The 288,358-nt window shown below is 37.0% G+C and overlaps 3 protein-coding genes, 2 non-coding genes and 1 pseudogene across 29 annotated transcripts; 3 read left to right on the top strand and 3 right to left on the bottom strand.

The window, feature by feature from the left end:
- Positions 1-48,426: 48,426 nt before the first annotated feature.
- On the bottom strand, positions 48,427-51,200 carry LOC110598657 (large ribosomal subunit protein uL1 pseudogene; annotated as a pseudogene).
- Positions 51,201-77,646: 26,446 nt separating this feature from the next.
- On the bottom strand, positions 77,647-77,752 carry LOC120888842 (U6 spliceosomal RNA). The gene has a single exon (XR_005732513.1). It is a non-coding gene; the product is annotated as a U6 spliceosomal RNA (small nuclear RNA).
- Positions 77,753-90,530: 12,778 nt separating this feature from the next.
- On the top strand, positions 90,531-129,594 carry Rcbtb2 (RCC1 and BTB domain containing protein 2). Of its 21 annotated transcripts, XM_021729750.3 has the most exons (16): positions 90,917-91,023; positions 97,497-97,538; positions 98,487-98,589; positions 101,168-101,265; positions 101,720-101,784; positions 103,455-103,610; positions 103,975-104,125; positions 106,601-106,767; positions 107,558-107,716; positions 107,846-107,953; positions 109,071-109,213; positions 117,625-117,815; positions 118,339-118,465; positions 120,505-120,644; positions 123,599-123,729; positions 128,317-129,594. In XM_021729750.3, exons 5-16 carry the CDS (start codon positions 101,743-101,745, stop codon positions 128,455-128,457), a joined length of 1,656 nt encoding a protein of 551 aa, XP_021585425.1. In that variant the 5' UTR covers positions 90,917-91,023; positions 97,497-97,538; positions 98,487-98,589; positions 101,168-101,265; positions 101,720-101,742; the 3' UTR covers positions 128,458-129,594. The 21 variants fall into 21 exon arrangements, with proteins under 21 accessions (XP_021585422.1, XP_021585424.1, XP_077872137.1 ...); XM_021729749.3 differs by lacking the exons at positions 90,917-91,023; positions 97,497-97,538 and adding an exon at positions 90,563-90,705; XM_005330197.5 differs by lacking the exon at positions 97,497-97,538 and having other exon boundaries at positions 90,884-91,023.
- Positions 129,595-133,450: 3,856 nt separating this feature from the next.
- Positions 133,451-283,694, bottom strand: Rb1 (RB transcriptional corepressor 1). Of its 5 annotated transcripts, XM_078016003.1 has the most exons (27): positions 283,030-283,363; positions 279,611-279,737; positions 254,868-254,983; positions 251,792-251,911; positions 244,183-244,221; positions 242,716-242,783; positions 239,398-239,508; positions 236,268-236,410; positions 233,933-234,010; positions 227,717-227,826; positions 226,173-226,250; positions 222,502-222,589; positions 219,872-219,988; positions 218,318-218,374; positions 218,195-218,226; positions 218,033-218,109; positions 216,759-216,955; positions 160,204-160,322; positions 157,295-157,440; positions 155,480-155,625; positions 147,765-147,869; positions 146,594-146,707; positions 146,335-146,498; positions 143,954-143,984; positions 139,785-139,927; positions 137,312-137,361; positions 133,451-135,361 (listed from the first exon to the last, which is right to left on the bottom strand). In XM_078016003.1, exons 1-27 carry the CDS (start codon positions 283,161-283,163, stop codon positions 135,288-135,290), a joined length of 2,784 nt encoding a protein of 927 aa, XP_077872129.1. In that variant the 5' UTR covers positions 283,164-283,363; the 3' UTR covers positions 133,451-135,287. The 5 variants fall into 5 exon arrangements, with proteins under 5 accessions (XP_077872129.1, XP_077872130.1, XP_077872131.1 ...); XM_078016004.1 differs by lacking the exon at positions 233,933-234,010; XM_078016005.1 differs by lacking the exons at positions 251,792-251,911; positions 254,868-254,983; positions 283,030-283,363 and adding an exon at positions 283,547-283,694.
- On the top strand, positions 190,015-192,120 carry Lpar6 (lysophosphatidic acid receptor 6). The gene has a single exon (XM_005330195.3). The coding sequence runs from the start codon at positions 190,828-190,830 to the stop codon at positions 191,860-191,862; it is 1,035 nt and encodes a 344-aa protein (XP_005330252.1). The 5' UTR covers positions 190,015-190,827; the 3' UTR covers positions 191,863-192,120.
- Positions 260,242-260,311, top strand: Trnaa-agc (transfer RNA alanine (anticodon AGC)). Its single transcript has one exon. It is a non-coding gene; the product is annotated as a tRNA-Ala (tRNA).
- Positions 283,695-288,358: the final 4,664 nt, after the last annotated feature.

The following is a 288,358-nucleotide window of genomic DNA, read 5'->3' as shown; positions in this document are numbered from 1 at the left end:
AGATGGATTAAATGCATTTTCAATTCACGATGGGTTTCTCAGACCTATCTTGTCACCTGTGGAGGAGCTTCTGTGTCTTTAGGATAGCCAGGGATCTCTGTGCACTCCTTAGGTAGGAGCTTCACTGATAACCGCCTATTGGACACTCTCTATTCAGCTTGGCCAGGTGGCAACCACAGGTTTTCTTACAAGAAGCTGAGGAGTTTCAAGAGACCCAGTCAACATCCCTTGGGATGGAACAACCCCTTATCCCATGGCATGACTTATATAATAGGGATTAGGTACAACATTCTTTGTCAAGGGCATAAACATCTTCATTCTTCACTTTCCTGAATCATGCCCTTCCTTCCCTCCCTTTCAGCCAACCTTTACTCTTACCCCTAAAAATCTCCTGCTATTCATCCAAGGTCTTTCTTGTACCAAGGAAACAAATTAATTAAGTGACTTAGGGAACATGGTGACTAAGGTTGTAGCTGTCTTCATCCATTTTCTGCTGCTATAACAAAATACTTGAGACAGGGAAATTCATAAATAAGAGAAATTGATTTGTCTCATAGTTCTGCAGGCTAAACAGTCTAAAGGCATGATGCCAGCATCCAATCCACATCTGAAGAAGTCCTACTTGCTACATCATTATAGGCAGAAAGCATCCCATGATGAGACAGCAAGTAGGCTAGCTCAGGTCTCTTCCTCTTCTCATAAAGCCACTAATGCTGATATAGGGGCCCCACCCTCATAACCTCCTCTAATCATATTTACCTCCCAAGGGCTCCCAACTACAAATACCATCAACATATGAACTTGGGGACAAATTTCCAATGCATGAACTTCTTTTTCTTCTTGTAGTACTGAATATTGACCCAGAGGCTACTACATACTAGACAAGCACCCTACCACAGAGCATATCCCCAGTTCTTTTTAAATTTTATTTTGAGATGGTGTCTTGCTAAGTTTCCTAGGGTGACCTCAAATTTGTGATCCTCCTTCTTTGGCCTCCCGAGTAGCCAGAGTAACAGGCATGTGCCAACACATTAACACACAATTTTTTGAGGGACATACTCAAACTATGGCAATGGCATTCTAGAAAAGGACCACAGAATTAGAACCTCAGCAAAAGGCATAATACAGAAGAGATTCTAGATGCACCAGTTTAGCTTCAAATCTGTAATCGCTCATTATTCCTTCTTGTTTCTTCCAAATCCTAACAGGGGTATCATGATCCCTACTTGACTAACGCTTGAAGATCTCTCTTTAGGATTCTGTTGTATGATCTGAGCAGATGAGACAGTCCTTCTTCACTTCCATCTGTGTGACCCTCAGCCCAGGTAGCATGTGGCCAGGTAAGAATACCAGACAGAGAATCAAGAGATGGTCTGGTCCTGTCTCAGCATAACTGGTTGGATGGTTTGGAAACTATACTGGAGACCCTTTTCTGTGTTTCCTTCACAGTGAAGGTCTATGAGGTTCTGGGAATGGGGAAAAAAAGAGAATATAAGGTTAAATAAGAACAGTTGCTGAGCTCAAGGAATTTCTATAGTAAACCTCATTTCTTTGCATTGAAAACCAATCGGAGTACCGTCCCCCCAAGACAATACGTTGGTGTATTACCTGTATTTTTCTGGGTTGTTGTTTGCTCGTTTGTTGCTTCCTTTGTTTGACATAAATTTATTTCCCATCAACTTTGTAACACAAACATTTTCCCACGTCAGCCCAAATATTTCAATGACTAGATCACATCCCATCAACAAAATGTGCCAAAGTTGGGAAAAATCAATTCCTTTTGTTTTATTTTTCCCCTGATAAACGAATCTTTTCCTTGCTTAGGATGGTGGACTGTTGTGATTGGCTTGGGGTTAGTTTCAGTTAGAGAATGTAGAGAGATTTGCAAACATGAAGTGTAGCTTGAAAGATGAAGAAAGAACTCTGGAGAAAAATGGCAAATGAACTACCCGCAAAACCCTAAAGAATGCTCCATCCCCTACCTCCTCTGGGTTGAGGCTGAGTTTGAAGCCAGAGTTTTAAGCACTAACATGCGTGACACAAAGAGAGGGCCATCCCCGATAACATAGCTGGTGTCTAAACTCAGGACCAAAGCACCTCCTGCTCCCCAAGAGAGCCTGTAGGGTGCTTCTACCCAGTTCTGAGAAGAGTGCATGTGCAGTAGGAGCAGCATTGATATCTAAATTCCTCCTGGGCTTGGCCCCACCAATGCCCTTAGGCATTTAAACAGTAATTGCCATGGCAGCAAGGGTGATTGCTGTGGTAGAGCTGCTCTCTCTCTTCCATTGCCATCTGCAGACAGGAAAATGACTTGGTGTGTTAATTTTTTTATTGCTGTGACAAAATAGCCGAGAAAAAACACTTCAGGAAGTAAAGATTTATTTTGGCTAATGGTCTCCAAGGTTTCAGTCCATGACCAGCTAGTTCCATTGTTTCTGGACCTGTGGTTAGGTAGTACCTGATGGTAAAGGGCATTCTGGATCAAAGCTGCTCATCTCGTAGCAACCAGGAAGTAAAGAGAGTGAGAGAGGAAGGGGCCAGGACAAGATACATATCTTTCCAGGGCGAGCTCCCAGTGGCCTACTTCTTCCAATTAGGACCTACCTCCTACGTTTCTATTACCTCCCAATAGCCCATTCAATTATGCAGGCATCAATGGGTTGGTTCACTAATGAGATCAGAGTCCTCATGATCCAGTTACTTCCCCAAAGGCTCACACCTGAGTATTGCTAAAATGGAAACCAAGCTTTCAATACCTTAGCCTTTGGGCAATCCAAACTATGAGATCCAGCTTTAACAGAATACTCAGGAACACAGGAGAAATCGAGAGGTATGGGGAAGTTTGGGGACAAGGACAGAAGGGGAAGAGATAGGTTGAAAACAAAACAGCACCCTAAATGAAGACTCCCAAGCCAGACCATGTCGTTTGGTACCTCTCCCACCAAGAGGCACACCTGGCATATTTGCCCTCAGTTTTCTTTATCACATCTCCCCTGCTCTGCTTTCTGTGGAGTTGGGGTGGGGGACTCATTCTAAACCTCAGGCCCCCTGCTGACTCAGATTCTGACTGTACTTGGCCCCGGCAGGGAGAAGGAAGGTGGAAGAAAAGGAGAAAAGAAAAACAGAATATTTTTCCCTATGGATTCTTCAGGTGGCCTTTCTGACAGCTTCGGTATATCCTCTGGGGATTCCAGTTCCCGTCCACCTTGCCAGCCAACCACCGGGTTGGAGAAAGCCATCTCCTTTCCAGGTCCCTGTAGCCAAGGTGTGGTAATGGCTTCTGTGTGCTAGTCTCAGTGTTGACTCTGTCTACAGCTTGTTAGCTCTTTCGTCACCTGGGTAATCCTTCCCTGTTTTAAATTTCTAAATGGACTCCAAGGACCGTGGGTCCCTGGGGTCGGCCTACACCGATGCACTCTTGGCTCTGGGAGGGACACACATTTAAATGCTCCAGCAGCTGCTGGACATCTTCCATCTGCCGGGCCCATGATGAGCACCTGACACTTATCTCTTCACATATATTGCAATGATCCTGTGTGTTAGATATTGTCCCGTTAGACAACATCTAAATGATGAGGAGGCCACATTTCTGAGATGCTAAGTAATTATACATCTTCTTACCTCTAGTGATACAAACCACAGCTCTCTCTGACATAAATCCATTCCACCCTATTAGGGAATTTCTGCTTGCTAAGAGGAACTAGGGTCTTCTCTCAGCATTGTTGAGCATTTATATGATGCTTACATTAATCTGATGCTTTATATGTTTACATATAAAGATGGGGGCAATGGGTGCCTCTTCTACTGGGCATGTGCAATAAAATGGTCACCAGTTCATGTCCAAGAAAACGATAATAAGAAATGCATTGTGCACTTACTATCAAAGGAGTGTTTCGCAGTGGCTTTCATAGCTGGCGACTTCAGAATTCTGCAGAACCCAGGAAATTGCATTATTTCATCCAAGTCATTAGAGAGGTCTTAGGCACCATGCCATTTATGGTCTGCTCAGACTGTTCAATTCACTTTGCTTCTCACAGATGAGCCTTAAGGCTCCAGCTGATACCGTCCTGGGTGCAATCAGTGCTACCTTCTGCTCTGGAGGGGAGGGGCAGATGCTATGGAGGGGAAACCGTTCTGCCTGTGAGGCCAGCCTGGGTTCCATGCTAGTGGGGTACAGTGGGCACATCAGAGAAAAGCACTGATGGGAAACAGGCTGCAGAGGGGCATTCTGAAACCCTGGTTTCTCACACCCCCGGGAGTCAGTGTTTACCAACTCCTACCCATGAGGAGGCCATCGTTTCTGTTTTGAGCCTGTTAAATAATTGGGAGCCTAGAAGCATGGAACCCCAGGAAAACTAGAAGGGTATTTGAGGGGACCAGCTTGATGTAAGGCTGTAGTTTCCTCTCTTTGTGTAAAGTGATAGAAAATAATGAGTTTTTTCCTTGTGGGCCAGACCAGATCATCCTAGGTATATTTTTTTGGGGGTAGAGGGGATTCCAGGGGTTGAACCTAGGGGCGCTTAACCACTGAGCCACATCCCCAGCCCCATTTTGTATTTTATTTAGAGATAGGGTCTCACTGAGTTGCTTAAGCCTCGCTTTTTGCTGAGGCTGGCTTTGAACTCATGATCCTCCTGCCTCTGCCTCCAGAGCCACTGGGATTACAGGCGTGTGCCACCGTGCCCAGCCCTTAGGTATCTTTTTATCTCCACCACCTACACTGTGACTGGCACCTAGTAGGTACTTAATAAATACTTGTATGGATAAAGAAGGAATAAAATAATTTTGCCAACTTCAAGAAACACACATAGGCTCCTCCTTTCCTTCATTCACCCTTCTACTCGTTTGTACAACACACCTCCATGCTAGACGAGGGGCATAGGATGATACCCAAGACTTGGGTTCTATCCTCAGAGGGTCGCTGCCTGGTAGAGAGAGGCAAGAGGCAAACATTCACTCGTGCTGGTAGGGCCTGGAGGAAGGAATGGTCAATCCCAGGGCCCAGCAAACACCTACAGGTGCCTCTGTGTGAAGAAGGACCTTTCTGGGTATTAGAATTACAATAAGGTAGACCTTCCTCATGACCTGCAGCCTGAGGCCAGGGCCTCCCAGTTGCTAAAGCAAAGCCTGGACTTCCATCACTCTCCTTGTAGGCCTTGGTCTGGGGCAAAATGACCCTGCTGTCCTGCTGATCCTGGTCAGATATTGCCAAGAGAGGGCACATCAGAACAGGATTGCTTTAGGCAGAAGGGCTCAGGGAGAGAAGCAGGTGCACCATGGAAGGAGTCATGGAAGAAACTTTAAGATGTTCTGCAGGGAGGTCCTGAGCAACAGGCCAGCCTGGGCTCCAATTCCGTATCACTGTTTCTGGCTCTGTGTATGGGTACACATGACTTACCCTCTCTACTATACACCAGAGTTCATATGTGGAAATCCTCACCCCTGATGTGGTGGGATTAGGAGGCGGGGCCTCTGGGTAATGATTAGGTCATGTGGGTGGAGCCCTCACAAGTGGGATTAGTGCCTTATAAAAGAGGCCCCATAAAGCTCCATGCCCCTTTTTCCATGGGAAGATGCAGCAAGAAGACCGTCATCTGGAAGCCAGGCACGCATGCTCTCAACCCACACCGAATCAATCATGCCCTGATTTCAGGCTTCCAAAGCTGTGAGAAATAAACTTCCGTTCCTTCGATTCTACCCAGTCTGTGGCATTTTGTTATAGCAGCCAAAATGGGTTAAGACACTCTCTGGACCCCTTTGCTCCCCGTGAAATGATGGTGATAATAACTCAGCAGCACAGTGAGGCCCTTCTGAAAGTCAAGCAGATGAAGAGCTTAGCAGGGCCCAATTATACAGTAAATTCTTCCAAGTTTTCTGAGAGGACACAAAAACTAATTAAAAGTCAAGTCTCCCCTCCCAACAATCTATAATCCCTTTAAAAAGTGTTATTGTTCCCATTTTTTTTAGTTGAAGAACAGTCACATAACTGTTCAAAATTATCTGGATTTCAAGACTCTCTGCTTCTGGAGATTAACCCCCTTGGCACTCCCTGACACTTGAGGACCCAAGTAAGACACTGAGGTGGATCTAAAAGCCTCTCAACAAATGTGTATGTGTGTGTTGTTTTTTTGTTTTTGTTTTGTTTTAAGGAGAGAGAGAGAGAATCTTTTTTTTTTTTTTTTTAGTAGATGGACACAACACAATGCCTTTTTTTTTTTTTATGTGGTGCTGAGAATCGAACCCGGGTCCCACCCCTGCTAGGCGAGCACTCTACCGCTGATCCACAATCCCAGCCCCAACAAATGTGTTCTTATGGGGAAAAAAACGGAGACTACCAGTAAGGAGCTCAAAGTTGGATAGTTCAGTAAGACATGTATGCAAAAATTACACTCCAGACAGAATGAAAATTTCAGAAGACACCAATGAGTTTAGCTTCCTTTCAAGTTGGTTATCTTGTAGGCTGTAGTGACGGTTAATTTTGTGTGTCAAGTTCACTAAGCCCTGGTGTCCAGTTGTTTGGCCAAACAGCAAGTCTGGATGTTACTGTGAAGGTATTTTTAAGAGGAGATTTAACATTTAAACCAGTGGACTCTGAGTCAAGCTGATTACCCTCCATAATGTAGGTGAGCCTCATCCATCTCTCGAAGGCCTTAAGAGCAAATACTGAGGTTCTCCCAAGTAGAAGTTTCAAAAAAAGCTGCAACATAAAATCCTGCTTGAGCTTCTAGTCCACTGTGGCATTTGGACTCAAAACCACCATGTCAATCTTGCCCAGAATTTCCAGCTCGCCAGTTGAGCAATTCCTTTAAAAAAAAAAATCTCAATCTCAATCTCTCTCTCTCTCTCTCTCTCTCTCTCTCTCTCTCTCTCTCTCTCTCTCTCCCCTTTGTGTCTTCAACTGGTTCTGTTTCTCTGAGAAACCTGAACCTCTACAGCGTTGTTCAGAGAAGGAAGGTTTCAGGAAAAGGGTGGGGAAGGGTGCAGGGAATAACTTCCAAACAACACAACTCTCCCTTTTACAAGTCTCTGGCTTGTGGCCTCGTCCGTTTGCATGCTGAGTGGTATGAAAGCAGGCCTTCTGGGGTCTGATTTCAAACAAACCTCTCAAGGAATTCACATCATCAACAGGAAGAGGCAAAGCTGATTATCACTGTTTGGCACTTAGCAGAAACTCCCTGGCATTGCTAATGCATGCCGTCCTGGGTTTCTCCAGCTACAATGGGAAGCTTTTCCTCCTCACACTTGGCACCTAGTCGGCCATTCGAGACTCAGTAAGTGCTCAAAAAACATTAATCAGATTGAATGGAGTTGAATCTGTCTTTCTTGGATAGCTCATTAGGGTATGTTAAAACCCTACAAATGGAGGATTCTAAGCAGACCCCAGGGGATGGAGGGGATGGGGATTGATTTAGAGATTGCTTCAACCTCTCTTCTCCCCTCTTCCCATCACACACATTGAATCTCACCCTGCTCTCTGTTCCCTCTGTACCTGACTTTCAATCCATGGTTATAAAGGACTGATTCTATGTAGAGCCCTGTGTTTGGTGCCTGGTGGGAGAAGAAAGGAACAGGACTCCAGCCTCTTGGTTTCTTAGCCTTTAAGGCAGTGGTCATTTTTTTTCTACCCACCTTCGCCATCTGTCCCTACAGACTTTCTTCACCAAGACCCACATCATCTCCAAAGTCTCCACTCAGATGGCCTGCTTGATCCTGGCCATCACCTCCTCACCTCCTGATTCACTCACCTGACTCCCAGACCCAACTATGCTTCAACCACATGTGTGCACATGCCATGCCATACAAAGAACTGCTCACTCAATTTTCCTCTTCCCCATTCTAGAGCCTGTGGTTACCCTGGCCCTTCTCCTACAAATGCCCTCAATCTTCCGTCTCTTCTCTCCTGCCATCCAGGTCATCTGGAAAATCCAGCACTGATTAAACCCACTGTGTCTCCATCGTGCTTGTGCTCCAGGGTTGAAACTCGATGAAGTCCATCAAGCAGTCCTACTGACTCAAGGACACCACGCTTCCCCTGTAAATCCAATCCCCTCTCTTTGGGGAGACCGTTTGGCACCTTCTCCTCTCTCCTCAAACCTCCATGAGCCTTTCTTCCTTGGTTTCATGACTTCATTTCGTACCTCATAGAGAAAATACTTATAATCAGGTGAGAACTCATACCTCATCTTCCTACCACCAAACTCCCAAACATGTAACTGACCTGCAGATTTTTGTCTTCTCATCTGATACAAAGGAAGAAAGATCCCTGCTCCTCTCCAACCCAGCCCCTCTCCATCCTACCATCTTTCCCTCCACAACATCAACCTTCTCCTCTGGGTAATCCCAATCAACATATTTGTATGCCTTTGTCAAACCCACTTAAGTAAATTCCTTTCCTCCATGCCTCTATCTACTTTCCCCATTTCTCTGTTTTCCTAAACATCATAAAACAGCAATGGCTACTTCCTCTTAGCCTTCTTTGTTGACCCCCCACACACACACACCTGACCTCTAAATGCTGGTACCTCAGGCTGTGCCTTGCCTCCTCCTCCTCCTCCTCCTCCTCCTCCTCCTCCTCCTCCTCTGCCTCCTCCTCCTCCTCCTCCTCCTCCTTCTCCTCCTTCTCCTCCTCCTCTGCCTCCTCCTCCTCCTCCTCCTCCTCCTCCTCCTCTTCTTCTTCTTCTTCTTCTAAAACTTATTTATTTGTTCTAATCAGTTATACATGACAGCAGAATGCTCTTTGATTCATTGTACACAAATGGAGCACAATTTTTGACTTCTCTGGTTGTACCCAAAGTAGGGTCACATCATTCATGCAATCGTTTGTGTCCTACGGTAATGATGTCTGTCTCATTCCACCATCTTTCCTACCCCCATGCATCCTTCACTCTCCCTTTGCCCCATCCAAAGTTCCTCCACTCATCCCATCACCCCTCCTTACGGATTAACATCTACTTATCAGAGAAAATCGGCCTTTGGGTTTTGGGAATTGGCTTACTTCGGCTTAACATGATATTCTCTAACTCCATCCATTTACCTGCAAATGCCATAATTGTATACTCTTCTACTGCTGAGTACTATTCCATTGTGTATATATACCACAGCTTCTTTATTCATTCATCTATTGAAGGGCATCTAGTTTGGTTCCACAGTTTGGCTATGATGAATTGTCTGGCTTCTCTACTTCTAATTCTTTCCTTACGTGATTTCAGCCAATCACAGACCCATATGCCACCTATATGCTAATAACTCCTCTGAGTTCCTGTAATCAGGAGCTTAACTTCAATTTCTAATGATAATATCAATCTCAATATGTAATCATCTGCAGTTTTTGGTTACGCAAAAATCTGGCAATTATCCTTGATTCCTTGATTTTGTTTCTAACTCATGTGATAGGGACATTGTTTTTCTCCAATATTCATTTCCTCCTCCCTCCATAGTAATAAAATTTTTATTGGACTCATGTTCATTCAGAATAAAGACTACATTTTTTTTGGCTTCCCTTTCAGCTAAATATGGACTTGTATTTAGATCAGGTCAAGTGGATATAACCAAAAGGGTCAAGGGATCACCCTTTGTCTCTTCTTCATCCCTTCCTCGACCTGAATGCCTGGGATATAGATACTGACTCGGATCCTGAGGATGGGGTCACACCCTATGATGGCCTAAGAGCACAAGACATTCAACCAGTCACAAGTTCTGGTCCCTACATAGGCAGGTGATAAAATCTCAGGTCAATGAGATATGAGAGGAGTTTGCTGAGGTGTTATGTTTCCTCATTCCTTGCAGAGTTCTACAGGGGAAGTATCAGATTTTGTCCTGTATGTCTGGATTCAGAACAACCAAATAAACAGACCATCATGCATAAATTTGGCATTTCCCAGGTAGGTATATTCTTTCTGATAGAAAGGTTCAGTTGCCATAAAATGGGTACAAAAATAATAATAACCTACTTCATGAGATTGTTATAATCATTAAATTAAATGACGTATATAAAGTGTTTAGTATAATGCTTACCACATAATAAACATAAATACTATTGCAACATTATCTCCAGGTATTTTAGCAAAATTTAAAAATCAATTATGGAGTTAAATAAATGTGACAACAACAGGATATCTACTTACCCAAATATAAAATTATAGATGAAGGCATTGAGCAGGGAAATGTCTAATAATTTCCTGATTAAGATGTAAATAGTTATTCTAAATTTTTTTAAATTAAGTTATATGTTGAAGAATAAGACAAAAGAGAATATTAAATGAGAGCAAGAATAAAGAAATATTCTCCACCATTTCCATCAAGCCCCAAATTAATTGAAATATTATATCTCGCCAATAGAAATTGACCGGTGCCTTCAGGCTTTTCCCTTTCCCATCTCCATTTCCTTCCCAACTTTCCTTATTTCCATTACTACTGTGAAATCCCCTAGATTTATCCATCAGTGATGGGCAATACACACAGGCTTTTCCCATAGGATTCTTTTTTGGGTGGGGGAGGGTAGTACTGGGGATTGAATTCAAGGGCACTGACAAGTGAACCACATCCCAAGCTCTGTTTTGTATTTTATTTAGAGACAAGGTCTCAATGAGTTGTTAAGGACTTCTCTGTTGCTGAGGCTGGCTTGGAACTCAAGATCCTCCTGTCTCAGTCTCCTGAGCCACTGGGATTACAGGCGTGCACCACTGCACTCGGCCCCATAGAATTCTTAACAACACCTTGAACCACAGATTTGGCTTAAACTGAAGACCAAAGTGCTCTGTGTGTGTGTGTGTGTGCGCGCGCACACAGAGGAACCTATCTGAACACTGGTGCAGGGCTGTGAGTGTAGCTCAATGTTGGAGCACTTGCCTAGTATATGTGAGGCCTGGGTTCAATCCCCAGCACCAAAAAATAAATAAATAAAAATAAAAATCAAGGGCTGGGATTGTGGCTCAGTGGCAGAGTGTTTGCCTAGCATGCATGAGGCACTGGGTTCGATCCCCAGCACCACATTAAAAAAAATGAACAAATAAAATAAAGGCATTACATCCACCTACAACTAAAAAAAAAATATTTAAAAAATCAAATACACATTCCTGTCTGTCTAAAACACTAAGACACCAAAAATTAAAATTATAGAAGGAAAATTATTGGCGTGCACCACGTGCACGCCTCAACAAGTCAACCTCCTTTTCTACACTTTACTACATTCTAAAGTTTGTCAATCAATCTGGTAGTAAATGCTTCAGATTGTTGCATTTCAATCTTCTCCAGGAGCCTCAGAATAGTACTCAGAATACAGCCCGCAGATATTTTTCCAACACTCAGTCCTATTTATTTTCTTAATTTCATGTGCCTAACCCAGAAGTTCTATTCTATTGATCCCATAAAGCCTCACAAGGTCTCTAGGTTCTGCCTCTAAACAAATAAAACAGACCATGAGGCCATGATGTATCACTTGGCCTTTTCCAGCAATCTCTGGTTGGTCTCAGCACAGGACATGGAGAACAGACAATGCCCTGCCCTTCATATCCTTTGTGGTCTCTGACAAGAAGATCCTGGAACCCTAGATTCCCCCCTCCCCCGACTCTGGGCATCCATTATGGTAGAAACAAAAGTTTAGGAGTGGTTTTCATTATTTTCAAAAAAATGAATAGAAACTTAAGACTCCATTGGACGTCACAAGGTCACCTCCTTAAACAGGTATCGTCATTCATTGGTCACAATTTGTGTGGCTATTCTGTGGGCTGGTAGCTTCCACAACTCTTCCACCAACTCTGTGACCAGCATTGTGCTCAAAGTTCTACCTGTGTTGCTCCCAATCCTGTGTGATCCAAGCTTTACTGAGCCCTGATCCCACCTATAACAAAAAGACCACAGTACTGAGTAAAGTTCTACCAAATATTTCTGGGAGTCCCTGCAGGTATTTCGCCAAGGTTCCAGTCCCATCAACTCTGCCAGTTTTGGTCTCATTTGGTCTCATTTGTGGCTCCCTCTGCCAATCACTGCCACATGACTGCCATTTGCTGCCAACTGCTCAGTGGACACCTCGGCTATTCCCACTTCTCTTCCAGTACAGCCACCCAGGACTGGAGGCTTTGAGCTACTAAACGGCACGTGGACTCTGACAAAGACGTGGAGGCCATGTCTACCTCCACACTCTGACAAACAGATGGATACCCAACAACGCCGTTTGTGTCCCGGTATCTTAGTTTCCAGGAAAATGATTCTTTCTGTTCAGCCTTGGTGGTTACTTCCTCTTTTCCCCTCCCTTCTTTGCTATCACTCCATCAAACTTGAACATGGAAGGCAAAGTCACGGGACAGACACGCACTGCACTGGGAGTCATACTTCCTTCCCCAGAATGAAGCTTTGTGACTGCATCTGGCCTGCCTTGTCTGGAAAGTTCCATCATGGGAGGCGTGCTGAGCTCCTAGCAGATAAACTCCTAGCAGACTTGTCTTCCCAGAACTCCAAACACCTATGACCTTTTCTGACCCCAGTGGTAGATGGGACTTAGAATCCTGCTAAATCTCAATCATCCTGCAAGGTTGAAGCCTATTCGTCTCTCCTTATAAATAATAAAACCAAGACTTGGGGAGATTAAGAGATTTGCCCAAAGTTCCATAGCAATGCCCCAATTTACTTTAAATATAAATTTGTCAATTAATGAATATGGTTTTATAATAAAAGGATTTCAAAAGTGGTGACTCAGGGGCACTGAAGCAAGGAAAAGGGATTAACTGACGAGGTCTGGGTGCTGAAATGATGGGGAAGATCAACTCTAATGCCAGTGTTCCCACAATCATGCAGGCCGGCCTCCATGGCTGCCTGGGACGTAAACCTATGGATGCCCAAGGGTACAACCTCTGCATGATTCCACTGGAAGAAATCTGGTTCATTTTCCTTTTCATTTTTGGTGCTGACACCCTGGTGTAAAGGGCAGAGTGAAACATTTGATTCAAGGTGGCAGATTATGATGTGGTCTTACTATCCACATGGGTCTCACCCTCCCTAGCTGGAACACTGAGCATGATTACTCTCTAGACGATCCACAATCCCAGATATAATATAGGTATCATATAATATTGATGTATAATATAATATATGTAATATGTTATATATTATATAATATACAATGTATATAATATTATATAATATATATTATATAAATGTAATATATATAATATATTTGGTATAATAAATATAATAAAGATGGAAAACATGTCATTGCTCTGCTTGTGATGGAAAGGCAACAGAATGCAGATGAGTAAAAAGAATACCAGGGCTGGGGCTGGGGCTCAGTGGTAGATAACTTGCCTCGCACGTGTGAGACACTGGGCTCGATCCTCAGCACCACAAAAAAATAAATAAAATTTAAAAATTGTTTTTTAAAAAAGCATACCAGTGGAAGAAGATTTAAGCAGCACCAAAAGGTCAATTATTCCAAAATTTTTGAATAAATCTATACAAGTCAAAGGTTTTGATTGCAAACATTGAATCAGCTTTAGGTCACTTAAGTAGAAGGAGAATCAAATGGAGAGACTTGGAGAGCAGGAAGAATTGTTAGGAAGGCTGGAGAACTGAGCCTGGAAGAAAGGCAAGGAATTAAGGGAACCAGGCCATTGAGCCCCTCTTGGTCTCACCCCAGGACGGTGCATCTGGGGCACTGTTGCCACTGCCCCTGAACATTCCACACTGTCCTGGAACCCAGCAGCAGCCTCACCACCACTGGGCCCTGGATTCCTCCACTGCCACTGGGCCCCTGGACAAAGGGTGCCACTAACTGCTGCCCTGGCTTTTGGGTAACCTCACACCAAACTCAGAGTCCTTGAAAAAGCCAGGCTTCAACCACCTGTCCAGGTGATAAACATATAGAGATATGGCCTTTAAGCACCAATTAAGTTAAACTGTTGGGAAGGATGTGACCCAATCTGACTGGACTCCTTATAAGAAGAGGGAATTTGGACACACAAAGAGACACCAGGGAAGCATGTGCATGGAGGGACTTTGTAGAGGGACAGGATAAACAGTATCTTCTTTTGAGCTCTCCCAGTGGAAGGTGGAGACCTGTCTCCCAGCAATACTCACACTATGGTGGGGTCCTCAGATGCAGGAGGGGGCTCAGAAATGGGTACCCTCTGCGTCAGTCTACTCAGACTGCCATAACTAAATTCCACTGCCCGGGTGGCTTAAGCAATAGGAATTTATTTCCTACCGTTCTAGAAGCTGGAAGTCCAAGGTCAAGGTACGGGCAGGATTGGTTTCTCCCGAGGCCTCTCTCCTTGGCTCATAGGTGGCTCCTTGCTGCGTCTCACACGCTAGTCCCTCCATGCACATGCTTCCCTGGTGTCTCTTTGTGTGTCCAAATTCCCTCTTCTTATAAGGAGTCCAGTCAGATTGGGTCACATCCTTCCCAACAGTTTAACTTAATTGGTGCTTAAAGGCCATATCTCTAGCTACAGTCACATTCAGAGGTACCAGGATTAGGGCTACAATATATGAATCATGAGGGGATTACAACTCAGCCCGAAATATCCTTGTAAATGGAAAACATCTACTGCAGTGATTAAAAACAGAGATGACAAGTGGGAACTAGGCCGAATGTGTGCTCAAATGCAGAGTGAACTCTTAGCAGAGAAATTCTTGTCACTGAAACACTGAGGATGCCAATGGAGATCCAGAAGCAATCCAGGGCCAGGCACAGTGGCACACACCTGTAATCCCTACAGCTTGGGAGGCTGAGACAGGAGGATGGAGAGTTCAAAGCCAGCCTCAGCAAAAAGTGAGGCGCTAAGCAATTTAGTGAGACCTGTTTCTAAATAAAATTAAAAACGTGGCTGGGGATGTGGCTCAGTGGTCGAGTGCCCCTGAGTTCAACCCCTGGTACCCCCACACACACCCAAAAAAAGAAAAAAGAAGCATTCAAGGTCCTTTTTTCCAGTCAGTGGACCAGCAGCAGCCTCAGACCCCACTCTTGCCCAGCCAAGTGGAAACCTGCCCTCTTACTGCATCCCAGTTGAATCTTTTGCTCCTGGCTGTTGGAGACACTGGCTCTAGGGAGTGCTTTAAGGAACAGGATTTATTTCCTGCAGATGAGACGGTGTGTACAGCCACATGACCCCAGGGTCCTGGGGTGTCTATCTCAGTGGACGAGTGCATGCATAAGATGCAAAGGTCCCTGGGTTCCATCCCCAGCACCAAAAAGAAAAGAAAAGGGATCAAGTCACAACAGCTACTCTAAGAGGCCTCCTCCCTGGTCACTGACTGGAGCAGGCCCAGAAAGCCCTCACTGAGGGCCACCATGACAAGAGCAGTAGGGACTCTCTCTAGTATGCTTCCTGCTTGGGAGAATAACATTTGGATACTTAAGTTAAAAATTCACTGGGGCTGGGGTGGTGGCTCAGGGGTGGGGCACTGCCTAGCATGCATGAGGCCCTGGGTTTGATCCTCAGCACCTCATAAAAATAAAATCAAGATATTGTGTCCACCTATAACTAAAAAACAAATTTATAAAAATTCATTTAGTGAACTCACTTTCTACCACTTCCTTGAGCGAGGTTTTAAGCTCTTTGTGACTCGGTTTCCATATCTGAAAACAGGGACAGGAGTACCTTTCTCAAGAGCTGTGATGACTCACTGGGCTGGTGATGTGGCTCACTGGCGGAGCACTAGGTTCGACCCCCAGCACCACATGAAAAATACCTGGCACGTCAGATGTGCCCCCTGTGAGCTATTATTTCAGGAAAGGAAAAAGAGGTACCATGACCTCCTTTTATGGCTCTAATATATTCTTAGAGTTCACATTCAACCAGAGATCATCTCCCCTAAGATTCATCTCCATACCTAAAATATTTGCCAGAATTTAAATTTTCATGCAAGTATTTCCAAACCACATGAGCTCCTCTGGCTTCCGGGCAAGTTTCTGAAGCTGTTGTCCTCTGGCTGGTGAATACATTTACACCTGGCAGCTGAGGTACTGGAATCAATAGTCAACTCCTGGCCTGAGGAAGAGAGCACACAGAGCCGAGGAGAACTCACCAGGAGCGCAGTCTGGCTGAGGAAAACAGCACAGCACTTTGTACAGAGATGCTGTGGGCCTTCCTCGATTGGAAAAGAAAGACAGAGGAAGGGGAGGAAGGGAGGAAATGCCTTAGAGCAGGGAACCAAAATACAAAGGACCTGGATTTTTGCTAGATAGACATACCAGAAAGGCAAATAATTACCACACGTTGGTTGGGTCCAAAACTACCAGTCCCTCCCAGGAGAAGGAAGAACCCGGATGATGACAAAAATACTAGATCATCTTGGGGAGATTAAGAGACTTGCTCAAAGCTCCTCACCAATGCCTTCACCCATTTTGAGTAGAAATTTGTTAATGAATGAGTCAGGTTTTATAACAAGAAATTTCAAAACTGACGACAGAGTCCCCATGTCCTGGCACTCTGGTCACTCCTGGGAAGGAAATGGCACATAACCAAGCCCTAGGCAGCATGGAAGGGGGACAATGGTTAGGTAGGATTTCCTGTTCCATTGTTTCATTTGAGCTCTGAAGCGCCACTAGAATGGAGGGAAGCACTTTCTAGAGATAATCTGGATCCTATTTGTTAATCACAGTCCGTAATTTTCGACTTCCAAGGAAATTTGGAAGGCAAATCCTTAGGGTCTCAATCATCTTTTCTGGGACCTTTGAGATGTGCCCTTTTCCCTGTTGCTTTCCTTGGAACCCTGCCCTTGTATCCAATTTTGGAAATGGACAAAATTTCTCACTTGGGAAAGGAAAAGGGAATGCCCCGCCCCCATCCCTTGATGCCGTAACCCTGATTTCCCTTTTGTTTTTTACAGGCCTTGATAACAGGTTTTCTTGATTTAAAAAAGAAGAGAAATTCAGTTGGGCGGATCTTCCTACTCTTTGCAGGCCTGATGTAGAGCTCAATCATCTTTTCTGGGACCTTTGAGATGTGCCCTTTTCCCCGTTGCTTTCCTTGGAACCCTGCCCTCGTATCCAATTTTGGAAATGGACAAAATTTCTCACTTGGGAAAGGAAAAGGGAATGCCCCGCCCCCATCCCTTGATGCCGTAACCCTGATTTCCCTTTTGTTTTTTACAGGCCTTGATAACAGATTTTCTTGATTTAAAAAAGAAGAGAAATTCAGTTGGGCGGATCTTCCTACTCTTTGCAGGCCTGATGTAGAGCTCCATATACGTGTCACCTGTTTCCAGTCATCTGTTTATTGTGAACACCCTCAACTCCTGTAATGATTATTTCTATGTGTCAAGTTTTCTGGGTCAAGATATTTGGTCGAACATTATTCTAGATGTTTCCATGAAGTGGAGGTGCTTGGGAAGAGATTTACATTTAACTCTGTGGACTTTCAAGTAGATTTCCTTCCTTATTGTGGCTGGGCCTCATTTAATCAGTCGAAGGCCTGGGAAAAAAAAAAAAACAACAACAGAAGGCTGACCTCCCCCGAGCAAAGGGAAATTCTCCAGCAGATGGTCTTTGAACTTCCTCTGCAACGTGGGCTCCTCCTGGTTCAACAGAAGACTGGCTTTGCCAAGTGCAGCTCTTCCCAGAGCCTCCAGCTGCTGGCCTTTCCCATGAGACTTTGGACTCACTAAGCCTCCACAACCACATGGGCCAATTCCTTAAAATAAATCTCACACGCTATTGAGTCTGTTTCTCAGAAAAACCCTGAGCAATTTACCCGCCAATGCACACACATGATCATTCTTTACCTCAGCCCTTGTTCATATCCCTCAGAGGCTCATTCCAGTGGGCAGCCATCTTACTCATGTTTTATCTAGGTCTTTACTGAATGTAAGTTCTGCCAGCCAGGGCAGGACTGCCTTGTTTTTTTGGTCGGTGTCCTTATCTGCTATAGTGTCCATTTTAAATGTTCCTCCAAAGGCCCATGTATTAAAAGCTTAGTCCCCAGCTTGGCACTGGTGGAAGATGGTGGACAGTTTAAGAGGCAAGGTAAAGCCTAGGGAGAGGTCTTAAGGTCATTGGATTTTAAGACCCTGGTCTCTTCCACTTTCTCTCTTGCATTCTCTCCTTTGTTGATTAGATTTGCTCTACCATGTGTCCTGACCCACCACAGGCCCAAAAGCAAAGGGGCCAATTGGACCATGGACTAAAACCAATAAAATTGTGAGCCCAGCTGGTCATGATGGCACATGCAGGTTATCTCAGCAACTCAGGAAGTTGAGACAAGAGAATCATAAGTTTGAGAACAGCCTCTGAAACCTAATGAGCGCCTGTCTCAAAAAAGAAAAAGAACAGGGCATATAGCTCAGTGGTTTAATACCCCTGGGTTCAATCTCCAGCACAAAAACAAAACTATAAGCCAAAATAAGCCTTTTCTCTTAAAAAGTTGATTATCTCAGGTATCTGATTAGCATACTAACGCTTCCCAGAGGTGCTGAGCATGTGATGGAAGCTAGTAAATCTTGAGTAAATCAGTGGCTAAAGTTCTCCAATAGAAGACATACGACACTACAGTTCTAATACGCATGATAAGATTGTGAATAAGATACTGTTTCCATTCATTATGACGGCTAGAATCACACATACACAAGTGCAAGCACACACAAGCAAAATGACACAGACACAAAAAATGCAAGTGCTAGCAAGGAGTAGAGAAATTGGAACACTCATCTCTTGCTACTGGGAATACAAAATAATGAAGCCAATATGAAAATAATTTTGACATTTTTTTCAGAAAGGTAACTTTAGAGTTGTCTTATAATCTCACAATTTTATTCCTAGATATATATTCAAGAGAAATGAATACATCTAGCCTCACAAAAACTGGAACATGACTGTTCATAGCAGCACATGAATGGACAACATCTGGAGACCGTCTAAATGTCCATTGACTGATAAACAAAATGAGGTAGACTTGTACAGTGGAATATTATCCAGTAAATAAAAGGAAGAAATTACTGGCCCACACTACAACATGGATAAACCTTGAAAGCATTGTGCTTATGAAAGAAGCAAGACACACAAGGTGACATACTCCACTGTTCTATTTATGTGAAATGCCCATCCTAGGCAATCCATTAAGATAAAAAGTAGATTAGTGGTTACCAGGGACGGGGGGGTACACAGAAATCAGAAATGACTGCTAATGGGGACAGAGTGGTTTTTTTTTTTTTTTTGAAGTGAAGAAAACGTTCTAGAATTAGATAGTAATGGTTTTACAACTTTGTAAACATACAAAAAAACACTGAATTGTATACTTTTAAATGGTGAACTTTAAAATATGTGAATTTTATCTCAAATTTTTAAAAATATAAAGACGGGGGAGGTGTCAGTATAAAGACGGGGGAGGTGTCAAGAGAAGAGCTCTTAGGATCTAGTGGTGGGACCAGTGCGGTCTCAAGCTAAATGGAGAGTACAGCGTCCCAGCCACTCCCCTGAAGGACGCCCCCTTCTGTTCAAGGGTGTCTCTAAATAAGGACCGTGTTCATTATCACAAGGAGAGGAGTGTTAATACCGTTCTCTGGGTTTCCTTTTGGTATATAAATACAATTGGAGGAGCCACAACATTCTTAAAACTTACATTCCAGGGTTGATGAACTTACGGATGTAGCCCCTTTGAACACCCTATTTGAAAACCACTGCTGAGGGCACACAGTCCCAACTTCCTTCCCCACCCTTTGTTCACATCTTCTCCTCTTGATGTCAATCTTCATAGAAGTAGTTACACAGGACGCGTGGCTGGTTAGAAATGATGCACTCACCTCCCACAAAAACACAGGACTCCCCTCACGTCAGCTTCCCGGAGGAGCTCTGCAGCCCCATCTCAACCACAAAAGCCCTTCTTGTCTCCACCCTCAGCCACAGGGCACTGGCTGGTGTGGCTTTGTTTCCTGTCACTTCACTTCCTGTCACTGAGGCTTAGGTACTCCAGGCCTCCATCAAAGGCATCTGAGAGAAAGGCACTCTCCTGGGCACTGTAGAGAACACACACACAAAAAAGCCCTAGCACCTCGCATCCTAGGGGTACCCCTCTGCTCTTGGGGATAAACTTGTGGAAAGGAGGGAGGAATTACTCTGCAGAGGATTTGCTAGGCCACATCTCACATGCACTTGGAAAGCCCCCTTCTCTTGAAGCTCCTTTAAATGGGAATTTCAAGGGAAAGGGAGTGAGGCATTATGACTGGCTTCTGTCTCCCAGATCCTATGGGAGCCAGTAGGAGTCATCGGAGCCCTGAAGTTTGGTCTAGGAAGAGTTCAGAGGCACAAGGATGAGTGAGAGAAGGCTCCAGCTGACCAGTGAGAAGAGTCTCCTAAACCCATGCCTGGTCCAGGCAGATATCCCCGCTGCTCTGAGGCTGAGGTAGGAGGATCATAAATTCCAGGCCACTCAGGCAACTTAGCAAGGCCATGTCTCAGAATAAAATAAAAAGGGCTGAGGATGTGTCTCAGTGATAGGGGGCTTGCCAGCATGGATGAGGTCCTGGGTTCCATCCCAGATTTCAGGGGAAAAAAAAAAAAACTAGGATAGAAGGAATTTACCTCAATATTATAAAAGACTATGTATGTCAAACCCAACGGCGACTTCATACTGAATGGAGAAAACCTGAAAGCACTTCTTCTAAAATCAGGAACTAAATAACAATATTCACACTCACCACTTCTATTCAATACAGTTCTCAAAACTCTAGCTGATGGCATGATTCTATATCTAAGAGACCCAAAAAATTCCACCAGAAGACTCCAAGAGCTGGTAAATGAATTCAGCAAAGTAGCAGGATACAAGATCAACACTCTTTGTTTTTTCATACTCCAACATTCAGCTGAGAAAGAAATCAGGAAAATCATCCCTTTCATAATAACCTCAAAAAAATCCAGGAATTAATCTAACTAAGGAAAGAAAAGATCTGTATGAGGAAAATTATAGAACACTGAAGAAAGAAATTGAAGAAGACCTCAAAAGATAGAAAGACCTCCTATGGTTCTTGGATAAGCAGGATTAATATTGTCAAAATGACCATACTACCCAAAGCAATCTACATTTTTCAATGCAATCCCCATCAAAATATGAATGACATTCTTCACTGAACTAGGAAAAATTGCCCTGAAATGCATTTGGAATAATAAGAGATTAGAATAGCCGAAACAATTCTGAGCAAAAGAAAAAGTGATTCCAAAGGCATCACAATACTTGACCTCAAATTATACTAGAGAGCTATAGTAGCAAAAACAGCATGGTACTGGCATCAAAATAGACATGAAGACCAATGGAATAGACTGGAAGACAGAGAAACTGACATACTTATAGTGATCTGATACTTGACAAAGGTGCCAAAATTATATGTTGAAGAAGAAGACAGTCTTTTTAACAAATGATATTAGAAATATCCACATATCTGTATGTGGAAGAATGAAATTAGATTCCTGTCTCTTACCCCAAAGAGAAGTCAAATAAAAGTGGGTTAAAGACTTAGAAATTAGACCAGAAACCTTACAACTGCTGGAAAAAAACATATAATCAACACTTCATCATATAGTTGCAGGTACCAACTTCCTCTACAAGATCTCTAAAGCTCAAAAGACAAAACCAAGAATCAACAAGTGAGATGGTATCAAATTAAAAAGCTTCTGTAGAGCAAAGGAAATGATTCAGAGTATGAAGAGAGAGCCCACAGAATGGGGGAAAAAATCTTTATCAGATACTCCTCTCATAGAGGATTAAAATTCAGAATACAAAGAAAAAAAATTTTTTTTGAAAAAAATTCAAAAAACTCAGTCCCCCCTCAAAAAAACCAAATAACCCAATCAATAAATGGGTAAAAGAACTAAACAGAAATTTCTCAAAAGAAATATATAAAAAATATGAAAAAATGTTCAACATCTCTAGCAATCAAGGAAATGCCAATCAAAACTACATTAAGATTTCATCTCAATCCATTCAGAATGGCAATTATCAAGAACATAAACAATAATAAATGCTGGTGAGGATGCGGGAAAAAATATACCCTGATACACTGTTAGTGGGACTGCAAATTATCTTCACACTCTAGGAAGCAGTGTGAAGATTCCTCAAAAAACTAGAAACGAAACTACCAGCTATCTCAATTCTCCTTATCCAAAAGAACTAAAATCCGCTTACTGTAGCTTACTATAGCAATGCAACCATTTCAATGACCATAGCAGCACAATTCACAATAGCCAAATTATGCAGTCAGCCAAGATATCTGTCAATAGAAGAATAGAGCAATAAAATCTGGTATAAATACACAATGAAGTTTTACTCAGCCATAAAGAAGAATGAAATAATGGCATTTGTCAGTAAATGGATGGAAATAAAGAACATCACAATAAGTGAAATAAGCCAGACCCAGAAAAATCAAGGGCCAATTGTTTTCTCTTATATATAGAAGCTACAGTAAAAGAAGGGAAAGAAGGCTATGTGGCAGGGTGAGGGAATTGGTTATCATTAATACTAAGAAAGATCAGTGGAATAGAAGAAGGTTAACATGTGGATGGAAGAAGGGGAAGGGGAGGAAATATGCAAAGAATTTAACAAAATCATGTTATATGCATATGTATATGCACCAAAGGGAATTTCACCTTTATGTATGTGTAGAAAGTATTAATTAAAAATAAATAAATAAAGGAACAAAAGGAAGATCAGTAGAATAGAGGGAGAATAGACAGAGGAGGGAGAGGAAAGAGGGGAATAGGGATTGAAATCAAATTCCTAGCTCACATATCTGGAGTCTAATCATTAGGAATGGTCACCCAAGCTCAAATTAAGGGATGATCTACATCTCACTGGCCTATACTACTAAAAAAAATCATTTTCATAAAATACAAAGGGAGACTTAATAAAGGCTGTAAGTTAGAGTCCAAAGAGATTTAACAGCAAACATAACACACAGTCTTAAATTTTCTTTTGCTACAAAGTCCAGTGTTAGGTCAGCCAACAAAATATGTCTGAGATTTGTAGATCGGAGGATAGTATTATATTAATGTCCATTTCCTAATTTTGATAATTATGTTATAGCTATGTAAGGAAATTCTTGTTCTCAGGAAAAATATATTATATTAATGTCCATTTCCTAATTTTGATAATTATGTTATAGCTATGTAAGGAAATTCTTGTTCTCAGGAAAAATATACAGTGAAATAGTTAGAAGTCAAGGCGTACCACTCTGTCTTACTATTAAGGGATCTAGAAAAATGAGAGAGAGAAGAAAGAGAAGTGGCCATGAATAAAATCAAGATTCTGCTAATAAGAAGGAAGGGAAGAATAGACGCTGGACTGCAAAGCCAGCACACAGACCTTCGTAAGTGTCTTCTATCGCTAGGGAAATAACTTGGATAAATTCTACCCTGAACTATTAAAACATGCAATGATGTGTAACAGGACATCAAGTGAGAAATTTTCCTGTGATCCTGAAATTACTGAGACAAAAAAAAAAAGAAAAGAAAAGAAAAGAAAAGAAAAAGACAGCAGCAACAACAAAACCAACAGAAGTGTTACCCCCACACTTCCACTATCCATTGGTGTCAGTTGTCCCCTGCAGGGCCTGTGGGAGGCACTACTTATTTTCTCTCCCCCACTCCACCCCCACCTGGTGACTATAAGAAGCGTGGACAGTAAGGGAGTCCTCCGCTTCTTACCTACTACAAAATTCATGGAAAGATGCTATTTCCTCTATTTCCTCCCTCCCACTCTCAAAAGCCAAAGGATCATAGGAGACTCCAAGAGATTCAGCTCTAAGAAGTGGGGGAGAAACATGGGAGAATTTCATTTTAGTCCCTGATTGAACTTACCCCCTGCCCCTCTCTGTCTATTTGAGTCTGAGTTCTCATGGTCACATGCTCTAGCTGGAGGGTGAGGGGCACTGACACACAACTTCGTAAGGGTTCCTTCCTGAACACAAAGTTGTTTAAAGAGCCAACCATGAGAAATAGAGACCCCAGGTCAGAAATGATGATTGAAGGGAATCAAAAGTTAAGAACAGCACGCACAGCATGACAGTCGGGTCTGACACACACTGGAGGAAACTGGAGATAATTTGAGCAATTCACCCTGAATGTGAAGCATTTTTTTGATAGCTCTACAAAATGAATATGGATATTTGTGCAGTTAAATAACACTGTGATGGTACCCCCAATTCTGCTGTCAGACATATGTGGGGTGAATCTCCACGGTGCAGCTTAGAAGCCAGATGCCTCTGGGTGAGTTAAAATTAGGTTTTCTCTTTTATATTTAGTACCAATCTCAAAGGGTTATTTTAAGCAATAAATAAAAGAATGTATCAAACAAATCTGGCCTATAGTAGAAACTCAATAAATATTAGTTATTATCCTGATTAGCCAAGTTTCTTTGAAAGGAAGGTGCCTGAGGCTTATGTTAAGATATCTGACAAATGCTTTATTCCCTTAGTCTTTTTCAAAGTCAGAATCACTTCCATGTGTCCAGCTACAATGTTCACATAAATATTTTTATGATAATATGTCCATAGAACAATAAATATTTTATGATAATATGTCTATAGAACAATAAATATTTTTATGATAATATGTCTATAGAACAATAAATATTTTTATGATAATGTCTATAGAACAACTAAGACAGGCAGCTCATCATATAGATGCCAATGACTCCCAGTTGCATCTCCAGCCCAAGCTTCTCCTCCAAACTGCTCTGATTTATAGATTTAGCTTCCTACTTCACATCTCCTCGTGGATGCCTAAAAACTGTCTTAAACGTGTTCAAAATCGAAGGCCTAATCTTCACCTCTTCAAAATGCTCTTCCCACAGCCTTCCCCTCTCCCATCTATGGCAACCCTAACCTTCTAAGTGCTCAGGTGAGAAACCTCAGGAGGTCCTTGATACCTCCCTTTCTCTCGCCACATCCTGTCTGTCAGGAGAGAGTGTTGGTGCTGATCTCAAAATACATCCAGAACCAGGCCACTTCTCATTCCTCTTCTGTCACAACTCAGGTTCAAGCTCCTAATATCTCTTCTCCGGGTTGATGCTGTTTGTAGCTGGCCTTTTGCTTCCACTCTTGCCCCTGGTTGTGCATTGGAATGGAAGCTCCAGAAAGATGTGTTGGAGGCCTAACACCCAGTCCTGTGAACGTTATCTTATTTGCAAATAAGATCTTTGAGATGTAATCAAGTCATGAAGAAGTCTTACTGGATTAGGATGGGCCCTAGCCAATGACTGGTATCTTAATACTTATAGAAGGAGAAACAGAGACCAAGGTCATGAAGACCAAGTGTTCTTCACTTGAAGGCAAAGATCAGTCTTACACAGCCACAGACAAAGGAACATCCAGGATCACCAGCAACCATCAGAAGCTGGAAGAGGCAAGGAAGGAGCCTCCCCTAGAGCTTTCAGAGAGAACATAGCTCTCCCAACAGCTTGAAGAATTTTTATAAATTTATTTACTTATTTTTTGCTTCTAGGCTCCAGAACAGTCAGAGAATACATGTCTACTGTTTTAAGCCTCCTGTTTGGGGTGCTTTGTTGTGGTATGTCTAGAAAACTAACATACCCTCCTACAGTCTATATTAACACAGACCCAAGAGGGACCTTCTTAGGTCGTTCAAATCATATCATCCCTCCAGCTAAAACCCTCCCGTGGCCTCTCTGTCAAAGTCCTTCCATGTTGTGACCCGCATGACTGTTTATTTGGGGCTAAGTGGACTGGTCACTAATGGGATTGAGAAGAGACAGACACAGAAATAGAAAAAAAGCTGGGACCTGGTGGTTCAGCCAGCCCCTAGTCGGGGAAGTCTGACCACCAGCAAGATCAGCACATTTATTATACGTCAAAAGGATTCATTGTGAGAAAGTTTCCCCAAAACTAAACAGAACTGAACTTGAGGGTAAAAGCGGCCCCATTAGGACTGTCCACTTTGGCCCATAATTTTCTACCTCCAGGCAGCCAGCGTTTAAACCCACGGTTAAGAACTGATAAAATTCTGAGGCTGCCACAGAATTTCCCTTTGAACAGGGAATCACCATAGCAACTGAGCCATGCCCATTAGTGCCTAAGCATTGAGAGTCTCCAGAGGGGCATTGCTTCTGTCACAGGACAGTTCAGGGCCCATGGTTCAGCCGCCATTCCTTATACTTCCAGCTGCTAAGAAGATTCTCTGTGATCTCATCATCCTCCTGTTTCCCGCATGACAGTCTCACTGGACTCCTTGCTGTTCCTTGAACAAGCCAAGAACCCTCCCATTGTGCACTCCTCTCCTCTGTTTAGAAAGCCCTTCTTTGCTTCTCCACAGGGTTCCTCTCTCACCTGCCCCAAGTCTTCCCTCAGGCCACCTTCCCAGAAGGCACCCCCTGACTACCCTGTCAAAACTGCAATCTACCCCCCTCTTTACTCCCAAACAAACTTCTTTTCTTAGCTCCATTTTCCCCATCTTGCTTAGCACCCACCCAGATATCATATAATTTATCCATCTAATTTGTCTTCTCACAAAGGTAGAATAAAAGCCTCACATCATAGTGATCTCTGTCCGGATTGTCTATTAAAGCAGACACATCAAAGGCATGAAGTAAACATTTGTTGAATGAATGATTCTGCTGAGACAACATGGATCTCTCAGCAAAAGTCATCTTTTAGAGTGGATAATCCTCCTCCCAATGGTTTGAGAAAACTGAGTTCCTTGGCCAATTTACCTTTAGACCACATTCCTCCATAACCAGCTTAAGTTGGTGTTATGGTTTGGATAGAAGGCTTTCGGGAGCTGCTCTGTACAGGAGCTATGTACACACCTCTAAGTCCTCAGTGCAGAGGTGCTGAACAGGTATTACACTTTGCAATGCATTTGGACTTTACCTCCACTGGGATAAGAGAGATGCAGCTCCAGGAGTGGGCATCACCAGATGGGGTTGGATTCTACCCTCTTGTTTGTTGTAACCCTACCCCTTGCCTCATTTGAATAGCCTCCCCCAATAAACCCAGGTTGGAGGCATGCTCCTTCCCTTTCTTGCTTGCCTTGCCTGCCTTGTGGGAGTTGTGGCTCAGGAGCTATCACTGAACCCAAAGAAAAGGTACTTTCTGTGTCTGTGTCTTTATTTAGTCTGCTAAAATTCCACTTGGAGTGACCCTGACTGGTTTAGTCATGTGTTGAAACAGGAGGTGTCCCCCAAAAGCTCCTGTGACAATGCAGGAAGCTTCAAAGATGAAATGATTGAATTATGGATTAATGGGGTGGCGACTGTAGGTGGGTGGGACATGCCTGCAGGATACGGGTCACTGGAGGTGTGCCCTAGAAGGGTGCGTTTTCCTGTAGCCCCTTCCCCTTGCCCTCTCTCTGCTTCTTGGCTGCCTGTCCTGAGCTGCCTCCCTCCACCACATCCTTCCACCATGATGCTCTGTCTCATTTCCCACCCAGAGCAGTGGAGCCCCCCAAAACCATGAGCCATATAAACTTTCCCTCCTCTAAGTTGTTCTTGTCGGGCATTTTGGTCATAGTGATGCAAATCTGACTTACACAGCTTGGATCTTTCCAAGCCAATTAAATGAGGATTAAATGTATGTAAATGCAGCTAACACTGTTCCTGGCACAGAATAGGTTCCTAATAAATTAAGTTTCCCTTCTCTTTCCCAGCAAGTACGGGATTTGATTCTCCAAAGGAGTGGGTCAGGGGCTTCTTTCATGTGAGTCCTTCTGGTGACAGGGAGAAATGATTTGGGACAACAGCAGCAGATGGCCTTGGCACCTATACCAGAGACTGCTTTCCTAGGCTTGTGGGTAAGCAATGATGACAAGGACATGTGGACATGCTGACATGATTGGAAGACAGCTCCAGAGAGGTGAGTTATAAATTTCTGGTCTCCTGCAACAACAGGCCATTGGGTAGGTGGGGGAAGGTTGTTGCTTGCTATTTGTTTTTTACTGTTGATGACCCTGTGCTTGCTTCTCAGTGCCTTCTGGCCTTTTGTGTCAAAGTACTGTGTCAACATCAGAGGACCCAGAGTCAAGAAGCAGTGGTGTGTTCACTACCAGGTACTGGCGCAGTGAGTTGCAGGTTGACATGGTCTTCCGGCCCTGGGGACCTAGCTTTCCAGGAAGCAATGAAGTCACTTGCCATGGCTATCTGTAGTGGAAGGAGATTCACATCTCTTAAAGCAGAGCCTGGGGAGATGACATTTGTTCCAATTCACCTTCTCTTTTATTTTCTACCTTGTATTGAACTCATGCAAGATTTCATAAAATCTTTCTCTTCACATCTTCCATTAAGTTCAGAGGTATAAGATGTAAAAGAAACATTCTGACAAAGCATTTGAAAATTTGTAGAGAAAGAGAGATTGCAAATGAGATTGTATCATTCATATATATATATATATATATATATATATATATGAATTATCTCATTTAATCCTCTCAGGATGTAGGTATTATCATTTTCTGGATGAGAAAACTATGGACTACATTGTTCAGAAAATGCCTCTAGATCACTGTGTTACTTTCTTGGGGTCACCCTAACAAATTCCCATAAACATAGTGGCTTAAATTAACAGAAATATATCCTTTCACAGTTCTGGAAACCAGAAATCTGAAATCAAGTCTCTGAAAAGATACATCCAAATCCTAACAACACAATTTCGCCTCAACAGAAAGATTCCTTTCATTCAACAAATATTTACTTAGTGTCCTCTCTGTGTTAGCAGGATTGTCTGCCTCTGCAGACTCTAGGAAGAATCCTCGTGCATCTTAGCCTCTGGCGACTCCAGAAGTCCTTGGCGTTCCTTGATGCATAAACATATTGTTCCATTCTCTGCCTCTGGCTTCAGGTCACCCTCATATTTGTGTGTCCCTCTGTGTGTCATGTGTCTGTGTCTCCTTTCTCTTACCAGGCAGCACTTATTGGATTTAGGCCCTATTCTAAATTTAGGATGATTTCATCTCTAGATTCTTAACTTAATTTCAGCTGCCAAGATCCTATTTCCAAATTATGTCCCATTCACAGACACCTAGAGGTTAGGACTTGGATATATTGTTTGGGGGCCATACAACACACTGCAGTCACTAAGAAATGGGGAAGCCAGAACTCAAAACCCAATTCCATCTGGTTGTAGTCTTCTAAATCCACACTGCCTGTCTGGTGATCCCGGGGGAAAAAGCACAAGCCACTCTGGACCAGAAGCTGGTCGTCAGGACAAAGTCCTCTTCACTTGACTTCTTTTCTTGAAAGAGAAGTTTTATTTCTAACTTCTCTCCTATGTTATCTGGATTCACATGGAATGTAAGTCCTTCTGAGAATTCCTTGGGAGGTATGCCGGTTGCCGTTCTAATGCTAAGTATGATGTATTTCTCTTCCTGTGAGGGGTTGACGCTGTTCTGATAGCACATGGCAGCAGAGCTTCCAGAAAGAGCACCACATTGATAAACCTGCTGCTGATGTGGGGAGTGGAACTCTAGACCTGTCTATACTGTCTGAATATTCTCTAACATAAGAATGCTTTTGGATGCTGTGCAGTAAGGATCTCAGCAAGTCTCAACTCTGCACGTCTCAAAAAAAGTTTGGCCCATGCTCAGATCCTGGGAGATAATCATAAAACCCTTGAACTATCCTGCAAGAGTGTTTTTGTTCACCTGGGACCCCCAGGGCCACACTTGATACTTACTGCTAACAATGTGACTTACAATGGGGACCTTGAGCCATCTGGTTCAACTTGATCTCTAGATTGGCTAGAGTAGGGTGAACCGTGTTGGCAGTCTGCCAAGCCCAAGTGACAACCACCCCTAACCCCAAATACCAACTCTGGACACCAGGGCTCAAGTGACCTTCTCTGTTGGCAGTGCTCTGCATGTGTTGCCACATATTGTCACTGGGAGCAGTGAATATTGTCCATATGTCACCACCAGGAGAGAACAACTAGAAGTCTGGTCTCCTCTGGATTCCATCCCACACACATTTTTCTCTTGTTGCTGTTAATTTCTGTATTTGTTTACTATAATAAACCCTAACCATCATTAGGACAACTTTGCTAAATTCTGTGATTTCTTATAGTTAAATTGTTGAACCTGAGGGTAATAGTGGGGACTCCCAAACACAAGAAACAATTGTCTAATAAAAGTCCATAGTTTTGTTTTAATGTAACATGTTTTCTTCAACATTCAATTCTTGCAAAACCTTGCTGAATCACAAAAATCCATTACAATGAGAACTCTGCCTTTTTATATTCATCTTTACATCTCCCTCCTCCCTACAGTTCATTGACAGAGCTTCATATGTAATTGGTGTTCAGTGAAGATCAAATGGGAAGGAAATCCAAATTCTGAGACTGGAGTGAAACCAGAGCTGTCTTTCACTGTTCCCGCAGGCCTTGGTGAGCCTCACTTTAAATACTCCTCTGAGCAGAATTCTACCCTGGCTACCTCAACCATGCAACTCAGATCCTGGGAGATGACCATAAAACCCTGGGACTATCCTGCAAGAGTGTTTGATACTACTAGATTATTGGGGGCGTATATTTGGTACCTATATTATTTAGCCTGAAGCTTAGTCGTGTGTACCTCATCTGATGGATTTAGGATGATAAATTTTTCCAAGGTGGCTCTTCTTGAAGCCTCTCTGCTCAACACTGCATGTGGCCAAAGCTGGTATATCTGAACCGACCTTAAAGGAACATGCATTCCCTCTTCTCTCTCTCTCTCTCTCTCTCTCTCTCTCTCTCTCTCTCTCTACTAGGGATTGAACTCAGGGGCACTCAACCACTGAGCCACATCCTCAGCCCTATTTTGAATTTTATTTAGAGACAAGGTCTCACTGAGTTGCTTAGCACCTCACTTTTTGCTGATGCTGGCTTTGAACTCACAATCCTCTTGCCTTAGCCTCCCTAGCTGCTGGGATTACAGGCCTGTGCCGCTGCACCCAGCATAAAAGCATCATTTATAATGGCTAAAAAGTGGAAACAACTCAAATGTCCATCAACTGATGAACAGATAAATAAAATGTGGTTTATCTGCCTAACAATATATTATTTGGCAGAAAAAATACGAAGTCTAATGATACATAACATGGATAAACCTTGAAGATATTATGCCAAGTGAAAGAAGTCATCACAAAGGACTACTTACTGTATGGTTTTATTTGTATGACAGGTCCAGAATAGACAAATCTATAGGAAAGAACATGCATTAGTGGTTGCCTTGGACTAGGGGAAAGACAGGTGAGAGGTGTGTGATGGCCACTGGGTATGGGCTGCTTCTTAGGGTTAAAAAAAATTTTTTTTTTCTAAAGTTGATTGTAACAATGGTCATTAAATTAGACATTTTAAATAGATTAATGGAATGCTATGTAGTTATATCTCAAGAATATTTTTTATAACTTAGGGTTTTGACTAGGTTTTACTATATTATTTAGCCTGGCCCTAAATTCTTGGACTGAAATGAACTTCCTGCCTTGGCTATTGTTGTTGCTAAAGACAAAAAATTTAGCAGATTTTCCTCCCCCCTCCTTTGTCCAGGAGAAAAGAACCAGCATCTGTTGGACACTGTTATGATCTATATATGAGATGTCCCTCGGAAAGTTCATGTGGCAACACAGAAATATTCAGAGGTGAAATGATTAGATGATGAGAGCTGTAACCTGGTCAGTGGATTAATATATTTGATGGAGTAATAATTTGAAAAGATTCCTGGGTGGTAACTGTAGGTGGGTGGGGCATACCTGGAGGAGGTAGGTCACTGGGGGAGAGACCTTGGGGATTATATTTTGTCCCTGGTTCCCTGTATGTCTCCTCTTCCTCCTCCTCCTCCTCCTCCTTCTTCTTCTTTTTCTTTCTCTCTCTCTCTCTCTCCCTGGGCTACCATGAGTTGAACAGCTTTCCTCCTACATGCCCTTCTGCCATGAGGCTCTGCCTCACTTCTGGCCTAGAGCAATAGAGTCGCCTGACCATGGGCTGATAAGACCTTTGAAACTGTGAGCCCCAAATAACCTTTTCCTTGTTTTTTCTTGTCAAGTATTTTGGTCACAGTGACACAAACCTAACACAGACACTTTACTGACACAGGAAATTCTCATGCTAACACTACCAAGATCATAACCAATAAAAAGGGAGGCCTGGTCCCCATGAGGAAGCACATCTGTCTCCCAGACCTACAGAGTTTTACCAGAGTGAACATGCACTGGGAAAAAAAAAAAAAAGGAAATAATCAGATTTTTCGGGGATTATTTGTGAGCTGGCTCTGAAATGACACTAATTCCAGAAGATCTAAAACATCACTGTGACCCGAGTTGGGGATTATAGAAATTGGGTGATGTTCAATTTTTTTGTGTCAATTTGGCTGGGCTACAGGGTGACCAGATTAAGCATTGTTCTGGGGTGTATCTGTGTGGGGTGTTCCCAAATGAGATTAGCATTTGGATCTGTGGCCTCAGCAAAGTGGATGTGTTTTTGCATGTGGGTGGGCATCCTTCCATCTATTGAAGGCCTGTAACAAAGGGAATGATGCATTTGCTCCTTTCTTCTCTTATTGCTTAGCTGGGCCATCTCATCTCCTCTTACACACTGGGACTGAGATTTCTACCACGGCCCCCTGATTCTCAGGCCCCTGGACTCAGAATGAATTGCCCCACCAGATTTCCTGGGCCTCCAGCTTTGAGACAGCTGATCATGGGATTTCTCAGGCCCTGTAATCACATTGACCTTCTCGTAATCTCTTTATCTCCTAATGATTCTTATGGAAAACCCTGAGTAACATAGGAGGTCAATGGAGTCTTAGCTGAGGTCCTTCTCAACAGGTCCAGTGGGTTCCCATTTACAGAAGGCATCGTGGATAGAGGCATGCCCAGCAGCTGGCAGAATCCCCCGACTGTTGGGATTCTGGACTGAAATCCAAGTCTATCTGACTCCAGAGACTGTGTGCTTTCCATTATGCTGAATGTCTTGAGGGCAAAGACCCGAGCCAGGGGGCCCAGCAGCCCTGGAATTTATTCCTACTTTCTATGTAACAAAGCTATGGCTGGTGTTCTGTTTCTTGGCACAGAACAGTTTAGAAGCAGCCGATTAGAAGGAGATAAAAATTAGACTACTGACAAGAGTGAGGAACACACACTGAGACCACAGTGAAACCTACAGAAAGGAGCCAGGAGGGAACTCAAGAGCAAGGCAGCCTGCTGAGATGAGCAAAGATGCTCCCATTTCCCTGGTTCTCAAGGGTATCCATCAGCCCTTCTCAAACTTGAATGAGCCCCAGAATCTCCTTGAAAGCTTGATAAAGCATACATTTTTGGGCCTCACCCCAAAGTTTCAGACTCTGAAATTGCATTTCTAACAAGTTCTAGGGACTGCTGCTGCTGCTGCTGCTGCTGGTCCAGGGGCCACATTTCGAAAAACACTGGTATGTATTATAGCCCAGGGAATTGGCTATAATAATGTTCCCAAAAATGATTCAGCTCTTTTAAGATTGGATTATTCTGGGCTCCTGCATTATAAGGCAGAGATGTACAAAGCATTGAAAGTAATTTTAGTCAAAATTATTAACATAAAATTGTTTGGGGCATTTAAAGAGGCAAATTTGGGAAACTGGAAAAATCCGTTCATAAGGCATCCTGCTCACACGTCACCTCGGAGATATGAGGACTTCCCAGAATCCCTTAACCAGCGTCCCCCAACAAGATCTATTCCTTATCCTCTTACCTGGCTATATTTCATTTCCTAACAATTGGATACTATATATTTATGTGCTTATTTGTTTAATTGTCTTTTTTCCCACAGAAAGTAAATTTGATGAGGACGTGGCTTATTTTCTTTTGTTCACTACAAAATCCCCAGAGAACAGGGCCCAGCCCTTAGTAGGGTCTTACTAAATAATTACTAAGGGAATAAGCAAAACATTTCAGTTGCTCTAATGCTAGCAGAGGCCAGAGTCCACAGAGAGCACCAATGTCAGAAGGTTACACTTCAAGAGAAAAGGATCCCCACCTCTGTACCTCCTTTGAGAAAACTGAATTTAAAGGAAGCAGTTAATGAGAGGAGTGAAAATGCCGTTTGGGAAGAGGCTGGTTTTCTTCTCCACCTGGATGTTGCAATCCAGATACTAAGAGGCAATTCCAGCCTCAGGAAGGCCGGCCACAGAAAAGCTCCATGGAGCACAGCACTCTGTGCTGACTCAAGTTCAGTTCTGCCTGGGGTCCTCTGGCTGAGCTCAGGACGTTCCTCTGCCAGGGCCTTCGAACCCTGTTTAATGTACCTATTATGCCATGAGCTCTGCCTTGTTAGCCGAAGGAGGCAGCCACTCCAAGACCCAACCCCTGCACAGTGGCTCCCTTCTACTACTGGAAAAGACGGGGAAAATACAAAATCGGCAAAATCATGCATCCTTCCTCCTCTCCCCTTCTCTGCCAAACTGTGTATGACTTTTTACTCACAGTCACGCTCGCACGAGGAGTCCCCACACCTTCTTGATATGGAAATATTAAACCTACAGCCACATCATCTGATCCATTTCCAGACTGCAGCAGAGGTCATCAAGGCCACGAACTCAAGTGAGGAGCAGACCCAGGACCAGAATTCAACTTGGTCCATCAGAAGAACTGGCCACTATGTCCCCTCATCAGCTGATGGCAAGCTCCTGAGGGAGACGGCTGCTGTGTTCCTCTTGTGGACACGGGGTCTGACTTACAGTAGGTCTCAAGAAATATTAGACGGGGCTGGGGTTGTGGCTCAGCGGTAGAGCGTTTGTCTACCACGTGCAAAGAAAGCCCTGGTTTCGATCCTCAGAACCACATAAAAATAAATAAATAAATAAAAGGCCCAACTACAACTAAAAATAAATATTTTAAAAAAGAAATATTTGAGGAATAAATATATGAATGGCTCACTTTTAACTGCTCTGTACGAGTATGATTGTGGATGATATAACGAATGTCTCTGTTGAGGTTAGAAAAAAAGAGAGAGAATCAATAGAGAAGTTATAGGATATTTTGGGCTGGTGTGGCTGAGGAAAATTAGCTCCAGCACTTTCCAGGGTCTAGCTGAATTGTCTGGGTGTGGAAGCCCAATCTTCACAGTACAGAGTTGAGTATTGGGAACTACCTCGAGCTAACCAAATTCATAGGAGATGATAATGCAATTAATTATTCTACAATGTGCCAATGGGACTGGGCATTCCAATAGGCTAATTAGTCATTCTCTCCCAATGGAAAAGTCTAATTAATAAGCCACTTCCATTAGCTGTGCATCTCTAGAGGGCTAGTCTTAGCACTGATTACTGTCACTCCAATTCCTGGGATAGTGAATGATCACTCAAAGGTTGCTGTTTTCATAGAAGATAGGCTCCATGAGAGCAGGCATCCTTGCCTGTCTTGCTCACTGCTGTATCCCAGGCACCTAAGAGAGTTTGCTGAATGATGTGTACAGGAAGCATTCTTTAATCAGCATAATGTTAGGAAAGAGTAATTTTGTTTTATTGTCCTGTTAGATTTGATCAGCTTATGTGAGCGGGCATAGCTGTTCATTAAGAGAATGCAGCTACAGGATTACACGATCGGTGTAATCGACATCATGTACACCAGGGGAATGAGAAGTTATACTCCATTTATGTATGATGTGTCAGAATGCATTCTACTGCCATGTATAACTAAGGAGAACAAATTTAAAGAGAGAACGCAGCTTCCAAGCAGATATACTTACTGCGCATGCTCCCAACTTTCTATCTTCTTCATGAGATGGTACTGAAGATACAGACAACTTTTGCTCCACTTTTGCCTGCAGATCTGCTCTCTGGTTGGCACATTCTTTCTTCAGACCAGGTACAGGACAGTTATGACTGTGTCATAGGTTCACCTTCTACTCACTGCTCTTGGTGATTCCATGTGAGCACCCTGGTCACCTTGCTTAAAAGGGGGTAAACTGAAGCCTCCTCAGCTGCCCATTCGTATTTCTTAAAGGGAGTCCTGTTAGCACGTGTCCATGCATGCTCATGTCCTCCACGAAGGTCAGCTGAGTTCCCGTGTTCAAGGATCCCAACAGTCTAACCATGGTCAATAGCAAGGTTGTGGGAGGGGCAGATAACCAGGAAGTAGCAAAGCTTACATCTGCCTCCACGTGTGAGGACCCTCCTGAGCAACTCTCGCCATGAAAGGTCCAATTCCCACCATGATGCCAATAACTCGAGAGACAGCGTGACACAGAAGAAAGACCTTTATTGACAACAAGCTGGCAAGGTGTAAGATGGGGACTCTGGTCCTAAAAAAAAAGGCTATCTTCTGAGCTGGGGATGTAGCTCAATGGTAGAGCACTTGCCTGGCATGCATGAGACTCTGGGTTGGATCCATCTTCCCTAGGGGTCACAGGTACAAGGCTTACATAAGGACTTGGGGAAGTTTTTTATTTGTTTTGTTTGGAGGGTTTTTGTCTGTTTGTTTGTTACCAGGGATTGAACACAGGAGTGCTTCACCAATGAGCCACACTTAGTGGGACAGGGTCACTAAGTTGCTTAGGGCCTTGCTAAACTGCTGAGGCTGGCCTTGCACTTACAATCGTCCTGCCTCAGCCCTCCTAAACCTGAAAAAAAATAACTTTTAGTCTCAGATGAGGGCTAGGTGCTAGGGTGGTCATAAATTCTACAATAGTCTGCTTTTCTGGTGCACGTGTTGCTGTTATCTGAAAGTTAACCCAGTTTTCTGGGTTCCGTGACTCTAAAGAAAAGTTGCCGGCTGGGTGGTGGCTCAGTGATAGAGTGCTTCCTAGCATGTGTGAGGCACTGAGTTTGATCCCCCAGCACCACATAAAAGTAAACAAATAAAATAAAGGTATTGTATCCATCTACAACTAAAAAAAAATGTATTTAAAAAGAAAAAAGAAAAGCTTTTAATGAATAATGGGTTGGAGGTATAGCTCAATATAGCACTTGCCTAGCATATGCAAGCCCCTGGGTTCAATCCCTAGCACTAAAACAAACAAACAAACAAACAATTAGAAAGTTTCATTGTTTTCAAGAATAGCTAGCCTTGCAGTTAGTCATTAAGATACAGAATAAGGGAGGGGAGCAAAAAGACAACTTTCACTGGAGAATAGTTTTAATCCATTAGGCGGCCTTTGTAAGGGGTATCATCTACAGCAGAGATAGTAGGAGACTAATAATATGTTGTTCAGCTATGTGACTTCCAAATCAGTGGTTTTTAAAATCAACTAAAAGCCAGTGAAGCTAGAGGGTTTGTTTAGGTTTTCCCTGAGTTACACAACCAGCTCTCAGCTCTACCTATTCACTGTGGATTCTAATGTACATGTGTGTGATGCCTTGCAGCTCACCAGCACTCTTACACATGACCCATTGGATCTGAGCTCACAATAACCACTGCCATAGGGTATAGCAGGTATAATAGAGCCATCTTACCAAGAAGGACATGATGGCACTAAGTGCCTTGTCAAAGCTAGCACTGCTAATAAAGAACAGAGCTGGGGTGTGAGCTGACTTCCCAGGACTGCAATCCAGGAATGATTCCATCAGTCACTCTGTCAGAGTCAGCTGGAAGTGAAAGATTGGGGCTGAACCCAATAGTGTATCCAGGCCCCTTGGATTAAGAAGATCAGTAACAAGGAAGGAATAAAACCACCAGGTTGTCCCAATACTAGACCTTACCAATACTGCTCCCTCAAATGCTTTTTCTGCTAACCCTCACCAATGTGATAACTGAGGAATTAAAAAGGTATAAAACACAAGAAAAAGCAAGGATGAACAAGCAGTGTCGACACGGTTTTGACAGATGATAAAATTTTGTAGATTCTGGGGCCTTTCTGTGTGCAGCAAACACACACGTTTATTGACATGCATAACTTATACACGTGCATGTGGGTGATATGCAAGAAATTAGTAATTGCAAGATAGACCTGGTGTGGCGTGGTGGTACCCACCTGTAATCCCAGTAATTTGGGAGGCTGAGGCAAGAGGATCACAAATTTGAGGCCAGCCTGAACAACATAGTGAGGCCCAAAGCAACTTAGCAAGAACCTGTTTCAAAATAAAAAGTGAAAAAGGCTGGGGATGTGGCTCAGTGACAAAGTGCCCCTGGCTTCAATCCCCAGTATGAAAAAAAAAAAATTATCCTTAAAGAAGAGGCTTTGACCCCAGGCTTAAATACCACCATGTGTTGAATCAAAGAAAGAAAGTTGTAGGGAAAACTAATTATAGGGAGGTGACCAGGAAAATCACCTTAACCAAGGGTAAGGTTTGTTAGGCCAATCTAAGTCCAGGCCCTCTCTGGTGATGTGAGTTTCCAGCAATTTAGAATAATCCTTCTCTTCCTGTACAGACTGAAAAACACCTTTGTATGTGATTTCCTTTATAGATGTATATTTCCCTTAAAAAAGAGTAACTTCTACTTTTGTTTTCAGAGTATCTCCTATGTCTACAGTTTCTCAAAATAATCCTTATGCCAAAGAGGCATTTTGGGGGGTAGCATGTTTCTGATCTCTGTTATATTTTAGGGTGGCATGTCCTGAACCCCATGATTTGTCTTAACGCTTTTAATACTATTTGACTATAAATATATTACATGTATGTATATATACACATGTGCACTACACATCCTTTGATAAAAGTTAAAATTGCACACAGAAGGTTAGGGGGTGTGATGCATTTTAGAGAAATTTGTAGAGTCAAAATATGGGTGAACCCTTTTCCTGCCATCATAAAACATCACAGTCAACGCCACTACAATGAAAGTCAGGTTAACAAAAGAAAAGCATAACAAATTCATTTGATCATGGTTTTATATAACATGAGATCTTTCAGAAGGAAGACTTAAAGACACAGAAAGTCTCTGGTTCTATGCTTAGGTTCCATGAAGCGGAGACAGCTGTGTGGAAATGTCATCAGACAAAAGGGGTCTGAGCTAACGAAAATACGCCAATGAGGAATCCCCCTAAGGCCTGTCTTCTCCCAGTTATAACATTTTTTTCTTCTCAGGTATGGGCAGGACTCTTCCAGAAAAAGGGTCTTCTCACCCATGACCCTCACAGACGAGACGAACTGGGTTTAAAAGAGCTGGCTGCAACATTAAACTAAGAAAGCAGCGAAATATCACGCAACACAGACACAGGTTTTCAGATCAAGGGCGGGACAGCTCTGAGACCTTAAGGGTCAGCTTCCATGCTGGAAAAAAGAGCTCTGAAAAGAGCTTGTGAGCCCGGGATCCCTTTATTTTATAAGGGATGGGGAAGGGATTAGAGGGGGATAAGGTTTCAAGGGTGGAGTCTTGCTTCTGATGTCTGTGATCTGCAGATTGATTGACATTTTGGCAAGTCACACCCATCTCAGGTGCCTTGTGGGATCTTAGCAGTGCTGGAGGGGGAGGTGATCACTCCCTCAATGCCAGGCCTATCCCTCATTTGGCCACTATGCACAGCCCAGGGACGGCTCCTGACAGGGTCTTAATTTCTTTATGGCCAGCTCCTTAAAAGACAGGCAGGGTTAGGGTTAGAGTAATAATTCTAGTTGTTGTGGTTGATTTGGGGAAAGAAGAATTCTGGTTTCTATGTTTTGCTTTGGGTGGAGAATATATAGGAAGGAAGGAGAAGGTCAGAGAGAAATGTTGCTTCTCAGCCTACCTATGAGGTCTTCATTTGGGGGGTATCACGCTACAGGATTCAAGGTGGAAGCTTCAGTTCTTTAAACACACACACACACACACACCTATAATGCTTCTCAGGAGGCCAAGGGAGGAATGCAAATTGGAGGCCACCCTGAGGAACTTAGCCAGACCCTATCTTAATAAAAGCCTTAATGTGGCCCCTCTCACCTCCATCAGCACTAGCTGCCCTCACCCCCACCTGCATCTTGGCTCATCGCACTCACCACATGTGCCTTTCTTCAGGATGGATCTGTTCAGCTCCCTGAGCAACCAGGGGCAGGCAACCGCCCAGGCTACCAACTCACTCTTCAAAGTACATTCATGAACCTACTGAGCCACATTAGGACTTTCATGGATTCCAGGCACTTTGGTCTCCATGGCCACTTCCTTCATAAAAACCAATCAATCAACCAAAAGTACACCTGACAGCTGTGTTGGGATAAAGATTGATCTAATACAGGCTGAGTTCATTATTATGTATTCATTAATATTGTGGGGTTCCTTTCCTTCTGATTTTAAAAGAAATTGAAACCAGCTGCACCTAACAGGGAAACCGACCCTGAGAGCCTGAGGCAGGAAGGACAGGCCAGTGAAGCACTCTGACACCCTCTACAGGTCCTGGCAGGAAAAGGTTCAAAGCCAAGAAATTAGTAAACCCAGATGGGATCAAGTCATCTTTACAGTAGCAGCTGGTGTCAGATAAGCGATTGTCCTGGGCAGCACTACACAAGGAAACTCTCCTATGTCACTGAGTTCCCACAGGCTGTGCAAAGCTTGTGAGTTTCCTGGGCAGCAGTCTCGTGTCCACTGACAATAGCCCCAGAGATAAGGTTTTGTGACCGTGTTCCCCAACCTGTCAGTGGCAGCCCAAGATGTCTGATTCCAAGCCTGGTTCTCCCCCCCACCCCACCCTGCCCCACTAATGCGGTCAGGCCTACAGTCATTTGGGGGTGGGTGGGGGCTGCATCTGCTCTGGTCACCCTCTGAATTCTTCCTTTCATCCCCACACTCTGCCTTGCATGAAAAATATACATCTGTGACTAATTGGTGAGAAGTCAGAATCTGATGTCCTTTTCTAACTTCATATCCATGTTCTCTTGTATCTACAAAGATCAGAGTTCCTGTGATACCACCACCACCCCCCCCCCTTCTGTTTCAGTTCACTCAGGCGGCTATAGCAAAATATCGTCAACTTGGTGGCCTAGAAGCAGCAGCAATTTCTTGCTCACAATTCTGGTAGTGAAGGTGCCAGCAGACGCCATGTCTGGTGGGCCCACTTCCTGGCTTGTAGATGATGCCTTTTTATTGTGTCACATGGCAGAAAGGGCACATGAGCACTGTGACTTTTTATTATGAAAGTATTAATTCTTTTTGTGAAGAATCTACCTTTATTACTTAGTCATCTCCCCAGGGCTCCATCTCTAAATGCACAACACCTTGAGGGTTAGGATTTCAATATATGAATATTAGGGGACTGAGTTCATCACACCTTCAAACCCAGAGTTCCCTGTGGGCATCCCGGGTGGCTATTTCATTCATATTGTGCTGCCAGCATCAATGCCAAAGGCCAAGTCTCCGCCTCAGGTGGTTTTGTTTCGCTAGTGTGGCACAGTGAGTGTGACATTCCACTAGCGGGGTCTTCCGCCCCCATCCCAGAATGGAAATTCAAACAAAGCAACACCAGGTGGAAATTCCAGCTCCACCTCATTTCCCCCAGGCTGTGCCTGAGAGAGACTCCTGGGAGTGGGGGAAGGTAACAATTTACATTTCTGTAGAATCTCAGCTTTAGGTTAATTAATCAAAACACTAAACTACCCAGACAAATCCTTCAGGGAAGGCCAGAAAGCTAAACCCTGGTGCACCTTGTTTGAAATAATGATTTCCATGGAAGCAAAATCTCACAACAGGTGCTCTAAACCTCACAACCTATTACCTGCAGAAAGTTCTCTGTAGGAAGACTCCCTCTATTCCCATAAGATGATTTTCCTTTTACTTTTCCAGCCTGCCTACCCACATTCTTCCCTGTCCCCAAGCAAAAGCACTCCTTGAATAAAAAACGGGAGGTGGTCCTCAGGAAAAGGAGAAATGTTTCCTACACTAAATGAGAAAACCAAAACAATTCACAAAGGATGGGTTGAATGCCCACCCCACCAGCCAGCCCTGCAGTGGCTGCCCTCAGACAGTGGCCCTGATCTAAGTTGCCACAGTGACAGCAACCACACCTTTTGGATTCCTCCTGACACCTGGTGGGAGGCGATGAGGAAATCACTGGAGTGAAGGAAAGGCAGGCCTGAGGCGGAAACTGGAGGAAAGAACCAAGAAATAATATGTGCAGTAATTAGTGTTGGGCCCTAAATTGTCTACTGAGTACAGCAGCTACCTCAGGGGAGCAGAGAGAGAAGGAGAGGGGTACAGACATTCTTCCCATTACAGCTCCTAGAGAGTTGAAATAATTTATTAAACAAAGAGCATGGATTGAATTTACCACACACACCAAAAAAAAAAAAAGAAAGAAAGAAAGAAAAAGAAAAAAGAAGAAAGGATTATAAGACATAAATTATTATTATAACCACGGGAAATCTCCAAGGGGGATGATAAGGGCAGAGAAGCCAGACTCAAAGGACTTGCTCCCCGTACTGGGCTTTCTGGGCTTTCTGAAGATCAAATTTTTGAAATGAAAACTGGAGGAAAGTCTGAATACTTACGTGCTGTGACTGCCCCTAAGATTAAAAGAGATGATCGCCCCTCATGGCTAAACCACCTAAATTTACACCATGATGCAAGTTTAAATGCTATGACCCCAAAAAGGAAATTTCCATCAGGTGGTGCCCTAGACAGCATGAGGACCATCAGCATGAGGATCACCACCATGAGCTGCCCCAGATTCTTGCCTGGGGACTTCAAAGCCAGGTGACCAGCATGAAGTTTTCAGACACAAGGACATGTCACATAAACATATGTCACATGAACACACACTCATAAAGTAAAGGTCAGTGTGAAAACGATATTTACCTGAAGCCATCACCCAATGCCTGAGGTGATGAGGCCACCCGGAAACCATCCCAAAAAGATTTCACCAGGCACCGGAAGGGGACAGCATGACATGGGTCGGGGGTATGAGGATGGCATTTGTCACAAAGCAACATCCTGATGAAGGATGGTCCTCTCTGATTTCCAGGAGTCAAGAACTGCCACTAAGTTCTAGTTTGGACTTTTGTTTCTTGACACATCTCTCACCTGCTGGACTCTGGTCCCCACACACAGACCAAGAGCCACCACTGCACCCACCACCTCAATGGGTCAGAGGAAAAGGCAAGGAAAGGAAATCTGCAATGGGATGCAGCGGGAACTGGCTTAGTTTCAGCAGCTTGAACAAAAAATATGACAGCTTGGGTGGCTTGGGCAGCAAACATTTGTACCTCACCGTTTTGAAGCTGAAAGTCCCGGATCAGAGTGCCAGCCAGGTTGGATTCTCAGTGAGGACTCTCTTCTGGGTTTACACCCAGCTGCTTTCTTGTGAATCACAGGGCAGGGAGGAAGCAAGACTCTCCTGTCTCTTCTCAGAAGGGCACTAGTCCTTTCAGGACAGCTCTCACCCTTGGGACCTAATATCCTCCCACAGGTCCCTTCTCCAAGTACCATCGCCTTCAGGATGAGGGTTTCAACAGAGGAATTGGGGGAGACACAAATATGCAGCCCACAACAGGGCGCTTCCAGCCGAACCCAGAACGCCACAGGAAACAGAAACTCACTGTGGGGAAATAATTTATGCTATTCCTAGTTGAAGCTAGAATCCTTACTCACCATGGTCACTCCAGAAAGATTACATGAGAAGTGGAAGGGGCGGGGCAGATATTTTTTCCCTACTGGTTTGAAGCCCACTTGGGTAAGAGCCCATACCCACCCTCTTGCTGACCAAAGCCACCAAGAATGGAGGCTGGACAAGGGGTGAGGCCGGGGTGGGGGTGTTATGTAGACACAGGGGGAAAGGAAGGGGCTTTCCAATTACAGGCAGGGGAAGAAAGACTGAGGGGTGGTCTGGGGACACAAAGTGGTCATGCTGCCAGGCTTGGTGGCCTGGCACAGTGGGAGAGGACCCTGCAAAGAGTCAGAGCTGTGCCCCTGCAGCTCCTGACCAATTCCACTCTTCAGGAAGTAAGAGGGACCTGAGGGACACTATGGGGACACAGGCTCAGGCCGGACCTTGGGGACCTCAGATGTTGGGGTAGGTAGTTCCAACTTGATTCTGCCAGAGGTTTCCTCTTTCATGTCTGAGTCAACCTGGCGTGGTTTGTATAACCAACCGATGTCCTATGGTTACATGTCTCTAAAATGTTCCTCTGCCTAGCCTGCTTCTAGAATCTCCTGGATGATTCTGTACGTAGGCCCCGATGTTAACCAATTTTCACTTCCTAAGTTGGTTTCTTGTGATTTTTTTTTTTTACACTATGTGTGTGACCAGCACCTTATTGCATTAGAAAAAAAAAAGTAAAAAATATGCTTACCTGCCTCAGCCCAAATATGCTTATCTCTAACAATACAAACACTCCCCTGTGATTAGACCTTCCTGTTGTGTCTCTCACACAGTTAATCAGGAACACATTTATCTTTGGCAGTTCCCCATCCTGGCAGCTCTGTTTCCCCTCATAATTAGTTTCCTGTTGCTTCCTTGAGCGTGGCACCACCTCGAGTTGGACCAGAAAGCCCACAGCCCATCAGGAGGTTCTGACACAGACTCTGCTGGAGACAGAGGCTGGACATTGGCTCAACTCCAAGGAGGAACCACAACTTTTCTGGGGAAGGAAGTGCAAGGGAAGAAAATGGTTGCAACCACAGCAAAGACGGGAGCCCCCAAAAGCGAGGGTTGAAACCTCCGGGTGGCGCTGCTGTGTCAGCATCCTGACCCAACCCCCCTCCCAGATCACCATGTGGACTCAAAAAATGTTAAATACAGTGTTTCCTCCAAAGACTCCACCTAAAACTTAAGCATCATCTTTAATCATCTTTTCATAAAAGTGATACTTAGTGACAGAGTAAGGATAGGGTGACTGTCCTATTATTAGTTTCAGAGCTCCTGGGATTCCATAACCCACAGAGCTAAAAGGATTTGGGAACAGCTGTTTTTCCTTCACATGTCATGGCTGAAAGAAAGGGGTTTTCTTTCTCTACTGAAGGAAATGTGACAAATGGTGACAGAGGAGGACATGAAGAGGTAAAAGACAGAAAGGCAATATCTGTAAGCACCAGAAATGACAGCAAACTTCAGGACCGTGATTAATGAAAAGCAGATCTGGTTTGTGTTATTGATAACTTTTTGCAGAGGAAGAGCGCATGCTCTTTTTAGAAGAGTAAGGTAGTTTCGGGCTACCCAGCCTGAGACTCGCAAGCACTCCCGTAGGCATGAAAATGAAGACATTTGAATCACCGTCCAGAGCTGCCAGGTAAAACAGGATGTACTGTTACATTTCAGGCTCAGATAAACAACAAATAATTTTTAGTATAAGTCCCAAATATTGTATCATTTTAAAGTATTCATTGTTTATCTGAAGTTCAAATTTAACTGGACGTCCTGTATTTTTATTTGTAGAATCGGACCATCCGACTATTACAGAAACTTTGGAAACCAAAAATTCACATAGAGCTGGGCATGAGAAAAGTGTTTAGAACACGAGAGAAAGGTCAGTGGGAGGTCACCCAAGGAACACCACAAAGAATTTTTATAGAGGATGTTGGAAAAGCATGCAGTACAGTGCCAGCATCTTGTTCCTGTGAAAGGCTGGCTTTGTTCCCTAGTATGATGGAGGCCGCCCTCACTAACCCCAATTTACAGCCAGCTTGGAAATCCCTCCCAAGTAGAACTGGTTTCCATGGGAACACCTGGCTGCCAAATACTCAAGAGGCATTTTCAAAGCACAGGTGTGCAGAGGCTGTAGTAGATTCCCAATGAAGAAGGGCAAGTTGTAATGGGACACTGGGTGGCTGAGTCTCTAAACTTTAGCATCTAAAAAATAGGACATTCTTTTAGTAAAATGACTTACCAACCCAAAATGTTCCTATGTGTGAACTCACTGGCCAATGTTCAAGTTTAATATGGACAGGTCTTCAGCCTGCCATTCAGCTGGTAAACAGCAGAGCTGGGACAAGAAACTCCTAGGTGAGACGTTGTCACACTACACCTTGGCACATGTTTTCATTCAAGAATTCTTTCCCACTCCATAGCTAACACTTGCATTTTTAAGGGGTAGAATAAAAGCACATGACACCTGAAGGCACCCTTCTTCATGCATTGTGTGTAAGACAATTGACACAGCCCTGTTTTCTTGATCTTTTTTTTTTTCCACTTTGTTTCTACTTTACTATAAGCTTTTGTTATTGTTGTTCTAATTAGTTATACATGACAGCAGAATGCATTTTGATTCATGGTACACAAATGGAGTACAGCTTTTCATTTCTCTGGTTGAACATGATGTAGAGTCGCACCATATGTGTAGTCTTACGTGTTTTGTTTGAGTTGATTTGCTTTGCAAAACCAACATACTGCAGAATCATTCCAGCTATTCTCCTATTTGTTTGCAGATTTATGAATGTCCAAATGATGTTGGTGCTGTCCATTTAGGTATGATTTAGGCTGAACTTTTTTTTTTTTAATCTCTCATTCTATTTTTTCATCTATCCTGTCCCCACCAAATGATGAGACTTGACCCATCATTTAAGTCTAAACTACACATTTAGTTAGGAATTATAGGCTCTGGGAGTAACCATGAAGTTTGATTTCTGGTTATGTTAAATAATTCTGTGTCCTTGGTAAAATTTCATAATGTTCCCAAAGACATGAGTACTTGATATATGTTTGAAATTGCAGGAATTAACTCTAGGTCTTGAACGTGGTATCTCTAACAATAGGGGGAAGAGGCACAAACCCAGACTGGCTTCCTGTTTTTCCTATGATGCACAATATCCCAAGGTCATCACTTAACTTGGGCCCCTGACCTTGAAGCACTAGGGAGTGTTTTACAAATATCATCCAAAGGGGCTCATCACCGTGACAAATTCCTCAATTATACTCAAAGTCCCCTTACCTTCATGCCTGTCTTCTGCTGTAGCTCTGAAAGAAGCCATAGGTTTCAGAATTTATCCTGTGGCTTTTCAGGTGTTTGGTGAGAAGTGTATGCTTGCATCTGTGGAAACAGGATAGATATTAATTTAATAGACATTAATCTATTAACTCGCATGCAGCAGTATGGAATGGGACCTAAAGCCCTAATGTTTTTTCTGAGAACCTGCCCCCTGCCAGATACTGAGCTAGGCAGCTGGGATATATAAAGATGAATTCAGCTGTCTCTTCAAAAGACTGTAAGAGCCAGGCATGGTGGCACATGCCTATAATCCCAGTGGCTCTGGAGACTGAGGCAGGAGGATTGTGAGTTCAAAGCCAGCCTCAGCAACAATGAGGTGCTAAGCAACTCCGAAAGACCTTGTCTCTAAATAAAATAGAAAAAATAGGGCTGGGGATGTGGCTCAGTGGTGGAGTGCCCCTGAGTTCAATCCCCAGTGCAAAAAAAAAAAAAAAAAAATTAAAAAGCCACAAGACATAGCGCATAGATAATTATAATACAAAGCAAAATACAAGATGTGCCCTTGAAAAGTACAGAATGTTGTAGGAATTGAGGTAAAGGAGAAAGTAATCTGGAAACAGTAGTTCAGCCTTGAAAGTTAGCATTTTGACAAAGAGAAGGGTCAAGGCAAGCCAGTCAGGGTGTGAGGGAAAGGATGTTCTATTCCCAGGAGGCAGGACCCAGGGCAGAAGCTGAGCCTGCAGAGGGGAGCTGGGGTCAGTTTACATTCAAGGTGCTCCCCTGGCATAGTTATCTACACTCTCCCTGGGCACTCTGTCCAGCTGGCCGCCAGAAAGGAGCCCTTTGACCTGTGAATCGGAGCAGAGAGCTGCTGGAGGGTGGCATTCACCTTTGACTAGATAACTTCTGGGACCAAAAATTATCTTCAAGGCCTCAGCAGAGATAGAGAAAGGTTCTTTTCCAGAGATCTAATCTTCTAAAAACCAGGGCAAAAGCATGACATAGTCGTGCCCTCTAGGTAACCCTGAGAGAAAGTTGTTACAGACCAGAGCAAGAGTCAAGAGATAAGAGGAGCTACCAAACACAAAGGGCCTCTGCACCCTGGTCAGTCAAGAACTCCTAGGTGACTGTGACCCTTGGGTGTAGACTAGAGCGATTGTTCTCCATATCCCCACGTCTATAGGTCCCCCTTCCTAAAACTAACTGCCCAAGAAAGTTTCCATGGTGCTCAGTGGGCTGTTCCCACCTCATATGTACCTTCCATCATCTCCCTTCCCCCTCTTTACAGAACAGACATTCACTTCCCACCGTCCCAAAACTACACTACGCATTGTCCTGGCGTGTAAAAGCTTGCACCAAACAATGGCCCAGGGCTGGGGTGTGGCTCAGTGGTGGGGCGCTTGCCTAGTTTGTGTGAGGCACTGGGTTCAATTCTCAGCACCACATATAAATAAATGAATAAAGTAAAGGTCCATCATCAATTTAAAAAAATATATTTTTAAAAAATGGCCCAATAAGAAAACTCAGCTTTAAGACAGGGAATCCCCCAAAAGTGAAGCAAGGAGAGTTTTCTCTGATGACTATTAACCTGCCTCAGACTTAGAACACAAGAACACAGTGATGGCCACCAAAACAGTCAAAAAATAATAATTTTTCACTGAAAGCAATTTGAATTTGGCTGGTTTGATTGACATCAAGGGCTGGCTTTACTACCAGTCGACGGGAACATAAATTGGATGAGCTCAATCTGAAAGCTTTTTCTTTCATGGTACTAGAATTCCCCAGGACATGCCTTAACACAGACACCGGGGCTTTCCCTGAACAGTGTTTACAGCCAGGAGGATGTTGTACACAAGTTCACCATCTGTCATCTTGGCGTGACCAATAGCCATGAGCAGGCAGAGCACTTCTTCATCTGGAACTTGATGGTGGACTTCACCTCTTCTGCTGGTCATGTTAAATAATTCTGTGTCCTTGGTAAAATTTCGTAATGTTCCCATATTTTGGAACATTTCGTAATGACCCCCATATTTTGGACGTGGCCAGCCTTATTTCAGCCTGGGCCCAGGATTCACAGGATCTGCTCTATCAGACACTCTGAGGCCAGAAAGACATAATACTTCTTGACCAGTGTCTGGTGATTGTCCATGTCGGGGAGTCCACGGTCTGGGCTTCATCACATGCTGCTGGGCCCCAGAACACACATGGAGAACTTGGGGCAGAGAGTGGACTTCGGCCATCTGGTAACCCAGGAGCATTTGTCCTTCTGAGGGTCAGAGTTCTTCAGGTTAGGTCTGCAGCCCCACCATTTCCAAAAACTTCTGGTACTTGTGCTGGTTCCCGAACAGGACTTTTGCGCTACCTCCTACAGGGGGTCCAGAAAGACTCTGTTGCTCTTGATGCTTCCTAGTGTAGCCGGAAAAGAGCTGCAGTTCTTTAAAGCGCAGGAAATTGGTGGAAAAGAAAGTCCTTTACAACCTTTCAACCAATGATACAAATTTAGTTGTCAAATTAAAAACATGCAAGAGGGCACATGATTATTCACAATGACTTTAGGGGTTATGAACAAAGCATGAAAAACATCAGACCTACAAGTTTTCTCTAAACTAACCAGCACTGGGGAATTTGTGCAAACTGTTGGAGCTGATATTCTAGTTTTGCACGGCAGAGGGCAGCATTGCTAAAATATTGTCGGACTGTAAAAAGGAATTTCTTTTTTTTTTAAATAGTTCATTCTAGGCTAACTTTCCTCTCTTGTCTTCAGGCCATTTTGGTTAGAATAAAAATGAACTTTAGCCATTGTGGCCTTGAGGAGAGAGTTTCTATTTGGTCAGAACAAAAACCACTTTACTGAAGGCACATTTGTCTGGAGCAGAAACTCTTATTTTTTTACTTCTTCTTCTTCTTTTTTTTTTTTTAAATACCAATTTCTTCTTTCCAGACTCCTACACAGTGCTCAGCACCAAGTGAGTGCTCAAAAAAAAAAAAAAATTGTTCAAAGGATGAAAAGCTGTGCTATTTCCAGCTCCAGAGAAGCTTTTGGTTACAAGTCTGCAAGATGCCAAGACGTGACAGGTCCTGAACCATTCTCAAAGAAGCAGACACTGCCAGGGGTGGTGTTATGTGCCTTTGATCTCAAGGACTACTCAGGAGGCAGAGGCATTGGGATTTTGGACCCAAGGCCTGCCCGGACAACTTAGTAAGATCCTATCTCAAAATAAAAGAGCTGGGCACATGGGTCAGTGGTAGAGCTCTTACCTAGTATGCTTGAGGCCCTGGATTTGAATTGAAAAGGACTTTGGCACTGACGGAGAGGAAACGCCCAACTCTGATTATAGCTATTTACAGGGCTCATTGGGTCCAGGAAACTTTCTGATGCCATTTCATTTAGAAAATCATGTGGTTTCCTTATAGTTAGTTAATTATTGCCAGACCTAGAATAAAGGGCCCAAAGTCTATATTTAAAGCACAGGTATGAAGCATGTAGACAGATCATCCCTGGTTCCCATTGAGCAATGCAGCGGCAGGAACTGAAAGTCACTCTTAAAGATGAGACAGGGCAGGGAGATCAGCAAGAAAGGAAAAGAGCTAAGTTTTGAGTTTTGTCTTTGAGGATCCTAGTTCTTCTTTTCCAATAATGCTTCTCTCCCTGTGGTGTCCCTGTCCCCTCCCACCCCCACTAATTGTCTGCGCACTTCTCTTTCTGGCTACACAAGCTGTATTCAGGCGAGTTTTAACTTGTGGGTGTTAGTTACCTCCACCAGGGCGTCGGAGAACTTATTTAATTGGAACTGAAATATAAGGCCGCGCTTCCTGTAAAGGAATTCCAGCATGGACAGGTGTGGCAGGCAGCTTGGCCAAAGGGCAGTCTCCACAGCTGTTGCACAGCCCCAGGGCAGGTCTCCTCAGATTCCTCACGCGGGGTAACCAAAGGCCCCACCACTAATAAGCTCCCTCAGGACCCAATCTAGATCAGCTGATCTGGAACCAACTCTGCAGCCCTGACGGCCTGCACTGACCCAGAGTAGTGTCTCCATCAAGTGTTTGCTGAGAAAGAGAGTCAAAGACAGAAGGAAGAAAGGAAGGGAAAAGGATGTCGCATCTCATTGGTATCAGCCTTGTAAATAAAATCACCAGTAAATATAATATCCATGGCTATGATTAGTGTAGTATTTCCATTTGTGCCTGAGAGGATAGAAAGGAAGAAGGAAAGGGGAGAGAAGACACAAGGTAGAATGGCTTTGACATTTTGACAGATGCCTCTCTCTTTCCCTCTAGGCAAATAGAGACCATGCTTTCTGGAAGAAAAAAAAAAAATCAGCCAGTTCACATCAAACTCCTCTTCAAGAACAAGCAGTGACTTCCTTGGGGAGGAGGCAGTGGTGGACTTGCCAGTGGTGCTGAGCACCCAGCTGCAGAATTCAGAGGTGTCACCTGCCTCGTCCTGAAGCAGGGAAGGTGTAGGATCCAGATCCTTGCTCCACAAACCTTCAGAGTTGGATGGCTGGCCAGATGGATACAGAAGAGCTACCTGCTTCCTGATCACTCCCGGGATTCTAAGAGGCATGGTTCCTGGCCAGGTGTTCTTATTCACACCTGTGGATCTTGAAACAAAGGGTGACCTCCATAGATGTGGCCTTTATTTACTTCCACTCAGTGAGATGTGAAATCCACCTAGGCCCATCTGTTCAAACAAGCTGGGCAGACCAGGTCTGTCCTCATTTCTTGGCTAGACAGCAATGTGACAACAGCCCCCAAATCAGTCTCTGGTGAACATGTCGTTCTACTAGGTCTCTTCCCTGTCCTGATCAAACTCTCTAAAGGGAAGGGTCAGATGCAGCAAGGAGCTACCTCTGCCCCAGAGGAAGGGAGGAACCCAAGAGACAGAGAGGAAGCTACTGTCCCAATTCTATAAATCCTTTCTTCCTTGTGAACTGGCTCGATCTATGCCCCTAAGCAGGCGTATTTGTTTATTCATTCTTTCTAGGCACTTTTGTAAGCACAAGAAGTATAATATCCCTTCCTTCCCAGAGTTTCTAGACTGGTAGGAAATGTGGAAATTAAATACATAATTGCAGTGAAGGTGCTCAGTGGGACACAAAAATACCCTCCAGAGTACGTGTACCTAATATTGATCAGGCTGTTCCCACTAGTTCTGGAAATTAATATGACACTGCTTACAAGCTAATAAGAGCCTTTTACTGCTTTGGCAATGTTGTGAGAAAACATGAGATTGCTGGGTCAGAGACAAAGAGCGCTAGTACTCACAGCCACCAAGCAACATGAGCATCATGGTTTTATTGCTCCCCTTGTCTCCAAGTCCCACAGGGGCAACACAGGGCCAGATGAAAGCTGTCAGGCAGGAGTGGAAACACAACAGAGGAACCCTCAACTTGGGGAATCCACCCCTTTTATAGCAGGCGGTAAGGAAGACTGATCTTGGTTTAGGAGATCCTCATCCTTCAAGGTTATACAACCCTGAGAAAGTACGGAGTAGAGAGCAGTCAGGGCCTTGTATTCTTAGAATATGCAAGCAAAAAGTTCCAGAGCCCCTCGTAATAGTTCTTCTCCCTAAATTCAAACACTTAATACCATCACAAGCCCCCTTCTGCTGAAAGTCTTCTCAGATCTACAGCTATCTCCACCATCCCTAATTCTTGTTCTTTTTCACGTTCCATTCCAATACCTAATCATGTGCTTTTTTCTGTTGTCATCTCTTGCTTTTCCACAGCATTTACCACAAATAATGAACCAAAGAATATTTCTGAAAGAAAGCCCTCTGAGGCTACCTGCAGAGTGGCTAGTGGAAAGTAAATCAGCAAGGACCCTTCACTTATAGTAAGCACTCTGATGTAGCCTTAAGTAAAGGGCTTAATTTCCTCCTTGTGGGATTCCTCACCTGTAAATTGAAGATAATGATATTTGCCTACCTTGCCTGCAGAATTAATTAGTGGTTGTGTTGGACTTTAGTCTACAGATGAAAGGCTTTAATGTAAGACAGGGCATCATCGTCATCATCATCATCATCATCATCATCATCATCATTGCCATCATTACCTCGAGCCCAGAAGATAAAAGTTATGGGTTTCCCACCCAAAGTTCATGAGAGAGTTGGCCTTTCCAACCTTTTCAACCTCTTCTCTGCTTTTTAAAGGAGCTAATCCACTTTCCTCCACTGACCTGGCTTTCAGAAACTGAGAGCTAGCCATAGTTTCCAAGATCCATGTCTTTTCAATTGAACCTGAACATTTCAATCACACTCCAAATCCAAAATATAAAAGAGATTTATCAGAAGCAGGGGGAAGGAGAAACTTTCAGAAAGTTTAAAAAATAATCTCATAATTCCTCAAAAAATTTTCATTTTTAAATTTCTTCCTCCCCATGGCAAAGATGATTTTTTAAAAAACCAAAGGTAGTTTTTTAAACTAAATAAATTTACCTTTTCTACTCACTATCTGACATAATATATAGGAATATTATTTCCTTTCAGTATAATATTCTGGATTAGCCCTCACATTACTGGAGGCATATTAGTCTCTGAGCTCAACCAAAGTTCAAATCTGATGACCAAAATTGGAGTCTTGGGGCTGGGGTTGTGGCTCAGCGGTAGAGTGCTGGCCTAGCACGTGCAAGGCCCTGGGTTCGATCCTCAGCACCACATAAAAACAAATAAAACAAAGGTATTGTGTCTATCTACAACTAAAAAATAAATGTTAAAAAAATTGGAGTCTTCCTGGAAAGATTATCAGAGCTTTTGGTGCTATTCTTCTTTGAGTGATGGTAGCTAGGACCAGAAGTGATGGGGATTGTGAATCAACAGGATTGTGGAGCCAAAAAAGCAAAGTCAGGTTGTCATAAGAATCTGAAGTTCCTTGGTATACTGGTTCATTTTCTGTAGCTATAACTGAATATCAAAGACTGGATAATTTATAAGGAATAAAAATTTAATCAGCTTATGGTCCTAGAGGCTGCACTTTGGAGATCCTGGGAAGGACTCTGTCTGGTGAGGGCTTTATTGCTGGTGACACTCTCTGCAGAGTCCTGAGGGACACAGAGCATCACATAGTAGAGGCATGGATGGGAGAGACAGAGAGAAACTGGCTTTCATAATAGACCCACCCTTGAGGTAACTTGTTAACTCATTAGTCTATTAATGGATTGATCTATTCATGAAGGCAGAACCCTTATAACCCCATCACTTCTTAAAAGTCTCACCTGGTCCCACATCTTAATACCTCACAATAGGGATCCAATTTCAATTTTTTTGTGTGTGTGTGGCAGTGCTGGGGATTGAACCCAGGGCCTTGTACCTGCGAGGCAAGCACTCTACCAAGTGAGCTATATTCCATGCTCCCTCAAATTTCCAATTTCAGCTTCTTTGGTGGAGACAAAATCATAGCACCCTGGTGCTTAGATTTAGTGTTCCTCATCTCACAGCAAGAACAGTAAAATGAAATGATAAAATGGTGATTTACTACGTGGTCTTAGTCTCTAGGATCAGTTGGCATTTTGGTTCTTCTGGGAAACCATTCAAACAGGATGGTTCACTAGGCCTTTTCACTTACCGTTGATGCAGGTACCTCCCATCCTAAATTAACTGTGAAGTATGAAAGCTGTCAGGAGCTGGAACAGCTGGCCTAGCTCAGCTAACCCTGTGAGTCTTGTCCTAGCCTGTCTTTGAGTGAATGATGACAAGTTGCATAAAGGAACTGGAGTTTTGAGTTTGGGTTCTTGGTGACTCACAGGCTTAGTCAGGCAATACTGTTAATAGCAATCACATCTACCATTCATTCCTGGCAGGAATGCAAAAGTGGTGCAGTGCAGTTACTCTGAAAGACAGTGGTAGTCTTTAAAACCAGCAGTTTCTTTAAAAACTAAACATAGTCTTGCTTCAGAATTCAGACATCAAACTACTTAGGTATTTACCCAAATGAGTTGAAAATGTACATCTGCATAAAACCTGCATATAAGCATCTATATCTGCTTTACTCATAATTGTTTAAAAAAAACCAACTCTGACCATCTAAGATGTCCTTCAATAGGTGAATGGATAAATAAGTTGTGGTACATGTAGACAATGGAATGTTATTTAGCAGTAAGAAGCAACGAGCTATCAAGCCATGAAAAGACATGGAGGAAACTTAACTGCATACTACTAAGTGCAAGAAGCCAATCTGAGAAGGGTGCATACTGTATTATTCCAACTATAAAGCATCATGGAAAAGGCAAAACTATAGAAAGAATGAAAATTTTGGTGTTTGCCAAATTTTGGTGTTTGGGGCTTATTGGAAGGAAGGAATGATAAATAAGCCAAACAGGAGATTTTTAGCGCAAGGAAACTACTATGAATTGTACTACAATGATAAGTACATGTTATTAGGTATTTGACAAAACCCATAGACCCATAGAACATAAAGAGTGAGCCCTATGTAAGCCATGGCCTTTAATAACAGCAAATAAATATTTGTTCACCAATTGTTACAAATTTACCATACAGATGAGAGCTATTCCTAATAGGAGAAATTGAAGCATGGGTAAACAGAAAAGGGAACACATAGGAAGTCTTTGTGTTCCCTGTTCAATTTTTTTTTTGCAACAGAAATAGCTTTAAAAATAAAGCCTATGAATATTTTCAAAAACTAAAGAAAAGTAAATACGAAAGAAAAAAATAAGAAAGAGGATCAATTCAGGAAATCTAATATTAACCGATCACTGTAAGAATGCAAGTGTCACAAAGGCACAGATTTTGGTTTCCTTAGTTCATTCACATGTCCCAAAGGCCTAGAACAGTTCTTGGTATAAAATAAAGATCTATAAAATATTTGTTGAGGCTTGGGTTGTAGCTCATTGATAAAAGAGTGTATGCTTAGCATGTATGAGGCTGTGGGTTCCATCCCCAGCAGATACACAAAAAGTACATCCTGACCTTTACCGACACCAGAGCCCTCATCTCTTTGGAGAACTGAATCTTGGGAGGGTGTTCCAAAGGTTCTCTTCTGACTACAAACACTTCAAACCTTGTTTCTTCTCCACTTTCCTCATACTTCCAGTGACAGATGGCTCAAATATATATTTGTTGAATGCTAGGTGTTCCCAAAAGAAAAGAGGAGGAAAATGGAAAGGAGGAGTTTATCAAAGATGTGATAGAATAATATTTTCTGGAACTGAAGGATACATCTCCAGATTGAAATGTCCCGTTGAGTGCCCAGAAAAAAATGAAAAGGAAAAGGTCCAACAAGGCCTGTCACCGTGAAATTTAAGAACATCAGAGAAAAGGAAAAGCACCAGAGATGTTACAGAGACGATTAAGAAAGAATGCCATTGGATTTCTCAACAATACTGAGAGCTAGGAGATTATGAAAACCCTAGAATTCTGTCTTGCTACTATCGATCAATGCGACACGTATCGTATTGTAAAAATACAACATCAACTGAACAACAACAGAGGTTTTCAGGTTTGGAAGGTGCTTTCAATCAAACATTTAGCACCAGGGACAGATCCAGGGTTTATGGGCCCCCATATCTATATGTTTTAGAGGGCCTTCTCTACGGAAAATAATATGAAAAGATAAATAAATAAATAGGCATGAAAGCAAAGAGTTAGAATAGATCATTTTTTATCACCACTCCATATGACAAATTTTGTCATATTTTCTATGGAGAAAATAGAAGGATAATTCCCAGTCTTTTTTCTCTAGCAGCATTGATCAAAATCTATTTCCTACAATCAATTGTGTAGATAAGTTTCTCCCTAGTTTACAACTCATTAAATTCATGCACATTTTTAAGATTGTTACCCTTAATTTTGAAACTCCTCTATCAAGGTTTTTGTTTCTTTCATTCATGAACGTCTATAGTCACCTGGCATAGACTTCCTGTTTATGAACACTGGAACTTTGACAAATGTTTTTGCATATGATTTTCTTCAATACAGGAATATATATATATATATATATATATATATATATACACACACACACACACACACACACACACAGTGTTAAAATTGTCCATAAGTTTCATGTATATTCCTGACAAGAAAGAACTTGTAAGTTACCAGGATTATTTTCTTCTTCTCCTTCTCCTTCTTCTTCAGGTACTGGGGATTGAATCCAAGGCCTTGGGCTTGCTAAGCACATGCTCTACCTCTGAGCTACAGCCTCAGCCCTGCAGGCTTTTTTTGAAAACTTAAACTTATAAGAAGATTCCACAGACTGTCTTCTGACTCCTTTTACCTCCAGTGACAAATAGCTCAACTCCTATGTCATAAAATGATCTCTGTTCCCTGCAACTCCTTGTCATGAGTCAGGAGTCAGCATAGCGGGGCATCAAGAGTACTCCTAGCAATCTCCACGTGGAAGAGTCTGCAGTGTAAATAAATGTATACCACAAAACCAGCACTAAATGTATCTCTAATTAACTTCCCCTCCAAATCCCCTGGACACATGCAATGCCACTAACAAATAGGGAAGAATGATGGAGGAGAAATAAGAATTAGGAGGAACAGAACAGGATCTGAACTGTGATGGAGCTCAGAATTAAATTAGTTTTTAAAAAACAAGAACATAAGAACATATTTCTAGGGCTGGGGGATGTGGCTCAAGCGGTAATGCATTTGCCTGGCATGCGTGGGGCGCTGGGTTCGGTCCTCAGCACCACATAAACTAAAATGAAAAAAAATAAAGTTGTTGTGTCCGCTGAAAACTAAAAATAAAATTTAAAAATTTTAAAAAGTCTCTCTCTCTCTCTCTCTCAAAAAAAAAAAAAAAAAAAAAAAAGAACCTATTTCTAGAGTGTCACATAGACCTGCAGAGTCTACGCAGGTGAAGTTCCCTGCAACTTACACTTCATTTCCTATGACTGGCACTCAAACAGGAAAAAAGTCAATGTGCCAGCCCTTTTACCATGATGGAGACTGTTACTTCCCTCTGCCCTGAGATCTCAGGGGGCTTGGGGAGTACCCTGGGTAGGCTGGCTCCTGCCTGACCAGAGCTGACCTTACCTGTGTGGCTTGAGGGGGCGGAGTGTGAGCAAGGAAGGAGTGTTTTATGGGTGTCACTCTGGAGAGACTTTCTTGCCAGCTGGTGAGGGAGGAGGAGGAGGAGGAGGGGTGTGTGTGTGTGTGTGTGTGTGTGTGTGTGTGTGTGTGTGTTGAGGGAGAGCAGAAAAGGAAGGAAAACCTAGTTCCTCTAGATCCCCAATAATTAATAAACCCTGAAGAAGCTCTCTTCTGGCTTTGGCTATTGGTGTCCCATCACCAGGATAATCAATCAATTCATTATGACCGTGTCTTCTGAACATAGCCATCTACCTCCCTCCCCCCCATTTGCAGTAAGTAGGCATCCTGGGACTTATAACCATGACTGGATTGCCACAATTGTATTTTAGCTCTCCCTCTTTCATTATCAGCTTACATGTTCAAAAGAAATAAAAATCAACAGTCCTGGTCGACCAACAAAACATAGAGCAATGGGCCCACTTGAGGCAAAAAAAAGGAAAACAATATATTCCAAGACCTGATGAATTATTGTGGAAAATCTCCTGTTTGTTGCTGGCTCTTGGAGGAAGAAACGTCTTCAGGAGCCTACGTTGTGCCATTCATATGATATCCTTTAATACTCACAGTAATTCGGAGGAGGGGCATTTTAAATTCATATTTAGCAGTTGAAGACCCAGAACCATGGATAGCATTGATGCACACGAGGGACAGCAGAGGGACCTGGAGGAGACACCACAGCTAGCAACTGTTTTCAAGCCCCCAAGCTGTGTGCTTTCCTGATCACAGACTGAAAACTGCCCACCACTTCAAGTTCCCCACGGGTTCAGCTTCCAGACTCGAGCACTGAACCCTGACTGAAAGAAAAGAAAGACTTTCCTTCAGTCCTCAGTGCAGCGCTTTCCTTGTATTTTGTGGGGCTCCTCGGTGCTGGCTGAGCGAGCCATACAACTCATCCACATATTATTTTCCAGAAGGGTTACCACTACCTTTGCAGGCAAACCCCACTGCTGAAACAGAAAACTTATTTTAGAAATACTTTAAAACTCCACTTTGCAAACTATACATTAGGGAGCATAGAAAGTTAATACTGTTGAGTCTTATGGGGGAAGAAAATCTCACGTTTGAGCCACTGTAAATAAGTAGAGGTATAGTTTTCCCTCTGTCCCCCTAGGAAACACTCAGGCAAACATTTGTTTCCTCCCTGAGTTCATGTGTCTGAAAGCTGATATTTCTCGCTTGTGTGCCTGGGACTTGTTTCAAAATGAAACCAGAGCATTCCTAGCCTGCAGGCAGCTCTGGTAGCCACTGGCAGCTGGAAATTCTGCAAATGCAGGGAAGTAGGTTAAGGAGGCTCTCTCAACGCCTCCCACTCCAATACAGGTGTGAGCGTATTTTTAAAAACGAGAACTGAGAAAACTGTGACCACAGTCACGAAGTGAATGGTCCCCTTAGTCTTGAGTTTGCAGTTTTCTGAGGTGGTGGGTTGGGGCTGAGGAGAGGTGGAGTGGGGGCCCTGAATCTCTTGATTCTGTCAAAATTTTCAGAAATCTTTCTGGAAGAATAAGTGCATTCTTTCTTTTCTTAAAAACAAAACAAAACAAAAAAACAACAACATAAAACCCACAGCAGAGAATGGAGACTTGGATTTTCTCCCACAATCACATACAGATATTGTGGTCCCTGTAGCAGAAAGAAGATCCTTGACCTGTGTGTGCTGTTAGCCATGCCTGCAGAATTGGAATGACTTCTCAAATGACAAAAAGAACCATCGCGTTTGGGTGACATCTTTCTCAATGGAAGAACAAGGAATCAGGGTGGTCTCATGACCTCTGTCTTTCCCTGTTTTGTTTTCCACGGAGCTCTGTGCATGCGTCTCTCCCTTCCTCAGCACCTCCTCATCCTCATCCCTCTGGGTGCTCCAGGCTCTCCTCACTACAGGACTGCGCAGACCCCGTGGCAGGCTCAGGAATGGCCAGCCCAGCCCCCCTGCCAGGGCATCACCTATGAGCTGGGTGGAGTTGCCAGGTCCCAGGCCCCGGCCAGCCCTGCTGACTCGGAGCCTGCGTTCCAAGGACACTCTGCCTTCACGAAACACGGGTCTACACCATCCTCCTGGGGCACAGTTTGAGCTGGATTACCAACCCGTGTGAACACGAACTGGGGCAGGTCAGGACACTTCTCTGCCCACCCCCATGTTTTCTCACTTGTGAAATAAGGAAGTGAAGCCATTTCCAGGTGGCCATGTGGTAAAGAAAGCCAGCCCTGGAATCGGGTCACTCGCTGCACTCTGGGTGCAGGGGCTCCACCTCCCCAAAACTCGGTCTACTCATCTGCAAAGTAGCAACAACCTGTGGTACCCATCCATCTGGTTGTGCTGTCACAGATATGGGCTAAGAACATCCAGATTTGTTTCCTATGGCTGCTATAACTAGTTACCTAAAAATGAGTGACTTCAAACAACCTCATTTCTTTTTTTAATATTACAGTTCTGGAGATCAGAAGCTGGACATGGATTTTCTTGGGCTAAAATCAAGGTGTCCTCAGGGACAGACGGCTGTAGAAGAGAATCTTTCTTTTTTTTTTTTTTTTCTTTTTTGGAGGGTTGGGGGATGGTTGTCTAGCTTTTAGAAGCTTTCCACTTTCCTTGGCTCATGACCTTCTTCCGTCTCCAAAACAGCAAAGGCCAGTCACGTCCTCCATCACATCCCTCCAACCTCTGCTTCTGTCATCACGACTCTTCTCTGACTCTGACTCTTGTGCCTCCCACTGACACTTGTAAAGATCCTTGTGTTTATATTGGGCCTGTCTGGAAACTTTCCCTCTTGTTATCTGTTTCGTGTTCCTATAACAGAATACCTGGGGTGGTGCACTTTGTAAAAACTGAAGGTTCATTTCAGCTCATACTTCTGGAGATGGTGAGTCCAAGATCCGGCAGCTAAGTGAGTTTTGTGCTGTGTCATGACGTGGCAGAAGAGCGGAAGGGCAAGTGGGTGCATGCGGAAAAGACCAACATGACAGTGGCCTGGATTTATAACAACCTGCTCCCACAGTAACTAATCCACCTCCACAAAAAGGAGAAGTCCCATGAGAAAGTCAGTAATCCCTCTTAACCACCAAGTCACCTCTCCAAGGCCCCACCTCCCAGACACCACCACCACAATGGTCACCAAATTTCAACATGAGTTTCAGAGGGGACGAACCATAGTGCCCTCTCCCCTGGTCAGCTGATCAGCAACCTTAACGCCCCACTGTCATGCAACCTAACATATTCATAAGCTCTGGGAATTGGGATATAGATGGTTTTGCAGGGCCATTGTTCTGCCCACCATACCACATAAAAGGGTTGTTACTGTGCCTGGCAAATAGCAGCATCCAAGGCCAGATGTTTTAATTGTGGCCTGTGGTTCTGAAGACAACCTGCTCCTCTGCATAAGGGCAGAGTGCTGGGCTAATTGTGGTTTTGATACCATAAACAAGACCTTGCCAATGGAAGCTTCCTCTTGTTCTGGCTTGTCTTGCCCTCCAAAACTTTGGCTCCTCACTCCCATGAATAGAGAGCTCCCTGGCCTCCCCTCCACAGTGTCCCAGCCACCAGTCCATGGCTCCAGCTGGAGAAACCTTTATCTATAAACCACTGGTCATTGCTGAGTTTCAGCCTCACTGTGCAGTTCCAGAATCCACTGAACCCATTCGTCTGAACGGGTCATCTCCTACAGAGCACCTGCTCTATCTCATGCATTTGTTCAATTGTTCAGGAAACACAGAAACCCCTTCCCTCGTGCTGGAGATATACCAAGACAGAGTGGTCCTCTGCCTGCTGGCAGATCCCTGCTCCTTACAGAGATGCTTTGGAAGCTGTCGGTAAGATTCAGGGGGAAGCCAATCAGCCCAGGGTCCCCCGAGCCTTACTTTGGCAGGGCAGCTTCAATATTTTCTGTTTTATAACATTGAAGTTTTGTGCACAACTTAATTTAAAAGTGTGGTTTGCATGCAGTAGGTATTCACGGAAGCACAGCAGTCTAACTGAAGACCACTGGTTTAGGACAGCAAATCTTTTTCCAGCTGATTCTCCAAGTCTGGCCTCCAGGGTTGCTGACTTCTGGCTTCCCACTCCAGGAACCTCTGCCCTAAGCCTGGAAACCTATCCCCCACCCTCACTTTCCCCACATGGGCAGCCTCAATGGATGCCACCAGCAATAGCCCCTCCGCTGCCCCTTTTTAGTTTCCAACTTGTGAACTTCATCTTTTGCTCCACTTGTGCTATTTGGCCTCTCCTACCATCTTTCTGTCTCCTGTTAGTTCAATCTCAGCTATTCTGTTGCAATCTCCAAACCACCGTGATATTTCCTGCCTTGTCCAGGAAGCACTTCAACATGCCCCCTGTTTACCTAGAGGAGAAGAATCAATACCTCCATCCCAGCCGCCCTGGCTTCCCTTACCAAGGGGCAGGGAGGGGGGGGGCAAAATCCCACACTCTCACACAGCTCTGCTGAGACGTCTGAAATTGCTTAAACCAAGCTGTCTCATCACTTAGTTCAATTTCTAATGATACCTTATATTTATAGATCTTGAGCGTTCACAAAGCTCTTTGACATTATCGCGTTTAATTTGAGCCTCCAACGCCCTGATGAGGTAAGCAAGGCAGTGGCTCATATTCTTGTTTTGCAAAGAAGAAGCAGGGCTCAGAGAGAGCCCAAGGCCAGCAGCACTAAAGTAGCAAAACTGGCCCCAAACCCAGCTTTCCTCAATTCAGGCTCTCTGCCCTGTGTGGTCTGCTGCACCTCCAAGGATTACAAAGCCCTGGAACCTGTTTCAGTTTTGTTTCACAGATGGATTTGGCAAAGGAACAAGGCAGCACAGTTAATCCTGGCTGCAGCTGCTGGAAAATCTGCCACTCCCTTCTCGTGTTAGCTACATGTTGGATTTTGAGCCTTCAACCACGTTGGTGGGAGGGAAACAAAGAAAGCTTCCATCTGCATTTCATTTGGGTTTCCCTTTTGACTTCAAAGAAAGCCAAAGAGAAGAAAGAAATCTGTATTTTTGTCCTTGTGGTGGTCGCTTTAATGAGGCAATGCCACTTGAAGATCAAAATTGGTTTGTTATGAACAATAATTTTCTTCTGATGAAATAGTACAGCCATTCGGAGCCCCAGGTGATACAAAGTTCAGCAAAGTTCTACACCGCACACCATTGACCTGCAACAGGATAGGAGGAGGCTGGCGGTGTCCATAAGTGATACAGTATGTACTTAGCAAGCATGAGGCTCTGGGTTCAATCCCCAGAGGCAAACAAATAAATAATAAACAATAAAAATAATTACGATGCTGTCGCCTCGTTATCTGGTAGCAGAAATACAAAGTCTCAAGATCCATCAGGACCTCAGACATAGGAGGGTTTTTTTTTGTTGTTGTTTGTTTTTTGTTTTTTATTTTTTCAAGGTACTAAAAGAAAGAACAAGATGAGTACTCTCAACTCAAGCAAAAGGAACGGAACCTACTTGATGCTGCGTAGGAAAAAAGATCACCACAAAAGTGCATCAGGCTTCAGATTCATTTTCCCTTACTGAGCTTTCTCGGAGTAGAGTAAGAAGAAAACGGTTCCATAGTTGAATATGAAACAAGAAACACTCCTCAGTCGGGATCACTGGGTTGAGTTAATTAAGGTATTATCTCTCTCCATTTTAAAGGAAGGACTCTGTGGTTTCAGATTTGGAACAGAAGACTTCAAGTGGTTCAGCCATGGCTAAAATAAATATGTATTCCAGCTTTTTCTACTAAAGGGTCTAGAAACTAGAATCTCAGGAAAAATGAACACACTGTGAGACCCAGATTTTGGTTCCTAAATACCGTTGCACTGGGGTCCTTGGAGAAAGTTATTCATTTCAGGGCTGAGAGAGAGAAGTGCCGGTAAGCCTTTTCTATGTTGTTGTATTTATGGAGGAAAATGTCTTTGTTCTCAGGAGGTACTGCTGGATTTAGGGGTGAAGTACCACACGATGTCTGTACTTCACTTTCAAATGGTTAAAAAAAAAAAGCAGATTATCATTTGTTCAAATAAATCATGACATATGTTTTGCAGTATGTACAGACAGGTTGAGGCAACTCTAAAATATCTCACCTAGACCCTTGAGGCAGTTGAGTAAGTAGATCTATACTCTATTCATCCTCTCAGATGTTTAAAAATCATGTGATGTTTTCACAGAATTCCAATTTATTCCTATGTGTTGAGCTCTCTCAGTTCCTCTTCCTACCCAGATGCCTCATTGATGAGTCAAGCCTCTCTGAGTTCTCAGTGCCATAAACCCAACTTAAAGACGCTTAAGCAAAACATGGGGCTAGGAGGTTTTAGATCCTGGGTCCTGAATTCCAAGTGATTTTATAAGGTTCTTCTGCCTCCCTGTCGATGTCCCTCCTTGTGCTGGCTTTACTCTCAGCCTTGCTCTCTCCCACATCTGGCCACTGACAGCCTCAAGCCTAAATTCTACAGCCACCCTCTAAAGAGACTGACTAATCAGCCCTCCCTAGTTCAAATGCAGGAGGTGGGTTGGTGAGGTTCCATGACAGACAACCTCAGCAGACCCCTAAGGGTGGAGGATATATGACTCCCCCAGGAAAGAAGCTGATGGGCACAGGGAAGTCTACCACACCAATCGTGTGGTGAATGATAAGTCAGTGATACTTTCTAAGCCATTTGAACTTAAGTCTTAAAGACTGATGATAAATTTTGGTCAGCTTTGCATACTCACTTTCTCTGTTGCTATAAAATGAGTTGATTAATGCATATTTATGGATTTGACTTAGTTTTTTTGTTTTGTTCTCACTCAAAAGAACTTCTTGGAAAGAATTCTTTGACATTGTGAGTAATCACCTTAAAGGTTATCTGTTTTCCAACTTAAGATTTTACTATATTGGATTTCCTAAAAGCAAAGAACACTCATATGAATACATATATATCCATACAGGTATATATTGGGGCAACATGGTGTATTAGTCTGTTTTCTGTTACTATAACAAAATACTTGAGATGATCAACTTAAAAAGAGGAAAGGATTATGTTAGCTCATGGAAAGTTTATGTTTTCTCATAGTTTTGGAGGTTTTAGTCCATGGTTGTTTGTCCTTGTGGTTTTGAGCCTGTGGAAAAAGTAGCCCATCATGGCAGGGAGACTGTGGTGGGAGAAAAGCTGCTCCCCTTACAGCCAGGATGCCAGATAGAAAGAGGAAGAGACAATGTTCCACAATCCCCTTCAAGGGCCCTTTCCTTGAAAACCTCCCACTAGCCCCCACCTCATGCACACTCCACCCCTCCCAATAGTACCACACTGGGGACCAAGCCTTTAACACATGGGCCTTTAGGGACATTCCAGATTCAAATTGTGCAAATGGAAAACTACAAATGGTGATGTATGGAGTTGATAAATACACTTAGGTAACCACTTTGGTGGAAAAAAATATAATGAAGTTCTAAAACACCTTGCAATCTGTTTGGAACACCACTTGATTCAGATAACACCTTAGGGTTCACTTTATGCTATAAATATATTGACTGAAATTTAATAATGAGCATAGATGAATTTATTTTTTTAAAGAGAGAGAGGGAATTTTAATATTTATTTTTTAGTTTTCGGCAGACACAACATCTTTGTTTGTATGTGGTGCTGAGGATCGAACCTAGGCCGCACGCGTGCCAGGTGAGTGCGCTGCCACTTGAGCCACATCCCCAGCCCTGCCTAGATGAATTTAAAACACAGAGTTTCTCTCAGTTTCATCCCTCTCCCCCACCCCAACACACACACACACACACACACACACACACACACACACACAAATTAAAGTCTTATAATGCTGAAGGGCTTGTGGCATGCATATCACAGACCCTGAGACACAAAAGGTGGGCATATCTTTGATGAGAGTATAGAGATAGACTCCTCTAGAACCTCCTCAAATATTTGGGGAATCAATTAGACACCATGGTACACACTTGAAATCCCAGTGACTGGGGAGGCTGAGCAGGAGGATCGTAAGTTCAAGATGAGTCTAGTGAGACCCTGTGTCAAAATAAAAAATAAAAAGGTCTGGGGATATATCTCAGTGGTAAGGAGCCCCAGAGTTTAATCCCCAGTACTGCTAAATAAATAAACAAACAAATAAATAAAATAAAGAAAGAAAACAGAAATCTGGGGAACCCACCTGTAGTACCTACGAGGAAAACATTTTGATCTAATGTGGCAAAGGCAAACAAGCCACAGTGAATCTCAAGAACCCACCCCTTGTGCTCTCAGTTGTGAACTTACCTGCAGAACATCGCAAGAAGAGACAGAGTATCACCTGAAGTCTACATAAATGAGATCTGAATTGCCTCATTTGGGGAACATGTGCAACGTGCACACACAGTCACTCACACATATACAAACATACACACACATGCTCTAACATACACACACTTACCCTTGCACCTCCATGCTCTGGCTGATGAAGTTGCCTGTGTACAGACTAATCATTGGAACTACTGTTTGTTTTCTAGTCTGTTCTTTTGCTAACCTAAGAAGAGTTATAGTTAGTATGTGGGTATAAGAAAGAGCTTAGAATCTTCTAGGAAGAAATGGTAATAAAGTATTTCTTATACTCTCCCTAAGATAGGTGATATCCTTCAAAGAGTTTTCTACTCAGGTGCAGTTTAGTGTCCTCTGGCCATGCACATTGGGCTATTATGACCTAATAGCCCCGTGTTAGGGAGTTCCTTGACCTCAGGCCTGGGGTATTGGATGTCTGACCTATCTTTGGTCAATTGTCAAACTTGGTAGGAACAGAGTTGTCCCTTCCCTACAGAAACACCCAGTTATCCTTATAATGCCCATCAGGATTTGCTAACCTCAGCACTGCTGACGTTTGGGACTGAATAGCTCTTTGCTGGTGGAGTTGTGCTGTGCTTTGTAAGATGCAGCACTACTGACCACTACCCACTGGGTGCCAACTGCAGTGGTTTGGATCTGGAGACTCCTCAAAGGCTCATGTGTTGAAGGCTTGGCCCACAGCTTGATTCTCCTGGGAAGTAGGGGAGCCTTGAGGAGGTGGGACCTAATGGGAGGTTTTAGGTGTGGGAGGCATGCCCTCAAAGCAGACACTCTGGTCTCTTCTTCCCATTTCACTTTTGCTCCCAACCATGAAGTGATACGGGCTTCCTCTCCACATGCAGTGTCCACCATGAACTACTACCTCTCCATGGGCCCAAAGCAATGGGACTAACTGACCTTGGACTGAATCCTCCAAAACTGTGAACCAAAATAAAACCCTCCTTTTGTAACACTGATTATCTCAGGTATTCTGTTACAGTAATGGAAAACTGACTACCACACCAATAGAACCTCCCATATTACAACCACCACAAATGTCTCCAGACATTGCCAAGTGTCTCCTGGGGGATAAACTCTTCCTTATTTAAGATGCCTTGATGTACATAAATAATAGTATACAAGTTGGGTAACCATCTTGGGTCACAACTGCTTAAAATGGTTGTAGTTGTCTTATTTTATACTTAGCAATTACCTACATTATCATAATGTAGGTATCAATGACATTTTTTAAAAAGCTATAAAATATCGAGTGCTCATAACAATTTGCACTATGGGAGTCCTGCTTCTTTAGAACTATATTCCTACTTCCTCTGGTCAAGTATATTATGACTTTTTTTAGGTATCCTTTTCCTCTCACAGTACACACTTCTAAGATAAATTGCATTGCACAATTCGTTTTCATTTACTTTTGTCTAAATAAGGTGCCAGGGCAAAGCTGCTGATAAATGCAAGCTGCAGAGTCAGTATTTATAAAACCTCTCAAAGTGCCTCTTATCGCTGTCATAATAGAACAAGTCAGCAGCTCAAAGAGGAAGTAAAACAAAGACCAAGGAAGATGATCTTTTCAACAGGCAGAAACATCCTCCTTCATTTGCCCCTTATTATCATCAGTTTTTCTTTGTTGCAATAGCATGAATAGTTTTTCATGAATCATTATTGCAATTACCCCAGAGAAAAGACAGCATTTATTTATCAATTTCTATTTCTACATTAAAAAACAAACAAACAAACAAAAAAACGTGAGGACATTGAGTGTCTTCCTGCCTTTGTAATAGCAACTTCATTTTCAGTCTCCTTCCAAGACCCTGGTTGGCAACTGCGTACTATATCTTCCTTTGGGCTCTTTTATCAGCAAGCTGTCTAAAATGTTACCAGAATCGATTGCTCTGTCTTCCTGGTGAGTCACACAGCGTATTAAAAGCCCATCAAGACCATTGCAAGCTGGGGCGACTTGATGGTTCATGAAAAAAAGACGAGGAGGGTTTTTTATTTTCTTTTCAGTTAAATGACGGATCACGTGGTCTAATGTTAAGGTTCCTTTGGCCACAGTCCCTCAGAGTTCAAACACTTATATTTAAGTGTGATAATTACCCTTACACATTAAAGCAATTTGGTTTGGGTACAAAGCAACCAGAATAATAGGACTGATCACTGGAAACTTTATAGAATGAGTAGGGAGAAGATTACTTTCTCTTGGTCCTCTATAGAATTTCAGATTATTAGAGCAGGCAGGGACTTTTGGGTTACCTAGGCGGGTCCCTTTACTTTATTAGATAAGGAAGCTGGGAGCCAGGAAGGTCTGGTGACTCACTTAAGGTTAGTAGTTAGCTGGGGACAAAAAAAAAAATCTCGATGTGTTTCCCTTAGACCATCAACTTATTATTATTTTTGGACATTTGGATAATTTTAAAAAATGTTAATTAAATTGCATCTTTATTAATTACTGTTATAGTGTTAGATACTATATGAATCTCTTGGAGGTTTGTAGCACAGAGACCTGGACAAGGAGCATATGGCTTTAGCCCTTAAACAGATTTCTGTCAACATTTAGCTGTTGGGTTCATTTGAGTTCCATAAGGCACGCAGAAGAAAATCAAGGTCAACATTTTCCAATTTCAGTGAAGAACGGATTGTATTTGAGACCATTTTGACCAGCAGAGGAGATAGTTATGCACTGCTGGGAATAAAATGTTCTCTGCCAGGTGCTCTTGGCTGCAGCAATCGTGAGGAGAGATACCACTGAAAAAGAAACCTAATGGGAAGAATTCAAGGCAAAGAGGTCATTATGGTTGAAGAGGCCTATCATCCTAGACAGAGCTGGAAAATGGCATTTCCTAAGATCTAAGTCACTTTAGAGAACTGGTGTGGTAGCCAGGAGCCCTGACCCTGCATCCTCCATTCCCCAGTTTCAAGTCAACCTACTGTGGCATTTTAACCTTGCCCACCTCACCCCACATGACACCACCATGATTACGTTCCCTCTCCCGCTAGGCAAGGAACCATTTGAAACATCCCCTCACCCCAAACTTGGTCCAAGCTTATTTAGTTGGTCTGAAGAAAAGGTACCAAATTTGGGTCTACAATTTTATGTCGTGAGAACAGAAACCCACACCTGGAATCTCCCAAGCTGCTCAAATGTGAAACCACACTTCCTGTGAATAAGTAGCCCTGTGGCTCAGTTCCAGGTCTCACCAACTCTTCCAGGGCCTGTCTGTCTGCCTCTGTCAGTCTGTCTGTCTCTCTCTCTCTCATAAATGGTCTGAAGTTTCTTCCTGTAAGGACAGTGGTGTTTCCTGCAGATTAGGTACTAAATCTCTCAAGTCAATGTAGATTGCTTTTTCTGCACAGCAAGTAGATGCTGGTCAACATCAACTCTCCTTGCAATGGAATTCCTTTCTGAGTTACCGTTATTATCATCACAGATTTGTTTTCAACAGCAGATGTGTGGGTACTTTTGATCTGCGAGTCCATTTCAATGAACACTTGCTAGATACTTCCACTGAGGTTACTGTTCTGACACTCCCTGTAGAAAACACGGTCCTTTCAGACAACAGCATCCAGGTTATTTAATCAGCCGTGTTATTGTAATTTAAATACACTTCCTGCAAATTCCTTAGGTTCTTTTGTGTCTCTCAATCAGTTATTTCCTTTTTCAAAAATATCAGAGTAATAGATGGTACAACTGCTGCTTAGTTAATTTTTTGTGTGTGTACGTCGTTCCCCTGCTTAAAAATTTGTAAATTCATAGATTCTGATGTTAATCTGGTGATAGATCTGTACTGTGCATAACAACCTGAAAAATAGTACAATCAATGTTCAGTTGTCAAATGTCAACCTTCCTTTACTGTAAACAATAGATCGACCAAAGAATGACTGACGGGGTTGGACTTTCAAAATCTTACAGGAATAAGTCAGGTGTTCAGCACTCACTGTCCAAAAATCAAGGTGCTTGGAGAAGATCCAGTATTAATAATGAGTTAGAAGCAAATTATCAAATCCATCCTGGTTGACGCAATTAACTGTCCTCGCTTGTGAAGCCACCTGCCTCCATTTGAAGATGTCAAAACCAAAATTGGGACAGCACTTATGAGGTGCCCACCATGCTCTAGGCAGTGGAAAGAAAACCAAAATGAAAGCGCCTCACCCAGAGAGCTTCTAATTACCAGGGAAGTAACAGGCAAGGCATTTTAAGGCACAAATAAATAGAAATAATGAGATAATATTGAGCAAGAAGAAATTTCAGGATGAGCTCAGGAAAATAAGACCTATCAGATTGCTCTATATAATCACTGGAGCCATTATGCTGCATAATGTCGTTGGGACTATTAGTATTAATGATGGTAATCATCATTTATTACGGTGCCGCGTGGAGAACAATTCTGCAGCAGTAGAAAGATAGAACAGATAGTTTTGAAAAGAGACATCCCTTGGTGCCCTGCACAATATGAATTCCAAGAACAAAGGTCTTAACCACTTTGTTATCGAAAAAAAAGTGCTGCCTGACCACATCTAAGGCAGGTGTCTTCCTTGCAGTTCTATACCTTTAATTAAAGATGATTCTTGATATGACTAACTCAGCTGAAAAAACACTGAAACCAAGAACGGTCTGTTGATGGCTGGTTAAAGCACATTTGTCCTTTGTACTATTTTTTTTCTTTCCCCTCTCAGCAGTAATCCACAAAATCAATTTACTTTGTCAATGCATGCAAGAATTCAAATAAAGGATGTAAAATAGAACATTAGGAGAAAAGTTAATAATGCATAGATTATTTAGTAAAGCATTTTGCTTGAGATTTTATTGAGATAATTGTAGATTCACAGGCAGGTATCAGCAATAATGCAAAGAATACTTTCTATCAGATTCTCCCATTTTGTAGAACTTTTGCAAACAAAATATTGACATGGATACGATCCGCCTATTTTATTCCATAGTTCAACATGTAAATATTTGCACAGATGTATTTGATTCTGTACAATTTTGCTCCAGTCAACACAGGGAAAAATCTATCATCAGGAGGACCTCTTCTGTTGCCCTTTTATAAAAACACCCACTTCTCCCTTCCCTGTAACTTTAATCCCTGATCTATCTGCATTTCTAAAGTTTTATCAGTTTAAAAAGTTACACGTGTGGAAACATACCATCTGTAAAACGAGATGGGCCTTTTTTCATTCAGTATAGTTTCCTGAACATTCATCCCAATCATTGCTTGTATCAATAGTTGGTTCTTCTTAATTCCTGAGTGGGAGTCCATATAAACCACATACCATTCACCTGTGGAAAGACCTCTGGGCTGCTTCCAGGTTTTTGTTGGTGTAGTGACTTTTTGTTTTGTTTTGTTGTTGTTTTAGTTCTGGGGATTGAACTCACAGGCACCTTATGACTGAGATACAACCCTAGTCCTTTTTTATTTTTTATTTTGAATCAAGATCTTACTCAGTTGCCCAGGCTGACCTGGAACTTGGATCTTCCTGCCTCAGCCTCTGGAGTTGCTAGACTTACAAGTGTGTGCCCTGCCACTGACCTAGTTTATTTTTGCTTTGGACAATTTGTGTCTTTCCCCTTTTTTTTTATTTGCCTTTTTTTATTTCTCTTTTTTTATTTTGGTGAGCTTTGCTACAGTTTTACCAAGTTTATTCACTTTTTTCAAAGATCCGACTTTTAGTTTCATTTATTTTCCTCTATTGCTGTCCTATTTTCTATTGTACTGACTTCTGCTCTTATTTTTATTACTTCCTTCCTTCGGCTTGTTTTGGATTTATTATAATTTTCTAGTTTCTTAAGGTATAAACTTAAGTAATTTATTTGAAACCTTTCCTCATTTCTAATATAGCATTTAATGCTATAGATTTCCTACTTTAGTTACATTCCACATATATTGACATGTATTTTTATTCACCCAATTCTATGTACTTTCCTGCCTTTGAGAATTTCTCACTGACCTATGGATTATTTAGAAATTATATATTTAATTTTTACATGTTGGCCAGACACAGTGTTATAGTCCTGTAACCCCAGATACGTGGGAGGCTGAGGCAGGAGGATCACAACTTCAAGGCCAGCCTCAGCAACTTAGCAAGATTCTGTCTCAAAATAAAACTTAAAAACTAGGTGATATGATTCAGTGATAGAGGGCCAGGATCAAATCCTGAGTACCCACCCCACCCCACAAAAACAAAGTGATTTCCCATGTTTATAAGGATTTAGCTGTTATTTTACTTTTACAGATTTCCGGTTAGATTCCATTATGCTTAGAGGATGTACTCTATAATTTCCAATTTCAGTTATTTTCAGCAGTTTTTTTTTAAATAGAAATTATCTAAATTGATTCAAGAGCAAATACAAAACTTAGACTTATACTCAGGGGTAATGATTTAAAATATTCCACTGACACAGGATGTAATGATGAAACCAAAGGAACTAAGAAATACATGCAGACAACTGCTGAAAATAATGAACATAGATTTGTGGGTACTAGATGACTATCAATCCCACCCCATCTGCGAAGAAATTAATTCAGAGATTAAAAAAAACTACATACCAAGGAAACACCATGCCCAGATTTGACACCCAAGTTTTATCAAACCTCTCCTTGTACCAAATGTTCCATATGGTAGAAAAAAGAAGAATCATTTTCCAAGTTAGGAGTAGATAAGAAAGAAAAATTATACATAATTATAAGTATGAATATACAAATACAAACAGAATGATAGATAACCAAATTCATCAACGCATGTAAAATATTACCCTGAGTAATCAGCGTTTATCCTAATGGTTTAACATGTGAAAACCTATTAAGATAATTTGCCACATTAAGGAAAAAATTTTAAGGGCTGGGGAGGTGGCTCAGTGGTTAAGGGCCCCTGGATTCAATCCCCGTACCATAATTAAATAAATAAACTGAGAGAGTTCAGCAAGGTGGTATGATACTAAAGCAATATCATTGGTGTCTGGGCACAATGGCAGGTGTTCTGTGTTTGCTGGGCACAATGGTGTTTTGTGTTTGCTACTAGGGACATTGAGGCAGGAGGATCCCTTGAGTTCAGGAGTTGAAGACTAGCCTGGAAAACACAGTGAGACCCTGTCTCTAAATAAATAAATAAATAAGTAAATAAACGACATTTCAGTGTTCTAGCAATAACCAATTAGGGCGTAATTTTTAAATGATTGCATTTATAATAGCATTTTAGAAATACAGGTAAAATGAAATATATGAAAAAAAACCTTTATGAAAGAAGAACCTTGTAATGTATCACTTAGTAACTTAAAGGAGACCTAAATCAACAAGGAAATTGACTATATTCATGGAAGACTCAGTATGCTAAAGATGTCAGGTCTTCCCCAAAATAATCTATAAATTCAATGAATGCCAACAAATTTTCAGAAGAATTTATCTTGGGCTTTGACTAGCTGACCCTTAATTTCAGATGATGTAGTAAAAGATCAAGAATAATAAGATAGTTTTGAAGAAAAAAAAAAGACGTCAATCTACCAGATATTAATTACCATAAAACTGTGAAAGTAAAACAATTTGGCATTGGCAAAGCAGACAAATTCACCAGGAAAAAAAAAATCAAGAAAAAGTACTTGCATGTGTGTAAATATAACAAATGAAAGAAGTGATATTACAATTCTGTAGACAAATGAAGTAAATAAGTGATGTGGGGACAATATGTTTCCATATTAAGGAAAAAATTAGCCTTTCATCTTGTACCATATGTGCACTCAATTCCAGTTGTTTTAAAGATTCAAGTGTGAAAAGCAAAACTTCAAGACTTTCATGTGATAATATAGAAGAATATATTTATGACCACAGGGTAGAACTAATTCCTTCACCAAAGTCAAGAAGCAAAACTCATAAAGAAAATACAATTAAATTGAAGTATTTTTTAAATTTAAAATCACCATAAAACAAAAAATATTGAAAGACAAACTAGAAATTCAGAGAATATACTTGCAATGCATATTTTAACAATGATTTAATGGTCTAACTACATGAAAAACTCCACACATCAAAAAGAAAAGATAGAACACTGGCAGTGATAAAAAGAGTAAATTCAAAGAAATGAAGACATAAGAGGACAATTAATATAAAAGTAAAAAGATTTTCATACAGGTCAGTAATTAAAGAAATGCAAATAAAAACAAGGAAATGGCTTTTCATGCCTATCAGATTGGCAGAATTTCTGATAATACCAAGTGTTGTCCAATATGAAGAAATCCCCACACAATACTGGCAAGAATGAAAGTTGATACAAACACTTTAGGGAATTGTTGGAGTCACCTAATAAAATAAAAGTTGTAGATACTAAAGATCCAGAAATTCTACTTTTTAGAATATACTGTTCAGAAACTTTTGCACTTGAATGAAACTTATATATACTTAAAGAGACACATAATTAGATTTTCATGATGTCATTGCTCACAATAAGGAAATATTGAAAACAGTTTACATGTTCATCAATTGGAAAATAGATCAATGTGATATTTGTTGAACCACATGAAATTGCTGCTATTCAACCTTTTTTATGACTCAAACTAATAAATTTATCAAATTGAATACCATAGAAGATAAAACAAATGTATTAGATTAATTTGAAAAACAAACCTAGATTCAATTTCAAAAACAAAATATTCAGTTAAAAATATCCTTGCTGTAATACATATAGTATGAGAATGCATAACAATAACTAGAAGACTATTTTTTTAGCTATTTGAAGAATTTGTTGAGAACTACAATAATCAGTCTTCACTAGAAAAGAGAACCAATAGGATGGATGGCTAGATGATTGATTGATAGATAGATAGATAGATAGATAGATAGATAGATAGATAGATAGATAGAAATAGACAGATACTTAGATAGAAAGACCTTTAGTCACCAAGTCCAGGGGAGCTAACTGTGTAAGTCCCAGTCTGAATCTGAAGGCTCAGGAACCAGGAGCAATGATGTACAAGGGCAAGACAAGATGGATGTCCCAGCTTAAATAGACAGAGCAAATTTGCCATTCCTACACCTTTTTGTTCTTTTCAGATGCTCAACAAATTGAATGATGCCCGCTGCATTGGCAAAGGCAGATTGTTTTGGGTTTCTGAACGTGCAAGTGATAGAATCCAGCTGTGTCCTCCTCCTCTTTCAATTCCATCAAGAATCTACTTATTAGGGCTGGGGCTGGGGCTCAGTGGTAGAGCGCTTGCCTAGTACATGTGAGACTCTGGGTTCAATACTCAGAACCACATAAAAAGATAACCAAGTAAAATAAAGGCATGCTGTCCACCTACAACTAAAATAAAGAAAGAAAGAATCTACTTACAGAGCTGGGGCTCAGCAGTAGCACACTTGCCTGGCATATGTGAGGCACTGGGTTCGATTCTCAGCACCACATATAAATAAATAAACATAAAATAAAGGTCTATCAACATCATATCACATGTAAATAAACAAATAAAATAAGGGTCTATCAAATATATATATATATATATATATGAATTTACTTATACAAACCACTAATGAACAATGTAAAATTTACAAGATGTTTCATAGAAGAGAAAAAAAGAGGTTGACAAAGTGTATCCACAGCACACAGCCTGCAAATCCCCAGAGACACTTCTCTTTTCTGTTCCCTGATCCTGCTACAGGTGGTTTTCTTTCTGATCCTTTCACCTCCAGTCTCTTTGGCTCCTTCTATCATGTAGAACAATTTAGCTACCATTATTGATTACTTGAGCATTTTCTTGAGGTTCTGACTTTGATTCCAAGTATTTTTTAACTTAAAATTAAAACTAAAGTATTAATCTTATTTTAGGTCTCAACTGGCCTCAAGCCTATAATCCTTAAGGCATATCTTTCTGGAAAAGTGGAAGGGAGCATTTTATTCATACTCAAGTTGGCAAGTTATCAGCCAACTGCTTCCATGGGAGCAATAAACCATTTATAAATGAGAAGAAAGATACTAGAGACAAAGATCCTTGGATTATCCTCCAGACAGAGGCTTGATCAGTTTACCAGTTCAGCTGCATGAAGGAAGAAATGGAGTAGAGGATCCAAGAAGAGTTATATCTGTGCAACTACATACATCTGTGCAGTGGCTCTGCCCCAGGAGTAATCAAAACCCAGTCATTGTTCAGGGGTCAAATTGGTGTTGCCACCTTTGGGGAAGGAGAAAAGGAGAGGAGGAAGGTGGTACAGCACAAGTTATTGATTGTCCCACAGAATCAATTCTTGTTCTCTTCTCAGGAGTTAGAAGCCCCCCAATATAGCTGGGTACTAGCTACCTAGAATAACAACTATATTTCTCACCTTCCCTTGAAGCTTGGCATATGGCCAAGTTCTGGACAACGGGATATATGCATATAGTGATGTATGCAGCTTCCTGAAAAGTGTTCCTAGAGATGGGGAATGTGTGTGCTCCTCCGCTTGTTCTCCATCTCCTTGGTCAGGTTATGGATATGATGGCCAGACCTAGAGAAGCCTCTTGGACCACAAGATCAAAGCCATGCAATGCAATGATGCTACATAGCAACAATTTAGAGCCTAGGTCTCTGACAATTGCAAAATTGCCTTCTGTCTTCTTTAACTCATTATTCTTACAAGTTCCCTGTACCTTGTAGCTGAGCTCATTTTAGCTGATATGATTAGAGATACCATATTGAAGTGAAAATCAAGGAAATCTTGACCTCTAAGGTAAGAAGTTTAGGGCTTTTTTGTATATATCATCAGAGCAAATAATGATTTTTAAGATAAGAAGAGAAATAATGGAGAAATAAAATTCATTCATTTTGTGGTACTGTTGCATTTTCTCTTTAAATCATTAAGAATTAGAGCACAGTTTTAAAAAGCATAGGTCACTAAGCTATATTATCAAAGAAAAAGAAAGGGAATAATGAAGTGAATTTGCCAATCTGAATCTTTACTTAAAATAAATCTAGTATTGATATGATATACATAGTAATGAGTAGAGAATGTTGCAATGAACTCTTTCAATTAATAACATTGATGCTTTTTTGCATAAAATTATTTATTTTTGTTCACTGTCTTTGGTTTAACAACCAAAGTTATTACCAGTTACCTGGTAAGTAAGAAATAAATATAAATAAAAGCAATAAATGAGGGTGGTTCAGTAAAAATTTGTAATTTTAGATTGCCTACGTTCTAATCATCTCTCCCAGTATGAAGGAAAGAATTGCTGGAGCCTCTCCCGTAGCCCTTTTTCCCACCCTGGTTACTGTCACAGAGCAGACTCAGATCCTAAGGACCTCTTATTCTGAGCATGGCCCAAAAGGTGGGAATATTAGTTGGAGTTCTTTGATAGCTTCTTGTGGAAATGCTCAGGTGAAAATGTTCTTTTCAATCTTATATATGTAGGTTTGTATTAGGAAGGTCTCTGGTTCTTGTGATGGTTAGTTTTATGAGTCAACTTGACTGGGCTAAGAGATGTCCAGAGAATACAACACGATTGTTGGATATGTTTGTGTGGGTCTTTCCCTCCTTTAAGTTTTTCTTTAAAAAAAAAAAAAACACAATATGGGGCAGGGGATGTGGCTCAAGTGGTAGCACGCTTGCCTGGCATGCGCTGGGCGCTGGGTTCAATCCTCAGCACCCATAAAAATAAAATAAAGATGTTGTGTCCACCGAAACCTAAAAAATAAATATTAAAAAAAAAACACAATATGGACTGCTTCATGAATTTCTGTGTCATTCTTGCACAGGGACCATGCTAATCTTCTCTGTATCGTTCCAATTTTAGTATATATGCTGCCGAAGTGGCACTCTAAGTTGTTCTTATCAGATATTTTGGTCACAGAATGCAAAACTGACTAACACATAGGATTAATATGTCAAAATATGTTTATATTAAATATCGATCAATATTTACCAAATTACACCACAAAGAGGAGGTTTCAGCATACACTCCTAACAAGAATGCCTGTTCCCCACATGCTTACCAAGACTTGATATTATGGGTCTATTTAACCTCTGCCCGCCCACTGGTGTTTCTCTGGGTGGGGTATACAGTGCAGGTCAGCTTACAGAGAGGATACACTTTCCCCCTAAACTTCTTCTTCTTTTTAAAATTTTTATTTGTTTTAATTAGCTGTACATGACAGTAGAATGCATTTATGCACTTTGATATATCATACATAGATGGCATATAATTTCTCATGCTTCTGAGTGACATGTTGCAGAATCATATTGGTCATGTAGTCACATATATACATAAAGTAAAAACGTCTATTTCATTCTCCTATCTTTCCTATCCCCACATCCCCTCCTTTCCCCTCTCTTCACTTCCCTCTACCTAATCTAATCTCTAAGGTAACACTATTCTTCTCTAATGCCACCCCCACCACCTTATTGTAAATTAGCATCTTCGTATTAGAGAAAACATTTGGACTTTGTTTTTTTGAGATTGGCTTATTTCGCTTAGCATGATATTCTCCAACTCTATCCATTTACTGGCAAATGCCATAAGAATTTCACTCTCTTTAAAGCTGAGTAATATTACATTGAATATATATACCTATATAGACCACTTTTCTTTATCCATTCATCTGTTGAAGGACACCTAGGTTGGCTCCATAGTCTAGCTATTGTGAATTGAGCTGCTATAAACATTGATGTGGTTGTGTTACGATAGTATGCTGATTTTAAGTCCTTTGGGTATAAGCTGAAGAGTGGGATAGCTGGGTCAAATGGTGGTTCCATTCCCAATTTTCTGAGGAATCTCCATACTGCTTTCCATAATGGTTGCACCAATTTGCAGTCCCACCAGCAATGTATGAGTGTGCCTTTTCCCCCACATCCTCGCCAGCATTCATTATTTCTTGTATTCTTGGTGATTGCCATTCTGACAATAGTGAAATGAACTCCTAGAGTAGCTGATTTGCATGGTTTCTTAACTGAGGACAAATGCCTTCTTTTGTATATTTAATGATATATGGCTACAATAAATCCAATTTGTTACCTTTTCAAAATAAGAGGATTTTCTAAGTGGAGATATTAATATGTGTTTATCTAATATTGAGAATATATGTGTGTTTTTGAACCAGATTGATCAGTGAGGATTGTGATTTCATTTTAGGAGTTGAAATGAATAGATTGAGAGAAATTCTGGGTGGCAAGTGCTGACTAAAAGGCCCGAGAGACTTTTTTAAAAAAGTAAATTAAAAAGTAAACCTGGGCAAGGTGGCGGGCACATGCCTATAATCCCAGTGGCTTGGGAGACTGAGGCAGGAGGAACAGGAGTTCAAAGCCAACCTCAGCAACTTAGCAAAGCCTTAACCAACTTAGCAAGACTCCATCAAAATAATAAATAACAAGGACTGGAAATGTAGCTCAGTTGTTAAGTGCCCCTGGTTTTAATCCCAAGTACTGAGAAGAAGAAAAAGAAAAGGAAACAAAAGAGTGAATAAATTTTTATTTTTCCAACCCAGTTTTCATGGGGAGGAAACATCCTTAGAAGAAAGAAGCTAGTTTTAAATTCCCGAGTTCATTTGCTTTATAAGGCACTGTTGGAGAGACTTTGGCTTCCCAATCCTGAGACTGCTGAATGGTTGAATCCTCCTACAAACAAATACTTGTGACCCCCTAACTCCAAGGATAGAGGAAACATTTGGACTGAGTCTTAAATAACTAGTTAAAAGGGGTCTGAAACACGAAAGTCAATACAGCCAGGTTTTATATTTATTCTTTTTCTTAGTCAAAAGAAAATAATTTAAAAAATGAGACTATATATTTTGCCTATTAGATTTAAAAAGAAAATTTCTGCTTAAAATTAAGACTAGTTATCTATTAATATAAAATTTATCATGTAACTCTTTTTGGTAACAAAAACTACAAATAGAATGAAACAATGACATGTATGTATTCTCAGCTCATGAAATAGTCTCCAAAGTTTCATTGAAATCTACATTCATAGCCTAAATGTATTGAAAATTTGAGATGAAATTAATAATCTACTTAAAAACTCATTTTTTCTCATCCTTATCTGACTGTATCAGGTCCAAGTTATGCCATGTGAGTCAGTTCCCCATTTCTCTAATATACTATATAAAAGGTGCTGGATTTAGATAGATCTGGGTTTGAAACCCAGTTCATCTCAAGCAAGTTGCTTCATCTCTTTAAGCTTAAGTTCCTCATTTTATAAATGAGGACAGTAATACAATGCTTATCTCATGAAGTTATTACGAGGATTAAGATAGGTCACAAGTAAGATCTTAGCACATTGCCTGACACATAATAGCATGCTATGAATATTATCAATATCATTATGATTAATTGTGCCCTGTCTCCTGTATAGTAGTACTCAATAATTGTTAATTCCTTTTCTCTTTAAAAGAAGTTTTTGTTGCCATGGCTCCACATATCAAATAATGCTACATACATGTCTTATCACTAATTTATATTTTAAAGCCAAATCAGCTCAGGGCAAAGGTAAATCAGAGACAGGAGATTTGGGGGTACGATGCTAAAAACATCAACCTTGCATATAAAAATTCGCTTTGACCTATGATCACATATTTTTGTGAACAAAAGGGAATTGTAAGACTCACTGGTGTTGGTTTTCCATACCACAGTGGTGGATTCAGTCAAAGGGATATATCAATCTGTATCCTCTGATTAGGGCTAGAAAGAGACTCCTTGGCATCAGAACATCAGAATAATCATTTTCTAGTCCTGAGCACTAAAAAAATAAATAAATAAAAAGTGAACCATCAGGCCTTCTGGGGATTGTCTCTTTGGGGCAGGAATTCTTCTGAACTTTTAAGTAGATGTGGGAAATCTGAGATGTGAACTTGTTTAAGTGGCCTCATTGGAGGAGGAAAGGGAAAAAGAATATGAGGCCATGGGTACCAGGAAGACAGGTTGAACTGGGAAATTAAATAGATGGAGATGCTGGGTCATAGGGAGAGATCAGGAGAGGAAAGAATGTTGAGCTATATGGAGACAAAGAATTCTAGGACTTCGAAGACCAGGTGTTCCAAGAAAGAGCTACTGTTAATCTCAACTGAAGAGAAGTCCAAAAGAAATCCCTGTCAAATCCTGTAGGAAGATACTGGAAGCAGAAGTGGGTTGAGGCCAGGGGTGAGTGAAGAGAGCAGGCAACATGGCCACAAAGGCAGGAAGCATTTCATCACATCTTTCTCATTTCTTAATGATAAAAGTCCTGCCTATTTTGCATCCCTGTTGTAAAGCTTTGACTGATACTTGATTCCTAACTTGCCTAGTCTTAGTCTTCATTTCTCCTTGTATATATTGCTCTGGAAGTCCCCTGGAATAGGATCAACAGACATTTGAGTGGGTACTGGAGGTCAGTTCAGGGGACAGGGCCAGGAACGTTCTGCAGATGTCTTCCAACTTTAATGTTGTAAACCTTGAAGCTGGATTTACCTCAATCCTACTACATGGGTAACTATTTCAATGCACAAAAACGGTTAAAATTTCCATTTTGTTTATCATTCCACTATGATACATACGAGACCATCAGTTCAGACTATACTATGGAGCTTTTAGAAACATTATATCAGCCTTGCAAAATGAAACCAGCATTGGTTTCCAAAGTTTCTCTGGTGACTTGGGCCTGAGGCACCAAACCCTAGCAAACCAGATAGGAATCTCTGAAGGAGAGAAGATCGAATGGACACTGGTACTAAATAATAGAGTCTAAACAAAGTTTTTTTTTTTTCTAAATAGGGCTCTTAAACATTTTCTAGTGGACTGTGTGTTGTGTAATTCTACCAGTTGTTTTGTGTTCTTAACCCAAAACAGATCTGAGACCCTCAGTCTGAATGGCTTGTTGGGGAAATAGTCCCAATCTTTCCTCCAGATTACAGACCTGCTTCAATATCTTCTCCAGACCCACACTGGCTCAGGCTAGGGTGGTAAGGTCAGGTTTGAGTTCCTGCTGTATCAAAGAAACCTTAGGAAGGCCTTGTCTTACCTCTGACTAAACTTCAGGATAATCTGTCCCCGAAAAGACCTAACCCTAACCCTAACCATTTTAGCAGGAAGCCCCATCCCAGAAGTTATTAAACAGCACCAACATGAAGGTGGGAGGAGCAACATCTCACTGAAGACCCCAAGGGAAGAACAGGGAGGGAATTTCAAGACTACCATAAAGCCCTGGGATTCATGGCCTACAACTTTTACACTGGGTCAGAGTCACATCTCTATCTGTGTAGAGCGATGATTCCTACTGTCAATCATAGGTGAATGGGTGGATCTATCCAACTAAAACACAAACATAAGATAACTTGACTCAGACATTCACCATGTCCATGCTGGTGGCCAGGTGCAAGCTATTCCTTCTGTAAAGCTCTGACACAAGAGTGTACAGAAATCACCCTGTCCTCAGTTTTTTCTATTCCAGCTGAGTTAAGTTAAATCCTTCTGAAGAATCCATTGATGCTCAGAAAGAACAAGAGAGAAATGACCACAGAGACTAGATAATGTAAGTATTTGTTTAATCTCTGCCTTCTCCTTCCCTCTCCATCTCAAAACCATTGCAGAAATTCCTCTAGACTCCTAGAGCCACTTGTCAATTTGTTTCCCTGTGTCCATCTGTTTCTCTCACAGCATCCTCCAGACCATATCTGCCCTTTGTTTAAGTTCATTAAGTGCCCCCCGACCCTTGAAGTCATCTCCAGCCTTTGGTCTCCACATGTTTTCCTGGCCTTATCAATTTTAGATTCTAAGTTCTGGTAGAGAAAGGTTATCTCTTACATCAAATTTGCCATAGCAACTATTATAATGCAGGACGAATAGCACTGATTCTATTTCCTTTGTCTACTGCAATGGTCAGCCTTGCCTTCAATCTTTGTGTGATGGCCTGATAGGACCAGCCTTGCAAGGGGTCATTAACTACAAAAATAAAAGCCCCCTTTCCATTTTACTCTAGAGACTGCCTTAAAAAAATACATACATATATATGTATACATACATATAATATATTTAGTTTTAAGAATTTTTAGTTTCTTGAGAGAATCAAATGAACCAAGTAAATCGAAATTTCCTAAACATAGGTTAAAGTAGTGGAGTGGAGTGGCACATATTTGCAACTTGGAAAGCTAAAGCAGGAAGAGTCCAGGTTTGAGCTCAGTCTCAGCAACTTAGCAATACCCTCAATAACTCAGGGAGACCCTGTCTCAAAATAAAAATAAAAAAAAAAAGAGTGGAGGATGTAGCTCAGTAATAGAGGGGCCCTGGGTTCAATTTTCAGTATCCCCTGTAAATGTAGGCTAAGGGGAGACTGCTTATCATTTTTACCACTATGTGAAAATTGTACCAATTTTATTTTCTTAGTGAATAGAAAGTGTCTAACAAAACACATTTTTCTGAAAATTGTCTTCTCTAACAGGATGATTATTTTCAAGTAGGCTAGAGAGTACTGTAAATTGTAATAAGAAGCTACATGCACACATGCACGCGCGCACACACACAACACACACACACACACACACCACAAAAATGTTCAGATCAGGAAATGCTTAAATGTTTCCGAAAAATGTTTGTGAGGAAGTGTTATTCCAGAATAAAAACATTTCCTGCCTGAAAATCATGCCATAGAGAAAATCATGTGATACCAATTATGAAGTCTTATTAAAATAATTTTTATGATGGGATTATATATTTGAAGAAAAATCCTTTATAAGTAAACATGAGATAAATAGAAATCACCCAGTATCATATCTTTTTTCATTTTTTTTCTCAGAATGATACTTCTTTTTATAAAAGTTTTTTTATTCACAAAAATTTAAATGTTGTGGAAAATATAGGTGAAAAGGTGTAGAAATTAGCCAACATCTCACCACTCAGAGATGACCACTCTTAGTATTTAAGTGAATATATTTCTAAACAGATCTCAGTGTAAACACTTGTATAAATTGAACTGTGTTTATTTATATGTGTACAGTTTAATGATTTGTATTACATCAACAACATATCATGGATGGATTTCCCTGTCAACAAGTCTAGGTATGCAGTAATAGTGTTCATAATCATGCTTATGTGTCACATGTACATACTGGGATAATCTGAGCTTCAGCAGTGGCCCTCCAATGAGTTATCTTGTGACAACAGAAAGAAAGCAGGAGTAGGAAGTTGGTGAGTGAGTGGGTGGGGGCTCTTTAGAAACCTCCTACTGGATTTCCTTGTACCACATGTCTGTGACCAGGGCCTGTCACATGCCTGCCCCAGACACTGCCAAATGAGAATGGCTTGGCATGACAAGTTCAGACAAGCCAGGATTTCTTTTCTGTGAGTCATTACTACCTAAACAAAAATCAGGGTTCCATGAACAAGGAAAGGGGGCTGAAATATATGAAGTAAATTTAAATTCATAAATTCATAATGATATAAACCAACAAACCTAGTTGGAAATGGTTGGAGAATGCTAGTGAATCAACTCGTTATTCTGAAAAGTATAAATTAAGAGAATTAAATGCTTACCCTGCATTTCCAGTATCAACTAGGAAATCAAACCATTTAGGGAGTTTTCCTTTATATAAGTATTCCAGCTAATAAGTGAAGAAGCAATTATGGAATTATGTTATCACCATGTCCAAAAAATTAATGGATCTAGGCATTAGTACCAACATCACAGAAACACTCCAAGGTTATATGCCTCTGGTGGAAGGACACAATACTGTCGAGGAAGTCATCTTCTAAAAAATATTTGTATTAGTGCATTATCATTATATATGATAGTGGGGTTTGTTTGACATATTTGTAAATGCATATAACATAAATTGCTCCATTTTAATCCCTAGTACTTCCCCTTTCCCTCCCTCCTTTCTTTCCATGGTCTCCTTCTCCTACTTCTGTTGGTCTTTCTTATATTGATCTTTTGTTTTTAAAATTGGTGTGTTATAGGTAAACATAAAAATAGGATCATTGTGGTATGTTCACACATGCACACAGCATGGTTTGGTCATTTTTATTCCACAGTTCCTTCCCTTTCCCATCCTTCCTCCCTCCCCTTCAATATCCTTCCTCTACTCCACTGTTCTCCCTTCTATTTTCACCAGATGCATCCCCACCTTTTTAATTCCTTATTTCTGTCTCACTTGCATATGAGAGAAAACATTCTATACTTGACTTTCTAAGTCTAGCTTATTTCACTTAGTATGATATTCTCCTCTTCATTCATTTACCAGCAAGTGACATAATCTCATTCTTCTTGTGGCTGAGTAAAACTCCATTATGAAGATACAGCATGTTTTTTTTAATCCATTCATCTGTTAACAGGTTCTTAGGCCAGTTCCAGAACCTGTAAATTGCACTGCCATGAACATTGGTATGCATATGTTACTATAGTATGCTGATTTTAGTTCTTTTGGATAAATAACAAGGAGTAGGATAGCTGGGTCATATGGTGGTTCCATTCCTAGTTTTTTGAGGAATCTCCATATTGCTTTCCAAAGTGGTCAAACTAATTTCCAGTCCCATCAACAATGCATGAGTGTACCTTTTACCCCACATCCTCACCAGAATTTATTGATATTTGCATTCTTGATGATCACCATTCTAACTGGATTGAGATAAATCATATTTTGGAAAATCTGAGGACAAATAATCTGGGTTCTGCTGGGCACAGTGGTGAACATTTGTAATTGGAGCTTCTCGGGAGGCTGAGGCAAGAGGAACACAACTTTGAGGCCCCCTTGTGCTACTTATCAAGACACTGTTCAAAATAAAATTTTAAAAAGGCTGGGGATGTTGTTCAGTGATAGAGTACTTGCTAAGAATGTCTGAGGCCCTGAGTTCAATTCTCAATACACAAAATAAATAAATAATATGTTGCAAGGAAACAAAGATGTTAGAGGGGGAAATATATGGATTAAAAGAGACTTAGAAAACATATAGACCAACTGTCATGTGTTGACTTCTTTGAATCTCAAGTAACTACTGTTAAAAAAAATTATGGCACTTATGAGGCACTTAAAAATTTGAACTGTGAAAGAATGTTGTGAGATAAATGAATTAGTGTTTGTTTTTATAGGTAAGATAAAAGTACTTTGTTTAGTTTTTTTTTTAAAAAAGAGCTCTTATCTTTTAGAGACAGTCATTGAACTATTTAACATGCTTAACTATTTACCATAACTATGTAACATGCTTCAAAAGAAAATGATAGTGGGGATAATGGAAGTATTAATGAAACAAGTTTTGCCATGAGTTGCTAATTGTTGAAGCTGAATGATGGGTACATGGGTTTTGTTTATTATTCCATTTTATATGTACACATAAAAATATATATATATTCTATTTCATATATTAGGAAAAATTTTCCCCATTACATATACATATTATATATACATATATCTTTACATGCAATATATAACACATAATGCATGTATATATTATATATATGTATATATATAAATATTAACACATACATAATGTATGTATATGTCTATATATTCACACATCAAAATTACCCCTCCACACTTATATATATATAATGGGGGGGGTAATTTTCCCTAATTAAAAGAAAAAGGAAAAAGAAAGTATGGCTTTCTTTTTAAAAGAAAAAGGAAAAAGAAAGTATGCCATATTGTAGTTTACCCAACTAATTTGCCATAGAATATGTAGGTTATTTTCCATGTGAATGTGAACGTTGGTGCCCCCTCTTTGCCCCCATTCATGGAACCTAATACCTAATGTGTTAATATTAAGAAGTGGGGCCTGGGGAAAAGGGAAGTGGTTAAGTCATAAGGGCCCTACACTCATGAAGGGAATAGTCCCCTATTAGAAGAGGCTTGTGGGAGTTCCCTTGTCCCCTCCACCATGCACAGCATTCCCTCTTTGTATATGACACAGCAACAAGAGTCGGTCTCTGAAGTGGAGAGCAAATCCTCACCAGACATCCAATTTCCTGGTACCTTTACTCTGTGCTTCCCAGCCACCATTAGTGTAAATTTCTACTGTTTATAAACTACCCAGTCTAAGGTATTTCATTATGGCAGCCTGAGTGGAGTAAGCTACCATGTTTCCCAGTTATAAACAATGTTGTGATATCTATCTTTATGCATCTTGGGATGCTAGTAAATTCCTAAAGATGGGATTGTTAAGTCATCGGACAAATTTAATACATAAAGATAAATCATCTTCCAGAAATTGTCTTCCTCTACCACTCTAGGCTTTCAATTAGATTTTAACTTTTTAAAAAAAAATTAAAATCAATGGGATTTTTACTGATAGTACACTAAATTTATAGATTAATTTTAGGAGAAGTTACTCCTTACATTGTTGGGTTCTTTATCTAAAAATAGGATATTCCTCTTTATTTTGTCTTCTTATGTCTCTCAGTAGTTTTATAACATTATTAAACTCCATTATTATTTCTAAAGGTTTTTTTCAGTTTATTTTCTTGGTTTTTGAGGTATATTTAGGTCATGCCAAAAATAAGAGCAATTAAAGTGGTGTGTGGCCAAGAAATCCAGGAAAACCCAAATCCTGTCCTTGACCTGCTTCTATGAGGTCCCCAGAAGAAGTCCATACACAGAAAAACAAAGCAAGGCAAATGATTCCTATTACTAGCTGAGGGTTTTAGTCCAAGCTCTAATGTTGAACAAAATTAGGGAACACCATTATACCATGTATACATATATTATGTATATGTAAACTTAGAACCAGGCAGGCCATGAAACCTGCCCTATTTATTTCTGCCTTAGAACCCCATCCTCATCCCTGTTCCTGTCCCTGTAATGTTGGGAAAAGCCAATTCAGAAAAGATCATTGACTGTGAGAAGCAAGTGCAAAAGTAAAGAACTTTTGCTCTGATGCCTGGGGCAAATGACCTATCTTTGGGCTTGTCTTGCCTTTTCAGGCACAAGGAAGTGGACTTAAGGTTAGATACCTTCTGGGAAAGGGCCTTAACTATTTTCCCTTAAGCCTTATAGGAAAGAGACACATAAGAATCACTCCCAGTACCTACCATGGGACAGCTATCACTGCACATAGACTGTGTGCTATCATAGCACAGTGACTGCTTCATCTTCTGGGGCAGACATGCACAAAATGCCTCTGAACTTGACCAGTCAGAAATTGAAAAGGGGCTGCATGTATACCTCAAACCACAAATCTAACTGCTTAGTGAAATAAAATTTCTGCATCCTTTTCAGTTCTCATTTCTTACATTAAGATCTTATCTAATTGTATAAGCCAGTACTTCCAGAACAGCATTACAACATTTAGAAGGGATAAGTAGGCACCACTGTTTTATTTCTATAGTTATCAGATACGTTAGAATTTCACCATTAAGCATGAAACTAGTTTTCAGTGTGTGACTATCGTCATTTACTAAAGGTTTCTTTGATAAACGGAATACTGGTGCATGCCTGTAATCTCAGCTTCTTGGGAGGTTGAGGCAGGAAGAACATAAGTTCAAGGCCAGCCTGGGTTACTCAGTAAAACCGTGTCCCAAAATAAAAAAATAAGAAAGACTGGAGATAAGTATTAAATTTTATGAAACATTTTCCCATCACAAATCAAAACATTCCTGTTCATTTGACCTATTATGTATAAGTGTATTAATTTATTAGCACTGTATCATATTAATATCCTTGAAATAAACTGAGGCAGGACAGATCAGGGACACTTGTTCAAAGTCCCACCCTACCTCAATTGTTATCCAATGAGCTAACTTCCCTGAAGTCTAAATAGAAAGAGCTGTTTTTCAGCTGACCATCCCAAGGAGCCTGAATAGAGAGCCAAGTTTGATCCTGAGTAACCTAAGGAAAAGGTTCCTTTCACGTCCCCATATATATTAACTGCATCTCATATATTTAATGTAAAACCTGGGAAGGAGGTTTTGGAGCATGCAATAAGCACTATGGGCAAAGTGTAGGAATCTGTCAATCACCCTTTGTTCGGCACAAACCAGTCCTAGCAAAAAGCCCGCCAAAGGCGAACAAAGAACTCAGAAACATATAAACCAGATGCCCTCTAAGTGGGTGAGCAAATGTCTTTTATCTCCCCACCCCCCTGTCTATAGCAGCAGCAGCTTATCTCCAGCTAATAAACTCTTTATTTGCTTCCTTTGTGAATTTTTCTCACCTCTTCCCCAGCTTACCAGCCCTCATCTAAAAGTCTGGAACAAAAGTCCCACAACATAAACTCAATTTTGGTCATGGTACAACAAACTTTTAAATTTTTCGCTAGATTATATTTGTTTATGTTTTACTTAAGTTTTTTTTTCCTTTTTTAAAAAATTCAATACAAAAGGTGTTGTTTTTGCCACATTCTGGTATCAGCCTAAGGTTGGTTTTGTAAAATATTTAACATATAGTCCAATGTTCCACTTTAAAGGCAAAGATTTTGAGGCCTAGAAAATATTAAATGATTGACTCATTTAACATTCTTCCCTATCATCCACATCATTTTGATGATTTCAACTCCTAAACTACTCTCAAATCCATTTTCTCCTCTCCCTTTAAGCCCACTCACTGTCGCAGTAAGTTTAAGGTCTGCTGGTGGGTTGGCTGGTGTTCACCTAGGCTGAGGCAATAGTCTCAGCCTGGTCTCCCTGGCTCCAGACTCATCTCTACCCACGAGAACAACAGAGTGTGGGTTCAACTGGAGGGCACTGTGTCATGCTCCTGCTTAAAATCTTCTGTGGAATTTTGTGATACATCTTGCTATTACATTGTCAAGGCTTTTCATTATTTGACCCATTTATCATTCTAGTTCATTTACAGGGCCAAGTGAAAAGTTACAGACTGGAATGAGACATGAATTTGAGTCCTGGCCCCATTCTCACTATTTATGTGACCGTAGGCAAGGTACTTAAATCTCCACTGTCTCATCTTTAAAACAGGGCTAGGTTATCTGAGGATTGAGACAATGTACCATACAGAGTCCAAGTTGAGAAAGTACACAAGAAATTACCGGTACTGTGTGTGTGTGTGTGTGTGTATGTTTTATACAGGGGAATTAAACCCAGAGGGGGGCACTCTACCCCTGAGCTATATCCCCATAGCTTATTTTGAGACAGGTTTTTACTATATCACTAAAGATCTAAGTTGCAGAGGCTGAGTTGCTAGATGACAGGTGTGTACCAACTAGCCCAGCTGGTACTTAACCCTTTAAAAATTCATTTAAATGTTATTTTTAAAATGATACATCAAAATTGTCCATATTTATACAACATTTGTATACATTTGGGGGGTGGTAACTGCAGATGGAACCCAAGAGCCATCATTATCACTGAACTCCATCCCCCAACCTTTTATTACTCTGAGACACGGTTTCGCTAAGTTGCTATCCTGTCTCAGCAAGTTTTGTATATATTTTAGTACCACGTGGTAAATGGATCTCTTGAACATGTTCCTCCTACCTGAAAATTGGTATTCTCATGATATCTCCCCTAGCCGCCCCCTTACAACCCTGATAACCACCCATCCACTCCCCGCTTCGATGAACTCAATTCTTTCCGATTCCACGTAAGTGAGATAACATGGCATTTGTCCTACTGTGCCTAGTTCTCTTAATACGTCCTCCAGGTCCATCCACACTGTCAAAACGGACAGAATTTCCCTTTGAAAGGCTGACTGACTTTTGACAAGGCTGCCAAGCACACACAATGAGCTGCAGTCTCCTGGTAAAAGGAGTTGAGAACCCCGGATCTCCGAATGCAGCATGAACAGGCCCTTTACTCCAACCCGAGTAAAGCCTTACACGTGAAACGACAAAGTCCCCAAACCTTGGACTACACCCCGGAGAAGGTGAGGGTGGAGGTGGACCCTGCGGGACACTCGGCGTCCAGTCCCAGGGGTCCGCTCAGGGGAGGGGACTCTGCGAGAGAGAGGGGCGGGGGCGGCAGTGGGCACCCGGGGAGGGGAGGAGGGGCGAGGCGCTGTCGCCGGCCCCCTCCCCTCGGCTGCGCTCCCCTTCCTTCCCCTCCCGGCCGGGCACCGGAGCGCATCCCGCCAAGGCCCGGCCGCTTCAGGGGGAGGCGCCAACTCGTCGCGGCGCTGGGCCCCCGACCGAGCAGTAACCGCGACCCAGGAGGCGGAGCGGACGCGGCTCCGGCCCGCGCTGAGGTACGGAGGTGCAGGGGTGGAATAGGAAACCGAGAGGAGGCGCCGGACAGGAAGCGGGCGGCTCTCAGGTACCCCTGCAGCGGGCTACCTCTCCCCGCCCCCGCGGCCCGGCAGCTTCGACCGCTGGGGAGGGGCCCGGGGGCCAGAGCTGCGCCCAAGCCAAAGGCCAAGGCGTCGCCGCGCATGCGTAATCCGGCCGGTGGGGGCTGGGCGCGAGTCTGGGAGGCTGTACCCTCGCCCAGGCCGCGGACCGAGGCTCCCTTGCGCCTGCGCGAGTCCGCGCGCGAGGGCTGAGTTCTTGGTTCCGGGGCTACATCCTGCCCCAGACTTGGGCCAATGCATCACTGCGCACGCGTCAATTCCCCAGTCTAGGGTCGCGTTTGGCGTCGCCCCATGACAGTCACCTGCTAGGAAGCTACTCCCTTCTAAGTTTACGTGTCCAAGTGGACTTCGAGCTGATACCCAGGCCTTGGGAGGCTCCTGCCTTAGCGTCCCGCCTTCCGTCTACTCTCTCGGCTCAGCTTAGGCTGCCGTTGTTTTCATTTCTGTCGCCTCGACCCGTGACTCCCGTCCCCAAAGCCTGACCCCCTGGCACCCCGGCTGGAACCGGTCGCAGACTCTGTGATAGTTTATACTGTGGACATTTGGTCCTGATGTGGAGGGATATTGTGAAAAGTTTCCTTTGCTAGGCGAACTGTTTTGCAACTGCTGTGCTGGGATGGGGATATGTCACTGCACACCTTGAGCTTGAAGGTACTGCTCTTCTCAGCCCCGGAAGTTGAGATTTTCAGAAGTTGAAAACTTTCCAAGTGTTCTGCCCTGGCCGAGAAAGAAATTCCTGCCTTGAGCTGGAAGGCGAGTTCAGAGTGGATTTTTTTGCTTCCGTTCTTTGCAAAATTACAGAAAAATGTTATAACAGAGCCCAAGGCTGTAACAAAATGCATGTATTGCAGCTGCTTTGTACTGTGCCTGGCTGAATAAAAGTGGTTGAGTTTACACATGGTGCTTTGGGACCATGCTCTTTCTACTAGACTCCGAAGTGACTGTCACATTAAACAATGTGTTTTGAGGCTTTGAGGAATCTGGCTTTGCACTTTTGTAATACTGAGTTCCTGTTTTACACCTTACCAGCTGTGGTACTTGATTAATCAGTTTCGTGATGCCTGGGGCTACTGTGAAGTGTTTTTAACAATGTCATTACTGTGTGCTTCACAATCTTATGTAATGTGCTGGACAGACTTTTGGGAGCTGGAATAGAAAAGCCACTTAGGCTCTGAGAATCTGAGTACTCCCAGTGAAGTGTAATCCCTTTATTTCCTTTGTGTTTGTACATACATGTTGTTAAGTAGTAGGTAAGGCAACAAGAATGAGACATTATGGAACACCCCACACCCACCAGACCAGGCCTATTGTTCTTGTCACACCAGGTCTTGTGCTTTTGCTATTTCCTCCATGCTCAAGGCTCACTTTACTACTCCACCCAAATCATCCTGGCACCAGACTTTATTCAGTGCTTGAAACAGTCGTGATCAGTTCAGAGAGGTGGCTGCCTCATTTAAAGTAGCCACTGCTCTGGCTCTCCAACATCTTATTCTGTAGCCCCGAATCACTATCTGATTTTTATATACTTCTTTGGTTATGTTCAGTCTTCACCATAATTAGAGCACAGAAGGTATTTATGTTAACTCTATAAATGCAACTGAAATCTAACTCCTGATTTTGTACTGAAGGTGAATTCGATCAGCAAACATTTTGTATCAGGTGCTCTCCTAGGTGCTTGGGAGTTATCAGTAAACAAAAGATCCCTTGTTACTGGAGCCTACATTCTAGTGAAAAATGATGAACAACCTACATTTAGTTATTATTTCAGAAAATTCTAGAATGAATGAATGAAAAATGGAGAAGAGAAGAGAAATGTGATTGGGAGTTCAGATAAGGCATGCAGTTAATTTATTTATCCATCAGTTCTGGGGATTGAACCCAGGGACCCTCTACTACTGAGTTGCATCCCCAGCCCTTTTGATTTTGAAACAGTGTCTTCCTAAATTGCCCAAGAACTCATGACCCTCCTGCCTCATCCTCTCAAATAGTTGGGATTCCAGGTGTGCACTGCCACGCCTGGCTGTGGGTTACAATTTTAAATAGCATGGTGATAGTTAGTCTAAAGGATAATTTGAAGGTGGTGCTCAAGATGGAGAACTGAGGTTTAGAATTAAATATATTTCTGGGAGAACATATTCATTACCTTGCTCTAATATGTCTTTCATGGGGGCCTGCAATATGACCACTGTGACAGATGGTACCATCCTTTATAGGTTAAAAATCATTTTCTCTAAATAGAGTTCAAATTATTCAGAATTTTGCAGTTTAACTCAGCACATCAAATGAAAATGCTGGATTCTTACATGGAAGAGACTCACCAACCACTATAGATGTGCTGAGAAAAATTATACAGTCTGCTGTTCATATTCTTACATTCCATATCCAGTTATTAAACCAACCTCAAATTGAAAATATTTTTAAAATATTGAGAGTGTTGAACATGCAGACTTTTCCTCTTATCATTATTCCCTAAAAATAGAGGATGTGAACTATTTAATGACATTCACATTATATTAGGTATTGTAATTTAGAGGCGATTTAAAGTATAAGGATGAAAATAGGTTATCAGCAAATGATACACTATTTTATATAAGGGACTTGAGCATTCACTGACTTTCTTATTCATGGGGTGGAGGGGTCTTGTGGACACCAAGAGACATCTGTGTTTTCTTCATCATTTACTCTGCTTTGCAGTTCCTTCTTAATGTCCTTATGATGTAAGTCATGTGGATGGCTAGTGAAGCTTTCTTCTAAGAGTGATCATTACTTTTCTTTATTTGAAACTGTGCTGGAGAGGAGCTTAAAGCATCTGGTATGATATCATACTGAGATAATAAAAGATATCTCTTAGAAATATTTGAATGAACCTAATCAACTTTTAAATATAATTAAAAGAGGCTGACAGGAATGATTCTAGAAAGTAAAGTGTGGTTCCCTGAAGCCCTTTGCTTAAGTAGAGTTGGTTCAAAAATTGAAAAACTGTTTATCTAGAAGTTTAAATGTAGGGAACCCATTGAATTTATTCATGCCCTTAGGAAATTGTCATCTTCAATTTCAATTTTATCAGTAGATAAAGTGAAATTTAAATGCCCCCAAGATACTGTTGCTTTTGAAGTTTATTTGGAGTTATTATAAGTTAAATTGTCCAGGAACGGGAGGCTGGGAACAGAAGTATTGGGGTTGCAGAGTGACAGTAAGGATCCTGTTCAAGGCTGAAAATGGGAGTATCCACTTCAAAGGAAATGACAGCTTGCCTCCCTGTGAGAGATATTCTTAAATGACCATCAGTGGAAGGCTAGTATGATCCTTAATCTGTAAGGAACATGTGTCTCTCGTAAACATGGTGACCCTGTCCTAGCACCACGAGGAACCCCAGGAAATTTAACCAAAATAGTTTTTTATTGCCAGCTGGGTTTACAAGAGCTGGCTACATCAATAACTAAGAAAACTTTCAAGGAAGCATGCAACACACAAATACTTTTGCTTACAGGATTCAGGGATAGCTCTCAACCTTAAGGGTCCATTGGAAAGAGAGAGACAGCATGTCTGAAACCCTATTTATTGAAGGGAAGACACTAGAAAGTTCCACCCAAATGAGTCAAAGGATTGGGTTTCAGGGGGGTGTAGCTCAGTCCTATTGGGTGATGCCCATTCCCAGAGCTTCACTACCCTGCCCAGCAGAGGTGAGGTCTACCTACATTCCAGCACACAGAAGCCAGTTCCACAACCCCATCGCTCAAGGCTAAGGGTATGTGCTCAGCTCCTACATGCCCAGCTCCTGTTCATGGTGCTCCCCGACAGTTTTTTTCAGCATTAATCAGACTTTGGAGTGTGTTTCTAAGTCTTCTGTCTTGTCATCCATCCTGTGTATACTTCCCAATGGAAGACTTTTTGAGCTGACAAGTACTAATGAGTGATAGTATGTGACTCAAACATGACTTATGACCACTGTAAGAGTCTGTGTCATACAAAATGTCTGTTAAACTGAACAAAAGGAATGCTAAATGGAAAGGAGCCAAAGTCAAGAAGGCCTGCCATGTTGGAGGAATTATGTGTCATGGGGGCCAAGATCTTTAACAATTAGAATTCTATTAGTAGATATGTTTAAATCTATTGAAAAAGTGGATTCGATCTACAAGGAACTAAATTTTAAATGAATTTTAAAATGTCTCTTAAGTACCAACTCATATAATATTTGTATAGTTCATCTTATTTTTTCATATTTGAAAGTGACACTTGCTATGTGGCTGAAAAGGCCAATGTTGACAAGCTCAGTAATCTCTTCAAACTCAGTTCACCTTTGCTTTGTACCTCTGCCCCAACACTCTTGGTGAAATTTGAAAACCTTTGGACAAACATGCAATTAAAATAGCAACTGTGTTTCTGTGTTCTACAAGTCAGTTTGCTGGTTTTCATAAACCCGTACGTGGCAATACCATTTCCTTTGAGGTTGTGCTCTAGTTTTCATTGTGCTTTTACATTTTTTTTAGCTTTATTCATCCTTTTTATACTTATTTATTTTAATTAGCTGCTGTTGGTATCTTACTATTATTTGTTGATTTCCAACACCTCATTCAGGAGGAACTAAATTATTGCCAATACTTTTTTGTTTTTTAAAAGCACGTGACAGTGGGGATCATGTTTCATATATATATATATATATATATATATATATATATATAATTTTTTTAACCTATTTATATTACCTATAACTTCAGAATGACACTAAAAAAGCTGTTGTCAGTAGTGACTCAGCAAAGCGTATACCTGGGAACTGTCATTGTCTCATTGACTTTTACATGATCTGCAGCTCATTAACACACTGATGCTGCAAACTATGTGCTGATGTCCTAAAAGATATTTGGTTTTGTTTACTTTTCTTTTACTTTGATTAGATAAGCATCATTTAATGTGTTGACTTTGTTGAAGGCATTGAATTCTATATTGCAAGGAAATATTTTTATGTTTTATGTTGCTTAAATGTGATCTTCAGAGTTGACCTCAAGTTGAATTTAAAAATAACTAACACTAGATTTCTCTGCAGAAAATTTTTAAATTTTTCCCACTGAGAACACTTCTAAAGTACAGCTGCCAGCATTTAGAAGCCCCCAATTAACTGCCAAGTACTGGCTCTTAAGGCCCATTGTTGGGTGCATTAATGTGGACTCAGGCACCCGAGAGTTACAAATTCCTTTGCACTACATTATTGGTTTTCTGTTTTACATATTTGCTTTGCACTCATTGTCTGCTTCAGGCAATAAACCAATATTTGTTGAATGAACCAGGCAAATGAATGTTATGTCCTATAATCAGCTTAATTCATTACTTATGTCAGAGGCACTACCAAGTAATATGGCACATTGTGTGGTAGACACACTGATTTCTATTGATTACTTTGCCAAGAATAATATGTACAGACTGCCTATCATATGCTTTGTACAGAGAAATGGTTATTTGATTTGTTCTCTGTATTTGGAATGGATATATTTTCACATTTTCAAATGACTGTCTTCTTGTCTGCTTCAACTGTGTAGTTACTAAGAGTGCAGAAAAAAACTTTCTGAATACAATATGTCCAAATAAGGAGTTAATCTTTCCCAATCAGGGGTGATTTGGAAATAAAGTGTTGAACTATTTAAGTTTAGGAAAACATTTGAAATAAAAAATAGATTACCTTACTTTGATATGTATTTGGTCTTGAAAAATTAACTCTTCCAAAAACTCAAAACACTGACTCCTGAGTGTCCAGTTTGGATCCTCAAAAGACAGAGATCAGTGGCTGGAGGAGGTCCTTATCTTACCATTTTTCTGTCCATATTGCAAGACAGTATCAGTACAGTATGAGTCTGTATCATTTTTTTATTACATTAAATAAAATGAGGAAATGTATAAGAAACCATTCTGCAAAATACATCGTTTCCTATTTATTTATTAATTTGCACCAGGAATTGAACCCAGGGGCATTTAACCACTGAGCCACATCACCTGCTCCTTTTTTAAATTTTATTTTGAGGCAAGGTCTTGCTCCATTGCTCAGGGCCACACCAATTTGCTGAGGCTGGCTTTGAACTTGGCATCCTCATACCTCCCAAGTTTTTGGGATTATAGGTATGTGCCATTTAGCTCTTTTTCTTTTAAATTGGAACAGAATAGGATAAAATAGAATAGTGGAGGGTAGAGTAGGAATAGACAAAATGAAAAAAGAAAATATCACCAACTATCTCATGTAGGAAGTGTAAGAGAATTATTTTGTGAAATTTTTGTTTGAGTTACATATATGTGTCAAAAAAGATTGAAAGATGTTGTGGTTGTCCAGACATTGTGGAGTTATTCTCTAAAGTGATTGTATCAATTTACATCTCTTTTGGCAGGATATGAGAATGCCTTTCAATCTGTATCCTCACCAATTCTAGGTATTGTCCCTCTTTAAATTTTACAGATCTGATGGATAAGATCAATTTTATTATGGTTGCATTTCCATGATAAATTCAGTGGTGAATTTTAATATCTTTTAATGTGTGCATTAATTCTGTGAATAGGCTGTATCCTTTGCCTGTTTCCTAATTGTGTTGTTTTATTTATTTGTAGACATTCTTTGTATATTTTAGATACTAATCCTTTGCCAGTTGTCAGTTTTATATGTTGCAAGTATCTTCTCCTGTAGTATCATAGTTTTTCTCTTTGCTCAACATTACTGGTCTTTCTTTGTGGTTTATGCTTTCATGTCTTATTTAAGAGAATTTTCCCTGTCCTGAAGTCATAAAGATATTTTTTATACTTCTAAAAGTTTGAAAGCTTTTTATTTATTTATTTTTTTAAGTATTCCATATGAGTATTCCATAAGTACTGGAGATCAAACCCAGAGCCTTGGGTATGATAGGCAAGCACTTAACACTGGCCCCTTGAAGGTTTCCTTTTCTGTCTCATTCTAACTGAAAACACCTTTTCCATGTCTGTCTCAAATTTAATGGAATAAAAATTAAAAAGAGAAGAGAGGAAGACTGAGGATGTGACTCAGCGGTAGAGTGCTTACCTAGTATGCCCAAGTACTTTGATCTCCAGTACTCATTTTTCTATGTTGAAATGCTGCAGTTTAAATTTTTTTTTAGTAAGTGTTTTTACATATGGGTCAGTGTCCAAATTGTTGAAATCTTGTCTCAAACTTACCAAATAAAATATATATCCCAGTTATATATTATAATCTTAATATTTTTATAATTGAACATCTCTACTGCTGATTTTTTCATAGGAGTTCATCCAATTAAAAATATTTTTCCAAGATAAATAATGGATTTTTAAATTTGCAAGATAGTATATTTTTTTTTCTCTAATAGAATTTATTTATGTATTTGTATTTTCAGTTATATTAACCTTGTTTTAGAAGCCAACATACAAGGACAACTTTATAAGGCAACAGGATTAAAGATGACCGAATACTGGGCTCCAGAAATTTAAAACAACCAGGTACAAATGCATTTAGAGGTAATGTTCTTAGATAGTTGGATATATATATTTGGATTGTACACAGGAAAAACTTAAAATATACCTACAGCACAGTAGGGGATCTAAGAGTAAGGACTTTGGAACCAGTCCTGGGTCTAATACTAGTTCTGATTCTGAGTGACTGGTGACTGTTGGTCAAATTATTGAAACATTTTTATTGTTTATTTAGGTATTATACAGATTAAATGAAATAGTGTCAGGAATAGGATAACTGTTTTTTAACTATTAATATCATACTATTGTTATTTAGAATACATGTTTAGCTCATCATGAATGTGGTTTTCTGTAGGTATATTGTGGATTTTTAAGATGTATGTTGAGATACTACTACAATATTGATGATAATAGCCTGGTGAAATCATGTGGATCTCAGGATAACTAAAATCTCCACATATTTTCCAAAAACTATATCCCTCAAATAGCACAAACTGGGAAAATTAGGTTTTTTTTTTTTTAAATCAAGTATGTATCATGAAAAACAAAAACAAAAAACAAGCCAACCATTTTCTACAGAGCCAGGGAATTCAACAACAACAAAATTTTATTGTAGCAGATGATAGTAATTAATCTTAAATCATTTCTAAATATTGAAGGACTCTCTGACCATCAAACATAAAATTATGTTAATCTTATATTTAGTAGTAATTGAGTCTTATGGATGTCATTTCTTGGAAGGTGGCGATTTCCACATGCCATCCATGTAATTATGCCTGAACCTGATCAGCCAATAAACAGAATGGCCTGTTTTCCAACCTTTCCTATTTAAAGAGTTTATTATGCTTAAAATTGACCAAGGATACTGAAAAGAGCCATTTATTTTCCAACTTAAAAACCCAGGATACTGTTCCCTGATCTTAGCACGTTTCCCTTCCATTGGAACAAAGGTGCCTGAAGTTCAGAGTGAGGTGAAGTCCTCTTTTTCCTTCTCCCCATTATATCCTTTCCTTTCCCTTCCTTCATTCTTTCCTCACTTTCCCCTTTCCCTCTCCCCCCTCCTTCCCACCTTCCGCCCATTGTATAACTTTTGGATTCTTTCCCTCTATTCTTCTCTTTTATTACCCCTTCCCCCATTTTGTGGCACTGAAGATTGGACCCAGTACTTGGGCGTGCTAGGTAAGCACTCTACCACTGAGTCACATCCTTGGTCTTCCTCTCTTCTCTTTTTATTTTTTATTCCATTAAATTTGAGACAGTCATGGAAAAGGTGTTTTCAGTTAGGATGAGACAGAAAAGGAAACCTTCAAGGGGCTGGGGTGGGGCCCAGTGATAAGTGCTTGCCTATCATACCCAAGGCTCTGGGTTTGATTTCCAGTACTAGGAAGGAAGGAAGGAAGGAAGGAAGGAAGGAAGGAAGGAAGGAAGGGAGGGAGGGAGGGAGGGAGGGAGGAAGGAAGAACAACCAACCAACCAACCATACAACCCTCGGTTGGCAGGTTCCAGAACACAAGAGCTTTATTCCAAGAATGCTTCCAACATATACCTCGTATTCACTCTGAGCCATAGTGCTGTAGTGGTTATAGCCACAAAGGAATCATGGTCCCCTTTTAAGAAGTTTGCAAATTAATGGAGAAGATAAATCATATAAGAACAACTGTGACATGAGGCAGAATATGAAAGGTGCCATTAAGAAGTTTTAAAAAAAATCCTATGGAAATACATAGGGGAAGGTGTCTCTGCCTATTTGAATAATTGGGAAGCACACCGATATGTTAAGTTCAGTGGTGGTCATACTGGGTTTTAGAGAAAATTAGGATAAAACACATCTGCCAAAATGGCATAGATGATGTGTAGTATTAAATATGGCAAAATATCTTTTCATATTGTCAACTAGATCAAGTTTTATAGATTTACAAGTGAGAAACTTCTAAGTGATCCTGTTTAGAAACAAGCATGTCTTTTTAAGTTTGCTTTCTAAATGTGAGAGATAATGATTTATTCCTAATTGCCATAGTTTTGAATTATAATTATTCTGTATATATTTTTATTCCTCATATTCTGAGAGACTATTTACAGCTGAGGAAAAAAGATTACTAAGATTCTCAAGGGTATGTAAAACATTGGTAAAGAAAACTATTAAAGAATTGGCCTCATTTGTTTTTTATCTTTAAGTTTCAAAATCTACTGTAGCAAATACCAGATAAAATCTTCTGATATTAGTACCTGATGGATTGCATATAATAGCACCCAACTTAATAAATTAGAAACAAATCAACATTGTTAAATACAGTTTTATTAAATTGCTTTTGGGGGGGACAATATTTTGCTTATATTAATTTTTAGTGGTGAGGTAATGAACCGTGAGCCATGGCGCAGACATGCTGGTATCTTTCCGTAGGACTGCCCCTGCTGTCACTTCTGCATGGTAGTGAGAAGTCATTGTGCAGATGGTTGTGAAGGCAAGACCATTTAATGCTGCTGTTATACACTTGCTGGCTCTCATTTCAGATTTTTTTTTTTTGTTAAAACAAAGGAAAACAAAGTCATATTCATTCATTCACCCTTTCATCCATTTCATTCATTTCTCCATTTTTTTTTCCAGCTTAGCAAACTCCATATTCTTCAGTGGAGCTGAGAATTGATAAGTCTGCTCTTCACAGTGATTTGGAACTTTCCAATCCCAGAGAAAGGTTGACCAAGGTCTAAAATTTATTTTTCCTTACCTGTAGATGTCAACTCTTAAATGAAATTTTTCTACTCATTTTCTTAGAGACATAAGGATCTCTGTTTTATCCTGGGATTACTTTTCTAGAACTCAGCAGAATGATTCCCATGAGAATTCCAGTTAAAATACCCTGTGGGTTTTCTTGGCGGTTAACTTCCACAGCCAGAGCTTAATTTCCTTCATCATATTTGAGCTCAGCTTATTTTCTCTGATAATTAAAAGTAATTTTTTTTTTTTTTGAGACGAGGTCTTGCTGTGTTGCCCAGGTTGGTCTTAAACTCCTGAGCTCAAGCAGTCCTCCTGCCTTGGCCTCCCAAATGCTAGAACTACAGGGGTCGAAACCATCCCTGATTAGAACTAAAGTGATTTTAACCTGCCTTACTTAATCTGACATATGGATCCTGATTTTACCACATACTTTTTCCTCAGGGACTACACAGAATTGAGTCCATATGGAAGAAGAACTTCCTCTTTTCTATGGAGAAAGTGGCAAGGTTAGAAAAAAATCATGCCCTTGGAGCATGTGTATTCTGTTGCATGAAACATACTTCATCAAGTTGGTCAATGATAGGAAGATCAGTGAGATGGTATCCATCTTTAAGGTGCTCACTGTATGATGACTGAGATGTCAACAGATAGTTATTATGGGGTGTAGAATGCTGAAGGGGCCAGCAGGGAACTGATGACTGTCTGAAGGATGGAGAAAAGGGCTCCTAGGGACAGGTGATCTTTGACCTGGATGAGGAGGAGCTCAGGCCTCCTGTCACAGATGACATTATCCTGCAAAAGGTTCTGAGATAAACAATGTTTAGTCCTTTCTCAAAGAGATTTAAAAAATATTATAAAATATGTAATCTTAGAAGAAGGAATGAGAGCCTGGTAGTGTTTGTCTTTAAAATGGCATCTCTAGAATTAGGTCCAGGTTTGGCTCAGGCACCCTCCTGATTTCCTGTACCACTGCCGGAGGCGATAATTTATTCCAGGCCAGCTTTCTTTTACTGTTTGGTTCACATCAGTTTCCCCTCCCCCACCTGTAGCTGGCATCTGAGAGATATGAACCACTTTTGCATCCATTTAAGATTTTAATATTAGCTTAAGGAAAACATAATGAAGAAAATATATCTGTTGTATAAATTAGAAACCAAGATAGATCTTACGAGTCCTTTGAATGTATACCCGTGGAGCCATGCTTCTGCACCTCTGTGAGGAATCAAGTGGGTGACGACATGCCCAACCTGTCACTTTGATTCTATCTTCATAGGCTGTATTTTAAATTGAATTGTGATAACTTTGACAGTTGTCTGTAATTAAGTGAAGTATCATTAGTGTCTCCATAAAATGGAGAAATTCGGACACAGAGGTACACCTACAGGCCAGTCAACGTGAACAGACAAGGGGAGAAGACAGCCATCTGTAAGCCAAGAATCCAGGCCTGGAATGGATCCTTCCTGCATTTTCAGGAGGCAGCAAACTAGCTGACACCTGGATTTTGAAGTTTTAGTTTTCAGAACTGTCAGATGATAAATTTCCATTGTTTAAGCCACCTGGTTTGCCATACTTTTTACAGCTGTTCTAGAAAACTCATACAATGTTTTTGGGGTATTTGTTCTTAATAGTCCCAGACCCAAGTGGACAGTGAGGAAAGCCAGCTTCTCAAACTGAAGTTCAGGTAAAGCTTGCCCAGGGAACAAGACATTTGGACCACTTCCCTGTTGTCACCTTCAGCATTGTTCTTTTCCATGGCTTTGCTTTGCTAAGATTTAGGCAGCAGATGAAATGGCAGTCCTCGCTCCCTCCCTCCTCCCTTCCCTCCTCCCTCTGTCTTTTCTTGCTTTTACAACCAGCCTAGTTTCCACAGCTGCATTGAAGACCTAGCCGATATTTAAAGTACTCAGCTCCCCAGAGTTCAGCTTGGATGATTCCTGTGTCCTCAAAGAAAATTAATAGGTGAGATCTGATGCCACCCGGGCCTCTGGCGCCTGCTTGCCGTGAGAGCAGTACTGAAGCCCTTGGGCTTGAAGCAATTCCTGCTGCTGTGAGAGGCCTCTCAGAAATAGACAGGACTTGCTCCTCCTTAAACTGGTTTTAACTCTCTTCTGCAGAATGGGGCAAAGAAATTTTATTAATAGTCTTAATATATACACTTTTTTTTTTTCCTTTTCAGCCAGTACGGGCTACTCTGTCATCTTTGAAGATGTTAGATGTGGGAAAGTGGCCAATTTTTTCCCTTTGTTCCGAGGAAGAACTGCAGTTAATTCGTCAGGCTTGTGTCTTTGGCAGTGCTGGCAATGAAGTTTTATATACTACAGTAAATGATGAGGTAATTCTCAAGAAAAAAAATTACCCACCCGTGTTTTTAGTAATGGATTTGTTAAATCAAAGATCTCAGAGGAGCTAAGGAATCAAAGTTAAAAACAGCACAGAAAGTCAAACTATATTTATTCTCTAAAAAGCAGTTTGCGGGGCTGGGATTGTGGCTCAGCAGTAGAGTGCTCGCCTAGCATGGGCGGGACCCAGGTTCGATCCTCAGCACCACATAAAAATAAAGGCATTGTGTTGTATCCATCTACACCTAAAAAAAAAAAAATTTTTTTTAAAAAAAGCAGTTTGCTTTCAGAATACTGTGAAACTTATTGGCTCATGAAAAATAGAGCTGTTTGAACCAACAGTTGTTTTTCCCACAGATCTTTGTGCTTGGCACGAACTGCAGTGGCTGTCTGGGGTTAGGTGATGTCCAGAGCACCATTGAACCTCGAAGACTGGATTCTTTAAGTGGCAAAAAGATAGCCTGTCTCAGCTATGGAAGTGGTCCACACATTGTCCTGGCAACAACAGGTAACAGATATTCAGTGGAGAGTTTTAGCCATTGCTCTATTTGTTGAGAAACAAATCGAGTCCCGCTCCTGAAATCTAGAACGTATTTTCTAGATGGGGCGAGCATTGCTGGCACTGTCCTATGAACTTGACCATGAGCTGGACAACACGAAATGGGAATGTATCCGAGTATCAGTGTAAGATGATCCAGCAGATAGAATCTAGCATTTACTGGCATGTAAGATGAGTGAACGACAACACATTAGGCCCAGTGAACCCCTTCTGTTTAGAGGTGTGACCACTGTAGGAGGTGCTGCACTCCCTGTGGACCTTGGGAAATCCACATTTTGAGCTTTCAATTCCTGATCTATGAATTGAGAGACTAACCCTTGACTCCAGCATCCCCTGTAATGCTTCATTCTGTGCTGCTTTTACACTGAATAGTGATGGAAGGTTTTAGTTGGCATTAGTAATCCAAGGAATTGAACATGCTCATGGCCAGCTCATGGATTCTAAATGAGATATTGTAATTAAGTGACACAGTGGAGTTTTCTTTAAGTTTAGTATTCGTTTTATTTGTATTTTTTTAAACTGAAAATAAATTTCATAAATATTCATTTACATGTTTATTTCACATTAAAAATTATGTTTTAGGGATTTTTTTTTTTTGGTTTGCAGTACTAGGTTAGATTATTCAGACTGCCTCTTCACTGAAAACTACCCAATTCTAGATAATATATTTTCTTTTTAAAAATAACTTTATAAAGCACTGACAAGGCAGAAAGGAATTATCAGACTAGATTTAATAGAAAGTGTTAACTAAGAGATTAGAAGAGAACTTGAAGCCATTTTTCTCTCAAGGCTTCTGCCACTCCATTGCCACTGACCTGTGGTTTGGCAGTACTCAGAAGGGAAGGGACTTTCATCAAGGTCCTGCCTCACAGGAGCATGATAGAATACCGCCCAGGCAGGCTGGGACCACAAAAGGTGCCGGCTCAGGAAAGGACTGACCACTTCCTGAGGCCTGAACAGAATTATTTGCCCTGAGCAAAACAGGCAGGAAAAAAGAGCAATGAAATAAACCCTCACCCTGCGACCGTGGACCCCTGTGGATGTTTAACTCACATTAGACTAGATGGTTCAAGAAATCTCACACTGAATTTATTAGAGGTCCTGGACTGGTAGAAGTTAACGCCGACCACCTCTAGAGGAAGGACCTTCATCTGCGGCCTGAGGCGACCACAACCTTAAGGTCAATGGCAATGAGCAGCACACGGTCTAAGAGAGCCAGGCACACAGGAAACAAGGCACCAGGATGCTTTACAACTAGTTTAAAGATCTTGATTGGCTTTTCTTTCCAATTTTAGAATCAGGCAATAATTCTTTCCATAAATTAGCATGTGTGTCCTGGTGAGCTGAGCAGAGGAGGTTGTTTAAGAAAAGGGCTGAAGAAAACAGAAACAAAGAACAGACTGATCATTTCAATGAGTATACACCATATGATTCCATTTATGTAAAATTTAAAAATAGGGAGTCAGGTGCAGCAGCACCCACCTGTAATCTCAGCTACTCAAGAGGCTGAGGCAGGAAGATTGCAAGCTGGACACCCGCCTGGGCAACTTAGCAAGGCCCTGTCTCAAGATCAGATTTAAAGAATAGGGACTGGGGGTGTAACTCAGTGGGACAGCAGCCCTGGGTTAAATCCCCAGTAAAATAAATAAAGTCAAAAAACATAAAAAAATAAATTCTTTTATGCAAGAGGCATATATGAGGGGTCTTTAGGGGTAATCATAATTTATATTTTTGACATGAGTAGTCCTATATGGATGTGTGCTTTATAATTATTCATAAAACTGTAATATTTGTTTAATGAACTTTCCTGTGTATGTTGCACATAAATAAGGTAATATATTTTTTTAAAAACTAACTTAGTGATCATTTTATAGATAAGGAAACTAAGATCCAGAAAAGTTAAGTAGCTTTACAATCTTTTAACTTTCAATCTAATATTTTGTCCATTATTTTTAGAAAATTTTCTTTGCTGATTATTAAAACCCATCGTACAGCTATTATAACTGTGTGAATTTAAATATTATCTTTTTTTCTTTGAGGTAGAAGGCAGTTTATACTTTCCAAATAGATTCTTTTACAGAATGAATTTGGTAGACTAAGGAAATTGATTAGCTCTTTGCAGCTGAGTTTTTAGTTTTCATTTGTAGCAGTTGTGCAGTCTATAATTTCTTTTCTATTTTTTTTAAATAGAGAGTGAGAGAGAGGAGAGAGAGAGAGAGAGAGAGAGAATTTTTAATATTTATCTTTCAGTTCTCGGCGGACACAACATCTTTGTTGGTATGTGGTGCTGAGGATCGAACCCGGGTCGCACGCATACCAGGCCAGCGCACTACTGCTTGAGCCACATCCCCAGCCCATCAGTCTATAATTTCATATAATGAAGCAGATGTTTTAAGAGCTGGTTTTTGTCTTTTTTATTTGCAGAAGGAGAAGTCTTTACCTGGGGTCATAATGCTTACAGCCAGCTGGGCAACGGGACAACGAATCATGGCTTAGTGCCCTGTCATATCTCTACTAATTTGTCAAATAAACAAGTCATTGAAGTTGCCTGTGGGTCCTACCATTCTTTGGTCCTAACAGCTGATGGAGAGGTGAGAACATTCAGCATAAAAGCTCATTGATTTTAAATATATATATTTTAAATATATACATATAATATATATATAAAAAACATTCTATAGATCCCTTTAGCAGTCGTGGAAATGTGATGGTTTGATTAAAATAATTGCCCCCTTCAAATTCAGTCTTCTTCTTGGTAACAATTCTTAGTCGTGGTATTTATATTATGAAGTTTACCTGTATGTATTAAGGACTTCCATCACTGCAAAATTTATTTATTTTTTTATTTTGTGTGGGGCTGGGGTTTGAATCCAGCACTTTACACATGCTAGTCAAGCACTCCACCACTGAGTGCTATCCTCAGCCCTGCTGCAAAATTTAAAAGGATGTGTTTTTTTTTCTTCTATATAGTGAAGAGATTATTTATTTATTTATGTGGTGCTGGGGACTGAACCCAGGGCCTTGTGCATGCAAGGCAAGCCCTCTACCATCTGAGCTATATCCCCAGCCTGAGTTTATTTATTTTTTAAAAAATTCAGAAATGTCGAAAAATGTGGCTGAAGCAAAGTAGATATTTTTGTCTTATGTGACATTTGATCGTAATTATTACTGTTTAGGTAGATAACACCTATTATCTAACTGCATAAAATAATACATTGGGTAAGAATGGCTTTTCTAAGAATTTCTTTGCCTGTGCATGTGAGAATTTCTGGTTCTGAGGCTCTTTTGGAGAAACGGTGAGGTGCTGTAAGCATCTGTCAGCGTCCAGTTGAGACTCTATAAATTAACACGTTTCATTTGTCAACCTTTTCTTTCACATAGGTATTTGCCTGGGGTTATAATAACTCTGGGCAGGTAGGATCTGGGTCAACAGCAAATCAGCCAATCCCTCGAAGAGTCACGGGCTGTTTACAGAATAAAGTAGTCATGAACATAGCGTGTGGACAGATGTGCTCAATGGCAGTAGTGGACACTGGGGAGGTAGGAAGGTTATTTCACATTTTGTTTAAAAAGCTTTTTACACATCAGTGTGGTGAGCATGGCATGTTTCTCCTAACAGCAATGGGCTAGCATCTGTCTTCCGTGAGCTCTGTGTTTCTCATCTCCTAGGTCTACGTCTGGGGTTACAATGGGAACGGGCAGCTGGGACTTGGCAGCAGTGGCAACCAGCCAACCCCCTGCAGGGTGGCAGCTCTGCAAGGCATTCGTGTCCAGCGGGTACGTCCACTGTTGGTCTGAGTGTGCATGTTTTGATCTTTGGTGGCAAAGATACTGGTATATTAAAATGTAGTGTTCTTAGCAGAATGAAAAGATCAGCTCCTTGAATATTTTCACTGAAGTAAAAGGCTCTTTTTCCCCCGAATTAAGTTGTACCTGTCAGGAAATGTCTACTTCTAGGGTACTGTCATGCATAGCTTCTGGAATACAAGTTGTTACAGCTTTTCATGAAGAATCTTTGGCACGATGTTTCAGAGCCTTAGAAATCTTAAGATCTCTTGACTTAAAATTCTACCCCTGGGAAACTGTCCTAAGGAACCAAAGAAAAAAATCTATCGAATTAGTTAAGAAAAAGCAAAAAATTAAAAAAAGGACTAATAGAACAATAAGTTGATTAGAGAGGTTATTCCAAGTCTATATGATGGAAATGATGTTTACAAAGAATTCTAAAGGATAGGAGAAAGTCTATTTGTAACAGTAAGTGAAAAGAAACAAGATACAGAACTGCATATACAATGTCATCATTAAAAGTTATGATGCATATATCTGTCTCTATGTAAATAGGAGAAAAAAAGCAACCCTGATCTTAAGAGTACTTTTTCAGGGGCTGGAGCCGTACCTCAGTGTGGAGCACTTGCCTCTCACATGTGAGGTACTGGGTTCGATCCTCAGCACCACATCAACATAAATAAAGTGAAGGCATTGTGTACATCTACAACTAAAAAGAGTACTTTTTCATATTTATACTTTATTTTCTGCATTGAGTACATTTCCTCTAATAATCAGAAAAAGGAATAAAAGTATCTCTTTCTTACATTCAGCCCACACCCCTTGGTTTGTGTGAGCATGAAGAAAACCATGTGAAGGTCATAGTGAACTGGGCTCTGGCCTCTGCTGCCTGCCCACCCACTGGGAAGCCCATGCGAGTGTTGGGAGGGTAGAGTATTGGGAGGGTAGAGTATTGGGAGGGTGGAGTATTGGTTAGCTTAACGTCTCCCATATGGGCTGCCTGCCTTTTCCTTCGCTTTGTTTTTTGATTTTTAACCTAGTGGGTGGGAGTAGTGAGACATTTCCTTCTCTCTGTAGGTCTGAGAGGATTGTTTTGTTCCCCTTCCAGGTTGCCTGTGGCTATGCACACACGTTAGTATTAACAGATGAAGGTCAAGTGTATGCTTGGGGAGCAAATTCTTACGGCCAGTTGGGCACTGGCAATAAAAGTAACCAGTCCTACCCTACCCCTGTCGTTGTGGAAAAGGACAGGTAATGTGTGTGTTTTCAAAATAACCCTCTGGTCTCCCAAGATGGGACTTAGATGTGATTTAGAATTGTGTGCCATTTGCTACTACCATCACAATATTCTTTAAGCAGAGGAGCCACTCCCTTTTTAAAGTCAGCTTATGAACTGTTGGGAAGGTTGACTGTGTTAAATAGCCTATCTTCACTTAGCTGTATTTCATTTATACCTCCAGTAGCTACTCAGTGCGAGCTAGAATGACCAAACTTACAACAGCCGATCTCTCCCTCTCACACATACCTTTTCTCCCTTCTGTTACTTTTGGTTTTCATACTTGAAGGGAAGTTGATAACATTGGAAATCTGGTGTGGGGCAATGAGTGCCCTGAATGGGCTGTGAGGCCGCTCCTCAGCTGCTTATGAAATTTGCCAGTTCAAAACAAACTGGGGCAGTTCATCACTTTAACTCCCAAGCTAAAGCTATGGGAAGAGTAAAATGGTTTAAATATTAAGACTTCGTGTTGTGCACTTGTTTATAAGGTTGAGTTAAGTCATTTGTGTATCCAGAAGTAGTTTCCAAATTATCCTAACGTTTTGTAAGCCCTCTGAATTTCTCAGGTGTGGCCGTATCACTGGCTTTTTTTTTTTTGCTCTTTGATTCCTTTTAAATTTTTATTTGTTCTTTTTAGATATACATAACAGTGGAGGGCGTTCTGACATATTAAGCATACATGAAGTATAACTTATTCTAACTAGGATCCCATTCTTGTGGTCAAACATGATGTGGAGTTACACTGGTCATGTGTTCATGTACGAACATAGGAACGTTATGTCCAATTCCTTGTACTCTATCGTGTGCCCCCACCCCCCAATTGTGTGCTAGCATCCTCAAATCAGAGAGAACCGTCAGCCTTTGGTTTTGAAGGACTGGCTCATTTCACTTAGCATGGTAATCTCCAGTTCCGCCCATTTACCAGCCAATGGCAAATTTCATTCTTCTTTATGACTGAGTAATATTCCATTGTGTATAAATACCACATTTTCTTGACCCTAGTGTGAAGCAAAAACATTTCATTATCTTTTCCTTTAAACCAGGGTTGTAGTTATTATAGAAATTTTTACTTTTTAAAAAACTTTTGCACAATTTTATTATACTTGCTTTAAAAATAGATGTATGGATAAATAGATTAGTTGGCACTTATATGAAGTTCTCTTATATTTTTCTGTTGAAATACTTAACAAAAGTGACCAAATAGTGGTTTCTCAACACCTCACTTTTCATTTATGTATGTGAATTCAGTTGCTATTATTTACCCTAAGTTGAATAGGTTTTTAAAAACTGTTTTCACCAAAACTCTTAGAATAAGACCCTTGACCCATTAAAGCAACCCTGGTAGGAGCCAGTTACCCCACGTCATTTGCTTTATCTTGTAAAGGAGCCAGGAAGCTCTGAATAGCCACAAAAATGCCTCAGGACTGCCAATCCAGTCAATGGGGACATTTAGCACTTAGCCTAAACAACAAAGTGTAGTTTGAAACAAAAACCATATATTTATATGACTTTTACCACTTTTTCTTTTTTTGGTACGGGGGCTGGAACCCAGGGGCACTTTACCATGAGCTACATCCCCACCCCTTTTTAATATGATTTTTAAATTTTTGATAAGAGGCTGGCCTCAAAATTATGAGCGTCCTCAGTAGCGGGGATTATAGGCGTGCATGCCAGGCTGGTACTGTACCCCTCTTTATGGTATTTCCACATTTATCAAAAACTTAATCTACCTACCCCTGGGATCTATTGTCATTGTCTACCAGTGACTTGCTCATGTTGTACTGCTTGTGCAGAGTGATGGCCCAGGTCTTCTGACTGGTTCGTGCTGGGATAGATTATGGGGCATCAAGGTGGGAAAAAGAAAAGGAAGCAGAGAAGCAGGGAGTCGAAGTGGTGGGAGGCAGTTGCTTATCTGGACCTTGAGAGCTACTGTTGCCTTTCTGATGTTTAAAACTGCAATTATTTTTTGAATTGTATTTGTAAAAAAGGTAGAGCTAGATCTGTACTTGTGCATTTGCTGTTGTCTTCATAAACATTTTTGGCTTGTAAAAGTCACAGGGATATAAATGAGATATCCTTGTTTGTCAGTTTTCAAGGTTTGAACTTCAGGCAGTGGTTTCTGAGCCTGAACTGAGTCAGTGGGCCTCATGCCCATGTGCACATAGCAAGGGAGGAATTTCTAATTGCGCTGGATTTGTTCTCTACCTCTCCACGCTTTCAAGTGACTGAACTTCCTGGGCAGGTCAAGACTTCTTTCCCAAAATTCTCCTTCTGACTCTGCTAGGGCTTGTCCCAGGGAAGCTTGACTAATTAAGAATAAGATTGAATTTGGGTGTGGTAGGGTGGGTCTGTGATTTAGGTGCCTATTCACCAAAGTGAAAGAAGAATAAATTTTTTCCAGAGAGGTCTATTTTGGAAGAAAAACACTAGTGTTTGTCAGGAATTTATGCTTACCTGAAAGTAATTTTAATAATTAAGATGATTATCTGCTCTCTAACCCCTCATTCCCAGTCTTTCTCAAGTTTCAATACTTTGGTACTTGGTTGACTGGCATCTGTACCTTTGTTCTTAAAATAACATAAAAGCATATTTGTAATTAAATTGATGTAAAACTAGCTTGAAGTTTTCAGAATTCTGCAACACCTTGAGGTAATTGGTAAAACTTTGGGCTCTTAAAAAACTAAGAGTAGGAATCACTGCTCTGAGTCTTTTACAAGAAGTCTTTTATTCTTCCTATTCTTCTCCCTCATAAATTCCCTTTGCTCATCCTTGTCTTCTGTTTTTACATTTTTTTCCACTAAATGGTGTTTCATTTCTAGTACTTCACAGCTATTAAGCTATGCAGTTGTTGCAGATTATTCTGTCAAGATGACACAAAACCCATTTATTAAGAATATGCAGTCTTTCTTTTTTTTTTTTTTTTTGAGCTGGGTGTGGTGGCACACACCCTGTAATCCCAGCTGCTCAGGAGATTTGAGTCAGGAGGATCATAAATTGGAGGGCACCCTCTGCAATTTCACAAAACTCTATATTAAAATAAAATAAAAAGGACTGGGGGTGTAGCTCAGTGACAGAGCACTTACCTAGCACATGTGAGGTCCTGGGTTCAATCCTCAGGACTAGAAACAAAACAAAACAATAACATGTAGTCATTTCTTTTCCATATTAAGGTTGGCTACAAAATAAAATGTGAACTATGCTGGCTGCTCTAAAGGTGAAAGTTAGTGAGTTTGTCGTCATTGTTGTTTGTAACTCTGGAAAATCTGAGCTTCAGAATTTGCTTCTGGGCATGAAATCATACAAACCACAACCCAAGGCAAAGGCCAGGTCCCTTGGTGGTTGCTTGGGTCCCAAGCCTCCACCTGAAAGCTCCCTGGAAACCTTCTCCACCTTCCTGCTGTCAGCCCAGCCTTACCCCCCCGACCGCCCCTCCCCATTGGGACTCCCAGAGGCCAAGCCTAGCACAGCCTAGCACTGTCCTGTGCCCCTCCCCATCCTCTCCACTCTGCCGGTCCCAGCTCCTCCTGGGTCACCAGCTGTTGTGTGACCAAGGCTGCTCTCTTCTGGGGAGGCTCAGAGACACTTCAGAAGGGAATGCAGGGACTAAATTATTTCCATTTTCTAGTGTTGGGTAATTTGTGTCTCTTGGTGACATTTTTCATGAAGCATCATCAGGGAAAAGGGAATCTGTCCTTTTTTTTTTTTTTTTTGTACTGGAGATGGAACCCAGGGGTGCTCTACCACCACGCTACATCACTGGCCCTGTTTAGTTTTATTTTGACACTAAGTTGTCCAGGTTGGCCTCAAACTTATGATCCTTCTGCCTCAGGCTTCTGAGTTACTAGGATTACAGGCCTGTACCACTGTGCGAGGCAGGAATCTGCTGTCGTTTTAAGTGGTCTCCCAAAGTCCACAGAATTTTTTTTTTCCTGAAGAAAAGTCTTTGCCTTGCAGGTGATTGCAATAGTGCTTGTCTAGGGGGACAGCAAGCGCACTTCATTAATGTTCCTGGAAAGGCCATTGGGCTGGCCTGAAAGCCTCACCCACCCAGAGACTCCCACAAGGTTTTCCCACTGAGCTGGTTAAAATGCCCGAGGCCTTTTTTTTTCTCTCTTATTTACTGTTTAGCCATCAATATGTCCAGCCCACCACTGCCTTTGGCCCAGGGCTGCTTCTGCTTCCCTCAGCGGGACCAGGCAGGGGTTTTCTTAGGCTCCCACTCTGGGACCATCTTGGTCTCCTCTCCTTCCTTCAGGCCACCCTGAATTCTTGGCAGCCTGACTTGGATGTCATGGTGTCCTGCCATGGGCCTCGCCTTCCCAAACAGCCTCATAGGCTGTTCTCTCTTTCCCTTTCAGTTTTTCTTGCACTGCTGGTCAGATTAATCCTTCCCAGAACACCATGTTCCTCACCTCATGGCCTGGTTCACAGAGCTGTTTCCCATTTCTCTGTCACATCATCTCAAAACTGAACTTTGGCTTTGGGCTTAGAATTTCCCAGCAAACTCTAGGCCCCTACCCCCAGTGTCACCCACCTGTCTCTTCAGGGAGCACTTCCCTCCAGTCTTGCTGCTCCGCCCTCTGCTTGCATGCAGGCTGCAGCGTCTCTGCAGGTGCCCAGTCCTTGTTGACAGGCCTCAAGACCCAGCAGGTGCTCGGGTTCCTTCCTTGCTCCTGCAGCTCTGGGACACACTCTCCTGTTATTTGCTGGTTGTCTTGGTGCCACAGATCCGTGACTTCTCAGTTCTCTACTAGCTGTGAACACACTTTTGTCATGGAAATAAGCCATTTTTCATGCCTAACTCTGCTGGGTACCTTACTTCATTTCCTCCACATCACAAACCTGTGAGGTGGTGGCTACCTTGGATCCTGCTCCTTCTACATCTTTCTTTTTCTTTAAAAAGATGATGAAACTGATAATAAAAACTTGCCCTCTTCAGACCAGCTGCTTCGGAGCTCATTCCCACCACCCCAGAGGACTGGTGTTGCTGCGCTCACATTGGGGGAGTGGGGATTGGAGGTGCAGGTGGGTGGAAGAGCTCTTGCCTAATATCCGAGAGTGACACAGAGCCTTGCCTGTAAAATAGATGGGAGCAGTGGACCTACTTTCCTTTGATTAGATGAATTTTTCTACTTCCTCCTCCCATTTTCTTTATTTGTTAAAATGAATGTGCCTATTGGGAAGCCAAGTAATATGTACCATTTTCCCATCAGGTAAAGCTCTTTTGCAAAGCACTGGATTAGAGTTGGAGCCATTCGACTGACCTAACCATACAAATGTTAGAGAAGGATTCCTCTTTCTTTCTCCCCCCCCCCCTCTCTCGATTGAACCCAGGGACTCACTTATACTAGGCAAGCGCTCTACCACTGAGCCACAAGTGCAAGCATTTTATTTTGACATAGGGTCTGGCTAAATTGGCCAGGCTGGCCTCAAATTTGCAATCCTCATGTCTCAGATTCTCAAGCAGCTGGGATTACAGGTGTGCACCACTGTTCCAGGCTAAAAGAGGAATATTCTAGGGAGGGTTTACTAATCTTAACTGATCAGTTGATATGTGTATAGTCTAAGGTGGACACTGTCACTTAAGATGCTGAATAGTAATAGTGTTAAGAAAAAATACAGGCAGCCATTGTTTGGGACTAAACTCCTGCCCAGGACCCCAGCAGACCAGACTAAAAACCAAAATGGAGACATGCTAACTTTCAAGTCACTAAGTTGATATTACACTATTTATCTGATTTTCTGAGAAATTAGAATCAGAGAGATAACAGCCAAATTTCCTGAACAGGCCCATTTCCTGGTAATGCTTAGTCCCTACACAAAAAAGGTAAACTGAAGTAAGCCAACATTAACCATTAATCTTGCTCCTACATCTTTTTTTCCCCCCATTTTTCTGTCTCTGTCCCAACTTTACGAGGATAGTAATTTTGGAACGATTAACCTACTTTCTGCTTTTCTCTGTGAAACCAGCCCCCTTTGCTCAGCCCATTGGAACCCTTACTGTATATTGTGAAGTGAAGTATTATCCAATTCTAGAATTGAAAACAAAGCCTATGAAGGTTGTTTCAACTAAATTGTTGTAACCCTGTCCTTTGACTGTGTTACGAGTATTAAATTGTGCTCCCATTTGCATCCTAGACTTCATGCTTGACACTTAGCATCTTATTTATTTATTTATTTGGTTCCTGGGATTGAACTCAGGGGGGCTTGACCAGTGAGCTACCTCCCCAGCCCTATTTTATATTTTATTTAGAGACAGGGTCTCACTGAGTTGCTCAGCACCTCGATGTTGATGAGGCTGGCTTTGAACTAATGATCCTCCTGCCTCAGGCTCCCAAGTCGCTGGGATTATAGGCATGTGCCACTGCGCCAGCTACTTAGCATCTTATTAAGTGATTCTTACAATCAGCCCTGCAGTGTGATGAAACTTCGGTCCCCAGAGGCTAAGTAACATTCCTTGAGCCCCACAGCCTAGCTGGAGAGCTGGGTTCAAACCTTGGTCTACGTGACTCCAAAGCCCTGCTTTTCCTCTGGTATCCATGGGTTCTCAAGAGCTGAGAGCTGCCCTCAGATAAATCAGTGAAATTGCTTGGCCTTGTGAGGACAGCAGCCGGATAGCCTCCAGGATGTAGGATGCACACCTTCCCTCTTGATTGGAAACATCTGTGTCAGGCAGGCACTAGAGGATTTCTCCACTCTTCCATGGCTAGCACTTGGCCAGCGGGGTCTTACCCAACCCTCAGCTGCTGTGTGTGGTTGAGTCATCCTCAGTTAGCCAGTAAAATGACCTATAGATAGTATTTAGTAAGACACTGTGTTGAGAGAGACATAAGCCAGCGATTTGGCCTGCCAGGAGCATGTAATCCAGGTGGACAGGTGAATCTTACACATCTGGGCCAGGATGTGCTGCAAGAGCTCAGGTAAGAGAGGGGCCTCTCCTGTGGGGCTGTTTGTATTGGACTTTATAAGATGTGCAGTTTTTGTAAGGCAGAGACAAAGGGAGTGTTTTTGAACAAGCACCACAACCAGGACTAAAGAGACTCAAGGGCAGTGAGATATTTGGAACATATAGAGTGGAGACCGAGGTGACTTGGAAGGCTGCAGGGAGAGGAAGCCCCGATATGGAAGCCTTAGGGTCCTGTTTCTGGATTTCATCCAGTGGGAAGCCCCTGCAGGTCCAAAAGTACTCATGAGAACAGTGTCTCAGGAGGATTGTCCCCCTGCCAGCAAGATGGATCTGGGGCTGAGGAGAGACAGAATCTGAAATTGTTGGTGTCCAGATGGGGCTGGGGTGAGGGTGCCTGCCCAGCTGGGGCTGATGTGAGACATCACCAAGAAAGAATCTGCCTTATTTGTCAACTGGCTGTTTTGAAGAAAGTGGCAAGTGAGGAGGAAGTCAAAGGTGACTCGAGTCCATCTCTGAGGTGACTGGGGGCACGGCCTGTAGGGGCAAAATCCAGATGGAGACCTCACTTGAGGCAAAAGTGCTTCCTATCTTCTTTGAGTCTGTCTGGTGGATTGTTCTTACAGAGAAGGAATTGTTTCCAGACCAACAGGGCAATATTTTCCATCAGGAAGTGTTGTGAGAACTACCTCCCTGTCAATCATGAACTTATGCTAGTACTAGGGTCTGTCACAGGAGAGCCCAGGAAACTGCTCTCCAGGTCCAGATGATACAGCCCAGTGAGCAGAACTACTGAATTTGGCCTGGGGATGTCACTCAGTAGTAGAGCACCTGCTTAGCCAGGTACAAGGCCCTGGGTTTGCTCCCCAGCACCAAAAATCTCCTCACCCCAAAAACAAAGCTATTGATGTGCCATCAGAGTTGGGAGGATTCTCAGCACGCTCCCTTTAGCCCGAAATAGATGAGTTTTGTTTTTGTTTTTGTCTATGGGGTTGGGATTGAACTTAAACGATCACACATGTTAAGCACATACTGCACCACTGAGCTATTATGCCCACATCCCACATAGGCAAAGTTTTGATCAAAATACTTACTCATTGACCCTGGCTCAAGATAGTGTACATCTTTATTATCTATTTCAGAGTAATGTTTTAGGAACAAAAAAAATATTAAATCTTCTTTTTTTTTCTTTTTGATATCCACTTGACTTGGCTGTACTTGAATAGGGCAGTATGTGTTTTTATGGGCCTACTGGCTAGAAATGGTAACAAACAGATCCTGATAAGTGCCACTGAAATGTGGCTGAAATTTAGGAAGTGAGGTATTTAAGTCTTGTTTTGTTGACTTTTTTCATCCTGAGGCTACACTCTTCTGTCAGTTAGGTTTGTGATGCCCCAAATCAATTAAACCTAGGGGAAGGAGAGACCAGCTTGTTTCTTCTCCTGTTTACTGTGTTTCTGTGGTGTTTGCTTGTGAATTTAGGATCATAGAGATTGCAGCCTGTCACTCCGCCCACACATCTGCTGCCAAGACCCAGGGAGGGCACGTGTACATGTGGGGCCAGTGCCGGGGCCAGTCTGTGATCCTGCCCCACCTCACCCACTTCTCCTGCACCGACGACGTGTTTGCGTGCTTTGCCACTCCTGCTGTCACTTGGCGCCTCCTCTCAGTGGGTGAGCTGGACCCTGTCCATTTGGGACATGGCCTGAAAACTAGGAAGAGGTTCAGGGCTTTTATTTTGATATAAGGACTCCATTAGGTGCAGGATATTAGTTTATTTCCTTCTACTGGGTTTCTGTGAAAGGGAACTAACTTGAATAATAAGTTTTTCTTAGAAGTATCAGGAACGAATGTCAGTACTAAGTTTAAAGTAATTTTTTTTGACTATTTTTTAATTTTGCTGGGAAACTGCATCCTTTATTTTACTCAGACATTCTAAAATTTCATTCAAAATTAGTAAGGTAGTTTGGGACTTTTTTGTTGTTTGGCCAGCTCTACAAGCAGTTTTGTGTGAGGTTTTTTATCTTCATGAATTGCAGAGATGCAAATCTGTATGGAGGTGGGGAAAGCATTGGTTAGTTGGTCAGTTCTTTCGGGGAGCTGATATTTTCATCAGTGTCATCAGCAAGGCCCCATCCTGGCCTGTGTGGTTGTCATGTCTGCAGCTGAGCCTAGAAGCATGTGTTATTCTCTTAGAACCCGATGACCACCTCACCGTGGCTGAGTCACTGAAGAGAGAATTTGACAACCCAGATACCGCAGACCTGAAGTTTCTGGTTGATGGAAAATACATTTATGCACATAAAGTCCTTCTCAAAATTAGGTAAGGAATCATTTGTTTTGAGGATTGAGATTGATCCATTTCATTCGACAACTGAGTTAGACATTTAATTGATAATGAGAAAGTACAAGATTCTTTTGGCTCTGCAGAGTGAAGATTGGGAAATACATGATAAGGGAAACAAGAAATAATACAGGTCAGGTGTGACAAGTGCGGGGCATGTGGTTTGGGGAATCAGTCCCTTAGGCATTCCTTAGAACACCTGAAAGAATGTTTTGTCCACCTTCATGTTAGAGAGCAGCCTCTCCTGCTGCTTGGTGAGTGTGTTTTGAGCTTTGCACATGGCAGAGTTCCCTTCTCAAGTGACCTTCCCTGCCTGGGAACTGAGCTCAGCCCGTGGCAATCACTCTCCTCAATTAGCTGAGGGACGCTTAACTTTTAGGTGCTTTAAAAAGAGAAGATCAGGCTTTTCCAGACCAACAAGATCTGGAGTGACACTAACACAATGATTTTTAGAATCAAATTTGTTTAATTTATGAACACTGAATGGCATCCATTTCAAATGTGTTGTTTGATGAGTTTTGTCATACGTACACGCCTGTGAAACCACTGCCCTGCTCAAGATATAGAGATTTATGTCAACCCTCAGAGAGCCCTCAGGCTCCAGCCTGGGCAGCCAGTGGTTGATCTGCCACCATAGATGGGTTAGCATTTTCTCGAAGTTCATATTACATGAAAAGGTACAATATACATTATTTTGTGCCTGACTTTTCCCTCTTACTGTACTGATTTTGAAATTAATCATGCCTGTTGAGTAACATAATTTAAATCCTATTTCATTGAATCATAACCCAATGTGGCATTCAGTCTCAAGTTTCCCATTAGTAAGGTCAAGCTGGGCCATGTTGGTTCTTGCCGTAGCACATAAATCTTCTTCATTTTTAAAAAGGGGGTGAATTAGTTTGCTGTAACAAAGTACTTACACACAGGTGGCTTTAACAACAGCAATTTATTCTCACAGGCCTGAAGGCTAGAAGTCTAAGATCAAGGTCAAGGCAGAAAGTTTCCTTCTGAAGGCTCTCCCGGCTTCTAGTGGTTGGCAACTATCTTTGGCCTTCCTTGGCATGTGCCAGCTTAACTCAGATCATCATATGCCATTCTCCCCGTGAGCGTCAGTGTCCAAATTCCCCACTCTTGTACAGACACCCAGTTATATTGGATGACCTCATCTTGACTTGATCACCTTTTTAAAGACGCTGTCTCCAAATAAGGTCACATTTTGCTGGTCTGGATGTTGAGATTTCAACATAAGAATTTTTAGGGGACACGTCCAAACTGTAATGGACTGAAGATACAAAATTACTCAGATTTATAAAAATAAACCTTACGGATTTCTATAAATGCTGGTTGGTAGGTGTGGTGTGAGAAAGCTGCCAGGGAGCCCGGCAGCATCTTCACCACTGCAGCCAGAGGCAGCTGCCTGCCGCCATGACAGTGGGTTTGCATTTGCAGCCTCGTTGTACAAATGATTGTTTGAAAGTGTCAGGCCAGAAAAGAATGCAAGGAACCCAGGCAAGGATGTTGGAACTCTAACAAAATACCTAAGGTAGTTAAATTATAAAACAAAAGATTTGTTTGGTGCTAGGGATTGAACACAGGGCCTCACACATGCTAATAAGCATGTGATCTACCAGTAAGCCTACACCTCTAACCAAAAAGGTTTATTTTGACTGGTTTATTTTGGAGGTTCCAGTCCATCCATGATTGCTTTGGGCCTGTGGGTGTGGTAGCATATTCTATCAGGAGTCTATGGGGGAACAAAACTGCTTACACCAGGAGCCAGGAATGAAGGAGAAGGAGAAAGGGGCCTCTGCAAGGCACATACCCACAGTGAATTGAGGCCTCCAATTAGGTCCCACCTGTTAAGGTTTTACCACTTCCCATTAAACGGCAACCTAGTGTCCAAGCCTTTAATAGGGGGCCTTTGGGGGGCATTCACCATCCAAACTATAGCACATGGGAAAGTGTACAGTTAACTTAGCCCAGAAGGTGGGACCTGACCTGCTTCTTTCTTCCTTCAGGTGTGAGCATTTTCGTTCTTCATTGGAAGACAACGAGGATGATATTGTAGAAATGAGTGAATTTTCATATCCTGTGTACCGAGCCTTCCTGGAATACCTCTACACAGACAGCATCAGCCTCTCCCCTGAGGAGGCAGTAGGTAACTGCCAAAGAGTTTACCACAAAGTGGGCTAAATGTCGAGTAACTTCATATGGTTTCTGTAGAACCTAAAGAAAAGTCACTGTGAGGATAACCACAGGAGTTCTTTTTTGTGTGTTCAACCCAAATTTTTGCTGATGTTGGTAGATGCCGGGGATAGAAGCCAGGGCCTTGCGCATGCCAAGCTCACACTGTACCACTAAGCTGCATCCCTAGTCCCTGAATCCAAACTGTTTTCCCTCATTACTACTTCACATGAAAGTTAACTGGATAGATAAATGAGAGGTTGATGGAGCATCACAGGCAGTAGGGTGTGGGGGAGGGACAGATTTACAGGGACAAAGGGCAAAAACCCCAGTGTCTCTAAGGAGAGTCCACTCATTCAGACCATGGACCAGAGGGGATCGAGGCTGGGAAAGTGGACATTTACAGATGGCCACGGCTCAGCCTAACATTTATGATTTGGGGAGAGAGAGCGCGTGCGCGCACGCGTGCATGCGTGTGTGTGTGTGTGTGTGTGTGTGTGTGTGTGTGTGTGTGTGTGTATGTTTGTTTTGGGTGAAGAGAAAGACAGGCAGCAACTCTGTCACAGGTCACAGGGGAGATGTTTTGTTTTTAAGAGGTTGGTAGTTATACTGGTTCAGGTGTGAGATGGTGGTATTGTGGGTTGGGGTCTAGCAGTGGAAGTACTAAAAAGAGGTCAGGTTCTTGATTTACTTTGGAGCTGCACCTGGTGGAATTTGTTGATGGATGGGACCTGATGTGCGAGGCAAGGGAGGATGACTGTGCTGAGGCTTTTGGCTTGAGCAGCTGTGTTAAAAGAAGTGGATGAGCTGAGGGAGATGGAGAGCAACAGGTTTTGCTCTTGCCTTTGAGCAGCCAGAGGAATTTCAGCTGCTTCATAAACATCTGAGTGGCAGTTTCTTTCATAGGCCCATCTTTAACATTGGTAGGACCCAAGACAAGAGTTAAAATAGAGGCCTGCATGCTCTCTAATATTTAAAGTAATATGTCAGGCTAACAAACTTCAGATAAAATATGTTCCCTCCTCCTACCTTGAAACATACACGTTCATTAAGAACTGAAGGGCTAGGCTTGAGTTTTGGTTCTGGCTAGAACACAGTGGCAGGAAGGATGGATCCCTGGCCTCCAGACTGCAGCTATGTCCTGCATTATAAGGGGTATATGGGCACCCCAGCCTGCATGTCCAAACTTCAGCCAGCCCCAACCTGAGCCACCTGTTGGGGCCAGTGATCTTCACATTGGTGGTGTGGCTTGCCAGGGGGAAGAAATCCTCACACATGCGTGGCCTTAGGACCAACAAGGCAGGGAATCCAGGTTCTCAGATGCCCAAAGTGTGATCATGAAGTGGGCTGGGGCTCCTGAGCCACTCCATGATGTGGGTGTGCCTAGAGAAGGTGCAGAGTCCAGGCTCCAGGCAGCAGTTCAGGGCTTGTGTATGTCAGTCTGAAGTTCAAGGAGCATTTGGTGTGACTTTGAGAGTTTTAAGAACTGACCTCAAACAATTCAAGCTGTTCACAACTCTCAAAATTTCATAATCTTCCTCTGACCATGGGCCTTTTCTCTTTGTTTTAAGAATATTTGCCATGGCGGGGGTTTCCAATCAGATTCTACCACATGTATAAAAACATTAGTGAAGGAAGGTAGACCCCAAAACAATACATTAAAATTGATCCCAGCTCTCTGTCTTAGGCTTTCTGCTGAGTACCTTTGTATGAAATGTTAGCTTAAGGTGGATGTGACAATATTCTGGTAGTCAGCTAACCTTTTGATCAGGTGGCAGCCCAGGACTAACTGAAGACCTGACACGTGTACTGCTACCAAGGGTGTCAGACCATGAGCTCACAATGCTGGAACTGCATCTGTGCAAGGGTAGAAGGATTCAGGATATTTTAGCCAAGCCACATATCCTCAACAGCATTCATTCACCAATGACAAACTAATTCTGCTATTCTTTATGCTAATTAACAAGATTTATAATGAAGATTCAGAAAGCAATATATGAAAACAAATAGGATCTTCTAAATGTGAATAGACCATTCCTAATTAGAGGACTTCATATGCCCCTCAGGGTAGATTAAAATTAACTGAGTCTCCACTGGATGATTTGAAAGAAGATGACAGGTAACATAACAGGAACCATCAGATCTATAGAAGCAGATGCTGGAACTCACTTGGGGGAAATGAATGAATAAGTATTTGAGGGTCGAACCCTGGGGCATCCACACATTTGGAAGTCAGGAAAAATGGCCCACCAAGAGAACCCATGAGTGATTAGGGAGAATAGAAGAACAAACAAGTAACAGAGTGCTCCAAGGAGACCATATCATCAACCACATCAGATGTCATGTGAATGTTGAGTAAGAGGAAACTGGAGACCAGACCTGCGGTTTGGCACTGTAGAAGGCATTAGTGACAATGACTTCAGTGAGGGGTGGCGGTGGGATTCTGCTTGGGATGGTTTGAGGATAGACTGGGAGTAAGAAAAAAAGACAGCAAGTACAGAGGACTCTAGGAGTTCTGCTGTAGGGAGGAGTAGAGAGACATGCCCATGAAAGCTGGTTCTTTTAATTACTCATCCTGGGGATTGAACCCAGAACCTTGTGCACGCCAAGCACACATCTACCACTGAGTTACCCCCACACCTCTCTTTTATCTTTAAAACGTGTGCAGATAGGCATGACCTGCAGAGAAAGTTATAGCTAATGCAAGGAAGGGGCACATTCCTTTTCTTTGTTTTCCTAGGAAAATTATTAAAGCCATTTTCATTTTGCTCCATTTGGATACTGTAAACACAGTTCAGTTCAACTGCCTTCCTAGGGAGCGCCACACCCTCCAGCTCAAAATCATGTCAAGATCATCTGTGCACAGCTGAGTGAATTTGAATCAGGATGCTTGAGATATGTTCCCTAATAAGCATGTCTTTCCACCAGGATTGCTAGATTTGGCTACATTTTATAGAGAAAATCGTTTGAAAAAACTCTGCCAACAAACCATCAAGCAAGGGATCTGTGAGGAGAACGCCATTGCTCTCCTCTCGGCTGCTGTGAAATATGACGCTCAGGTGAGAAGAGCCCCTAAACTCAACTCCAGGTGGACTAAAGACTTAATGTAAAAAACAATAAACTAACAAAGGTACTGGGGGGGGGGGAAGGTAAGTGGCTGTACGATGTCAGGGAGGACATCAAAGGAAAAGGTTGATATGACCTGATTTCAAAAGATAAAAATCTTTTTACACCAAAATACTGCAGAGAAAATCTGAAAGTAAATGATACACTGGGGAAAATATTTGCAACATAAAAATGAAACAAGTTTAAAGAAAAAGAAAATATGAGCAGCCTGACTGAAAAAAAAATGGACCAAAAAACAAATGGAAATATGAAAAATATAAATAAAAATATAAACGAAAATTAAGTATCATTTTTCACCTGTCAAAGTATAGCCATATATATATATTTTTTTTTGTATAAATAATAAGGGCTTAGAATAATGGGCATTCTCCTAAAATGATGACAATATGAATTGGTACAGTCATTCTGGGGCCAGTTATATATAATATGTGTTAAAAGCCTCATAGATGTAATTCTCATACTAAGGAATTCACTTATAGGGATTTATTTTAAGGAAGTAATTATAAATTTGAACAAATAATTAACTTCAAAGATGGTCACTGCAGCAGTTTATTATTTTGGAAAATTAGAAAAAGTCAATGTGAATATTAGAAGATTATTTATAAAATGTTAATAGTATGCAATTGTGCAACTATTCAAGATCTAACATTAAATGAAAAGCTGTGATCCTATCATTATTATTTTTTTAAGAAGTATAAACAGCTGAATAGAAAAAAGACTGAATTCATCATCTAGTAGGAAAAAAATTAAAGATTATAGGCTGTGGTCATCATTGGGTGGTGAGGTTGTCGTTTTTATCTTCTTTCTTTGTTTTTGTGAAGTTTCTATAGTGACCGTGTATTGTTACGATAATAAAGAAAGGAAAGAAAACCAATTTTAAACGAAATCTTTAGGAAACAGGCCATAACTTCTTGGAGTCAGTTTCCTTTTGGTATAAGATATCCTCTCCTTTGGTCAAAAAACAGGGACATTTAGTGGAAAAAAGGTTATAACTTATTTTTTCTGCTTATGTAAACAATAATGTACTTATTAAAGAAAATGTAAAAAATACAAAAATTATGAGGAAGGAAATGACTCATTAGCCAGAAAGCATTACAGTTTTCATTGCAACTTTCAAATCAGGAACTTCTGATTTTTTTTTCTAGATCACATTATATATGTATATATATTTCTAAATATTCAAAGTTGAGATGTTTTTTCCACCCAGCATTAAAAAAAAATCTGACCCACCTTGCATAATGTATGGGGGCCAGGAGGGTGGTCAGTTAGAAGGCCATATGCTCTAGGAAGTGAGGAGGGTGCGTGCGTTGGTCTGGGTCACTCACTGTGGAGATGATGGAAAGTGGTTGGAGTATGAATATAGAAGATAGAGGCAATAAAATTTGTTGATGGATTGGTAAGGAAAAAAAAAAGAAAATTTAAGAATAACTTCCAGGGATTTTTGCCTGAGCAGCTAAAAGGATGAAATTGTCATTTTGAGATAGGGACGATGAGGAGGAGCAGCATTTTGGGGGAAGTAACAGGAATTTGGTTTGGAGTATGTTAAGGATGTGATGCCTTAAACATGGGTAATAGGCAAGTTGCATAACCTCTCGAGTTCAGAGAGAAATGTATTGCAGCTGTGAGGATATCATGAGACAGGCATGTTTGAGGATAATGTCGCAGGCACTCAGTATAGAGTCAAAGAAGATGTGGGGTCACCAGCCACGGGGACAAAAAGGACAAAGCAGCCTGGTAGGAGACAAACTAGGAGAGGTGTCCTAGACCTCAACCATGTCTGATGCTGACAGTGGTCAGGGTGAGCCCTGGAAGCTGACTAGTGGTTTGGGCAGTGAGATTGCCACAGGCAATCTGGTCACCTTGCTTCAATTCATTGAGGGGGGTAAAGCCTGAGTGGAGAATGGAAGCAGAGGAATTGGAGATGGGAATAGAGACAACTTTTCTTGGTAATATTGGCTATAAAGAGAAACAGGAGAGGCATGTCAAGTAAGACATTTTTTAATTGTTTGGATGAAAGAAATTGAAGTGTGTTTGTATAATGATGGGAATGATCCTTTCAAAGAGAATACATTAATGGGCCTGGAGTGGTAGTGCCCACCTGTAATCCCAATGGCTCTGGAGGCTGAGGCAGGAGGATTGCAAGTTCAAAGCCAGCCTCAGCAAAAGCAAGGCACTAAGCAACTCAGTGAGACCCTGTCTCTGAATAATAATAGGGCTGAGGATGTGGCCCAGTGGTGGAGTATCTCTGAGTTCAATCCCTGGTATCTGCCTCTCAAACAAAAGAAAACAAAACAAAGAGAATAAGTTAATGGTGCAGCCACTAGAGTGGGTCCTTGAGTAGGTAGGGCAGTGGGATTTAGTCAGAGAGCCAGGGACTAGTCTTCCATCCATCACTGGCTATTCAGCCTTGGATGTCTACCAGGGAGGCCAGAATACAGGATGGCAAGAGTTTGTGGATCCTCTTAGAGAGCTGTTTCCTTAGAAAAGTGGGAAGTTATGTTATTGGGGTTTAATGGGAGAAAGTATAAGTCATGTAGGAGAATGAGTGAACTAGGGAAATGTGGTTGAGTTGCCCAGCAGAATTAAGGGAGCTATTTTAAAAGATGAAGCTGAATAAGTAATAGCATTTAAAATAAACTACAGTTCTTTTAACAATAAGTACATAAATAAATAAAAATAAAAAATAATAATAATTATGGATGGGGATTTGTTTTACATGGATAGAATTCCCTTATAACTAGTGCCCCCATGCCAGTTCTTAAATTTTTATATTGCAAGAACTCCTTCAAAGTCCTGTCCTTATAATAATTATAGGACATTCTCATTCTAGGATGTAAAAAAAAGGTGGATCCAAGTGATAACTTGTTAGGGTCCTTTAGTTCTCTTACTAATTAGCAGTTTTACTGTGTTGTCCATATCTCCTAAGACTCCCAGTTGCCCAGCCGCCTACCTCCGTGTGTTCATGCTGCCGTGTGAGTGGGGTGGGTATGGGATCTTCAATTCCTTGGCAGAATTCAGCCAAAGCTTTCAGTGCATTTCTGTCTTGGTTCACATGCGTGTGCTGCCAGCAAAAAGGTTATTCCTAAAAGTTAAGCAAGAGACATGATTTTAAGTGGATATTGGGATAGTCAGCACATTTGTATTCAGCACATATTAGGAACATGTTACCATATCAAGCGTGGGTGTGAATTTTCCCTGCTTTATCACTGCGAGGTTGCCTCGGACTGAACTGTCACTGCTGGTGTGATCAACCCAGCTATGTTTAGGATGAAATAATAGTTATCTTCATGTAGTTTGTTTCTTACTTAAAGGGAAATGTACTACAGGCATTGACATGGCTATCAATATCGCCAATTTTCTCTTTAATTGCTAATTTTGATCCATTTTTGTCTTCAGCATTTGCTGTAGTTTATATGTGCCTAAAGAATAAAAAAAGACCACAGTTGTAACATGCATATGTAATTACTTGGAAATTATTTAGGACTTTAGTTTTTATAAATTAGTTTGAGCAACATTGGAGAAGAAACTTTAAAAATTGATCACTGGGCTGGGGTTGTGGCTCAATGGGAGAGTGCTTGCTTAGCATGTGTGAGGCCCTGGGTTCCATCCTCAGCACCATTAAAAATAAATAAATAAAGGTATAGTGTCCATCTAACAAAAAAATATTTTTATATATATATAAAATTGATCACCAGTTGGTAGCCCCTTGGCTGTGTCACATGGCAGCAGCCCAGGGAACATCTGAGGCTTCTTAGAGGTCCCAGCAGGCTGGCTTCATTTATCCTCAGATCAGAAAAGCAACTGGGGGCTGGGGTGCAGCTTAATGATAGTGTTTGCCTGTCATGTGCGAGGTCCTAGGTTTAATCCCAAGCACTGCAAAAATAATAAAGTTAGAATTATTTTAGTGCTGCAGATTGAATCCAGGGCCCAGACACACACTGGGCTACTGTGCAGTTATGATTATTGAAGATAAGTGTAGTATGACAAAACCCATCCATCCCATTCCCCATCCTTTGTCTTCTTGCAAAGGAAAAACAACAGTGGCCTGTTAATGATTTAAGGGAAGCAACTTCCCATCATTACTAATTTTTATGGCTTCACCCATTTCTTTTAAAAATTTTGTAGGTAAGAAATATTTAAAGTGCTCAGGGAACATAAAAAAGGGAGTGTAGTGCTTTTAACAAATATTAAAGGTGGAATGAATGATACAAGTACTGTCACTAGAAAGGGTACTGGATAATTCATATACTTAGGTGTTTATCTCTGGGAAGAAAAAGCCAGACTCTGCACCAGTTGGTATGAGGGAGCTAGGTTTTACTCTGTTATTTAAATATTTACAAGCTTGGATTCATGTTAGTTACATACTTTCTGTAACTATTGCTTAGGTATCGCTCTATCAGTATCTCCTCCTATTGGCTATCCAGTTTTTTTTTTTTCTTATTTGAGGAATTCTCCTGCTATATTGCACTGTATTGGGAAATATGAACTTGCTAATAAGCCTTTGTTATTGTTGTTTCTAGGATTTAGAAGACTTCTGCTTCAGGTTTTGCATAAATCATCTGACTGTAGTGACACAAACTTCAGGCTTTGCAGAAATGGACCATGATCTCCTGAAGAACTTCATTAGCAAAGCCAGCAGAGTTGGAGCCTTTAAAAATTGATCCCATCTGTGGAAAAGAAGAGTTTTTGAACCTTTCCATTTCCCCTGCAAAAAAGCCAGTGGTGAATAGCTTCACTTCAGTTTAACAGTAGAATCAGCTACTTTTGGCTGAATACTTATATTCTGTTAGAAGGATGTGAATCAGTCTTTTTCATATGCCTAAATCCAAAGTTTACATAGAAAGCATTGAATACTCTCATCAGATGCAACTGTGCTCAAGGAAAACAATGCAAATGTCTTATATTTACCATTTCCTCTTTTGAATCAGTTGGACAACTTTGATTCATTGGGATATTGGTATATGCTCCTCTGGCCAGGTGTTCCATTATTCAGCAGGCTGGTAGTACGCACTTCACTAGACAAAGAATGCTGTCACTACTACATTTTCAGCACCCAAAACAGTGCCTTGCATATAATAGGCACTCAGTTAATTGATTATAAATCTTAAAGGTGATCTGAGAACAGCTTTATTTGTGGAATACTGGATAAAGAAGTTATACAGGATAAATATAAAACAGCTTATAATTATTGAGGTTCATAGTCTTCTGGTACATCATTCTGAGAAATAGTGGCTAATTTAGAGCACTAATTAGAATTCACAAAAGGCCTTAGCAATTAAATTGTCAAAGGCCCAAGGGCTAATTTTAATTTTTTTTAGTCTGAGTAATTAATTTATCATATGGGATTATTGGATATGAAGTATTACCTTCAAATGAATGTTATTTCTGGGTTCATCTGCCTTACATAAATGCATAACAAGGTCCTTTGCTTTTGTTTGTGTTAAGGATGATTTGCCTTTGTAAGTAAAAATGATTATGAGTTTTTCTTACAGTTGATCATATGTCACTATAAAACAGGTCTCTTAAACTGCACTGGTATAATTGTACTAGCTGAAATGATACTTACATAACAAGTGTGAGAGAAATTTATACTTTTTAGATCAAAACAAGTTACTCAATTGCAAAAGAGAAAATGGAACAGGACATAGTATTCGTTTCTTCTAATATATATCTCACAATATGATGTTATGTAAAGAAGACCCTTTTAGAATTGTAAATCTTGTTCTGATGCTGAACTATTTGATAATAATAAATTGCTTATTTGCAGATAATAGAATAAATGCATTTTTAATCCCTAAGCAGCAGTGAAATTATAAAATATCAACTTCACGTCTCAGATATATGTATTTCCATGTGATATATGTTTGTTTTTAAGGAAATTTTTCAGTTATGTCTTATAGCAAAGCCTACTTAAAACATAAATGTTACTATTCATATTATTGCCTTTGACAAGGTTACTTTCTTTTAAGAGCAGTTTTAAGTTCATAGCTATACTGAGATGAAGATTCAGAGATTTCCTATTGTGCTCTCTGCCCTCACACATGTGTAGCCTCCCTCATTACCAGGGTCCCCCACCACAGTGTGTATTTCTTACAGGTGATGATCTTGCATTGACACATCATCACCTGAAGGCTGTTGCACATTCTATGTGTTTGGAGAAATGTAGCCATCATTATTATGCCATACAGGATTCACTGCTCTATAAATCCTGTGTTCCACCTGCATTTCGGGTCTTAGCTCCTCAGTGCCCCTCCCCCTTTTAATAAACATTTCATGTAAAAATTGGAACACTGAAAGGGGAACAGAGAAGTTTATTTAGTAATGATAAATGGACTACCCTTTACCAGGCTTCATAACAGGTCAGTAGTCATACTCCTAGGGTACAAGTTGTTACTCTGGATTTGTATCCATGTTTTCTCTCTAAGTGCTCTCATATTGTAGGGGTACAATATCATCTCAGTGCTCCTTATCTCTGTGCACAGCAGAGTAATCTGTGGGACTTTACAGAATATAGGTTTGAGGATTCTAAATCAGAGTATTTAAAAAGCTCCATAAGTGTTTTTGATGTTCTGCCAGGGATGAGAATCAAGTAGTTTAGCACGTAAAACTTATGACTTCAAACAATAAGGAAGAGCTAATTTTAGACCACTGTGAGAGATGACAGATGAGTCCTGGGTGTGGTGGAAACATCTACTGAAAAAACATGTTTTCTCTCTGGTCTTGGAGGACAGACTTGCCACCGACACTTCCAAAAGATTTCCTTCCTTTATTTCCTTCTGACAGATGAGTGTTTACAAAGCCTCAGAATATTCTGTTTATTAGTGATAAGTGACACACAGGTAGATTTTCAAAATGACTCTGCATCAGAAATGAATGAATCTTTTCTTTTATACAGGTTTAAGTTTTTCTAGCCTGAAGTTTTGTTTCATCTCTTACTTCCACAGAAAAGTTCAATGTCTTAATGTTTCCAATATAGTTTTATCCTGATGTACAGAGAAAAATCAAGATTCTGTAGGAATGAAGTAGTATCCTCACTTGCTGATAGACATTTTTTAAGACGCCATTTAATTCATTTTAAAAAGCAAAGGTTAAGAATATTAAATATCTTCTTTAGTGTACAGCTACTATAAATGGACCATAACATGTAGAGTTTTATTTAGAGGCAGAATTCTTAACCAGTGAGAATGAAAAGAAGCAACCATAAACTATGTAACCTCGCCTTCTTTATTAGCCCCCTCCTCCATTTTCATAGCAAATAGGTTGAGCAAACTGTGAAGAAAAAGGAAAAATCATATTTTACTGTTATTTTTATATTCAGTCTTTACCCAAACATTGAAATATAAAACTTAGATTTTTTTCAGTAACTTTAACTAAATAAAAATCATAACATTTTCTATTTAGGAAGTAACTGATATTGATCTGTACAATACATTTAATCTTTCATATTAAACCACATAGAGGGGCTGAGGTTGTATAGCTCAGTAGTAGAGCCCTTGACTAGCATGTGTGAGGCATTGGGTTTGATTCTTAGCACTGCTTATAAATAAATAAACGTCCATTGACAACTAAAAATATATTTTTTGAAAAATTATCACAGGAAACGTTGAAATAAATTATCAGTGTTACATGTCAATTCTAATATGTAAGTACAGCCTCAAAACAATGAACAGAAGAGTTTATGAGAACAGATGACTCTCTCAGCTGCATATTAAAAGAGTTTGTTTTTATCTCATTTACACATTACATAGTGTTACCATATGTATTAGTCAGTATTGTGTTACTATAATGAAATACTTAAGATGATTCACTTATAAAGGGAAAAAGGTTTATTTTGGCTCTCGGTTCTGGAATTCCAGCTTAAGATCAGGTGGCCCCATGACTTTGGGGCTCCGGTGAGGGCAGCACATCTTGGCAAGAGTACATAGTGGAGCAAATTGTTTATATCACGAGCCAGGAAACATAAAGAGACAGGAAGCATGGTATCCCATAATTTATTGGAGGGCATGCCCCCAGTGACCTTAGAACCTCCCATTATGATCCAGCCCTCAAAAATTCTGCTACCACCTCCTAACAGTGCCACCCTGGGAACCAACCCTTTAACATGTGGCCTTTGCCATATATTTGACATACAAACTATGGCACCATAATGTCTCCATTTAAGAAACTTTATCTGTGGTAGACTATTTTCTTTTTTTGGTAATGGTACTGGGGATAGAACCCAGAAGACCTGTACCACAGAGCTACATCACACTAGCCCTTTTTATTTTTGAGACAGGGTCTCACTAATTTGCTGAGGCTGGCCTCAACTTGTGATCTTCCTGCCTTAGCCCTAGTAGCTGGGATTATAAGTGTGTGCCACCACACCTGGCCTTGTGGTGTGGCAAAGTTTTCTATAAGATACCAATTTAGGGGCTGGGGTTATGGCTCAGCGGTAGAGCACTCGCTTCGCACATTCGAGGCCCTAGGTTCGATCCTCAGCACCACATAAAAATAAATAAAGATATGTGTCCATTTACAATTAAAAAATAAATATTTTTTAAAAATACCAATTTAGTCCAGAGGGAATTTCTACTGAATATTTAACTTGATATGTACAATACATTGGTCCCAAAATGAGGAACAAAAATATGCCTTTAAAAGCAAGTTCTATGCGATCATCCAGATAATAATAGAAGGCAGGATCTTCCCCTCCACCATTTGTGCCAGAAAACTGTAATGAAAAGTAAAATACATGAATTTGAACTTGTTCCTTTTATTATAATGAATGTTTAAATAATTAGAATGCTAAATTATCAGGAGTGATTAATTTTCCATCACCAAGACAAAAATGCTTAGTGTTGTTAAGGCTGCTTGATTTTTGACTTGACCTAACACAACATTTCATTTAAGATCCTCATGCAATATGAGTACAGCCTCTTGAGATTCACCTGCTGCTTGTCCTGCTCTAGCCTCTTTATTTGCCTTTCTTCCTTCAGGAATAAATTCGCTGTTCCAGAAGGAAAGCACTGCATTTTCCACCCACTTCTGAGAAATTGTATAAACTAAAAATAAACCTGTGTGCTAGTTGCATTATATATATATTTTTGGAGTTAAGAATAATAATAAAATGACACATACCACATGATATATAAGACTGTATAGGGCCTTAGCTCATGATAATCAAACATTAAATATTTCTGAGAGAAAGATGAATATTTCTAGTAAGTGGGTTAAAGACTATGGCAATTTAGATAAGATTCTGGTTTCATATGATTTTTAGTTCCAAACACACAGGACCACTTGGTTTTCAGCTTTATAGATTTTTAACAATGAATGAATAAATAGTGATCCAGACAGGAATTAATAGGTGACTCTTAAGTTTTTTGCTTGATAAGTGTTTAGTAAAAATGGGGAAAGACTAGAGTAGAAACAAGATATTGTTGTTGATTTTGACTTAAATTGTGAGAAATTGGAGTGGGGTAGGAATTGAGAGTTTGATTGGCTATGATAGGTTTAATTTCTGTGAACAGGTCAGGGCTGGAGAAACAAATTTGGGAATCAGCAGCAGAAAGGGTCCACTAAATACTGAATTCATCGGATGAGATAGTAGAAGACAGTTTACATACCAAAGGGAACACTGCTATACCTAATAAAAAGACCACAGCATCAAACCACTAAGACTCTTAACAACTAATTTATTTTAAAATAGACAAACTATTAGTTTTAGAAAATAGTGACATAGCAATTTTAAATGTACAGTTTTAACCAGTACAAAAAAAGCAATAAAGCAACATCTGAAGTCTTAAGAATCTCAATACACGATCTCTGAAATTCCTAAAATTCTGTCACTAATTCTAATGTAAATTTATGAGCAAAAGACTCAGAAATATGGTAAGCCCTTGACATAAAAACTAACTGAATTGTATGCTATTCATGCAAAAAAAAAAAAAGAAAAAAAGAAATGGGGTAAAGCTTTCTAGTGCCTGTTATCAAGATAACTGTCAAAATAGTAAGTTTGATGTTTAAACAGAAAATTTTGTTTTCTAAGAAATAAGACCAGATTTCTTTTTAAAAAGAACTCTGAGTTTAGACAAAATGATTTTTCTAAATGCTAGCTGATGCTATCTTAAATACCACCTATTTTATATATACCATCTCTAAATAAGTTAATCACACAAGACGGTTTAAACACACCTTTAGGTGTAGGGGAAGGGGGATAGCACTTTTTTCTAATGCAGCTATTTTAATTTGAAGCTTTTGCATAAAATCAGAAAAATTAATGCCTAACTTACAAGACCTTTGATTACTTGCAATGTTGGACTAGAGATAATGTGGCTTTTAATGTGCCAGTGTTAGACCATACTGACTTAAAATAAAAGATAAATAATTGCCAGTTCAAAAGATACATGGAAGACATGTACCATCCCAGAGAAAACACAAACCTTCCCAAATTTAGGAGGGCAGAATAATTATTGAGATGCAATTAAACAAATCCCTAAGGGAAACTAAAAAAAAACCCTCAAGGCTTCTATAGTTAACAGACTTGCTATGGAATAAAATTAATTTGTATCTTGATTTTTTTAGGACCCAGGAACATTAGAAAGTGCACTTGGGATATACTGTATTAGAGTCCTCCTCAGCAAAGCTCTGACTGGACACTTTACTTTTTCAAGTACCAGATAGGTACTTAAAAAATTCAGTGATATGAATGGTAAAAAACAAAAACAAAAACCCCAAACCAAGAGTATTACAATAATATGCATTTTAAACCATGAGTTTGGATAAAGAAAAGAAATTATTATAAGTTCTGAGGTATGAAATCTGTGTCAGTAGTATGACAGTATCATGTTTGTACTTTGTTTTTTGCTTGTATGTAAAAGAAAATTTGTAAAAAAGCACATAATACATCAGATTCCAATACTAAAATCAAATCAAATGTGTAAAATTAATTTTTTCCTAGTTTCTAATAATAATCTGTTTTAGCAGAAGAGTTTAAGATAATTTGGGTGAATGGACAGTCAGTCAAATTGCATTTGGAAGACAGGACACATTTTCTAAGGGTGTTCATATTTTTAAATTAAAAAAATATACATATAAATTAATAAAACCAAGAGCAAACATCACACATATGCTACAAGGGAAGACAAAGTAGTCAGACAGGCATGGGTTATTAGTACTCCCACTCCAGAGGCAGCCTCAATTCATTCATAAAGCAGAGCAATTTTACTTTGGAAATGTGATGATCTGCTATACCTTTTTAATGGCAGGATTACACAAGATTTTCAATCTTGTATAATAACAATGCATATACCATTGAATATAACATTGAAAGTGGCTTAGGAATCACCCACACAAATATTCAACTTGTATCTGCACATTTTATATCTACAAAAAAGAGATATTAATGTGGCTGTAAACAGAACTTGGGAGAGTTATACAGTCACATCTCTGAGAGATAATGAAGCCAGAGGCATACATGGTATACACAGTGTCCACCAAAGTCCTGAGATCCTCACTGTTCTTCCTTGTTTGAGGTATCCATGCTATCATTCATTTTCTGTTTTTGCATTCGTGTTCGAGTAGATGCTGAAAAAGAGAAGACGACCTGTTAATAGTGTTGATGGTACTGGGTATGTTGGCAAGGGGCTGCCATATATATTATGCTCATGTCAAACTAATGGAGCTCAAAATCTTGCAAAGGCAGGGGTCTCCAAAGTTTTTAAAGTCATGTGAGTAAAACTGACTACAACATGTGAATTAAAGTGTTTCAAAGCACGTACTAATGAAATGTCCTGATGTGTGTATAAATTTTAAAATACTCTAAGCAAATATTAAAATTGAGAACTGGGATTGGTCACATACTCCTGTAATTGCAGATACTCTGGAGACTGAGGCAGGAGAATTGCAAGTGTTCCTGGCCAGTTTTAGCAACTAAGCAAGACACTGTCTCAAAAAAAAAAAAAAAAAAAAAAAAAAAAAAAGCTGGAGATATAACTACAGGTGGTAAAGCACCCCTGGGGTCAAAAATAAAAACCACAAAAAATTATAGATAGATAAAAATAAATAAAATAAAACCCTTTTGTCTAATCCAATGAACTTCTATTCTTCCCTCAGTAATAATGAATAAAATTATTTTAAGCAAGCTGGTGAATACCTTCCTTAGCCTCAGGGGTTAAAACTCCCACTAATTGTCCTGAATTTTCCATCTGCACAAAATCCATGAACTTTGACCTGGAAGAGGAAACTGTATCGTAGCTAAGTGTGTCACCAGGAAATGTACTGATTACAGTTGTGGAACTCTTTAAGAAAATATACGTGTTTTTATAGGCTTTTGCTCCTTTTTAAATGCATACTGTACATTCCAAAATGCTTCCAAATGTCTTCACAGCATGATTTTGGTTATAAGCTTCATGTTTATTTTCATGTATTGGGAGGAAAAACCACAACTATTTAAAAGTTAAAATAGGAATATTTCAGTTGATATAAAATCCAAACAAATTAAATGTTTGCTATATTTAGTTTTAATTGTAACGCAATACATTGGGAAAAAATGGCTTAAGAATCAACCAAAAGTATTCTTTTAAATACTTTATGTCTCCAAGTTAGTATCTATGAAGACAGTTGAAAGCCTCTTCTTAGGCTTTAATTGATATTGTTCTCATTGATGTCCTATGACCCAGGAATGACTATTTTAACAACCTTCATTTTCTAAACATTCTTCTTTTACAAGTTCCAGATTCTTTTCCTACAAATGATCTGACACCACTTATCAGAAACTGTCACACTGTTACAGCTACCTACCTAAAACAACCAAGCAGTAGATTGTGAACATTTATCTTTTCCTACAGAGTTGCCATCTACTATACTTGGATTAATTTTCTTTTATAGCCTCAGAATAGTTTAGAATAGGATTCCATTTGCCTTAGTATCACCATCCCCAATAAAAAAAATTGGGTGGGGGCAGGGCTGATGATTGAACTCAGGGTTTCACACATCCTAGGCAAATATGCTGTAGCACTGAGTGATACTCCCAGGTCAACATTCCAATTTTATTTCCAAACTTAGAAAATAACCTGGCATTCTTTACCAAAAGTCTGAGTTTTAGTAATAGAAAACTTTTGTTTGAACATGTTTTAAAGCAGAATAAGACAGTGTTTTTTAAATGAGGGTGAGGATATGCTAGGTTTGTGAAACCTTTTCCTGTCCTTCATACATAAAAGACCTCCTCATGATGGTTCTGTTGCCATACAGTATTTTTTGACCATATGCACTACATTGAAGATGTGGTCAGGCAACATTTCGCTTCTTAGTCTTCCTGCACTTAAGATGTTAGGGTGACAAAGACCTTCATTCTGCAGCATACATTTAATTAAAAACTGTGTGAGGTAAATAAAATACTCTCAACAAAAATATTTTAAATGCATAAACACATCTGCTACTTGAAAAGGAATTATGTGTATTCTTTTATGAAGCAAAAGGCTTTTGCAATAAAAATAACTGTTTCTTTCATATTTATAAGGTGAAATAAGTACTTACTCATTTCGGCCAGTTTCTGCTGAAATTTGGACTCCCCTGGGAGATGTTTACTGCAGATTTAAAAAACAAAGTATTTCACATACATGTGTATAAATGCAAAACTCAAATTTCTATGGTGATTTCAGTGATATTTGATGATATTGTTTTATTGAGTAGTTGATGAGTCAACCATCTAAAATAAAAATGTCACAAATTTATGATTCTATATTTTTCAATGGTTCCTATAAAACAAAGAAATTAGTATTTTTCAAGAGTAAGTTTTTTAAAAATTTATTTATTTTGTATTCTAATTTGTTATATAAGACAGCAGAATGCATTACAATTCTTATTATACCTATAGAGCACAATTTTTCATATCTTTAGTTGTATATAAAGTATATTCACACCATTCGTGTTTTCAAAATGTATTTAGGATAATGATATCCATCTCATTCCACCATCTTTTCTACCCCCATGCCCCTTCCCTTTCCCTCCCACTCCTCTGCCCTATCTAGAGTTCATCTATTTCTCCCATGCTCTCCCTCCCAACCCCACTATGAATCAGCCTCCTTATATCAGAGAAAACATTCAACATTTGGTTTTTAGGAATTGGCTAACTTCACTTTGCATTATATTCTCCACCTCCATCCATTTACTTGCTAATGCCATAATTTATTTTCTTTTATTGCTGAGTAATATTCCATTGTGTGTATACATACCACATTTTCTTTATCCATTCATCTATTGAAGGGCATCTAGGTTGGTTCCACAGTTTAGCTATTGTGAATTGTTCTGCTATAAACATGGATGTGGCTGTGTCCCTGTAGTGTGCTGTTTTTAAGTCCTTTGTGTATAAACTGAGGAGTAGGTAGCTGGGTCAAATGGTGGTTCCATTCTCAGCTTTCCAAGGAATCTCCATACTGCTTTCCATATTGGCTGCACCAATTTGCAGTCCCACCAGCAAAGTATGAGTGTGCCTTTTTCCCCACATTCTTGCCAACACTTATTGTTGTGTTCTTAATAGCTGCCATTCTGACTGAATGAGATGAAATCTTAGAGTAGTTTTGATTTGCATTTCTCTAATTGCTAAACATGTTGAATATTTTTTCATATATTTGTTGATTGATTGTATGTATATCACCTTCTGAGAGGTTCTGTTCCTTGGCCCATTTACTGATTGGGCTATTTGTTCTTTGCAGTTTAGCTTTTTGAGTTCTTTATATATCCTAGATATTAGTGGTCTATCTGATGTGCGAGTGGTAAAAATTTGTTCTGAAGATGTAGGTTCTTTATTTACCTCAAAAAAAAAAAAAACTGCCTGGGGATGTGGCTCAAGCGGTAACGCACTCGCCTGGCATGCGCAGGGCGCTGGGTTCGATCCTCAGCACCACATAAAATAAAATAAAGATGTTGTGTTCACCGAAAATTGAAAAATAAATACTAAAAAAAAATCTCTCTCTCTCTCTCTCCTCTCTCTTTAAAAAAAAAAAAAAACCTTGGGAATCAACCTAACAAAAGAGGTGAAAGAGCTCTTTAACAAAAACTACAGAACACTAAAGAAAGAAATTAAAAGACCTTAGAAGATGGAAAGGTCTCCCTTGTTCTTGGAGGCAGAATTAATATTGTCAAAATGACCATATTACCAAAAGCACTATATAGATTTAATGCAATTCCAATCAAAATCCCAATGACATTCCTCATAGAAATAGAAAAAGCAATCATGAAATTCATCTGGAAAAATAAGAGACTCAGAATAATTAAAGCAATCCTTAGCAAGAAGAGTGAAGCAGGTGGCATCACTAAACAATAATACAGAGCAATAGTAACAAAAATAGCATGGTATTGGCATCAAAATAGACTGGTAGACCAATAGTACAGAAAAGAGGACACTGAGGCTAACCCACATAATTACAGTTATCTTATATTAGACAAAGGCGCCAAAAAACATATATTGGAGAAAAGATAGCTTTTTCAACAAATGGTGTTGGGAAAACTGGAAATCCATATGCGACAAAATGAAATTAGACCCCTATTTCTTGCCATGCACAAACTCAACTCAAAGTGGATCAAGGACCTCGGAATTAAACCAGAGACACTGCACCTATTAGAAGAAAAAGAAGGCTCAAATCTCTATCATGGGATTAGGCTCCAACTTCCTTAATAAGACTCCTATAATGCAAGAATTAAAATCAAGAATCAATAAATAGGATAGATTCAAACTAAAAAGCTTCTTCTCAGCAAAGAGTAAATATTTTTAACTCAAATATTGAAGCCATCAAAATTTTATTTATAAATTTTTAAAAAAATGATATCTTTATTGAATTTCAGAAAATGATATCTGATTTTTGTGGTCTTTTAACTTTGGGCTACATTCACACCTATTAATCTGAACCATCCTTAAACCTCCACATAAAATTGGTATAGGAAGGTCTGGTGGGAGTGAGGGGCAGCACTGAGATTCTGGGCTTTGGGAAACATTCCAAAACATTCCTACCTTCCATCAGTTTCATCTGATCCTTCAATGTCAAAGCGTAGTTTTTTCAGTGGTTTAGGAGGGTTGCTTCCTTCAGCACTTCTTTTGAGCACACGGTCACTGTTACACACCATCTGATTTATTTTCTGGAACTTCTCAGAAGTCTACAAATTACATAATTCTTTATTGTAAATCACTTAATGTCAGCATTTTGAAGTTAGCATCTATTAACCATAGTCTGAGGTGTGTAAAAAAATTAGGCAGAAGTACATCTTTTCATTTTAACTTTCTGCCTTATTGGACCAAATAAAAACATTTCAGAATAAGTATACCAATTCTTGTCCATTAAATACCCACCCCTTGTAAATTCTCCTATTTTTTTCCCCATGAGGTTCCTACTGTTCTTCTAACAAATCTGATTACTAGTCTGAATGCTTTGGCTCCTTGTTTTGAGAACTCACCTGCAAAGTTGGGCAGCTTTCTGGAACACTTTTTTTTTTTTTAAGTATATTATGCTTACATTTTTTTAATACCTTTATTTATTTATTTTCATGTGGTGCTGAGGATCGAACCCATAGCTTTGCACCTGCTAGGCAAGTGCTCTACCGCTCAGCCCCAGCCCCAGCCCCTGGAACTCTTTTTTGACAGAGGATTTTTAGGATATTTGATATTAAATAACAAGAAAGAAGATCACAAGAATATGATAAGCCGGATATGTTCAGCAAACAATATTTTTTAAATTTATTTTATGGGCATTAGATTGACAAGTCATGTAGTTTATATATTTAAATCACCACAAGTATGGTATTTGTTGAAATACTGCTAATTCTCAAAATTTAAAAAATAAACAAATATCCAAAAGACTTCAGATTTTGAGTTCCGTAAGTATTACTGGAGATAATTTGAGATATCTCTGGAGGGAGAATACTGTCAAGACAAAGCAAAAAAAGCATTGGGAAAAAGTATCAAGTGGGCACATGACCTTATTTTATCCAATGGACAAATATGTGGAAAAAATATATTACTTAGCTATCAATTTTAGAAACAAAATGAGGTGAATGTCTGAGATGTATATTAACATGTTTACTTGAACTAAAAAGAAAGATGTAGCCAAACTTTCTGATAGAAATTAAATCTGGTTTAACTGGTAGACTTGACAGTAGAATTAGCTTTGCTGTTTGTTTTATTTTCCAGAAATCAAGTGCAAAAGTAGGTTTTGATGGAAAATATACTTAGAGCACTCAATGAGCCCCTCTTTTTAAGATTTTTAGTTACTAACTTTAAACTATGGAAGTATATACAATATTTTCTCAGTGATTTTTAAGAGGTATGGCAAGCAAAGAAGTTTGAAGACCTCAATTTTATAGCCATCCAGCCCCAACCCTACTTGAACGTTTCCACATCTCCCTTGTGATGTGCAGCCTATCTTAAACTAAATGTCATAACATTGAATATTTACAATGTATATTTAGTACTTGGTCATTTAGTATATAAACTTTTACCTATCTCTAGTTATTTCATTTGGGGAGTGTGGTCAGCAGCCTCTTAAGTGACTCTTAATGATTTCCAGTTCATGGTATTCATACCCTTATATGATCCTCCTCTCCTTGTGTGTGGGTTGAGCTTATAACCAAAATAATATGAGGAAAGTGATGGAATGTCATTTTCAATATTAGGCTGGAAAAATACTAACTTCCACCTTGCTCTTAAAGCCTTTGCTCTTGGGCTCTGGGGCATATTTACAGCTGCTATATGATATGAATGAGCACAGTGGAGGATCCCAAGTGGCAAGGAACTGACAAGTTTGGCCCAAAGTCATCAAGTATCAGCTTACAATTATGAATGACTTTGCCAGCAGATGCTCCTTCAGTTGGGTCTGGAGCTGACTACAGCCCCAGCTGACAGCTAGATCAAAATCTTATGAAAAAGTTCAACTAAGTGAAGCCTAGATTACTGACTTGCAGAAGTGAGATAAATGTTCCTTTAAGTCACTAATTTTGAGGGTAATCTATTTTTCAACAATAAATAATATAAGCACTCTTCCCATTCCTCTAGAATACAAGTTCTGTGGAGGGCAGGATGGTGCAACATACTGATAACAACACACTGACTGCTGAATTAGTGGTGCTCCACTAGAGATGTTAATGGAAGCCAAATAGAGTAGTGGATTCTCAGCCTAGAATAACTGTTCCAAAGCTAAGCTTTCATTAGGACTACCATAAGCCCTACCAATTTTACTGGGGAAAGTCTTATATATTACCAATTCCTAATAAATATACCAGAGAAAGAATAGCCTGGAAGTCTGAGAGGAAGAAGCATCCAAGAGTGAGTTTATATGTGTGTATATCAACATGTATAAGGAGATCAGGATGGTGACATCTGGATATGGTGCTTCCATTTTGGAGTATCTCATTTTAAACCATATTCATGTAACTGATTTCCAAAACTATTTTGTAACCACTCCTCTGAGATTATATACGTACACATGTGGGAACACAAAATGATATTTGGTCTTTCTCTTGCTTAGGAGAACAGAGTTCCTAAACTCTTGGAATTTCCTGAGTGACAAGGATGATAGGACCATCTTTTGTTCTAATGAGGTGATGCTTGTTGGGCCCCTAGGTAGCTTCAGGATGGGGGTTTGTTGCCAGAAAGACCCAGCCTTGCTTAGTAACTTAGAACTTCCAGAGGGTGGGGAGAGGAGCTGAAGATTGAATGGAGCTGGCAACTGCACAGGGACAGAAGGTTCTTGAGCTAAGGACACTTCTGGACCATGCCCTAAGTACCTATTCATATGGCTGCACATCTGTATCCTTTATAATAAACTGACAGTAATAAGTAAAGTGTTTTCCAGAGTTTTTTGAGCAATTCCAGCAAATGATAAAATCTGAAAGGGGGAAGTATTGTAGGAACTCCCTGATTTTTAGCCAAGACATGGTCAAACAAGAGTTTCAAACAACTGAAGAACTGCCTTGTCCTCAAATAGCCTGGCCTCACAACACTGCTAAATTCATGTTTAAATTGCACTGGGAACAAATACATTTCACAATGTTCAGCTCCAGGTTGCAGTATGGTGTAACCTATAGACCTGACACATGTGACTGGCATCAGTCTTATGGGACTGAACTTTGAACCTATGGTGTCTGATGCAAACTCTGGGTAATCAGAGTCAAAACTGGATTGAGGCTGGGTGCAGTGCGATATTAGTGGCAGACATCTGTAATCCCAGAAGCTTTGGAGGTTGAGGCAGGAGGATTATGAGTTCAAAGCCAGCCTCAGCAATGTAGTTAGGCCCTAAGCAACAGTGTCTCTAAATAAAATATAAAAAGGGCTGGGGATGAGGCTCAGTGGTTAAGTGCCCCTGGGTTTAACCCCTGGTAAAAAACAAAACTAAACTGAATTGAATTGTAGGACATCAGTTGTGTATAGACAGTTGGAGAATAGGTGGGTTTGAGGAAAAAAACCCATTTGGTGTTAGACGTATTATGAGTTAAAATAGTTCACAAATATATGTACATATATGAGTTTCTCTATATTATATAATCTCAGAGGAATGTTTATAAAACAGTTTTGAGCCAGGCATGAGGTGTACATCTGTATTCCCTGCTATTCAGGAGGCTGAGGCAGGAGGATTGCAAGCCTCAACAACTTAGACTCTGTCTAAAAATAAAAAATAAAAATCGCTTGGCATATAGCTCAGTGGTAGAGTACCCTTTGGTTCAAGTCCCAGTCCTGGAAGGAAGGAAGGAAGGAAGGAAGGAAGGAAGGAAGGAAGGAAGGAAGGAAGGAAGGAAGGAAGGAAGGAAGGAAGAAAAAAAGAAGGAAAGATGGGTGGGTATAGGGAGTGCGTAAGGAAGAAATACATATGGAGAGAGGGAGAAAATGAGGGGACAATTCTGAAGTTCACTTAAAATTTTGAATATGATTCGATATTAAAATCTGCGATAAATATAAATTCCATTTAACATGCTTGGATGAAGTACTTAAATAATAGCATTTGTAAATTCAAATTAAAGAAATCTTTAATTTCCTTTATAGTTATAAGTTGTAGAGAGCAGTAAACAGATACTCCACTACAAGAACACCAAATAAAGGATGATACAAGGGCATACAAGAGCACTTGTGGCATACTGCCATTTTTTTTACTTAATATTTTGTGCCATTATACTTTGTTAGAAGAAAATACTCACCCCAAATGATTCACCAATTGACACTAAGATTCTGTCAAATTAAGATGAAATATAAATTAGTAACAGAAAACATATACAGATTCTGCAGATATGCAGAGATGAACATATACATATCATTCTAAACTATCAGGAACACAAATCAAAGGTTTTCTCTACTCTAGAACCACTAATAAATCACTTTAATCAGAGACTTATTCTAATAGTGACTCAGTCAGTCTCTTTTAAGTTTTTTTTTTGTGTGTGTGTGGTGATGAGGATTGAATTCAGGGCCTCATGTATGCTATGAATGTGCTCTATTGCTGAGATACATCCTTAGCCCTCGTAAGTTTTTTTTGAAAGTAAAAAAATTTTAGGATACTTTGTTCCACTGTCCATACTTAAAAAGGGTAAAAGAAAGTTTTAAGTTTACCCTTACTTAGTTCTTCATAAATCAATGGATAAATTATCAAACTTCTTTCAAATTTTTCATTTAAAATTAAAGTGACATTTGGCAAAACTTTACAGTATTAAGTAACAATCAAAATTCTAATATTGAGATGTAGTAAAGGTTATTTATTATGTATCCCAGAATCAGAAATCTCCATTAGTCTGTTGTCTTTGTTTTGAATACATGATTTATGTTCCTGATAATAAAGCTGCAAAACAGCTTTGATCTAACATAACACAGATTTAAAATACATACATGGGGGCTGGGGTTGTAGCTCAGTGGTAGAGTGCTTGCCTTGCACACGTGAAACCCTGGGTTTGATCCTCAGCACCACATAAAAATAAATAAATAAAAATAAAGATACTGTGTCTATCTACAACTAAAAAAATATACACATGGAACTAATGGCTATATAGATTTTATTGTTCTCCATTTTCTTGATAAGTGGTCATCATTCTATTCGATTGGCCAGAATACCTAAATAGGCTACATAAATAGAGTGTTAAGATATTACTTTCTTAATGCCCAATCAATGATTTATGGGTTAGGATATTCAGAATGTGACTTTTTTACTAAAGAAAAACAATACAAAACATCATGGTTTAAAACTATATAAGAATATATTTTCATGTGGCAGCACAGGACTGTATAAATTTCCTAAATAGACATGATGTTATCTTCATAGTTTATAATGTAAGCTGTAGATATAAGAATAGGATTTTCAATTATCAAATGAATAAAAGAAAGATACAGGGGTACACAGGAACACTTATCATATTTTCAATTATTTTTTTATTTCATGCTTTTCTTTAGAATTTGAAATTTTTTTTTTAAAGAGAGAGTGAGAGAGGAGAGAGAGAGAGAGAGAGAGAGAGAGAGAGAGAGAGAGAGAGAGAGAGAGAGAGAGAATTTTTTTTAATATTTATTTTTTAGTTCTTGGTGGACACAACATCTTTGTTGGTATGTGGTGCTGAGGATCGAACCCGGGCCGCACGCATGCCAGGCGAGCGCGCTACCGCTTGAGCCACATCCCCAGCCCCTAGAATTTGAAATTTTTATCAGGTGTGCATTACTCATGTAATTAAACCCACCACATAGATATTTCTAAACAGTTAATATAGCCCCTTCTCCTTTTTTTATTTTTCTTGCCCATTAGGTACAACTATATAGGTTGACCATTTCTGGGATGAGACTACATTAAATATACTAGCTAATCTGCCTCCTACTTTATACAAGTAAAGTCAGTTTCTAATAGCCCATGATAACATATAATTATTCAACTGAAGAACTTCAAAGCCAGAGAGAACTTATGATTGGATTGGAAGATAATATAATGATTTATAGTTATACAGAAGCTTTCAACTGAGAATTTAAAACAACTTTGCACTCATCACTTCACTGATCCATAGCACCCTTCTAAAGTAGAGAGAGATCTGCCCAAAGTAATATAAAGAGGCCACTGGCAGAGTTAGGGATGGGCCTCTAAAGACTTAAATTGACAGTCATCTATATTTAAAGTCATATCCATGCAAAATGAACAAGGTCTTCAGACAGAGTTCACAGGAAATCCAGTAAACTGTAAAATAAAAATTTTTAACCTGAAGAATTTTTAATCTGAATCTACTTTGTTTCTCACGTTGGCTACTTGTAAAAATATCAAAGTGTTTTGAAATGTACAAACTGGTTATCAGATATTCACAAAAGGAGACACTAAACTAAAGTTGATGACAAAATTTTCAAACTCATCCAAGTAAACAGATTTCCCCCCCCTAAATTCTTGTCATGTTGCTTAATATAAAAAAGCAAATTAGAAATTCAAGAGTCTAGCTTATTTTAAACAAAGAAAGCTTTACATTATTCTTTAGCTTATTTTAAACAAAGAAAGCTTTACATTATTCTTGGATCAAAATTATCCCCTTACTTCTTATCACTTTCCTAAAGAGAAAATACCAACCTTGATCTTGGAGTCATTTTTGTTGGTGTTGGCAGACCTTCTGAAATTTTATATGGACTCTTCAGGGGTGATATATAGATGTTCCCCCCAGGAATCCGTAAGGGTGAACTAGAAAACTTGTAAGGGCTTCGAGGAATGTGAGGTATTGGTGACAAGGTAGGAGGCTAGAGCAAAAACAAGAAGCAGGTTATTTATTTAATGTTGTAATAAGATCCATTACTTTATAATTAGATTTCCCCAAAGGATAATTTAAACATACCCTTGTGGAAGCATACTGCAAAATATTTGTTTTCAGTCTCTGCATGAAAACTGAATTATAGAATACTATAATGGAATCATACTCCTCTTCTCTGATCAAAACACGTTTGAATGTCTGAGGAAGAATAATAAAAACACTTATTAAGAATTTTTCTCTTCAGATTTTCTTCCTTAATAGTTTGTAATACTTTTTTAACAGTAAGAAGTATATATTATACAGAAAAAAATCATCTGAAAAAGCCTTCTTAGGCTTGGATTCTGTATGCTCAACTAGAAGTGGAACGTCCCAGAATGATTCAAAGGGTAACTACTAGTCAGTACATGGAACAAACAAATATCCCCAAAGACAGAAGTGGACAAGCTGACAGGGTGGAAAGCATTATGGGAAGCAAAGATCAGAGCTGATCAAAAGACATCAATATTTCGATTATATTCTCTGTACCTCCCTGATCCCCAACATCTAAAGGGTTCAAGAAGTGTACATTATTCCATTGCAAGAAGTAGACATTTAGTAAAAGCACTATTTCTTTTTTGACTGCTAGATTTTACTTAAATTTTAGTTCAGTAAAACCACAGGATTTTATAGAATGCCTCTGAAACACACAATTAAAATGACTGGATTTAAAAAATAATTGCTCATGATAACATATAAATACATAAAAATAACCTGGTCTGTATTACTTCTGAAAACTCCAATATTAAGCTGGAAAAATTACTCACTTATCATAGGAGGGTATGAAATGTATGTCACATCAAGTGTATTTTATTAATACTACTTGCCTACAGGGGAGGTAAACTAGAAGCACAAAATGTGTTTACAAGGAAAATTTTCATTATTTCTTTATAAGGCTGCATTTACACTGGCATTTCTTATAGAGTAATAAAAATAACTTAACATCTAATATCCTATTACTTACATCAAATTTATTACAAATGTCTTGCTTACTGCACATAGTATTATTTATTAAGTTAAATGATGAATTTAGATGATTTCAAAATCTGCCTTAGCTTTCCAATTCCATTTTAGTTACAGATAATCGGTAATATAAAATAAAAAATTTGATTTGTGAATTTACACACTGTCAGAATATATAATCTTATTAATGACTTAAATTATCTATATTATAAATATGGATTTATTTTAAAAAATCTTACCATGAAATATTACCTACCTCTTGAACAGCATGAGGAAGATCCTTGTATGCTGTTACAATGATTTTGAATTTAAGGTCTATATTCTTCACTTTGCATATGCCATACATAGAACACATCATAATCTAATAAATAAATGAGATGTAAAAGTACAATTTAATTACATGGTTTTTCTCTGAAAAGCACTCTGTTATCTTTCGGTTAGCTTCAAAAGAGGGAAATCTAATTTCTATAGGGTTATTTTATTTTCATCCTAAGCTCCATTTGAAAGTCGATGTAAAATGTTTAGCCCAAACTGTATTTAAATAACAAAATGCAAATAACCAACTTTCAATTATTCAGGACTGATTATCTGATTGGTAAATTACATTAACTTTGGCTCTTGTTCTTTAATTTTTCCCCAGCAGTGTTGAAACTGGAATTGGTTAATTGTATAATTACCACTTAAATTAAAAAAAAAATCAGGTATGAAAGTTTCAAAGCATTGGATAAACTGTTTAATATATGTGGTGTTGGTATGGAGGAACTGATGACTGGAAGGCAACAAAAGAGAGACTTTTGAATTGTTGATCATGTTCTGTTTCTTTTCATTAGCATGACTCCTTTTGAGAGATGGATTTTTTTATATGGTATTTCAATAAAAGATATTTTCAATAAAATATATTTTAAATGCAAAAATAAGATTTGAAAATGACTTTCTGTGACTTTAAAACATCACACTTTCTTAATCTGCATGAACTTTCTTGTCTAATTTAAGTATGTATCACTTCTGCAACATTTTGTTTACATCCACTATTGTCAAGAATACCTAACCACCATCCCTTGCTCAGCATCTTATCAAATCTGAACTTACTATTCCTTTCACTTACAATGCCATCAATGTATCCTTTTCGCCCATTCATATTTTTCTTTTTTTTGATACTTGGCCTCAGCAACTTAGTGAGACCCTGTCTCAAAAAGGGGGGGGGCAGTGGTAGACACCTTGGGTTCAATCCTCAGTACCACCACCGACCCCCCCCAAAAAAGAAAGAAAGAAACAAAACAAAAAAAGGAAAACATAACAAAACTATTCACAAACAAAAGCCCTAGCCAAAATGGCTTTGCTGGAGAATTCTATCAATATTTAAAGGAAACTTAATAATAATTCTTCACAAACTCTTCTGAAATTAGAAATGTTCCCAAGTAATTCTATGAGGCTAGTATTTATTTCTCTGATACCAAAACTAGATAAAGATATCATATGAAAACTATAAATGCATTTTCTGATTATACATGTAAAAGTTCTCAGCAAAATTATAGCCCAGACAAACTGAATCCAGAATCATATCAAAAGGATTATGTATTGTGACCAAGTGGGATTTATTCCAGAAATGCAAGATGGGTTTAACATTTGATAACAAATTAATGTAATATACCATGCCAGTATAATAAAGGAAAAAAATCTCACATCCAATAGATATAAAGAAAGCACTTGACAAAATCCAATACCTTTTCATGATAAGAGTATTCAAGAAAATAAGATAAGAAGGAAACTTTCTCAATCCATCAAAAGGCATATTAAAAACACACAGAGACACACACCCTTCCAGGACACATCCCCACGACCTTTCTCCAACCATGCTCCACTGCCTACAGTTTCCAATACATCCCTATAGTACATTCAATTATCAATGGATTAATTCACTTGTGAAGTCAGAGCATTCATGAGCCAATCACTTCCCCCAAAGCACTGGGGATTGAACCCAGGGCTGTTCTACATGAGCTTGACCCACTCCATCTCCCTATTTTTAATTCTGAGGCAGGGTCTTACGAAGTTGCTGAAGCTGGCCTGGAATTTGTCATTCTCTTGTCTCAGCCTCCCAAGTAACTGGGATTACAGGTATATACCACCATACCTAGCAACAACATAGTTAATGTCTTCCTCTAATATCAAGAACAAGACAAGGATATCCCCTTTTAAGCCATTTCCATTCAACCTCTAGGTTCTAGCCATGGAAATCCAATAAGAAAATGAAAGGCATTCAGATTGAAAAGAAAGATGTAAGACTATCTCTATGCACAGATGACATGATCTAATATATAAAAAGTCTTAAGGAATCTACTTGAAAATTATTAGAACTAATAAAGAAATTTAGCAAAGTTGAAGGATACAAAAATAAATATACCAAAAATCAATTATATTTCTATATACTTGCAATGAATGATCCAAAAATAAAATTAAGAAAATAATTTCATTTATAATAGTATTAAAAATAATAAAATACTTGGGAATAAATTTAATAAATATTCTGAAAATTACAAAAACATGTTATAAAACATAAAAAGATCCAAATGAATGGAAACACATCACATGTACGCGGACTGGAAAACATGCTGTTAAAATGACAATGCTCCCCAAATTGACTTTAAATTTAATGCAATTTCTTTCAAAACCTTCTTTACAGAAACTGACAAGCCAATCCTAAAATTTATATGCAAATACAAGCTTCAGAATAGTCAAATCAATTTTGAAAAAAAAATATATGTTCCCCATACTTCCTTATTTCAAAATATTACTACAAAGCTAATTTAGTCAAGGCAGTGTAAACCAGGCATCATGGCACAGATCTTTAATCCCAGAGACTATGAGAGGCTGAGGCAGGAGGATCACAAATTCAAAGCTAGCCTTAGCAACTTAGTGAGATCCTGTCCCAAAAAACAAAAAAACAAACTGGGGATGTAGTTCAGTCATAAAGTGCCCCTGGATTCAATCCCCAGTACCAAATATATACATATACATATACATATACATATATATATACACACATATAGTCCTGGCTTAAGAATAGCTCTATAAATCAACAGAATAGAATTTAATGTCCAGAAAACACTTGAACAGTTGTAACCCATTGATTTTTAGATGCTGTCAATGGGGGAAAGAAAGAACTTTTCAAGAACTGGTGTGGTTGAGGATAGGACCAGGAGAATAGCTTAGCAGAGCACCTGTCTAGCATATATAGGTCCTGTGTTCAATTTCTAGAAGAAGGAAGAAAGGGGGTAAGGAAAAGGAAAGGAAGAGAGATGAAAGAATGCTGGAATAACTAGTATTCTATAACAACAACAAAAAAATGAAGCTGGATCTCATACTACTTGTTATGGTTCGGCTCTGGAAGGTCCCCCAAAACTCATATGTTGAAGGTTTGGCTACCAATGCTGCAATGCTCAGAGGTGCAAGAAGTGATTAGATCATGAGAGCTCTGACCTCACCAATGGATTAATCCATTGAGAGCTGAATGGAGGTGTTGGAAACTGTAGAGAGTGTGGCATGGTTGGAGGAAGAAGGTCACTGGGGGCATGCCCTGGAACAGTTATTTGTTGTTCCCAGCTCCTCCTTCTCCTCCTTCTTCTTTTCCTCTCTCCTTCCTGGCTAACATGAGCTAAGAAGCTTTCCTTCTCGGTGCCTTTCTGCTACAATGTCTTGCCTCACTCAGGCCTTTCAAAGCAATAGAATTCACCATCCATGATCTGAAACCTCTGCAACCATGAGCCAAATAAATCTTTTCCTCTTTAAAGTTGTTTTTTTCAGGTACTTTATTCACAGTGACAAAAAGATAACTAATATACCAGCTACAAAAATTAGTTCAAAAGAACCTAAGTGTAAGAGCTAAAAATGTTTAAACTCTTAGAGGAAAATAGGGATGAATAAGTCATAATAACCTCAGATTTGGCAATAGACCTAGTAATAAAAGAGAAAAATAGATCAATTGAACTTGATAAAAATAAAAACTTCTGTGCTTCAAAGGACACCAACTCATAAAATGAGAGAAAGTGAAACACAACTCAGAATGAGTGAAAATATTTGCAAATCATATATCTCATAATGAACTTGGGTGTAGAATATATAAAGAATTCTTGTAAGTCATTAAGAACAAAATAAATAATATAATTTTAAAACACATAAAGGCTGTAAATAGACATTTCTCTAAAAAAGACATACAAATGACCAATCAACACATGAAAAGATGCTAAACGTCATTAGCTATCATAGAAACGCAAGTCAAGCCCACAATGAGGTACCACATCAAACCCACTGCCATGGCTATAATAAAAAAGGTAAGTTAGTAAAGATAGAGAGAAACCTGAAACTCATACATGACTGGTAGAATGTAAAATGGCACAGCCACTTTGGAAAACAACCTAGCCATTCCTCAAAAGGTCAAACAGAGTTATAATATGATCCAGCAATTTCACTCTTAGATACATACTCAAGAGAACTGAAAGTATATGTCTATATGAGAATTTGTACATGAATATTCATAATAATAATAGTTATAATAGTCAAAAACCATGTCCATCAATTAATGAATGATAAAAATGTGGTTCAGATTCATAAAACAGAACATTATTTGGCAATAAAAAGGAATAAAGACCAATACAAATTATAACACAAATGAACCTTGAAAACATACTAATAAAATAATTCAAACACAAAAAATCACATATTATATTATTCCATTTATACAGAAATATCCAGAACAAATCTGGAGACAGAAACTAGGTTAGTGTTGCTTAGGGCTGAAGAAGTGGGGGTTGGGGGGTGGTTTATTCCTGCAAGATAAGGGGGTTTCTTTTTGGTGTGACGAAAATGCTCTAAAATCTCTTCTTCCTGGTTGCCATATCCTGAGCTGCTTCCCTCCATACCGTTCTTCCATGATGTTCTGTTTCACCTTGGGCCCAGAGCTATGGAGTCAGCTAACCACAGGCTAAGAACCTCTGGAAACTGTAAGCCAAAATACTCTTTTCTTCGTCTACATTGTTTTTGCTGGGTCTTTCGGTCACAACAATGAAAAAACTGACTAAAACAGAAATTGGTATAGAGAAGTAGGGTTACTGCTGTGACTAACCTGACCATGTGATTCAGAAGCCTTTGGATCTGGTTTATAGGAATTTTGGAAAGTTTAGAGATGCAAGTTGGAAAAGCTTTATAATGTTGTAAGTGGAGCTTAATGGGTGATTCTGGTGGGAGCGAAGAAGACCAGAATGCCAATAGGACTGTGGACAATAAAGTTTGGACTCATTAAGTCTAAAAAGAGGAGGAGTCTATTGGAAATTGGACTAGAGGCCATTCATGCTTTGTCTGGCAAAAAAGTTGTCTACATTTTGCCCATGTCCTGAGACTTTCTGCGAGGTTGAATTTAAAAATGATGTATTAATTAATCTGGTGAAGGAAATTTCCAGACAGCACAGCATGAATATTGCTGGTGTTATTTATCCAAGTTTACTGTGATAATCAGGAGAAAAAAAGTAGAATGATTTGAAAACCTTTCAATTTGGCCAGAAAAGTCTGAATAAAACTGGAGCAAAGGAAGGTATGGTTGTTAAAGAACCACTAAAGAAATGTTAAGTATTTTATTCAGAAACAATAGGAAAGATGGCTAGAGCATCTCAAAAATTGGTAAGACCCATCTCAGGCTCAAGGATGTAAAAGTAAAATTTCCTTTGAGAAAAAGTGGGCACCCTGCTTGAACATGTGGCCTTGGAAGTTGTTTCACTGTGCTCAGCCACCCAGGCACTCAGAGACTACAGCTGTGGTCCCACAAAGCTTGGCTACTGGTGGCAGACCTTGGCTATTGGTGTCAACCATGTAGTGTTGATTTTGCAGAAAAGCAGGACACTAGAGTTAGGGGTTCATAGAGGCTTCCACAGAGATTTCAAAGGGAGGTTCTAGGAAGCCAAAGTCTAGCAGGGTCAGAATCCCTGCAGACTACCTTTGAGAGGATGATGTGTGAAGATGTGAGAAGGAAGCTGAAACTGCAGCGGAGACCCCTGAGATTAAAGATGCCAGCAATGTGTATCAAGCTGAGGAAAGCTGGGGGAATTAAGAAGAAATAAGCCGAGAAGAGAGGCTATGTGGGCTGCAACCAACAAGGCCATAGGGACAACAAAGCAACACATGCCTTTTGGAGAGAACTTTATGATACCATGTGCTCCCAAAGTTGGACATGGGAAGTACAGGACTTGTTTGCCTAGATAGATTTTAGTTTTGCTTTGGTCCCACCACTTCTTTCTATGCCCTATTTCTCCCTTTTGGAATGGAAATGTTTACTCTGTGCCATTATTGTAAAGGATATATGTAACTTGCTTTTGATCTTTATTCTTCTTTAATATTCATTTTTTAGATATAGATGAATACAACGTCTTTACTTTACTTTATGTGGTGCTGAGGATGGAACCCAGTGCCCCATACATGCCAGGCGAGCGCTCTACCTCTGAGCCACAACCCCAGCCCCTTGATCTTTACTCTTACAGCTGAGTTTGCCTTGAGTTTCAGATCAGATATTAGACTTGGACTTTTGATAATGCTGGAACTGTTAAGACTATGGGAACTCTTGGAAATGGACCAAATACATTTTGAATGTGAGATGGGCATGAGGTTTGGCCTCGGCAGAATGTTATGGTTTAGACATAAAGTATCCTCCAAAAACTCATGTGTGAGATAATAAAAGAATTTTCGCTGGGAAAACTGTCAGGTTATGAGAGTTTTAATCTAATCAGTGGATAAATCCACAAATGTGGATTAACTGGGCGGCAAAGTAGGCAGGTAGGTGTGCCTGGAAGAAGTAGGACAATGAGGTTGTGCCTTTAGGGTTATATTTTATCCCTGATGAGTAGAGTTCTCTTCTTGGTTGCTATGTCCTGAGCTCCTTTCCTCCACCACACCCTTTTGTTATGATATTCTGTCTCACTTTGGGCACAGAGCTAAAGGGTCAGCCAACTATGAACTGAGAACCTCTGAAACCATGGGCCAAAATAAACTTTTCCTCCTCTATGCTGTTCTTGTTCGGTCTTTTGGTCACAGAAATGAAATAAGTTCACTAACTCACCCCTGGTTCCCATCCCACCAGTCTTTGACAAGCTCTAATCCACCTTCTGTCTCTATATTTGCTTATTCTATACATTTCATATAAATACAATTATATGGTCAAAAAAAGTGCTCTAAAATGAAACAACTCAAAATAGACTAAAAACCACTGAATTGTGTACTTCTAATGGGTGATTTGTATACATAAATTATATTGATAAGCTATTACCCCCCCCCAAATATTGTTCTTTAACCCATTTTAAGAGATGGAAGGTGGGTGTGGTGGTGCACACCTGAAATCTCAGTGACTTGGGAGGGTGATGCAGGAGAATTCAAAGTTCAAAGCCAGCCTCAGCAACTCAGTGAAGCCTTAAACAACTCAGCAAGACCCTGTCACTAAAAAAATATAAAAAGGGGCTGGTGATGTGGCTTGTGATTAAGCACCTCTGGGTGAGAGAGAGAAAGTGGGGAGAGATAAAGAGATATGAAAAAGGAGGACATAAGAAATAATTATGTTTATAAACTTCATTCATTAAATAGGCACTGCTTTAGATCAAATAATTTTAAGTTTCATGCTTTTTCTACACTAAAATGAATCTAGCTTACTAAAACACAAAAAGCTGACAATAAACAGGTTCTTTAGTTATTTTTCAAAAGATAAGAATGTATCACTAAATAAGTAGTTATAGACATATACTCTTGAACTCTAAAACTCTAATTTGTAAGGATTATAACAAAAATATAAATGGCAGCCAGCAAGCGAATATATAAAATTTACTAAGTTAATCAATCTTCTTATTTCAATCCTATCTTGTTTATTTATTTATTTTAAAGAAATCAGTACACAGTTAAATAAGTAGAGAGAAGAAAAGGCAAAGTGTTCAATTTTCTTACTTGATCCAAATGCCTATCTCTCATGAGTTCATACTCATTTTGCAATGTATGCTGGAAAAGGGTCCAGATGATGTGTTCTAGTTCTGGGTGATCAGACAGAAGGCGTGCACATAGGGTATTTAGTCGGAGATATGCTAGCCGGTACACTGCAAAAGTAAGGGGAAATGAACCATATTTACTGTTCATTTTCAATCACAAGTAGACTTTTAAAAAATCATTAATTTGCTATATCATTATTCTTTTTAAATAGCAACTTAACAGTAACCTCACCTCTACCACTATTTTCTTTATGAATAAATAATTCCTATTAATAGCACAATAGAAGGCACAATACTAGGAAGGCACAATACTTGATGAACAACTATTATATTATAAAACTAAGGCAGAGGTAGAAGGTAGAGGAGGATAGCCCATAAGATATTGTGAAATTAGACAAACCAAATAGAATTTGCTTCCATTCTGTTGGTAATCACTCATTACAGATGTTGGAAATTCCTACTATCAATAGTCAAGAGGGATAATTATTTTAAAAATAATGGCATTGTCAGTGTTTACTAATTTTTCTAATCCTAAAAGAAAAAATCAAACCACGTTTCATTATAAAATACCAACAAACTCTTGAAAAATGGTAGATGTGTATATTATTGAAGTAGAGCAAAACTGTCATACGAAGTTTATTCAGAGTATATTAAAATATTATTGGAAATACAGGTTTAGAGAAAAGGAGTTGACAAAACTGAATTTTTGTCTGTTTTAAATACAAAGAGTCTTGGTTTAAGATGGGTCTTTAAAGACTTCCATAGGTAAACAAAACTTTTTTAAAAATTTCTTTTAGTTGTAGTTGGACACAATATTTTTATTTTATTTATTTTTATGTGGTGCTGAAGATGGAACCCAGTACCTCACACAGGCTAGGCAAATGTTCTACCACTGAGCCATAACCCCAGCCCCAGGTAACTTTTTAAAGTTAACCATTTGTCCTGGGTGTTTTAAAACTTGAGCATATATTCTACTTGCCTAGAGTGTTCTAGGACCCTATCCTAGAATTTCTGATTGAGTAGATACAGGTAGATCCCCAAATTATCATTTCTATAACTTTCCAGGAGACATGGATTCTGCTGATTGGGGCCTACCCTTTGAAAACCACTGCCCTAAGTCTTACAATGTTTGTATAAGTCTCAATATATTTTTGATTTGAATAAAATCAGTAAAAATTCTTATCACAGAGGAATCGGATCTTTTAGTCTCCTTAAGAGGGCTCTAAGATGGTATGGACTTATATGTTTATATACATGTATAGATATGCAAAATAAATTCCCCACCCCACCATATATACATTCAATCAGAGAATATAATACAAACTGGTTACTAGACTTGTTAAATGTCCTAAAAATATCCAGGGAATGTGCTTGCACTGTCAGTAACACACAAAATAATCTCAACACTAAATATGCCTGAATAGTAAAATAGTAATATTTGGGCAAATATTTCTAAACATTAATTTGAAGGTATAACAATGGAAATGCAGCATTCCTAACATCAAAACTTTTCTGGGTGCTATGTGGTAGGCCCTGTTAGAAGCATTTTATATGTAATAATTTATTTAATTATCCTGAAAACCCTACAAGGTAATTTTTATTCGTATTATAAGGTAAATTATTATTATTTTCTTTTCATTTTATAGATGAGGAAACTAAGGCATAAAGATATTAAGTGACTTGCTCAAGGTCCAACCAAGTAAGTTGAAGAGACAGGATTTGAACCTAGTCAGCCTGGTTATAGAGCCCATGCTCTTGAAAGTAATCTTCTACTAACCTTTTTTGTAAAAGAGTGAAAGGGAGGTAGATTTCAATGGCTTCTGAGTCTGGAAGGCTGAGTTTGCTTGTGTCTCTGCATTTGCAGTAGAATTTACACGTGTAGTTGAACCTTTTTTCTTTGGGGATCTTACAGGTGAAAGATACCTAGATGTATTCAAAAGAAAAAGTCCTCATTTGAAATTTCCTAAGAGTCATACACATACATACATGTTACACACATATACCTAGACACATCCATGTATTTAATCTGTGGTTTTCTGTCAGTTTCCCCAAGCAGGCTATTTAAATACAAGTTGGGAACAATAGCTTAATAGGAAAACCATGTTCGTTATAGTATGTCTAACACTTTTAATAAGTGGCTTTCCCTGAAATTACTTATTGGGAAAACAATAGCTGGCTGTATATGCACAATTTTAACAGTAGTAGTAAGATTTAGTCCATAAAATAACTTCAGCTTAAAAAACAAGTTACTAATACCAGTGTTGTCATGTGTCTCTGATTCTCCTGCTAAATTTTTTTACTGATAACTATGATTCATATACATGTTGACTTAAGTTATACACACACACTCTCCGAAATTACGTAGCACAGAATTCTATGACTTAGTACTTCAAATAACATGATCAAGACAGATTTATACCTGTTTACTAAATATGCCAGGAATAAATCAAGGCAGGGATATCAGCAAATATTCTCTCTCAATTTATAGCAATTCTTTTGTTTTATATTATCCTCTATTTAATAGAATAATCCATGTCTATGATTTTATTTTGTTTTGTTTTAATAGCAGAGAAATAACTCTGAAGAGGAAGTAGAATTTGTACCCTAATATGAGTATTTCCACTACATGCAGTATGTTAATTAGTGCAATAGGAAGAGACTCACCAGCACAATTTTATAAGTACCAGGGCCTGGTCTCTTATTCTCTTTGGTCTTCCTTTCAGTTTTTTAACTGAAAATTATAGACTAACTTAGGCAAAGTTAGTCTCCTTTGAGTCCTGATACAAATATCCAAACACCTAATAATGGGTATCATTACTTGCATCTCAAACTTAATAAGGTCAAAGTAGAACTCTGGATTTCTTCTTCTCAGTTTTTTCTCATCTCAAAAAATGGCCACACATTTTATTAATAAGTAAAAAACCTAGAATTTGTAATTATTTTAATTTCACTGTTTCCTAAGTTCCTCAAATCTGATATAAAACTCTGTAAAACTTATTAAGTATATCTCTAAATGCACCTCATATCTTTCTCATTTCTACCTTTAATGCTATATCTTAGACTAAGTCACCCATATCCCTCATTTGAACTACTGAAATAGTCTTCCAAATGGTCTTTCCACTTTCTTTCCTGTCCTGACCCTTTTTCTCCCCCAGACCCACCTGGTACTTCAAATAGCAACCAGACTTCGGTCCTTTAAAAATACAAATAAAACAAGTTGCATTCCTGCTAAATGGTTTCCCACCGCTCTTATAAAATCCAAACTGCTTACTATGGCCTGTGGGAACCTACAAAATCCAGACCTGGTCTGCCACTCCAACTTCACTGTGCACCATTCTCATACTCTCTATAACCCATGCATTCTGGATACCATGCTAGTCCTCATGCCAGTCAAGTTCCGTCTGCCCTACAACATAAAGATTTCTGCCTGCCCAGCATCCACTTGTCCCTCCGGTATCAGGTCAAAATATCACTTCATTAGAGAAAGAAAAACTATTCTGTTCGTTATAGTATGTCTAACTCTTTTAATATATACTATAATATAATTCTAAATATTCCATTGCCCTCTAGTTTCTCCTTCATATCACTTTATTCATTTCATTTATACCACTTATTATACTCTAAAATCGACTTACATGTTGGTTTACTTATTCACTGCTTCCTTCCTCCAGAACATAAAGCTCTATGAAGGAGAAAGACCATTTTACTTTTGTCTTCTCAGTGCCTACAATACTTCCTGGCATTTAACAGAACTATTTATTTAATTAAAGAAAAAAATAAAGCTTGATTTATTTATATAAAACTTGCCTAGTAAACAAATATATACATGAATGGAGAGTCTCTATATGCTAGGAACAGTTTGGATACAAGTTAGAATGAAAATGACACCTATGGAAAGTGGTTTCTATACCAATTGCATAACACTGTAATGTTGATTAATACACAGAACAGGTCCATAACATTAAGCACATTTCTATGAAAGGCAGTATAGCTAGAGAAATTAAAAGCATGGGTTTTGGGGTCAAACTGGTTGGGTTAGATTTCTGTTGACCTTAGGCAAGTTACTTTATTTCTCCTATTTTATAGATAAATGAGGTAGACAGCGTATCTAATATCTTATAAAACAGGTATGAAAATTAAATGAAAAACATGAACATGAAGTACTTAGGTAACAGCCCAACACACACTAAGCCTTCTCAATACATGTTGGCTTTTGCTTTTTGCTTGTACCATCATCTTGCTCTAATCAACTGTTTCAGTCCATATCTCATACTGCTCCCTAGATTTACCCCATGCTTCATCCAAAGGGATTGATCTATGTTCTCTGAAAAATGTTTCCTGCTACTCTGGCTTTTATCAGTTCATGTCATTTCTGGCTCTTAGAACACTAGTCTGTCTCCTCTCACTTCCCTAATTTTGTGCTGAAATCCTATTCAATCCTTAAAGCCTATCTAAATTGCCATCTGTGCAATGAAAACTGTTCTCATAACACCAATCCTATATGATTCAGTAGCACTTTGTGTTCCTTCATATGACCTTATTTAGGTCATATATGTTACATTCCTAATTCTTGAAAGCAGTAACAATACCTTATGCAAAAATCTATTCTATACAACTTCTATATAGTACCCTTATGCTCAAGACATATCTGCAATTTCAAAGGATGACATAATGTGTTCTACTTACATATCTGCTGCAGTGTGATTATTCTGGAAAGGAAGGTTGAGAGAACAAGCAGATTCAAGGTGATCAGCTGGTCCCTCTCGGTCCTTGGATTGTTTAATAAGATCAAATAAAGGTGAGTCCTAATAAGGGTGAAACAAGATGACATTAAAACATTATTAGTTAAGTCTGATTTTCTCAGGTATGTATCGAAATCATATTGTTTGACATGGGAAGCACTAGGAATTTTAGGCACAACTAACAGTGGCAATTTAGAAGTTAGAATAGGATCATTTTCTCCACCCTTGAAATTCTCAATTACCAATTTTGTACTACACACATATAAAAAAGGAGTAGGAAAATATATAACTTCAAATGCTAGTACAAGTTGAATATCCCTTATTGAAATGCTTGAGACTAAAAGTGTTACAGATTTCAAATTTTTTAGGGTTTTAGAATATTTGAGAGTATGTATAATGAGCTACTTGGGGATGAGACCAAGCTCAAAACTCAAAAAGCATTTAGGCTTCATATACACCTTTTGTTTAAAAAAAAAACATAGCCTGAAGTTAATCTTATACAATATGTTTAGTTATGTTTTGTCTGTGAACTATCATATGAAGTGCCATTATGTTGGCATTCAAATATTTTCGAATTTTGAGATGGGGTATAGTTCAGTGGAAGAGTCCTCTTAGCATATGCAAGTCCCTAGGTCTGATCCCCAGCACCAAAAGCATTTTTTAATTTTGAAGCATTTCAGATTAGGGCTGTTCAAACTGCATTAGAAGTTAGGGAAAACTTTTCATCAAAGACTCAAAGAAGGAAATAATAAAGATAAAAGCAGAATTTAATAAAACAGAAAACAAAGATAAAATAACACTGATCAACATAACTATCAATCTTTTCTTTGAAGTAATTAATAAAATTAAACGAACTTCCAATCAGAATGATCAAGAAAAAGAGTAACAGTACAGATAAATAGGATTAGAAATGACAAGTGGGACACTATCACACACAAAGATTAGATAGATAATGGGACTGTTATAAATAAATTTACATCAAACTTAAAATATGTGGAAAAATTTTACAAAACATAAACTGATCAAAACTCAACAGAAAAGAAGTAAGTCCTACAACTACTGAATCAGTTATTAAAAATTCCCCCACAATGAAAAAGTCAAGTCCTTTGGGTTTTACCTAGAATTCTACCACTCAGAGGACTGATAATATCATTTTTACTCAAAATCTTTTAGAATGAAGTAGAGATATTCCTTATCTTCTATTATGATGTTAGCATAACACTGACACTAAAACCCATCAAAGACATTACAAGAAGTAAATTATACCCCACTTTCATTCATGAATAGAGATATAAAAATTCCAATCAAGAAGTATTAACAACTCAAATCAGCAGTGTTTAAAAGAAAATTCACTGTTACCAAGTTGACTTTATCCATGTTGCAAGATTGGTTCAACATTAGAAAATCTACAATGCAATGCACCTAACTAAGGTAAAATATACTATCGAAGTAAATGTAGAGGCTGGGACATGATGGTATATGCCTATAATCCTATTTACTTGGGAAGCTGAGGCAGGAGAAGTGCAAGTTCCAGGCCAGCCCAGGCAATTTATAACCATACCCTGTCTCAAAACAAAAATTTAAAAAAGTATAAGGATATAGCACAGTATATAGTGCTCCTGGGTTCAATCCCCATAATAGTACAAAAAAATCAATACAAAAATATTCTCATTCAAAATATTTAATATTTTGTAATATTTAAAAAATAAAAGAAAAAAGGTAGTAAACTGGGACAGAAGAGAATTTTCTAATTTGATAAATGACATCTACAAACAAAAACCCCATAGCAAATGTTATGTGCAGTGGTGAAACATTAAAAGCGTTCCCCTTTAAAAAAAAAAAAGTCAATTCAAAGAAACCCATGTCTCATTCCTATTTAACATTGAATTTGGGGGTCTCAACCAGTTAAATTAGGCAATGAAAAGAAATACAAGATCAAAAGACTGCAAAGAAAGAAACAACAAAATACCATTGCCCATAGATATTTGTTAGTATAGAAAACCAAGATGAATTTATAGAGAATAAGAAATATTAGCAATGTTGCTGTCATGATTTCATAATCAATAGAAGAAATATTACATTTCTATATAATCAAAAAAATTCAAAGTGTAATTTTAAAAATATCATTTACAAAAATAAGACTGGCTGTAAAATCATTAAAAATACTGATTCAAAAACTGTAATTTCCTAGAGGTATATGATTGCCAGTACATAGAGTAGATTCCATAATAGAGGAGCTTTTAGTACTTAATTAAGAAAGATTTCTAAAAACAGACTTAAGTCAAAAATGGAAGTAAAAATATAAAATACTATATAACAAGTAGTTTTATTCAATATAAAGAGTAGTCCAATCAATAATGTGTTGGAAAAATCCGCTAACAATTTGAAAAAAAGTTAAATCATTACATTTTTACAAAATACACACAAAATCACTTTCTTTCATTAAAAAACAAAACTGAAAAAGTGTTAGAAGTAAATATAGGAGAAGATCATTCAAGTTTCTTGTTTATGAAGGACTTTGTGGAGTTGATGAAAATCCATAAATTACAATGAGAAATATGAACAGATCTGAATACATACAAATTGAAAATTTCTATATGACTAAAACCACAATAAATTAAGTTAAACTGAATCTTTAAAAGATAATGCCAGTTAAAGACTGCAAACTAAATGCATATAGTAACTCTCTCTTCTAAATCCCCACTAAAATGGCAATAAAGAAACTTATTTTAAAAGATATAAATCTAATGAACAACAAGAATGGAAGAAGAAAAATGAGATACAAAAATCTGAAACTGGAAAGCAGATGAACAAATAGTAATCTACTTGGTACATAAGAAAAAGTTGGATGGACCCAACAGTTTTTTACTTAAAGCCACTATACAAACCCACTCCCATTTTCCTCTCAAAGAGATAGTTTAGAAGATCCTGACATCTCACAAAGATGTAATAGGACTTAAATATGCTACTAAGTAGGCATTAAACTTGCTTTTTAAATATATAAAACCTGGTTCACATTTTAGAGTAGTACAACAGGATTACACTGAAGTAAATGGATGATGTTGGAGAAGATAATGCTAAGTGAAGTTAGCCAATCCCAAAAAAACAAATGCCGAATGTTTTCTCTGATATAAGGGCAGTGGCTCATAGTGGGGTAGGGAGGGAGATCATGGGAAGATTAGATTAATTCTAGATAGGGAAGAGGGGTGGGAGGGAAAGGGAGGGTAAAGGGGATTAACAAGGATGGTGGAATGTGATGGTCATCCTTATACAAAATACATGTATGAAGATTTGAATTTGGGGCCAACATACCTTATATACAAATAGAGATATGAAAAATGGTGGTATATATGTGTATTAAGAATTATAATGCAAAAAAAAAGAGTACACATATAATGGCATAAATTGGCAAGAACATACTGTATGTGCAGAGATATGAAAAATAGTGCTCTATATGTGTAATAAGGAATGTAATGAAAAATAAACAAATAAATACATAAATAAATATTTGGTAGCATGGTTGATTCTTATTTATATCTATAACTGCCATTACAAAAAGGACAATGTATTTGTTCAAATGTGTAAATGTATGCCTCATTATCTATCCACCCACCCACCCACCTAGGACCTGTTGTGTATCTATTTTGTACCAGGTTCTACATATATAGTACTAGGAAGTAGGGACATAAAAGTAAACAACCCTCCATTTGGCAGATGCTGATAGACTTGAAAGATTATTTTAGAAGTATCTGCCCTCTTCCACCTCACTCAATGTCTCCACTTGATGTCTATTTACAAAATGAACTAATCACCCTCTATACTAAAAAAACCCCCCAAACCCCAAAACCCTGTTTCTTCCCAGGCTTTCACATATCCTTAAGTCATTCCTCATATCCAGTTGCCCAAATAAAACAAAAGAAAACAAAACAAACAGGAAGTCGTGTTGAATTATTTTTTCTCTCACCTTCTACTATCCAATCTACCAAGCAAGGCATGTTGGTTCTAATTTCAAAATATATTCCAAGTTTAATTACTTTTACATTGCTAGAGTTTAAGCCATTATTATCTCCTGCCTGTACTATGGCGAAAGCATCCTGTAAACCCACATCCATGCTTCTACTCCTGCTTCTACTCCCAATTCTCTTCAACAGAGCTCCCTACTATCCCTGGTTCTCAAAATCCTCTAATCCCATCTCAGAATAAATCTAAACTCTTTACTTTGGGTTGTAAAACACCACTGGAGGTCTGGCCCCTTGCTATTTCTTAGATCTCCCTCTTACCACTCTTAACTTATTCCAGCCATACTGGTTGTCTTTCTATTCCCTGAGTGTGACATGAGGCTTCCAGTTTCAGAATTTCTGTATTTGCTGCTTTCTCTGTCTGGAATGTTCTTTGACCAGAGCTTCCCAGGACTCAACCCACTCCATTATTCACATATCTCCATAAACAGCACCTTCTAAACAAAGCTTTCTCAGTACATCTTGTCTGAGAGAGCTTAATTTCCTCTATTTGCTACCCTTCACTTTGCTTTATTTTCCTTACAGCATAGATTGCTACTTTGAATTATATTATGTATTCATTTGTTTACTTGTTTATGAACTATATCTCCCTCACTAGATATACAAAAGACAGAAAAGAAAGCTTTTGTCTGTTTTGTTCCTATCAGTAATCTCAATGTTTAAAACTGCCTGGCACATTTGAATCAACCAAATCACTGTTAGAGCTAGCAAAAGAGGCAGATATATGAATGGATGTGGTCACCATTTTTTCCTCTTGCTTTTGAAAAGAGTATTCCTTACATTTTTATTAACAATATGAGTATTTTCTTGTCAAATCCCATTGCATCAACAATGCTGTGATTTACAGTAGTTTATTGATATTTACATGCACTCATTGCATGTGCACATGTATGTGTATTTCTGAAGCAAGACAGCTTCTCAAAGCAATTTGGGAACTTTCCCTCAAATTTTAAAATCACCATTTTAAGAATATTTACACACCTGGACTGGGAATATGGCTCTACAGACACTCTATAGACTGGGAATATAATGTTGGAACATGCATGAGGACTGGGGTTCAATCCCCTGCACTACAAAAAAAAAGGAAAAGAAAAAATATACATACATGGACAAAAACGGAACAGGATAGTTTTAGTATAAAGCAACTAAAATTGACATTAGTTATATGCCCATCAAGTGTACTTAGGTAAAGTAACTTACATGTTTCAAGGTCAAGTTAGTATTTGAATGAAGCAGAGATTTAAATTTAGGATTAGCTTTTGGAATGTATCTTGTTTTTATTGTCTTATATTTCTTGCACTTAACTGCTTATCCCATATTATGTTTTGATTTCTTCTTCATACATCTTGATCTTGGCTTAACAAAGCAAGTTAATATCAGAGATTAACTGACTGAACTCAACATTAACCATTTTGTACTTACACAAAACCTTCTTAGCATTTTGTTTTCAATGAATAACAAACTAAGTTAACTTAAGAGATAAGAGATCTTGAGAGGAAAGGTTAGAAGGCAAACATTTAAGGAAAGAATAGTTGTGGTCCCTACATTAATATTGGCATATGCAGCAGATAGTTGTAAAATCCTGCTGAAGAAAAAATTAAGACAAGAATTTTCAGAATTGCCCTCAAAACATCTCATTTATTTAAATTTCCTTTTAAAAAGCAGTTTTGTAGTTTTGCTTAACATTCTTATTCATTGTTATCAGTTATTTTAAAATATGATGGAAAGCTTATAGGTTTTACCTATCACAGTTCTTAGGCATGCTGGAAACTTACTATTTAATAAAATAATCTGAAGGCCCTAAAGACAGTCCAAAATTTTGTATTTTAAGGAACTGGATATGTAGAATTCTGGATCATTTTGTATTTAAAAATCTAACTTTTTGTCTTGTCTTGGGCAAAGTTTCTGTGCCTCAGTTTACTCTTTTAAATATGTAGAGAATGCCCTTTCTCACTCTCCTTCTCTCACTTTCTCACTCGCTTCTTTGTGCTTTACACTCTTGAATAAAGGGCATAGTATAAGCAAAAAATATTACTTAAATTATCACAAATATTACACATCTTGGTTCTTGGATGTGCAGACTTTTTCCAATGACAAGTCCTTTTTAAAAAAATACTGTCAAAATTTGTTGAATTATCTTGTCTTTGAGTATCGCATCATGTTTCCAAAATGTATTTTGCAGTTGCTTTCCTGTTCTGTAGACTAGTGTCAAAATCAAGAGTATTTGGGAACTATAAAAAGCATTTTAAAACCTATTTTTTCCCAATATTTTTCACAGATCTAAATGTTTAGATTATCTTTGCTTTTTCCTCTGTGTTATAAAATGCTGTCACATTGCTAATACATATAAAAGTTGTTTGCATGGGTGAAATTGATTTAGATCTTTCAAATACTATCATTTTAGGGATATTGAAGTTACTTGTGTTTTTTTAGTGTAATATGTAATTTGAGAATGTGCAATTAAATCCATTCTGAAAGTGAAAATAGTAAAGAAACTCATTGGAATTTTAGAGTACTTAGTTTCTCTGATAGTTCGGTGTCTTTTGTTACTGATGTTCAACACTTCTAAAACTATTAGGAAAATATTATGAGGAATTGAAGTTATTTTTCTCAGGTAACAGTTTAAAATATACCAAATATTAAAATTAAAGGCTTCCTGAACAAAATATACTGCAAAATATAGGATGAATGTGAGGGCAAATTCATGTTGTTAGAACTTATTTTGAGGATCTATGTAAATTTTACTTCATGCATGTCTCTTAGTTAGTCTTGATGTCTTTGCCATTAGAAAATAGAATTTAATAAACTGTTACATAAAAAAAAATAAAAAAATAAAACTGCCTGGCAAACAGTAGGGACTCAATAAGCACTTGTTGCATAAATGAATGAAGTGATAAGCTTAAAATGCTCTAAGTTCTCTGAAGTTAATTCTGTCTTAAAGTGAGGATAAGATTAATAGTAGAAATTTCTTATTATATATACCTGAAATCTTATTTTTAATCTATTCCTTTTACCTACTCCTTTCCTCCATGTTTTTTCCCTCAAATACTAATCAAGCATAAAATATGCACCTTAGCCATGAAATATATGAGCTGTTTCAAAATGCATATTACTTAGAAGACTTTTTTTTAAGAGAATTTTAATAGAAGACTTTTTTTAAAAAATTAAGTGCAGTAGAATAAAATGGAGTGTTTTAGGCAACCTGGAGTAAAACTGAAAGTTATTACCAATATTACTATTAATATGCTTTGGTGGTACAGGAAATGAAATGTAAGACATCATGCAGGCTAGGCAAGTGCTCTACCAATAAGCTACACTTGGCCCTTTTTTTAATTTTATTTTTGAGACAGGGTCTTGTTGACTTGCCTTGGCTGGCCTCAAACTTGTGAATCACTGCCTCCGTTTTCCAAGTAGCTGGAATTACAGGCATGAGCCACCACATCTGGTTTGAAATTTATTTTTATCAATCAGCCATTATCCACTAAAAATCAAATATTTACTAAATGCCTACCATATACCAGGTACTGGGTACAGTGGTGAACAAACAGGTGGTTCCTATCCAAATGGTGGTTAGACCTCATGGGAAGAGACAGACAGTAACAAGCAAGGAAATAATCATGAGGTGACAAATTCAGGAAAAGGCTATGAAAGAACAGTGAATATTTATGAAATAAATAGAAATCCATATTGTAGGAGGAATTAATACTATAAGAGGAACTAATACAGTGTGAGAAACAGACATTAAAAGGGGAACAGGGCATGAAAGTTCTTAAAAGGAAGCTAGCATTTCTGAACATAATGTAAGTCAAGGATGCTTTGCCAAATTTTGAAGGAAGAGAAGGTTATGACTGAATGGGGAAGCACATGAAAGGCAGCTTATAGTTCAAAGGTTAGGAATAAACATGCTTGCACTGCAGATGGAGGAGACATCAAATTATCTATAAGAATGCCCATGACTAAGATGTGAAAATAAGTTTTAAAAAACAGAAATCCGGGCTGGGGATGTGGCTCAAGCGGTAGCGCGCTCGCCTGGCATGCATGCGGCCCAGGTTCGATCCTCAGCACCACATACAAACAAAGATGTTGTGTCTGCTGAGAACTAAAAATAAACAAACTTTAAAAAAAACAAAAAACAAAAAACAAAAATCCTACAATTAAAAGATCTCCATTAAAAGCAATGCTCCTTAAATAATTTCTACCTATTAATGAGGGCCTCTATACCAGAAAATCAAAATCACCAGATTTTTGCCTATGGGAATCTAATGGGTACACTTTACTCACATATATTATTCCACAATGGCAAATATCATAGCAGGTTTAAACTATTCAGAGTGCCCACATTGTGTGTTTAAAAATTGTTTATTGACTGAATATCATATAGTGTTGTTTAATATAAAAACAACAACAAAAAAACTTCTGCCTAGCATGAACAGGGCCCTGGGTTTGGTTATCAGCACTGAAAGAAACAAAAACAAACAAACAAAAAAACAACAAACAAAAAAAAAAAAAAGGAAAAGAGAATTGTTAGTAAACATTTCTCCAGTATTTCACTGGCTTTCAGCTTCATTGTTTCTATGTTTAGGTGCACTTATTCTTGAGTTTTCAAGATTTTATAATCCTTGAGTTTTCTAATTCTGAAACTGAAATAAATCTGAAATAGAAGGAATGTGGTCATTGGCAGGGTTTGGGTTCCTGGCAAGTGATTTTTATTGATATGCATGTGTTACTACTTCTACACCTATTCTGGCTTTGGAAACCTCCTGGCCCTTCCTGCCCTGGAGGCTTAAAATCAAAGTTTGAACGAATACAAGAAACCTGCCATGTAAAGGTAGCATATGGCTCTCCAGGTACAACTGAGTTTCAATACACCCCTCATGATTAGCATTCTCATAAAAGAGGTCTCAGACAGCTCCCTTTTCCCTTCTACCATTTGAGGTCACAGTGAGAAGTCACTATCTATAAAAAAGGAATTGGGCTCTCAACAGTTATGCCTTGATCTTATATTTCCCCTTCTAAACTATGAGATATATCTGTTGTTAACAAGTTACTCAGTCTCTTGTATTTTGTTATAGAAGACTCAACAGACAAGACAGTGTTATAGGAGTTCAGACAATCTAATCATTAATTTTAAGGTTAGATTATCAACAACCTGTGTCATGCCTAGAATGTCTGCAGGAATTTTCTCTCTTTCCCACTTTTTAAAAAAAATTTTTTTTAGTTGTATATGGACAAAATACCTTTATTTATTTGCCTTTATGTAGTGGTAAAGGTCAAAATAGTGCCTCGCACATGCTAGGTGAGCATTCTACCACTAAGCCACAACCCCAGCTCTTTCTCACTTTTTAATTATAAACTTTGAATATTAAAATATAGGGCATTTTGAGCTGGGGTTGTGGCTCAGCGGGAAGAGTGCTCACCTCACACTTGTAAGACCCTGGGTTTGATCCTCGCATCATATAAAAATAAACAAAATAAAGATTTTTGTGTTCATGTATACTTAAAAATATATTTAAAAATATATAGGGCATTTTTCTTAGCAATAAAGATGATAATTTAAAATTTTAAGTTTATAATTGCTTTCTCTGATAATTAGGTGCTTTATTAAACACACATGCCAGGTATCCATTTATCCCACAAGATTATTTTCTAAGCTCCTTTCATTTTTCTATTCATTATGAATACATTAAATTTTTTGAAAATGAATAAGAAGTCAAGCAAGTCTGAGAGATGTCTCTTTTTTCCCTTAATAAAGAAAACCCTGTATCTATGAGTATAATTATAATTTTAAATGATGGTTCTTGTTAAAAACAAATCACAGAATATTGACTATGTCCTTTGATCATAAATTCTTTTGACAGTAGAACAAAGGCAAAAAAGATCATCTTAACCTAGTCTCTGTAAATATGAAATTATAATACTGAATGTTAACCAAAAAAAATTAAACTTTGAGTCAAGCTCCTATCAGGCTATACGTATGAATAACCATGAACATTTGAATATAAGTTATAAAGAAGTATGGGTTAGCTATTTGTCCATAGGTAAATGAAAATTATCAGAGCCCAAACTAGGCAAAAGACCATCAACAAAAAAATGTCTTCCTTATCTCCAGCTTCCCTTTTCTTTGCCCAGTAAAACACAGCTTAGATTGCCTCTCAAATCCTAACCACTTCTATCCCAGGGCTCCAAGAAAAATAACCAACATTTTCTAGAACATCTGGCTTTAGTTTTCAAGTATATTTTATAACGTAAACTCCTACTTTCTGACATGGCCTGTAATTTATCTGGAGGGCAGTATATATCAGCGTCTCCAAGAAAGCTTTATTAAACACACATGCCAGGTATCCATTTACCCCACAAGATATTTATATATTCAGGAAGGGAAGACACCTACATTTTAGAAAAGTTCTTTAGTAATTGTACCTTCTATCTTTCTTTAAACCTGTCTCTATCACTTCTCTCATATAAAGATGATGATGATGTGTGTGTATACACACAAATGTGTATATTTATATTTCTCACGTGCTTACGAACTATTAATTGTATTTTTCTTATTCTGATATAAATTTCTGAAAAGAGACTCACTAGCTTTTCCTAAATAGCAATATTGTTGTAACAGCTCTGCTTCTTGTCTTCATACATTTTAAATGACCTTCTCACAAGCCTTCCTCAAATTCTGCTTTCGAGAATATTAATAACCCAGGCAAATTTGAGGTCTGTCAAATGTAAAAGTACAGTTTGTATTGTGAAACACAGATAGTCCCTAATCATAACAGTTAACTGCTGGCAGAGCACTTCTCGTTCTCCATTTCCCAGCATTTGGGCTCAAGTAATGATAGGGTATGAAGGCAGAATATAAGAACTATCTTATTAACTTTACTTTATGAGAACTAATTTTTAACTTTGCCTGTAACCCATAGACACAAATTTTGTGTCAATCAGTGAGGGTACTCTCCCGTAAGGAAGAAAAACCATGATCTTTCTAACATGCATAATTAACACATTACATTACAATCCTATTTTATTTCCCTCACTTCCAAAATTCTTGTCATGATTTTCTCAGTTTAATCAGAGTATTACTTAATTCTTATTGAGCAGGTACTACATACCATGTTTTATGCTAAATATTTTACATATGTTATCTCATTTAATCCTCATACATTTATAAAATAGATACTATTATTATCTGCATTTTTCAAATAAAGAATCAGAGGCATATAGATTAAGAAATATGCCTGTTATATACCTAGCAAATAGGATTCAAACTCAAGTCTACCTGTTCCTAGATCTTGTGCTGTTAGCTACTATACTAGGAGGTAAGACATGTTCCTTTCTTTCATACTTTCTTTGCCTACTATCATGTTTTCCATCGTGTTTCCATGACGTTGTCTACTTCTACAATTGGCTCCACCCTCACAATTCCATCTATCATTCATTCACTCACCCATTCATGTAGAGATGCTAAGAGGAATACCATGTTAATGATAGTATCTACCAGTAGGGTTGTTGGGTTGTTGTGAAAATTAAATAACACACACACAAAAGGTTTAGCACTATTAGAGTTTGGATCTGGAATGTACACCAAAGGTTCCTGTGTTAAAGGCTTGGTTACTAGCCTGAGGCAATAGCGGGAGGTGGTAGAACCTTTAGGAGGTGGGACCTAGTGGAAGGAAATAGGCTATTTCGGGAATGCCCTTGAAGAAGATTTTGTGACCCCGGCCCTTTCTCTTCTTTCTTTGCTTCCTGGCTGCCATGAGGTAAGCAGCTTCATTCCACAACATGCCTCTCACAATGTCTACCTCACCATAGGTCCAAAAACAATGGAGCCAGAGCTGGGGATGTGGCTCAAGCGGTAGCGCACTTGCCTGGCATGCGTGGGGCACTGGGTTCAATCCTCAGCACCACATACAAATAGAATAAAGATGTTGTGTCCACCAATAACTGAAAAATAAATATTAAAAAATTCTCTCTCTCTTTCTTAAAAAAAAAACAACCAATGGAGCCAAATGACCATGGACCAAAATCTCTGAAACTGAGCCAAAATAAATCTTTCCTCCTTTTAAGTTAATTTTCTCAGGTATTTTGTCACAGAGACAAAAAGCAGTCTAAAACAGGGACAGTACATGCACAAAATAAGCAATCAATAGTTCTGCCTTGAAGAGTTTACAGATAACATTAAGTGCTAGGTATAGCACCAAATGTATTACTTACATTATTTCATTTCCATAACAAACTCTAGGAAAAGGTACTATTTCTTTTAATGATTTCATAAGAGTAAAAAAGTAAGTGAAGTGTAAATGTCCAGTCATAGTAAGCACTGAATCCAGAATTTAGCCCCAACATATTTGCCTCCAGAGTCCTTGTTTTGTAATTCTTATGCTATAGTTTATAGCTAATGAATAAAACAGACAGGTAAATACAAAATAGCAATAGAAAGTAGTAAGTACCATAATAAAAAGAAGCAGAGGGCACAACAGAAATCAAAGGAGAATACCTAATTTAAATAGGGTGCATTCAGGAAAACTTAAAAAAAATTATATCTGAGATGAATCCCAAAGGAGGCATAAAAGTTAAAAAGAGGAGAATTAAGGGCTCAGAGAAAGAGAAGGAAAATTGTGGCCCTAGAGTAGCTTCATGTAGCCCATTTATAAAATAAAGAAAAGAAGCCTGTTTAGTTCACATTTTTGGAGTCTAAAAGTACATACACCATTGTGTTGACTCTGGTGAGGGCCTGCCTGGCTACATTACCTCATGGCAAATGGTATCACATGAGAAAAGAAGGGATCACATAGCAAGACAGGAAGCCCAGAACACTAGAAGGGTTCAGGATTGTTCTTTATAATAACCATCTAATGAGAACTAAACTCAAAGTTCCATGAGAACTATATCAATTCCTTCCAAGGCTGACGACGCCCCCAATGACCTCTCAATAGGCTCTACTACCTCTTAACATTACCACATTAAGAATGAAGATTCCAACACATAAATCCTTGGGGCCAAACCACATCAAAACCATACCAGGGATGTTCTGACAATTAAGTGAGATAATTAGTATAAAGTGCTTAAACTGGCACCTGGCAACTAAGGCCTTAAGACAGAAATTATTCATTCCATAAAGCTAAAATATGGACTGCTATCAAGGAATCAGCAAAAGATAAACTTGTTGAAGGATTCTTAAAGCAGTGACTAACAGGGTCCAAAATAGGACTTTTAGAAACTCCTAGTAAATATCTCTAGATGTTAACATATAACATAGCCATATTGTGACTTAATTAAATACAACAAAGCACCAATAAGAAAATTGACATATCATGCTTTCTAAGTGATTCTGAATGAAAATGGTGGCAACCAGCTTCCAGGGTGTCCTCAATGATTCCTGACCCTGATTATTTATACCCGGTATAGCCCACTCCCAAACTGTACCAGGATTAATCTCTAAGGCATATGACAAAAATGATGGCATGTCATTTTGTATATTAGCTTGTAAAAAAAATCTATAGTTTCAATTCTAGGCACTCTTTTTCTCTAGGATCTCTTGCTCTGGGGGAAGAGGAGCAGCTGCCATAAAATAAGCAACCCTATAAAGAGGCCCACATGGCAAAGAAATTAAGCCTCTGAACATCAGTGGGTAAAGAACTGAGAACTGCCAACTGAATTAGGGACTGCAGTTGGTTGACAACTTAGGGATCTCTAATGAGAAAACCTGAGCCAAAACTAATAGTAAGGTGGCCCCTAGACAACTGACCTTTAGAAACTGTGTCAGCTAATAAACATCATTTTAAGTTGCTAATAGATAACACAGCAATCAATTTAAAAAAGAACTATAAATAAAAGACTGAATGGAATACTTAATTTTGGGAAGTAAAATGTATGAATTTCTATAGCACTGTTTCCATCCAAGACAGGCAGCACTTTTTTCCTGGACTCAGGCAAGCTGCCTCATGTCATTACTTATCTACTCAAATTAACTGTCAGCATAATTGTAGCTGTTCTCTGTACAACGCTTCACTCTGTTTTACTACTTAATCTTGTGAAGAAAACCAGACTCTCACTGTCAGTAAGATTAGTGTAAATCCTACTGAATAGATAATATTGACAGAAAAAGTAGAAACTGTAAGTGTATTCTAAATGACCTTTCATAATTAACATACATTTCTAAAGCAAGCTTAAACCTCTCTAGAGAGGCTATCAAGTCACATGCTCCTAAAAGAGATGCTGATTATCCAAGTAAGTACAAGGTCTCCAGGGCTAGTAGAAAACTTAACAATAGGGGAAGCGGGAAAGCAGGAATTGCTATTGTTTTCTGAATATTTTAAGGAATATTATTGGACCTACATTACAGGAAATGTTTGTGCACTATTCTAAGCCAAATTCTAAGATTGTTTTGCCTTGCAAAAGGAAACTAGAACACAGAATAGAAAAATTTTTGGAAGGCCTTGAACTTTTTGATAGTTTTTTTCCTATTTTACTTCACTGGTCCTTTAATACCGATATTCCTCCATATCCTCTTGCCAATGTATATACCAGCTGAGCCATTATCATGGTTTGAACCTTATCTATATTACTTCTAAATCTACATTTCTTTTTCTTTATATTTTTTTGGGGGGGCATGATAATTGGGATTGAACTCTAGGATATTCTATCACCAAGCTATATCCCCAGCCCTTTTTATTTTGAGGTAGGGTCTTGCTAAATTGTTTGAGGATCTCACTAAGTTGCTGAGGCTGGCTTTGAACTTGTGATCCTCCTGTCTCACCCTTACAAGTCAATGGGCATATGCCACCACACCCAGAGTAAATCCATATTTCTGACTAAAACTACTTTTTTCAAGTTCCAGATCCACATTTCTAACTGGATATTAAACACTGCCACATGGATATGTTGCAAACACCCCAAATATAACACGTTCAAACATTACCATGAACTCATCACCTTAGTCACCTAAGTATCCTTTTTTAAACAGAAAAGCATTTAACACTTAAACAGAAAAGCATTAACACAATAGAAATTGGCTAAAATTTTTTAAACAGAAAAGCATTAACACAATAGAAATTGGCTAAAATCACTTTGAGAAATTTATGGTAAGGCACAGTTTAAAAAGACACAGTAGGAACTGTTCTTTGTAGAGCACATAAAAAGAAAAGGCAGCATTCCCTTCCAAATCTTTAAAGTATTATTCTCTGATAATACAAAGCACAATAGCAAAGACTGAAGCTAAAAATGGAAAATAATAACTGATTTATAAGATTAGTCTTTTTTCTTTCTTATTTTATTGTTTCTCTTATTGATTTTTAAGAGTCTTAACAGTGACATCTTTCCTAGATTATCATTCTAAAATTTTTTCCCACTGGGCACAGTGACACACAGCTGTAATCTCAGCAACTTGGGAGGCTGAGGCAGAAGGATGGCAAATTTGAGGCCAGCTTCAGCAACTGAGCAAGGCCCTAAGCAACTCAGCAAGACCTTGTCTCAAAATAAAACATAAAAAGGGCTGAGCGTATAGCTTATGGTAAAGTACCTCTGGGTTCAATCTCTAGTAGCAAGCAAGAAAAAAAAAAAAAGTTAAAAATTTCTCCCTGGGGAAAATTTTAAAAATCGCATGGGATGATGTTATACATGCTTAGAAAGTACTGGAGTAGGGCAAAGAAAGGTGGAGTCACAGTTCCAGGAAGACCATTAGGATTGGGTAAAGATCATGTGTCAGAAAATGAGAGTTAAGGCTAAAGGTTGTGTCTTTTAAAGACAGACACAGAATCTGAAGGCTGATCCAAAATTAGAATACCATGTTATCATAGAGAAAAGCTATGATAGCTAAATATTAATACATTTAAGACCCTGAATGTTCACCTAAGCATAGGTAGGACAGAAGACAATAGATATAGGCTGTCTCTGATATTAGGGAAATTGAATTCAGAAGAAGAAAGTTCAAATTCTTGAGATAACAGGGTACTATCCAAAACATCAAAGGGTAAAAGACAAAAGCCAAGTCACAGAACAGGAAGAACAGAAGTCAGGGTGAGATCTGACTTGAAATGAAGCCATTGACCTGAGGCTTCCTTTAAAAAATGACAGCTACTTGCTGTATTTAGGTTTGAATAATACTATCAAGAAGCCAAAAACAAAACAAAGTAAGTGTTCCTACTTTATGAAGTGTCATGCAAAACAAAAATCAGAAGTAGATGCACAGAATTTTATCAAGTATAAATGCTATTTAAAGTTTTCCAATTGCCATGAAAATTCTGAGGACACAAATCTGCTGAGTGAATTTATGGGCAGTGAGGCTAGAAACAGAATGGGGAAGGCCTTTTAAAGAAGTTCATCAGTTAAGGGCTAATTTCCTGAGAAAGTCACATGATTCACTCCTTCACTTCTTTCAAGTATCCATTCAAATACCCCCTTATAAGCAAGGTCATTGTCCTCCTCAGTCTTTTAATTGTACCAGGGATTGAATCCAGAGGAACTCTTTAACCACTAAGCCACAGCCTTTTTATATTTTATTTTGAGACAGGGCCTCACTATGTTGCTGAGGCTGGCTTTGAACTTGCAATCCTCCTGCCTGAGCCTCCTGAGCCTCCTGAGCCTCCCGAGCCACTGGGATTACAGGCATGTGCCACCATCCTAGCAATGAGGTTTTCTCTGATCTTCTATACAGAAGAATAAAAAACCACCCTCCTTTTTTCCTAAGTGTATTTTTCTTCAGAAAACTTATCACCACATGACCAATTGTATAACTGCTTATTTACTGACTGCTTGTCTTTCCCATGTAAAATATAAACTCTGGGATATTTTTTTATTCACTGCTATATTCCTGGCATCTACAAAAGAATCTGGCATGCAGTTGGCACTCAATCAATATACACTATTGAATAAACAAATAAACATCATTGGAAACAGAGATGAAGATAACATAAGCAGGAAAAGTGTTTTGTGCAGTGCTGGGAATCAAACCCAGGGGCCTGATCACTTGGCTACAACTCCTCACAACATGAAAGATTTTTTTTTTAATATTTATTTTTTAGTGTAGTTGGACACAATATCTTTATTTTATTTATTTATTTATTTTTATGTGGTTCTGAAGATGAACCCAGGGCCTCGAACATGGTAGGCAAGCGCTCTACCACTAAGCTACAACCCCAGACCCAACATGAAAGATTTTTAATATGACTACCCTATCTATATTCCTAAGTATATGACAAGGACAACAATCCAGCAACCTTTTTTTTGGTCAGGTCAAAAAGGTCTACTGATGTTTAATTAAGACAATAATATCAACAAAAGTTTGTGCTTTAAAAAAGGGCTAAATTAGGGTTCTAAAAACTACTTTTTTTTTTTTTGGTACCAAGATTCAGAGGCACTCAACCACTGAGCCACATCCCCAACCTTATTTTGTATTTTTATATAGACACAGGGTCTCACTGATTTCCTTAGCGCCTCAGTGTTGCTGAGTCTGGCTTTGAAATTGTGATCCTCCTGTCTCAGCCTCTAGAGCAGGTGTACACTACCGTGCCTGGCTGAAAATCACTTTTAAAGACAAAAATGATAAATTTCTTTAGATCTTTTCCATTTGGGAATGGATTGTTAACTTTTGTTAGTTTGTTCTAACAGATTTCTTAATATAAAATGTGCCACTTAAATATTACATAAATGACAGTACAAAAGACGGATATCTTTTTCCCACTTTATAATACTGTTTAAAAAAACAAACAAAAAAAACTAGTCAAACCTATATCTTCTTTTTCCCCCCACATTTTTACTGGTGCATAATGATGGGATTTGCTGTTACATATTCCAACATACACATAATATAACTATGTAATTTGGCTAGTATCAATTCCCAGCCCTTCCCTCCTCCCTCCCACTGTCCCTTTCTTCTACTGATCTCCTTTTGATTTTCATGAGATCCCCACTCCCACAACTTTCTTTTCCTGTTTCCTAACTTCCACAAATAAGAGAAAACAAATGACCCTTGACCTTCAGAGTTTAACTTATTTTGCTTAACATAACGGTCTCAAGTTCCATTCATTTTCCTGCAAATGTCATAATTTCATTTTTATTCATGGTTGAATAAAACTCCATTGTGTATATATTCCACATTTTCTTTATCCATTCATCTGTTGATGGACATCTAGGCTATTTTCATAGTTTGGCTACTGTGAATTGTGCTGCTTTAAACATGGGTACACATGTTTCACTGTAGTATGATGACTTTAATTCTTTAGGGTAAATACTAAGGAGCGGCAGAGTTAGGTCATATGGTAGTTCCACCATACCTAGTCTTTTGAGGAACCTCCATACTGATTTTCATAGCGGTTGTACTAATTTATAATCCCACCAACAGTGTAAATGTGTTCTTTTTTCTCCATATCCTCTCTAGCATTTATTATTGTTTATATTCTTGATAACTGTCATTCTGACTGATGTGAGATGAAATCTCAGTGTTTTGATTTGCATTTCCCTAATTGCTAATGATGTTGAATTTTTTTATATTTGTTGGCTATTTGTATTTCTTCTTTTGAGAAGTATGTTTAATTCATTTGTCCATTTATTCATTGGGTTATTTGGCTTGTTGGTGTAGTTTTTTTTTTTTTTTGAGCTCTTTATATATTCTAGATATCAATCCTCTGTCAGAAGAGTAGTTAGCACAGATTTTTCTCCTACTTGGTCAGTTCTTTCTTCACATTCCTATTTGTTTCCTTTGCTGTGCAGAAGCTTTTTAATTTGTTGCCATCCCACTTATTAATATCTGTCATTATTTTCTATAATACTGTTGTTTAAAAAAACAAAAAAACTAGTCAAACCTATATCTTCTTTTCCCCCCACATTGTTATTGGTGCATAATGATGGGATTTGTTGTTACATATTCATACATACACACAATATAACTATGGAATTTAGGTGTCCTATTGAAAAAGTTCTTGCCTATGCCTGTATGCTGGAATGTTGACCCAGTTTTCTTCTAGGAGATGCATAGTTTCCCGTCTAATTCCTAGGTCTTTGATCCAGTTTGAGTTGATTTTTGTTCAGGGTGAAAGATAAAGAGCTAGCTTTATTCTTCTACATAAGATAATCACTTATACCAGCAGCATTTGTTAAAAGGCTCTCTTTCTCCAATATATGTTCTTGGCAGCTTCATCAAAGATCAGATAACTACAGATATGTGGATTTGTCTGTCTTCTGTTCTATACCATTGGTCTATGTGTCTGTTTTCATGCAAGTACCATGCAGTTTTTGTTTTCTGTAAGGTTAAGTCAGGCATTGTAATGCTTCCAACATTACTTTTGGGGCTTAGAATTGCTTTGGCTATTGTGGTTCTCTTATTCTTCTAAATGAATTGTAGGATTGTTTTTTTCTAGTTGTGAATTGGTATTTTGGTTGGAATTGCATTAAATCTGTATATTGATTTGGGTAGTACGTCCATTTTAAAAATATTAATCCTGCCTATCCATGAACATGGGAAGTCTTTCCACCTTCTGAGGTCTTCTTCAGTTTCTTTATTTAATAATGAATGTATAGTGTTTACTGTAGAGGTCTTTTGCCTCCTGGGTTAGATTTATTCCTAGTCTTTTTTGTTTTGTTTTGTTTTAGCTATTGTGAATGGAATTGTTTTCCTGATTTCTTTCTCAGCAGATTCATTGTTGAAAACCTATATCTTTTCCTTGAATCTTCAGACCTTATGTCTGAGGAAGCTTTTAGTACTCTGTTACTTTAGTATTCTTTCTTGAAGTGCTGGAACTTGAATCCAGGGCCTTGCCCACACTGAGCAAGTGCTATACCAGTGAGCTACATCCTCAGTCCTACTGTTATTTTTCAAATGTGCTTCTGTCTTTTGTTTGTATGTATGTGTGTGTTAGTGGGTATTGAACCTAGGGCCATTCTACAATTGAAGGACATCCGTAGTCCATTTTACTTTTTATTTTGAGGCAGAATCTTGCTAAATTGCCCTGGAACTTGTGATCCTACTGACTTAGATTCCTGAGTAGCAAGGATTACAGGTGCAGGCCATCAAACACTAGAATTTTAAAGGAGTCACTTTTTTTTTTTTTTTTTAACCAGGAATGGGAATTGAACCTAGAGCTTTATGATCTCTACCAATAAAGTATATCCCCAGCCCTGTTTTAAAAATTTTTCTTTGAGACAGGGTCTCAAAAAATTGTTCATGCTCAAACTTAAAAGTTTTCTATTTCAGTCTTCCAAATAGCTACAATTACATGTGGACCACTCTATCAGGCTGGAGTCACTCTTTAAAATGGAGTAATTTTTATTGGTAGTATTGATATAGGTAGAGTTTATTTTAGAATAAGTTAGAATCTACTTCCCTTCGCCCCCAAATTGTTATACTAATGTTCCATTAGCATTTATTGAATTATTCACATTTTTATTTACTGATTTGAAGTGCTAAAATTGTCATATATTAAGTTCCCTGAGGTTCTAAATCTTTAGGGTTCATTCCTGCGTTCACACTATAAATTTAAAAATGCAAATTAAATAAGATACTACCTTTGACCTATTAAAAGTCTGATAATTGTCTGGCTTATGTGATGGTATGGGGAAACAGTTACTATTGATAAAAATGCAAATTAGGAGGGGAAAATTTTTTCTTAGAAATGAAACTGCTAAGTTATGTAACCTACATACTTATACATTTCTGTAGGCAAACAAAATTAAAAGGGCATTCAATAAAAATGTTTTGGAATTTTTACTGCATTAGCCTTATATTTATAGATTTGTTCCAGGAAAACTACCTGTTACCTACTTGAGTGCTCTTTAATGGCCTTTGAGGTTTGTAGTCTTGCTTTGTTTTCATCTAGACCCTGCACTTTGTCTATTGTTTTTTTCTAAAGTATTTTACTTAATTATTGCTCTAAATTGAGTCTTTGTGTGTGTGTGTGTGTGTGTGTGTTACATTTTCCAGCTGACTGCTGTTGATATAGAAAGTATCTTAGTACAAGTGCGCTGAAAAAGCTGAACAGGAAGTAAGTTTTAAATGATATACATAATTCCTCAAAACATTTTGTTTGAATTTAAACATGTAAAATGTACTTGTTAAAATTCTTTATATGTAGGGTCAAGTTTTTTTTCTTTTCTTTTCTTTTCTTTTTTTTTTTTGAGTAGAGTTCCAAGTTTTTGTTCTTCTGTAAATCACACCAATAATGCATATTTAGGATTTTCACCATGTGTGGGGTGAGGAAATAAAGACAATTACTGCAAAGAAACCTGGGAACCAGAGAAATCAATTTTCCTAGTTTATGCTAATCCCTCACATCTTTTACAGACTTACACACACAACTAATGCAATGAAAAAAATTTCAAGAACTTGCCTCTGAGTCATTTCGAAGCATTGAAACTTGGTTTTATTTATTTATTTTCTGTTTATTTATTTTTGCATACTGAAACTGGGCTACATTTCCCAGCTCTTTTTATTTACTTATTTTTTAAATATTTATTTTTTAGTTTTAGGTGAACACAATATCTTTATTTTGTTTCTATGTGGTGCTGAGAATCGAACCCAGTGCCTCATGCATGCTAGGCAAGCACGCTACCATTTGAGCCACATCCCCAGCCCCTCTTTTTATTTTTAAGACAATGTCCCACTAAGTTGCCCAGACTGGCCTTGAACTTGTGATCTTCCTGCCTCAGCCTCTCAAGTAGCTGAGATTATAGTCATATACTAAATGCCTGACTGAACTTGGTTTTAATAAAAACAACTGTTTTGTGGTTTTTTTGCCTTTATGTGTCATAACATTACACTAATATGTATAACTAGTAATATAAATCTAGAAGCAAACATGCCTGGACTTTTTATATGTATATAATTTCAATACTGGGAGCAAAAAAAATTAAGTATTTCAGAGAATAGCTTTCTAGACACCAGTATTCATTTTCTGAAGCATTCTGACAGAGCCATCCTACCCAACCCTCAGTAAAGTTTTTTTTTAAGTCAATAAATGCTTATTGAAATAAACTGAAGAATACCTGAATTTCTGATAATAAACTATGCTGCAAGAAGTTAAATTTAGCTGTACACATGCCTGTAATCCCAGCTACACGGGAGGATGAAGCAGGAGAATCAGAAGTTCTAGACCAGCCTAGGCAACTAAGTAGATGATTCTACCTCAAAATAAAAAGTAAAAAGGGCTGGGATGTAGCTCAGTGGTAGAGTGCCTGCCTAGCATGTTTGAGACCCTGAGTTCAATCCTCAGTACCATAAAAATAAATAAGTATATAAAAATAAGAAGATGTTAACTTTACTGTTCATGGGAAAACCATGTTCTAATGATTATTAAAAAACAGATATATTTTATCCTCTGTATAAAATTTGGTACAATACTATGTACAAATGCAAACAATTTCTAAATAAATGAAGATGAAGCTAAAAATGAGAATGGTTGTCATATTATTTTAATCTACAGATAAATGGAAATTCCTGAGATTAAATTGTGGCCATAATATTAAAATTTAATGTTTCAAAAACATTTATAAAACTTATATATATATATTTTAAAAATCTCCTATTTGTTAATATTCACCTAAGCTATGAACCAAATTTCTGATTTTTGTGTCAGGAAAAAAAAAGTTGGAAGCTACCTGTATATAGTAGGAAAACCTGAATAATGTAAAGAAACTAGAATTCTAGTTCCAGCTCTGGCAATAATCAACTATGTTTAAAAATCTTAGGAATATGTTTCTCACCTGTTCGATTTCCCCAGTTGTACTTGAGTGATTGGAAGAAGAGCAGAATGACTTAAAGAAAATAAATAATGCATTGTAATGGGCACAAAGCTAGTTTTGTTCTAAAATTTAGAATCCAATGCTTCCTCCAACGTTGGAGAGTACCAAGTCTAATGTGTTAACTACTAAACAAACTCAGAAAGACTGTGTCTGTGTCTGAGATTCAAGTCTGCTGTGCATTTTCAGTGTCAAAATGTGTGAAATGGCCACTTCTCCATCTTGAATATAAAAAGCACAGGAACTCTACTTGTCAAGAAAACAAATCTATTCTTCTGTCTTCCTACAATCCTCTTTACCTCTGTAACACTAAGATATTATAGCCTATTTCAACTACAATAGTATTTTTTAGAGATTTAAAATCAAGATGTATTTTCACTTAATTTTGTTCCGAAAACCACTGTAAGGTCAGAAAGGCATGTTGTATTTATTCTATAGTTCAGCATAAACTACTAAATGTAAAGCCCAAATTTAGAAATCAAAGACTTTAAATTTCAAGTTCAGAGTACTTCCTATTCTCCCTTTAGGCATGTACTTACAGAGTTGTATTTCTTCATCTGACAACATACATAAGGAACTGGGTTGGGTACTTAAGAGTCTCTAGTTCTGGCTTCATTATTCACCATCATTCCACTCACTGTAATCCTAGACAAGTCACAACTCTTAAATTTGTTTCTTCATCATTTGTTCTGTCATTCAAATTTGTGTGAAAATTAAATTATCGAGAAAGCTAAGAACTAAAAAGAATTCCAGAGATCTAATTCAATACTCTCTTTTTTACAAATATATAATAGTTAATTATTTGCTTAAAGTCACATTAACTTTTAATAGCTAGAATTAGAATCCAGGTCATTTAAGACCTATTTATTTTGGTTCTTTTCACTATATGCTTTGCTGTTTCTAAAGTAGTTTTTGGAAACTGAAACCCATCTCGTCATTCTCAACTCTAGGAATTCAGAATAGTTATAGATTATGCCATTTTCTTGAGAGAACGGAGAAAAATAATCACTCAAATAATTTTGGCTGAGTAAGGCAACATGGCTGTACTTAATGGGACTGCACAAAGGAATTGTTACCAGAATTGGCTCTAGCTTATAAGACCTAAAATTTGAAATTTTCATTCAACTATAAAGCTCTGAATGTCCTTTACTGTACTGGTAGACTTTCATATCTATCTCTCATTTTTATATATATATATAAATAAATTAGTTCTCTCTTTATAAATATAAACACACACACACACACACACAAGTTGTTGATGGACCTTTATTTAATTTATTTATATGTGGTGCTGAGAATCGAACTTAGGTGCCTCACACATGCTAGGCAAGGGCTCTACCACTGAGCCACAACTCCAACCCAACTTTCATCTCTATTCTGTGCAAAAATTTACTGATGTTTTGTCCTGCAATTATTTCTTTGTTTTTAAATCTGAAGTGGATTGCATGAATGTCTTAAAAGCAAGACAAAGCAGAGTACAGAAGTACAAAAAGGACTGAGAAAACTCGACAGAACAATATGATAGGATTTTAAGAGGTGGTGCTGAGGGAGAAGGAACAAGCAAAGATAGGAAAATAAATAATAAATAAGGAAGAAGTAACAATTAAAATGTAGTAGAGATAAATGTGCTTACTCAAGTTTTAAATCTTACACCACAACAATGTTCCTGATCCTCTTAATTCCTTTACCTTCTTTGCTTGTATCTGCTTTAGCCATCATTTCCAACCACTTTTACTTTGCTCATTAATCATCATTAATAATCCTTTAAATCTTTCCTCTTTTACTCCCACCCAACTCTACAAACAGGTTTAGTCCTTTGAACCTGCATAGATGACTAATGCTCCAGTAAAAAGTAACATAAAGTATTACCTACAATAATAACAGGCAATTAAGTCACTTCCAAAAGACATCAACAGACTTACAGTAATACTAAATTTGTCAAAAATGTAATAAATTTTCCAGTTGGTGTAAAAGATCTTTTCATAGAAAATAAATATATTCATATTTTGTCTACCTAAACTAAAAATGTCCATTTATCAAATTGAAAATGTTTTGTTTCTAAACCTAAATAAAAAATATATTGTAAATAAATTGGCTTCAAAAGAATCCAAATGAGAAAACTGCTTTTTTCATAAGTGTAAATTAGAAAAGAACTCAAAAGATTCACATCTCACCATGGCAAACATTTGCTTCATTTAAAACTAGTAAACATAGAAGAATTTTTTCTTACATTTAAGCTGTGTGTGTGTGTGTGTGTGTGTGTGTGTGTGTGTGTGTGTGTAGTCTTGGGAATTAAACTCTGGGCCTTATACACAATAAGCAAGTACTCTACCACTGTGTTACATTTCCAGTCCTCTCTAACATTTAAAATACTACTCTTCAACACGTTCTTTTGAACAGGAACACATTTATTTTAGCTTAAGTTTCACATACTCTCTCATTCTTTTTATTTTTTGGAACATCCCCTATTCTTTATGTTATTTTAGATACAACTCCAATAATAGCTTTCAAAACTTTTAATGAGATATTAATTTAAGGTTCTGATCAATTCGACAGTATTTCCAAAAAGCTCACAGTAAAAGAATATGGATGGAAGATTACTTAAAAGGAGAGATCTTTTAAGAAAGAAAACTGTAGAAATACATAGGATATACAGGAAAGGGTTTTTTCATTTAATCTTTTTTTTTAATATTTATTTTTTAGTTGTAGTTGTCAACACCTTTATTTTATTTATTTACTTTTATGTGGTGCAAAGGATCGAACCCAGGGCCTGCCACGTGCTAGGCAAGCACTCTACCACTGAGCCACAACTCCAGCTCATTTAATCTTTATAGTAATGCAAAATAGAAAATCTTCTCATTAGACTCTAGGCTGAAACAAAAAATACTTCATATACATTTCCTTGTATAGCCTGGTTTCAAAATCAGGAAGTCCTTAAACACTAAGAATAAAAAATTATTCATTTGTTTTACCTTAAAGTGAAAAAACCCAATGTGGCCGCTTAAACATTCAAAGTATTCAAAGAATCAGAATCAGATATGGAAGCAGGAAGAGACCTTTGTACAGTCCAACTTCCTTCTTGTTACAGTCAAGAAAGCAGACTCCTAGAATTGTCAAATGATGGACTATCCAGCTTTTCTGATTCTCTCTCTAATACTCTTTGTACAACACTCTCACACTTTTCTATTATATATATATATATATGTATATATATGTATTATATATGTATGTTTTTACATATAATATACATATGTATGTATTTTACAGTCTAGAGTCTTTCTAGTTTGTCCCTTTATAAAGAAAAACTTTCAAAATATTTCACAGATATTTCCAGATACTTCAGAGGAATAGCCTGCAGGACTTGTTGAGACTACATTTCTTCAGATCTGATTTTCTTATCTGTTTTTAGTCACAGTGCTTCAGAATTTCAGAAAGGTTATGAAACCAGTCCCCAACTAGGGCAGAGGTGGGGGTCAGCCTATACAAAAGGGTTTCAGAGATGTCAAGGTTCCCAGGTGCAGATCCTATACACTAAGACTGTCAAACTTACTTCAGTATTAAACCAAATCACCACATATAATTAATCTACTAATAAATAATATGTTTCCCCAGAATTTGACATTTGGTGCTTGCAAAAAGAACTTAAAAATTATAATTGGGCCACCATGCCTGGAGACAGTATATTCATTTTCAAAATTATAATTTTTAAGTTCTCTTTGCAAACAAGAAGAGAATAAATGCATGATTAGTTTATTCATTCATGAGTTGATCTGTGACAGTCTAGTAGGGGGCAAGTGGAAGACAGTAGGACTAGAAATAGGAAGATTAGATAACACATTATAATAATCATATAGATAGAGTGACTGGGTTTATCTTTAAAAAATGGCAGTGAGAATGAAAAGGCGGCAAGATAAAACTGATATTACTATCAAGTTCAGAAATAGGTAGAGAAAGAAAAGAATGGTTGAGAAACCCTTTACACTTTATTTATACTGGTGTTCAATAAAGTTTCACACAACATAGTTTTGAGCCTAACTTGGAATCCAATATTAGCAAATCATATTCTCTGTCTTATCAGAGCTACAGTTACACTAAAATTTAGTGAAGAACTCAGTAGTTACCCAAATCCTTAAACTGATAGTTAAAATTTTCTCAAAATACTTTGATTTTTTAAAAAAATTACGCAACTAAAAGATTTAGACCACTACTGCACTGATAAAACAGAACTACTTTACAGGCTAGGTTATTTAGCCAGCTTCTTAAGGTATTAAATTTTAAAAAGTGATGAGTTACATATTGAGATTTAGTATATTTCAAATTGGTTTCTTTGAAAACTATATTTCAAATAAATTGTACATGTATATTACTATAATAGTCCTGAATAAAATTTGTCTTTACCACTGCAACTTCTGATTCTGATTTTTTTATTTTATTCTCCCCGAAAAATCCATACAAGAACTGATTCCCAGACTTCTAGAAATGTACAAATAACAGATTGCCTACCAAATAGAAAAGCACATATTAAATATATTTAATGCCCTGGATTTGCTGAACTCTCTTTGTAAGTAATTATTTTAAATAATCTTAACTTAAGGATTTTTTAAGATATCAGATTTCACTTTGGTTCCTTAGGCTAGAAGTCAAATAAACTAATTAAAAAAAAATCAGAAAACCAGCTTTCAATTACGTTGATCCTGTTGAAATAGCCCCTTTGCTACTGCTCTTCGTCAGTAAAAACAAGTTTCAACAAAATTCAAGTTTATTGATATGAATCATCAGCAAACATTAAGTGTCTACTAAGGGTCAAGAAATGTGCTGAGAATCAGAAACACAAACATATACTAATATATTGATAATAATGAAACACTTAATTCACAAATAGTGATCTATTCATTTTTAAGCACCAATAACTCAGAAATGAAAAGACTACAAATGAACATTTAAATAAACATCAAGTCAAGTGAATAACAACAATATGTAGAAGAATATTCAAGTTTTAGAATACTCTTTGATAAAGTTCTATACTCAAAATGAAAGTAAAAGCAGACAAGGTCAGGGCATATAATTGCATACGTTGCATTATTTAAAGATGACTAAAAAGGAGACTATAAATTTGAAAGTACCTACTAAGATTTTTGTTTTTCTAAAATATTAACTGAAAATTTTTCTCCAGTGAGAATATAAGTTTATTAACTACTTCTTTTTTCATTACTGCCTACTCAAAGTTTCTACCAGCCTTCTAATATAAACACATACACATTTTTCCACACCAAAAGTAATACAAAGAAATTCAGACCCTCAATGTTTTAAGTCTATTGGTTATAAATAACTCATGTTTTCATAAATTTGATTGTAAATTAATTTCCTAGTAAAAAAAAATAGAAATAGATTACAACTTATCAACAAAAGTTGCTGAGCATGAAAGCAGTTTAAATTTAAAAGGTGCAAAACAGTATAAAACATGTTACTGTAACCTTTTTAAAGTTAACTAAGTAATTTATGAAGGAAAGATAAATTTCTCTAAAATTCCTAAAAGTAAGAGTTTTGATCCAAACTGAACAAAATTAAAAAACACAACTGGATCTAGCCTTTTCAGAAAAAATTAGTGGGTGGGGATATAGCTCAGTGATAGAGCATGTGTTTAGCAGATTTAGAACACTGCTGGATTCAACCCCTGATACCAAAAAAAAAAAAAAAAAAAGTAGTTTAAAACAAGAAAAAAATGTGTGTTAGTTTGTAATAGCTTCAGTCCTTTGGGAATTAACATTTACAACCAATTACTATAACCCCACCATATATGTACTTCTGATTTGGTGTGTTTTAAGATATGAATATACAAGCTGGGTACAGTGGCCTATAATCACTACTACTCAGGAGGCGGGGGCAAAAGGATGGTAACTTCTAGGCCAGCCTAGGCAACTTAGCAAGACTTTATCTAAAAATAAAAATAGGGCTAGGAATGTACCTCGGTGGTAGAGCACTTGTCTAGCATGCATAAGACCCTGGGTTCATCCCTAGTACTACAAAAAGTAAATAAATAAGAGTATATTCTAAATATAATTATATAGCAAAACCATTTATGGGAAAGTTTAAATGAAAACAAGATGTAAAATACATTCCAACATATAGTTAATATAGTATTAAGGGGACTCAGGGAAGAGTTACAGGAAAACAAACATAAAATTATTATTAGCCAAGTATTAGAATTCATTCTCCAAGAGTTATTTCAATCAATTTAGAGGTAAAACTTTGATTTAAAAAATGCACCTTCATTTGTGCTTAAATCATAGGTAAAATAAGATTAGTACACCAAAATCAAAGATAAACTTTTTTGGTGGGGAAGGCTGGGTAAGGAACCCAGGCCTTAACAAGCTAGCTAAGCACATGTTCTAAACATATGCTCTACCACTGAGCTATACCTCCAACAAAAATAAACATTCTTAAATTTATTATTTGGTGAAAGGGGTAATTTAAAAATTGAAATAACTCTAAAATATTAATTCAGCTTCATAGGAAAGAGAAATGTTAGCAAATTATTTATCAAAACCTAAAGAGACACAGGATTAAAGCTACTTACAATCATACCAATTAAGATAAATCTTAAAACGTAATTAGAAAAAAACAGAAGCCAAGAGTGGAAGCACTGTCATTGGTTTCTCAGTTAAATCCTTTATATATAAAAGTTTAAAGGTCTCTCTTTCACAGACATTAAACAGTTCTTTAAAATGCCATGTTAAGACATTACTAAAAATCTGAATTTGATACATTCATATAATATTTATTTCTAAAAAAAAAATCATATCCTAAATACAAAAGCAACAGAATAAGAGAAACAGGCTTGAACTGTTTTTCCCCCTCTCTCAGTTATTACCACCCAAGCAAAACAAAACAAAAACAACTCTTCAGAGGTTGCCAGAACCCCAGAAGGCATTTCCACATAAAAGAGTTAATGGGCAGCTGGCCCAACTAACTAACCAGTGACCATTTGCAAGCCTCCTAGGTATATTCCCAGCAGAAACATTATCAGATTAAAGGAACTGCAAACAAACTGGGCTGAAACCTTTCTTTGTCCAAACCCAGCCTCTTCTTCCTGTGATGTCATATTACAAATCCAGCAAGCCTTTCTTTTTTCACTTCAGAGAAAGCTCATCTCACAATACAGCTGGCAACCGTGAAAAAGGACTCAATTCAACAAGAGCTAACTTGCTTAGGAATTTACTTCAGAACTTTCAAAAGATTCTTCTGCTTGTGGCCATCTAGAATCTACTGCAGGAATACCAGAAAGGAAAACATCATTTAAAAGAAGCAAGAAAGAAAAAAGGACTAATTGGGAATGTTTAAGTCTCTGAAACTCTGCATTGAAAAGCAAAATAAGATTAATCATTTAAGCTTAAACATTGTGGATTGTAAAGGAACTCTGATTCTGAAATACTCATCTTGACTACTGAAATACAAGTTTATAAGACAAAGAGCTGTGTACCATCTTAGAACACAGCTTTTCTTTTCATTTGCAATCCTGTGGATTGGCTTCACTGACTGCATTTTCCCATCAGTTAACTAAAGCTTGGATTCATGGATTTTCTGGAGACTAGAAAATAAAAATATTTTCCTGTTCTTCATCTACTGGAAACTTTACAACAACAAGTTTCATGTTTCTTTCATATATTTTGGAGAAAAAGGAAATATTTATAAAACCACCCAAAGATCCAAATAATTTGCGAATAAACTGGATGTTATAGTGGTCGCAATCTGAATATCAAAGGAGACTACAGCCAGGGACCAGGGACCTACGGAATTTCTTACTGTAAGTTGGAAGTGCCTTTATAATGGTAAGCGCTAACAGCTCTCAATGCCCCTATGATGACTCCTTTAAGTACACTTTATATGGGTGCATGTTCAGCATGGTGTTTGTGCTTGGCTTAATATCCAATTGTGTTGCCATATACATTTTCATCTGCACCCTCAAAGTGCGAAATGAAACTACCACATACATGATTAACTTGGCAATGTCAGACTTGCTTTTCGTTTTTACTTTACCCTTCAGGATTTTCTACTTTGCAACACGAAATTGGCCATTTGGAGATTTGCTTTGTAAGATTTCTGTGATGTTGTTTTATACCAACATGTATGGAAGCATTCTGTTCTTAACCTGCATTAGTGTAGATCGATTTCTGGCAATTGTCTACCCATTTAAGTCAAAGACTCTAAGAACCAAACGAAATGCAAAGTTTGTTTGCATTGCTGTGTGGTTAACTGTGATCGGAGGAAGTGCACCAGCAGTTTTTTTTCAGTCTACCCACTCTCGGGGCAACAATACCTCAGAAGCCTGCTTTGAAAACTTTCCAGAAGCTACTTGGAAAACATATCTTTCAAGGATTGTAATTTTCATCGAAATAGTGGGATTTTTTATTCCTCTAATTTTGAACGTAACTTGTTCTAGTATGGTGCTAAGAACTTTAAATAAACCTGTTACATTAAGTAGAAGCAAAATAAACAAAACTAAGGTTTTAAAAATGATTTTTGTTCATTTGGTCATATTCTGTTTCTGTTTTGTGCCTTATAATATCAATCTTATTTTATATTCTCTTATGAGAACACATACACTTGTTAATTGCTCAGTAGTGGCAGCTGTAAGGACAATGTATCCCATCACTCTCTGCATTGCTGTTTCCAACTGTTGTTTTGACCCTATAGTTTACTATTTTACATCGGACACTATTCAGAATTCAATAAAAATGAAAAACTGGTCTGTTAGGAGAACTGACTACAGATTCTCTGAAGTTCAAGGCACAGAGAATTTTATTCAACACAATCTACAGACCTTAAAAAGTAAGATATTTGACAATGAATCTACAATATAAGCTGCCTGAACTAAAACCACTGGAACTTCACTGGGACAGAACCTCCAAGTTCCTTCAACTGTGAAAAGTGTTCTCTTGGAAAACTATTTCTCCTGACCTCCAAAAGACAACACATGGACATTTTAATGTTTTTAAAGAAAATTTGTACTCAATGTGTTAAGCATTAAAATATACTCTATTCTTGTATACTACATTTTATTTTTTCTGAGCCACTTTAACTTGTTCCTTCTTCATTAAAATAAATCTCTAAAAAATTTATTCAAAGTCTAAAATTGACTATGATTTAAGTCATGTGGTGACCATCTATATACTGATTTTTATATTAAATGATTTACTCATACTAGAAGTTTTAAGTATTTAATATTTATTAAATATTTCATTTTGAATTAAAACTACTAATCATGTATCTTAAATTATAAATGAGAAAAGAGTAATTTAAAATAATAGTTTTTATTATAGGATTTCTCAAAAATAGTTACAAATGTAGTCTTCTGTAGAATGACATACTAACACTATTGAAGATACTTAAGCAGTGCCACTGATAGATGGTATTTAAGGGTTTTATCTTTGAAGGTAATTCATTAAAAGAAGATGCTGTCAAACTATACAATATCCTTTGAAATTACCACTTTAATTCATTTTTCTGGATATAAAACCCAATTTCAAAATGATATATGCCACAATAATTGAGAACAAAAAAGTAATATTATTTTGCTAAGTAAATTTTTAAAAAATAAAATGCTACTAGAGGTAAATTTTTTAGTTCATTTATGTACAATAAAGAGTATGTTAGATTTTGAGTATGTTAGATCAGAGAAACACCAGAGGTAGTGAAATACAATATTTAGTACTTAGAAAGTGATATTCAACATATTTTTTATTTTGCTTCCCTCTTCTGACCATTTGAAGCCAAATACTGAATTGTAGAAATTGTTGTTTAAAGTAGCAAAATGTTAATATATAGCAAAATAATGCATGTCAAATAGTTTTATTAAGAACACAGTTCCTTATATAAAAATCAACAAAACAAAACATATAATAAAACACAATCACATTTTCATTATAAAACAAAAAGGGCAAGGCTTTGAGCTATATTTCAGAAAAAAAAAGCATAACTACACAAAAACTCTCAGTTTTCTTTCCCCCCCCCCCCCAAATCCAATTCAAAGTTAACTACAACAGAATGTCTTCTACATGAGAAAAAGGACATGTGATTGAATCCATCATTCAACCTATCTGGTTTTCACCATCTTAGTTTTTCGAAACCTGGATGCAACCTAGACAAATTTTAAGATGTACATTTGATATTTACTACTCTCTGGGTTTGGGCTACAATGACTTGTGACAAATCACAATGATTTGCTAGATTAGTAAATTCATTTTCAGTAAACTAATTGTGGGGGATTTTATTTAGGGATCTGGTTTCTTTTAGGTAAACTTAAAGCCAAACAAAATTAATGAAAAAATTAAGCCTGGTCCTTTATATTCCAAGAGAAGTGTGTGTGTGTTATATAAGATTTTTAAATTTCATACCACACTCCAGAAAAGATATTCATTAAGCACTTTTAAATGTGTATTTTGGAGTTGAAAAGCAACTAACAACCTACCCATCTAAAAGAAGCAGAGAGTTACATAACTTTGAGATTTCTCAGACCATTCCTCTGCTTAAAGATCTGTGAGTAAACCCAAGGTAAGATCACAAACCATGAATATTACTTTAAAATATTAGCAAAATACTAACTAGAGAGTTGTTAATACTATGATTACTAGAGAAATTTTTGTTGCCCTCTTGTCAGTAGGAGGGTACATGAATCAAGTTCTTAAGATTCTTCATAATTTGATATACAGCTGACACTTGTTTTCTCATCTGGAACCTCAAATATGGAATACATCTTATCTCTATAGACAGAGTACTAGAACAAAAATAAAGTTATTTTCCTTTGTTAGTGTTACAATTTAAGGTAAACTACATATTCCAAGGATTTTCTCTTTCCTCTTTATTCAAAAATATCTATAATAAAATTAGAACTGAAGATTTTACTTTTTACTTTTGAGCCCTTCCCTTCCCCTGGAAAAAGCTGTCGTTGCTTTTAACATCTTCATAAAAGTAGATTATTAGCTAATCTTCCTTCATATGTCAACTTTCTTCAGAGGAACACAATAAGAGGAGAGAGTTTTTCAGGGTTTGAAAACAGCTTTACAGCATCCTAATAATTGGTTATGAACCTAAAAATTATCTTTTCTTAGAAAATACCAACTGAGTAACTAATCCACAAAATAAATGTCCTGTGCATAATGTATTAGTAGAAAATTAAAAGAAGGAAGAAACTGAAGACCCAATAAGAAAACCTTAATATTTACATTCAAAATACTGAAAATAAATTTGAAGTATAAATCATAATCATAGGTACTGATAATTAAAAGAATTAGCCACTAAGTTGAGGAACAGAAAATAGAAAATGATGTTAACTTCATCTTTCCAACTGACAAACATTTGATTTATGAATGGAAATAGCTTTTAAGAGTCTAGAGCAATTGCTTTTTGATGCTGCAATCTTGGACCCCTGATGAACCAGATACTTTGTTTTTTGTTAATATAGTAAATTACTATTGACTAGAACTTTTACTACCTTCTAATACTTAAACTTTTAATACTTATATGCCAATCCAATTCCAGATGTTGTCACAAACGAGGGAAGATATAACCTGATATTCATAGTTGTGAATAAATTTTTGCATAGAAACAATTTTATAACCAGTGCTTAGATGTAAATGAAATCTCAAAGTAATCCTAAATGGTTTTTAAAAAACTCAGATTGGGGGCTGGAGTTGTGGTTCGGTGGTAGTATGCTTACCTAGCATGCATGAGGCACTGGTTTCGATTCTCAGCACCACATAAAAATAAAGACAATAAAGTCCATCAACAATTAAAAACAAAATATTTTTAAAAATAATAAAAAGTAAAAAATAAATAAAAAACTCAGATTGGCATGAAAACTAATTTACCCATTTATAACATACATGACTTCTAAGGAAATAAATTCCAAATTGAAAAGGACTAATGATATAGGACACATTTAAAACAAATATTATTAATGATCAATAATATTTCTTAATTAATAATATTTTCCAGAGGTCAATATGTACATAATCTTAAAATCATTAATTCTGAAATTTCGATTTTATCTCATCATTTTTACTTATTTCCTGGCCATTTCATAAAAGAACAAAGAATATCAATTAAATAAGACAACAGGTCAGATAATTTAAAAAAAAAATAAAATTAACTTAAGGCCAAATTCTCTACCAAGTCCTTCCCCCTCCCTCTCTCAAAGATTTACTACATTATCTTCTTAAAATAAGGATATGAAATTATCTCTTTCACCTGAAAAGCAGTGGTAAAATCAATACAAGAAATAGGACCCCAGAAGTAGGGGTAATTCAAAAATTTATAAATCAATTTTCAAACTCAAAATTTGCTTTACTCATATAAATAAAATCAAGTGAGTTTTTTTTTTTTTTTAAATGTGTTGCTGGGGATTGAACCCAAGGCTTTGTGCATGCTAAGCACATGCTTTATTACTGAGCTACATATAACCCAGCCCTGATTTTTTAAAATAATTAAAGTTTAAGAAGATGTTAAGAGTGAGAAACAAATATATACCATATACTTAGAGGTGAGTTGTAGTTAATAGCCACAGGCTGAATGTGCTGACTTCCATTATCTTCCTATCAAAATGGCTTCTGGAAAATTCACAATTTAGAACTGAAAGGGCCTGGAGGTCATTTGTACCTTAAGTTGGAGAAACTTAAGAAACTAAAAAACTAAGTAACGTGCACAGAGTCACTTAAGAATTTAAGGTAGAGACTAGGTAGGAACTCCGTTGTTTTGACTGATCTAGATCTTTAATGGTAGCCAGAGCACTGGCACATGAAAAGGAAGAGAACTTGGCATACCGAAAGGATTATAGCAAAGTCAAAGCATCTGGAGTTATAAGATTGAGCACTTACATGGTTACAGCTCACTTTAAGACCATGTGAACAGCTGAGGATATTTAGGAAGTCTTGAAGGATATCAAGTAGGAGACTTGATCAGATTTGCATTTTAAGATCCCTCTGAGGGGCTGGGATTGTGGCTCAGTGGTAGAGCACTTGCCTAGCACAGGCGGGCACAATCCATGTTCCATTCTCAGCACCACATGAAAAAATAAAGGCATGTGTTGTGTCCATCTACAAAAAAGATTCTCTCTCTCTCTAAAAGATCCCTCTGAAAAAAGGTACACATACATTTGTTTTGGGCAAAGAAAAATACCTGGTAGTTACTTTCTTATATTGGTTGTGCAATAACTGCCTAACTAGATACATCAAGCTTCTTGAGGAAAGGGACTACGTTTTATACTTCTTTATATATAGTCTCTACAGAGCCTAACACAAGATTGAAATAGAGATTGGAAGGAAGGGGTCTAGAGTAAAGAACAAGTTAGATATTATCTGCCTGCCAGATTAATTTTAAAAAACTAATACCTATTTTACATAGTTCCTATTCTAGGTATTAAAAGTATAGTTTTAATAAAACTTCTATATCTACAAACACAAATATGTAAATAAATAAAAGACTGCCTTTTTCTTTACCAAACTAATGGCTCATTTAATTCTTCAAAAGCACCCCAACACACACAAAAGCAGCAAATTCCCTTTTGTCAAAAAGACTACAAGAATTCAACTCTTACAGTTATCAACCTTTCATTTATCAACTTTAAACTGCATCTGTGAATCCTCACTATTTAGATGAGGTCCAAAAATTGCTAAAAGAAACCATTTTGTCAGGTGCCTTCACACTTAATCTCATGGCTGAGGCAAGAGGATCAAGTTCAAGGACAACCCCAGCAATTTAGCAAAGCTCTAAACAATTTAGTGAAATTCTAATTCAAAATAAAAAATAAAAAGGACTGCAGATGTAGCTCAGAGGTAAAGCAACCCTGGGTTCAATCCCCAGACCAAAAAGAAAAAAAGAAACCACTTTGTTCTTGAAGACATTCTTCATGGAACTATCTTATTTCTTATTTGGAACAACTATTTTCCTAGATTTGCTACATCCTAAGATTTTTTTTTTCTCCTATTGATTTCTCTCTGCACTGCTATGACAGTTTCACTTTTTCTTAGATTTCATGACTTCCCTTTTCTTGAAGACTTTTTTTCATTTGCTGAAGTGTACTCTTCAGTAATTTCATTTCAAAAAGAATAGTAAAAAATTATTTCATTTTGTCCTCAAATACTTATCCAGTAGACAAATGAGAATGGCAATACTGATCTGAATCTTATTCCCCAGAAAAGAATTTATTATTTCTCTCTGGAAGTTTTCACAACTTTCTCATTATCTTCAGAATCCTGATTTTCACCAAAATATATTTATTCATCATGCTTGGCACGTTGAACGAGCCCTTCCCATCTGAAAACTTTTGACTTTCATTAGCTCTACAAATTTTTGTTATTATTTATTATTTCATCTTGTCATATTTTTTCTGATTGTTCTTGTGGGGATGAACGGAAAGATAATGAAACGTGCTCCCAAATATCAAAATAATAAACAGTGTAATGGCACAATAGTTTGTTATATTTTTCAATTAGGAAAAACTACATTTTCTCTTTAAAAATTTTTTTTTCCAAGTTTGGATTTACCTAGTTTCTGCACCACTTCGGCCTATGGCACCATCAGGAAACCCTGTGCTGTTATGTATACACAAAATTTGGGGTGGGACAGGGTTAGGCATATACAGAAGGTCTACAACTTACAATGATTCAAATTATGATTTTTCTTAACAATGTGTGAAAATAATACATATTCAATGGAAACCATACTTCAGACTTTGATTTTGATCTTTTCCCAGGCTAGTAAAAGCCCTATGATACTCTTTTAATGCTGGAGAATAGTATGAAGTCACAGCTCCCTGACAGGAATGTGATCATGAGGGCAAACAAATAGCACTCTACAGTACACTGTTTAAGCTATCACATTTTTATTGTTCCAAATAAGAAAGGTAAAGTATTAAATATGTTGATAAGCTATCACATCCAAATAAGGGTAGGGTAAGGTATTAAAAGCATTGGCATTTTCAACTTGCGAGGGATTTACTGGGACCTAACCCATCATAAATTGAGGATCATCTTTATCTGTATAGTTTGTGCACTGCACAACAATATGGGGTTTTAGGACAAACTCTGCATACCAAGGGCTTTGGGCTGCTGTGTCTGGAGAAGCATCATTTTCTAATTCATTAGTTTTGAGGGATGTGCATTTTCCTGATTCTTGTTGGCTGACATGGCCCTTGGTAGGGCATGGGTCCAAGTGTTTCATGTTCTCAAAATGTGGTTCTCAATGTGTAGCACTCAGAACAGCAGCAGCAGCATCTCCTGGAAACACACTAGAAACACAAATTCTTGGAGACTGCTAGGAAACTTTAGGGTTGCATCCAGCAATCTGTAATCTGTGTTTTTATAAGGCCTCCAAACGATTCTGATGCATGCTCAAGTTTGAGGATCACTGCCAGGTAGTACTTTGGAAAATTCCTGATTATTGCCAAACAACTATTTACTACTTGGAGCTTGCAAGTTCTCCTTAGAGAACTCTACATCCCACTTCCATCAGAGTCCTTTCCTGTGTGTATACTGTGCTATGGTCTACTATACTTTGTCATATCCAAATTCAACCCTCATAAATGAATCAACACCTCCACTTTACTCCATAGGTTTTCCAAGATACAGTCCAGGCATTGCTGGGTTTCACCCATGTGTGCATATGTATTTCTTTTTTATTATATCTGTAGGGTTGCAGGGGGAAAGATGGTAAAGGTATGTGATCAGTACTCTACTATTATGAACCAGAACAGTTCTCATTTTTAAAAGTAATTATTTTACAAGAAAAGTTATACTATTTTAAAATCCTTTTACTACAGCTAAAAAATTACAGGGGTTTTTCATCAAAATAAAGCAAATCTTTGTATTATGAACAACATATCCTTCTATTTAATTCTCCTTAAAAAATGATACTTTGCCTTTACCAATTAATAATTAGTTCATATTTTAATGGACATAAAATATAAAAATCACATAATTATTTTAAAATAAAAAATTGTCTTAATTATTTGAATATAAAATATTCACACAAGACTAAAATTTAGGCTTTTCAGGGACAGAGGTTTTATGTAGAGTACTTGATGAACATAAGAAGCAGTTTATTTAAATAAAAATGACTACTTAAGACTTAGCACTAAAATTATCTCATTTGGCTCATATGTCTCATATATAATTTTTGCTGACAGCCAAAATAACTGGTTTCAGAACTGTTAGGCAAAAAATGCTATATTTTACATTGTGGTCTCAATACTTCTTCAGATCAAAAAGACTAAAACACACATAATTCAATATAGTCTAGTCACTGAAAAGAAGGAAAAAATATATGGACATATGTTAAAAAAGGGAGAAAGAACGTGTATATTTTCTCACAAAAGATTACAGAGTTATTCCTAGAGAAATAATGACAAAGGTCAGGGATATAATTTTTGCATTATTATGGCAATTTTTGTCATTCTCTGTTCCCTTCATGCCATTCATTCTTCATTTGAACACTGTCATTATGTGTTGTACTAGAGAATCAAACCAAGGGCCTCACACATGCCAGGCAAGCTAAATATCCCTAATCCTTTAATTTTTGAGAGCGGATCTTGCTAAATTGTCCAGGCTGGCCTTGAGCTTACCATTCCCCTTCCTAAGTAGCTGGGATTACACCATGCCCAGCTCTTCACTGAAACTTAACTGTGGAAAACTGTTTTTAGAAGACTATTTAAATATGTGTGTTCAAATAAATTAGACAGTAGTCTAAAACAGAAAGTAGTCAAAGTGTCCCATATTTCTATTAGAAAGATAATGTAAAAAAAATTATATTTTCAAGAACAAATTAAACTTACTAATTAATAACAGTCTCCTACTCTGCTACAGAAATTCAGATAGTTTATATTTTTCCTCTTTGTTTTATGGACATCCAGAATTCCAGAGCCCATCCACAGTGTTAGGAATCTGGTATTTATTTTGTTTATGGTTCACATACTAGTAAAAGACAAGTCATTTCACTTCTCTACCTTCCTCATTTCAATGCTTAGAAGAAAAAAATCCTATAAGTAACAAAACTTAATTTTTAAAAAGTAGCATTACTTAATTGTAAAAGAAAAAAAAACTTTAAGACAAATCATCTTAAAATATGAAAAGGGTAAAATGATAAGAATGACTATACACTGTAATTCCAAAAAGTAAATGAACTCAAAAGATAGTAAGATTATGTTAGTTGTTGAAGTATTCTTAAAGAGTATAATAAACACCTTAAAGAAAAATTATCTTTTAACCTTTAACAAAAGTAAGGAACATTAAAACTCAGAAAGAGTAAGAAACAAACCCAGCTGTTTCCTAGTCCATATTGCCTTATCATGTTCTAAATTTAGCACTTATAGAAAAAAAAAACAAAAATACTTTTTTGACAAAAGTAGAAAATATTAGAAGAAAGTAAGTAAATTAGGAAACCCATATATGTAAGAGCCACAAACATGCATATTGAAATGACTGGGTTGTGATAGTTCAGAGTTTTAAAACCAGGCCATAAATATTATGCAAAGAGAAATGCCAAAAAATTGACTTACTTTAAAATTAAGGGTAGGTGAACTCAAAGAACAACTGCCTTTGAGTGGGTCTAAAATTTTATTAAACTTACTAATTAATAACAATCTCCTACTCTGCTACAGAAATTCAAATAGACAGTTTGTATTTTTCCTCTTTGTATTCTGGACATCCAGATTTCCAGAGCCCATCCACACTACCCTAGTTAAGAAATGAGTACAAATTTAGAAGTGAAAATTCTAAGACTAATTTAAGTAATTCTCTAACATCATGACTGCATACTAGGCTTTTTGAATAGAGTATATGTACTTCCATGCTCAGAAGTTAAGCCCAGAAGATATTTCCTGGCTATTCCTACAGTTGTTGTCTCCCTTGTTTGTACTTGAATAATGAACTAACATTGCCCTCAATGTTACCTACTGACATGAATCATAACTAAAGCAATGTAACAAATGTCAACTGCAATGTAACAGCTAACATTCCCTACACTCTGGCAACATTGGAGTTCAGTAACACCTTTTTTCCCCTAAATTTTTTCTATTTTGAGAAGGCAGTGGGGTGGAAGAGCAAGGAGAAAAATTCTCCATACATATAGTAGCCAGGATAAACAGGTCTAATACTATTTACCTGTGTTCTCTGTTATTAAGAAATCATTGCGTGGGAGAGGAAAGGAAATGAAGTAAGGAGAAATAAGAATTCTGATATTTTTGATTACTGTTCTCATAAATGCTCACAAGAATTCTGAATGGTAAATGTTACTGTTCCCATTTCACGGATAAGGAAATGTGAGTTAGTGAGACAACTTGCTCAGAATCACACCAAAACAAATTACATGACATCTCTGAACCTCAGGTTTCTTTCTCTTTAAACAGGGTTTACCCTTCCAAGCTTCTGTGAAGATTAAATGAGATCTGGCGATCCAATCTCAGGCTCTTTCTACAGCACAGTAGTACTCACAAAGATAAAGAGACAAACAGATAAAACATGAGGAAAGAAACTAGTCATGGCAATGCAAATTTCAAACAGTAAACTAATATACACAGAGAAACAGCACAGAGGTTGAGTATAGCCTTAGGAACACACCAGAGATCCTGAGTTAAAATTCTGGCTTTGCCAACAACTAGTTTGATGACAAAGGAAAGTTCTCAAGTTTTCTGTGCTTCAATTTCTTCATCCATGAAATGGTCATAAGAAGAGTATTTCACAAAATTGTAAGAAGCAAATGAGTTAATACAACTTTTTTAGTGCTTGTACAAATATGCAAAAGCATTACTTATTATTGTTATTTCTACACTGAATGCCAAGTGGGGGTCATTTTGGTGTTGGTCTATATGACAATCAGGAAAGACTTCTAAAAAGTAGGCAAGTGATGAGCTTTTTCTAAGCACTGATTCTATTTATGAGCTACCTAAAGGATGTTCCTGAGTTGCTGGATTTTTTTTTTGAGATGTCTAAATTTCTTTAGTTCTTTGTACCAATTCAAAAACAAAGAGATTGTGTAACATGTATAGATGTGGTGAGGAGGGGCAACGTGAATGGACAAGTCATAAATACTTTTCAACAGTGAACTCCAGCAATTTCTTCTGTGTATCAGAGTGTTTTAAAGATTAAACAAAGGGACCAAAAAAAAAAAAAAAAAAAAAAAAAAGGATAGACTTAGGGTCAAACATAGGGTGCAACTACTAGAAGTGCCTTGAGCAAAGGTTTGAACATGGAAAAGATTTTACTTTTAAAACCATAAACTGATCTGGATCATGAACTAGTTTTATGTAAGCATTTAATACAGAAGACCTACATTGATTTATTATACTCATCTTTGTTTCTTTCCGTTTTCTGGTTTTTTATTTTCTTTCTTATTTTACAACATGAAGAATCACATAAAACATATTTATCACCTTATTGATCCTTAAGAATTATAAAGAAAAAGTGATTTTATTAAATTAAGCTTTTATCCTTAAAAGCAATAATCTATTTTCACCTCAGTGGATAATTATTCAAAGAAAAAAAGAGAATTATTCACAGGAACTAAGTTACTTTCCTCATTTTGTTCAGACTTGTACTGCATATTTATATTTTAAAATTCTCCTTAGAATTTTCTTTAAATTTTGGAACTTACTCTTTATATTCTTCCCTGTTGTGCTACCTAATAGGCCTAACTACATATTCCAGTGGTAATAAAAAGAGTGTGTGCATTGTTTAACAGAAATAATGTGACTCAGCAACAGAGTGCTTTACTAGAAACCAACATGGAATTTGGAATCAAATCAAGAGGAGTTCAAATGCCAATTGGGTGATCTGACATAAATTACTTAACATTCCTGAACCAGTTTCTACTTTTGGAAAATGAAAAGTATCAAATTCATAGGATTGTTATGAGAATTAAATTAAACAGACACTTTTAATGCACAGCACACTGCAGCTGCTGAATAAATGTTAGATTTCCCCTTCCATCCATTACTAATTAGTTCCTGGGTAGGGCACAGATAGATATTCAGCGACTCTCTCCCCTCGCATGCAAACTAGAATCACATCTACACTTTCTTCTTTGCAGAGTTAGTGTAAAGAACCAACAGAGAATTTTACTTGAAAGCCCTATAAGAATATATGTTCATCTAGAGTCATTTAGAATTCTGTTACCTTGAAGAATGGCCCACAGATTAGCAACATCAGAATCATCCAGGAGTTTATTGGAAATGCTGAATATCAAGCCCCAACCCAGGCCTACTTGATAAGAAACTGTATTTTCACAAGCTCTATAGATGATTCTAATACACATTAAAGTTTGAAAAGCATTACCAAAAAAAAAAAGCAAACAAAAAAAAAAACCCTCAACTTGGAAGAAAAAAATTTGTTAACATAGTTGTGCCAAAAACCTCAAGAGACAAAGACCATATACCATAGTGCATATTGATTTAATTAATTTAGCAGAGCAAGTTAGAGGCAACAGGTGTAAAGCCTTAGACATTAAAATACTAAGAAATAATAAACCAATAGAAAAAAAGGGAGTAAAGGTAGGGGAAATCACTAGGAAAAGAGCACAGCCTTCTCCAGAGGCAAATGAGGAGTCCAGTTCACTAATGTTTATAATGGGTTTGCTACTTCAGAAAGTACTTTCAATATGTTCTGTTAAAGAAAGGAAGCACATACTGTATTTCAAGATTTCCCTCCAAAATAGCACATGAGTGTACACACATATTTTTTAAAATAATTACTGCATAAATTACCTGGTGCACTCTCTTTTGTGGAATACCATCTTTACCAATAGAGCTAGCTCTTCATTTTAAACAAAGTTAAAAACTCTGATAATATAACTTTTAAGACTACTTTTAGTATTCATCTGCCATTGCACATTTCCAAACCTGACTCCTTTTGACTTTCATGGCTTATCCATTTTCACAGTATAGCCCAGTAATTCACCTATCTACTAGATTACAAAAACCTTTAGGGACAAGTACAGTTTATTTAAAATACATGATGCACAGAATATCAAATATCACCTAAGGAGAACTAGGGTGAACTGAGCTAAAGGAAAACAAGCAAATGAAACCTCGTCATTGTATTTTTTTGAAATAATTTTTCTTGAATATTTTATAAACCATGAAGCAATCCAGTGGAATGTGGATTCACATTCAGCAATGACAAATAATTCTGAACATTTAAATAGTTTTGTAGAAAATATACTTAAACTAGAAGGACTTGAATCTTTTGGTCTGTCTTAATCTATAGGGCTCGAGCTGTAGCTCAGTGGTAGAACACATGCTAGCATGCATGATACTCTGGATTCAATTCCTAGTGTCAACACCAAGAACAAAAGTACTGTCTCAATTTATGAAGGAAGAAACTGAGACATAAAGATATTAACTTGTACATGGAAGGGCCAGGACCTAAAATCAGGTCATTGGATTCCATGTCCCATGTTACGCCACGCTACCTGTCTTTGAATGAATGTTGCCTGCTCCAGAGATGAAAGAACTCTCTGACTATATTAAATGATGAGTATGGAGGAAGGTCTGGAAAGTAAAGCTGTGATAAAGAGGGAGGGCCACATTATCACAGTCACAGTTAAGAGACTGGTTTTCTTCTATATGGCAATGGAAGTCACTGAAGATTCTTGAACAGGAATGTGCATAAATAAGCATTTAGGTAGATTAAGTTGGCACTAAAATATAAGATAAAGGTTAGTGCCAAAGGTGGGAGATTGAACAGAAGAAGGTAGTGATCTGATCTAGGGAAATGTAAATGAAAACAGATTTTAAAAATAATAATGAAATAAATATGAGCATGGTAAAGGTTTTGTTTGTTTAGTTTTTCCATGTGGTACTAGCAATTAAACCCAGAGGCTCTGTACCACTGAGCTACATCCCTAGCATTTTTTATATATTTTTTTTTATTTTGAGACAGGGTATTGCTAAATTTCTGAGGCTCACCTTGAATTTATGATTCTCCTGCCTCAGCCTCCCCAGTAGATGAGATTACAGGCAAGCACCACTGCAGTTGGCTTAAAATATTTCTAAAAATTCACAGACTCTATACTAAACTAGAGGGAAAAAAAGCACACTCAGCATTCAAGCCTTGGAAACTTGAAAAGTAATGGAAAAACAGACATATTGAGAAGCCAAGTTGTATTTTGGACAAAATAAATTTCAATTTTGAACAGTGAAACCAAGCCTTATAAATCACTTGAGAAGCTATTAGTTACCTGCAGAAGTTAAGGGCACAAAATTAGGAATAAACGGAGTAAGAGTGAAAAAGAATAAGATTTTTTTCAGAAAGAATAAGATTTTTTTTTAATTAAAATATGTTCTTGCTGGAAAAAAACGTAAATGCATGATTGTTTTAAAGAACTCATGAGTAGCTTTTAAAACACAACATAATTTTTCATTCTAGTATCACAGCTGTTGTGTAACTTTAAAAATGGCATCACACTGCTCCACTGTCTTTACCTATATTATTAAAAAAGCATTAAATGTGGCTTAATCGTTATCTTACAATTCGCTTGCCTTCCTGAGAAATAGTTCTCTGTAAAATATAACTTGGGGGGGGGGGAGGACAATGTCTCATGGTAAATACTAAAACCTTTGTACAAAGAGCACCAGAGGTTAATGATTTACCATTTAAACAGACAAACAGATATCCTTTCTGGCTTTTTCAGAGCCACAGGCTTTTCTCCCTTTTGTGTTCACTTCCTGTCGAGTTTGACATTTCAAAGGAATACCAAAGAAGCTTTCAAAATCTGTTAGGACTCCAAAAATATAAGCTATTCATTACAATGATACTCACCTAAAATAGACTTTTAAATTTTAGAAAAATAATTTGAAAGAAATATTTTCAATCTTCTCTTACATAGAAGTATGCTGTCCAAAATTTATGTAACTATCTAAAGAAACTTGCGTATGTTTGGTGATCACAGAAAAGTAGTAGGACAGAAACAAATTTAATGAGTAAGCTATATTTAATAACATTTACAGGAGATTCAACTTTCTTGGGACTAATGGAAATTTAATACAAGGAAACAGTTAATAACTAGTAAGTACTTCAGTGTTTTCCAGCTAGTGTAATAACCTCTCCAAAACAGTAATCAGAAGACCCAATGCATTTAATGTAGAAAAAAATAATTGATTGTTTAAAACAAAAATAATATCACTGTATTATAGGGTCTATAATTATATTGAAGTATTGTATCATAAAGAATACTGTTCTAAGGCCTTGTTTTTTTGTTTTCTTTTTGGTTGGTTGTCTTTTGTTTTTTTTCTTCTTGGTACTAAGAATTGAACCCAGGAGCGTTTAACCGCTGAGTCACATCCTCAGCCCTTTTTATTCATTACTTTGAGACAGGGCCTATTGCTGAGGATAGCTTTAAACTCAAAATCCTCCTGCCTAGGGTTCCTATGTCTCTGGGATTAAAGTTGTGTGCCACCACTACAGTGTTTGATTGGGTTTTGTTTTTGCTTTTAGATGTGGTCTTATTATGTTGCCAAAGATGGCTCTGAACTCCTACACTCAAGCGATTCTCTTGTCTTAGCCTTCCAAGGCATGTGCCACTGCACCCTACTCTAAATTCTTTTTTAATATTAAATTATTTATTTATTCTAATTTGTTATAGATAGAAGAATGCAATTCATTTCATATTACACATATAGAGCACAATTTTCCAAGTCACTGACTATACAAAGTATTTTCACACCAATTGTGTCTTCATACATATACTTAAGGTAATACGTCTAACTCATCCCACCATCATTCTTACCCCCTGACCCCCTTCCTTCCCCTCCCTCCCCTTTGCCCTATCTAAAGTTCCTCCATTCCTCCCATGCTCCCCCTCATCACCATTATAAGTCAGCATCTCATATCAAAGAAAATATTCCGCCTTTGGTTTTTTGAGATTGGCTAACTTAGCAAATATTCTCCAACTCCATCCACTTACCTGCAAATGCCATGATTTTATTCTCTTTTAATGCTGAATAATGTTCCGTTGAGTATATATACCAAAGTTCCCCTAACCATTCATCTACTGAAGGGCATCTAAGGTTCTTAAGACTGTATGAGAAACAGTGCAACAGTATTTAAAGATAGACTGAGAAGTTAAAGATACATATTATAAATCATAAAGCAGCAAATTACAAAATAAAGCAAAGAAGTATATAGGTAGTAAGCCTATAAAGAAGATAAAACAGAATAAAAAAACATATAGTGCCAAAGAATGCAGGGAAAGGGGAACAAAGAAGAGATAGGACAAATAGGAAACAAGTTAGATGGAGAATTTAGACCCAACCATATCAATAATTACAGTAAATATAAATTAAAAGGCAGAGATTGTCAAACTGGATTTGAAACCCAACTACACACTACCTATGAGAAACTACTTTAAGCATGAAGATGCTAATAAGTTAAACATAAAAGAACAGGGCAAATGACATGCTAATACTAATAAAAAAGAAAGCTGACGTGGCCCGGAGTGGCTTTATTAATATCAGATAAAGTCATTTTCAGAACAAAGCACATTACCAGTGATTAAGGGTAAATTCACCTAAAAAAATACAATTCTAATTGCTTATATTCCTAAATTTTATATGTAAGACACTGGACTAGGTATTTTGAGAGGTTTTTTCAAAATGAGATAGGCATTTTACCTTTCAGGCCCGTTCTAGCCCTCTGCCCTCCTGCACTGAAGATGTTAGTCCCTAATTCACATTCCTCCTTGCTAACATATCCTGAGTGACTGACCCTTTCTCAGTCTCTTGGTTCCTTGACTTCCCCATTCCCAACAATCTTCATTTCCATACTAGTTCAGTCATGTACTCTAAAGGACTTTCCTTAGAATATAGTAAACTTCCCAGAAACGTTGTGTCCACTTAGTTGAAATCTCTCTCTATGACCAAACTTCCCCTTTTACTCCCATTGTCACTTCAACTGCACCTATTAAACTTCATTAAATGTTCCCATTTCTTGAAACCTCTACATTATCAGTCTCTTATCATCTCTATGCAGCTGAAAACTCCAAACCATAAGAGTCTAATCTCTCTAACATCCTCAATTTCCTTACCCCATTACCATTCTGCTGCATTTGCTTAGCCATAATTCAATGGCCTAGTTCTATTAACTTGGTCACTTTTCTAATCTTACACCTGGTTGCTAAGCGATGCTGGGAAAAAATACCATCATACAACGCTATAGTGGCATTACAAGTTTGTGCTTCTATCCTCAAATTGCCTGTATTGCTGCAGGGCAATGCTCTTCTCTTTTACCAGTCATATCATTCTATTAGTCTCCACAACAATTCCAAATTACATTCAGGCTCCTCAAATTTCCAACCACACTACTCTACACTCCCCATCTACCAAGACTAAGTAAATTACTGCAGTTCTATTACATAAAATAAACAAAATGGACAAAAAAATCTTAAAAACCATTAAATGGAAACTTCAATTTCCTGACATGCCATGCACCTACTACCTTACTTGCAATTGCTCTTCTTCTTTTCATTTTTGACACAGAAATATTTCCCATCCCACATGCTCTTTTAAAATGTGACCTGCCTCTCCTCAGACAAGCATCCCCTAATTCTGTGACTGCTCTGACCAACAAAATATAGCTTCCAGCTACGGTTCTTCTACAGACTTTTAGAAGCCAGCTGCTATATTAGAAATGTAATTACCCCAAAAACAAAAGTGCCATGAGAAGCACAACTTCTCCTGTGAAATGGTTAGGAGGATAAGATGCTGCACAGAAGAGGGAAAGAGAGACAGGATGGGAGGAAGGGAGAGGCACGCATACATAAGAGCGGCAAGCTGTCAGGGTTGAGAGTGAAAAAGAACCTTGGAAGTGGATCCTCTGGCTCCAAACATCTGCTGACACCACACAGTCAGAGATGAACTGTCCAGTCAAGCTCTTCCCAAATTCTCAACCATCACCAACAGGAGAAAAATAAAATGGTTGTTTTAAGTCATTAAATTATTTCCTATCAAGAGAATACTATCAATGGCTCTTTTCCACTAACATTTTAATCCCAATTTTTTACATTAAGAAAAAAATTCTTCTCTCCACCTCATACTCCCCAAGCTATATCTTTACTTTTGCTATATCTGTATCTCACTTCATACGCAAAATTCTGGTTTAAAAAAAAAAAAGCCATCTATAGTCACTGTCTCTACTTTTTATTTATTTATTTATTTTTATTTATTTTTCTTATTTTTTTTATTGGTTGTTCACAACATTACAAAGCTCTTGACATATCATATTTCATACATTAGATTGAAGTGGGTTATGAACTCCCAATTTTACCCCAAATGCAGATTGCAGAATCACATCGGTTACACATCCACATTTTTACATAATGCCCTATTAGTAATTGTTGTATTCTGCTACCTTTCCTATCCCCTACTATCCCCCCTCCCCTTTCCTCACATCTTCTCTCTCTACCCCATCTACTGTAATTCATTTCTCTCCTTGTTTATTTTCCCATTCCCCTCACAACCTCTTATATGTAATTTTGTATAGCAATGAGGGTCTCCCTTCATTTCCATGCAATTTCCCTTTTCTCCCCCTTTCCCTCCCATCTCTTGTCTCTGTTTCTGTCTCTACTTCTTGACCACTAATTCACATCTCACCCTATCATCACTTCATCTAATGGTTTTTGCTACTGTCAACAGTGGATTCTTTGTTACAAATTTTCAGTTCTGACTAATTGTTTCTATAGTGTCTGAAATAGCAAGTTCCCTTCCAGACTTTGTAATGCTCTCTCTTCACAAAATAAATAAAGTAATTAATTTAAAAAATAATTTCTGGTTTTCTCCTATTTCTCTGGCTGCTCTAATTCGATAACTTCTGTAGGTAGCAGATTTTCTTTTCTATGCATCCTTTAAATGTTTGGGCTCCTTAGGATTCTATACTTTAAACTTCTCTTCTTATGCTAAATCCTACCCTTAGGCCACCTTAACCATTCTCCCAACTTCATTTACTTAATAAGGCATTGTGATTACAGCTTTGGAACCAGAAATACTTGGGTTGGATCACAGCTCTGTCATTTAGCTTGTGTAGTCTAGGGCAAGTTATTAAACCTCTCTAAGTATTCATTTTTCATAAAGAGTATTACCACCTCATCAATTATTATGAAAATTCAATGATACTGTTAAGTGCTCAAATTGCTTGACACTAGATAAATTGTCAATGAAGTGGCAATTTTATTATGTATGTGTGGCAGTTCTCTAATCTACATTCCTAGCCTAGATTTCTTTTCTAAGCTCTTTCTAAATTCCTATTCAATAAAATAAAATGGTTGTTTTAAGCTATTATATTGTTTTCCAGCAAAATACCACTTGAATAAGCTCTTTTCTATCAATATTTAATCCTTATCTCTTCCATTAAAAAATAAATAATCTATCCTCCACTTCACATACCCAGCTACCACCTGACACCTCTATTTAATTGAGCACAACTTGTCTTCCCAAGAATCTCTCATCCTGGAGTTTTCAAAAGTAATTTATCTTATTTTCATGAATAACACTACTATCCACTTAGTTATTCAAGCCAGAAACCTAGATATTAGTATAAGCTGACCCTTCTCTGTCTTCTCTTATTCATACTTATATAATAACTGCTATATCTATTAATACTAGATACTTTTTTTATTATTTTATATACATGAATTCATCTAATGAAAATAATGCTTATAAATGACTAGTAGGTATTATAGATAATAAAAACAGTAAGACTATAAAGAGGAAAGAATGATTATAAACTAGAAAGGCAAACTGAAATAGACCTTAAAATGAGGTAAAAAAAAAAAAAAGGCAGGAAATATATTTTAAAACTCAAAGACTGGCAGAAAGAAACAGTTGTATGGGTGACAGATGAACAGACAAGGCTAAAAGGAAAAAAGAATGTAGGCACGGGTTCTCAAACTTCCTGGACTCACAATCTTTTTACATTATTAAAATTACTGAGGACCCAGAAAGCCTTTGATCATATGGGTTATCTCTCTCAATATTTACTGCATTAATAAAGAAACCTTAAATTTAATTAAAGCCAAGAAGTTTTAGAAATATTTTATTTAAACCAACAACAAACACATGTGTTAACATAAATATTTTTTATGAAAAATAACCATATTATTCAAAATAAAAAACTGGCACTGCTTTACAATCTTACTCATGTCTTTAATATCTGGCTTATCAAAAGAGACTTGAATTCTCCTATCTGCTTTTATATTTATTGTGCTTCAATATGTTGCTTTGGTTGAAAAAATAAGAGAATCTGGCCTCAGTTGGAAAAAAATTTATCTTAATAGCCTTTTGAGCTATGATTATTCTCCTTTGATACTATACCAGAACTCAACCAGTGATAGTTTCTTAAAGTTAGCTGCAGTGTGGAATCAAAGGATTTAATCAAATCAAATAACATCTTTTGATATATCTTTAACGATTTCAGGTAATCTCTTACCTGATTTTATATGATGTATTTAGTCATTTGGAAATATTTTCACCAAATTAGATAGATCTTCCAAATGTTAACAAATCTCTTTATATAAGAACAAAAAATCACATTCATTGATAAAACCAATGATTTAATTAGAGAAGTCTTTTCAGTATTGGAAGTTGTCAAGATTACAGTAGTGAATACAAGTGCTCCAAAATTCTATTTTTCACTTGAAAACACATAATTTGTCATTGGCAATCATCACTGTCAGTTGTTTTCCTTCAAGTGACATGCTCAGTTTATTCGTTTTCAAGAAAATGTCTGCCAAATATCCAAGACTACACAAACAACTGCTCATCAGTCTTACAAGTAAAAGACGTGTTTCATGAAGAATGACGAGTTCAGTTCACAACTTAACCAATACACAAGCTTTTCCTCACGACAACTTTTGCACTTTGGTATGCAGCTGGAAAAAAGCTAAAAGCTAAAAAAACAAAACAAACAAACAACAACAACAACAAAAAAAAAAAACCAAAGTACTCAAGTGGAGATTTAATAAAATACTTTCCAACTGCTTCATCAAGGATATTCTAAAATGAAACTGACACATTTTGTTTCATTTTTTAACTGAGAATGTATAGTAGTGAATGCAATGATTACTAGCCATTTTCGAGCCACTGCTTTATTTCGGGTAATGATGCCAACAGTTTCACATCATGAGTTCAAATGTCAACAGACTGGAAAAAATAAATAACACCTTAAGAGTAATAATAAAACAGTTTTTACCATGCAGATTCCCTCAAGTGGTTTCAGAAATTGCCAGAGAACCCTAATTCATGTTTTGAACAGCTGACTTAAGAAAAAAGGAGACAATACTTCTAACAAAGAGTCTTTGAGCTTCACACAGTGGCACAGTCCTGTAATCCTAGCATCTCAGAAGGCTAAGACAGGAGGATCACAAGTTCAAGGCCAGCCTCTGCAACTTAGCAAGGCACTATGCATCTTAGTAAAAGGTTGTCTCAAAAGAAAAAATAAAGGGTTGGGAATGTGGCTCAGTAAGTACCCCTGGGTTCAATTCCCAGTATTGCCCTCCATCCTCCCCAACACACACAAAAGGTCTTTCAGGCATCAAAGAGTTGGCGTAAAGCTCTCATTCTAAAAGCACACACTATGTTCTTCTGACCTTCTTAATATGCTAGATAATTTTAGAATTATATTCTTTGCACCATGTTATACTGTGAAGATTCTGAATTTTTCTCATGTGAGATTTTTTTTTTTTTTTGTCATTAGTTTGTTGCTGAGGCTGACCTTGAACTTACGATCCTTCTGCCTCAGCCTCCTGAATTGCTGGGATTACGGGTGTGTGCAGAGGTGCCTGGCTGTTGCTTGTTTCAACAGGCAATTATCTTTGCTGAACTTGAACTGTACAAACCATTTATTAGGCAGCAGCTCCAGTTTCAGTTCAGACCTTCTGTCCTTTATTAAGCTGTTCTAAGTTTGAGTCAGGTTTCAGTCAGAGATGTGGGTGAACAGAATTTGGTCACCCTTTCTCTTGCAAAACTCTTCAACTTTCTTCAATAGCCAGGGTTTCTTCAGCTTCAATTTTCTAGTTTCCTTCATTGGAAGGCCCTCTTCCCATTCTCCACTGTCCTTCTGTACACATACTGCACTTAGTCCCAGACCAAAAGCTTCATTCCTCCACAGGCTCATAGCTCCCCTCATTTCCCTTCTCAACTAGAGTCTGTCTGTTCTTCCCGTCCAGTGGTTTCAAGATGTTGCTTTTTGTACTCTATATAGATTATATTGAGTCTCTTTTTGTAGGGAGTCATATGGTCTTTTTCTTTTCTTTTCAGGTGGCATACTGGGGATTGAACTCAGGGGCACTTGATCCCTGAGCCACATCCCCACCCTATTTTGTATTTTATTTAGAGACAGGATCTCACTGAGTTGCTTAGTGTCTCACTGTTGCTGAGAATGGCTTTGAACCCTCCATTATAGGTGTGTGCCACCACAACGGGCAGGAGGGTGTTTTTCCATCATCACCTGATGAACATGATCTCTGCAAATTAGCATGATAATATCTGTAATTATAAGACTTCTTTGGATGCTGTGACAGATATGGTCTCAAGGTAGTATATGGTAGATCAATAGCAGTCCACAGTAATTCAGGAAAGAAAGACCATTGAGAGAAGTACCTGATATAGCTTTGTTTATTGAAAACATATTGAGTATGTTTAGAAGACTCTGAAAATAAGAAATTCAGATCTCATTTCATCACCCCCTAGAATTATAAACTTCTTAACAGATTTAATAGGCCCAAACATCTGGAACTTATTTAATCTAACCTTTGGGTATAAAATATTCTATATCATCTTTAATTTTTTATATTTTCAGAGAATGGGATTTTACTAGGTTTTTCAATAGTGTGCCCCAGCATTATACACTTACATATTGCCTGCTAACTCCTGGGATGAAAAGAAACAGAAGGGTACTCTTTCCTTCCTGATCCCTTATTTCTCAAGACTGTCAAGCACAGATACTGAACCTGTTTTCCCACAGGATCATTAAAAATACAACCATGTTCTTCCTTAAATTATTAGGGGCGGGGACTAAGGGCTTAGTTTAGTGCTAGAACACTTACCTAGCACATGGGCTGCCCTGAGTTTAATCCCCAACACACACACACACACACACACACACACACACACACACACACACACAATTATTATGGGGGAAAATTAAGTATCACCTCACTTGATGTTTCCCCTAGGTCAACAACACTGTATGAATATGTTCTCAAGGATTTACAGCACTGATGAGGAATTTTTATTGTGATATTGATGAAAAGACTATGAAAACTTGCTGAGTCTTGTTCTGAATGTTTGTTAGAATGGTGTGTTTAATTTGTGAAAATTTTATCCGTCACTTGAAATAGTCACTTTTGTATATAATACAATTTTGTTTCTTTGTTTTATACCAGGGATTGAATCAGTAGGCACTTAACCATTGAGCCACATCCCCAAACTTTTTATTTTTTCTTTTGTGACAGGGTCTCACTAAGTTGCTTACTGGCTTTGAACTCACAATCCTCCTGCCTTGGCCTCCTGAGCCACTGGAATGACAAAAGTGCACAACTACACCCAGCTTTTTTTATATATTTTATAATATATATATAATATATATATGCATATATATATGCATATATATATATATTATACATATAAAATACTTCAAGTTTTAAAAAAAAGTCTGTGAAAGCTTATCATGTCCCTTCTCTATAATGCCAATTATTCCCAGAGGAATACATACATATCCTGTTTGTAAGGCATGACTTATTACACAAAGTTATCCACTACCACTATAGTATTTGTACAATTAAAAAGTAATATAAAATCCAAACATTAGCAATATATAACTAAAAGTCCTCTGGTTTCATCTCCTAGAAAGATTACAATTAGAATTGAAATTCAGAGGCTTATGGCTTCTACATCATCCCATCATAAATAAATTATACTCTTTTCCAAACTTTGAGCATCTCATTTTTTTCTTCAAAAATTTTCAAAATTAAAGTAATGTATTCAGAATCTTTGAATTCCAGTAACTGAGCTAAAAAGGCATCAAAAAATTAAAACTAAGGTTACCATACATATTAGGATTGTAACGTAAGAAGTCTTAATTTAACAACAATTTTTGAAAAGGTAAACTTCTATTACTTTTTCTACGCAAGTTTTCAGAGCCCTCATTTTTGTAAACTCACAGAGAATGTTGTATAATTATGTCCTGACGGAAATAAAGTTAATTATCTGAAAGAAATAAAGAGTCAGGTACAGTGGTGCATGCCTGTAATCCCAGCAACTCAGGAGGCTGAGGCAGAAGAATCACAAATTTAAGGCTAGTCAAAGAAACCTAGTGAGACCCTGTCTCAAAATAAAAAACAGAAAGGGCTGGGCTCAGTGGTAAAGTGTCCCTGGGAACAATCTCTAATACCAAAAAATAATTTAAAAAATAATAGTAATAATAGCCTTTTTCACATGATAAAGTAATAACCTGATCTCAATTTCTGAAGGAGGGGACAGAGTTTCTGAAAAGTACTTATTTTTTTAATAAATTCATTGATTTTTGCTATTTTAGTTTAATGTCCCAGATTCCAAAAGTTTTAACTACTCCTTTTCTTATCAAATGGAAATCTGTCCTACAAGGAGTTACCAAATCCAGTAATGGCAATGTCGTATTTTTCTACGAATTTTCTTTACTTCTCTCTCCATCCAATGGCTATGTGACAATACAAGAAAAGACTAGGAAACAGACTCTCAATCATTTAATATCCAGAACATCAAAAAATTAAAACTAAGGTTACCATACATATTAGGATTGTAACGTAAGAAGTCTTAATTTTCTATTATTTCTATAAATTGATATAAGTTAAAAAGATATATGCAGGTGGAATCTAATCTCAAATGCTCCATTTGAGAAGTGTTTCAAATTTTGGAGTTTTTTTGATTTTGGAATGTTTGCATAGACGTTACCGGTTGAACACCCCTAATCTGAAAATCCAAAATCTGAAAATGCTACAAAACTTGATAAACTTTTTGTTGTTGGAGCTCAACTTGTATATGCTTAGCACAGTTTCAAAAGAAATGAGTTATTAGTCTATAAATCTGATGATTCACAAAGTATAATCCAACTATGCAGATTTCATAGTAGTATAACAGAACTGCAAATAAATACTTTAAAATTAGTACACAGAAAATGTCACTTTTATTAAAACAAAATATTTATCAAAACCTTGCAGGTTATAAATAGAAGACTTAGAGAATATGATTTGTGTTGCTATAATGCCTTAAACAATACCTATAATTGAACTATGATGTAGATTTTTTTGTATTATCTTTAATAATGGGACAAAATGACTCCTACTAGATTGAACAGGAAAAATGTTCTTTTAAATCATATAAATAGCACAATCTCAAATTCTTAATTTTGTTGAAATTTAAGAGCATTTACGTTGTCAATCATAACACATATTTTAATAAATTACCTAACTACTTTAAAGACTTCTTTTTTACTTTAAAGTGCCATGTTTTAAGAGAAATTACTCCAAAATAAATCACTATATTAGATGCTCTGGGGAGCTTAAAGAAAATTTCATTCTAATATTCCACTTGATTCCTGAGCTATCTATATACACTAAAATAACATTATTCATGAAATTGCATATTTACTTTTAAAGTAGATGTTAAGAAATATGTCTCACTAATAGATAATTTTGTTATCCGTATACATATAAAGATTTTTAATTATTTTAGCTAGTTACTTACTGAGAGCCATGCAAGGGATTCCATGATTCGATGTTCACATCGTTCTAAATGTTTTATCATTTCTCTTGTCAAGTTGGCTTCTGCTTTGATAAAACTTTCAATCACTTTGTAAAAATCAAAGGCTTTTAAATTAAGTACATTCAGAATCCATGGGAAGGACAAATCTGTTCCAGAATCAAGATTCTGAGATGTACTTCCTAAAAATGAAAGAAAAAATGTATAGATATGAAATGTTAAGACCTGAACTAAGTATTTTTATTCGGAAGGTCTTGTCAAACAAAGAATTAAATAATTTGTATTTAGAGCAGAATTTTTTATTCTGGAGTCTATAGGCTCCCAAATTTTTGAGTGTATGTGCATGTATGTTTTTTCTTGAGAACTGGCTCATAGCTTGCATCAAGTTTTCAAAGGTTTAAATACTCTAAACTCTTATCAGGGACAGGTTTGTTATTTTATCAGCAATTCATAAGCATATACATTTCAATTCTCTCATTAATCCTTGGTGGAGAGTAGAAAAGAAGCTTTAAGATTTGCTAATTTAATTCATTAGTTTGAAAATGGAATTTCTTTAAAATGTGCATTTAAGGTTATTAATGAGGATTAACAGTTTTCCATATGTATTTATTAATTCAAGTTCCTCCTTTTTTAATTGTGTACTTGTATCCTTAAATAAATGTTCCTCTTCTGTTTCTGCAAGAATAACTTTTTTAACACTTGCAACACTATCTACAAAACAATATATTTAAATTATATTTTAAAAACACTGTTATTGGCCCTTGTTTTGTTTATCAATAAATTATTGATTTTTCATAATTTGCTTAAAAGCAGGCACCAATTAAGAAAGCGTTGAAGCTCTGGTAGATCCCAGCTCTAACCTGTGGTCTAGTGACCAAAGCATTGTTATAACAATTCTTTCAATTATTATTGTCTACTCTTTAAAAACTGCTTTGGCACTTTACAATCTTACAGATTTTTTAAAGGATTTCAAAAGGTACTTCTTCAATTTGTTCAGAATAGGTTAGGGAAATCCACCCCCGAGATGGCCTGAAATAATTCAGATAAACTATTTAAATAGCAACTATTTAAATGACAATTAAATAGTTATAATTATATTCTTATATTCTTCAGTATATACTCATCTACAATATGCTTTTCTTCTCTTTACCACGTACCCCCTCTAAAAACAATAAACAAAACAAAAAATATAACACACCTGGAGTATTTTTTTAACTTTAAATTCAACTAAAACATGTATTTACTAAAACTTAACTTACTGCTATAGGTAGCCATTACAACTTCAAGAGCACACGCCAATAAAGACATATGAAAGATGTTGTCATTCAGAAGTTTGCTAAAAGAAAAAAGGAGAATGATTTTTAAATATCTACTTTTATAAAAAGAAGAAACTGCTGACTAAAACTAAAAGAATAAATTACCTAAAATTTTGAATGGAGAGTCGTTCTTCTTCCTAAAACAGATAATGTTTTTAAAAGTTTAACTGAAACTTAATATTTGTGTCAAAGTTAATTTTTTTTTCTACTATATTTTTTTAAACTTACAGATTTAAGCATGGATTCCATTACTCGGTAGTATAATCGCACTCCAAGTTTATATCGCTACAACAAAGAAAAAGAAAAAGAAGAACTTGCTATTTTAGAACATCACAATAATCACTAATTTTTTGTAACAATCTTTTCTTGCAACATACTTCTGACCCTTTTTAGAAATATGGCTATCAAACTATATGCAGTGGTGTACGCCTGTAATCCCAGTGGCTCAGGAGGCTGAGGTAGGAGGATCATGAGTTCAAAGCCGGCCTCAGCAAAAGCAAGGCGCTAAGCAACTCAGTGAGACCCTGTCTCTAAATAAAATACAAAATAGGGCTGGGAATGTGGCTCTGTGGTCGAATGACCCTGAGTTCAATTCCTGGTACCCCCCCACCCCCCAAAAAATGAAAAAAAAAATAAAAAAGAAATATGGTTACAAAAAAAAAAACCACAAAAGCTAGACTACCTAAAACTCAAGACTTAAGTATAAAGTAATGTTTCATATTCCCAATAAGCTATCAAGAGGTTAGATCCATTACCTGATTCTCTTTTCAGTCTACATTATTTATACTAAAGGGTAGATTATATGTCCAGTACAATATTTTAAGCACTTACATACCTGCTTCTTATAATCTAGAATATCTATTTTCAGAACAGCTATTTAGAATTAGAGAATAGTTCCTAATTAAAAAAAACTCTGAAAAACTCAGTAACCCTGCCACAGTCAAAGTCAGACAAAACTAAACTTCTCAGAAAAATGTTGTAACCAAATAACTACTTCCTTTCAGTTGAAAGAATAACCAAATATTTTCAGTTACATGCACATATATACATGCACAAACCATAGTTCTTCATTCCAAATTAAGAGTTCAAATGTCATATACAACCAAAAAAGAACTTTTAAGTATAGTTGTTTAAAGCATTATGGGATAAACTATAATCTCATGACACTGAAATAAATGTGTACAATGGATTATAATTTTCAAATTTATCTTTACAAAATTGCCCTCATTAATGCCACACAACAAAGCAGAATAAATATAGAACCTGAATCTCAGAGAAGTTAAACGACATGTTCAAGATCACTCAGCTCACAAATAATGGAACCAGATGTAAACCCAGTATTCCATAATTCCATAATCCATACTCTTACCCAATATATTGGTTTTAGATTATTTGAATAATATCACTCAGTATCACTGAAAATTGGCATATATAGTATAATCCCATTTACATAAGTGTATGTATACATGAGTATTGACACATGTAGAAGTCACAGCATATACATCAAAAATTTAAGATGAGATTTTAATTTTTTTGCTTACTTATATTTTCTAAATTTTCCACAATTGGTATGTACACTTTTCTTTTTGTAAAGGGATGGGTAATGATTTCTCTTAAGGTTTCTCATAAATAGCAACATACATAGGCAGATGGGATATATAATCCGCCAATTATACTACTAGACAAATACTATTATTTGTTTAGTATCTGTACAATCTGAACAGATGCTGCCTTTAAAATTATTGCTATAGGCAGGCATTGATGAAAATGAACTCAACTTACCTGTGATCCAATTTCAACACATCCCTGTCCCACAGCTTTAGCAAATTTCTCTTTAAAGATGTGTCCAATATCTTTCACTCTTTTCAGAATATTTTCTTTTGGATTCACCGTGCAGTTCTTTAAGAAATATAAACAGAAATCAATATTGACAATAGCATTTAATCAGAATTAAAATTTTCTGTTCCATATATAATGACTGACTTTTTGAGTGCTTATAAAAATATGGAAACACTTCTATAATAATTAGGTAAACACAACCACAGAATCGAAGCAGAATTTCATTGGATGTTAGTGTCTAAGAAATTTTCCAGAAGAATTAAAAAACTCTATTACCTACAATTTCTGCTGCTAGGTTTAGGGGACCTCAGATTTGTTAGCCTTTCTATTCATCACATGTTTTCATAAAATATGTTCAATTAACAGTTGCATTTGAATGTATGTCACCCCCTTCACAAAAAAAGCCAGTGGAAGATATAAAACTAAGATTTAAGCTCAATATAATTTCTTAATTTAAAATTATGCTTTAGAAGAGTTAAAAACTAGCCATATTATTTAATAACATTTTCAGAAACTAGTATGGGAAAATAGTTACAAAAGAAGTTCCAGTGCTCACTTAAGCAGCATATATACTAAAAACTAGAACAATAAAAATAAGTTCCAATACATGTATCATTTGGAGTATGAGGCCCTATCAACTTTAATAATTAACACACATCAGAAGATGATACATTAAAAGAAGCAGTATGATGTTCTATTCTATAATTCATATTATGCTACAGTAAAAATATATCACAAGGTATAAAAATATATTCATTAGATACAGAAGCATAGTCCTAAAATTCCAGTTATTTGAGAGGTTAAAGCAGGAGAATAACAAGTTCAAGGTCAACCTTGGCAACTCAGCAAGATCCTGTCTCAAAATACAAAGTAAAAAAGACTTGAATATAGTTCAATTGTAAAGCACCCCTAGGTTCAGTTCCCAGTATGCAAAAATGAATGAATAAATGGATGGATGAAAAAATAAATACTACCAAGCTCAAGCCTTTGGACATTTTGAAATATATAATAAAGAGGTCTTTCCTGTCATAAAATCATTGCTGCCAAATGTCAATTAAAATATGCCCAGAGTCTAAGACTTTACACTCAGAGAAGATACCATTAATTTTAAAAATGAAAAAGCCTGAGTTTATAATAAAGAAGTAAAATCAAGGAAAAACGTAATGACCTTCAAGACACTCTGCCTCACTCTGAGGCAAGATGTCATTGATATACAATTAAGAAGTTATAAAGTTTCATTAAAAGAAGTTATAAAGTTTCATTAAAAGTTAAGCTTTAAAATGAGCTCTAGAGAATGTCTCTTGAGGCAGAACTTTCTGCCCAACGGAATTAATTAAAAAAAAAAAAAAAAAAAAAAGAGCTCCAACATGCTCCAAAAGTTGGAAGAAGCATTTTAAAATGGCACTGAGAAGAGATTATCAGTCTTTTAACTTCTATCATTATTACTTGCTAAAAGTTCTAGGTAACTAGGTTGATATGTTTGGGCAAATAATTCTCATGCTACAGATAACTCATAAACAAAAGTAACTTTATATAAGTTAGACAAACAAAATCAGTTCTACACCAACACAATTATGAATAAAAGAAATTACTTTAGTAATTCCTGGACAGGACATAGCAAGACAGGACAATACAGCATGACAAAGTCACTGTTAACAATTATAGAAAGTAATGACCAGAATAACCCAAATTTTTAATAAGAATCCTGGCCTTGTACAATTTCCACAGATGAGCACTTTGGTGGGTCCCAACCCTTATGATTTGAGTTTATATAAGGAGTGATGAAGCAAGCCGGCAATACTGATGCTAGTTTTCATTCTTTCTTCTTCTCTCTCTTTTTTTTTTTTTTTTTTCAGGGAGGGATCAGCAGGGGCTTTCATATATCAAACTCAGAGTCAATCAGGAATTGAAAAGTGCAATGCACACAGAGCCAGGCAAGAATTTCAAATGAAAATGGGTTGAAAGTGGGATTAAAAAAAAATTGCAGGGCTGTGGTGAATGTTAAGTCCTACCTAACACTGTGTTCAAAGAAAAGATTTAAGATTTATGCAGGCAGAGAGAAAAGACAGATTAACTATAAAGGAACAACAGTAGGTCTACAGAAGACTTCTTAACTATTCACCTTGGGAGCCAAGAAATAGTAAAGTAACAATATCAAAATAGTAAAGTAGTTATTTTAAACTTCTGAGAGAAAGTACATGTCAACCTAGAATCGAAGATCCATCTTAAAAAAAATAAGAGTAAACACATTTTTAGACAAAAAACAAAACAAAACAAAAACTGTACTTTTACCCCAAACTAAACTTGCTAAAGGAATTATTTAAAAATATGTCTGAAGAAGGAAGAAAATTATCTCAGAAGTTAGGTCTAAGTTGCAAGAAGGAATGATGATAAGGCAAATGATAAACCTAAGAAAATCAAAACATAACACTGCCTAAATAAAATAACACTATTAATATCTAATTAGTAAAATTTTAAAAGCAAAAAATAAGATAATGGGTAAATATATGTTAACTTCTAATTTCATATTTCTTTACCAAGATATCACAAAATATGTTTCATAGATGGCTTACATTGAAATAGGAAATCAAATTTTCTGATGGCTGATCACTTGCTGAATTTAAAATCATCATTAATTGTTGGATAGTATTCATAACGGTCCTAGAGGGGAGAAAAAAGGAAGAAGCATTAAGCAAAGAAGAAAAAGAACAAATGAAATGCACCTATCTCAAGTTCTTTTGATATCCTATCTATCCCATTTATCTTTACAAAGTTCTCTGAAATAAGACTTATGGGGGAAAAAAACCCTTAGTGTACTGTGATTCATAAGAAATTATGTTCTGCTTACATCTTTAACAAGTATTCATAATAAGTATGTTTATAGGACTGATACACTTACCAATAAAACTAAGCATCAATAAAATATTAATTGGTCAAATTAATGATATTATATTTTGGAAAAATATATGGCATCATAAATTTTTATATCATATGGAGAAAAATTGACATCAAAATAGTAATCTTTCAAGAAAACATTATTACAATTTAAGTTTTTTGCATATAAAAAACATTTATATATAAACCTTTACAGAGAGACTCTGAAATACACAATAGACAATATCTTCAAAATCAACTGTGAAGATTTTACAAAACATGCAGCAATATTCTTTATAACCACTTTAAACATCATCTAAAGATAAGACCTGATTGTGTGTTAACATTCTAATTTTTGGTAAGCCTAGATATATAACAGTGAGTAAGGTTAAGTGTTTATTTTTAATGAAGTATTGGTGGAGCAGTTTTGAAAATACTATTACCTTAAAATTTTTATATATTCATTAACTACAAAAGATGCAAATAAAATGCATATTTATGTGAATATTTGTCGTAAATGCTATTTTGGTTTTTATAGTGCACAATTAGAACAGACTTTGAGTCTCTTGATAATAGACATCATGAGGCAATGTTTTGCTTATACAATTAAACATTAAACTCTCAAAGACAGTAAGACATTTAGTAACTCGAGTAAAGAATCAAATGATTCTTCTTTACAGAGAACTTCAACGAAACACATTTAAGGTCCTGAGTAATTTTAAGTCACTACAGTTAAAGCATAAAATTAGATCAGTCTCTTAAAGAGTCTTTACTTCTCTACCATGCATATGCACATGCACATATGCGTATATGGTATATAGTAAAGACTAATATTGCAATTTTGAAGTACAAATGAAATGTACCTACTCTCAAATAAAATACATTTAATACATTGTTTAATCATTCACAGAACTGTACAATGTTTAGGGCTTAAAAGCTTCTCAAATATTATTTAGTAAAATATGTGCAGTATTCTTAGCCAAACCTCCCTAAACTGGTACCTATACTTTACCTTTCAAATATTGCCATGTGGCTTCAATGTTCATTAATCTAATTAAGCAACAATGACTAAAACAACAAACGACCAATTGCTAAACCCAAAAATCTGTTCCAACAACTGACTTCCTTGAAGCATTTCACCTCAAGCCCTTGTGCTTTCCTGAAACCAGAGCCTTCCCTTGACTTTCTTGATGTCTCCCTCTAGTCTCCCAAACCACCTACTCTCTCATTCTCTAAAATCTATCCAGCCCTTAAAATGCATTCTTTAGGTTTCAGCCCCTGCTACCTATTCTTGCCACTATATACCATCACTTCAGGTAACCACATCTTTTGTTTTTAAACTTTCATTTATTTTTTTTTTAATATGGTACTGGGGATCAAACCCAGAGCCTCACGTGTAGGCAAGGACGCTACCGCTGAGCTACAACCCCAAACCCCAATCACATCTATTTTTTATGGCTTTAACTTTGTCTGACAATTCCCAAACCTGTAAGAGCCTTATATCCTACTGCTTATTAGAAAGTGTCTTCGTAAATGCCTCAATAATATTCTCAGTATGAATTCATCAAAATTATTCCTGCTCCTTCATTCCCACCACTACTCTCTTCAGATCTTCCACATCTCTCAGCTCAACTACTGCAATGGGTCAGTCTAGAGATTTTTACTCACCATCTGAAGTAGTAAGACCTAGGCAAGTGTACTCCAAAAAAAATTCCTCAGGTTATTTTAATTTGCACTCTGGGTTAAGAAGTTCTGAGACAGGTTTATTTCTCACTTGGTTCTGTCTTCTTCAGTCCATTCTCTCATAAACTACTAACATGTAAGCTTGTAAAAATCAAGTCTGACTTCATTCTTACCCCTGCTTATCACCCACTTATAGCACAAGTGACATCATGGACAAACTGAAGTCTGTACTTGAATATGGCATACAAGGCCCTTCATGTCTAGTACCCACTTCTCCACTCCTGCTGTTTCATCCCCTCATTTCACAATCAATACATATCTGCTAACAATTCCCCAGATACACTGTGCTAATTCACACTACCATGCCTTTGTACATGCTCTTTCAGCTCCCTAAAATGCCTGTCCTGTGAGACAGATGTTTCAAAATTCAGTTCAGACATTGCTTCATAAAATCTCTTCTGCATCATTTTAATAACTTGTCCACAAGTCTATAACAAAACTTATATTAAAAATTGTTTATATACTGATACAGTTATTCAAAACATGATTGCCTACTAACACCAAGTATTATGCCAGGCCTTAATTATTAAATCATGAACAAAAAAAGACACAGTCCATATGGCATGAAATTTAAAGGCTATTGTGGGTATTGGTGAAAAACAAGCAAATACACAAATTAATTTATAATTACAAGTTGTGATACAGGCTATGAAGGTACAGAACAGGTCTTGTAGGTATTATTAAAGAAAAATAATTCAAAGAGAAATACATCTTTAAAAAAGCAACATTTATGCTGAACATGAAGAACAGCAGTTGGAAATCTATACTCTACCCCTGCAAAAAAAAGGAAGTTTCAAGAAAAGAGAATATTAAGAATAAAGGTCTTCAGTACAAAAGAACTTGAAGAAAATGAAAGAAAACCAACACATGGCTAATGCAGGGTGAGCAACAAAACAAGATGAGGCTGGAGAAGCAATAGAAACAGGTCAGTTAAGGTCTTGTAGGCATTATTAAAGAATGTGTATTGTATTCTAATTGCAAAAGGAAGCAATGAGAGAAGTTTTTATTGGTTCTTTTTAATTATACATGACAGTATAATCTATTTTGACATAATTATACAAGCAATGAGAGGATTTTAACAGGAGGGTGAACAGACATGATCTTATTTACACTTCTAGAATATTGTTCTTAGGGTTCTATGAAGTTTTGATTTGATGGTGGGAAAGAGGATCAGTGATAAGAGCAGAAACAACAAGATCAGTTAGCAGTCTATTGCAAAAACCACAAGATAAAGATGTCTAGGACAAGGGTGGTTAGAGTAGATGGGGAAAAGCAGATGGACTTAAGAAATACTTTGGAAGCAGAGTCAATATTTCTTGATAGCAGGTTTAGACATGTGAAGTGAGTGAGGAAACAGACATAAAAAATGGTTTTATTTCTTCAAGGTTATATGCAGATCAAATAGTGAAACTTTTCTTTTTTCTTTACTAAGATGGAACACATACACCTTTTATATTGTGTTCTTTAAGGATAGACAGAACTATAATGATAATAACCTAAGAGCACTCAATACATATTTGCTACATGTATGTACAAATATAAAAAGAAACAATTAAACAAACCTAAAGCACTATAAAGCACTGAATAAACAATTATAATGAATACTGGAAGAAGGAAAATCTCATACCGAACTGGAGTATGTGGAGGAATCACATTCACCTCTTCATCAGGGTTACTTTTTCGTGGTGTTCTTTGTGTGTCAAAACTAAATGGTAACCAAAATCATTCACATTATAAATTTGTAATTTGTGTTTTACGGGTCAAATAAAATACTTCCCGTCGCTTCATAAAATCATACAAATTGCTAAGTCATTAACAGAAGTGATAGGAAATAGATAACCCAACTGCTGCTCAAATTATTTTCTTCAGCACCATTTTAAAGTATGAGTCTCTTTTTAAAAATTTATTTATTTATTCTAATTTGCTATATATATGACAGCACAATGCATTTCAATTCATAGTACACACAGAGAGCACAATTTTTCATGTCTCTGGTTGTATACAAAGTAGAGTCACACCATTCATGTCATCATACATGTACTTGGGGTAATGATGTCCATCTCATTTCACAATCTTTCCTACCCCCAACCCTGTTTCCTCCCTTCCCAGCCTCTTTGCCCTATCTAAAGTCCCTCCATTCTTCCTATGCTCCCCTCCCATCCCCATTATGAATCAGCATCCTCATATCAGAGAAAACATTACACATTTAGTTTTTTTGGGATTGGCTTTTTTCACTTAGCATATTATTCTCCAACTCCATCCATCTACCTGAAAATGCCATGATTTTATTCTCTTTTAATGCTGAGTAAAATTCTATCATATATATATATATATATATATATATATATATATATACACACACACACCACATTTTCTTTATCCATTCATCTACTAAAGGGCATCTAGGTTGGTCCCACAATTTAGTTATTGTGAATTGTGCTGCTATAAACATTGATGTGGCTGCATTACTATAGTATGCTGTTTTTAAGTCCTTTGGGTATAAACTCAAGTGTGGGTCTCTTTCTACTAGGTTTATGACAAAGAGATGTACCCACTTTTAAGCAGATTCTCAAAAGTGAAAGTTAGCCGTTTTCTTGCTGGTGACATTAATAACCAAGCAGTTGAAGTATTTTAAAATATCAAAGCTCAAGTTTTGTATCACACTGTGCCTTCTAAAAATTTTGTCTACTTAAATTTAAAACATTTTACTCTACTTAATTTCCAAATTACATGTAATATTATAATAAATCTTGTCCATTTATATATTAGGATCCTTCCCAATAATTCAAGAAAATAAACTTGGCATTAACTTTTTAAATGAATGAAGTGGGCAATAAGAGATTAAAAAAAAAGATAAAAAAACAGAGACCACCACTTGAGTAAACTAATTAGTTTAACCATTTTCTTTTGGTGTACATGTATATTCAACTATCTGAAAAAAAGATATATATTGTTATAGAATATAATTCATATTAAATCTCTACATTGTTAAAAAATTATATGCTTAGAATAGATACTGTTACTTTTTTCTTTAAAGGCATTTAAATTAACTTATTATAAAATGATGTTTATTTACAGGTAAGTAAGTTAATAAAAACCTATCTTATTTACCTATATCAATATCAATCTATATCAAAAGCATAACAAATAAAAATATTCCATGTGAAATACCTGTCTATAGGATCAGTCTGAAGAGTTTTATCATGATCCAAAAATAATCTTGCATCCAGATCTTTGTTTTTAAGGTAAATTTCCTCATATCGCTTAGAAAGACTTTCAACCTCAAAAGAAAAAAATACATAATTATTCTTTTTGTTATTATCTTTTAACACACAGAAGCAAATTTCATTAAAGAATGTTTATGCAATATATATTTTACAGTATACATTAAGTTCACACGCAATATAATTAAGACCTAACTAAAAGTGAAGTCTAGAAAACTGCAAATTTTTTTCAACTTAATTTTTTTATATTTATCCCATTTATTAGAATTTTATGTAGACAAAGAATCACCAATGCCACAAAACAGAACTTAAGATAAAAAATAGGTTGAATATTTCTTACACAATATGTTTGGAACTAAAAGTCTTTTGTATTTCAAGGGTTTTTGAATTTTGGAATGTTTGCACATATAAAATCAGCTATCTTGGGCATGAAATCCAACTCTAAACATCAAATTCATGTATTTTAATATACACATTAAATGCATAACCTGAAAGTAACTATATAATATTTTAAATTTGTGCATGAAACAAAATTTAATGGTACAGAATTTTCCACTTGTGGTAATATCAACACTCAAAAAGTTTCAGATCTTAAGAGAATCTCAGATTTCAGATTAGGAATTTTTAACTTTACTATAATCAGTTAATTGCTAAAAGCCTTCAAATATCCCATATATCCTTAACTTTTAACTTTCTACTATATTTATCAATATAAAACTTTATTTTTTTAAACATATAGCAAATCCTCTTGATTATATGTCCAACCCATCTTTTCTAAACCCTCTGGTCCACTCTACATCCTTATAGTTAAATATCTTGGGCTTAATTAATAAACCCAGTTAATATACTTGTACAATATAATAAGCTCAATTAATAAACCAACTAACATGTTTGTACAAATAATTCTCAATGTCAGATATTTTTAAATGGCTATAATCTATAAGTTGTTTATCAGCTCTGATCGATAATTTCATAATCATAATTTAAAAATCAATGCCCAATAGACAACTATTGGCATGCTCTCTGTTGTGACTTTTTTTTCCCTATATTGAAGGGTAACCTCAGGGCTTTGTACATGCTAAACATGGGCTCTACCACTGAAAACACGACCCCCAGCCCCTGCTTTGACCTTTAAAGACAAAGTGTTTCCAACCTGAGAGAACTAAAATTGCATTCTAAAAGGAAGGGTAAGAAGAAACCCAGTTGAATTTAAACTTTATTTTTGTCTATATAAGCGTATTTGGCAGAACAGTCTTTCATGCTCGATTAACTGGTTCCTGCCAAATCATAGTGAGGCATTAATTATTAATCATGTACTGACTGGCAGTTGTATGCAAAATATTGAGAAAAATGTCAACTTTCTCTTAAGATTTCTATTGAAACTAAAATCCTTTCAAAGATAGAAGGAGTATAAGTGGCTAAGACTCCTCAGAGTTACGAATAGCATATTTTTTGGTACCTAATGTGGTAAAAATATTCATTAATATACCTGGTTCCTTCTTTACTCTCCAAAACTATCTATCTCATTATTCTTCTGTCCTCTATCAAAACTTTAAAGAATTACTTGGAGTTTATTGAACAGGCAATACTTTCACAAATAACTGTGCCTCTGACTCTACAAAGTCCAGCCCCTGGAAATGCCATCTCTCATAAGGTTTTCTTAGCTTGGAAATCACACTACCCTCCAAATAATTTCCCAAAAAACTTATCTGCCCCAGTTTGGATTAGGTAATTCTCCTCTAAGATATCACAGGATCTTGAGCATACTTCAAACACACTCTTATAAAGACTACTGTAATGATCTCTCTCTTTGCTTCTCCTAATAGCACCTTAAGGATAGTGACTGAGTTAAAATTTCTGTATCAACAGTATCTCTAGCAAAATGCTTGGCACATACTAAGCACTCAACAAATACTTCATAAATCAATAATAAACTCAAGAACTAGCTTCCAGTTCAGGTCACAGAATCAGCAGTCCAGATATCTAATTCCATGCCTTTTAGTATTACTGACAAATACTACATACTTCTAAAGCACTGTTTTATAACTTTAAGCAAATTAATGTAATTCTTTATATCTTATCAGATCATAATGAAATGAAATTAGAAATTAACATAAAGAAAACAACAGAAATTACATAAAAACATGGAGATTGAGCAATACACTTTTGAATGATGAATGGTTTATAGAAGGTTAAAAATAGGAAGGGGAGAAGTTAAAAAATTCTTAGACTTAAATGAAAATAGCGATACAACACACCTGAATCTCTGGGACACCATGAAGGTGATTCTAAAAGGAAAGTTCATAGCTATGAGTGCATACAAAAGAATATCAGACAGATCCCCAATTAATGATGAATCACAAGGCCCTTGGGAAAAGAAGAACAAACCAATTCTAAAACTAGTTAAAGGAAAGAAATAAATAAGACTTGAGCTTAAATCAATGAACTTGAGGGAAAAAAAACAGTATGAAGGGTCAATAAAACAAAGAATTGGTCCTTTGAAAAGATAAACAAGGCTGATAAACCTTAACCAAACCAAAAGAATAAGAAAGAAGACCCAAATTAATGAAATTAGGGGTGAAAAAGCAGAAATCACCACAGATATCATGCAAATTCAGCAGGTCATTACAGAAAATTTTGAAAATTAATACTCGAATAAATTGGAAAACCTAGAAGAAATGGAAACATTTCTAGACACATACATTCTGCCAAAATTTAATCAAGAGGACACAGAAAATCTAAACAGATCAATAACCAGCAATGAAATAGAAGCAGTAACAAAAAGCCTTCCAACAAAGAAAAGCCCAGGACCAAATAACTTCTACCAGACCTTTAAGGAAGAACTAATGCCAATATTTCTCAAATTATTCCATGAAATAGAAAGGGATAAACACTTTCAAATTCATTCTATAAAGCAGGATCATACTCATACCAAACCAGAAAAGAACACATTTGGAAAGAAAACTCCGACCAATGTCCCCAATAAACTTAGATGCAAATCCTTACTAAAATATTAGCAAATTGCATTCAATAACATATTAATAAGATTGTTCATCACAACCAAGTTGGTTTTATCTGAGATGCAAGAATACTTTAACTTAAGCAAATCAATAAATGTATTTCATCACATAAATAGAATTAAGGACAAAAATCAGTCATCAGAATAGACGCAGGGAAGGACTTCTACAAAATTCAGCACCAATTCGATTCATGATAAAAACACTGAAGAAACTAGGGACATAAGGAACCTACGTCAACATCATAAAGGCTATACACAAAAAGCCCAAAGCTGACCTCATAGTAAATGGGGAAAAACTGAAAGCACTTACTTTGAAATCTTGAGCAAAACAAGAATGTCCACTCTTACCACTTCTATTTAATACAGTGCTAGAAATTCTATCCAGAGCAATTAGGCAAGGGGGAGCAAGGGGTAAAAAGGTTAAAAATAGGAAGGGAAGAAGTCAAATTATCACTGTTTGCAGATGATATGATCCTATATTTAGAACAATAAGAACTATAGAATATTAAGGACAAAATTGAAGAAGACCTCAGAAGATAGAAAAACTTCATAAGTTCATTGAATAGGCAGAATTAATATTTTTAGAATGGCCATACTACCAAAAGCAATATAAAGATTCAATGCAATTCCCACCCAAATACCACAGAACTAAGAAAAAACAGTTCTAAAATTCATTTAGAAGAATAAGAAACCCACAATAGCCAAAGCAATTCTAAGCCAAAAAAGCAATGCTGGAAGCATCACAATAACTGACTTCAAATTATAGTATAGAACTAGAGTAACAAAAACTGCATAGTATTGGGTAAAAACAGACACTTCGACCAATAGTAGAGAACGGAAGACAATGAGACAAACTCACATACCTACAGTCATCTGAACCCTTGACAAAGCTGCCAAGAACATACACTGGAGAAAGAAAACCTTTTTTCCACCAGTGGGGGTTCAGGGGATTAAACCCAGGGCCTTGTGCATGCTATACAAGCACTCTACCAACTGAGCTATATCCCCAGCCCCAAAAGAAAGCCTTTTAACAAATAGGGCTTCGAAAACTAATTATCCATATGTAGAAGAATAAAACTAGATCCTTATCTTTCACCCTGAACAAAAATCAACTCAAAATGGATCAAAGATCTAGGAATTAGACCAGAACTATGTAACTCCTAGAAGAAAACAGAGGTTCAACATTCCAGCATACAGGCACAGGCAAGAACTTTCTCAATAGGACACCTAAAACTCAGGAAATAATGCCAGTGTTAATAAATGGGATGACATCAAATTAAAAAGCTTCTCCACAGAAAAGACAACAATTAGGAATGTGAAGAAAGAACTGTCAGAGTGGGAGAAAAATCTGTGTTACGTACTCTTCTGATAATTGAATAAATCTAGAATATATAAAGAGCTCAAAAAAACTTACACCAACAAGCCAAATAACCTACAAATAAATGGGTGAATCAATTAAACAGACATTTCTCAAAAAAAAAGAAATAGATAGCCAACAAATACATGAAAAAATGTTCAACATCATTAGCAATTAAGGAAAAGCAAATCAAAACAACACTGAGATTTCATCTCACACCAGAGTGGTAGTGATCAAGAATACAAACAATAATAAATACTGGAGAGGATGTAGAGAAAAAGGACCACTTTTATTACACTGTTGGTGGAATTTCCATACTGTGAAAATCAGCATGGAGGATCCTCAAAAGACTAGGCATGACCCAGTTATTTCACTTCTTGGTATTTACCCTAAAGAATTAAAGTCATCATACTACAGTAATACACACATACTCATGTTCATAGCAGCACAACTCACACAAGACCAACTGATGTCCATCAATGAATAAATGGATAAAAAATGTGATATATACAATGGCATTTTATGTATGTGATATATACAATGGAATTTTGTTCAGTCACAAATAAAAATGAAATTATGTCATTTTCAGGAAAATGAATGGAACTTGAGACCATTATGTTAGGCAAAATAAGTCAAACTCTGATGGTCAAGGGTCATAATGTTTTCTCCAATTTGTGGAAGTTAAAGAGGAAGAAGAAAAGAAAGGTGGGGTAGGAGATGGATCTCAGAAAAATCAAAGGGAGATAAGTAAGGGAAAGAGACCAGTGAGTGGGAGGTGCAGAGGGAGGGGGGAAGTGCTTGGGAGTTATACAGGCCAAATTATATTGTTAATATTATATGTATGTATAAATATGTAACAATAATTCCCATCATTATGAAAAACTAGCTATAATGCACCAATTAAAAAAAGGTAGAAAGAGGAAAGAAAATAAAACACTGCTTTATCCCTGAGTACCTATTTATCATTTATCAGCCAGGCACAGTGGCATATGTAAGTAATCCCAGGGGCTCAGGAGGCTGAGGCAGGAGGATCATGAGTTCAAAGCCAGCCTCAGCAAAAACAAGGCACTAAGCAACTCAGTGAGACCCTGTCTCTAAATAAAACACAAAATAGGGCTGGGAATGTGGCTCAGTGGTTGATTGCCCCTGAGTTCAAAAAACCAGGCAGCCTTTTCCTCACATAGTTCTCATCACCACAGTTCACTTTAACTTGCAAAGTTCTCAGTTGTTCTATTCTCAGTGAGAAGATACTTATGACAAAATGTAAAAAGAAACACAAATGGATGGTTCACTAGTAAGGTAAAATATTTCTGCAATACAATCAAAGTCATTTCAACCATATTTATTTTCAATCAAGCAGCTTTTAAAGATATTCAAAGCAGATGTTCCACATTACAGTAATGCCAATAATGTTGCTTGAGTTCTGGATCCTATGCTTTAGAATGTCCAGCAAAACAAATCAGAATTAAATCTGTGTATATTTAGTTGTATTTAGGTATTTAATGGCATTTAGAAATTTAAAAATTTAGACTCTGATTTTCAAATAATAATTTCAGTATAAATAAATTTCTAGTACAAAACATGAAATGGTGCTTACTTATATATTAAAATAGATCTTCAAAAGTATTTTTCTATCACCACACAAAACTTGATTACACAATTCTACTTAGAGTTCTTTCTTTAGGCAAAAAACTATCTTAATTGATCCTAAGAAACTTAGACAACTATCTTCCCTCCCCAAAGTCTCAAAACATACTAATTTTCTATTAAATTTTCTTTCAGATTACCTCTGGAAGTCCATTAGAAGCTACAATTCCAAGAGAATTCATAAAGGGTATAAAATTTTTGAAATAAACATTTTTCACCTGAAAAAGATATTATATGACATTAAAATATAAAACAAATGAAATTCAATTTGTCACTATTAACACTAGAATGAGAGTATTTACTCACATTTAATCAATGACACACATTCAAGCTAGTGATATTTATTTATAATTAATTCATTTATTTACTTTTTAATGTACATGAATCAGATTCTAGGTCCTAAAATGGAGATAAGTAGAAAATTGTTATTGTAATAGGAACTACTAGAAAAGAAGGCATTAAAAAGAATTTCAATATTTCACATTTAACAAACAACAAAAAAGACAGGGCACTCAAACAAATTAAACAACTTGACCAAAGCTGCACAATTATAAAGTGGCAGAGCCAGAATTAAAATCTAATCTATCATCAAAGGCACCATTCTTCATTTCTTTATACTGTTTCTCATTTTTCCCCAAAGTATATTTTGGATCATTTCACACTAGGGTCATTTGATGTCTGCTAAGAAAATACCAAGGCAATTTTTAAGTATAAATCTAAGAAAATAATTAATTTTACACACAATAATTCATTTCAAAACCAAATAAAAATGTTTTTTTGGAAATATGCATTTTCATGGAAAAGCATCCCACAGGTAACATGGATTTTAAAGAACTGCACTCAGAAAACATGAAGCTATATTCTAAACCTGTAATATGTTATGTAATTTTAAATGACTTGCTTTCCTTTATTTAACTTCCTTTTCCAAACTTGGAATCTACATTTACTAAGGAAACAATAAGTTAATATCAATTCCTACCTTATACTTCACAAATAAGATTTAAGAATTAAGTCTCTGAAATATTTATTATCTTTGTTTTCTAAAAAAAGTCCACTTATCTAGAAAATTTACAATATAATATTTATCCAATTAGTATGAATGACCAATAGTTATAGCCATAAATGCTATATTTAAATAATCACTTTTAGATAATCCAGTATCAATTAATTAAAACCCCCCAAAGCTTTTAGTTAACTATATTTTCATCATAACTATAAACATTTTAAATTCTAGGAAAAAGTACTTTACATTGATAAGTTAAAAAAATGATTTAATCTTAAAAATGAAATTTTAGCTGGATGCAGTGGCGCACACCTGTAATTCCAGCATCTTAGAAGGCTGAGACAGGAGGATCACAAGCTCAAAGCCAGCTTCAGCAAAAGCGAGGCACTAAGCAACTCAGTGAGACCCTGTCTCTAAATAAAATTCAAAAAGGGTTGGGGATGTGGTTTGGTGATCAAGTGTTCCTGAGTTCAATCCCCAGTACCACAAAAAAAAAAAAAAAAAAAAAAAAAAAAAACAGAAAAGTGAAATTTTACAAGTAGTTATGAAATCCAGAGAATTAACAATGTGAAATGAGAAAACTATATTTACTACCATTCATTATCTTGTAAATAAGAAACAAAAATAGAGTTAAAAGAAATATTTCAAACTATACTCGTTAGTTTATTTGCAAAGATAAATTGTGATTCTAGAAAAGTATATATACATATATTTTTTTACAAAGTTGATATGTCTATACACACATATCTATTTGTTGACGTTAATAAGAACTACAATGCTAAAACTCAGATATATTGACAAATCATTCTAATCTTTCTTAAACTAGATTTTTGGGAGCATAATACCATTCCTTCCCAGCATTGCCAGAGAAATCTTTAAAATGCAACATTTCATACTACTATCTAATAGTGTTGAATTGTGGACAATATAACAGAGAAAAACAAGCTGGTAGAGTAAAAGTAGCCCTGGTACCAGATGCCTCAAACTCTAATGTAGAGTCTATTAATAATGAGCTACCTATCAGTCTCTGGAAGTCATTCCTGGATGAATATGTATTCTATACTAACCATTAACAGTCAGCTTTGTTTAGAAAGTGACTAGTTACATAAGGCTAAGGAGAAATTTAATGTTAGTATCATTTATCATTAAACCAAAACATCAAGGTCTTCTTGGCAGGGCATTTTAAAATATTAGGGGTACTGATAATATCAGTGGAATCAAAGAAGAAATACATTTGAAAGCTATTATCTTTATGATATACATTTCTGTGATTATAGAGTAGAGGAGCCAATCTCTTTAAAAGCAAAGTAACTGAATATGAAAAATAATTTTTTTCTAAAATATGTTGCTACTGGAAAAGAGTTGACACTAGTCAAAAGAAGCATACTCACCACAAAAGAAGTATATGCTATTAGAAAGAACTTTATCTAAATCTACTTTAACTGTTTAAAGAAAGCATATAGTGAAATTACCTCATCTATATTACATTCATGTTCTTTACAGAGAACTTCAATAATTCTTGTATCGTTTTCTAGTTGTTTTGCTATCCGTGCACTCCTGTTCTGACCTCGTCTAGGTGTTCGAGGTGAACCATTAATGGGTATTATTGCTGTTTCTGTAAAAACGATAAATTAGATAAGAACAATTACACATTCCATTGAATAAAATTATGAAGTATTCTAATTATAACTAGGAAAGTCAGAAATAATCTTGTTAACATTCTATTTTTACTTATTAGCCTTCATTATAAGAATAACAATTTCTTTTTTTTTTAAAGGAAAGAGAGAGAGAAAAATTTTTTTTTTTTTTTGTAGATTGACACAACACAATGCCTTTTAGATTTTTATGTGATGCTGATAATCGAATCCGGGTCCTGCCCGTGCTAAGCGAGCGCTCTACCGATGAGCCACAATCCCAGCCCTAAGAATAACAATTTCATCTTATTTATTAGATACCTATTTCAAGTTATAATACTGACAGGAGTTTTTGCCCCGAATAGCACAAAAAGAACTAGAAAACATCTGTGGTCCCATAAACAGAGAAGACCAGAGAAACAACCAATTTCTAAACTAATTCTAAGTGTATCCTACCCAGTATGCAAAAGGAAAAAATGTTTTCTATCTTAGAGCCCTAAAAATAATGAGCAAATATTTACAGATTCAATTTCTAATACAAAAAAAATTTTTAAAGCTTTAGTACATTATGATATTTTAAAAACAGATTTTATAAATATAATTTCCTGATAATAAACTGTGATTTTTTAAAAAAACTCCCTGGATTATTGTGCATACTACTGATTCAAAACGAACATAGGTTCAGCTTCTAAAAAGATTTTAGAAGATTAAGTATAAAAAGTACTTATTGCTTCTAGACATCAACTTACAAGAAACTGAGAAGACAGAAGAACATATACCATAGGATATTATCAGCAAAAACTAGACTAAAACTCAACTGGGAAACTCAGCAAGATTCCAGCATGATTGATTGATTATTTATTTGCTTATTTGTTTATTTATATCAGTTCTGGGGACTGAATGCAAGGCTTTGTGACTGCTAAGCACACATTCTATCACTCTGGTTGAATAAATAAATTATGAGGAAAAAATAAGAAGAGAAACATAGAGAAGGAACAACTTTATTTCTTTTCATTTGTTTTTCTTTTGTTGCAGTGGACTGAAATCAGTCCTTCATGTTCTCTACCACTAAAAAAGCCTGGAAGAAGAAATTCTGAAAAGAGTAACAAATGATCACAAAGTGTAGATCTTATTTAAACTCTGATTCAGTCAACCTACAAAAAAGTTTATACTAGGGGCTGGAGTTGTGGCTCAGTGGGCAGAGCGCTTGCCTAGCATGCATGAGGCACTGAGTTCGATCCCCAGCACCACATAAAAATAAACAAAATAAAGGTATTGTGTCCATCTACAACTAAAAAAAAAAAAAAGTTTAAAAAGTTTAAATTACAGTTATGAGATAAAAAAGGTATATTTACCAGATACTTGGTGATATTAAAAAAAATCATTATTAGATGTGATAATAGTACTGTCATTATGCATTTTAAAAACCACTTACCTTTTAAAAGATTCACACTGAAATAATAAGGTATTCAAAGATATGCTTCAAAACAAAGCTGGGGGAACTGGGCAGGGGAAGAGACAATAGATTGGTCACAGCAACTGTTGAAGCTATTAAGTGAAAAGTATATGAAGACTTAAACTACTGTCTACTTTTGTATTCATTTGAAATTCTCCATAACAAAGCAAATTAAAATTATACCATACTCAGTCAATTCAATAACTTATCCTTGATTCTATTTAACACAGCACTTAAAAGAATTAAATGTAGTTTTGAATTATCCCAAAAAACAAAGATGTAAACCTAAAGTAACACATGACATCAACTTTAAAGTTATAACACTGAAAAATAAGTGAAGGCAGCTAAAGGAAAGTTTAAAAAGTTGGGGGAAATTTGAAGCATATTTATTATTTTCTATATATAATTTTTGAGCTTTTCTCCTTTTGATTTGCATTTCAATTCTGCTAAGTGAAGTTTCCTGTCTTCTCTGCCAAATCATGTTCAAAACATTGAAAATTCTACTTCACACTTCATTTTTCCATGAAGTTTTGTTCATAAAGATTAATTACAGCTCAGTCTTTCAGCCACTTTGAGACTTCAACGTTTTGATCTGTCATCTATTACTTTTAGGATTAACACTTTCATCATTTCAGGAGCAAGGAATCAGACCATACCTTGTTAAGTTTACATTTTTCTACAGTATAATAAAAGATTCTGAAATCCTACAGGTAAGAGCCTCTTCTCTTCTTTACTGAGAATACCCTTCTCTAACCTCTTCAACCTAATCTTAACTACTTATTCTTTAACACTCATTTCAAATATCACCTCTTCTTTATTTTTGGGGCTTTTCAGAAGAAAACTTTTATTATCTCCTGAACAAAGCATTTCCTTTATTTTTACTCAGATTATTTCTACCAGATTCTCTGATTGGGTGCTTAACATCTCTTACCTTTCCTCTTATAATTTATGCTATCTGAGGGCTGCTTATAGTTTGGATATGGAATGTCCTCCAAAGACCTAGGTTGTCAAAGACCTGGCACCAGCTTGGTGTTATTGGGAGATGATGAAAATTTTGTTAACTTAATGATCAGCAAAAACTAGATTGTGGAAAACTCAACAGGACTCAATAGGTAGGGAATAGTCAGAGGTATGGGGCACACTTTAAAAGAGAAAAGTAGACTCTCAGCCCCTTAACTCTCTTTCACTCTCTCATCATAAAGTGAACAATTTTGCTCCATCATGAGTTTCTGCCATGATGTGCAACCTCACCACAAGCCCAAAGCAACAGGGCCAGTTGTTCATGGACTAGAACTTCCAAAACTGTGAGCTAAAGTAAACCTTTCTTTGCTCTTAAGTTGATTATCTTGGATATTTGTTACAGTAATAGAAAGTTGACTAACACAAGAACAGAGCCTATTTCTGATTTATTTTTTATCACCCTCTCAATTTAGAACCATACTAGAGCTACCAGACATCCAATAAATAACTGATAAAGACAAAGGAGGAGCTTAAATTACTTAAGAAACTTACTATATGGTTCTTTGAGCAGTGCAGGAGGTGAGAGTTTGATAAAATAGTCAAGCACACATAGCATTAACTGAAATGAGATCACCAGATCATCTTCCATTTGTAATACTTCTCCTGAAAATAAAAAAAAATTCACATTTTTAAGAAACGTTAGAGATTGATATGGGTATATTCACATATTTATTCATTTTATAAGCCTAAGCCAGAGAAATTGTGGGTATGGGTATATTCATATATTTATTCATTCTATAATCACTAGATTCATGATCAAAACCTTTTTCCTTTCTTATTTTCAAAAAAAAAAATCAGTCAAGGGCTGGAGTTGTGGCTCAGTGGCAGAGTGCTTGCCTCACATGTGTGAGGCACTGGATTCAATCCTCAGTACCACATAAAAATAAATAAACGAAATAAAGATATTGTGTGTCCATGTATAACTAAAAAAATTTTTTTTAAAATCAGTCAAGTCTAATAGACAAATATATATAATTATGAAATTATGAATCAGTATTGTCTACCCTGAGAATTTTACACTTAAGTATTATTACTAAAATTAATTTCTTATGTTTAAAATCATTTTGCATTTTGCTTTTCTAAAACTTATTATTACAAGCTATGGAATTTATTACTTCTGAAAATAATTTTGAAGTACGGTATATGCTAACTTTTAATCTAATGATTTATCAAACCTCATACATTTTCAATTCTAACACTTTCCAAAATATTACCAAAGCTATTATGAAATAACAAAATTAATATATAATTGTAAGGTCATCTATAAGTAATTATCCAGCACAAAATCCTAAAATTTCATATACTACATATACAGTAGAAGTATATGAGGAAATAACTACATGTAATAGATACCTGAGAAAAACAGTGTGGCTAAATACAATATTGCCTTCTTGCCTATGGTTCTAATATTTTAAAACTTTTCTTCTGGATATCTGCTAAACTAGGAGTAATCCCAACAAATACTGATGGAACAGAAAATATGTGAGAAAATTGTTAATGCTGAATCAAGTAAGTTTTTTAGATCCATAGGTATGGCGGAAAAGGTTCATAATATACTAAGACACTATTTAGAAATACCACAGAAGTGAAGAATGATATCAAGCACTTCTAGGTAAAAATAGTAGAATGTCAGATGAAAGAATCTCTCTTTTCAAAAATCTAATAAAAATGAAAAGGTAAAAATTTACTGGTTAAATGCAAGTAACAACATAAAATCTGAAGGTAACTAAGAGGGAATCCTCATCTTTTTCTCCTTCTGACTTGAAAGGACTAAATATTGTTAAAAGAATGGTAAAATGGAAGAAACAACTATAGTCAGTTGATAAAGATTCTTATATACTACACTCAATTGGGAACAATCTGAATCCCAACACAATCCTGTTTTAGAAGAAGGAATTATAGACATTCTAACAAAAACTCAAAAAAAAAATCACAAAACAAACAAACAAAAAACATCTCTACTTTCTCCCTTACCTTCTGAATAAAGCTTGGTATAATAAAAATACCTGCTGACATACTATAATTCTCTGAGGAATACAAACACATCACAGATAAAATGCAAGGTGACTGAAGGGAAATAAACTCATACTGCATCAGAGAAAATAAGAAGTCAGAGTTAGCCACATAAAGTCCCAGCAAGATAAGGAAGAAAAACACAGACATTATGCAAACATCTTCTAGAAAAGAAAAAAGTTGAATCATTACATAAGAAGAGAAAAAAAAATCAGAGAATCCAATGTGGAAGAGAATCTAAAAGAGGAAAATGACCTAAATCTTTATCAACTGACTATAGTTGTTTCTTCCATATAGGTTTCTTGCACTAAGAACTTAATGAATTCATATTATAAAAATAAGGGACTGGACAGTTTAGATGAAAACAGAAGGACTTGAGATAAAAACAGTCAACACACAAGAAAAAGACAAAAGATCAGAATAAAATAGGAGAAGATAGTAAAAAAGGAAGACAAAAACAATCCAATGTAAGACAGTTAATGTATCTGAAACAAAAGAGAATAACTTAATTGAATAGAATAATATTTTAAAATACAGGTTAGTAAGATTTCTCTGAAAAGAGCAGACCCTCCAATTTAAAAAGAAACATCGTGTTCTGAGAAAAATTAAGGTAGAATAATAAAAATCAAGAGACATCCTGGTAAAAACTACTAACCCTTCAGTTTAAAAAAGAGAGAGAGAGTAAAAAAGAATAAAAAACCAGAATTCTTCAAGTATTCAGGAACTAATGAAGAGGGGAAATTAAGCTAATCTCATATTTAACAACAATGTTTAATGCCAAAAAACAGGACTGGAAAGAAATAAAACCAAAAGGCCTACTGAAAAAAAAAATCCTCAATGGCAAAATCTAACCAGCTAAGAAATGAATCAGAATAAAGAACAGAAATGAAAAAGCTGTAATAAAGAAATTATGGTAAACTTAGGATACAGAACTGAGACAAACCAAGTGTAACAATTATAATTACAGATAGAATACAAATGTTATAATCTTTGATGATGAAATAATAATAAAATTAACTAATCTTGAAGTGGGGAGATGGAAGGTGACAGGACTTTGTTCTTCAAAGTGCATTTATATTGCTTCAAACCAAAATATGAAGTAAAGAAAATAAAAATTCCAATAAAAATTCCAATTTATAACTCTTTTTCATAATCTTCAGAGAAATATTTTAAGAAACAATCTACTTAAAGTGACAAAACAGTTTGGTTAATTTAAGCAACATCTTTTCTTCTGTATAATTTGAGTAAAATTAGATTTTGTATTTTAAAGATTACACTATAGTATAATCCCATTTTAAAAAACTATGTTTATGGATGCACTCACCTACTCATTTTTTAAACAAAATCATATACAAAGATATACCTGAAATAATAATTACACAATTTTAATGATGGTTATTCTTGAGTATACTTTGCATAATTTTTCTTTGCACCTTACTGTTCTGCTTAACTTATTTATCATAAGCAAATATCATTTTTATAAGATAGTAAATCTTTACCCTAGAAAATCAAAGAGTGCTTGTTTACCATGCATCAGAGTTATAGGTTCAATCCCTGGCACAGGAGGGAAAAAAAAAAAAAAGGAAGCAAGGAAGGAAGGAAGGAAGGAAGAAAGGTAGGTCAAAAAAAAGTCCAAAGTTGTTTCTGTTATTATTATTACTAAGAAGTTGTAGCAGTTAATAATCCATAATACTCAAAAAATGGAGTAGGAAGTAGATTTTTACACTTAATCCAAAAGAACACCAATTTCATTACTGCTTTTAAAATATCAGCATATAATAAACAGAGTGAATTTACCTTTAGCTAGTAAAAATGTGATCCAAGAAACTTTCAGCACCAACACAGAACTTACTTCAGTAGATACCCTAGTAAATAAATAGAAAGAAGAAAAAAAATTTAATACTGACAAAGGTTTTCAACTATGGCTTTGGAGTGATCTGTTTTGTTTTGCTTTAAATTACAGGACTGAGTTAAGTGCATAGTCTATTTTTAATGCTCAATTGATACCGGACTCTATCTCAATTCAAATGGTGTTTCTACCAAGATATTATATTTAGCCCATAGAACAGCATATACTTTGTAAAGGAAATACTGAATATCTGAATTGTTATTTAAAAATATATAAAGGATGGCTAGGATTGTGGCTCAGTGATAGCGGGCTTGCCTGGCATGTGTGAGGCACTGGATTCATTCTTTAGCAACCTATCTACACAATTTCCCTTTATATCAGTCATCTTCAATACTGAACTTCAGTGGGGCAGAATATCTCCTATCCTACTCATTCTGCTTCCAAAAAAAATCTCTGGAGCTCTACATGGGTATACTGTTAGAGAATGCATTATACAATTTAAAAAAATAATTTGGAAATTTTAAGATAAATCTTTAAATTTATTCATACACAAAATTATGCTGTCTTGTCAATAAAGTATCTGTGAGAGACCATCAATAAAGATTTAATCTAAGAACTGAATTTTTTCCTCAGAGTTAGCGAATGTTGCACTGAATCAATTTCCACGTTATTAGTCTCCTTTGTAGCATGAGGCATGTATTTATTTACAGGATAAATCACCTATATAGGACTTTATGACCTTAACTTATAAAGTAGCCTTTGGGGATAAAGGAAGAGATTCTGAGTCTCAGAGGAAGTGCCCACAAACCACTGACATGACAACTACAATTCCTGAGCAACACACTCTTGGCTAGATGCCCCTGACCCATGCCCTTGTAACATGAGAGCAATGCCCAAGTACAGGGAAAACTGGCCTGAAACTATGTAACTCCACCCTAGTTCTACATCTAGTCCATCCCCCAGCAACCATTCCTCTATAAATATTAATGTCTACCCCTCTATAAATATCAATGTCCATCCCAAGGGTTTGGTATCTCTCCCTCTACAGATAGCCTGAATTCTACCTTGAATGCATACTCCTTAAACCAAAGGCATCTCTCTTGAGATTGCCCCCATTCTCCCTTGAATATATACCTAAATAAACCTCTGAACATTTTCCTAAATAAACCTCTGTGTGTGCCTTTGACTGACACAAGCTGACATTGTCTTCATTCATGTATTCCACAAACCTCACTGGTCCTGAGTCAAGATCCCCCTTCTCTCTGGAAACTCCTTGGACCTTTTTCAGAGACATCTCTTCCCCCATGAAACCTTCATCAACCAAACTAACCTTAATGTTATCAATGTCTGCGACTATTCCAGAAAACCCTTTTTAAAAAAAAAAAACAAAATGTAATATGCTCTAAACTACTTACGAACTGCTGGGTTGTGTCAAATAGATACGTTCACATGTCCTAAAAGGAAGAAATAATTTTATTAACATTGTGGTGTTTTTTTAAAAGTTATTTTAAAAATATTTTCATAATATAGAAATCATAGCAATGTTATCATACTTTATTCATCTTACTTTAAGAAATACACATTTTGAAAACAAAAACACACATAGCATAATGAAACTAAGTAGGTTTTCCCATTTTGTGACATATCATATCACTGTAATATCTAATTAGAAAAGGACTGGATCCAAATGCTCTTTTTAACTCAAAATATATTTTATAATTGATGATCTGCTTAGAATCCAGATCAGGTAATAACTAATGACTATTTAGCTAATAGTTACATATAGTCATACAGTCTACCCTGTAATAAACAGGCTTTGGTATTATAATTAATCTCCCCAATAACTCTTCAGAAAAAGGTACTAATAAGACAGAAAAAAAAAAAAGTCCCTGCTGAACCAAGGCCAGTAAAGTTAAGGCTAAATTATCTCATATGAAAATACAACAAAAATTCTAAATCCCAGGCTGGGGATGTGGCTCAAATGGTAGCGTGCCTGCCTGGCATGAACGAGGCACTGGGTTTGATCCTTAACACCTCATAAAAATAAAATAAAGATATTTTTTAAAAATTCTAAATCCCTTTTACAAAGGCCTGAATGGTCTTTTAAGACCAAATATGACTACCCACTCTCCAGTTTTAAATCACTAAATGATTTTCCATTACCTTCAGGGCAAAGTCCAAACTCACTAGCAATGTCGTGATCCCTTCCTAACTTTTAGCCATTAGTAATATCAAAGTACCTCCTGCTTCTACTTGGGCTTTGTACACCTGCTAACTCTGCCTAGCAAGACTCAGTACCATTCCCCAATCCCATTTTGCTTGGCAAATTTCTATTTATCCTTTAAACAATTTAACAATGTCTTCTTTAATGTTTTTACCCCCTATCAAAATCAGCCCTACAGTTAACCTTCTCGATGACAATTTAATACTTTGCCCACTATATAATTTGTTGGCAAGATAAAAGTAAAAATGTCTTTGAAATTGCTAACATACACTTTTGCCTAGCTTGAGAGCTGCAAAGCCAATAGGATTATATTTGGGATTATTAAACATGTTTCTATAAACAGTTGATATAGGAAACAGTTCAAAATTGCTTTCTTCTTGGGCCTGATGCATTAAAATATAAGATTACTAAGAGTTAAAATTCTAATTAACATAGGTAATTCTATATGCAAAGCTTTTAAGTTGTGTTTTGATTTTAAAACTACAGAAAGCATAAAGCATGTTGTCATATTAAGGAGCAATTTGTCTAAATTCAGAAGTTTCATAAAATTGCTTTAAAATATAAACTTTAAAATGTAAGGCAGAAGGAAACCAGTGAATAAAAAGAAATATAAGAAAGTTATAGGTATGAAGATATATTTTGATAAGGAAGGTTAAAAGGGAAAGGAAATGCTTTCAGATGAAAAAGGATTTTGTATTCTAAGGTGAAAATTTTGTCCTAAAATCAAATGACTAGATAGTTCCAAGATGGGAAAAAGATAGGACAGAAACTAAAGTTGCAAACAAGTTGTACAGGGTCTAGGTGGATTACAGAGAGTTTCTGAAATGGCAGGTGTTATGGAGGGAGGCTTACATGTGATTGAATTGACTATAACTTGATAGTTATTCAAAGGATTTTCTAGGATCAGAATTTGGTGCACTGATGTGAGGTCAGAGTCTATTTCTGTACATTAGAAGCAACAGGGTTTTCTTGAGGTATTGATCTGCTTTGGGTATTATTTTCAGATAGCTGGCTTAAAGAGCAGAGATTTTTGTACTTTATCAAGATAATCTCATGTGTTTTCTGCTGACTTTAGGTTTTAATTACTTAAGGAAACTAAGTCTTGAGAGAATTAAGGCTTATTTAAGTATCTGCTTTAAAATCTTTTAGATAATCACTTTATAGCTCTGGTTAAATGAGCAATTATTAGAATATATTTGACACCCTGTGTGTCTAGAGATATGTATAAAACTGAGGGCTAAATATGTCGTGTATTTGAGCTTAGTCTAAATGTTATGCAAAGTTTATACAGTTAAAGCTGTAAAGGTTTAATATATGCAAGGTAACTGATCAGTGCTCTTTTTTAAACAATATGCAGAGTATCTGGGCCTTCAACCTATAAAATGGCCAATGAAACTTTTGATATTTCTGCATCTGTATGCTCTGATTGAAAAAGTGTTTTGTTATAGTATACATGAGCAGTCACATCAGGTAATAAGTCTATTTGTGGTTATTAAGTACTGTTTCCTAAACTTATAAGAAGTATAAAGCTATTCAATCTTTGTCAATGTTCTTAACCTATGTAGATCTGCTAAAGGCAAAGCCTTATAATTATAGCTATCCCTACTGAGCTATGAATTCTAAATTTCACTTCAAAAGTAAAAGCTAAATTAATATAAATAAAAGGACTTCAGTATAGCTGAGATACTTATTACTGTCTTCTTTGTATGTTAAAAGTACTTTCTCAAGTATACAAGCCTTCTAAAATGCAAAGTTTAGGAGAGTACTTTACCAAGCTGGTGTCCTCCAAACTAAAATGTTTAGAGATAGCATTCTTCAAGATTATGTTTGTATGCTCCTAACTGTATTATAACTGTATGCTCCTAACTGTATTATAACTATCATCTTTAAACAAAGATAATTAAATGTGCCCAAACACTCTGCACTCCAAGCAGCATCACTCTGATAATTATGAGATTGGACACTGTTCACTCAGGCAGTACATCTGTGAACAAGTATATTCTACTTCATTTTTTAAACATTTCACTTATTCTAAAAGACAAATTTGGATGGGGATTTATTTATATCATTTAATATTTTGTAATGGGATAAAAGTACCTGGCCTTTTGGGTATTCAACAAACTGAGACTTTGAAGTGAAAATCAAGAGAATAACAAGACTAAGAGGGCAGTCAATATTTTGGCCCTCCAAGGTCAGCCAGGACCCACGGGACAACAAAATTCCTCTAAATGTCCCTGGAACACTGGTGAATCATCCAAACTCCCTCTCAGGGTGATCTCAAAAACCTTGGAGACCAGGAGCCAACCAATGTACAGTCTGTAAAGAGGAGGGTAATTAGAGAGAGAAATGTTCCTAATATTTCCAAGAGAAGCCACATGGCCAGTAAGACCCTCACTCATTCAGGCAGATGGTACAACTGGTAGAGGAAAAAACAAAAGGAGTCAAGAAACCCTAAAATAATCCCTGAGGAGCTTCAATTGACCTTAACAGTAAGAAGGAAAAAAGGCTGATTTGAGGCAAATGTAAGGGCTATTTTGTCTTGAATACCCAGTAGTGCAAGTATAATAAAAAGCAAGTGTGTTATTACAGGGATAAAAGTCAAACAAAAAAGCCTAGATTTGACTTCAGGGATCTTAACCCCAAAGTTGGGACCCATCCCAAGACCAGTAGCATATTTCTACAAATAGACACATGCTGTGACCCCAAAATGGTCAATGGCTTGAGAACAATAGCAGCATAGTTAATGAGTCCTCTAAACTGATTTGGGAATATCTACACAAATAACAAGCTAAAACAAACCCAGGACTCCAGTACACCCATTTAAGCATGCTATACACCTAGATTCTTGCAGGGGTTACAGAGGTAGTGACATTGCTTGTTCTCTGAGACAGCTTATTTACCATAAAGTAACACTAAAAGCTTAACTAATGCTAAACTAGGACCTTTAAAATAAAGACAGAGATGGGGAAAAAAATTTAAAAAGATAGGGCTGGTACACTCAATGGCCTACAGTTCTTACTAAATTCCTTGGCCGTTACTTTGATCAAAAATAGAAGAGCATTAGATTTCTTATTGGCAGAAGGGGAAAGGATTTGTGCATTCTTAAACTCTACCTGTTGGATTCGGATAACATTTCAGGTCAAGTGGAGCTTAACATTAGGGAGATATAAAAGAAAATCTGATTTCCTTATATATAAAAGGAAATCCTTATAAGAAAGGATTATGGAAGACAAATAACAAATACTTCCTAATCTTATTTAGCTTCTACCATTTTTAGGACCATTAGTCCCCATTACCCTATTTCTGATTTTAGGGCCTTGCCTTTTTAATATGCTTATAAAATTTGTGTCTTCCAGGCTTTACTTGTTTCCAAGTTACGCTGACATTTCCTCTTAGTTTTCAACTCATCCGAGACTAAGTTTGCACCTCCAATTTGTCCCCTTTTGTTCAGGCAGGGAGAGATTTTATAATCTCCAGGGATATGTAGGATCAACACCCATGTATAGGTCTAAAGTAGCTATAAGAAGACTGAGAAGATTTTGTCCTTTTCCCCTTAGGAAGAAGAATAAAATCTATCAGGGGAGAATGAGACAGACAGGGACCATTATAGGGACAAAAAATCAGATAAGATCTGAGGGTAAAAACCTTTTATTAGAAGTCTTTTCCTACTCTTCAACTCTTACAATATATGGAATTTGCCTTTTCTTTCTCTCCTATTCTTAATAATAAATCAGAGACCAGATGTAGGATGGCACCTAGAAACCTCCAAGGATCTTTCCCATCTCAGCTACTTGATAAAAAGCTGGCCTTTTCTTCTTTTGATTTTTCTGTCCCTTCAATACAGTCTCCCCCTGTCCTTAGATAAAACTCCCCAAACAGTCTTGCTTGTATATTTGTACTCTCTGTCTAATTTTCTTTCTACTGTTGGTGGGTCAAAAGTTCCCATTTCTAGTACCATAAATACATACAAGTAGCCTGTAAGTTCAGGAAATGATGAATTCAGTAACTTTATCTCGGGTGGTTGATGTACATTGTAACTGTATAGGGAAGGGATAGAATATGCAGTGTTTCTTTAATGGGCATAAAATTTTAAAAAAAATATTTATTTTTTAGTTGCAGTTGGACACAATACCTTTATTTATTTATTTGTTTGTTTGTTTATTTATTTATTTATTTGTGGTGCTGAGGATCAAACCCAGGTCTATGCATTATCTCACTATATGTATTAGAACAGATAGGCACTATCATCAGCTTACTATATAATTAGAAAACTAAAGACTAAACTTGGATCCAAGATCATACATGACAAGTTGGAGCCTAAATTGAAATTCAAATCTGACTGACTCAAAAGAGTCCATTCTCTTCTCCAAAAAAGTACCACAGTTTCCCTTTTTGGGGAGGACATCATATCCCCATCCTTTCATACTAACTACTTAAACCCCTCAAAATATAGAGATGAAATAAATATATATTTTTAATAGAATCTTAACATAAATCTGAATATAAGAAGAAAAATGCCAGTTTACTTGATTTACTTATTGATCATTGCTTCCCATTTATAGAAAAGATGGCAAACCCCTAAACAAAGTAAATTGTAAAGTGTGCAATACCTATTAGGTTATTCCATTTTAACTCTCTCTAAGTCTTCAGGAGAATCAAATACAAATTTATCAGCAGAAGGGGTTGAAAAAAAGTAAAACAGAAACTAACATCAAAGAAGATTCCTAATCTCAGACAACAAAGTAAAACAATCTAGAAGTAGCCAATTAAAATTATTATGGCTAGCACTGGAATTGTAGCTCAGTAGCAGTGCGCTTTGCCTGGCACAAGTGAGGCACTGGGTTCAGTCTTCAGTACCACATAAAAATAAATAAATAAAACAAAGGTATTGTTTCCATCTACAACTAAATTTTTTTTTAATTATTATGGCTGGGAAAAAAAATAAGGACTGTGCCCTAAACCAGCCCTAGCCCCAAAATTGTCTGTCTAGAAATAATCTGATGATTATAGATTTTTAAAATACTAATCTGTATAGAACAGATTTTTTTTTAACAACTGGCTTAAAGAAGTTCTTGCCTCCTTTTTCATTATAGAGGTAATACATCCTCCTTACCAGGGAAAATATCAATTAAAATTCTGGTCAACGTCTTTCCAATCATCTCATTCTGTGCATTAGTGATCTGGGTTTCTTCCTTATACACAGTTACAGAACATGACTATGACTTCATATGCATTGACTTCCTTATACGTAATCATAGTATGTTCTCCTTTATTTAATTAACATTAGAAGCATGTTGGTCCTCATCAAAATTCATTTTATAATTATACTTTTTTTTCCTTTTTATAATGCTGGGGAATGAATCTAGAACTTCATGCATACTAGGCAAGCACTCTACTACTGAGCTATATCCCCAATCCTTAATTGTACTGTTTTATGTCTAGATTATACTTATAATGTTTTTTGTTTAACTTCAGTTGTAAATAAACACACTGTATTTTTTCATTATTCTAAAAAATATTGTAACAAAAATCTCTACAGCTTCTTTTTACATTTGGGATCATATTCTTATGATAAGCTCCCAGATATGAACTAAGTGGTTATAAAAAAATTTAAAGGACAGAAAGAAAATTATAAGTCACTATTAAATGATAAAGGAACTATATACAAATCAATATGATCAATATAACATAAAATGATATCCTAAGAAGCATAAAAAGTGATTATCTATTAACACTAAAATTTTGGTTGATTAGTATTTTTTTACTAATACTTTTCTGTGCTAAGTATTCTATAATCAATTCACATTTCTTACGTAATTACTTAAGTCATTTCTTTAATAATAAAAAGTTCCCTAAGCAGAAAGCTTCTACTTCAAGAAGGTGGGGATATGGTCAATTGCTATTATTTTACAATTAAAACACAAGAAGAAGTAAAGACATTCCCTCAAGACCCAGGCCAATTTTGTTGTTGTTTTGTATTTGTAGTTTCTCTCTACTTTTCTCATCCTTATCTCATTTCTGAAGTTTTAGTGACATACAAATTAAGAAAAAAGGGGGAAAAAAGGTGCATGCTTTTGAGAAGACGTTTCTTTCCAGCCTTGTCTCCATACTCATTCTCCCAGAATATTTAAGGACACACAGCTCTTTTCCTTTCTTCCCTTCTCCCTAACTATTCTATTATATAATTGCTTATTTAGCTAAAACATTAATTTTTACAGGCACTCAAATTCAATGAGCTCTCATACAAGCAAAGGAACAGATATATGCCATATTAAGGGGTACAGTGCTTGGATTAGAAGACTACAGTTTGGATTAAAAGACTATCAAAACTTAATTCAAGCTTATTTCTTATTCTCCAAGTTGAACAGTAATGATGAAATCTCTTCTAGATCACCAACATGAGCACAAATCATAACTTGGTCATACATGTCACATATACCTTCCATGGCCATTTCCCCCCCTTTCTAAATAAATATCTTGGAAAGACATTAAAATTTTGGTCACTATTCAGAACTAGGTCTCCTCGCAGATAAAGCTAAAATAGGAACTAAGCTTAAAGCTTGAGAAAATAAATGAGACACAAAGGGATAATGAAACAATTTGGAAGAAACATTCAGAATATACATATGACTAGATAAAGAAGATAGCTAAGAATAAGAAATTAAGAGCAAAAGGGACATGTCCAAGGAGTAATAATTAATAACTTTACTAAATATATTATCGTTATCAGATAGAATGTAATTATGAACAAAGACATAAAAAAATCAGGGTACAATAACCCTAATAAAATTCTTTATTACCTTTCTAATTTACTGTAGAGTGCACACAATACATCATACTTCTTCAACAGTCTTGACACAGCATTATCAACTTTCGTACTGGTATCAATTTCTTTTAGTAAGTCAAAGAATTTATAGACACTACAAAGCAAAGAAGAAAAAAATCAATCTAACTGTCAAAATTTGTTTTATTTCATTTTCAAAGAAGATACATACCAATGCAAAGGATTATTAGCTCTATTCCAAATTATTATCATGTACTTTAGAAAGAATTATTTTTTGCATTTTACTAGAATTTAAGGAGGAAAAAATTAGCCTTCAACCCATGTCCTAACATCTACCTACCTATACTTAAATCAACTTAGGGTTGAGAAAAAAAAAAGGGGGGATGGTTATGAAGGGACACATGCATTTATATTTATTTGTAAATCTATCTGTATGGATTTTTTAAATTGAAGTTGTCTTTTCAACTAAAAACACAAAATTATACATATTAAAGTGTACCATGTGATGTTTCAATACATACACACATTGTATAATGAGGTTAAATATATCTATCGCCTCAAACATTTATCACTTCTGTATGGTGAAAACATTCAAAATTCTTTCTTCTAGCTTTGTGAGATATACTGTACATATGTAATCACTATCTATAGTCACCCTATATTTGTACAATTTAAACATCATGAGTTTCTAGAATGCACAAGGCCTTAGATTCACTTCAATTTATCTGATTTCAACACAAAATCATATTACAATTAAAACACAAGAAGTGACATTCCAAGTATTTAGTGTTTATTCTACCCATAAGTAACCACCATCCATCTCTAAAGTCACCTACTCCCCCATGTGGACACTCTCAGACTGACTCCATTTTCTGGATGGCCCACCCCTTCAAGTAGACATCTACTTCAGCCTGGTACTCTGACTCCTTACACTAGGTTGCCCTCCCTTGTATTTAACTCTTAGACTGGCTGCCCATCTATTCTGCTTGGTATCTGACATTAAATACCAAACAGCTCACATTAGGTTGCCCCTCACATATCCATGTGGACACCCCTCCCCATGTGGATCCCTTCTTTGGCTCTGACATCTTCTCTAGGTCCCTTTTTGGCTCTGATATCTTCTCCAGGCCCCTCAATATTCCCCTGACACAGATGCACACTGACACATTCTTTGCCCTACCAATGGTTTTAGGACTGAATTATTGGAGAAGGGAAAAGTAAAGCTGATGAAAATTTTAATTTGATTAAATAATGACTTTAGGTCACTCATTGTTTTCTATAAAAATTAATCTTTGAAACATCAGTAAATACATTTTTAATAGGGCATTCAAGATAGCAATTATCAACTGCAACTCATACACTAATTTCTAACTAATTTTGCATAAATAATTAGGCCAAAGCAGCTAAATGAACCAAAGAATTTTCACTGGATCCAATTACAGACTGCCCAGCAACCAAAGAAAGCTTCACCTAAACCAGGTGCAATGGTGCGCACCTTTAGTCCCAGCACTTTGTGGAGACTGAGGTGGGAGGAGTATTTGAGTCCAGGAGTTTGAGATAAATCAGGGCAAAACAGTGTGACTTCATTTTTTAAAAAGAGGGGGAAATAAAAAAGCTACAGTTAATCAGCAGGTGGCACAGAATCCCCAAAAAAGTTATTAAAAGTTCCCATCCTATATAAGGGATGTGGGCAGCCACACAAGTTTTATGAAAAAGCAAATAAAGATGGAGTAGAAATGATAGAAAAAAGAGAATATCAAGATGTTGATTAGAAGATAAAAGAGAATGGAGTAAATATGCAGTGTCCAGAGGAAAAAAAAAATCAGCTTTAGAATAGTATTTATTTTGAGATGGTCTCTGCCCAGTCTGGCCTCAAATTTATAATCCTCCTGCCTCACCATCCTGAGTTGTTGGGATTACAGGTGTGTGCCATCATGCGTGGCCCCAGAATAGAATTTATTAAGGAACCACACTCAGTTTCTGCTTTTATGAAGTATAACAGCTATCTATCCATGGAGTACCACAAAAACTGAGTTGTTGTAACAAAGTCTTCTTTTTCTAGGGTAACTTAAGAGAAGGAGAAAAGGAAGGAAGAAAGGGAGAGAACAGAGTGTTAATGCCTGTAGTTCTGGCATTAACTCTATGAACTATTTATGTTATTTCTATTATTTTGCATATTTATGAATACACAATGCCTTTGTTTCCACATTTTATTTAAAGATAGTAAAAAAGTGTCATAATATATAACAATTTAATCTAACTCATTTAAATAATACACCAATTATGTTTAATTCAAGAAGAAACATACAGCCATCCAACTGTTCAAATTATTTACTATTGTATTCTGTAAATATGTTGCAAATGAATGACTCAGAGTCCTGGAAGATTTCTCAACACAAAGTTTGTGAATCACTGCAAACAAATTAATACACTTTTCTAAATCTTATAAACTCAACAAAATATTTATTAAGTAATTACCAAGTCAAGTACTACTGTACATACAGTAGTCTAAATACATAGTAGACTGAAAAATGTATGTAATTATAATAACTACTATATTAAAATCTTAAATCTTAATAAATCTTCCCTAAATTCCTTTAAAAGATATCACTTTTATAAAGGTTTTAATATATAATAAACCTATTTTATATATCTTTTCTTTTTTTGTCCAATTTATCAACAACTATAATTAAGTCTATAGATGAACAATGAGAGACAAAAATTTTGCCAGGACACAAATTACAAAATTTTTAAGAGATGCAGTATGGGCTGGGGATGTGGCTCAAGCGATAGCGTGCTCGCCTGGCATGAGTGCGGCCCAGGTTCGATCCTCAGCACCACATACAAACAAAAATGTTGCATCTGTCAATAAATAAATATTTAAAAATTCTCTCTCTCTTTAAAAAAAAAAGAGATGCAGCATGAATAAGCTTTCATTAAAGGATCCTTGAGAGAATGACAATTTACTATTTGACCTATTCCTTTATGTTTTACTTAATTTTAGCATTTCTTTTTAATTTCCTAAGTCTATTAAGAATCCAAAAGTAGTTTTCTTTAAAAGCAGAGGCCTAAATTTATGTAAGAAATTTTACCTTGTTTCTATGTTTTTCTGCAGCTCAGTGAAAGTGAATGGCATCTCATCTAGGTCAACTGCTGCAATAAAGATACAGATTCCCCACAGTTCTTTTTTCTTTTGAATATAACCTTCCTAGGAACAACAAAAAAAGTTCAAATATTTCATTAACTCATTCACATATTAGATGCTCTATCAAAAGGTATTATATGTGGATTTCTTCTTATTCAGCTAACAAAATAAATGTATTTTAAAATCCTTATAATGGCATATAATGAAAATAGTTCATTTTACTTTAATGAAACATTCAAATTTTAGATTATAAAGCAAAAAACTTATAAGAAAGATCAGAATATGAATTGTTGGTCTCTATGATAGAAACTTCCAATTCATAGCAGCTTCATTCATAATAGCCCCAAACTGGAAACAACCCAAATTTTAAAAAGTAAATAAATAAACAAATTGTAATATATCCATACAATAGTGTTACTGGACAATTGGAGAAGTCTAATAAATTTAACAACACAGATAAGCCTCAGTATTATTATGCTGAGAAAAAGCAAGATACAAAAGGATATATTGTATAATTCCTTTCATATGAAATTCTAGAAAAGGCAAAACTAATCTTTAAGGTCAGAAAGTAGATCAGTGCAGAGGTATGAGGGAATGACTGAAAAAAAGAACAAGATAACTTTCTGTTTGATCAGAAACTTCCATACCTTCATGTGGTGAGTATATGGATAAATATATTTGTCAAAATTTATTGAATGATATTCTTAGAATTGATATATTTTAGTTAAGTGCCATGGTACATGACTGTAATCCCAGCTACTTGGGAGGCTTAGGCAGGAGGATAGTAAGTTCAAGCCCTGCAACTTAGCCAGTCTATCTCAAAATGTTTTTTTTAATTATATTTTTTAAAAAGGGCTCAGGACATAGCTCAGTAGCAGAGCACCCTGGGTTCAATCCCCCATACTAGAAAATAAGAGTTTTTTTAATAATTTATTAAATGGTATAATTTTTTAGTTGTAAATGGACTTTATTTATTTATATGCAATGGTGAGAATCAAACCCAGTGACTTACACATGCTAGGCAAGCATTCTACCACTGAGCCACAACCCCAGCAAGAGGTTTTTTTTTAAAATTATTTTAATGTGTGCAAATTATCTGGATTTTATTTATTCTGGAAATATGTTACAAACTCTTTCTGAAACTGAACACAAAAAGAGCACTGCTTCATTTTTTTGACAACTGTTAAATATCTATTTTAATAAAATAAATGAACATCAATTTATGTGTATGTTTATATTAGTATAGTCAATTTCTCTGGAACTACTAATATGTGAAAAATTGTCTCTATGATAGAAACTCCCCATGTACATGCTTTTTGAATTTTTATGCCTGTTTCTTACCATGTTTTTGGTTTGCTGCTTCTCCCTCAGGTACCATTAGGTGAACTTAACTGCTTTCAATGTGTCTGTTGCAATTCCAGTCTTTTTTCTTTGTCATAATCTTTAGGAAATGAAGTAACTACAGCTGCTAAAATTTAGTATATTGTTAACATTCACTTTTTTCAAAACATCAAATTTTATTAGGACACAGTCCACAAAATCCAATACATAATTTGATATGTAAAATGCCTAAATAACATGTTCTATCAGATTTTTTAGGACTTGAGGAATTTTCCTAAGAGGAATTTGTGATCTTTATTTCAAATATGGTTTATCTTTTAATTTTCTTAAATAACATGTTTCAAAGAGCAGAAGCTTTAATCTTGATTAACCTCATTAATTTTTTTCTTCCATGGATCATGCTTTTTTCAATGTAGTATCTAGGAAATCTTTGTGTAACACAATCTGTTACCTCCTAGATCTAGGGGTCTGATTCATTTTGAGTTAATTTTTAAAAACGGTGCAACACAGGAAATAAACTTTTTACATATAGATATCTGTTCCTGTTTGTTTGTTGCAAAATATCCTTTCTCTGTTGAATTACCTTTTTACCTCTGTAGGAAATCAATTGATTGTACACATGTGGGTCTCTTTCTGGATTCTCCCTTGTGCATGTGTGTTTGTTGTTGCTGTTTAAGGCATTATAGTCATACTTAGTTTTCTGATACATTTTGACAAAGTCATGTATGTATAGAATTTGATTTATTCCATTTCAGTCTCCATTCCCCCTACCTTTCTCTTCCCTTTTTCCCCTACTTTGCAGATCTTCCTTCACTCAAATGATCATCCCTATCTTTATCGTATCTGATCCCACCCTCATTTTCCCCTTATTTTGCTCTAGCTTCCACATTTCTCTCAAACCATTTGACCCTTGGTTTTCTGAGTACGCATTATTTCACTTAGCATGATGTTACCCATTTCCATCCTTTTATGGCAAATGCTGTAACTTAATCTTCTTTATGGCTCAGTAAAACTCCATTGTGTATATACACAAGATTTTTTAAATCCATTCATCTATTGACACATATCTGGGCTAGTTCCATAATTTGGCTATGGTGAATGGTGCTGCTATAAACACTAACGTAGCAGTAACACTATAGTATGCTGATTTTAGTTCTTTTGCATAAATACGAAGAAATGGGATAGCAGGGTCAAATGGTAGTTCCGTTTTTGTTTTCTGAGGAATCACCATATTGCTTTTTAGAGTGGTTATACCAATTTACAGTCCCACAACAGTATAACTTTTGCTCCACATCCTTATCAGCATTCATTATTATTTGTGTTCTTGATAACTGCCATCCTGATTGGAGTGAAATGAAATCTTAGTTTTGATTTGCATTTCCCTAACAGCTAGAGGTGTTGAACATTTTTCATATATATGGAGCCATTTGCATTTCTTCTTTTAAGAAATGGATATTTAGTTCTTTTGCCCATTTACTGATTGGGTTATTTGGAGTTTTTTATGTTAAGCTTTCTGAGTTCTTTATATATTATGTATATTAATCCCAAGAGGGGTAACTGGCAAAGATTTTCTCCCATTCTGTGTCTCCCATTCTCTCTTCATACTCTTAATCATTTCCATTACTGTGCAGAAGCTTTTTAATTTAATGACATTCCACTTATCGATTCTTGGTTTTATTTCTTGAGCTTTAGGGGTCATGTTAAGGAAGTCAGTGCCCACAAAAATATGATGCAGTGTTGACCCTATGTTTTCTTCTAGTAGTTGCACGATTTCTGGTCTAATTCATAAACCTTTGATCTACTTTAATTTGTCTTCTCTGAAAGAAGACTCTTGTTTCATTCTTCTACATACGGCTAACCAGTTTTCCCATTACCAACATATATTCTTGGCATCTTTGTCAAGTATCAGATCACTGTAAGTATGTGGGTTTGTCTCTATTTTACAGTCTATTCTGTTGATTTTCATGTCTATTTTGATGCCATTTACCATGCTGGTTTTGTTACTACAACTCTATAAAAAAAATTGAGAGATCAGGTATTGTGAATGACCCCTGCCTCATTCTTCTTGCTGAGGATTGCTTTAGCTATTGCAAGTCTTTTATTCTTCCAAATGAATTTAAGTACTGGTTTTTCTAGTCCTGTAAAGAATATCATTGGATATTGATGAGAATTGCATTGAATCTGTATATTGCTTTTGATAGTATGGACATTTTAACAATATTAATCCTGTCTATCCAAGAACATGGGAGGTCTTTCCACCTTCTAAGGTCTTCTTCAATTTCTTTCTTCAGTGTCTTATAATTTTCATTGTAGAGATTTTTCACTTCCTTGATTAGATTAATTTCCAGGTTTCTGTTGTTTTTGTTTTTGCATTAGGGGCTATTGTGAAAGGGATGGTTTTCCTGATTTCTTTCTCGGCTGAATAACTATTGGAGTATGGGAAAGCTATCAATTCATGAGTGTGTTCTTGTATCCTGCTATTTTGCTGAATTCACTCATCAGTTCTAGAAGTCTTCTGGTAGAATTTTTTTGAGTCTTATACATATAGGACCATGTCATCAGCAGAAATAGTTCGGTTTCTCCTTTTCCTATTTGTATCCTTTTACCTTCCTTCTCTTGCTGATTGCTCTGGCTAGAGTTTCAAGAACTATATTAAATAAATAGAAGTGGTAAGAGAGAACATCATTGTCTTGTTCCTGAGTTTAGAGAAAATGCTTTTAGTTTTTTTCCATTCAATGATGTTGGCTTTGGGTTTTTCATATATAGCCTTTATAATATTGAAGTAATTTCTTCTATCCCTAGTTTCTCCAGTATTTTTAACATGAATGTGTGCTGTATTTTACCAAAGGCCTTTTCTGCGTCTATTGAGATGATCATATGATGCTTTTCCTTAATTCTATTTATGTGAATTCTATTTACTGATTTGTGTATGTTGACCCAATCTTGCATTCCTGGGATAAAAACCACTCAATCATGGCATATTATCTCCTTGATGTGTTTTTGAATGTGGTGTGATATTTTCTTAAGTTTTTAATTAGCAATAGTTGTACCTCAGAAAAAACCTCACTGGCTATAATGCACAAAGCTGTGATATTTTCTTAAGGATTTTGCATTTATGTTCATTAGGGATATTGGTTTCCAGGTCTTGCTATGTTGCCAAGGCTGGCTTTGAACTCAAAATCCTCCTGTCTCAATCTCCCTACTCACCGGATTTACAAAAGTGTGCCACCTTCTGTACCCTCTTTCTGGATTTTCTGTTCTGTTCCATTGATCTACCCATCTTCCTTTTCACCAGTAACCACCAATGTCTTGATTACTGTAGCTTTGTATTTTTTGTCCATTTTTAATTGAGTTAATTCAAGATTTTTCTATCTGAAAGGCAATCTCAACTTTTATTCTTCTTGTATGAATTCAAAGACTAAAGACTAGAGTTAACACTGGCTCAACATAGACATGCAAGGTCACACACCTAAAAACCAAATTTCCTAACACTCAATTTAACATTATCCCATTTCTTTAAGTATTTTCCTTATTATAATTCTTAACATTTTCATTATTGAAATCTTTAATCTCATCACCTTCACCAAGAGGTCTATGTTCTTAACTTTGGTTTTTATTTCTATTTGATTGAAAAGGTTGAAGAGTCACTACTTAAAGCCTCAAATTATTTTTAATTCTTTTCCACATCAAGTTATTTTTAATTCCATTTACCTTCTAGTTTTCCCCAAAATGACTATGCATTTTATCTCTGAAAATTCACCTATAAATTTCTTCTTTTCTGATTTTGACAAATGGACATTCTTCTCCATTCTCAAAACTCTGAATTCCTTCCACTTTAGATCACATTGTCAGCATCCCCCTCGATTTTATTAATTCCTCCTGTCTTTTGAAATTTCTCTAATAGTTCTCTCGGTTTCTTTCTCTGCTTTCAAATAAACTTACATCACCCTTAAAAAAAAACAAACAAAATAAAAAAACCAGGATGTAGCTCAGTGGTAGAGCATTTGCCTAGCATGCATGAGGCCCTGGGTTCAATCCCCAGTACCACCAAAAAAAGGGTAAAACAAACATAGCATCTTTCTACTTCTGGACAGTATTTAGCCACTATCCTCACTGCATATACAAACTCCCCCTCACTAAACATACCCACCTCTTTCTATTCATATACAAACCATATACATTCTCATAGGGCACACACACTGAATCTCCTCACACACACCTCTCTCACAATACTATTTTACCAGAGTTCTTCTCTAGGTCTTCAAAGGTCTCAATGCAATATTTAACACCATTAACAATTTTTCTCCTTCAGTCCCCGTAAAACTTCTTTCCTTAGTTCTAATATCCTTATCCCCAATTGTATTTCACAGCATTTTCAGTGCTTCTTAACTTCAAGGGCTGTTTTTCATCATTCTCTTATTCTCAAGAATCTTATCCACTCCCCTAGCATCTCCATTATCCCCATTACAGGCGGTTCATATGTCTCATTCTGCTTCACCAACTGATTATTCTTTTAAGTTCAGGTCTTATTTTCCAATTTACAACCTAAAATCCGTAACTGATGTTTTTCTTGAAAATTTATATGAAAGGCAGCTCAGAATATTAGTGTAAAATTTCTTTTAAAAAAAGCAATTTCTATTCAGCCAAAACAATCACCAAAAGACAGTAAAACTTGGGAGAAATATGGACAAAGAACAAGCATTTTGCAAATAAAAAATAATACTTTTCAACAAACATACTTTTGTATGCTTGTATTATTATATTGTATTATATTTTGTTTGTATTTAAAAATGCCAAAACTCAGAATAGTATCAACTGAAGGATGTTTTGTTAATATGTATCAAAATCCTTAAAAATTTCGGTTTTATATCAAAGAACTTATTGGCTTAAAATAATTAAAGAGTGAGGATTTAATGTAACACATTCAAAGAATCATTTAAATAGTAAAAATAGTGGGAGATTCTTAAATATCTTAAAATACAATAATGAAATAAATGTTGTAGCCATGTCATAGAATAACTTAAGACTCCTAAAACATGTCCTGTTTTAGGAGTCCTAATTTTCAAAGAAAATTAGAAGGACACAGAAAAATATCCAAGATAAAATGTTAAGAAAAAAAGGAAACAGAATACAAAACTATTTGTATATATTTATTCCAATTTAGTGGGGGGAAAAAGGTAAGAAAGGAAATGAAAAAAAATACATATTGAAATGTTAATGTTTAGCTCTAGAGTTGGTAAAATAATCTATGGTTTTCATTTTCTTCATTAATCCTAGATATATTTTCTAAATTGCCTACAATTGTAAACAGGAGAAAAGTGAAGTCACTAAAAAAAAAAAAAAAAAAAAAAATGCTAAATTTATTTAAAGCAGGAAAGAAAAATGAAGAACGTGCTTCCTCAAAATCTTTAAAACATCAAATTTATATGCATTAAAATTTAAATAAAGAACTACAATCAACCTTTGAAGAGTTTACCTTCATTTGAACCACCCTAATGATAACCCCTAATTAGTGACAATTTATATATTCTTGTTTTGTAACACACTTACTTGTAAAATAGCTCCACCAAGTGGTGACATAAATCATCATGTAAACATACTACAAACTACTTAAACTATCATAATATGAACTGAATTAAATCAACAAGTTAAAATAATATTTTCTCCAGTCTATATTTTTGAAATAAAAGAAAAAGATAAGCCACTAGAAATATATTCTCCATGTCAGGATCAAAAGGACACATCTTTACACATAATTATGAGACTAATGAATGACTAGCAATATGGTTCAATGTATCACAGAATGGTAGTACAACAAAATAGGAAAAGGAACTGCCTATATCCTCTATGCCTAGATTTCCTTCTCACCTAGGTTTGATGTATAAACATTAGGATAACATGTTAATATGCCAGAAAATCTCCCCATGCTTGTGTAGCATCATCTGACAACATTCTAATTTTGGTCACAGAAGCAAAATGCAGAAGTAGCACATGAAAAGGAATACATAAACTAACTCTTGTCTGTCAATTACATTTTTAACAGGACATGCTTGGGTAAACAACAGCTGAATCAACCATACAGTTACATAATAACTTTGTGGGGAGAGTGATTATACTCCCATAAAAAATATACCTGGCAAGTTCAGATTTACTTGGACATCTGCCCAAAAGATGAGCACCTAAGACTCTTTCCTTTGAGAACACCTACAAAAGTAGATGCACAGGACTGTCTAAGCATAACTGAACTGGCAGTCACTTGCTTGTTCATTTGTTCCTACTCAATTAGTCTACAAACATTTTGAAGACAGAAAATTATATTTAATTTACTATTGTACTCTAAGAGCCTAGTACCACCAACTTGTGATAAATGACTTTTATTTTTTTTAAGTTTTGGCAAATGACCATATTCTGATATAGGATAGAATGGCTTTTGACTTTTGACTTTTTTCTCTTTTTCTTTTTTCTTTTCTTTTTTTTAAGTATGGACAGAGAAACTAGCAGTAATTGAAACCACAAAGTGTAAAATAAGATTTTGGTTCTATTAATTTCTTAAGATCCCATTCACAAACTGATAACAAACTAGTAGTATCAGCAAGGGTAACTCACACAAAGAAATAATATCACAGACCTCATTTTCTATACAGATGATATGTAACTGACTTGGAAATTAGGGATTTTACCATTTCAGGTAATACGTTTAAGTCTTTAATCCATTTTGATTTTTGTGTGGGGTCAGATAAGAATCCAATTTCACTTCTTTCCATGTGAATATCCAGTTTTCCTAGCACCATTTATTGAAAATACTATCCTCCCCCACCCACTACCACCACTCTGTTGTGTATTCTTGTGCCTCTGTCAAAAATTAGTTGACCATGTATGTTTGGGTCTATTTCTGGGTATATATTTATGTTCTATAATATTGGTCTATGTGTCTGTTTTCATGCTAGTACTATACTCTTTTTTTCCCTTCTATGTGCACATTTTTTCCTACCAAAAATTAAAAGAGCATATCAAAATTTCCTTTTATGGCAACTCAATTTTTTGAAAAACAGAAAATTGAATTATCTACTCTAATTATTACACTCTAGTCAAACTATCCAATATTCTCTTAACATCTCTTCCAATTCCTGAGTTTTATTTCACAGATTTCAGGCTTTTAAAATCCAAGGGAAGATTTGAGACCTATTGGTACTTCTTTGAGTCAAACAAACAAACAAAAAAAACTTAAGTATATTGAAGTCATTTATGTACATTTTAACTGCTCAGATTCCTTATAAATTACTGGCATTAAGAGATGGCTTAAAGTATGAAGAGATCCCCAACACCAAAATAAATAAATACATAAATAAACAAATAAATAAATGGACGCAAAAGAATAAAGATATTACAGAACTCATACATAAGCTATTCAAAATCATTAGTATGCAGTCTAAGCATAGTGTGCCTAAAATTACCATCATGAAGAACAAGTACAATTTACACCTATATTGACTCTGTGTCATAATCATATCCAATTCTAGCATTCTCAGAAGGATCCCATCCATGATATACACAAAAACTGCAGGTACATTTGAATAGTACAGTTACTGAATCACTCTGAACTCCCTTAAGACTGTTGTCTCTTCGTTGTTCTCTTTCAAGACTTAAGAGATATCTTCATTTTTCCACCTGTTCTTTCCATGCCAATAACAATGTCTAGACTCCTCACACCGCCTGTTGGGAAAGCCACTCCTGACCTCCCATAAGATCCTCTCACTTCTGTCCTGAAGTTGGGGTGGACCTTCTGGCAGAGGGGAAGAGCATTTAGCACAAGGATTCAGAGTTAAGTCATGAAATTGCTTTACTAGCATTTCTGAACTGACCAGATGAGAGTCCATTGAATTTTCTTCATTTTCAGACATCGGAAAAGACTCCTGGGTCGAGGTTGGGTTAAATTTTTGCAATGGGTCCATTTGGAGGTGAACAGAACCCTCAAAAAAGTTGCTCCCACTGTTACTTGGGAGGAAAAAAAAACACTGTACTATACTCTCTTGATTACCATAACTTGTTAACTGATTTTAAATCAGGAAGTATGATGCTTCCAACCTTGTATTTCTGACTCAATCTTGCTTTTGCAGTTTCTGTACAGCAAAGGAAACAATCAACAGAATGAAAGGACAGCCTACTAAATGGGAAGAAATCTTTGTCAGCTGTTCATCTGAGAGAGGAATAATATCCAGAGTATTTGAAAAACTCAAAAAATTCAACACCAAAAAAACAAGTAATCCAATCAATAAATGGGCATATGAGCTGAGCAGATACTTCTCAAATGAAAAAGTATAAATGGCCAAAAATTATATGAAAAAAATGCTCAACATCTTTATAGTCATCAAGGAAATGCAAATCAATTACACTGAAATTCTAGCTCACTGAAGTCAGAATGGCCATTGTCAAGAAAAGAAAAATTAACAAATTCAGGCAAGAATATGAGAAAAAAGAATCCTTAGACTGTGGGACTGTAAACTGGTATAGTCACTGTGGAAATAAAAATAGAACTACCATATGATCCAGCTACCACTCTTGGATATATACCCAAAGGAATAAAAAATCAGCATACAATAGAGATGCCTGGTTACCTATATTTATCACAGTGCTATTTACAATAGCCAAGTTACAGAATCACCCAAATGCTGAATGGATAAAGAATGGACGAAGAAAATATGGTATATATACACAACAAAATATTAGTCAGTAAAAACAAAATCATTCATTCTTAGGAAAATGGATGGAAGTGGAGATAATTATGTTAAGTGAAATAAGTCAAACTGAGAAAGACAAGTATCACACGTTTTCTTTCATGTGAGGAATCAAAAAAAAATAATGACAACAAAGTAGAATGGGGACTATTAGGAAAGGAGAAGGGGACTGGATGGCAACAGAGAGTACAGAGGGTAAACAAAAAACAGTATGCATATTCCTCAGAAAACTTAGAATGGAACTGGAACCACCTTTTGACTCAGCTATCCCACTCAGCATAATACAGTGATGCAGCCACATCAATACTTAACAGCAGCTCAATTTACAATAGCTAAGCTATGAAACCAACCTAGATGCCCTCCAACAGATGAATAGATAAAGAAAATGTGGTATATATACACAATGGAATATTATTCAGCCAAAAGAAGAATGAAATTATGGCATTTTCCAGTAAATGGGAGGAATTGGATACTATCATGCTAAGTGAAATAAACCAATCACAAAAAAACAAAGGCCAAATGTTCTCTCTGCCATTCAGATTCTAACACACAATAAGGGGTAGAGGAGGGGAAAGAAAAGTTCATTAGATTAGACAAAGGGGAATAAGGGAAGGTGAGGGATAGGAATAGGAAAGATAGTAGAATGAATCAGACATAACTTTCCTATTTCATATATGAATACACAACCAGTGTAACTCCATATCATGTACAAGCATAGGAATGGGAGATTATATTCCATGTATATATAAAATGTCAAAATACATTCTACTGGGCTGGGGTTGTAGCTCAACGGCAGAGCTCTTTCCTAGCATGTGTGAGGCACTGTGTTTGATTCTCAGCACCACATATAAATAAGTAAAACTAAAAGTCCATCAAAAACTAAATAAAAAAATTTAAACAAATACATTCTACTCTCATATATAAATAAAAAGAACAAATAAAAATGTTTAAAAAATAATTAAGGGTTGGGATTGTAGTTCCAATGGTACATTGTGTACAACACTGGGTTCAATTCTCAGCACCACATATAAATAAGCAAAATAAAGGTCCATTGACAATTAAAAAATATATTTTAAAAAAAACTTTAAAAAGATTAGGGCTAGAGTTGTAGCTCAATGGTAGAGCACTTGCCTGCTGCATGTGTGAGGCACTGGGTTTGATTCTCAGCACCAAAATATAAATAAATAAATAAAATACAGGTCTATCAACAACTAAAAATATTTTTAAAAATTTTAAAAGAGGGTGAATACAATCAAAGTGAGTTATATGCATCATGAAAATTTCACAACTATTTTGTATAATTAATATGTGCTAATAATTACAATTAAAACTAATGCTTAGAAAAAGAAAAAATATGGCTTTTTTACTGGAGTCTTTGTGGTTCCATAGGAATTTTAAGGTGTTCTTTTCCTATTTCCTTGAAAAATGCTATTGGAATTTTGATAGGGATTATACTGAATTTGTATGTTGCTTTTGGTAGTATAAATATTTTAACAATATTAATTCTTCTGATCCATGAATACAGGATATCTTTTTATTTATTTGTCTTCTTCAACTTCTTTCATCAATGTTTTATAGTTCTCAGCATACAAATCTTTTACCACCCTGATTAAATTTATTCCTAAGTATTTTATTCTGTTTGCTTCCATGGTAAATGGGATTGTATTCTTAATTTGTTTTTTGGATAGGTCATTGTTAGCTGTGTAGAAACACAACTGATTTTTGTATATTGATTCTGTATCCTACAGTTTTACTGAATTTATTTACTCTAACAGGTTTTTATTGGAGTTTTTAGTGTGTGTGTGTGTGTGTGTGTATGTGTGTATGTAAATATATATATATATTTATTTATATAAAATATATATATATATGTATATATTCATGTCATTTGCAAAAAGAAACAATTTTATTTCCTCCTTTTCTATGTAGATGACTTTTAGTTCTTTTTCTTGCCTAATTGCTCTAAGACTTCAAGCACCATGATCAACAGAAGTGGCAAGACTCAGCATCTTTCTGGGAATGGTGGTGCACACCTGTAGTCACAGAGACCCTAGAGGCTAAAGCAAGAAGATCAAAAGTTCTATGCAAGCCTCAACAATTCAGTGAGACCCTCAGCAACTCAGTGAGACCCTGATTCAAAATAAAAAGGACTTGGGATATAGCTCAGTGTTGAAGTGCCCCTGGGTTTAATTCCCAGTACCCTCTTCCCCTGCAAAAAGGCAGCATTCTCGTCTTCTTCCTGATACTACTGAAAAAGCTTTTACCTTTTCACCAGAGTATTTTGAGTATGCTGTTGATGGTGGCCTTATCATATGTGGTCTGTATTGTGATGAGATATATTCCTGATATACCTTTGTTGAGAGTTCTTACCATGAAAGGATATGCTTTTTCAACATCTGCTAAGATGATCAGATGATTTTTGTCCTTCATACTGTTAATGTACAATATCACATGATCCCTCAATAATCAATAAAACACCTAAGGGATCTAAGAAACATGATCACCCAATTTAATTAACGCTTTCAGAACACTGTATATGATAATAACAGAATATATATTTCCAAATATCTATAGATCATTCACTAAAATAAGCCATTTTCTGCAATATAAAATGAACCTCAACAAATTTTAAAGAGTTATAAAGAAATTAAAAAGCACAGAATTAAATAATAAGTCAACAATGGAAATATACCCAGAAAAATAGAAAAATACTTGGGAATTAAACAATGTATTTCTAAATAACCCATCAAAAGGTCACAAGGAAATTAGAAAATATTTTTAATTGAATGAAAACAGAAACACAACATACCAAAATATGTGGAATGTGGCTAAAGTAGTATTTAGAGGAAGTTTTATAACATTAATAGTTTATAGTACATAAATCTAATAATTAAAGGATTATATATGTATGTATATATATATACATATGTTTATAAATAAAATGCGCAAATCAAAGACATATCTTCTACCTTTAGAAATTACAGAAAATAAATAAATACATTAAGACTAGCTGGGCACGGTGACGCACACCTACAATCCTATTTACTTAGGAGACTAAAGCTGGAGGATCTCAAATCAAAGCCAGCCTTGGCAACTTATTAAGACCCCGTCTCAAAAAATTTTAAAAAGGACTAGTGAAGTAGCTCAGTGGTAAAGTGTCCCTGGGTTCAATATCTAGTACCACCAAAAAAAGAAAGAAAAAATTAAAGCCAAATCAAGCCAGGCGCAGTGGTGCACACCTATATCCCAGTGACTCAGGAGGTTGGGGGGGGGAGGATCTTTTTTAAATTTTTTTTATAACATTTATTTTCTAGTTGTAGTTGGACACAATACCTTTATTTTATTTATTTTTATGTGGTTCTGAAGATGGAACCCAGGGCCTCACATCTGCTAGGCACACATTCTACCACTGAGCCACAACCCCAGTCCAAGGGCAAGTGTATCTTGAGTTCAAAGCCAGCCTCAGCAATGGTGACCCTGTCTCTAAATAAAATACAAAATAGGGCTGGGGATGTGGCTCAGTAATTGAGTGCCCCTGAGTTCAATCCCTGGTCCCCCCTGCCACCAAAAAATCAAATAATAAAAATATATAAATATAATAGCAAAATTCAATAAAATTGAAAACAGAAAAACAAAATCTAGGTTTTGAAAAAAAATATATTAAAATCAATAAACCTCTAGGGCTGGGATTGTGGCTCAGGGGTAGAGCATTCGCATAGCATGTGCGAGGCCCTGGGTTCAATCCTCAGCACCACATAAAAATTAATAAAATAAAGGTATTGTGTCCACCTACAACTAAAAAATATATAAATAAATATTTTTTAAAAATGAACAAACCTCTCGCCAGATAATCCAAGAAAAAAGAGAAGGCACAAATTACCAATGTTAGCAGGAATGTGGCTACATATCCTGTAGACATTGAAAAGATAATTAGAGAAAAAATATGAAAAACTCTTATATACCATCAGTTAACTGGATTATATTGGCATCTATAAACTTCTTCATCAAACAATATTGGAGTACAAATTCTTCTGAAGCTTACATGGAACACTCACTGGGATACACCATATCTGGGGCCATAAAATAAACCTTAACAAATTCAAAAGAATAGAAATCATACAGTGAATGCTCTGAGGTCATAATGGAATTAAACTAGCACTCAACAATTAAAAGATACAAAGAAAATCCCAAAATACTTCTAAAAATTACAAAAACTGCTTATTGCTCTTAATTGAATGTAAATACAATTTGTCTACTTGTCAAATGCAGTGAAAACAGTGTCAAGAGGGAAATTTATACATGAACTCATATATTTAAGAAAGCAGAAGATCTATAATCAACAATCTAACTTCTCCCTTAGGGAGTCAAAATAAATTGAACTCAAAGTAAGTAGAAGAAGAGAAGTAATAAAATATAGGATAGAAATGAGTAAAGCTGAAAACAGCAATGTGAGAAAATCAGTGACACCAAAAGCTAGTTCTTCATAAAAAAAAATCAATAAAATCAATAAACCTCTAGGCAGACTAAGAAAATAAAGGCAGGAAATATTAATATTAGAAAAGAGGGGAAGTCATTACAGAAACTTTTAGCTTTAAAGGGATAATAAAGAAATATATAAACAACTCTATCCCCATATATTTGATAACTTAGATGGAATGACTACTTTATTTAAATATATAATCTGACAAAACTAACACAAAAAATACACCATACAATAAGCTCATATTTATAGACCCAAAATCAACAGTATCAATTATTATTTTCTAAAATAGAATGCTCCAGGCCCTGATGGGCTCACTGATAAATTTTACTAAACATTTAAAGAAATTATACCAACATTCCTCAATCTCTTCCAGAAGACAGAAGCAGAGGAAATATTTCCTAGTTCACTGTATGATTGCTGAGGACAGCATTACCCTAATGTCAAAACCAGACAAAAATATTATAGGGAAAAACAAACAAAAACTTACAGACCAATGTCACCATGAAAATAGATGCAAAAATCCTAAATTTTAGTAAAGCAAACAATGTATTAAAACCCTCAACTAGGTGGGGCTTTACAAGGCTGGCTTAGCATTCAAATAATTAATGTAAGCCATAAAAAAATAAAAAAGAAAATTACATGATTCTATCAATAGATGCAGAAATGGTGTTTGACAAAAATCCCAATATCCATTCATGATAAAAATGCTTAGCAAAGGGCTAGGGTCATGGCTCAGTGGTAGAGCACTTGCCTAGCATGTGTGAGGCACAGAGTTAGATTCTCAGCACCGAAAATAAAATAAAATAAAGATCCATTGATAACTAAAATAATAATTAGAAAAAAATGCTTAGCAAAAGCAAAATAAGTCAATTCCAAAACACCAAAGGCCTAATGTCTTCTCTGATATGCAGAAGCTAATTCATAATAAGGAGATCGGGAGCTAAAGAAGAATAGAGTGACCTTAGATAAGTACAGAGGAGTGACCTTAGTACCGGGGAGTGAAGGGAGGGAAAGGGGTATGGGGGTAGGAAAGATAGTAGAATGAAACAGACATTATTATCCTAAATACACATATGACTGCATTACCAGTGCGATTCTACAACATGTACAACGAGAAAAATGAAAAATTATACTCCATATATGAATATTATTATATCAAGCTGCATAAATGTATTCTACTATCATATTTAACTAATTAAAATAAATTTTTAAAAAGCATTTAGCAAACTTCAAACTGAGGAAATGTTCTTAAACTTGATAAAGAACATCTATAGAAAACCTATAACTAACATCAACTAACATCATACTTATTGAAAAGATAAAAATAAAAGGCATTTTTAAAATTTTATTTAAAAAAAAATAAAATTGTCTTTGTTTTCAGATGATTATTTATGTAAAAAAATAAAAAAAAATCAACAAAGAAACTACTAGAACTAATAACAATTATAATAAGCAATTATAACAGGGTTGCTGGAGATGGGGTTAGTATAAAAAAGTCTGTTGCTTTCCTATACACCAGCAACAAAGAAGTAGACTCTGAAATAAAAATCACAATACTATGTACGTTAGCATCATAAATGAAGTATTTAATCATAAATCTAACAAAATGTACAGATCTATATGAGAAAATTACAAAATCCTAATGAAAGAAATAAAATATAAATAAATGGAGAGATATAGAATATAGATGTTCATGGATACAAAGATAATATTGTCAAGATGTCACTTACCTCAGTTTGATCTGTGGATTCAATCTCATCCCAAACAAAACCACAGCAGGTTATTTTGTGTGTATCAACAAACTGATGTTAAAGATTTACAAAGAGAGATACAAGACACAGAAGAGCCAACACAATATTGAAGGAGAAGGTCAAAGTTGGTGGATTGTCAGCATTCAAATTCCAGACTTATTATAAAGCTATAATAGTAAAGATGGTGAAACACTGGTGAAAACTTAAACCAACAGAAAAGAAAATAGGGCCCAGAAATATAGTCAACTAATCTTTGGTGAAGGAGCAATAGCAATACAATGAATAAAAGATGTCTTTTCAACAAACAGTACTGGAACACCTGGAAAACCTTGTACAAACACACACACACACACACACACACACACACACACAGAGACTTCCTTATACTCTTCACAAAAATTAAAATGAATCAGAGATTGGCATCTGGTAAAATTTTACATTGGTAAAATGTAAAACTATAAAACTCCTAGAAAATAAAACAGCAGAAAATCTAGTTGCCCTTAGGGATGGCATTTTAGATATAAAACCAAGGCATTTCATAAAAGAAAAAGCTGACATGCTCTACTGCATTAAAAGTAAAAACTTTGGCTCTGAAAAATACATTGTCAACAGAAAAAGAAAATAAGCCACAGACTGAGAGAAAATAGTGGCAAAAGTCATATCTAGTAAAAGACTATATTACCTAAAATACGCAAAGAACTCTTAAAATTCAACTACAGAAATGTGGGTACACCTAAACAGAACTGGGGGGTACAGCAGTTGCTTAGCATGCATGAGGTCATGAGTTCAATCCCCAGCACTGCCAAGAAAAAAAAAAGTCATCAATAAGATAACAAGATGATTAAAAATTTAAAAAAAAGATCTAAACACATATATTGCAAAGAAGTTATGTGAATGGCAAGTAAGACATGAAAACGATGCTCAACATCATATGCCATGAGAAAATTGCAAATTCAAATGAGATACCATACCATATCTGTTAGCATGGAAAAAATTCAAAACACTGACAACATCAAATGCTGACAAGAATGTACAGTAATTCATTCATAATATTGGGAATACAAGATGGTGCAGCCCACTGTGAAAGTCAGTTTGGCATTTTCTTATAAAGCTAAACATACTCTTACCATGATCCAGCAATTATGCTCCTTGGCATTTACTCCAAGGAGCTGAAAACTTACAACCATACACACACATACACACACACACACACACACACACACACACACACACACACTGCACATATTATGTTTTTAATGCTTTATTCATACCTGCTAAAACATGGAAGAAGACAAAACACTCTTCAATAGAATGAATTAGTAAACTGGCATACACAAGCAATACAATATTATTCAGAAAGAAAATGAGCCACCAAGGCATGAGAAGTCATCGAAGAAACTTAAATACATATTACTAAGTGAAAGAAGTCAATTTGAAAAGACCATATACTATTTGGTTACTGTATTACATTCTTGAAAAGGCAAAACTACGGAGATAGTACAAAGGTAGGTATTAGAGCGAGGACAAAATGAATAGGCAAAGCACAGAGGATTTTTAGAGCAGTAAAACTATTCTGAATGATACTACAATGGCAGATACATATGATTATGTATTTGTCAAAATCCATAGAATGTATATTACCAAGAGTAGACCATGATGCAAACTATGGATGCAGGAGTGATAAGGATATGTTAATGTATGTTCATTAACTGAACAAATGTACCTCTCTGGTGAAGAACTTGACCAAGGGAAGGCACAAAAAATCATAAAAAAATATAAAACTGAGGATTTCTGCTACGAAGTTATAATAGAGTAACATGGAATATATTTATTGTTTGGCCTGAAAAAACTAAAAATCCAGGAAATAAATGAAATAAGAAACTAGACATTAGGCAATAAATAACAGTGATCCCTAAAAGACAGGAATCATAAAATGTGAGTCCCACAAACACTACAGTTTAAGAGAAAAAGATTCTAGGCAGCAGTGCAAGGAAGAAGAAACCAAGGGAAAAAAACAATGATTTCTGAATTGCCTAGAAAGAATTGGGAGTCCAGGGAAGTTGCTGTGTTTTGAATTTGGTTTGTCCCCTCTAAAACTCTTGTTGAAATTTTATTGTCATTATGGGCAATGTTGGAAGGTGGGGCCTCTAAGAGGAAATTAGGGTTAACAGAGGGTTTATTGTCATTCTTGGGACTGGATTAATTCTCAAGGGAGTCGGCTTTTCCTCTTATGGGACTAGATTAGCTACCACAAGAACAGGTTGCTGTAAAGGGAAACCATTCTCATAATTTTTTCTTCTGCACGTTCCCACTTGCCCTTCTGCTTTTTCACCAGGTTAAGAAGCACAACATGAGATCATCACCAGATGTGGATCTTGGGTTTTCAGTCTCCAGAATCATGAGATGAAATTAAGCCTCTACAGGCATACCTCATTTTATTGTGCTTTGTTTTACTGCACTTCACAGATATTGAGAATTTTATAAATTGAAGGCTTGTGAGAAGCCTGCATTAAAGCAAGTCTATTGGTTCCATTTTTCCAAGGGCATGTGCTTACTTCATGTCTCTTTTGTCATATTTTGATAATTCTCACAATATTTCAAACTTTTTAATTGTTATTTTGCCTATTATGGTGATTTATCCAGTACTCTTTGATATTAGTATTATAAATGTTTGCGGGAACCATGAACTACACCCATATAAGATAACTTAATTGATAAACATGTGCTCTCACTGTTCCATTGACTGTTCCCTCTTTCCCTCTTCCCTAAGACACAATAATATTGAAATTATGCCAATTAATAAAACTACAATGGCCTCTAAGTGTTCAAATGAAAGGAAAGAGTTGTGCATCTCTCACTTTAAACTCAAAGCTAGAAATGAACAAGTTTAGTTAGGAAGGCACATCAAAAGCCTAAGTAAACTGAAAGTTAGGCATCTTGTATTAAACAGTCAACCAAGCTGCTAATGTAGAGAAAAAGTTTCTGATGGAAATTAAAAGTGCTAATCCAGTGAAAACACAAATAATAAGAAAGTGGAGCATCCCCATTGCTGATATGGAGACAGTTTTGGTAGAACAGATAGAATATCAACCCAGCTAAATATGATCAGAACAAAGTCCTAACTCTTTTAATTACATGAAATCTGAGAGAGGTAAGGAAGCTGCAAAAGAAAAGTCTGAAGATAGAAGAGTTTGGGTCATGAAGAAAAGAAGCCATCTCTGTAACTTAAAAGTGCAAGATAAAACAGCAAGGGCTGATGTAGGAGCTCCAGCAGGTTATCCATAAGATCTAGCTAAGATAACTGATGAGGTTGACTACATTAAATACCAGATTCTCAATAAAGACAAAACAGCCCTTGTTATGATTTGGATGTGGAAAGCCATCAAAAGCTCATGTTTGAAAGCATGATCCTCTGTGCAGAAAGGTTTCAAGGGTAGGACCTAGTTGGTGGAAATAGATCACTGGAGGTGGGTCCTAGAAGTGTTTATCTTCTCCCCAGCACCTTCCTCTCTCCTGGTCTCACAGCCTCCCTACTGACTTGAGCTGAGTTTTCCTCCACCATACCCTTCTGCCACATGCTCTGCTTCACCTCAAGCCAAGAGCAATAGAGCTGGCCAACCATGGACTTTTTTAATCCTCTCAAGACATGAGCCAAAATAAATCTTCCCTTCTCTAAATTATTCTTGTCAGGCATTTTGGTCAAGTGAAAAAAAGCTAACACAGCCTTATATTAGAAGAAAATGCCATCTAGGGCTTTCATAGCTAGAGAGGAAAAGACAATGCATAGCTTCAAAGCTTCTAAGGACAGAGTAACTCTCTTGTTAGGGGCTAATACATTTGGTGACTTTTAAGTTGAAGCCAATGTTGATTTACCATTCTGAAAATCTTAGAACCTTAAGAATTATTCTCAAAATATACTCTACCTGAACAAAAATAAAAAAGTTCATATGACACCACATCTGTTTAAAACAGGTCTTACTAAGTATTTGAAGCCCACTGTAGAGAACTACTGCTCAAAAAAAAAAAAAAAACAGGAAAAAAAGATTCCTTTCAAAATATTATTGCCGACTGACAACAAGAGTTCCACTCAAGAGCTCTGATGGAGATGTACAACAAGATTAATTTTTTTTCATGCCTGCTAAAACAAAATCCATTTAGCAGCCCACAGATCACAGACTAATTTGACTTCCAAGTCTTATTATTTAAGACAGACATTATTTTGTAAGGCTATAGTTACCATAAATCCCTCTGATGGATCTAAGCAAAGAAACTGAAAACTTTCTGGAAAGGATTCTCAATTCTAGATGTCATAAAATAAATATTTCAGTGACCTGGAACCAAACTTACAGGATCTCGGAGGTAATGCTATACATATACAATCTATAACAAACTTTTAACTTTTCATTTAAAGGAAACACTTCATGGCCTCTCCCTATCAAGTCCAAATTGCCAGCATAGTTACTCTTACACTTTGGGGCTATTATTAAGTAAAATAAGAGTAACCTGAACATAAGCACCATGATACCATGATAGTCAATCTGATAACCAAGAAGGATACTAAGTGACTGATCAACAAGCAGCAGATATAGCATAGATATACTAGACAAAGGAATGATTCACATCTCCAGAGGATGAAATGAGGCGGTGAGAGGTTTCACCATTCTACTCAGAACAGCATGAAACTTGAAACTGGGAATTGTTTATTTCTGGAATTTTCCATCTAATATTTTCAGATCCCAGTTGACCACAGGTAACTGACACTGAGCAAAGCAGAACCTCAGACAAGGGAGAATTAATGTACAACTAAAGTTTTCTGCCTTGAAGTCCAACATCTTTTCCATTTTACCATACTGGCATTCAAGATACAGAAAGAAAACCAAAATTCTAACAACTGATTCACTGTAAGTCACAATATAAACAGCACTCCTAGTTGATTTATTAATGAAAATTGAAACTTTATGACAGTAATCATATACCATATTAAAATGTTGTTTAAAAAGTCTTTTAGACAAAGTATCATAAAATTTTTATTAAAAGGATCACTATATCCCTTTAATATATGCTTTCATGTATGCATAAACAATTTTTCTCACTCTAAAGAACTTAAGGGGCTGGGGTTGTGGCTCAGTGGTAGAGCGTTTGTCTAGCATTGCAACGCACTGGGTTCGATCCTCAGCACCACATAAAAATAAATAAAATAAAGGCATTGTGTCCAACTACAACTAAAAAAAATTTTTAAAAAGAACTTAAAAATAAGAATTTAAATAAAAGTACCACATTAGAATCACTAAACATGCATTTAAAAATTCAACCATTTAGGGGATGGGATGTAACAGTGGTAGGGTGCTTGCCTCACGAGTGCAAAGATCTGGGTTCAATCCCTAACACTGCCAAAAAAAAAAAAAAATCAACTATTTTAACTGATTCTTAAGTTCTCCTAAAAATTATACTAGTAATAAAATTTTCCAGGGTAATTAATTCTTAAGTGAAATATTCTGCTTGCATGACCTAATATATTCACTCACAGACACTAATAAGTGTTTAATATGCATTAATTTTATTTAATCTGTATAAGATTCCAAAATTCAGAAATTATTATTAGCTTCTTTTACTGATTAAAAAAAAATCTTAAGAGATTTGTAGTAACTTGTTCAAGATTATAGAGATAATAAATGATATATCTGAGACCTGAAACAGTTCAGTTTGACTCCACATCCTATATCCCAATAAGCATCATCCACTTTGAAATGCTAAAAGTCCCTCAAGTTATTACATTCCTCTTCTTGCTTCAAAGAAAATGGACAACTGGCTGGGCACGGTGACACACGCGTATAATCCCAGTGGCTAGTGCCTGTAATCCCAGTGGCTCCGGAAGCTGAGGCAGGAGGATTACTAATTCAAAGCCAGCCTCAGCAATTTAGCAAGGACCTAAGCAATGTAGCAAGACCCTGTCTCAAAATAAGAAATGAAAAGGCTGGGGATGTGGCTCAGTGGCTAAGCATCCCTAGGTTCAATGCTTACTACCACTCTCCAAAAAAAAAAAAGAAAGAAAAAAAGTAAAGTGTCATAAAATTTGTGTCATAATGTGTCGTAACATTTGCTTCTCAGAAAAAATTCTCCCTTGGAAATTATTGTATAAAGAGAGGTTTAATTCTCAGGCCAATCCTCGAAAACTTCACTATCATTCAAAATAATACTTCAACCAAAGGTTCTGTTGAATTATAATAAGACAAAAGAACATCATCTTCTGTCACAATCTGTAAAAATATTTCCCAAATCCCAGAAGTAATATGAAATTGCTTTGTTGCTTTCAGGACACAACCAGGAATGATTTGATATGTCCCATTCCCCATCATGAGTATCATCAGGAAATAATAAAGATGCCAATTCTCAGGGAAGGAAGGGACAAATCCAGGAAGAGAAAAGGGTCGGGTAAGAAAGTCCCATTTATTTGTATATGTATTCAAGTTTGAAGCACAAAAGGGCCTCTGCTATTAAAACTATTTCTGTTACAGTTCAGTATTAAAACAAAAAAAAAAGTTGTACAAACTAGGATGGAAACAACAACTTGCAAACAGATTTGGAACACAATACACTTATAAATTGGAAATGAGCTGTATTCACTAATATTTTCTATTAAGTAGCTAGTCCTTCCAAATTCTCTGAAAATTAAAATATTTTAGAAAGAGGAAATGGTGACAGAGCTATGACTCCCTTTAGCTGCATATACACAAAAACATCTTTATACACAAAGTACCCAAGTCAGTGGCAATATGTACTAGATACTCTGGAGTGATAATACCCAAGTCATATATCCAAAACACTTTAGTATTCTTCTTTTAAATAAGGAGTTTGAGGGGCTGGGCTTGTGGCTCAGCAGTAGAGTGCTCGCCTAGCACATCAGAGGCCCTGGGTTCAATCCTCAGCACCACATAAAATAAATAAATAAATAAATAAAGGTATTGTGTCCAACTAAAAAATATTTTAAAATAAATAAATAAGGAGTTTGAGATTATGTTCAGATCTTTAAAACTATGAAACTTATTCTTTTTTACTGGCAGAGCTTCATTTTGTTTTGTTTTGTTTTTAAGCTCTAGGGATGGAACCAGCATGGAGCTATACTCCCAGCTCTTTTTATATTTTATTTTGAAACAGGATTGTGCTATGTTGTCCAGGCTAGCCTCAAACTTGTGATCCTCCTGCCTCAGCCTCCCAAGTTGCTGGATCACAGACATGAACCACTATATCCAGTTTTGAGAGAATGTTTAATAGGATTTTTAAAGATGGGATATTAACATATTTTGCTGTGCTGATCTGATTAGTAAAAACAGACAGACATGTGCTTTTATACTATGATGATGATAAAGTAAATTCAAAGTGTCAGTCTGGAGTGTAATTTAGCAATAATTGTCAAGTCACAAAAATATGCATAGCTTTTGACTCAGTAATCCAACTTGTAAGAAAAAATGCCAGATATCCATAAATTAATTTATTTCACAAATTTAAAAATAATTTCAAAATTATTTCTCAACTTATTTTGTGCCTGTATACCAAAAGTTGGGGGAAAAAAAACTAAATGTCCAATACCACTAAGAACCAAACTATAGATAAAATATTATACTACCATTAGAAACTATATTACTAAAACAAGTAAATAAAGAAACAAAAAAAAATGTTCATGATACTTGAAATGCAAAAAAGCAAGATAAAAAATCATGGATAACTACATATAACTATATATATGATTCTAAATTTGTATTTTGAGATCTTATTTTCTAGGGACTTTGGCCTAGTTACTTAACCTCTCTGTACAGTGTCTTCATCCATAAAATGAAGATTGTACATTTAAATATAAAATGTAAAGATCTTATATTTCATATCTCAGTGAAATGTTAAATGACTTATTTGCAAAGTTCTTGGAATGTTATCCTGGTACATATAAAAACAACAGCAATTATTTTCTGCTGTTATAATTATATATTTATACACACACACACACACACACACACAAAGAAAAATTGGAAGAAATGTATCAAGATATTATCAAAGATCCTGAATTCTAACAAAACTAATTCTAAGACTGATTCTAAGCACTGGTTGCATATTAGAAGATATTTTTTAAAGTCTGTACATCATAGTGAGGTATTTACAAATAAAATCCAATACCTAAGATTTGCTTTAAAAGACTTCACTGGGAGGTTTATTTGTGGAGATTTTTTCCGAACACTTTCATGTTATCAGAAGTAGGTAACCTCTGGGTAATGGAATTATTACTAATTTTTATTTCCTTTTTTTCTATTTTCCAAATATTCTAAATGATTTGAAATTATTTTTTAAATGAGAACATTTTTTTTTCAAAGAGCTTTAAGAAAATCCTTACCAATACTCCATCCACAGATGAAACTTTCTCCCAAGTTAACCAAGCTCTTTCTCTGACATGATCCGGTATCTTTAATTTCTGACATAAGGCAGTGAAATCAGGTTCTTCGGTTTCTTCAAACTCAAGCCTAACAAACGAAAATAATCATATAACAGGCACATACTTATAAACATTTGTTTCAACAGTTTGCACATAATAGCACTATTCTGAAAGAGAACATCACATAAGTACTTTAATATTTTATCTTCAAAAATTATTACACTTAGAATTTAAACATGTTTATCTTTTTCATAGTCTTTCCAAAATAAAGAAGCTACACAGTGAAGAATATTTGCTGACATGGTTAATCAAATATACTCGAGTGCAGCAAAACAGCTTTGTGAAAGAAATTAATTACAATAGTTAATGCTGTTTGGGAAATAGGATAATAACAACAGAAAGAAAAGTCTACCGATAATATTAAACAGTTCATTCAAAGACAGTGAGTTTGCTAAATTGTAGTCCACACTTACCAATGTTTCACATAATATTAACTATTACAGCACTTATTTCAGCTCTTACTCCTTGACCTTTTTTAACTAAGGTAAGCATTCAATAAATTCTTATTCACTAACTTCTTTTCTTTAATTTGATATCTATTTAACATCTAATAATAATAGCAACAGTGTGAGGAATAACTTAATTTTTGAGTATTCATTATGATCCTATACAAAATACTTTAGATGATGGTGGTTTCACTGAATCCCCACATTAAGTACTTCCATTATTTTTGTTTCACAGATGTCTACCAAATGAGAGAAATTAAAGCACTCACCTGAGATCACAGAAATTAAGAAATAACCACATTATGATCCCAAATCTAACTCCATAGTCCAGGTCCTTGACCACTATTCTAAACTGCCATCTCCTTCTTGAAAACATAACGAACTTTTAATTATTTCAGTAACAAAGTTGGCAAGCTGTTCTTAGTCAGTTTTTCTCGAAACTACATCACTTAGACAACAATAATGCAACAGAAATAACATCTCAACTCTCAAAGTAAAAATGGACTTGTCAATGGAAATATAGTCAGACTGGGTCCTGAATCCATCCCTAAAACAAGTTCCTGAACTTCAGATTGTCAGATGATAGTTCTACTCTTGTAAAGACAGGGATCTGATACAAAACAACATTTTAGTCAACAACAAACTGAGTATATTAACAACAATACAATAAGATTATAATGGAACTGAAAAATTCATATCACCTAGTGACATTGTAGTCATTATAATGCCACTGCACAACACTTTACTCCTGTGTTTCGGGTGGTGCTAGCATAAGTAACCTACTGTGCTGCCACTTGTAATAAAACATGCAATTATGTACAGACTATAATATTTAAACAATTATATTACTGGTTTATATATTTACTATATTATATATATACACATATATATTTACTATATTTTTATCATTAGTTTACTCCTTCTACTAAATTTTTAAAAAAGTTTTGTTAAACAGCATTCTGTGTTATTCCAGCAGCACCCTCATACATCTCATGTTTACTTCTTGACTGCATCAAGCCAGATCAAGTGATTGACCTATACTATTTAGGTGTGTAAGTGCGTTCTACAATGTTCATACAAGATTTACCTAATGATGCAATTCTCAGAACATATCCCTGTCACTAAACACATGACTAGTTTATCCATAGAGATCAACTGTGCTAATGAAAACCATTGTGGGTTTTCATGGGTGTGCAAAAGTAGACTGCATCTTGTATGGTTTTAACTTAGAATTTTTTATAATTACATCATTTAAAGGTATATAAAATAATGTGATAAGGGAAAGAGAAAGAAACTTCTTTTCCAAGGTGATGGGTAGCTTTCAATATTTCTGCTTACTCCACAATAATCAAAATTACTTACAAAGCTGTGTGGATGACATGGAATTCTATAGACATTACTGTTTTTTTTCAAAGGGAAACTTTCAAGTATTGGACTCATCAGAGTTTAATCAGAAACTGAAGCAATATTTTTCTCTTGGAACATTCCCCAGACCTTTTTTGCTTGTAATATTTTGTTCTTACCAGTGAGTATGATTTTAATTGACCTATACGACAGTTCATTTAAATAGATGAATTTTAAATAGGCATGAACAGTCCATTTACAAAATTCTATTTCAATCTTTTACAGTTTAACCTGAATTCTGTTACAATCTGGGGAGTGGAAAGAAAGGTGCTATTCAGACTGAGGATAAAATGAAGCTTGGTGACGGACTAGAATGGGAGAGGGAGTGGAAGGGTCAAAAACAAGACCTATCCCCTGCAACGGATCTGCAGTCTCAAAGTAAACCCAATGCTGACAAAAATAATGATCATATACTATTTAAATTTTTTGCTACTTAATCATAAAGTAACACCAGGGAGAAAAATAATGTTGAAACGCAATAAATAGCTCCCTGTCATGTTTTACTGCATCCACATGAACTTGCTTAAATTTAGATTTCATTTAGTAAAAGGTGGTTGCGAAAGTTCCTTGTGAGCACAAGAACACCTCTGATTTTGTACCCAAACAAAACCAAAAAAGGGACACAAGGATTCTTTCTGATTCAAAGTCAAAAGGCAAAAATGGAAGAAAGAACGAGGCACGCTGAGGCCGACTAACAAGCAAGAGGAGCCCTCTTCAATAAGAAAAAGTTAAGCAACTTTCCAGCGCTTACTCTCCCGAAACTTTTGCCCCTATATCAGTTCCTCTAAAAAGAGTTACGCTCTGCCAGTCACCGCAGATGGTTTTAAATCCCCACGGCACAGAGCATTGTTCTAAGGAAACCCCACAAAACCTTTCGGTCCAGGATCCCGTGGGCAACTGACACCCACGACCCTGTGCTTCAAGTCCAAGACGTTTTTTGGCCTCTCCGGGACCGGGCTGTAGATGCAGTGCACGCCCAGAGGAAAAGACTTCCAACTTTTGCATCGCAGGAGATCAAAACAAAAAGTCAAACGACCCCCGGAGCAATCCGTATCTCGATGAGAGAAAAACTCTCTAACAGACATAGGTCGTTTTTTAAAAAAAATTATTATTACTCTATTGCGTGTGAGAGGGGCGCGCAATGACCCGCCGCCTTGGAGCCTCCGCCTCGCCGGCAGAAAGACTGCACCTGTCACTTCGCTCAGGAACCCGAGCCCCACCCGCCCGACACCTGTCAAGCTGGAGCCGAGACCCCTCCGGGATGCCCTCTCCTCGCTCGCGAGCGCAGAACCCTGTCACCGCCAAGCCGACGCTCCGCCGGGGCGGGAGATGAGAGGGATGTCCTCCCGCCGGGACCGGCCCCGGAGAAGATGCGCCCGGCTCTAGCGGCCGCGGTGCCCACCCGCCGGCACTCTGCGGGCGCCCTTCCCGCCGGCGGCCGCGGCGGCGGCGGCGGCTCCGCTCGCTCACCTGGCCAGAGGCAGGTCCTCTGGGCCACTGTCCTGCTCCGGGTCCTCCTCAGGAGGAGGCGGCGGCGGCGGCGCCGGGGGTTCCACAGCCGCCGCCGCGGCAGCCGCCGCTCTTCGGGGGGTTTTGGGCGGCATGACGCGCTCCCAGGGCAGGCGCCAGGGAGCTATGGAGGAGCGCGGAGAAGGCGGCGCGCGCGCACGTCGGGGCACGCCCCGTCCTCTCTCGACTCCCGTTACAAAAATAATTTGAACGTCCCCTGAGAAAAACCGGACGCGCCCTCCCCCGCCCGGCAACCGAGCGCCGCGTCCAACCGCGGGAAAACGTCACTTCCGCCCGCGGCGTCACGTCCGCGAGGCTCCCGGGCTCGCCGGCGTCTGGGGGGAACCGGGGCGCCGGCGGTGCGCGGGCCGTGGCGCGAGGGCGCACGGCCTGGGCGGGAAGGCCCGGCCTCCCCGGAAGCCGGCATCGCTGCCTGGACATGTTTCCACCCGAAACGCGCAGCTCGGGGGCGGCGTACCTGGACCGCAGCTTTACAGAGAATCTGGTGGGTGACAGTGGGCACCCCTCTTTCTATGTGGGGCTGCTCGGGGCTGACCAGCGGCCCGGCAGGGGATCTCTGGCGAGCGCACCCTGGGCGGGCACGCCCCTCTCCTTTCGCGGGCAGCCCCCTCCCTCTCCACCCGGCTTCTCCCGCCCAATCCGTTGAGCACAGAAGCCAAAACAAAAACAAACACAAACGTTGGAACTCGGAGTCGGAGCTTGAACTCTGCCTATTTCTGGGAGTTAGAAAGTGGAGAGCTGACACTAGCGTTTTGGAGATCCCGGGTTAAGAAAAGAGGAGCGGGGGGCAATGTAGTATAATAAACGAAGTTAGTATTGTAAAAACAGGAGCCACCATCGAGACGTCTAAGGGAGATCTTCAAAGGAGCAGTGACAATTAAATAAAATTTGCAAGACTGACCTATTGTCTATGGTGAATTTAATATGTACCAGGCACCGTACTGGCCGCCTCATATAATTCTTATTTAATCCTCAGAAATAGCCCATCAAAAGCATAATATCATGGGCTGGGGTTGGGGCATAGTGGTAGAGTGCTTACCTAACACGTCTGAGGCACTGGGTTCGATGCCCAACACCACATTAAAAAAAAAAAAAAAAAAAAACTAAATAACGCATTCTGCTGTCATGTATAACAAACTAGAATAAATAAATTTTAAAAAACTAAACAAAGGTATTGAGTCCATCTACAGCTAAAACAAAAACAAAAACATAACATCAGCATTCCATTGGAAAACAGGCTCAAAGGAGTTAATGAACTTGCCCAAATCAAATAGCAAATGAAGGCGGACGACTTGCTTGAACCCAAGTATATGATTCCATGTATCCATTACATTATACTGCAAAAGCACAAAGACATCAGAAAAGAGCTTACTGGAACTACCACCATCAACTTTGAAGCTGTTTGTTCTGTCACTTGGTATTTAGTACATGATTTTCTCTTTGGCACTCTGCCATGTGTGTGCAAATACCATTGGTGTTTTACTCAGATGCAGTGAGTCAAACACAGTTGTGTTCTGATTTCCTTATCCTGTTTTTACAATACTAATTTTTAAAAACTAAATGAGCAAGGACAGAGGCAGCAGGAAACTTCAAATAGGTTTATGCCAGCAAGTTGTACAATAGACAGTCTTTTTCTCCATATGCTGACATATGCCAGGATGTGTAAAGGTTTGGCAGGTACTGGCCAGTCCTGCAGTCCTTTCTAACTTCAGAAACCCTCTATTTGGGGTCCAGATATTTTCCAGGAATTGGGAGCCAGGTCTAGGTCCTGCCACGGAGAATAAATGTGATTAAAGTGGTAATTCCATCCACCTTGCTCCAGATTTAGGCAAAAGCTCCAGATGCAGATTTGATCTTTGGAAGATGGAGCATAATCTTCTGGTGGCCCAATAAAATGGGATACATGAATAACACAATTCTACCCCTTAACTGTAATCTTGAGAATATGACTTACCAGTTGCTGCAACTGTTGTAACCTGAAGTAGGCCAAACTAGGGAGAAGGCAGAAATGCTAAGATTGGTGCAGGACAAGTGTAAAAAGAATTGGGTCCTCAGCAAATAACAGAGTTTCTGTTTTGGCCAACCGTAGAGCCAACCTTAACTGAGCTAAAGTTTTCAGCTGTCTGTACCAGAAAACATGACTGATATTTCTCCTGTGAGCCCCTTTAAGATAAAGACTAAATCATAGGTGTCATTGTGGCCTAGTACCTAGCACAGTATTGGACACACAGTAAATGCTTGCTTGCTAACAGTAGGGAGAGCAGAAGAGCTAAGGAAAGTTCTGGGAACCAAAGTAAGCTCTCTTCAAATGTAGATATGACTGGCTTTATTTAAACCTATTTTATCAATATCAGATTTACCACAATTATGATAAATCAAAGACAAGATTTCTCAATTTACAAAAATATATGTATATTTACCATGGCTTAATTCAACAATGTTCCATAATGCATTTAAAATCTATTTTCCAGGACTGGGGCTGTGGCTCAGTGGTAGAGCACTTGCCTAGCATATGTGAGGCACTGGGTTCAATTGTCAGCACCACATATAAATGAATAAAATAAAGGTCCATCAGCAACTCAAGACATTTAAATAAATTAATTTAATTAAATATATTTTCCTTCCACACAACTCAGGAGCAACTGAGTCAAAGTCCTTCCATTCTCTACCACAGTGTTCTGTGGTACTACCAGAGAAGTATTTAGAAATTCTGCAGATTCTTAAAGTTGCACCACATGTCCCCCTACCTCTGTAATAATTTTAAGAAGATTACTGTAAGGAGAGGAGGAAAAAAGCAACCTTTCTTAGGACTTTCTGTGTATCTGAAAAGGAATTCTCTTCAGCTGGAGACCCCTGCAGTGATATTAGACATATATATCTATATGAGATATATATCTTCACTATACATGTATACATACGTTTCCAGTATGTAATAAGTCTTCCCTCCATGTGCTTGCGCCACCAATCTTCCACACTATTTTCATTTTTTTTTTTTAACCATCTTGCTTCTTAAGAGTATGGTTTCCATTGATTCACACTACTTCCCCAATTCCTCAGCTTATTAATGCCTGGATTTCTTCCACTACCATCACCAGCACTCCGTTGAAATCATTCTTCCAAAGGTCACCAACGTCCTGATTGTCAATTTAATGACTATTTTTGGTCCTTTACCTCCTTGACCTTTCTTGCAATTAACACAGTTAACTGATTCCCCTTTCTCAAAAATTCCCTAGACTTCCACAAATCCATGGACTCTCCCTCCCTTCTTTTACTTTGCAAACTCCCTCACTAATTCTTCTTCTGCCTCTCTCTTCAATGTAGGTGTTCCTTTGAACAATGCTTTGCAAAGAGTGATCCTTACACCAGTATGAGTCTGCAAAACTGCTTGTGTTTAGTCACAAGGAGTTAAATACTGAAATTAAAAATGTTTAGCATTCATAGCAGTTTGACATGTCAGTAGTATCTAAGAACATCATCATTGGACACTTCTCATTGAACAGAATATGGAACTCTTCTCCAACTTGTGTGATGAGTTGCAGGGGGCATGCCTGTGTCTTTGTCATGCTCCTATGACCATATTTTAAGGTTATTTTTTTTCCTGCAACTCAAAACTAAGTAAAAATCTCTGAAAATGTAAATATTTTTTTTTATTATTTTACAGTAATTTTAATTTTACTTGATGCCTGGATTTACTTGAGTCTTTTTTGGCGACTCAGTCACATTAAGGGAGTAAAATTTGTGTCATTTATTTTAAGTCCTATATTGTAAGAGATGAAATAAATAAAATAAACATCTTTAATGTGTTAGTAACAGTAATAGTAAACTAAGTGATCATATAAATGATTCTAAAGAATTAAAGAACTAAGGGTTTTTACTAGTTTTACTTAGAAACATAATCCCCCACTTATTGAGTTCATAGCCATAACTCATAGCAAAGTTCTAAAATCATATACTAATAAAGTAATAAAGCCATCAAACTTAAATGACAGTTATATGTGTACAAAAATAAAGGTAATTATGAATTTGATAAACTATTTTGAATATTCTCCACCAAAATAAGTTCACTCAAACACATACCCAAAAAATCATGAATCCAAAATCCATTTCTTCTATTGAAAGGTTATTTAAATATAACTATAATTTTATAGGTCAAATTTTCCCTTTTTATAAGCACATTATATATATGGGATTTGTTATAATATATTCATACTGCACACAATAAAACAGTATAATTTGATCAATTTCATTCATTTTTGAAGGCTGAGTAATATTCCATTGTGTATATGTACCACATTTTCTTTATCCATTCATCTGTTAAGGGACATCTAGGTTGGTTCCATAGGTTGGCTGTTGTGAATTAAGCTGCTGTAAACATTGATGTGGCTGCATCACTGTAGTATGCTGATTTTAAATCCTTTGGGAGTGGGATAGCTGGGTCAAATGGTGGTTTCATTCCAAGTTTTCTGAGGAATCTACATACTGCTTTCCAGAGTGGTTGCACCAATTTGCAGTCTCAACAGCAGTATATGAGTGCATCTTTTCCCCCCACACCCTCACCAAGTATATGACAATTTTTGAAACTAGCTACTGAAGAATTTAGAAAATAAAGCTTTGTTTCCTTCATCATGGATAAAAGTTTAAAGCAAATATCCTGAGCTTACTAAAATTGCTTTCTTCCATTCTCTTCATTCCTTTGAGAAACTGGTTTCTCTAGTATTCATGTTATTAAAATAAAACACAAAAATAGTTTGGCTATGTATTACCTCCTTCAAGTAGTGTATCATCAATCCAATCAACCTACATTAGGAAATTTCACAAGGAAGGAACATACTCACTTATCACATCAAAGTTTTAAAAATTGATACTGTGTACTGTTTAGTATGAGGAATTTCTACTTAATTCTACAACTTTATATTAATTATTATGACTGTGAAATGCCAAAAATTAAGAGTATAATAGCAGTTCTCCATATTAATTACTTTTAGAGACACTTTCAATGAGCAATTGCGTTTTTGTAATTCTTTTCTTTCATACCATGTGTTTATCTTGTTATATTTATTGAAATGTAATTTTTCTATTTAATGTGAAAATGTGAGCTTGTATTTGGTTTGCCCTTATTGTTTGTTTTCATTTTATTCTTCTAGCACTTTGTTTTTGTTTTATTTTCCAAAAGTATCACTTTATGACAAATAGGAAATTTTAAAGAATGAAAAGTCCCTTCACAGATAATGTTGGAAACAACTGACCTTTGAAGGTCTTCAGTTCTCTT

Source organism: Ictidomys tridecemlineatus, chromosome 6 (assembly GCF_052094955.1).
Source record: "Ictidomys tridecemlineatus isolate mIctTri1 chromosome 6, mIctTri1.hap1, whole genome shotgun sequence".
NCBI classification, from domain to species: domain Eukaryota; kingdom Metazoa; phylum Chordata; class Mammalia; order Rodentia; family Sciuridae; genus Ictidomys; species Ictidomys tridecemlineatus.
This window is presented reverse-complemented; position numbering and strand designations above follow the sequence as displayed.

What these genes read in the sequence shown, in the direction of transcription:
- Lpar6 (XM_005330195.3), top strand. Translation starts at nt 190,828, where the DNA reads ATGGTAAGCGCTAACAGCTCTCAATGCCCCTATGATGACTCCTTTAAG.
- Rb1 (XM_078016003.1), bottom strand. Translation starts at nt 283,163, where the DNA reads ATGCCGCCCAAAACCCCCCGAAGAGCGGCGGCTGCCGCGGCGGCGGCT. An exon ending in CTCTACAGTAAATTAGAAAG is followed by an intron (nt 244,222 to 251,791) that starts GTAATAAAGAAT and finishes TCTTCCTTTTAG; the next exon opens with GACATGTGAACGTATCTATT. An exon ending in CCTCCACATACTCCAGTTCG is followed by an intron (nt 222,590 to 226,172) that starts GTATGAGATTTT and finishes TCTCCCCTCTAG; the next exon opens with GACCGTTATGAATACTATCC.
- Rcbtb2 (XM_021729747.3), top strand. Translation starts at nt 90,613, where the DNA reads ATGCAGCATGAACAGGCCCTTTACTCCAACCCGAGTAAAGCCTTACAC. An exon ending in CATTGTCCTGGCAACAACAG is followed by an intron (nt 104,126 to 106,600) that starts GTAACAGATATT and finishes TTTTATTTGCAG; the next exon opens with AAGGAGAAGTCTTTACCTGG. An exon ending in TCCTAACAGCTGATGGAGAG is followed by an intron (nt 106,768 to 107,557) that starts GTGAGAACATTC and finishes TCTTTCACATAG; the next exon opens with GTATTTGCCTGGGGTTATAA.